Genomic DNA, 282024 nt, shown 5'->3' with positions numbered 1-282024 from the left:
TCCATGGAGGAGCCCCGGTTTGGCCAGGCAGTGCTCTGCCACTTGTGTCCATGAGGTGAGTGTTCCAGAGGTGAGTTCAATTGCTTCTGTAGAGCTGTTCCACCTCCCATTGGTTGTGTATATGTACTGCTGTATAATCTTATTCAATGAGCATGTGAATCTTTGAAAGATCCAATGGTGGAGAATGAAAGGAGTTGTAAAGATGGTCTGGAAAACCCCAGTTTAAGCGTAAATGATAGGCTGGGAAATCCCAAACTCAATAACGGAAATAGTCAAAGTAAATGATAAAACTCACTTTATTAACAACCCACATAAAGCAGGGACAGCATACAAGCAAAACAATCTCAAAGCCGTCAGCCTTTTTCGGGCCCAACAAAGAAAATACGTCATAACGGACGTTATACTACAATCTTGGTTACAAAAACACATGGGATTGGTTAAGGGAATTGTCTACACATAGATGACGTAGGGGTTAGTCTTTTCATTTGTTATAATCTATTTGATGGCTCCACCTGAGACCACCTCTGAATTGATAATTCAGATCTTTATTACTTGATTGGTTAATGCAACATATACTAGGCTGAACAACATTGAAAGTTTCAATTGGTTGGCACGTTACTTACCAACCTTGAGCAATTGTCAGGTCATCAATACATGAGCTAAAATGGGAGTATGGGGAGAGGAGGGCAAGAACCGTTTTCTGTTCAATTAAATAGGTACTTTCCCTTATTCCTAGGCCACGAGCCAGAGTGACCCTTCTGTAGTCGACCCTACCAGACGACTTGGGTCTGAAAATAAGTAGGGAGTCAAAGCAGGTACCTGTCTGTGTCAGGCCTTAATGAATAGACACTGTTCTTGAATTATGGGTCACATGTGAGAGGACCATGTTCTGAATTATTTCACTCTGCATTTATTGAGATTTTAGCTAATATGAGCACAAGAGTTATTCATTTTCTAACCACTGGGGTCTTGGTCAATCCGCTCCTTATGAGGTTTTAGCTTATGATTAGTCTGCAGCTGGCATGCAAATGCTGGTTGTTCTTTAATTAATCTGAGAGAAATATGCATTGAGCCTTGGGAATTATTATCTTGTGTTCCTTCCTAATGTCTCCAGAACCTTGTTAGGGTTTGTGCAGCTAACGTCCGAGTTCTGCACGGACCTGTATTTCAGAGAATTCAGCAGTTTGAGTTTCCATGAAGCCTTAAAGCCTTTATTCATTTTAATGCATCCTGCGACTTCCATTTTAACGAAGATGGTCGCCTTTTACGGTTAAGATTCTATGCTAGTAAGCTATATACGTGTATCGTTTGTGTTGCATTTCAATTTATACATTGCTTGGGTTATGTTTTTCATGTCTCTATGGTTGTATTCTTTGTGTGTAAATGCATGTTTGACCTAATGTCTGCTGTTCTCCATGGTAAGTGCATATTTGCTTCGTGTATAATGCATGCGCGTTTGTCGCTTACCAGTAAATGTACCTACTCTCACCGCCTTTAGTTACATCAGGTTCAGTTCCTCCTGTATCTGCTTGTAATGAGGCTGGTATGGTTGTCTTAGTGAGTAACGTTTCTCACTTATGTGATATGGGGCGGGGGAGGGGCCATAGCTATGAATGACATATTCATCTGCCTGTCAACAAATTTACTTACCTGTAACTCCTGTTCTCCGGCATTGGTATCTTTCATGGATTCACATGCGACCCTATGGCCTACCCCTCTCTGGCTCTTCTTGGTTCCTTACTGCCACATTATGTGTGTTTCCAAATCTGAAGGTGGCCACCAGGGTTGGAGCTAAGGAGGACTTACGTTATTGGCTGAACCCAAAGTGACACTGATAGACTTCAAAAGTGACAAGCAGTTTAAGCTTTAAAGCCAAACTGCATTAATATTACAGAGGATTCCCAACCTGATGACAGGGAATATTCAATGAGCATGTGAATCCATGAAAGATACCAGTGCAGGAGATCAGGAGTTTCAGGTAAGTTACTTGATCCATATAGAGTGAGACATAGAAAGAGGGTTAGAGAGAGAGATTGAGACAAAGACAATGACTGATAGAGAAAGTAAGATAAGAGAGAGAAAGAAAGAAGGGAAAGATAAAGAACAGAAGTGAGAAAAGATAGATATATAGCGAGAGAGACAAAGATAAAGAGAAACAGGAAGAGTGGTCAAGAAAGTAAGAGCTCAGAGGGAAAGAGAAAAAAGAGGAGGAGATAGATGGAGAAATAAGGAGGTACCAAATTGAGTAAGTTATATAGTGAGAGAGACTTAAAGAAAGAGCAGGAGAGAAAAATAGAGAATGGTAAAATGGAAAAGAGAACGAGAAAGGTAGAGATATAGAACACGACATCAATGAAGAGTATGAAAGAGACATAGTGAGAGAGAAAAAATATAGAGCAAAAGATAGACATAGAGATACAGAGAATGAAGAAGAGTCAGAAAGTAAGATGGAGAGCGAGTATAAGTGTTAACACAAGCAATATAGGGAGAGAGATGAAGTGAAAGAGAGAGATGGAGAAAAGGAGAATGATTGGAAGAGATAGAGAAGGTAAAAGATTTTTAGTCTAAATTAACATTCCTGAAAATAGAAATAAACAAATACTTCTATTCATTTTTATGTACAATATTTGCAACAGCGCATGCATTTTTTTAGAAATAATATTTAAAAGATAAATATTACAACACAACCTTACAAATTAGTTTTAATCTAAAGTTATGATGAACATTGTTGTAATTTTATTACCCAAAAAATGTCCATTAATATTCAAAAGTCCAAGTGACATTTCTTTAGACCACAATAATGTAATAAAAGCCTTAACAGTTGTAGACTGCCAGAAATGCCTGGAAAATGGCAACTTGCTAGTGTACTCTGCTTCTGAGTGAAAACCGGAATCGCGTTCCCGGCCTGAGAGAGACAGCTTTGTGAGAGGTACAGGAGACCAGAACCACAAGCGAAAAAGGGTCTGTGTTCCTCTGATGTGAGTCGAGGAGTAAGAGGCCTAGTGATGGCATGACGACAAGCAGGGAGAGGAGGTGACGCACCCGGCACCGCTGATGTGATGGCGGCTGTGCACCATGGTGGACAGCGTGCTCCTGAACCGGGTGTTAGGAAAGATTTCGTAATTGTAGGTAATTTTCCTTCCATGTGGCAACCCCTAAACTTTTTGCTGTTGTTTTTCACCTTGTTCTTGACTTTGCCAGAGAAGTGCAGCCTTCTGCCGCACTCCTCTGGGCTTTCGCTCCTTTCTTACGGGGAAACTGACATGCCCTTAAGACAGTCAGTACCGGGGAACGCTGTTTCCCGTAGTTTCTTTTATCATGTTGCGGCTTTAGTGCAACATGACACAAGAGGGCACTGTAAGCTAAGTTACAGCTCTCTTGGGTCTCTAGCCTTCTACAGGCCCTAGATACTCGTTTAGGATGGTATTTGATCGGTGCAAGCCATTCAGGGACTGGAATGGTGGCAGCGATCGATTTGTGTATTTTGAGCTCCTTTTGGCGTTCTGAGCGCGTTTTTCGCACTGAACCCAAAATGGTGGCCTGGCTCCCAAAATGGCCAGACCACGAGGCCCCTTTGTCTTGTCCACTGACCGTCTTGCTCCCTTCACCTTCCCCGGGTCGAGCGACCCGGGGCCTTCCTTATTTGAGCATGTACTTTCCCGCGAAACGTGGTTGCTTTCGCGGGCTTCTACATGTCTTTTGTGTGCCTCCAGGGTGTGGGCTGGGATGTCTGGTCCCAATACACATCCTGGGTGCCAGAGAGTCTAGGGTGGTGTGAATGCCTGGGACCACCGTGGTCCGTGATTGGTCCACGTATGGTATGTGTGTTGATGAGCGGATCTCCCATTGGCTCCCCTCCGTTTTGGCGCGAAGGGAACCGTGGATAAGAGGGGGCTGGAAAAACCACAACAATGTCGATCTCCTGAGTTCTCACGAACGAAGGAATACAGGAGCCAAGTATCCTGCAACCAAGAGGCTGGACCGAGGAATCGCTGGTGACCCGCTGAAGGACTCCTCCTTTGCACTGCTGTCGTCCTGTGAAACCCTTTCCTCCTTTAATCGAACCAGAAGGCCTGTACTGGTGCTTCGACCTTTGGAATAGCAGGAACAGCTATTCTCGGCGACTTCATCATCTCCTGCCAGTAAGCCTTCGGAAGCGTCTCTGGGCCATCCAGTTGAATGACCAGCTTACACGGGAGTCCTGCTCTGTAACCGCCGCCAGGTTGTGTTGTATTTCGAGTCCTGGTCACTCTCACACGCTTCGTACACTTGGCGTTCCCAAGTCTGAAGTGAGTAGTGTACATTTGGCTCAGATACACACGGCCGCTCCGTTGCCCTGCTGTGGTGACAAAACTGTGCAGGTTTCTTCGATTGGGACGTCTTTTTTCTCTACACGACGACGAGGCATTCCCGGCTCTTCTGAACCTGCCAACTGCTGAAACTAACGTGGAGAAGCCTGGGTCTGCTTGCATCGGGGACCGGTGAGTAGTATAGCTAGGATCTGGTCGCCCTCCTGCAGTAGCCCATTGCTTTCCCCCGCTGTGTAAAAACAGCACCCTTTTGTCCGTACTCGCGCTCTGCTTCTGCTTACTGTGGAGGCTGCGCTTGAGTCGCGGAACCTGTTCTTCTTCTGTTGTGCACTAACCCAAACTGCCTGACTTCCTCCGAAGAGCTTCTCCTTTTGCCCGTTGGCACCAGCGCGTGCAGGTACTTTGAGCACAAGGCTCCACTCTTCGCAGGGCTCGGACTTCCATCTAGTTAGGTGCCTCTGAAGGCGAACTGAGTCTAAAGCATTATCGCACTGCCTGTTTTCCTTCCCTTGCAGGTGGACTACACATTTCGTGCCTCTAATGCTTGAGACTGTCGTATTTGTATATATATATTGTGTTGATATGGTATGTGTTGGCTTAATATTGTGATATTGTGATTTTCTCGCTACGGTCATTATTTTAAAGGCCTTAAAATAAATGTGTATATATTTTTGATAGAACAACTGTTTGGAGTAGTTTGTAAGCGCTCTTGCTTTGTGTGCTCATTGCGGGCTTTCAGTCACCCTCACCCCTCTTGAGACCTAGTCTTGACCGCCGCGATCGCTACCTTGATTGGTCTGGCTCGTCCAGAGGTTACCCTGTTCCAAGTAATTAGGTTGGCCTTCTGAACTTCTGCGCCACCAGGACAGAGTTCAGAAATCCGTCTTAACACCGGGTCTCAACCCGGGACAGCACTGCCAGGGATTGGTAGTTCAAAGAGGGCCACACTGGATGTGCGCTGCTCGCTACGGTCTCTCAGAGGGAATCTGCTGCTTTAGAGCTGCCATGGCGGTGCACCGCTGGAGGAGAGGAGAGTACTATAGGACTGAAGAACCCAGGTGCCATGGGTGTGGCAGTCAGCAAAGCTCCAGCCTGGAAAGTGGGCACTGTGGTAGAGGCTGCTCCCCACTTGAGGAGTGCATGGACTGACTCACAAGATGGTCAGTGGTGAAGACCCGGTAGATATGTGCTGTACTACTGCGAGCCAACGTGTCCCTACAAGGAGATACCGCCAAGGTGAGAAGGCACTGGAGGTGTTGGAGTAGACCTGCGATGGCGAAACCTTCGGGGACGGAAAAAGATAGGTGACCATCCCCCCTTGTATTCATCTGTCTTGAATCAAGAGAGGGCTGGTGCTCTATTGAACAGTTTGTACTAATCTGGTATTTCCTCAAAGGCCACTTCTGATTTAATCGAAAAGTAATTTTCTCTTTTACTACATTTCAACGGTCAGGGTCTGAGGGATCTTTTCCTTCCACGATACCCATTCGTTTGGGGGAAGTCGTCAATTTGTACTTCGCCCTGAGGTACTTCCAAAGCGGATGTACCTTAATTCGGGGGTAGTTGCATGTTGGCTTTTTAGCCACACGCCCAGTAGTGGTCCATTAAGACAACAGTGCTTATATTCATGTCTGGCACTTGGATTTCACGTGGCATTTTTTACAGGTATTATTGTTAGGGTGCCTATTTCGTCATCCACTCATTTGAGTAATTGGGAACCTTAAGTTGTCTTTGAGGTATAGATCGTTTGCATTCTGCACCACTTCTACTGGTTTCGGCCAGGGAGAGCCTGTGCTTTGCACCCCCATCATTCCTTCAACCCAACCTTCTGAGGTAAATACATGTCCATAGATCTGAAATTGGGGACTCTCCCAACATCCGGGTTTCCCTGTGGTCTCTTTCGTCGCGGGATCTGGGAACTGTAATAGCTTATGGTCTACTTCTCCTTGGTTCGGCCCTTGTAAAACGTATTGTAGAACCTTATCTTTCCTCTGGGTGTCTTTCATCGTTGCTTTTGTTTTTTTGAAACCGTCTTCCTACGGGAACACCTCCTCTGACATCCATCGTAGGGTAGCCCGGTTCCCTTGGAACTGTCCCTTAGTTGTGCAAAGCACCACATGCATGAGGCACTGATCTGTGTGCTGGTATTTCTGTCGCTATAAAAACTCTGGACGCGCTCATGGCATAGGGGATAAGAGAGTATACATAACAGCTCTCATCAGACGTCTCTTTGCCCACTCGGGTCGTGTGCTGGTACCACAAATTATTTGTGACTAGAGTGGAATTGGTCATATACGAGTTGATGTGCTCAAAGTCATCCAGTAGATTTCTTTTCAGTCTATTCGTGCAGTAATTGCAGGAAATTATTGGGTGATCATTTTGTTTGCCATGGTAATGGAGGATATATAGGTATAAAGGACCAATTCTTGTAGTGCCATAAAATATATGCTGCAAAATGTAATTAAAACATTGCTATAAGTATTATTGCCAATGTGTCTACCTTTTGCAAAAAAACAATGTGCATTATTTTAATAATTCTTTTTGAAAACACTTATATGGAGTGCGCTTCTGGCACGAACAGTATTATCACACCAACAAAATAACTTTTTCAGTAGTATTTATTTTTTGCATTGAGATCATGTGGTTTCCCTTCTTTATACATTGATACACATCCTTATCATTATTTCCTCTAAGTACACATCCTTACAATTCTTTCCTCTCATTTTCTCTCAGTACACATCCTTATAATTCTTTCCTCTCAACACGTGTTTCCCCACGTGAAATACACGCGGTTCATCAGGAGAGATTCTAATTAAGAGAAGAAAATTATACAAAAAGTAAGACAAGAACTCTTTTTTTAAAACAAACAATAGTGGTGGTAAATGTTATAAGCAACTGTAATAGTATTGCCTTTCAGTTATACTCACCAAAATTCTGTGTTTTGTGATATTATTTCTGACATATTATTTCTTTGTTCATAATTATCTCTCTCATTTATGAAAATCTTTCTTTATTAAAGTAAGATATAGGCAGGTTTCTGTAAAATAGTAAGAAATGGTATCATGAGTTAAACCCAAGCTTTCCTGTTCCTCCATGGCCTAAAACTGTGTAGTCCCTAAGATGTTCCATTAAAGCCCAGATTATATTCATCTCATAAAAAATATGTCCTTCTGTAAATACTGTGTGTTGCCATGCATGACTGATCTCAAAGTGATCCATGAACAGGTTTGCGTATGAAGGTGCAAACTTAGCCCCCATCGCTATACCCTGCTCTTGGCTATAGATTAATTAATTGAACATAAAAATGTTGGTTAAAGCAAAATGCAGCATTTCTAAAATCATTTTGTTTTGTTGAAAAAATGAGATTGATCTTGATTTCAGAAAGAATTTAGTTGTTTCTAAGCCTTTAAGATGTTCAATACTGGAATATGAAGACACCACGTCCAAAGTTACAAAAAGAAAACGTTTCTCCCAGGGTATTCCTTCCATCTGTTGGATAACAGGTTTGCTGTCTCTTAAGTATGATGCTAAATTCGTTGTTAGTGGCTGAAGATGTAAATCAATATATTGTGATGCTCTCTCTGTTAATGAACCTATACCGTTTATTATCGGTCTGCAGATTGGAAATTGATCGAATGTTTTGTGAATTTTTGGCAGGAAGTATATTATGGGCATAATTGGGTGGATGTTATTCAAATAGTTGTATTCTTCTTCAGAGAGTAGACCCAGTTCTTCCCAGTTTTTGATCATGCAATGCCATTCAATCTGCATTTCCTTAATTGGATTTTTTTGAAGTATGGAGTAACAGTTCCTGTCATTAAAGTGTCTATTTCCTTCAGTTATGTAATCCTTTCTTTGCATAAGAACGATGTTACCTCCTTTATCTGCACTTTTAGTTACCCAATGTTTATTTTTGGCTAGAACATAGATAGCTTTTGATTCTTGGAGTGAAAGATTATGTTTGAATTTAGTTGGTTTATTTTTGAGATAATTTTGTCTCAAGTCTTCACTCACCATTTTTTGAAAAACATCCATCACATTGTTTTCTCCCATTTTAGGAATTAATTTTGATTTCAATTTTAAATTTGATTCTTCTGCTTGAAAAGGATTGATGTTCTGTTCTTCCAAGAACATTTCTGTGGTATAATTTTCCTCAGTAAGATTCATAATATTCAATGTACCTTCTACAATTTCAACTGAAAGTGGTGAAATTTCTTGTTCTGCCTTTTTTTGTTTTTTACTCATTACTTCAGCAAAGTATTTTTTTAATTTCAATTTTCTGCAGAATTTGAACAAATCTACTTGCGTATGAAAGTAATCAGCCTTGTTTGATGGACTGAAATGTAATCCTTTATTCAGCACTGTATTTATTGCTTTGTCTACTTCCTGTCCAGTTAGATTCATTACTAAATTCACTTAGTCCTTTTGTCTTGTGATCTGGTTTGCATTCCCCCTTGTCCACTTCCTTTGTTTTTTCGTTCCTCCTCTCTTTCCTCTCTTGTTTTTGGTAAATTGGTTGATGTACTTTCGCTTGTGCCAGGTCTTGTGCCCTTTATATTCATCATGCCTTGTTGAAAATTTGATTTTGTGATGGGCTTGTGCCTGCGGAATTCTTCTAAAAAATTGAATTCATGTGTTCTGTTCGATGTACTTAGTTCTTCTGTTTCTCTTTCCATTTCACTATTTGTTTCTGTATCCGATGATTGAGTGGTTGAGGATGGTATGTTCACATTTTTATTGATTTTAGAATAAACTTTTGAGATCGGGGTGGTGTTTCCTTTTATATCATATTTTCTCTGATATGCGTATACTCTTCCAATTTTATAGTCAATTTCGTCCCTTAGAAACGCTTGTTTTTTGAATTTCAATTCTTCAGTAAATTTATTCAAGTAATCATCCAATATATGATCATTTTTAAAGGTTATTTTAGGAAGATTTAATTTTTCAATTGTTTCTTTTAATACTTTTATTTCTTCTAATGCTTTCTCATGTGCTAATGCTGAATGATTTATAATTCTAACTATCATGTCTTTTGAAGTTTTAGTGAGGACCCAAAAACATTCTCTGCATATTGTATCACTATACTGTCAAGGTGTTAGTTTCCTAGGTCCATCAGGAGTACTCGGTTGAAGATTGAGGGGCACTCACAGCACCCCTGAGGTAGCCTTGTACGTTTCCACTTGGTCACGCTATAGGAAAATGAAGTCAAGTCTCTTCATGGAGGAGGATTGAGAAAAATACATTCTTTAAATACATTGATCACAGTGAAATATATAGCTCTGGATGGAATATTACACAATATAGTGGCTGTGTTTGGGACCAATGTGAACTCTGCTTCAACAATATTGGTAAGTGGCCGTGAACCCTGAATAAATCTCCACGATCCCCAGTCACTGTTTCTACTTGGTACACTGCCGTGTTACATGGGGATTCTGATGGCACTAGTATTCCTTGTTGCACTAAAGCGGAAATTGTATCATAAATACCTTTATCTGCTTCTCTTGACATTGGGTACTGTCTCACACCTGCGACAAATAGTTCCTGGTTTCAATTTAATTTGAACTGACACTACTCCTTTTGATAGGCCGACATCATATGGACTACTGGTCCACAATATGCTTGGTACCTGTGCCAAATCTTCCTGTAGAAAAGACAGTAATCTTTTTACCAATTACATTCTTTGTGGCACTTCTCTGTTCTCAATTTCTATCTGATACGTAAGACTTATGTTAAACACTACTTCCTCTGCGTCATCATCTGCAAAGAAGTCTTCATCTGTCAAATCAGCCAATCTGTGTACCTCATCAAGAGCTATCAATGTCCTCCAATGTATTCCCTTATAATCCATGCCACTTAGAATCACCCTGTCTTATCTCACTATTGCTGCTTCTAGCTCTATTTTAATCATCACTTGCCCTTCTTCATCATCCATAGGTACTTCTGGCCTGAAAAATAACTCTGTGGGTAGTCACAAGAGTGTGCCTTTTATTCTTGGAAGCCATGCTAACAGTATATGTACTCCATAAAAGACGACTTCGGAGTCTAATGGCGCTCCATTTTGTGTGCTCTGTCCATACAATTCTGATATAAAATTCTCATGAATTTACATAATGGATTGCTGGAGTTGAACATATTATCCCTTGATCAGCAAATAATGTTGCCATTTTCAGTTTGCTCATCAAATCTTTCCCCAGTATGTTGACTGGTGTCTTGCTGGAATACAATAATGGCATGGAAAGACCATGATCTCCTATAGTAATAGGTGAGCAATCAGTGAAAGGAACTGTACTGGTCACCTCAGAAAAACCATGTGCATTCATGGCAATGCCTGACATTGGATACTTTCCCTCTCTAACACAGGACCTGGTTGCCCCTGTATCTACATATGTTTTGTCACCTATGGTTATCTCCAACTCTCGGTTCCTCTTGTGGGTCTAGTGTAACTGATAGGATACAACACATTAAGTCATTCTGTGGACTGTCCTGGTGTGGGTATAAGCTCATCCCTGTGCTAGTGAAAAGGTTCCCTCCCACCATGGTCACACCCTCTATTCTGGGTGTAGGCGTCTGAGGCGCTACGTTTGCATTACATGATGTCATTGTATTCTGTTGTATTTGTGGTTGCATTAGTACTTGCTGTGCCTGCATGGGGGCTTGCTGTACTTGCATTGGTGCTTGTTGCATTTGCAGTGGCCTTCCCTGTTGTGCAGGATGCATTTGTGGCATGCACGTCTAATACTGTGTGTAATCTTGGGCATAATATTCAGGTGGTTTTACGTTATACGGTGGGGAATATGATGTCCCCCCTCTTTGATCTGATCAATTCTGTTTTATCTCTCCTCTGCTACTACAAGCTCGGGAAATGTGCCCCATGTCCAACAGTGCTGCACTTGTCCTCCATACCTAGGTTGTTCCCCATTAAATCCTCCTCCCTTTGGAGCCTGAAATCCAAACCCTCTGGCTCCGAGTGCACCTCCTCTTCCTCGCAGGAAATACTTATATTCTCCCCTTCCTGCAAAGTTTCCACTAGCCATTGGCTGTACCTGCTGTGTTTTCCATGTAATAACACCCTCTCCACTGGTTAACACTGCTGCTTACAATGAGAACTTTGATAATGTTTTCTGAACTCATTTTTCTTCCTCCGGCTTTCTCATGTTTCAACCGACAGTGATTCAGATTAACTGAATCTTTGGCCATGTCTTTGCTTCCATTCCCACTATCTTTTTCAATGGTCTTTATACCGCCTCAGGTAGCCCCTGGCACAATATGTGATAAAATATAGATATAGTTTTATTACACAGTTCTCTCATTTTGAGCTGCCATTTTTCTTGAATATAAGCAACCGGGTCATCTAAGGGCTGCCTTTTCACGCTCATGTCTGATGAATCAGGAAATTGTAAGTGCTCTCCATACATTGGCCCTACAATTATTAAAAGGTGTTGCGTCATGAGTAATGTTTTTGGCTGTCACTCCTGAATAACATGCTTGTTTCCAAATGCCGTCTGTTCTCCTATTATGGCAGCAAGCAAGCTCTTTGTGTCACCCACTGCAATTGTCATTCCTGCGGTCATTCTTTCTAGTTCATAAATCCACTTGCAAGACATGAGCGTGAAAAGACGGCCCTTGGATGAGGACTGAAATGATAATGTACGAAGAAAGACATACTATATGTCCTCACTGAGATCAATGCATATGATATGAAGACTGCCGTGGCTGAACTAAGAAGGAAGTTCGAAAAAAAGATTAAAGCTAGAATGGAAGGAGTCGAATCAACCATTTCACAGCTGTTGAAGAAACGGAACAAGGACCTGGAGAGGAAGATTGAGGACGTCGAAAATATAGAAAAATAACCTTCAAGCAAGTCTTTGGGATCCCTGATGTGGAAGGTGAAACTCCAAAGCCAGTGAGAACAGTCCAAGAAAGGTGGGCACACATTTTGCTGATAGAGGTCGCCCCCTAAAACTCGACAGAGCACACAGAGGGGGAGGTTAGGAGTCAGACCCGAGTACCACTGTCAGATGTCATTATTATGAGGCCAAAATGCAGATCATCAAGGCAAGATCAAGCCAGGGAGTAGTTGCCTATAAAGGTTGGAAGGTGAGATTAGTCCAAGATCTCGCGACGTGGACCCTCAGTAGGAAAAGGGAATGCCAGATCCTCACTGCTTGGCTGCAGAGAAATGGCATTGAGTTTCGATAGGGCTACCCATTTGCCTTGATTTTTGAAGTGCAAGAGGCCCACATCTTAAGAGAATGAGGAGATCGAAGAGGTGACATTGGCGCTTGTCGGCAGCAAGTGGTAAAGGTGGACGGAAACGAGTGACAAAAGCTAGAGGGAGGCTGGCAGAGTGCCAAAAGGGAGATTGAGAACATCAGGAACTAGGCAATGTTGACACCTGAACACCCACAGCCAGACGTGATGAGAGAGGAGATGACAGAACAGGTGTTCATGAGACACAAAGGTGTTATTGGTAGTGTAGATTGGTAACAAGCAAAGAAGGAAGATAGGAATATAGTATGTGCAGTGCAAGAATTGGAGTCTGGATGGCCACAGAAGTGGAGTTTACTGGGAGTATTGGGAAGTGAGAGAAGAACTAAGTGTAAAGGGTGGTTTAATTTACTGATGGGGTACAGTAGTGGTGCCTAGAAGGTTAAGAGAGAGGCTGATAGGAATTACAAAGTCTAAGGCAGTGTTTAGAGAAGATAATTGGTGGCCCGGTTTTGATAGGGCAATAGAAAACAGGCTGGAAAATGGTGTGAAAAGGATGTTAAGAGTTTAAAGGCTATTGTCCAACCTTTGAGCAAGGCGGAGGTCCCAAAGGGTGCATGAGATGAGTTAGCAATTGATGTGCTAGGCCCAGCGGATATCGGATGTTGCCATGGGAAGTTTATTGTGGTGGTTTTGGATGTATTGTTAAGGTGGGTCAAATTTAAAATTGTGAGGGAAGCAAGTGCATTTGATTGATTTTTTGGAAGAGATGGACAAATGTGAAGGATAACCGGGGCACTTTCTCACCGAGAACGGGAGCCAATTTGTGGGAAAGGTAATAAGAGAGTATTTGAAAAAGTGTGATATTGTGCACACGAGAATGTCCCTATATCACCCAGAGTGTAATGTAGCTGTTGAAAGGGTAAATTATGGATGTGATAAGATTGGCTGGTGTGTGGGATACCTTGGAAGAAAGCAGTGAAGGAGCAGATCTGCACTCTCAGGATGTCTCCCCATGCAATGACAGGAGTGAGTCCATTTTAGATGATGAGGGGTAGGGGTAATATGACAATTTGTCCCTTGTGGCTAGAAAGGGGAAGAGCATCAGAGGTTGATGTTGAAGAGGTGAGGAGAGTGGACTAAAGGAAAGATTAATTACTGAGGTGTGTAAAAGAAAAGAAGGGGTGCAAGGTTACTGATGTAAGTGCTGGTGATTGAGTAAGGATAAAGAAGTGGGTTGTGATGATCAAAGGCGATCCTTTGTATAGTGAGCCTATGCAAGTTGATCACGTAATGAGGTGCAATGAGAATCAGTGGTGGTCAAGTATCGAACTTAGGAGGGGTGGCAAAGATGAGAGGTTGTAGATGCGTAAGTGGGGAGGAATGTAATATCTTGGGCTTTTAGCTAGTGGGAGGGCTGTTGGAGTGTGTGTCTCATCTGTGATGTGTTTGGGGTTCTAGGAGAAGTGGTTGGTGGTCTACGTTGCTGGTCACTGGACAGCATCAGTCTAACTTCTAGTCAATAAAAAAGATTAAATACTTACCCCCCAGTGTGTGGCTTATTCATTTCAATGCCGAAATGCAACCTTTTGGGCCTGTATTTTAGACATGTTATGAAAAACCTTGATAAGGGCTGTGTGAGGCGGCAACCCGGGCACCAGTCACTTTTTCCTCTGCTCCAACTCATTGGTCAGTGGTGCATATATATATATCTGAGGTTTGTGGAATCTGCTTGGATCACATGCTATGCATAGGCCAACATCTAGTGGTAGCGGCAGACTATTACAGTTTTTGTTTTCGAAACTCGAAAAGGGTAGTCAACAGGGCGTACCAGTAATACTATCGCTAGTGTGAGGTCTACTGTACCCATGGTGCTTCACGTGTCGAGGTCCCTCAGACTTTTTTTCCACCATCATAGTCAGACGCATATTGCGGAGTTCCTCTTGGCTGTCGCCATTATTTCTTTCTGTCCTTTTCGATAATCCGTCTACCGCGTGATCTTCGCTGACGGCTTTGAGGACAAATTACTATAGTCGACGACTACAACAGCCCGTCTCGGCGATCCTTTGTCACGGCCTTGGAAGGCCTCAACAGGCCATGGATGTCAAGGGAGCCTCCAGCAACGGCAGCATCGACGTCTACAGTGACGCCGAGGGCGATCGGGTTCCATCTGATACCAGTGTGCAAGCCCCCGATCCCAACAGGCACGCCGGCGGTTCTGCTATGGGGACGACACCTGGCGGCACTAACACAACTAAGTCTCACCACACAAGGCACACCTCCCACAGCCGAAAGGCGGCCACGCAGCCGACCGAAAGGCCACACACAGTGTCAAGGGGGAGGTCCCAAATGTCCCTGTCCTCTGGACCAATCGCTGTCGCGATTGCCACATGACAGGCCCCCGAAACAGATGGTAAAGTCAGTTTCCGACACTGTGTACACCCTCCAAATCCTATGGCACCGACGACCGGGCGTCGAAAGACGCATCGGCAGCCTCCAAGAAAGGTGCACAGAGCTCGAAAATGAGCACAGTAATCAAAATACACGTGCCTGATGCCCTGTTAAAGGCCCGTATGTCAAAAGACCCTAGGTCTTCGATGTAACGCTCACCTGATTCTCGCAGAGGCGCCGGTCTTGACTGGGCGACTACCGTATCTTCAAAGGTGATGTGTAGCACCCGGTTGGCTCTTTGGGCTGGACCTCTGTGCACTGTATGCCTGACGTGTAGAGTAAGATGTCTGCAGATAGAAAATATGGGGTTAATTAACTGAGGTTATTGGGGTGTCCCTATCTCTTTCCTCTTCTCCTCTCCTGTAGACCCCCAAAGGTTAACGCTCTCACCTTAGGTAAGTGAATGCCGAGCTCTCCATCTGCCTCGGGGCAGGGTGCTGTAACCAGTTTCTTCACTGGATAGGTAGCGCAGGCCTCTTGACTTCAGAGGACTGCTGTCCGTCGTTTACTGCACGAACGGTAAGTTTCGAGTCATTCAAATGTCTTTAAAGTCTTTAGTAATGATGTCTCTTGTTTTGCAGGGTTCCGGCGATGGCGGATGACGGGCTGAAGTGAGTTGAAGATGGAGCCCGTGTGATGAATAGAAGCGCCTGGAAGCACGTAAGTAAGCGCTTGTTGCCTGCTTCACTATGCGCTCTAACTGTCTTTTTATTTTGCAGGTACGAGTTCGGAGCGGCTGCAGGGTGCCGGAATACCCACTGTATTAGATGTGGAAAGGAGTAATGGCACGTGAGTATTAAAGTTCCCCAATGTCTTTAAACGCACCTTGTTTTGTCTTTCAGATGCGGGATGCAGCGCTGAAGGCCTCCGGAGTGTACGAAGAGTAGGTAAGCCTTTGCCTTTCAGATGCCGGAATGCTAACCTGTTCTTTCTTGTCTTTATAGGTGTTGCTGAAGACTGGATTCAGGATGGTAAGCCTTTGCCTTTCAGATGCCGGAATGGTAACCTGTTCGTTCTTGTCTTTATAGGTGTTGCTGAAGACTGGATTCAGGATGGTAAGCCTTTTTCCTTAGGCCCAGGATCGGATGCAGAAGACACGATGAGCGTTCTGCTGCAGAGGTTGCAGAATAACGCAAAGCAAGATTCATTCACCGGGTGTGGTTTAAATAGCCTCCTGTAGTGCTTAGGTGTCTCCTTCCACAGCCACGCCTAAGTAAGAAAAGAGTTCCTGGTAAGAAAAGAGTTCCTGCCTTCCAGAAGAGTTCCAGTGTTCTGAATCTAGGGAGTGGCTCCAGCCCCACCCAACAGGAAAAGTAGTTCCAAACAGAAGAGGATCAGAGGCTCAACTGGCAGGCAAGTAAGCAGCATGGTCTGCTGAAGGTAAGTCCACCCAAGCATTATGAGCCTGGCGCTTCCAGCGCTGGGACTGGGCATATTTATGAGCCTGGGCCACTGGCGCCAGGACTGGGTCCAAAAGGTCCCAATTGGGACTGGTTGGCACTCGGAACCTGGGTTATGGATCTGCTTCCAAGGGAGTTGGGAAAACCCTGACCTTTTGGAAGCAGAGATCATGACAGTACCCCCCCTCAAGGCCCCTCCCAAACCGGGCTTCTCCGGGGGTTTTGGCTTGTCAGGAAATGTTCGGTGAAATCTTTTGATTAGGCGAGGAGCGTGGACATATTCAGCAGGTTCCCAAGATCTCTCTTGGGGGCCGTAGCCTTTCCAGTCAATTAGGTAGAATAGTTTAGATTTGGAGATCTTGGAGTCCAGAATGCTTTTGACTTCAAACTCGAGTTCTCCATCCACTAGGATAGGTTTTGGAGATTTGGTTAGTAGGGTTTGAGGTTGCACGGGTTTTAATAGAGAGACGTGGAAGACCGGATGTATCTTCATGTGCGGGGGCAAGTCCAACTTGACCGCTACTGGGTTTACTATGGTAGTGATGGAATAGGGACCAAGGTATCTTGGGTTGAATGTGCGTGGCCCTTTTAGAGATAGATATTTGGTGGATAACCAGACTTGATCCCCTACTTGATAGTGAGGGGCTTCCTTCCGATGTTGATCTGCTCCTTTCTTGTATTGTTCTTTAGCCCTTTGAAGGTGAGAAACAGCTTCCTTAAAGGCTTGGGTGATTGTAGAATGCAGGTAGTCTACTGCTGGTGTTTCAAGATCTTGGAGGGGATCCAACTCCGAGGTTCGAGGGTGACTGCCGTACAAAAGAAAAAACGGGGTTTTCCCAGTTCCCGAATGGACAGAGTTATTGTAGGCATACTCGGCTATCCAAAGGATATCTTTCCAAGTTTTTTCAGTTTGTTGCAGCATGCAGCGTAAATACTGTTCCAGAGTTTGATTGGTCCTCTCGGTTTGTCCGTCGGTCTGAGGGTGGTGACTGGTCGATAGTCTCACATCAATTTGAGCCGACCGACAGCAACTTCGCCAAAAATGAGAAATAAATTGACTACCTCGATCCGAAATTAGAACCGAAGGAAAACCGTGCAGTCGGACGATGTTTTCGAGAAATTCTCGGGCCAGAGTTGCTGCTGTTGGCAAGCCTTTGAGCGGAATGAAATGCGCCATCTTGGAGAATAAGTCCACGATTACTAGAATCGTATTGTATCCGGAGCATGGAGGTAGATCGGTGATGAAGTCCATAGAAAGCGTATGCCAAGGGCGAGGTGGGATGTCAATAGGGCGTAAGAGGCCTGCTGGTCTTTCCTTTTGACTCTTGTTTTGGGCGCATACTCCACAGGACATTATAAAGTCTCTGATATCTTTTTTCCAAGACGGCCACCAGAAGTAGCGCTTGATCTTTTCTGAGGTCTTGGCTATACCGGGATGACCTTCCATTAAAGAGTCGTGATAACAAGAGATTACTTTTTTCTGTAAATCTGTGCTGGGTAGGTATAATCGTTCTTGGAAATACAATAAGTTGTCCTTTACTGCAAAGTCCTTTCCCTGCAGATGCCAATTCTGTATGTCTGCTGGAGTTACAAGTTGCCTGGCTTTATCCTTAACTTCCTCTATGGATTCTGTGGCGATTACACCCAGAATTCTTTGTTCGGGAATGATTGGTACAGGTTTAGGGTTGACCAAGTGTTCTTCCACTCCCATCCGAGAAAGGGCATCGGCTTTACCGTTCTTTGTACCAGGTCGATAGGTAATTATGAAGTCAAACTCGGCAAAGAATAATGCCCAACGGAGTTGTCTAGAGGATTGGGCTTTTGCGGTCTTCAAATATTGCAGGTTTCGGTGATCCGTAATCACAGTAACGGTGTGTCGGGCCCCCAGCAGATAATGCCGCCAAGCCTTAAAGGCAGACTTGATAGCCAGAAGTTCCTTGTCAGTAATCGTGTAATTGATTTCAGGAGGCGAGAATTTGCGGGACCAAAATGCCACGGGATGCAACTGATTGGTTACCGGGTCCTTTTGTGATAGAACTGCCCCCATGGCAAGGCTTGAAGCATCAGTTTCCACGATGTAGGGGAGTTCGGGGCGAGGGTGTTTTAAGATTGGTGCAGAGATAAATTTAGTCTTCAAATCCTGGAAAGCTTGTTCCGCCTCGGTAGACCATTCAAAACGTTTGTTTTTCTTTAACAAGGCAGTGATGGGCTGGACTATTCGAGAGAATTCGGGGATAAACCTGCGGTAAAAGTTAGCGAAGCCTAACATGCTTTGCACACCTTTTACGGAGGATGGTGATGGCCATTTGAGAACTGCATCGACCTTCTTTGAATCCATACGCACTCCGCCAGGTGATAATATGAATCCCAAGAATTCAACTTCAGTCACGTTGAAAACACATTTTTCCAACTTAGCGAAAAGTTTGTGTTGACGCAATCTTTCGAGGACCATTTTCACGTGTTTCCGATGTTCAGATTCCGATGAAGAATAAACGAGGATGTCGTCAATGTAAACAACAACACATACATCTATGAGCTCTCTGAGGACATCGTTCATAAAATATTGAAAGGCGGCCGGGGCATTGCAAAGTCCGAAGGGCATGACCTGATATTCAAATAGCCCATACTTGGTGCGGAAGGCCGTCTTCCATTCATCGCCCTCTTTTACTCGTACCAAGTGGTAAGCTCCTCTAAGATCCAGCTTTGTATATATGCATGCTTTTCTGACTTGGTCCAGGAGTTCAGGGATCAAAGGTAACGGATATCTATTCTTAACGGTGATCTGGTTCAGGGAGCGATAATCGATACAAGTTCTAAGGTCTCCTTCCTTTTTTGGAACGAAGAACAAAGCTGAAGAAGCAGGGGACTTGGAAGGACGAATAAACCCATTTGCCAGGTATTGATCCAGGTATTGTCGAAGGTGAAGGTTCTCAGGCTCGGTGAGGGCATAAATTCTACTACAAGGAGGAGTAGATCCAGGTATCAGGTCTATCTGGCAGTCATAAGACCTATGAGGAGGTAGAGAGTTAGCCTGATCCTTCCGGAAAACATCTTGGTATTCTAGGTATTCGGGAGGTAACTGGGGAGTCTCTGAAGAAATTGCGGCCAGTGCAACACCAGGTGGAGGGTGACAAGTAGAGACACATTCTGGAAACTGGACCGTTCTTGCTCGCCAATCGATCAGAGGATTGTGTTTCTCTAACCAAGGTATTCCTAGAATAATCTGAAACTGAGGGGCCTTGATCACATCGAACACGATCTTCTCATGGTGTCCATCTTGACTTACTAGCGTCACCTCTTGAGTGGTATGCGTTACTGGCCCGGAGGCTATCTCCGTACCATCCACCGTAGTAATGACGTCCTTTACAGCCTTGGGACAAAGAGTTAGATTCATCCTCAAAACCATTTCATGATCCACATAATTGCCGATGGCACCGCTGTCGACGTAAGCTTCAATTGCATGTAATCGATCCGGATTATCAGGGCTAATGAGGACCATAGGTATCACGAAATGCGAGGTCACGGAACTGGTTTTCACGCTCGGCAAGAGGACCTCTATTCTTGTCGGGCGAGGTCGTTTCCCTGCTCAGAGTTTGTAACTTTGGTAACTGCAGCTCCTACTGCCTTCTTGGCAGGTTTCACCGGACAGTCTCGAAGAAAATGCCCTGAGTTTCCGCAATATAGGCATAATTGCAACTGTTTCCTCCTTTCCCGCTCCCTTTGTGTTAGAGGACCTTTCAGACCCCCTATTTGCATGGGTTCCCCGGAGTCTACTCCTTTGGAAGGAGTTGGCGGTTAGGAAAATACTCGAGCATCAAACTTGGAACGATCGGCCTTCCTGTTCTGCAGCCTGTGATCTATTTGAACGACCAAGTCTATATAATCCGAACAGTCTTGTGGGGGATTCACTACTTGGGCTAAAACGTCTTTGAGCTCTCCACGTAGACCTCTATAAAACAGCGTAATCCTTTTGTCCTCAGGCCATTGAGTTTCCACTATTAGTCTATTGAAAGATGCAATATAAGCCAAAAGGTCTTGATTACCCTGTCGCACTGAAAGAAGCTCATTGTCCAAGGCCTGCCCCTGTGAATGTCTTGCGAACAGTTTTTCCATACTAAGCTGAAAGGCTTGAAAATCATGGAGAACCGGATCATCTTGATTAACTAGAGGGATCGACCAGTCTGCCGCATTGCCACTAAGGTACGAAAGTACAAAAGCTACTTTTGCTTGATCAGTTGGAAAGGCTCCTGGCCGGCATAAGAAGTGCAACCGGCACTGATTGATAAATACTGCAAACCTCTTTGGGTCACCAGAAAATCGTTCGGGCGGAGCCAGAGGTACATTCCCAGGTAGGTTGATCTGCACTGGATTCATAGAGGATGTTGAAGGAAGATTTGCCCCTGATGCGGGTAACGGGGTCTGTCCGGCTTGTGACTGTAGCACTTGTCTAGCAAGATTGTCTGTTCTCTCCTTGGAAATAATTAGTTCCCTTCTTAGAGCATTTGTTTCCTGACGAGCTGCATGCACTTCTGCCCTTAGTTCCCCAAGTAACCGGGCTAGGGGGTCAGTATCCGAGGTTTCCATAGCGCCTGGGCGAGAGTTTTGCGGTAGGCTTTGCGTTCTGTAACGCTCACCTGATTCTCGCAGAGGCGCCGGTCTTGACTGGGCGACTACCGTATCTTCAAAGGTGATGTGTAGCACCCGGTTGGCTCTTTGGGCTGGACCTCTGTGCACTGTATGCCTGACGTGTAGAGTAAGATGTCTGCAGATAGAAAATATGGGGTTAATTAACTGGGGTTATTGGGGTGTCCCTATCTCTTTCCTCTTCTCCTCTCCTGTAGACCCCCAAAGGTTAACGCTCTCACCTTAGGTAAGTGAACGCCGAGCTCTCCATCTGCCTCGGGGCAGGGTGCTGTAACCAGTTTCTTCACTGGATAGGTAGCGCAGGCCTCTTGACTTCAGAGGACTGCTGTCCGTCGTTTACTGCACGAACGGTAAGTTTCGAGTCATTCAAATGTCTTTAAAGTCTTTAGTAATGATGTCTCTTGTTTTGCAGGGTTCCGGCGATGGCGGATGACGGGCTGAAGTGAGTTGAAGATGGAGCCCGTGTGATGAATAGAAGCGCCTGGAAGCAGGTAAGTAAGCGCTTGTTGCCTGCTTCACTATGCGCTCTAACTGTCTTTTTATTTTGCAGGTACGAGTTCGGAGCGGCTGCAGGGTGCCGGAATACCCACTGTATTAGATGTGGAAAGGAGTAATGGCACGTGAGTATTAAAGTTCCCCAATGTCTTTAAACGCACCTTGTTTTGTCTTTCAGATGCGGGATGCAGCGCTGAAGGCCTCCGGAGTGTACGAAGAGTAGGTAAGCCTTTGCCTTTCAGATGCCGGAATGCTAACCTGTTCTTTCTTGTCTTTATAGGTGTTGCTGAAGACTGGATTCAGGATGGTAAGCCTTTGCCTTTCAGATGCCGGAATGCTAACCTGTTCGTTCTTGTCTTTATAGGTGTTGCTGAAGACTGGATTCAGGATGGTAAGCCTTTTTCCTTAGGCCCAGGATCGGATGCAGAAGACACGATGAGCGTTCTGCTGCAGAGGTTGCAGAATAACGCAAAGCAAGATTCATTCACCGGGTGTGGTTTAAATAGCCTCCTGTAGTGCTTAGGTGTCTCCTTCCACAGCCACGCCTAAGTAAGAAAAGAGTTCCTGGTAAGAAAAGAGTTCCTGCCTTCCAGAAGAGTTCCAGTGTTCTGAATCTAGGGAGTGGCTCCAGCCCCACCCAACAGGAAAAGTAGTTCCAAACAGAAGAGGATCAGAGGCTCAACTGGCAGGCAAGTAAGCAGCATGGTCTGCTGAAGGTAAGTCCACCCAAGCATTATGAGCCTGGCGCTTCCAGCGCTGGGACTGGGCATATTTATGAGCCTGGTGCCACTGGCGCCAGGACTGGGTCCAAAAGGTCCCAATTGGGACTGGTTGGCACTCGGAACCTGGGTTATGGATCTGCTTCCAAGGGAGTCGGGAAAACCCTGACCTTTTGGAAGCAGAGATCATGACATTCGACACCACACATGGATAAAACCCAAACTACAGAAAGCAGGATTCTCAGTACAACAGAGAGCACTCTGTCAGGGGCTATGCACTATAAATGAACACCTGCCCTAGAGCCACCAACTGCACCCACTACTCCTGGCCCCTCGCCTCTACCAAGCTCCTCTCAATGGACAGCTGACTATTATACCACGCAAGACCCCCTGACACAGACGACCAAGGGGACACAGTAGATGTAGACCAGTACTATGATGACGTTTACGTCATCCAGTCACCAGATCACACAGACCCACCGGTGGCAGACACACCAGTGGATAACCAAATACAATATAATGACCTGCTCCTGAAGGCTGCAGAGCACTTCAAGATAGACACACAAGAAACCCAGGTCGACAAAGAACTTTGTTGAAGACATCCTCAGGGATAAAATAATCAGCAACCCAATGTATAGCTCTATTGCAATCAGTGTAGAGACTTATCCAACCCTCTCTGCTCCGCCAAACCGCGCATTGAGAAAATGTTCAGACCGGCCCCCACAGACCCCTAATACATTAGGGGGCAGTTAAAACCCGACTCTTTAGTGGTAACTACTACAAGGAAAAGAGCGGGAACCCCTCTGGCCACTTTGAAAGCCCCTACGGTGAAGGAGAGTAAAATTATATACACCTTTGGAAGGAAGGTGGCTTCATTGGCAGCTTACCAAATTAGAACTGCTAATAATACAACGCTATTAGCCAGTTATAACTGTCACAAGTGGGATGAGATTGCCGAACAAAACAAATTGGTCCCAGAGCCCCTCAAAACGAAGATGTCCATCACCATCGCAGAGGGGAAACAAGTATCCAAATGCATCCTCAAAAACAACTTGGATGCAGCGGACAATGTAGGAACAATCGTGGCAGAAGGCACACTGATTAAAAGCCACGTGTGGCTACGACAATCAGGCTTCAAGCTTGAAACACAGGCAACCCTCCTTAACATGCCCAATGAACCCAACGCTTTGTTTGGCAAAGCGGTGGAGGATGCTCTTAAAAGCGCAAAAGTGGAATATGACACCCTCAAATCATTACTTGAGCTCTTCGCTCCTCCAACTCCCTCAGGGTCAGTCGCTTCTCCAAGCAACGAGTTGGTGGTAGATCTCTTTCTTCGGCTGGGGCCTCCCTCTGGAACAGCCTCCCTCTATGAAACTCAAGGAGAACCATCCCCGGTTCCGGAAGCACCTCCAGACCTTCCTCTTTGCTTCTTCCTTCTCTCTTCCTCTCCCCTGCTGATTTCTGCACTGGTCATTTGGCTACCCCTCTGATTTCGGGCCCAGGTCCCTACCCGCCCAGTTGGACACCCGCACTGCCTCCAGCCCCATTTATGTCCTTTTGATGGGTGATGAGCGATTTTTCTTTCTTTTTTAGATTGGATGCTAAAATTCTTCCGGCTTTATTGGATCCACTGTATTGTTTGGACCTGAATCGAAGTATAGAGTTAGCAGCTCTACCAGTGCATAGTTAAATTCAATGCGTTTGTTCAGGAGAGCTTTTGCAACATTAGGATCTCGGTTAGCATAATATGGTCTTTCAAGATCTTTAATAGAGGTTAACAGTGTGTTATATGTGGATTCGGATTGTCGTTTTGGCAGCAGAGAATTGAATTATAAACCCATGGAGGGAGGCTTTGAAGGCACCCCAATTATTGTTCATGGAAGTATGTTCCTGACGATTGTAGAGAAAGAATTCTTCGATAAAAGTTGGTTTTGTCTATTAAGGATCTGTCTCTAAGGAGAAATTAGTTACATTTCCATATTGGGGAGAGTTTAGGTATAGGTATATACATTCTAGAGTAGTGGAGACAGGAGCATGATCAGAAATGGTTATGCGGCCGATCTCAGAATTAATAATAGTGGAGGTTAGTGGGTTAACAAAAATGTTATCTAACCTGCAAAAGGAGTGTGGGGGGTGGAGGGTATAGCATGTATAATCTTTTGTATCTGGGTGACAAAACACCAGGCATCAACCAGGTTGAGATTTTGTATCAAATTGAGAAAACTATTGCAGGATTTGGAGTTGACAAAATTGGAGGTAGATTTGTGATCAAGGGAAAAGTCAAAAACTTGGTTGACATCTCCACACAAGAAAAGTCTATCTGGATTCTTCTGGGCAAGCTTTAGATTAAAAGTGGACCAGAAAAGGGGGTTAGGGGCGTTGGGACCATAGACATTGATTATAGTTTTTTTTAAAAACACTTTATTGATTTTATAACAACAACCAAACAGACGTGCAGTACATGTTCCAATAATTCAATTTTATATCACTGTAACGCTCACCTGATTCCCGTAGAGGCGCCGGTCTTGACTGGGCGTATACCGTATCTTCAAAGGTGATGTGTAACACACGGCTGGCTCTTTGGGCTGGACCTCTGTGCACTGTATGTCTGACTCGAAGGGTAAGATGTCTGCAGATAGAAAATATGGGATTAAGGAACTGGGTTATTGAATGTCTCTCTCTTCTTCCCTTTCTCTTCTCCTGTAGAACCCCAAAGGTTAACGCTCTCACCTTAGGTAAGTGAACGCCGTGCTCTCCATCTGCCTCGGGGCAGGGTGCTGTAACCAGTTTCTTCACTGGATAAGGGGAGCAGGCCTCTTGACTTCAGAGGACTGCTGTCCGTCGTTTACTGCACGAACGGTAAGTTTCGAGTAATTCTAATGTCTTTAAAGTCTTTAGTAATGATGTTTCTTGTTTTGCAGGGTTCCGGCGATGGCGGATGACGGGCTGAAGTGAGTTGAAGATGGAGCCCGTGTGATGAATAGAAGCGCCTGGAAGCACGTAAGTAAGCGCTTGTTGCCTGCTTCACGATGCGCTCTAACTGTCTTTTTATTTTGCAGGTACAAGTTCGGAGCGGCTGCAGGGTGCCGGAATACCCACTGGGTTAGATGTGGAAAGGAGTAATGGCACGTGAGTATTAAAGTTCCCCAATGTCTTTAAACGCACCTTGTTTTGTCTTTCAGATGCGGGATGTAGCGCCGAAGGCCTCCGGAGCGTGCAAAGAGTTGGTAAGCTTTTGTCTTTCAGATGCCGGAATGCAATGTGAAGACCTCCAGAGCGCACGAAGAGTAGGTAAGCCTTTGTCTTTCAGATGCCGGAATGCAGCGCGAGGCGTTGGTGACAGCCGATGGACCAGGTAAGTGAAGAGCTATCACTGAAGACCGTAATGCTAACCTGTTCTTTCTTGTCTTTATAGGTGTTGCTGAAGACTGGATTCAGGATGGTAAGCCTTTTTCCTTAGGCCCACGATCAGATGCAGAAGACACGATGAGCGTTCTGCTGCAGAGGATGCAGAATAACGCAAAGCAAGATTCATCCATCGGGTGTGGTTTAAATAGCCTCCTGTAGTGCTTAGGTGTCTCCTTCCACAGCCACGCCTAGGTAAGAAAAGAGTTCCTGCTTTCCAGAAGAGTTCCAGTGTTCTGAATCTAGGGAGTGGCTCCTGCCCCACCCAACAGGAAAAGTAGTTCCAAACAGAAGAGGATCAGAGGCTCAACTGGCAGGCAAGTAAGCAGCATGGTCTGCTGCAGGTAAATCCACCCAAGCATTATGAGCCCGGCGCTTCCAGCGCTGGGACTGGGCATATTTATGAGCCTGGTGCCACTGGCGCCAGGACTGGGTCCAAAAGGTCCCAATTGGGACTGGTTGGCACTCGGAACCTGGGTTATGGATCTGCTTCCAAGGGAGTTGGGAAAACCCTGACCTTTTGGAAGCAGAGATCATGACAATCACTTACACAATGTACACTGCTTCCCCTTTTCCCTCCCCCCTTCCGAACCTACACCACCTCGAGATTTGCTGCTTCTTCTTGCAGCGGGGTTTCGTCTCCTATGTTTTCTGCTGAGTCCTGGTCACTCGGCAAGTTTTGGGTGGGCCCAAACAGAGTGGCTATTAGTTGCTTCCAGGCTGTCAAGGTTTCTGCATCTCCATCCCCTCCCACATTACTGGCTTCCACCCATTTCTGAAGGTCATTCCACCATACTTCTATTCTCGGTCTATGGCATGCCTTCCACCCCATTGCAATTCTACGTTTCGCAAGTATATATGCCAAGTTCTTTAATTTACTGACATGTTTAAGCTTTCGTGTTTTGGGAAACCCCCCCTAACTGACACGCCTACGCTGTTCCGATATTTAGCGTGACCTCTTTATCCTCCTGTCTATGGGTTATTTCACCCCAAAACTTCTCGATTTCTGGGCACACCCAGAACATATGCGTCATTCCGGCGTTTTCCTCGCCGCATTTGGGGCAAATTTGTCGTCCTGCATTTTTAAACTTAGCTATTCTCTGGGGAGTCATGTAAGCCCTGTGGGTTATATACAATTGTATTTGCTGTAATCTTGCATTTCTTGACAACTTTTGTGATACCCCTGTGCCCGCTCCTACATCCCATCACTCATAGGGTTACCCACTTCTTCCTCCCAGTCTTGTCTCAGTTGTGCCACCTCCTTCCCCACTTTAGACATCACCAGCTCATATATCCTGGATATCTCATGCATTCCCTCTGCTATATCATACATCATTTCTATGGCAGCGTCCAGGTGTTCCTGCAGTACTATTTCGGACCATGTCTCTTGGATGCGCCGCACTACCCTATGATATGTCATATATTGCCCCATGTGCAACCCTGTTTCCTCCACCAACTCACCAAATTCTTTAATACTCCCTTCCTGCCACATGTCTCCCACCGTTGCTATCCCCACTGTTTCCTAATCATTTTCATTAACTGGTCTGCTTTTCCCCATCAATGCAACAAGTGGCACCTGTGGGGAGCACAGGACTGGGTTCTCCATTATCTGGCAAGCCCTATGCCATATTTTCCATCCTAATACCATCATCTCTGGGTGCTCTTTAATAACTGTTATGGGCAGCCATATCATTTCTTTCAGGGAAAAAGGGGCACATTCTTGACTGAACAACCTGGATTTTGAGGTTGGGTCCTCCGATAGCCATTTTGCCACATACTGCAACTGACTCGCTAAATAATAAACCTCGTAGTTCGGCAGTTTTATGCCTCCTTTAGCATATGAGTTTTGTCATTTCCAGAGGGCTATCCTGTTCCTCATTCCGTGCCAGAGGAAACCCCTACATATGCTATGCATTATAGTTTTAAAAATAAAAATAAAATCGCATCGGTATCATGTTCCCGAAACAGTGCAAAAGTCTCGGTAGCACTACCATTTTCAGCATCGCCCCTCTCCCCAGTATTGCCAAAGGAAGTTTAACCCAGAATTTCATGCTTTTTTCGATACTATTAACCACCTTCTCAGTGTTATGTTGATGCTTTGCCTCAACCGTGTGGTAAATGTTAACCCTCAAGTATCCGAACGTGCTCACTTCCTAGGGGATTTGTAGAACTGGCAATTGGATCCCTACATATCTACCCAACGGGAATATACATGATTTTTTGGGGTTCACCACAATGCCAGATAGCGTCGCAAATCGCTCCATCACTTCCAGGACGTATTGGAGGTTTTCTTCTGGGTATCGTAAATATAACAGCATATCATCTGCGTACAAGGAGACCAGATGTGGTTCTCCCTTTATGTTAATCCCTATTGTATCATACTGTTGTCTTAAATATATCACAATGGGTTCTAGTGCTAGGATATACAACATAGGGGACCACGGACATCCCTGTCTTCTACCCCTACTGAGTTGCCATCATTCCGATATTATTGCCCCCGTTTTAACTCTGGCCAGCGGTGCACTATATAATAGCTGGACCCATTCAAGGTACCCGGGACCTATCCCATAGCTGGCCAGGGTCGCCATCAGCCATGGCCATCTGACTGAATCAAAGGCTTTTATCACGTCTAATGACACTATTGCCATTTCGCCCATATCCCCCTTGGTGTATTCTATCACTCGGTGGAGTCGCCTGAGATTGTTGGATATGTTCCTATGTGGAACGTAACCAGTCTGATCGGGGTGAATTAGTTTAGTGATAATCTGTTTCATTCTGTTTGCCAAAACCGCAGTGAGCATTTTACTATCTTGATTAAGCATGGACAGTGGTCTGTATGATCCGCAGTCTTTGCTCGGTTTGTTGGGTTTAGGGAGCGGTATTATAATCGCTTCTCTCAGGGACTCGGTAGTTTTCCGATTTCATATGCCTCATTTAGCATCTCTAACAGTGGAGGGCGTACATCCTTTCTATACATTTTGTAAAATTTGCTAGGGAGTCCATCAGCCCCCGGAGTCTTGCTGGTGGGCAGCTGTGTTACCACCTCTTCTAGTTCTTCTATGGTGATTGGCGCTTCCAGATCTTCTCGCTCCTCGGTTCTAATCCGCGGCATGCCTAGGTCTTCCAGGTTTTTTTTGATCTCCCCATCAGAACTTCCTTCCCCTTCCCCATACAATTGCTGATAGGATCTCAAGAATTCCTGAGTCACACCTTCTTGGGTGTCCACTATATGCCCATCCTCTCATTATTGTTCCGATTGGTGGTCTGTGGGTTTCACTTTTATATAGCCACGCCAACGCCCTCCCTGGCTTATCCAAACCTGCGTGTTGTCTCTCTACATACTTTTATAGTTTAAGTTACACAACCTCTCCCAATATTCTGTGCATTTCTGTTGCAACCTAAGTATGGTTTCAGCATCTTCCTTGGCATTACCCGCTCTACTTTGCGCCATTTCCAGCTCTTTTTCCGCCTCTTGTAATCCCGCTAATAGCCCTCTTTGTAGTGCCTTGGATTTAGCAATGGCTATCCCCCTCACCACCACCTTGAAGGCCTCCCACAGAGTACCTGCTGACTCAACACTGCCCGTATTAATCTCAAAGTAACTCGTTATATCTCCCCTTAAATCCTCACTGAACTGTGCATCTTTTAGCGCTTCTGCTCTGAGGCGCCACGTTGGTATCCTGGCTCTTTGGGGTTGGTATTGCCATGTTAGAACCAACGGTGAATGGTCTGACAAGACCCTTGCCTTGTATTATGTTTGCACTGTTTCTACCATTAGTTCCTGTGTGACAAACATATAATCCAGTCTGGTATACAAATTTTGCAGGGCCGAGAAATGTTTTTCCTGCGGGTGATGCACCGTCCGTGCATCCTCAAGCCCTGGCAGCCGGTGAGGGTCTAACTATTTTATTATCCGATCTATCTATTTTCGGGTTTAGTGTACAGTTGAAGTCCCCTCCCCAGATCATCGCTCCTCCTACATACATACTCACTTTAGCGTACAGTCTTGAAATATGCCACTGTGTCCTGATTGGGAGCGTATGTATTTATGATGCTTATTTCGTTATTTTCAACTAGTCCTCTTATAGTGACCATCCTCCCATCTGCTTCTATTGTGGACTGTAACAATTGATAGGGGACATGCAGTGTCACCCAGGTAATAACTCCTCTTGCATAAGCTGAATGTTGCCCCAACCACCATACCCTCCCATTTTTTCCGAACCAACTCTAATCTTGCTTTCGTGAGGTGGGTTTCTTGTAGCAGAGCTATATCAATTTTCTGTCTGCTCAGGTACATCATCACCTTATTCCTTTTCAGGTAACTGTTGAGCCCCCTCACATTCCAGGTAATGTCTTTAAGGTTCCAAATGTGTCGTTAACTGCCCCTTTTCCTTCGCTCCACCGTCATGTGGCATGTTGGCATATAGGTATAGGCTCGGACCCCAACTAACAACATCGCACCCCTAAACACCAACTGCCCAAACCACCCCCCTCCTCTACCTTCCCCTTCCCTTCCCCAACTTAACCCCCCTTCCACTCCCCCCTCCCAACTGCTGCCCAGCTACATCCCTGGATCTCAGGCACCCCCGCATCTTGCCCGTTTCTCAGCTATCACCGATACTCAGGGCACAGCAGGGTGATATCACCCTATTGGCGTCTCTACAACTTTTACTATTGGGGGGTAGGCTGCCATCACACTGCATCTCCTATGTGTTCTATTATTCATTGCGCATATCTGGCTTATAACTATATCCTAATGGCGCTAATCTGCTTATTGGGGCCAAGGTCTCTTTTCCCCATGTCTCTTACGCGAATATCACTCTTCTTGGATTTGCCACTCATTACCATTATTACACCCCTCTATATTCAAGTCCAACATGTCCATCTCTTAGGCATATCAACCATCTGAGTCTATTCTATATTGACACTATCATAGTCCTTATGCAACACTCCGTCACCCCTCTTCTCCCATTGTTTGAGGCATATCTCGGGTAACTTATCTTGTCTGCCGCTTTCTTGTCCTCCTCCAGCCTCCGGAATGCCTTGAGAATCTAGCCAGTCTGTCACCTCCTCTGGGGCCTCAAAGAAGTGTGCTTTGCCTTTGTAAAGAACCTTTAGTTTCGCAGGATACAAAAGCATGTATTTGAGGCCTGTTGTGCGCAATCTTCTTTTCACCGCCACATAACTATACCGTTGTCTCTGCACCACCATAGTATAGTCCGGGTATGCAGTAACCGTAGACGATGCGCACTTTATTGTGTCCCCCCCCCCCTCCTTCAGGAAAAATTCCAGGCTATTTTCTCTATCATTGTAATTTAGGATGTTGGCTACGATTGCTCGGGGTAGGGCTCCAGGTTGTGGCCTCTTCATCAAGGCCCTATCCGCTCTTTTACTGTAAAGCCTTGTGAGGGCTTACCAGCCCCGATTTCCTGTATATGCATATTCTCCACATAGTCCGTGGGGTCCAAGCCTTCTCCTTCTGGCAGGCCTATCAAGCAAAAATTGTTGCGTCAAGCTCTCCCTTCCGCCTCCTCGGCTCGGTTCTCCAGATTAGCTACTTGCTGCTTCAGTATGTGAACCTCTTTGGCGTTGCTAGTCTCTGTGTTAGCTTTCACCGCACTCTCCAACCCGCTCATTCGCTCTGCCAGCGCTCTCACGTCTTGCCTAAGTAGGTTAACATCTATTCCTACTGCTTCTATCGTCGATTCCAGTAAGGCTTTCATATCAGCCAATGCGGTCCCCCATGAGGATTTCAGTTTGGAGATGGCAGCCAAAATCTGGTGCTAATTTGTCGGCGGGGTCACTCCCTCCGATACAGCAATTGTGTGGGTGTGTTTGGGGGTCAGGTGTGGTTTGGTGAAGATATCCATGGATGGTTGCTTGCCTTTAATTTTACCACCCTTGTAAGCCATTGTCCCCAGTGCGCTCGGCTCTGCACATCCCTTGTGCGCAGTTGTATGCTGCCAATCGTGTTTGAACGCTGCTCTTGGGACTGCTGTTATCTGGGCTTGTAGCATCCCCGTGGCTGTGCTTAGTGTGAAACTGCCCCCTGCATAGTAGCCTTTTGTCATGATCTCTGCTTCCAAAAGGTCAGGGTTTTCCCCAACTCCCTTGGAAGCAGATCCATAACCCAGGTTCCGAGTGCCAACCAGTCCCAATTGGGACCTTTTGGACCCAGTCCTGGCGCCAGTGGCACCAGGCTCATAAATATGCCCAGTCCCAGCGCTGGAAGCGCCGGGCTCATAATGCTTGGGTGGACTTACCTGCAGCAGACCACGCTGCTTACTTGCCTGCCAGTTGAGCCTCTGATCCTCTTCTGTTTGGAACTACTTTTCCTGTTGGGTGGGGCAGGAGCCACTCCCTAGATTCAGAACACTGGAACTCTTCTGGAAAGCAGGAACTCTTTTCTTACCTAGGCGTGGCTGTGGAAGGAGACACCCAAGCACTACAGGAGGCTATTTAAACCACACCCGATGGATGAATCTTGCTTTGCGTTATTCTGCATCCTCTGCAGCAGAACGCTCATCGTGTCTTCTGCATCTGATCCTGGGCCTAAGGAAAAAGGCTTACCATCCTGAATCCAGTCTTCAGCAACACCTATAAAGACAAGAAAGAACAGGTTAGCATTACGGTCTTCAGTGACAGCTCTTCACTTACCTGGTCCATCGGCTGTCACCAACGCCTCGCGCTGCATTCCGGCATCTGAAAGACAAAAGCTTACCAACTCTTCGCACGCTCCGGAGGCCTTCGGCGCTGCATCCCGCATCTGAAAGACAAAACAAGGTGCGTTTAAAGACATTGGGGAACTTTAATACTCACGTGCCATTACTCCTTTCCACATCTAACCCAGTGGGTATTCCGGCACCCTGCAGCCGCTCCGAACTTGTACCTGCAAAATAAAAAGACAGTTAGAGCGCATCGTGAAGCAGGCAACAAGCGCTTACTTACGTGCTTCCAGGCGCTTCTATTTATCACACGGGCTCCATCTTCAACTCACTTCAGCCCGTCATCCGCCATCGCCGGAACCCTGCAAAACAAGAAACATCATTACTAAAGACTTTAAAGACATTAGAATTACTCGAAACTTACCGTTCGTGCAGTAAACGACGGACAGCAGTCCTCTGAAGTCAAGAGGCCTGCTCCCCTTATCCAGTGAAGAAACTGGTTACAGCACCCTGCCCCGAGGCAGATGGAGAGCACGGCGTTCACTTACCTAAGGTGAGAGCGTTAACCTTTGGGGTTCTACAGGAGAAGAGAAAGGGAAGAAGAGAGACATTCAATAACCCAGTTCCTTAATCCCATATTTTCTATCTGCAGACATCTTACCCTTCAAGTCAGACATACAGTACGGAGATAGCCTCCGGGCCAGTAACGCATACCACTCAAGAGGTGATGCTAGTAAGTCAAGATGGAAACCATGAGAAGATAGTGTTCGATGTGATCAAGGCCCCTCAGTTTCAGATTATTCTAGAGAAACACAATCCTCTGATCGATTGGCGAGCAAGAACGGTCCAGTTTCCAGAATGTGTCTCTACTTGTCACCCTCCACCTGGTGTTGCACTGGCAGCAATTTCTTCAGAGACTCCCCAGTTACCTCCCGAATACCTAGAATACCAAGATGTTTTCCGGAAGGATCAGGCTAACTCTCTACCTCCTCATAGGTCTTATGACTGCCAGATAGACCTGATACCTGGATCTACTCCTCCTTGTAGTAGAATTTATGCCCTCACCGAGCCTGAGAACCTTCACCTTCGACAATACCTGGATCAATACCTGGCAAATGGGTTTATTCGTCCTTCCAAGTCCCCTGCTTCTTCAGCTTTGTTCTTCGTTCCAAAAAAGGGAGACCTTAGAACTTGTATAGATTATCGCTCCCTGAACCAGATCACCGTTAAGAATAGATATCCGTTACCTTTGATCCCTGAACTCCTGGACCAAGTCAGAAAAGCATGCATATATACAAAGCTGGATCTTAGAGGAGCTTACCACTTGGTACGAGTAAAAGAGGGCGATGAATGGAAGACGGCCTTCCGCACCAAGTATGGGCTATTTGAATATCAGGTCATGCCCTTCGGACTTTGCAATGCCCCGGCCGCCTTTCAATATTTTATGAACGATGTCCTCAGAGAGCTCATAGATGTGTGTGTTGTTGTTTACATTGACGACATCCTCGTTTATTCTTCATCGGAATCTGAACATCGGAAACACGTGAAAATGGTCCTCGAAAGATTGCGTCAACACAAACTTTTCGCTAAGTTGGAAAAATGTGTTTTCAACGTGACTGAAGTTGAATTCTTGGGATTCATATTATCACCTGGCGGAGTGCGTATGGATTCAAAGAAGGTCGATGCAGTTCTCAAATGGCCATCACCATCCTCCGTAAAAGGTGTGCAAAGCATGTTAGGCTTTGGTAACTTTTACCGCAGGTTTATCCCCGAATTCTCTCGAATAGCCCAGCCCATCACTGCCTTGTTAAAGAAAAACAAACGTTTTGAATGGTCTACCGAGGCGGAACAAGCTTTCCAGGATTTGAAGACTAAATTTATCTCTGCGCCAATCTTAAAACACCCTCGCCCCGAACTCCCCTACATCGTGGAAACTGATGCTTCAAGCCTTGCCATGGGGGCAGTTCTATCACAAAAGGACCCGGTAACCAATCAGTTGCATCCCGTGCCATTTTGGTCCCGCAAATTCTCGCCTCCTGAAATCAATTACACGATTACTGACAAGGAACTTCTGGCTATCAAGTCTGCCTTTAAGGCTTGGCGGCATTATCTGCTGGGGGCCCGACACACCGTTACTGTGATTATGGATCACCGAAACCTGCAATATTTGAAAACCGCAAAAGCCCAATCCTCTAGACAACTCCGTTGGGCATTATTCTTTGCCGAGTTTGACTTCATAATTACCTATCGACCTGGTACAAAGAACGGTAAAGCTGATGCCCTTTCTCGGATGGGAGTGGAAGAACACTTGATCAACCATAAAGCTGTACCAATCATTCCCGAACAAAGAATTCTGGGTGTAATCGCCACAGAATCCATAGAGGAAGTTAAGGATAAAGCCAGGCAACTTGTAACTCCAGCAGACATACAGAATTGGCATCTGCAGGGAAAGGACTTTGCAGTAAAGGACAACTTATTGTATTTCCAAGAACGATTATACCTACCCAGCACAGATTTACAGAAAAAAGTAATCTCTTGTTATCACGATTCTTTAATGGAAGGACATCCCGGTATGGCCAAGACCTCAGAAAAGATCAAGCGCTACTTCTGGTGGCCGTCTTGGAAAAAAGATATCAGAGACTTTATAATGTCCTGTGGAGTATGCGCCCAAAACAAGAGTGAAAAGGAAAGACCAGCAGGCCTCTTACGCCCTATTGACATCCCACCTCGCCCTTGGCATACGCTTTCTATGGACTTCATCACCGATCTACCTCCATGCTCCGGATACAATATGATTCTAGTAATCGTGGACTTATTCTCCAAGATGGCGCATTTCATTCCGCTCAAAGGCTTGCCAACAGCAGCAACTCTGGCCCAAGAATTTCTCGAAAACATCGTCCAACTGCACGGTTTTCCTTCGGTTCTAATTTCGGATCGAGGTAGTCAATTTATTTCTCATTTTTGGCGAAGTTGCTGTCGGTCGGCTCAAATTGATGTGAGACTATCGACCAGTCACCACCCACAGACCGACGGACAAACCGAGAGGACCAATCAAACTCTGGAACAGTATTTACGCTGCATGCTGCAACAAACTGAAAAAACTTGGAAAGACATCCTTTGGATAGCCGAATATGCCTACAATAACTCTGTCCATTCGGGAACTGGGAAAACCCTGTTTTTTCTTTTGTACGGCAGTCACCCTCGAACGTCGGAGTTGGATCCCCTCCAAGATCTTGAAACAGCAGCAGTAGACTACCTGCATTCTACAATCACCCAAGCCTTTAAGGAAGCTGTTTCTCACCTTCAAAGGTGCACAGAGGTCCAGCCCAAAGAGCCAGCCGTGTGTTACACATCACCTTTGCAGATACGGTATACGCCCAGTCAAGACCGGCGCCTCTACGGGAATCAGGTGAGCGTTACACCTTTACCTCTCAGCCTCTCTGGTTCGCCAGTACTTCCAAGCCTGCTGGGATATCAATGGCCCTTAATGTTCTGCCGGGGTCTTGGCTCACTCCCCGCTGTCTACTTAATAGGTTTCACTTTGCACCCCTCCTCAGTGGGCAGTGGTCCCGCTCAGTCTTAGGACGTGTAAATGTTCTTAGTTATGTCTGGGGTGCTGCTTATCTTGATGGGTTAAGTCCGCTGCTGCTATCACTAGCGAGATCTCTTGACCCCAGGCAGGCGACGTCTTGCTCCTGGTGTAGCTTTCATCTTGCTATGTGGCCAGCTTATTTATCCTCTGGGCATGCCCCTCTGTTTTGCCCTTCCAGTAATCCGGCATGGGTTGAGCCTCAATCCGTTTTTTGACAATGCAGCCCTAGTTGACGCCCGGGCCCTTGGATTGGGACTCATTGAATGTCTTACTCTGTGGCTGCCATATGATGCTATCAGTGTTTTGTGCCTACAGGGCTTCTTTGTTGTGTGCAGTGTTTTGAGCATACTTGCTGGGCATAATGCAATGCTCACGCGTGAGCATTGCAATATGCCCAGCAAGTAAACTTATATATGCTTATAAGGGCTTTGTTTTCTAGAGCTGCGTCGCCTTTCATGTGTTCCCTGGGGATTATATGCTCGCCATTCGTTGGAAGTGGGCGCATTGTTAGCGAGGGCAACACTGTTACAATATATTATTAGTGTGTCCGCACCAGCTGCGTCCCTTTCCCTTCACAGCTCGTTTCAATGCGGGCTGGCTGGGTCTATCCGTGAGGCTCGACAAAAGCCTTTTGCTGTTTATACTTCAGCGCATCACGGATAAGCGCCGATTTTCTCCTTGGCACCGTGTTATTTAGTTGCAGCCCGATGTTTGCCGCAGCTCGCTGCGCGCCTACCTGCAGCTTGACGTGTCAATTTCAAAGGGGGCCTCAAGATGTTTATGTGTACATCCACTTGCTTCAGAGGCGGCACGCGTCCGTCTCCCGCCCCTCCAGGGGAAGCCGCTGCCGCGAGCGTCGTCAATATTTATACTTTCTCCTCCCAAGTGTCCGGCGTGCACGCCCGTCGTTAGCCCTCTTCCTCACTGCTCTCAGTGCATCAAACAAAAGGCAGCAGCCTGATGCGTCCGTGGATTTTCCCCTCGGTGCTACTTGGCCCCTCAGTAAATCCTTTGTTTGGGATCATCGGCCATTTTGGTTGCAGTCCGTGTTCACCGTGCAGCACTGCTGCAGCTCATAACTCCCGATGAGTTTGCCTAGAAGGGTCACCGTGTGGTCCCATGAAGTCCACTTCCGTTCATATTTATTCTGTTAATTTTCGGTGCAGTTTCATAAGATTTAAAAGCATGCGCTTCTTCCGGATCAATGTCGGATGGAGGAGCCCAGGTCGAGTGCAGCCTACTCCATGGCTGCCAGGCAACGCCCCCCTTACATTGATTATAGTTCCTGGCAAGTTAATAATAGCTTCTATAATGATCCAACAAACTTCGGGATCTTTGTCTTCATTGATTAATGTGAAGTTTAGGTGTTTATTGATCAAAATAGAAACACCGCCTTTTTTGTCTAGAGCATTGGAGAAGAAAGCATGGCTGGCCAAAGAGGCTGTGATTGAGGTTTTCGCTATCAGAGCTCAGATGAGTCTCTTGAAGACATGCGATATCTGCTTTAATTTTTGGTAATTATCTTGCTGCATTTAATGGGGTGATTTAACTCTTTAACATTTCAAGTAACAAACTTAATAGTTCTTTGCAATAAAAGGGTTGAAAATGACAAAAGTGAAGAGTGCAGTGAAAGTTAATGCATTAGCGTAAGCAGATATAAATTATTTTAAGGAAAGTAATGACCCAGTGGAGCAACAACATCCAAAAGTTGTGGTATCACCAGAACATATGGGAATGAACATAGGTGAGTTCATGACAAGAGGGAAAGACAGTTGAGAGTAAGCAAGGGATATATTAGTGTCGATATAAAACAACAGTAACAGTAAAAGGAATGAGGTAAGTTTTGTCAGAAAATATATTTTTTTTTAAAAAGCGTATCATGAGGGAAACCACAGTACAGAGACGGATGGAGCGTAAGTGAAGAGGAGCTAAAGAACGGGAGACGAAGATAAAGTCAAAAATTATAGAAACAAGGACAGATAGTAGTGACAAATGGAGCAATCATGTTATAATAAGTACAAGCAAAAAGCACGGGATACATTGTAGGTTTGACTTAATTGCATAGTGTAATAAGAAAAGTTTGTAGGGCTGAAAGAACAGAATCTGTGGTTTTAATGGGAGATCTTGATTTATCTAACTCCCTCAGGGTCAGTCGCTTCTCCAAGCAACGAGTTGGTGGTAAATCTCTTTCTTCAGCTGGAGCCTCCCAGCCTCTCTGAAACTGGAGGAGAACCATCTCCAGTTCCGGAAGCACCTCAAGACCTTCCGTTTTGCTTCTGCCTTCTCTCTTCATCTCCCCTGCTGATTTCCCGTCTTATACTGCACTGGTCGCCTGGCTACCCTCGGATTTCGGGCCCAGGTCCCTGCCTGCCCAGTTGCACACCCGCAATGTCTCCCGGCAACAGTTGCACTTGGGTCTGTATCTGTAACCCTACAGTCCCCCTACCTGTACTTTTGGACACCTGCTGTCTACACTTACCCTTGCACCTACTGGCCGCACTTCTCGTTATTGTTTTGATCCATGTTCAGTACTGCCCCCTCCTCTTCCCCTGGCACTTTTCCCCCTCCCCGCCTCCCCTGCACTTGTGCTATCTCAATGTCACTTGGCCTAGTAAGATCGTTGTCTCGGTCCTCCCTCCATTCCCCCTTCCTAGCCTCATCGCGCCTTGAAAACTTGTGTATAGGCGCGTTACAAATGCCATATCATATCTCTCAGAGGATAAGGAGAATCATGTGGTATTGATGAAACAGATCTGCTGCGTTTAGGGGTGAACTTAATATGTTGATTCTTTGGTCTTCTGAAGGAAGGTGATTGAAGTTGTGGGTCCGATTTAGAGGAACTACCTGAATGAATAGAGAGGCTGTATCCATCTGCATAGTTTGAAGGGATTGAAGCAGGTTGAAGAGATTGTTGGGTTCTGTGAATTCTTTAGTGGGTCCATCAGGAATAGTAATATCTTTGCAGGTTCAAGTAGTCCATATCTGATATCAGGGGACTTCATAAGAGGTCGCATATCAAGGAATGTATTTCTCTTGACTGAGTAATTTTGGAGAAGTCTGAAGAGATGAAGATTCTATTTCCCTGAAAAAGAATTGGGGAATTCCTTCTGACAGCTAATAGTGTCTGACATGCTTGTTGATGTCTTAGGAAGCAAGCGATTAAGGTACTGGGCATAGTGCTATTTTTAGAGAAACGAGGTCTTATTCGATGCGCACACTGTAGTTAAAATGGAGGCGTAAAGGTGATACCTAAAGTGGAGGGGATCCATTTGAGAAAATATAGGAGGGTCATCTCCTTCCAATTTCTCAGGGATCCCGTAGAAACATAGGTTGTCTCTACTATCTCTGTCCTCCAATTCTGTGACATTACATTCTAGTTGTGCCGGCCCTATTTGCATCTTCACAGCCTTCCACCCTGTCCGACAATAAGCCTTTGAGTTCTTCTTGTATATTGGAGGAATGAGAATCAGGTGACGAAAGGGAGTAACACATTACGGGATTCCTCTAAAATCTTCTCCATACATGAATTAAGTGGGGAATTATAGGAGGGCGTAGTTTTGGTATTATCAGCAATGGTAGTAAATAAAAGCAACTATTATGTGCCAGGAGTTAAAGAAAGCTGAAAGGAAAATTGTAAATAAAGCAAGATGCAATATTATATTTGGACACCGGATGTCGGAGTAGGCGTTCTCTGTCCAGTAGAAGACTGGGAGTAATGTGAATTATGGGCCTGGTGACATGAGGTAATTAGTTGCGTGAGAGGGGTAGGGACCCCACCGGAGGACACAATTTGGCTACCTATTAGCCGGCTAGACATGCAGCAGCAATGCCGGTAAAAGGAGCGTTCAAAGCAGTTCAGTGGTTCAGTGGGGATTAAGGACTGCAATCAATGTGCTGCGTCGCAGTTACAGAGGAGTCCACGCATGAGGCAAGTCACAGCTCTCACCAGTATGAAGTGCGTAACGTGGCCGGCCTGGGTGTCAGTAAGCCTCCCCTTCCAGTCTGCTCAGCGGGCCCACCAGCTGAATCTGGAGGCAAGCGACAGATGACACCTAAGGAGGCGCGGGCGTCACATCGGTTAAGAGACGAAGTCGCCAGCAATGAGGTAAAAATTGCTTGCAGCCGATTGACACGCAGAGAACTCTTGCTGGAAACACTAAGATAGTGTTTGAAGGTAAAATATGCCCATGTTGATGTAAATACCTCTCTGTTCTCTGAGCTCTGCAACTAAGCTGCCATCTCCATTGCCGCTTGGCCAAGCCCCACAGCCCAGCTTTTAGTGTTATCTCGTACTAGTAGGGAGTCAAAGGGTAGGCGCATATACAAAGCACAAGCATATGCTGGGCTTAGTGTATGCAAGTAGCTTTCAAAGACATGCAAGTTTTTTAGGGTCAAATAACTCGGGCCCATCACCAAGTAACTGTCGTTGCTCTCAACACCTTATACCTCCGGGAGGCTTCTTTCACCCTAGATTTAGCATGACCATTAATTTGGCGAGAGACGCAACCGGGCTAGCCATCCTTCCACATGAACCAGCCATGCAATCTTTTTTTTTTTGCCAGCCCCCCCAAAGCTGGTACTTCTCTAACTCTTGATTTACCCACACCCTAACCCAGTAAAAGACAGGCCTTATTGCCGCCATCTCAATCGGGGGAAGGTCACACTCCATGCGAGTGGGACTGCTTGTGGTACTTTGGGGGAGCAGGAGTAGAGCGTTCAAGAATTTATTTTCAGACATCCTCAATAATGATGTGTCTGCATAGCCCCATATTTCGGCTCCATACATAGCCGACGCCTTCGCTTGAGCCCGATAAAGGTCAAGTTCAGGTCCTATGCGTGCCCCCCCCCCCATGCCTTGCGTGGAAAGTTTACCGCGCCACTTTCTTTCTGTAGCACTCTGTTGGCCTTGGTTACCTGGTTCTCCCAGAACCCCCACCTTTGAAAAGCGGATCCTCAAGTAATCCTACCAATCCACCTGCTCTAAAGTGCTACCTTTCACTTGCAAGTGTAGCAGTTTTATCCTTGCCGTATTTGGTGAGAAAACCTAGTTTTTGAGGCATTGATTTCTAGTCCCAACTCAGCACATTCCTTTGGAAAAGTGGCCAGGGCCCGCCGCAGACCCATCGGCGATGCTGACATCAGGACTGCATCATCTGTGAAAAAAGAACTGGGATGTCTCTCCCCGAATTCCCCATCTTTGGAGGATCCACTTTCTCCACCAGTAGCCTCAGTAGTATTGAGTGAAGAGGCAAAATAGAATGGGTGCAAGAGCGCAACCCTGGCACACCCCCCCTAGCCACATCATACCGACCCATTCCCCCACCAATCCCCATTGAACGGCAGCCCTATTGTTTCCATACAACAGTTGAATCAGGGCCAGCAATTCCTCTGGGATATTTTTGCCCAGCAAAATAGCCCAAAGATGTCTCTTGGGACACTATCAAATGTGACCTTTAGGTCAACAAAGACCCCACACAAGTTGGTTTTAGTAATCCTTAGATATTTTTGAATGACTGGGTGAAACCTAAAACCCAGGTCAACTGTGCTTTATCCAGCTAGGAAGCCGGCCTGTAGGTGACTTAATTGTTTGGTTTCCTTAACCCATACTATTAGGCGCTGTAGAAGGACCTTCGCAAAGGTTTTGCTGTTTGACTAAACTATTTGTACTGCTCATATATTGTCTCTACAAGAGAATAGATATAAATACTAAACAATGATGTGAGATCATTCTTAATGTGCTTCTATTTTTTAATATAAAAGGCACTATATTTCAAGTGCAAATACGTGTTGGTTTAGTGATAACAGTATTGAAAATATTTATAGCATCTAACGTATATCATACACACCAGGGTAATTAGCATTGATACACTACTCTAGAGGCAGCCATGTTACAATGTTGCTGTCCAATAGAAAGCCCGTTATGTGCTGGTCGTTTGTACCATATGCAGGGACCCAACTTTCTCCAGAGTCTTGCTTTGGGTGCAGCTCGTTTCTCTGCTGCAAACCCTTCCACAGCCCCAGTTGGACATTTAGCCTGCTTTTGGAGTGTAATATAGCCCTCATTATCTTGGCGGAATAAAGTGCTATCCCCTCAGTACAATTTCTCCCTTTTAGAAAAGTTCATCCCAGACTTCCCTGAAACTTTGAGACATTTCCAGCAAATGTCTTCTATCCTGGCAACCCTAGACCCTCAGTCCCACACAAGTCAAGAATGGTTTCCTGGTGACTGTCATTTACCCATTCAGCCAGTCTGATGGCTTCCTCTACTATCCCCAAGCACGCTACTGTGGCTTCTTTTACCGCCAACATCTTGATGGTTTTTACTTGCCCGATAGGTGAATATCTAAGACTTAGCATGGTTGGCTATTCTTGGGTTAACCCTGGTCAGGCCTCCTTATTAATAAAGCTCCACTAGGGACTTGTGGCAATGTGAAATGTAAGAGGGGCATCAAAGCATGGCTAGTTGTTACAGGTCACACTGCAGATGTGCACCTATTGCACACTATGGCCTGTGAGAAACCGGAAGGTCTCGCCCTAACTAGTCCCTGGGGATCTGTCATCCGCGTGGCCAGGACATGGCCATCGCTATTGGATCCAGTTCTTGGGGTGGACCACTGTGGGAGGATCACCTGGATGGGGTCCTCTGGGAGTGGAGCGGGAACACCGACGGGTGGCACGCAGTATTCCCCTTCCCATAACCCCTTTTCCCTATCCTACTACATAGGTTACTTAACCTCTCTATCCCCACTTTTCCGACACAAACACTTCGCACACCACGAAAGACGAGGGACAAACACCAACGCTGTTTACCTGACATGTCCCAACACAAGGGTCAGGCAATTGACCAGAATCACACACACACCTGACAGCCCTTTCACTTCCCAACAGGGATAAAAAGGTGGAGCACGAGAGCACAATACAAGCAAAGCAGACCGCACATTAAGAAAGCTAACCCAGCACGGCAGCTCAAGAGGAGGAGAAAGACGGTCGATGAGTGACGAGAGAAGAGGCCTTTCCTTTTCCAACCCAAGTCTGTGAAACCTCTGCGGAAGGAATGGTAAGACCGCGAATAGCAAGCGTGTGTTGCAGCAGATGTCAAAAGGTACACAGGACCCTCCTCCGCTGATAACCAAGCGGGGAGAGACACTTGCCTCTGTGGTAGCGATCTTGACTACAGAGAGAAGAAAAGCCAACCGGTTAATCACAGCCGGCGAGTTGAGGGGAGAGCAGATAAGAAACAAAACTGTTGAACAAAAGTAGCAAACGGCTAACTTAACTGTGATTCGAGAGGGGAGATCCAGCTGCATAGGAGTCGGGCACCACGTGGGTGCCCCCTCAGGAAACTCTGGGCAATTACCCGATTGTTGAAACTACCATTACCAGAAGGCCTTGGGAGAAGCGAGAAAGGGGTCAAAGTGTTCATACAGGGGTCTAGTAAAATCCTGTGTAAAGTAAACCTGCATCGTAAAAACAGATGAAAGGGGGTGACGTCCCAATGAATAGTGTGTTGACCAGCGCGAACATGGCAGAGGGAGGTCCACAGTGAACAATTCAACATTGAGATTTGTGAATGCCATTAGCGAAGTTGATTGAGGAAAGGCTAACATTCAAGAGGGGTCTGAACCTCGAAGAGGGTGACCCAGGGGTGAAAAAGCATCTCCCAACAATCAGACGGACAATAACTCTTGTTTATTATTTTGAATGCAGCAGGTCCTCTGAGGCCAGAGACTTTTTATAGAAAAGAGACTCAACCACCAGAGGTCCTGATATCTGAGAATGGAACTGTAAGCTTGTGCTGGGAAAAGCTTGAGTCTGTGCTCCGCTTCGAAGTCCCACCTTGTCCCGTGCTGAAAACATGGGGAAGGGAGACTCCCGGCTACCACCTCCTGATTTATTTATGAACACTTCATCCTTTCTTGTGAATCCTATCCCACACTCTTTGTATTTAGTTGTAAGAATTGGTAAGAGGTTTTTTTTTTTTTTTTTAGTATAGGCCTTTTTATTATTCGACAAGACACCACTAGGACGGCCTTATTATTTGATGGTCGTAGCTTGCTCCCATTTTAGATTTAGGTTTAGATTAGGCGTTTCTCCAACCCATTTTTTCAGTTTATTAAACACCCTTGAACTGTGATCACTTGTGTCCGTCTTTACTGTTGCCACCATGAGTTCCTTACAGGACAACGCTCGCCCATGCCGCTGAAACATTGATGGCACATCTTGATGTCTTACATGTGCTCTCCGACAAACTCCCAATTTCCTACCGCCTCTGTAATCAGATTCAGCACCACATCTAAGAATGCCTAGGACTACTAATCCTATTGTGCATTGAGATAGTTGTGAGTTGGCCTAGGTAGATTGTACTGTATAAAATGCCAAGACTTGCGCAAAAAGAAATACAATAAAAACTATGATCCACAGAAATGAAACTGTGGATGTGACAGACAATTTCTTGTTTTGCTTTTTATGAGGCCAACAGATTAAAGAGATGTGATCAAATTAAACTGAAAGGCCATGGTCCTTCTTCAGATCCACCACGATTTACCCAAAAATGATGTGGATTTAAATGTGATCTAGGGCATTTTTCTTACTTTCTAGCTTTGACCAGGAACCTATTTCAAATGGAAAGTTGTCCCTGGATGTTGAGAATGCTCATTTATCTCGATCAGTTCTTGAAAGGGAATAACAAATAAAATGCAATTTTATTTTAATTCCGATTTTATCAAAAAGACATTTTTTTTGCAAAATAAGTCAATATAAGAAATGAATTAATTTTTTATTATGCACTTAACACCAGAGACCAGTCTCTAAGCTCGGGGCTGGGATTCGAACCTATGTTGCTCTGCGTTGTTTCGCTTCCAAGACAAACGCGTTGCCCCGAGCTTTCTTCCCAGCCCAATTATCATGCATGTTCAACCCAATTAAAACTGGGAGGCTTCCAAAATGGGTTGGATGGTATAATGTATATTTGGGTATTTTGTGGTTGGGACCTTACTTAACCAAGTCACTTTCACGGGTACGCAGTAAAGACCAAAGTGTATAAATGGCTTTTGAGTAACATGTGTTGATGAAAATCTATCTGTAAAGCTGCACCAATGCTTTTGGTAAAACTACAGCGTGGCAGTAGGCCAGGATTAGTTTATTCAAGCCATGCAGAGGATAATTTTGAAGCTAGGCATACGTTGCGTCACTGTTCACAGTCTCTGCAGTATGGGTTTATACATTCTTTATATTCTTACCAAGTGTGTGGAAGAAGTATAACTTGTATACCTACTTCTGGGGCCACCTCCTTAATTCGGACAACCCAGCAGGCATTCCCGCTTCTCTTCCTATGTGCGTTTCAGACTAAGGTATGTGGTGAACTCATTTGGTGTATTGTGGGATAGGCCTCCCCACAAACATGAAGTCCAAATAGTTTAGAGGGTTGCAGGTTTGGGACTAAGAAGAAACCATGATGAGTAACTTGTGATGCCAAAGACTAACTAGGAGCCAGAACAAAAGGTTCAAGAACAAAGAACTGCAACAATGAAACATGTCTCACTGCTCTCTGTAAAAGTTAAATGCACAAGTGCTACTCCTAAACAAAGTTGCTGCAACCGTGGTCTTTTCCACAGTTGTATGGCTTGACCTGTAGCTTTAATGGTCGAGCTTTAGGTTGGTGCTATGGTGCATGAAACCATTAGGAGACGATATCAATGATCACAAAAAAAATCTATCTTTAAAACACTGCCCCATTAACATTATCACAGTGGGTTAAATAGAAAAAAAAAGTAAAAACCGGCAATGTTCAAAAGCATCGCTCTTTATTTATATCCATTTGTAGATGTGTCCAGCTAACCATCATTTATCTGTCCAGAACTTCATCAATCCTCATTTCACGAGGCCTTGCAGATACTTCCAGCCATCCTTTGTGTATTCACATGCCCTGGTAGGAGCCACTGAAAGTGCGTGTATGGAACTCTGGACACCTGCAAGAGGAACATATGCAAGCATTAGATGTCATTCAAAGCCATGTATGCACAATGAGATACAGTACCTGCTGAATGAGGTTTCTCGGGGGCTAGAATGGTCCCCGAGCTGCGAGTAGCCCCAAAACACCATAAGCATTAGACTCCAGTGAAATAAGGCTGTGGGAACTAATGGTGGGAAGCGTGAGGGCACATGATCTACTCCTACTTGCAGAACACCACTTGAAACCTTTAAGTACAATCTACTTTCACAAAAGAAGGGATTTGTACCATGCCAATAAATAACAAAAGGAGTTTGGTCCAACACCACAAAAGCAAATGATGGTTACAGGACTTTTCACCATCTTCAAATCAATTAGATAACAAGAAAGGAATTTGGGATTGTGCAAGTTCACCAAGTACAACCGCTCAGTGTTCTTGGTATACAAATACTGGGGATACTTTGAGGAAAGAGTTGGTTTCCAATAGTCCATAAAAATGTTCACCGCTTTAGACAACTGACATGAAGTGTTTTTTTGAGATCTATACCATGAGACCAAGCAACTCTTCAATGCAGTAATATACCGAAACGCACACATCTTTGCTTGAGGGTATATGCCTGTCTACAAACATTAACACAGCCTAATCTTAATTAATATCCAAAGCTTATATCACTGAAGTAATTCAAATGCATAAAAAATATTCAAGCTTTGTTGCATTTTTCATTTTACTTGAATTGATCAAACATTGGGGAACTGCCATGTCTTGTTCATCAATAAAACATTTAGATATTGGTTACAATTTGGCATTGATACACCTGTGACCTTGCAAACAATAGTCTTGATGGATCAGGACCCGAAAGGGTTACAAAGAGCTACAGATGCATTGGTTGTATATAGTCATCACCATACCAAACTTCTTTTTAAAACCAAAATATTGGTGATGAATGCTGATTGCTACTCAAGTTAGTTTTTCGATCATACCTTTTGTTGGTCTGGAATAAAGTAGGATTTCCTATCAAAAGGTTTATACAGGTGCTCTTTCAAATCACACCCTTGCTTACCATATATTATGTATGTGTGTGTGGCCCCTATATGTCATAGCAAAAAAAGAAGGGTCCCTTCATAAACTTGACGGATGGAAATGAAAATGTCTGACATCTTGCCCTATTGAAACATTAAGATGGCACATTGGGATCATTTCTTTTTCAGCTAAGGTGTTGGCGGTCTGTGTTAACTTTGCTTAGTGTATTTTAAGGGCCACAAAGCCTTTCTTGCTCAGAGCAGTTTGGGCACCATATTCCACCATCACAAATAAGACGGTACAGTTTAACTATAGCCCTGAAGCAAAACAAAGACCTGGGCATATGGGTAGACCAACTCATGAAATCATGACTTACTCACTTTAAAAACAGAGTGTCATTACGAGTTTGGAGGCAGCCATGGCTCTATTAGCGCCATGGCTGCCTCCAAACTCGTGTCCGGGTTCTCTGATTGGGGACTTACCGGTTCATTCCAACCTTGGAGGACCCGGTAAGTCCCCATTCAGAAAACCATTCCCCATTCCCATTTGAGCCCCCACAGGGCTCAATGGGGAGGGAGCTAATAACTGGCCCGCAAATAGCAGGCCTGTTATTAGCTCCCTGGTCCCTTAGCGGCTCCCGCCAAGGACGGCTGGTTTTACCAGCCGGCCTTAGTGGGACCAGCTAAGGGACCTCGGAATGCGGCGGTAAGGGGGGGGGGGGGTAACAGCACCGGCATCCTTCCTGGTGCCGTTATCCCCTTACCAACAAACTCGTAATGAGGCCCATAGTTTGAAAAAGTCACAAAGGTGAGATTCAGATGAGACTGCAATCATGCATTTATTGATGTGTATATAAGTACTCAAACCTTTTACAATCAACACGACAACACGTCTGTAAAGAAGACCGGTGGGGGGGTCTGTACTTCTGCTCTCTATATGGTAGAGGGGAGGCACAGAGGACCCCAGCCAAGATTCTCTAATACGGTAGCGATGGACGAGCAATCAAGGCCTAGCTTCTCAGGAGGTGATGCAGGCTGGTTCTTAAGTACAGTGTATCCCCAAGCCCCCACAAAGGAATGTCCACACACTGTATTACTGAAAACACAGTCTTTATATAATTAATATTCAAGGGTTATGTACACTTATCACAATAACGCACTTTGTGCTCAGGAAAATCAGCAATGGTAAATATCTACAATTCTAAAGTGGTACCACTAATATTAGACCTCATTAAAGTGCATTCACAATACTGTAGAAATGGCACACAGATCAATAAGAAGGAAACCAGCAATAGAGAGAGGAGAGATAACAGAGGGTTGAAACAATAGGCAGAATACTGGCCCTTGCTACTGGACACAGTTCTGTGCGGAGATCCCCCCACCTGGGCAACCTGCAAAATAAAGAGATATAACCCCAGCCCAGTCCAGATATTGTTCAATAGTCTATTTTTCTCCTATAATGTTTTTACCCCCCCAATGTACCTGGTGGAGTCGAGTTCCTCGAAAAGGCGTCGACAAGCGTCGAGGGACTCGCTGTTCGGCGACGGGGAATCGACGGCCCTTCTTGAATGCCTTCCTTTTCAGGCGGGAGGCACGGGGCGTCGAACGTCCGTCGACGAACGAGGCCGAACGTTGTCGAAGAGGCGGCAGCTCCGTCCGAGCGGTGCTCGTCGGCGTCGGGGCGTCGGCGTCCTGCAAGGCGGAGGTGTGCGGGGCACCTCGATGACAATAGTTCTGGACCGCAAAGATTGTAGAGACGGGAGCCCAGCAAGGGCGTCGAGTCGTCCGAGTCTTTGGGGTCGTCGGGTGGCGGGAAACCCACCGGCAGGTTTCTCCTCGGCGCGTTGGTCGTCCTCGACTTTCTCCGGCAGGATAAGCGGTCGACGATGCGGTCGAGAGAGTCCTTCGATTGAATGTTCTTAGGCAATGGAGCGGACGGCTCCGATCGTCGGCGGCACGGCGTCAAGTGGTTCCCACGGCTGGGCAACACAACTTCGACGGGCCTCCAGCGGTTACACAGACCTGCGAACCCTGGTCGACGGCAATGGACTTCGACAGCGTCGATGTCCGGGTGCTTCACTTCGATCTCCTCGGCGGTCCCGTCTCGGGTCGGCAGCCTTTCGAGGGTCTGACTTCCAGGGCGCTTCGGCGAAGATTCAGCGGTGCTCGATGGTCCCTCGGAGCACGGGAAGAGGGCGCCTTACCAGGTCCTCTCTCGGGTCAGTCCTCGACGATTTCGACAACCTTCAGTTCCGTCGAAGCAAATGCCACAGCAAGTCTTCTTCTTCCAGCTGGACGTCGAGGATCAGCAAATCCAGTTACTCTTGAGTGGAGACTCAGCTTCTGAATGCTTCTGAACAATTTCCAGTGGTGAGAGGTCCCCAGATATACTATTCTGTCTCTCATCCACACTGCTGGCATACACACAGCAGCCAATCACACAGAAGGGCATTCATGCAGTCAGTCAGCCAATCAGGCACACAGTGCATTCAGGCCACACTCCTCCCTTTCAGACACTCACAACAAGGAATGTGGATTGGGACAAGTACCCAGCCATTCAACACTACACACTGCATTCAGGCCAGTTTCGGGCAGGGCTGTCTCAGTCTTTGTCTCTCATGCCAGAAACCAGACAACCACAACAAGGAGTGTATATTGGTCACACACTCCATTCACCCAGGTCCCACCCACAGGAGGTACCCACAACATACAGTCACTGGGAAGGCTCCAGTCAGTCTAGCTGGGCCTTCACAACAACACCATATATGGAACTTCCACCCAACAGCCAGTCAGGGGGAAGGGACAGAGTCAGGGCATCCCAGGACTTTGGGAAAACAAGACAACAGGCAATAGAAAGCAAGAGGCCACAGGGGCCATCTTGTTTCTATCAGGAATCAACTGATCCCAATGGCAGGGCCTGGGTATCCCAAAATGGAGGACACCCAGAGCACCTGTCCAATTCAGCATGGAGCTGCCACCAGCCCATACCCTGCTCTGTGGGCCACCCACAGGTGCCCAAAAACATACACTAGGGGCACAGGGTTGTACCCCCCCACCCATGGGTGCCATAAGGGTATCCCAGGGGTCTGTTCACCAAACCAAAAGAGAGAGCTGCACTGCCAGGAGTCCCAAATGGATTCCTGGGCAGAAAACATAACAGAACACACGATAAAAGGCAGAAGAGGACAAGGATTCAGAGGCCCTGTCCCTCTGATACATTTCCAGCATCACAGTCGCCCCCCCCAGACTGAGGTGGAGGGTGCCTAATCTCCCACGGGATAGACACCCTCATCCAGACGGTCAACATACCTTCTGGAAAGGCCATCTGCATTATCGTGACTCTTCCCTGGTCTGTGCTCTATGGTGAAGTCTAGCCCTTGTAGGCTAATCGACCACCTGAGCAATTTCGGATTCTCACCCTTCATCTGCATAAGCCACTTCAGGGGCTTATGATCTGTTTGGACCTTGAAGGTGGACCCCGTAAGGTAGGGCCTAAAACGCCTAAGGCTCCAAACTATACTAAAACATTCCTTTTCAACAGTAGCCCACCTAAGTTCTCTACCCTTGAGTTGTCTACTGATGAATATGATAGGATGTTCTCTCCCTTTGTCATCTAACTGGGACAAGACAGCTCCAATTCCGGTGTCGCAGGCATCCGTCTGGACGATAAAGGGTCGGCTGTAGTCAGGCGCACTCAACACAGGTGCCCTACACAGACTTTCTTTCAAGCCATCAAAGGCCCTCTGACAGTCCTCAGTCCAATTAACCTTCCTAGGCTGTTTGGGTGAAGTTAGAGCTGTCAGGGGTGCAGCTATGGTTCCATAGTCTGCCATGAAATTGCGATAGTACCCAGTGAGGCCCAAAAAGGCTCTCACCTGGGTTTGAGTAGTGGGAGTCTCCCAGTTCTGTACGTCCTGTACTTTACTGGAGAGAGGTTGGATTTGACCCCCTCCTACCTCATGACCAAGATAGGTAACTTTCCCCTGAGCTATCTGGCACTTGGTGGCCTTGATAGTGAGGTTAGCCCTTTTCAAGGCCTGCAACACCTTATCCAGATGTGTCAAATGCTCTTCCCAGGTGGAACTGTAGACGGCAATGTCGTCTAAGTAAGCCACACAAAAGGCTTCCAGCCCACTGAGCGCATGGTTGACCAATCTCTGGAAGGTGGCAGGGGCATTCTTCAACCCAAAGGGCATGACCCTAAACTGGTAGAGTCCCTCAGGTGTGGAGAAGGCCGTCTTTTCCTTGGCATGGTCCGTCAGAGCTATTTGCCAATAGCCTGAGGTAAGGTCAAAGGTGCTCACAAATTTGGCAGCACCTATAGTGTCCACGAGCTCATCAGCCCTGGGCAATGGGTGCGCGTCAGTTTTGGTGACGGCATTGACTCCTCGGTAGTCCACACAGAACCTCCAATCCTTGGTACCCGCCGGGGAACTTGCCTTGGGGACAAGGACCACTGGACTGGACCAGGGACTGGTGGAGGGTTCAATAACACCCAGATCCAACATCTTGGCGACCTCAGCCTGGATGTGGTTTTTGACGGTATCTGACATACGATAGCTCCTGCTTTTGACAGGCACACTGTCACCAGTGTCAATTTCGTGCTTACACCACGGTGTAAGGCCCGGTGTCAGTGAAAACAGAGGGGCATACTGCTGGAGCAAAGCCCGGCAGGCCCTCTGCTGCTCTGTTGTCAAATCGGGAGAGAGTTGTACTCCCTCCACTGAGCCATCCTGAGGGTTGCTATGCAGCAAATCAGGAAGGGGCTCACTCTCATCCTCTTCTTGCCCTGAAGCTAGCAAGAGACATGAGACTTCTGCTCGCCTGTGGAAAGGCTTGAGCCTGTTGACATGGAATACCTGGGGGGCTACCCCAGAGGCTCCCATGTCCACCAGATAATTGACTTCGCCCATCTTGGAGATGATCCTGAAGGGTCCAGTCCACTTGTCTGCCAAAGCTCTAGGCTTGGTAGGCTCCATCACAAGGATTTCCTGTCCCGGAGTCCAATCCACTTGCGAAGCTTTCAGGTCATGCCAGTACTTATTCAATTCCTGGCTGGCCTTGAGATTTGCTGTTGCCTGACCCATCATTTGTGTCATCCTCCGCCTGAGGCCTAACACATAGTCCCCCACTTGCTTGGCGGGACCTGGAGGGGTGGCTTCCAAGCCTTCTCGGATCAAGGCGAGGGGCCCCCTCACGGGATGTCCAAAGAGTAACTCAAAGGGGCTGAAACCAACACCCTCTTGAGGTACCTCTCTGTAAGCAAACAGCAGGCATGGCAGGAGGAGATCCCATTTCCTCCTTAGGGGCTCTTCCAAAGCACCTAGCATGCCCTTGAGAGTTTTGTTAAATCTCTCAACCAGACCATTGGTCTGGGGGTGGTAAGAGGTGGAGAACTTGTAGGTTACCCCGCACTCTTTCCACATGGTTTTCATGTAACTAGACATGAAGTTGGATCCTCGGTCAGAGACAACCTCCTTGGGGAATCCAACACGGGTGAAAATGCCCAGGAGAGCCCTGGCAACCACCTTGGCAGTAACAGTCCGAAGGGGTATTGCCTCAGGGTACCTGGTGGCATGATCTACCAAGACCAGGATGAACCGATGTCCACCTGAAGTGGGAGGGTCAAGGGGACCGACGATGTCGATGCCCACCCTCTCAAATGGGGTGCCAACCACTGGTAATGGCTGCAGTGGGGCAATGACCCTGCCTCCAGTCTTGCCAGACAACTGACAAGTTGGGCAGGTCCTGCAGTGGGACTCCACCTCTACTCCCATCCGTGGCCAGTAGAAATGGGCAGAGAGCCTCTGCTTAGTCTTCTTGGTCCCAAGATGACCAGCCAAGGGCACCTCATGCGCCAACTGCAGTAGGAAGGGCCTGTAAACCTGGGGTACCACCAACCTCTTGCGGGCACCAGGTTCGGGCTTAGTGGGCTCACTAACAAGGAGCTCACCCTCCCAATAAATCTTGAATGTCCTAGGCACTTCACCTTGTGCCTGGGACAGGGCCTGTTTCCTCAGGCCCTCGAGAGAGTGGCACTCTCTCTGTCCCTTACAGAAGTCTGCCCGGGAGGGTCCCCCTTCAGCTAACAAGCATTGAAGGTCGGGATGATCCTCCGGGTTGAGAACCTCTCCCACAGGAGAGTCTTCTGTCTCTTCTCCCACAGGAGTTGAGTTTGGGTTTTCCGCTGGACCCAGCCCGTCCGGAGCATGGATCCCATTGGGTGCTGTCGGAACAGCAGGAAGAGAAGGTGTTCCCTCCACAGAGGTGGCCTTCTTGGTCTTCCTTCTTCTTGCCTTAGGCCTCGCCTTTGGCTCGGATACCTGACTCACAGCCAGACCCGGTGTCACCTGTGACCTAGTGACTGCAGCAGCAGTCATGGGAAGACCATCCGAGATCAACCCCAACTCTACTAGATCGTTTCCTAACAGAATGTTAGCAGGGACATTGTCCTGAACCAGGACAGGAAGCTTTGCTGTCTTGTCTCCAATCATGAGTGTGACTAGGGTTACAGGCGATAATTTGGGAGGCCCACCAGCTAACCTGGTGGTTCTCAGAGGAGCACCTACATAGTCCTCTGGCTTGAGCAGGGTCCTGTCCACCACTGTCATGCTTGCCCCAGTGTCTCTCAAACCAGTAGAAGGCTGGCCATTCAAGAGGACACTTCTCAAAAATCTACGGGTGTTCTGTGGGATAGTCGCCAGTACTTCTGCGTACTGGTCCCAGGCCCCAAGGGACACTAAGGAAATCTCTACTGGAGCACCAAATGTGATTCCTGTAGAGGAGGGGAGGACAGTGGCCTCCACCTCAGACACGGGGTAAGGGTAGGTCAGGCTGACAGCCTGTACTCCAAGTGCCTTACCTTTACACTTGGGGTCACCCCTTTTGTGATCCAGAGCCCCACAATCCCAACAAGTGCCAGGAGTGCGGGGTACGGTACTGGAACCACTGGGAGCCTGCTTTGCAGCAGGTGGACCACTACTCTTATTCCCACCCACAGAGGACTTATCCCCACCAGATTTTTGGGTCTTAGGAGAGGAAGGTTTTGGTTTACCCGACTGTGACTGCTTTTGGGACTCCTCAGCTTTCTGAGAGGCCCCCTTTTCTTTGTCCTTGTCCTTCCCACTGGAGTCCTTAGGGGACACCCGGTGGGAGACCCACTTGTCAGCCAACCTAGCCAGCTTAAAGGGGTCCAAAATGTTCTGGTCAGCCACATACTGACGCAGCTCTGGTGAACAGGCTTCAGAAAAATGCTCAAAAAACAAGAGGTGGGACAACTCAACAAAAGTTTTCACCTTGTATCCATCAATCCACCCCATCATGTTCATGTGCGCAGTACTCACCCAGTCAACCCAAGACACATTCTCTCTTTTCTTAAATTCCCTGAACCTTTTAAGGTATTGGGCAGGTGTCTTGCCAAACTTGGCAATCAAAGCAGACTTCATACACTCATACTGACCCCTTTCTTCCACACTCAGCTTCAGAATACAGTCATATCCAGTTTGAGGCACTCTGCTTAACAAACACTTAGCCCAATCTCTTTTATCTACATCATGAATTGCACAAGCCATTTCAAACGCTTCAATCCATTGGAGGATATCTGAACCCTCCACAAACACACCAACCAAATCTTTCATAAACTTGGTGGCTGGGGACCTGACACTCTCACTGGATCTAGCTGAAGTCTCCACTCTGGCTTTCTCTAGCTGGATTCTCTGACATTCAGTGTCCTGGCTTTTGAGTTCAAGGTCCTTATTTCTGAGTTCAAGATCCCTATTCTTGAGTTCCACTTGCTGTGCCAGCTCCTCTTTCTTAAGCTCAGCTTCTATTTCCAACTTGCGATATTCAAAGGCTAACTTCATCCTCAATAACTCAAGTTCCATGGAATTGCTGGGGTTTGGAACAGAGGCAGCAGGAATGGTGGCATTCCCAGAAACAGATTCAGCGACAACCCCAGGGGCAGAGTCCTCACTGGTTGCATCCCCCCCTTCCTCAAGAGTTTCACCATCAGTCTGGTAATCCACCAGGGCAGCTATCAGCTCAGCCCTAGACTTATCCACAAAGTCTAACTCCCTGGCTTCACAAGCACTCTGGAGAGCCTCTAAGCTCATCCGAGTCAATTTACCATTTGCAATGGCCTCCATTGCTTGTAATGCAGTTATTTGGTACACACCCAAACCTTAATCTAATAAAAGTGCGGATATTTTGTAAGTGGCACGGTTATACACTGAGTCTTAAAACCATAAGCATCCCACCGCTGCCACCAGCTTTGTAAAGAAGACCGGTGGGGGGGTCTGTACTTCTGCTCTCTATATGGTAGAGGGGAGGCACAGAGGACCCCAGCCAAGATTCTCTAATACGGTAGCGATGGACGAGCAATCAAGGCCTAGCTTCTCAGGAGGTGATGCAGGCTGGTTCTTAAGTACAGTGTATCCCCAAGCCCCCACAAAGGAATGTCCACACACTGTATTACTGAAAACACAGTCTTTATATAATTAATATTCAAGGGTTATGTACACTTATCACAATAACGCACTTTGTGCTCAGGAAAATCAGCAATGGTAAATATCTACAATTCTAAAGTGGTACCACTAATATTAGACCTCATTAAAGTGCATTCACAATACTGTAGAAATGGCACACAGATCAATAAGAAGGAAACCAGCAATAGAGAGAGGAGAGATAACAGAGGGTTGAAACAATAGGCAGAATACTGGCCCTTGCTACTGGACACAGTTCTGTGCGGAGATCCCCCCACCTGGGCAACCTGCAAAATAAAGAGATATAACCCCAGCCCAGTCCAGATATTGTTCAATAGTCTATTTTTCTCCTATAATGTTTTTACCCCCCCAATGTACCTGGTGGAGTCGAGTTCCTCGAAAAGGCGTCGACAAGCGTCGAGGGACTCGCTGTTCGGCGACGGGGAATCGACGGCCCTTCTTGAATGCCTTCCTTTTCAGGCGGGAGGCACGGGGCGTCGAACGTCCGTCGACGAACGAGGCCGAACGTTGTCGAAGAGGCGGCAGCTCCGTCCGAGCGGTGCTCGTCGGCGTCGGGGCGTCGGCGTCCTGCAAGGCGGAGGTGTGCGGGGCACCTCGATGACAATAGTTCTGGACCGCAAAGATTGTAGAGACGGGAGCCCAGCAAGGGCGTCGAGTCGTCCGAGTCTTTGGGGTCGTCGGGTGGCGGGAAACCCACCGGCAGGTTTCTCCTCGGCGCGTTGGTCGTCCTCGACTTTCTCCGGCAGGATAAGCGGTCGACGATGCGGTCGAGAGAGTCCTTCGATTGAATGTTCTTAGGCAATGGAGCGGACGGCTCCGATCGTCGGCGGCACGGCGTCAAGTGGTTCCCACGGCTGGGCAACACAACTTCGACGGGCCTCCAGCGGTTACACAGACCTGCGAACCCTGGTCGACGGCAATGGACTTCGACAGCGTCGATGTCCGGGTGCTTCACTTCGATCTCCTCGGCGGTCCCGTCTCGGGTCGGCAGCCTTTCGAGGGTCTGACTTCCAGGGCGCTTCGGCGAAGATTCAGCGGTGCTCGATGGTCCCTCGGAGCACGGGAAGAGGGCGCCTTACCAGGTCCTCTCTCGGGTCAGTCCTCGACGATTTCGACAACCTTCAGTTCCGTCGAAGCAAATGCCACAGCAAGTCTTCTTCTTCCAGCTGGACGTCGAGGATCAGCAAATCCAGTTACTCTTGAGTGGAGACTCAGCTTCTGAATGCTTCTGAACAATTTCCAGTGGTGAGAGGTCCCCAGATATACTATTCTGTCTCTCATCCACACTGCTGGCATACACACAGCAGCCAATCACACAGAAGGGCATTCATGCAGTCAGTCAGCCAATCAGGCACACAGTGCATTCAGGCCACACTCCTCCCTTTCAGACACTCACAACAAGGAATGTGGATTGGGACAAGTACCCAGCCATTCAACACTACACACTGCATTCAGGCCAGTTTCGGGCAGGGCTGTCTCAGTCTTTGTCTCTCATGCCAGAAACCAGACAACCACAACAAGGAGTGTATATTGGTCACACACTCCATTCACCCAGGTCCCACCCACAGGAGGTACCCACAACATACAGTCACTGGGAAGGCTCCAGTCAGTCTAGCTGGGCCTTCACAACAACACCATATATGGAACTTCCACCCAACAGCCAGTCAGGGGGAAGGGACAGAGTCAGGGCATCCCAGGACTTTGGGAAAACAAGACAACAGGCAATAGAAAGCAAGAGGCCACAGGGGCCATCTTGTTTCTATCAGGAATCAACTGATCCCAATGGCAGGGCCTGGGTATCCCAAAATGGAGGACACCCAGAGCACCTGTCCAATTCAGCATGGAGCTGCCACCAGCCCATACCCTGCTCTGTGGGCCACCCACAGGTGCCCAAAAACATACACTAGGGGCACAGGGTTGTACCCCCCCACCCATGGGTGCCATAAGGGTATCCCAGGGGTCTGTTCACCAAACCAAAAGAGAGAGCTGCACTGCCAGGAGTCCCAAATGGATTCCTGGGCAGAAAACATAACAGAACACACGATAAAAGGCAGAAGAGGACAAGGATTCAGAGGCCCTGTCCCTCTGATACATTTCCAGCATCACAACGTCCATATCAAACTAAAAACAAGCATTGGCAAAGCCAACAGCTTTGGCTTTAATATATGCTTTGAAAATTGCATCTGCGTGGAATGAGTAAAAGAGGGGTGGTGAGGAGCAAGGAAAGGAGATGTGGCAAGGGGAAAAAGGTTAATGTGGAGTGACTAAAAGGGGTGGTGTCTAGCCAGGAAAAGAGGGTTGAGGATGGAAGGAAATCTGCGTAATTACCACCATAATCATTTTACTGTTACTGCCACTTGGTACCCTGTGTTTTCCATGGGATTACAAGTGGTGGTAGGGTAGTGTAATTCCCCATTCATGGAGCCCATAGTACCCCAGAGGGATTTTTGGCAGATTTAAAATGAATTTACCTTCTAAAATTTCCTCCCTGGGACATTCATTGTAGCAATTTGAAAGCTGTAGAAACAAGCATTTGTGAGTGACTGGAACCAGTTCAAAATCCTATTCTCTCCACCAACCGTACTGTGCTACTGTATAAGGTATCACGCCCCAATGGTGGCACACTTCTACTGTAAAGCTCTCCACTGCTCTCAAGCTAGGTTTGTGCTACAAGAAATAAAATAAAAATAACTTAAATAAAAACATCTCTGTGGGCAATTCAATATCACATCACATGTAAGTGATTAAAAAAAAAAACTTTAGAGAGACGGACAGTGACATTTGCACAATCAATCAGTGTGATTTTTAGTATTTATCTGTCACCATCCCTGCGATACTTTGACACACATACATCTAGTAACTTGAACAACATTTGACAGCACCCTTGTTAACCCCGGAACCTATGCATGCGTTTTCCTGCATTACTGAGCATTGGTTGGCGTGTAGCACTCTAGAAATACAAATAATAAAATATTTGTGGTAAATATATTATAAACCTGCAAGTCTTGTTCTTAGCACTAGGAAGCTAGTTCCAAAAGCTTGTTCTCAGCAGCATTGGGGTTATGACTTCTAGGTGATCAAAGAACATCATTACACATCAACTCGGCCCATAATTGTAATATCAATTATCCTTGTGGTAGGTTTATAAATAGCACCTCATTGTTAATCTTAAAACCATCCCACCGGCTACTTATGGGGATTTCAGTATAATCACAAACCATCAGGTAGTATGTGGACCACTTTCAAACAGTATGCTTGTGGGGATGTTGGAATCACCACATACCATTTTTGGGGGGGGGGGTGGGAGGGAGACTTTAATATCATCCCCACATTTGCAGTGCCTAGAGTTGGTTTGGTGGTAATGTTGGCTATATAAATGTTAGTACACCCTTTATCCGCAGGCGCTCCAATATAACACACTATTGCAAGAAGATCTCAATATCAGCATTTAATGCCCCGTGGAACTTCAAAATCATCATAGCACTACTGTCGGGCCATCTGTATTATCTCAGAACCTCACTGTGTAAACTTTGATAACACAACATCTTTAGGAGGGGTTATAGAAATGATGAGCCTCATTACGCTGTATAAAATTACCATCACTGTGATTGTGTCCAGCAGAATTAGCACCAAACTGAGTCCATGTGTGCAAGCCCCAACCCTCGACGGTAGAGGTCTGCACGGAATTACCACCAAACAAACAACAGCTTTCAGTAAATCCCCAAATGCCTGGTGGAATTATCACTATCCCCAGGGAATTAGGAGCAATTGCTGAATGGTAATTTCCCCAATAGAATGAAGCAAAGTGGAAATAGCATCATACCGCAAAAGGGAACCTCAGCAGTAACCTTCTTTTAAAACTCAACCTTTTCCTGTTGCTGTCAGACCACAGACACAGTGCGAAACATGACAGTTGATGAAGGCAAAGTGAAGATGCCTGGAATGTGGGTTTGAAAACCCAAATTCATTGAGGCAGAGCTCCAGGTCCTTGTGGACGAAGTAGTCAGTCATGCTGACATGCTATTTGGATCACAAGAACAAAAATCCTCTGTCCATAGGAAGGACACCATCGGGAGATGTGAGAAGGTGGTAGCATTTGCCACTATATCATGGGACAATGAAGACTCTCAAAAAAGTGAATTGGCTTGAAGACATGGGTTTGGGCACTAATCTCTATCCACCAGCAGGAGACAGCTGCCACATGAGATGGAACAGTCTATCCACTCATCCTCACACTCTGGGAGGAAAAGGGCAGCAGTGTCTGCCACATGCTTGGCATTAAGGGAATTGGAAGATCAGAGGTTGGAACAGCCAGCCAACCTGAGCCTGGTAAGTATGAATGCCACCTCAGTCATATGAATGCATGACTTAACTCTCCAACATAGCCTTGTACCAGTCTGTTGAATTATATGGCCACAATAGCAAGGCCAAGGCCATGCTTGAAGGTCTATGGGACCAATGCTTTGGCAACAATATGAAAGTGCCATCCATTGAGAGACATCATGTCCACATGACTTTGAAGACAGAATAGTACCATTGCATCTATGGACATGTGACCTCCTGCAATCTGGAGATGGATCGATCATGGCAGCCCGTGGGCATGTAGTGAAATAAAATCTCCTCTGCCCAAATGCACCCCGAAAACACCAATTGAAAACACCAGTGCCAATAACTGGCCTGATCCATGTGCATGTAATATGTGCAATGCATCTGCCAACGAGGGCTCTTAAAAATAGTAGGCCAAGTCCTCATGTCTCCTTACCATAGTCCCAACCTCGCCAGCGCTGTGTGCGGGCCATGCCAAAATACTGTTCATATCACATCACAGTACCATGCTCACACAAACTTCCAACCCCAATGGTCGATTAGTCATCATCCTGCATGTGATCCTACCCTACCCCATTAGCCTGCTGTCAGCATTCTCCTAAATGCACGAGTATCTTCTTTTGCCATGTGCTAGTCTGCATGATCAGTGACTGTCGATCATTTTTCGCTCAGTTTCACAGGCCACTGAGGAAAGGAAGCCAGGCCCAGTACATCAGTGTTAACAAGACATTTGACTGAGAACACCAAGGTGGTGACACCAACCACCAGCACCCCGGCCACCACGCCTGCACCCTGCAGTCATGGCACCTGCTGGACAACCCCTGGCAAAATAGCATCTGCCGTCAGCACCAGCAGGCAAGTTGCATCCACTTGCCAGACAGGCTCCAACAGAGCAGTTGTGGCTCCTGACTTCACCACTACCGACACTGCCACTAATGCTGTGTCAACACCTGCTGCCAACCCAAACAACACTGCTGCCAACCCAAACAACACTGCTGCCAACCCAAACAACACTGCTGCCAGTACCACTAGCATGAATGCCATGTGGAGAGCAGTAACCTCTTAGATACTACACCAGCCACCCATGGGTTGACACGGTCAGCCACTATGCTGACCTGTTCCATCAAATCAATGCCACAAGCATCAGGACGCAGACAGGAGATAGGGATAGCCAGAATCACTTGCAAGGCAATACGGATAGCTGTTGGGTGAGAAACAATCAGCAAGTGTAACAAGCATTTCATAATTTATTTACAGGAGGAGCAATGCTCTTTTTATCACAAAAGAAGGTACAATAGATAAGAAATCAGATTTGACAGGAAGCAGCGAGCTTCTTACAATGGGTTGAGTTTGAAGGATAATCTCATCAGGTTGTGGAGGGGAGTAAATGGAACAGTCGCTGGCAACAATACATAAGTGGACATGGTGACGAATCCCAGGAGGTCGTCACTTCTTCCGTTAGGGTATTCCGTTCTCATGAGTCCAGGGAAGTGAGGCCGCTACCTGATGGTCCCCCTGGCGGTGGCATTCAGAGGGTGGATCTCATGGAGGGGAAAGCCCCCATGGGACCAGTAGGACTATAGTGGGAGAACGCGGTATCCACCTTGGTCCACCTCTGAAGCAAGAAACTGATGAGAAAGAGGCGCAGAGCCACGTGGATCACTCAGTTTTATCTTTCTGAACGGTCTAGTCTTCAGTCCCAGAGCTTATTGGTTGGAAGCATAAAGACGGACAACGGACTTACTCGCTCTGGAGAAGAAGCGTGAGAGGCACTGAGGCTCGCAGAGAAGGCCAGCAAAAGCAGATCCAAGTGCAGAGATGCTGAAGGGGCGATCTCTACCAGTACTTCTAAACAAACCGAGAGGCTGCCTGTGGGAAGTGCGAGCAGCACAGCCAAACAAGAACACACAGTCCGGCGAAGAGGGAGATGCCAAAGCGGGTCTGGAGCCACAGAGGCATTGTGGCAAGCAGACAGGAATGCCAAAGTACCAGCAAAGCAGAAAAGAACACAGGGAAGCCTGCAACCAACCAGAGGGCTGCAGCCAAGACCCTGGGAGTAACTGGATGGCTCAGCCTTCGGTTGGGGATCCCCAGAGGGTGAAGGAAACCCTAAAAAGCATAACAAATGAAACGTGGAGGAAAGAGGACAGCCCCTACGCAATCCTAAGACAGTTTACCAAGACGCGATAACATGGGAAACAAAGTGATATATGATATGATATTTTTGTATCGCGCTCGTACACAACTGTTTCAGAGCGCAACTAGGCAAGGGTGGCGAACAGGGGAGAACACAACAACGATCTTACTAGGCCATGATGGATGAAGTGCTAGAGTGGAGACAGAGGAAGTGTGGGACAAAGGCAGGTTAGAGGCGAGGGAAAAATGTTAGCTAGCAAGCAGATGAAAGGTAGGTTAAGAGGGTAACTGAGAGGCAAGGAGGTAGACTTTTAGTTTGTTTTTGAACAAGTAGTCATGGCATGATGGTCAATATGTCAGGTAATTTACGAATGCCACAATTACTACATCAGTTCTCGCTCTCCATGAATCATGCAATGCCTCATGGAATGAGGGGGGAAAATGGTTAATGTCACTAGGGGATTACCCCATTTCCACCAGAGGTACCAGACATACGCTGTCACTGGATTGCGAACTGACTTATCTTTGGATCTTCCACACTGTGCACTAATGCATGTGCACCGATATGCTTTCTGATAATCTTGTGCACTTTGTGATAGTGATCCTCCTCTTGGGAAATTGTATTCATATGGTATGGCTCTTGTGCCAACTCTGCTGGTCAGTGTTGCATTTATCATATTACACCGGAAAACTGTGGCGTCTGTCTAGGTATGGTTTTACTATGCATTGGGGGACCTGTAGTTCAGTCTTTGTTAATTTGGGTTTTTGCATGCCTTTCATAGCCAGATGTTGTCGTGCAGGGCTTTGTCCAGTGGTGTAGTGCTTCAAATGTGTTGGGTCCTTCTGGCACAGGGATGTGTGAGGGCTTGCATTACATTACAATCACATAGGTGAAACCCCATCGGTACTACCCTTTGCACTTGTGAACCCTGTGTGTTTATTGATTGCATTTACCCAGGATCCAGGTCGGTTGCCTTTGTTGGGTCACCATATATGCTGGTAGTGTACTGTTGCACAAGACCATGGCATCCTGGGTGGAACCTGGGGAAGCAGGCAAGTCAATGGGTCACATTGAGGTCTGCATCACAGGTCATCTGTATGTTAAGGCAATGTTGTTTCCTGTTACAGTACACCACTTCCAAAGCCTAGGGCACCACCAATGTGACCAGTGCGAAACTGATGATGGCAAATAGGAAGTCACATACAACCGTGCCTTTGTTGCATTTACCTGTGCAGTGGAGGTGGGCAGGGAGATGTGCTGAGTTGCATGCTGCATGAGTGAGTCCAGCACCTGGGCAAGCACAATTGAAAACATGAGATTCTGCATGCCCATAATTTGCTGGAAGGTGCCTGTGGTGTAAACGTACGACACTGACAAAAGCTTCAGCAATGGTGCTAGATTGTTATCAGCTGCACATCAGGCGATTTCCACGGAAATTGCCGGACCCTGGGAATGGGTGCTTTCCTTGCAATGCAGCTCCACTGAATGTGTGTTGGTTGTACTCTGATCCAGCTGTGCATGCCTCTTCAGCTCAATGTACAGCTTAAGGTTTGTCTCTGCTGGTGGCTGCATATAGTGGCTGCCTAGTGTTGTTAAGTGTGTTTGGGGATGTTGTGGGCCTCACATACCCTTTCATGGCCAATTGGGTGCACCTGTGGCTTCATTTGCATCACCTGCATGCATTTTCCTCCTCCTTTTGGGTGAGTGCAACTGCACTATGTTTTTGGTTAAATTGGCTACTATTTTTGGCAGTGTTTCGTCCAGTATTTTAACGTGAAGATACAAAGGAATTAGCATTTTTGTTTCCGGCGCCAATTCCGCTGGTGGATTTAACCCCGGGGGAATTATCACTGGTTTTCATTGTTTATTCCTCCAATGCTAATTTCTTCAGTGTTAATTCCACGAGAGGAATTAGCATCCATTTTCCATAACCCTTAAAATCAGCAGATTGGTCAAATTCCGTTACTGCCACTTTTTCACCCCTTACCGCCAAACTTGTAATGAGACTAAATTAGTATCAATTAAACATCAACCCTGTGAAAATTTTTGTATAATCAAACATTTTAAGCCAACATTCAATTAATTCACATATCGGACTATAGCCAAGGCGGCATCAGTGCACACAATATGTTGTCTTCACAGTGTGCAATTCAATACAATCACACACCACCCTTGTGGGGACTTCTAAATCAAAGATAAATAAGGAAGTAGTAGTAAATCACATTTCGATTGGTGTGTTACAAAAATAGCCAATGCTTAAACTGAATCTGGAAATGTGTTGTGCAATAAGGGAAGACTTACGCTCTTTCCATTCAGCTACTCTGCTTCATTGCCTTTTACCGCTGAGCCCCCACTCCCACCCTTTTACTCACTCTCTCCCTCTGAGCCACTCTCCCCTCCTTCCATCAGAGTGGCCAGGGTAGGGCACCCAGAGCAGTCAAGGGGGCACTTCGAAGAACTCTGAGAGTGGGCCAGGTACTGCACTTAAATGGCCTTGAGGGTGGGTAACATCGCACTAGGACAGACCTTGAAGGTGGGCCATGAACGGCACCTGGGTGGATATGGGGCAGACAATGAGTGGCATTTAGATTGTTTGGAGGTGGGCATTGTATCATATTTTATGTATTTGAGGGTGGGCAATGCATTGCACTTGGACCGGCCGGGTTGGGACAGTGAATTGTCCTTGATGAACACTGAAGGTGGGCAATGCATTAAACTTGTATTGATGTTTAAGGGTATGCAGTGTTTTTGCACCTAGATGGAGTTCAGGGGATAGGCAATGTATAACTAATATATTTATTCCTTTTGCACGCACCTTTTGATCTTAGCCGAAGGCACTGCCTCGCTTCCGCACGCACCTACTGCCACACAACTCAAAAAAATACTTTTCACAACATCTCTGCCATAAGAATGTAGCTTCCTTTCACGACAAAATATTTGAACTGTAGCTTCACACATATCTATCCTCTTGCGCGCACACACACACCCCTCTAGCATACCTTTCTCCACCCAGCCACGTACCAATAGACATGGCCGGCTAGCTGGGACTTGGCCACTCCTCGTAACCTTTAACGGCTATATGCTGTGAGAAACCCGAGGGTATTCTCCCAGGTAGACCCTGGGAGTCCTGTATTCAGGTGGCCAACAAAGAACTGGCCCTCTCATATTCCAACCCGAGGGGTAGAAGAAGAGGGGAGATGCAGTATTATACCGGGCGAGAAGGTGAGGAGGGTGAAGTCCATGAAGCTTTTGTAGGTTGCTCCAGATCGATCCCCCATCCTCCCAATAAAATCTCCCTTAACCCAACCCAACAAACCATGCGCATCTAGTAAACCCATCAAAAACTACAACTCACAGAATCCCTGCTGTCCTGGGTTTTATCTGGATATTCCCAATCATTCTTCTTGACGTCTCTCTGATAATGCATTCCCGAAACCCCAATCTACCTTGACAAATACTACTGTTCCCACAACTAGCCCTGTTCATTTCATGATCCCAGGTGTCCCAATTTGATTCATAAACCCTCTTACTCATTGCACCAACCCTACAAAATTCACCCTTCTGAGATCACCACAAACCCCTCTAGTACGAGGGTTTAATTCCCTACAACACCTTTTCCGACACAAACACTATCGCACACCATAGACAAAGGACTAACATCCGAAATGTCAACCTGACAAGTCCCAATGAAAGGGTCAGGCAATTGACGAACGAACACACACACGAGCCCAGGCCGAGCAAGGCATGCCACACGACGCAAGGGCTAAGTCAGCACAGCAGTTCAAGAGGAGGAGAAAGACGGCGCATACTGACAGGGTGACAAGGCGAGAAGCGACCTTGCCTGCCCTTTCCGATCAAGGCCCGAGAAACCTCTGCAGGCGAAAACATAAGATCGGGAACAATAGCCAGCTATGTTGCAGCAGACGACAATGGTACACAAGACCATCCTCCGCCGATTACCAAGCCAGGGAGAGACACTTGTCTCAGTGGTACCAACCTTGACACAAAGGAGAAGGAAAGTCAAGCGGTTTATCACAGCCGGTGAGTCGAGTCGACAGGAAACCGAACTGTGTTGAACGAAGAGTAGCCAACGGCTACTTTGAACTGTGAAAGGCTTAAAGAGCTATTGATAGGAAAGGGGAAACCTGGCAACAGAGGAGTCCGGCACCACGTAGGTGCTCACGCAGGAAACTCTGGGCGATTAACCGATGGTAGAAACTACCGTAACCAAAAGGCCTTGGAAAAAAGGCGAAAGGAGGTCAACGTGGTCCTGTACAATCCTCTGTACACTCGAAAGTCTTTGACCAACAGATAATTGTTAAGAAAAGGGAAATGAATCCCGCCTGGTTAAATTAGTGCATGAACAGTTTGCTGCAAAGGTTAGCAACAGTTAACCTGGCGTAGGGATGCTAATAAGACGGGACGAAGCCTGAAGTCCCATGAACAGTGTGCTGACTGGATCCGAGCCCGACCGAGGGAGATCCAGGGGTGAAAATTCGTCACCCACAGCTCATTCAAAGGTTGGCAAGAGTGAACCCGGCAGAAGGAGGCTGACAAAAAGGGGCGACGCCTGAGGAGCTGTTTAAAAAGACATTAAGACTTGTGAACGCAAGAAGTATTGTAAGACATGGGGAAGTGGATTGTCCCCCTTGACATTTGGATCCAAACCCGACGAGGGAGATCCAGGGGTGAAACAAGATCACCCAAAGTCCATTTCAAAGGAACTCTTTTATTAAAAGTGTGCAAGAAGGATTGTAAAACCAGGGGAAGTGGATTGTCCCCCTTGGGATTAGGACCCGAGCCCGGACGAGGGAGATCCAGGGGGTAGAAGGTTATCAACCCAACATTCATTTGGAAAGAGACTTTTGTTCGTTTGTTTTGTTGAATACATCAGGCCCTCTAAGGCAAGAGACTTTAATTGAAAAGGGAGTTAACCATCGAAGAACCTGATAACTTGAACTGAACTGTCGGCTCGTGCTGGGAAAGCTTGAGCGTGTACTGTGCTCAAAACGTGGGGAACGGAGACCCCGGGCAATCGCATCCAGACTTATTATTTGTGAACACTTCTTTATTGAAAACCCTACCCCACGCCCCTTCTGTAATTAGTTCCTAGGATTTTGCAATCATTTTTATTTTAGTATAGGCGTTTTTACTTTTACGGGACAATGACTGCCTTATTTTTCATTTGATGGTCGAAGCTTGCTCCCATCTTAGATTTAGGGTTGGTGTTTTTCCACTCTGCATTTACAGTTTAATAAACACCCTTGAACTGTGATTACTTGCGTCTGTCACAACTGTTGCCACCATGAGTTCCTTACAATGCGCACACACATCTTACCACCTCCCATTTTCCCCATACAATGGTCTTTGATCCAGCCGCTGGCCTTCAACCGATAGCGCATTGGGACCATACCCATGGTGAAAGTTGCTATACAAATGACGAAAATGAATGAATGAAATGCAGCACTTAACACTGAGCAAGTGTTCACTAACATTTCCAGCATGCCTCATTATTGTGGATGGTTCATTTGGAGAACTGGAAATAAAAACAGTTATGTCACAACTTAATATTCTGGGAAACTAGGTTTTTATTTCTTTGCCTGAAAGCCATGCCATGGCTTCTGCCTCTATTAATTTACATTTGTAAATGGACTTGCATTTCCTGTTATTTTTATTCAAGTGCTTACTTGTATATAAAAGGACACTAGGTGTCAGTAAACATTTTCAAGACCGGAGGACTACTTTTCCTTTCCAAAAACGCTTTTTTGAGCTTCCCAAAGGCATCTGTAAGAGTATGTCTGGCTCGGGGTCAACAGGTCTGCAATTTTTCTCTCCTGTTACGAGCCGGAGTGCTACCCCCTGTGTGTCCTCCTTCCCTCTGGTGGCACCTGCCATCGGAGTGCCCTTAAGCAGCACCTCCATATTTTCAAGCAGCAGTTGGATAGGCATCAAGGAAGGGAGCAACCCATGTGGCTACGGGACGGCAGCCGCTACCTGATCCTGGGGGTGGCTTAATGAGGGAGGATCACATGGGTGGGAACAACTACCGGGCAGATGTCATGACTTCATTGGATGAGATGCAGCATTTCCCCCCTTTCCCATGGTGAAGGTCCTCTAATGTCCAACACCTTAATGGCCTATTGTCAGCTGCTTGTTCGCCCGTGTAGAGGAAGGAAACCTCTTCTTCATATTTCTCAGGTCAAACACCTACCTATGACATAAACACACAAAGCTCCAACACTACTTTCTGTTTCCGAAGTACTTTTATGTAAAATCACTGAGAAGAACAATTTAAAAACACCATGTGTCCAATGTCACCCATGGACTTCAACTACCACAATCACCCAAGTACTGAACAATGAGGATGAAGGCGTGTAACAAGAGCTGAAAGCACAACATGTAGTCTAGTTTTTCCAAATCACCCCTAAGCGGGACATTTAAAAATGCAAACCGCACCACTAGTTGCGGCAGTGCAGGAGAAGATGTTGGTTCTTATACAGAGGCTCAGGAATGCGAGAAACATGTACTGGAGTGGCGGAGCAGGGAATACCGCCGAGACAGAAGGGGAGCCGCAAGAGAGGTCCTGGGTGGTCATCAGGTCGAATAGGCAGCGTTCTCCATTCCAGGACCTGAAGGGAAGCAGGCGCTTGATTGCGGAGCCGCAAAGGAAGCCGGGAGGACATCTGCACACTCCGTAGGGAAAGCGGGTGAAAGTCACGCTACAGTAGCACAAACCAGTCCGGAGACGCTGGCGAGAATCAGTGAGTCTTCCCGAAGCCAGTGGGAAACCCGGGGTGTTCGTGCGACCGCGCCAACGACAATTTGGTACTATTGTTAAAACTACAAGATGATTGTTTGAATGTGCAGAAAAGGCCAAACACAGTCCCCAATGAGCTATGGAGGTATGAGATGCAATTGTGGGGCAAAGCTTGAAGAAATCTTACAGCAAATATATATTCCAAGCCAAGAGCAATATATACAGTGTGGGTGATACGGAGGAACTGGGAATCATACAAGTCCTGGCAAGGAAAAGATACTAGGCAATTCAAATGCATGAGAAGACATGGCAAGGAAAAGGCAACAGGCAATTAAATCACATAGGCAGGGGAGTATACCATGCAAGTGAAAACCACAAGTAAAGAGTCCTGGTAGGAGAGTACACAAGGCAGAAGGAATTGCATGAAGAGTCCTGGCAGGAGAGTATATCAGCCAGTTTACAAAGCTTCCAGAAATACTAATGGAAGACAGTGTTTTCTAAAAACCAAAAGGAGAGATTTGTGTTAAAGAAAGACTACTACAGGCGGCGTGGCCAAGATAGCAGGTTAAGCAGACACGAGCTGTGTGAGCTCCGTTCCCATGTGAGAGAACGTACGGTGTGTACCCGCATTCCTTGCAATGCAAATTGGAGGATCCCTGTTGTGAGGGGGGAGCTGTGGCAGTGATTGCATTTCCCGTGAGAGCAAAAGCGCACCCAGGTCCGAAGTGTGACCGGAGAGACAATGGCGGGCGCAGAGTTGTGGAGGCGGGCAGTCCCGGCATTCGCCAGGTTTGCTGGAGTGTACCGGGGAGAGTGCCCGCTGTATTCCTGAAGGTGCTGATGGGGAGCCCATGAAGAGGGCTTGTAAAGCGGCATGGGAGATGCCAGTCCCTGTCGCACGAGATCTTGAGGCCAGAGGCGGTGGTGGTGCGGCCGAGGGGCCGGCTCCACCCGCTGCTGGTGGTGGTGGTGCGGAAGCATAGCGACCCATGGAGGAGCTCCCGTGCCCACGTGGCAGGTGGGGATGGCTGAAGGAGCCAATGGTATCAGCTCCCTGACGTGTGGGCCGAGCTGAAGTGGCCTGTCAGGGAGTGGGAGCATTGAGAGTGTCACCAGAGCCCAGTATGAATCGTAGGAGGCTGGGGAGCTAGGTGGCAAGGTCGAGAGCAACAGCTGCCAGCTCCGGCCGGAAAAAAGTGTATGCCCAGCAGATCGAGCGAGAGCAGCTCAGAGTGGAATCCCCAGGCACTGGCAGTACAATAGAGAGCTTCACGAGGGGGCCCCCACGAGACTACAAGAACAAATTACTGAGAGAGAAGCACAAGTACCTAGAGAGGAGGACAGCTGGGTGTGCAGCTGAGGAGGAGGTGTGCTGACATCCAAGGGAGCAGCAAAAGCAAGAGAGAGGGGAACAGCCCTGTTCGAAGGAGAAAGTCGTGAGGCCCTGGCCTTGAGTGGGGTTGGGGGGAGGGGGTGGAAATCAAGAAGGAGCCCCTCATGGGTTTGTGGAAGGAAGCTGTGTTGACTGGAATGGGAAAGCAAATGGAGCCTGTGAGCTGGGACCCTCAGGTGTTGTTGGCGGGCCAACTCGCCACCAGAAGCAAGCGGAGGGGTACAAGGAGAGTGGGTGCAATTATAACATCAGGGGTGGGGTTAAAAGGAGGAATCCCCCCCCCCCCCTGCCTACCGTGAGGGCCCAGGGCAACAGTGGATGGTGCAAAAGAGGCACCAGGTGCAGTGTTGGGAGGGGAAGTCATTGACAGAGTGGTGGATCCTACTATTGGAGGCAGCCCAGCAGATTTAGATCGGACCGAAGAGGAGGGTGACCACATCTAGAGCCTGAGAGCACAAGAAACATCAGTGAAGGCACACCCAGAGCACGCTCCGTGAACCAGAAGGTGCGAGGCGGGGAGGAGGTGGAGGTCCTTCTTAGTGAACACCATGTGGCCCTGGCCAAATTTAAAGGTAAGATAACTGAGAAGGTCAAGGCAAAGGCAGCCAGTATCACCGAGGAGCTCTCGCAGGCATTCACAACGAATTCCAGGGACATTGATGCACTGGGTGAGCGAGTGATGAAAGTGGAAGATCACATCACGGGGCAGGTCGAAAAAGTACCTGAGCCGGCACAACAGGCACATGGCGCAGACTAGTGGATTCGAGCCCAGGAGGAGAAGTGTGAAGATCTGGAAAACAAGTTGCGGAGGGACAATATCTGGATCAAGGACCTGAAGGAAGGAGTGGAGGGCTGCATCAGGGAGATGTTTGTAGACCTCACGGGGGGAGAGCAAGATCGAGACATGAAGGTTAAGAGTGCACAGAGCGAGCAGCCGCAAAGCAGACCCGTGGGCCCGGCCACAGGACATCCTGGTGAAGATACACAGCTTAAAGGACTATTCGCGGCTGAGTGCGGCCAGAGGGAAAGGAAAAATTCAATTAAGGGGGTGTGACATTCAACTGTATGTTGACTTGTCACAAGTGACAATAGCGAGGAGGTGGTCATTCAAACCACTCATGAAGCAGCTCAACAGACGAGATACCGATGGATCTTTCCAACGAGGCTTCAGTTCCGCACGGAGAATGAGGAAAATAGTGTATCTCAGGTTAACGGCAGCTTGAGAGTTCTGGGCATGTGCACCTGTGACTCCCACGAGGTGAGGCAGTGGGAGGGTGCCTCGAGGGCAGAGCAAGGTAACCTCCAATGGTGGAACTTGAAAAAAGGGAAGTCGTCGTGACTTGAGCAAAAGGACCCGGGCAGAGTCTGCATCAAGTAGGATTGCGAGCCTCGGTCCTGGGGACAGAGGAGGTTGGTGTAGTGGATAGGGTTATGGGGTACAATGGTGAGCGGGGTGGGAGGCGAGCTCGGCACAGTGTTCGTGCATGGGGGTGGTGTCACATTGCGAACCTGGTTGGAGGATCCAGGAAACCAAAGCAACAACTCTGTCTCTCCTGAAGACCCTTGCCCCCCGGACATATACAAAACAATTCTCAAACAAGGAACCCCCATGGAATACCACAGAAATCTCCTCAATCTCAGCAGGCAAATTACTGCAGGCCTTCAAATCTGCTTACATCAAGCCGCTACTCAAAGACACAACAGGAAACGTAGAGGACTTATCTAACTACAGACCCATCGCCAACATACCCTACATAGCCAAACTACTAGAAACGTACGTCTACCAAATAACCCAAGAATTCATAGAAGAACATTGCCTACTAGACCAGGCACAAGTTGGCTTCAGACCTATAAGAGGAACAGAATCGGCTCTCCTCTCAATATGGGACGACCTAAAAACAAACGCAGACTCAGACAACAGCACCGCCCTGATTCTCCTTGATCCGTCTGCAGCCTTCGACACTCAACCATGCCATCCTCATAAAGAGATTAGAAGGCCTAGGGATAAAAGACACTGCCCTACTATGGATCAAATCCTTCCTAAACACAGAACAGAACCAATATGAATGAACCTTGTAAATCCAAACCCAGAGTCTCCACATGCGGAAGGATCATCCTTCTCCCCGCTTCTATTCAACATCTACATGTACCTATTAATCACATGCTACAACTACGCCGACGATACTCAAATAATCTTCAACATACAAGACACCCGAGAAGAAAACACACTAGAGAATTGCCTTTGTGACATTTTCAATGGGATGAACCTCAACCATCTCAAAATCAACCCGGGCAAAACAGAGATAATGATCGTTTCAAAAAAGGGAGGAGACATCAACTACATCCCCTGGCCAAGAGAGCGAGGCACCACACCAGAACCATCATCAACTGTAAAAAACCAAGGGGTCCTGATGGATAACAACCTCACTCTGGAGCCATAAGTAAAATCAAGAAAAGTTTCTTCCTCCTGCGAGCAGCAAAAAGGATCCTACCGTTCCGGTCATTCGCCAACAAAACACTTACCATCATCGCCCTGATCATGTCCAGAGTAGACTATGCCAATAGCCTACACCTGGGCATGCCCGAACAACTTCTAAAAAAAACTGCAACGCATACAAAATGCAGCAGTCAGACTCCTCCTCAAGCTACCCAGAAGTGAACACATCACACCTGCGCTAAAAATACTACACTGGCTACCACTGAAACAACGAATAAAGTTCAAGGCCATGTGCATCACGCACAGAGCAATACACAAACAAGGCGCAGAATTCCTAAGCGACAAACTACGCCTACACCAACCGACAAGAACACTAAGATCAAGCACCGACATACGCCTGGAACCAAAACCCTACAACAGAAAAAAACTCGGAGGATCGTCCTTCTCTCTCCAGGCACCCAAAACCTGGAATGACCTACCTAAGAATATACGGAATACAACAAACCACCTAGCATTCAGGAAACTCATGAAATCATGGCTCTTCAAAACGTAACCACAACGGAGACGCACTAGAATGCCCAGACATTAAAACAATGACGAAAATAACTCCAACCTCGACCACTCTCAAATTGGACAAACACTCAAACCAAATAACCAACCATTCGACAGAGCATAAGACATCATGGAAAATAGCCACCAAGGAAGGCTGCAGAGACTGACCACATACCTAGACCCAGACGAAAGCCCCAAGTGACTCTCCCACTCGTACGTACCGGACGAACATATCCAGACCGGCAGATGCATCTAGATAGACGTTGGCCTGCGTCGCATCAGGATAGGATCGATTGAAGGATAACATGCCCACGCCCGGAAAAACGTGAATGCCAACATGTGCCACACCTAGAATTGTGAACACCAGCCTGCGTGGCACCCAGATGGGAGTTGTAAATGTTGGCATGCCCACACCTGGATGGGTCTCAAGACACTAGCCTGCGCCACATCTGGATGGGGGTGTGAGTGTTGGCATGACCACACCTGGATGGAGTCCTAATCATCGGCCTGCGCTGCATCTAGATGGGAATATGAGGGCCAACAGGTGTCACACTCAGACAGAACTACGAATGTTAGTATGGTAAAGGTCAGGTAACCCACTAACCAATATAAGCTCAAACTCTGCATACTTATCTCACTCAAGAAACTCACACAACCATCTCTCGCACAACAAGCCGCACGCACTTCACAACACCACATAAGCCGGAACAGCACACGCGGATTGACTCCGATCCGATACCCGCTCCAAAGCTCAGCACCCGGTGTATAGAGTTGAAGCTGCCAACAGAACACCACTCCTCTCACTATCCTACTCCCTTCTTCACCTTACTAACATCCCACCTTTATCGTTTAGAGATCCGCCTGGGGACCAATTCCGTTGGCGACGGTGCGCGGTACAAATACCATTAACATTTAACATAGCAAAACTGATCAGCGTAAAACAGCTCACTCATTTGTTCTGCAAGTTCAAACATTGACTTCCATGAAGGGGTTTGCGATGAACACACACGGTTCAATCCTTTCGAAATTCCTGAACCGGTCACTGAACTCTTCCTTAAGGGAGTCCAGGACTAGCTGTATGCTCCGTCAGCATTTGCATTACAGAAGGGAAATGATGCATTTTGCTTTTCTCCACTTGTTCACTGAAAAGATTAAGTTTGGACTTAAATGTCTTTACCGCACTTATGTCAGCAATGGTTTTACCCTTTCCTTGTAGTTCACAGTTCAGGGTATTTCATTTCTCAGTGACATCTGCCAGAAATGCCAAATCAAGTAGCCAAGAAATGCTGCATAATAATTGGCCGATGTCTTCATTTCTTGACATCATGAAGTCTTTGATTTCTGGCAAAAGTGAAAGAAAGCGACATAGTAATTCTCCCCTGCTAAGCCATCAGATTTCCGTGCGTAGCGGCAGATTTGGCCTTTGCACAAATTGAATTCATAATTCGCACAACAGGGGCCATTACGTGATCAAAACCCATCACTTTAGAACAAATTGCCTGCTCGTGGATGATGCAGTGGTAATGCAATAATGGAGGGAAATCAGGGTCTGCTTTACAGCACGCAACAAAAACAGAATGACGCCCTGGTGCACCAACAGTTGTTATTGCCACCAACTTGTTCAATGGAATTTTTGTTTTGACAAAATAATTCTTGACCTCATTGTAGAAATCAACACCTCTGGTTGTGGATTTCAGAGGCAACAAGGACAAGAATTCCTCTTTCTTGGTGAAGTCTTCAAACACCATTCGAGCAAACAGTGCCAGCTGATCAGTATCACTTGCATCAACTTGGAGAAAAAAAAAAAAAGAAAATTCCTATGCTCAAATATTTTTCCAATTGCCCCATCACATTGGCTGATAGGTGCAAACACAATGGCAAGGAGGGTATCTGCACTAACTGCACATCTGAAATGGCAGACATAATTTCCGGGCAGTTTTTAAACACGAGAGCCATCGCACCTTTCACAGCTGCACCATCTGTAAAAGTGCATTCGTGTTTTGCCCAATAATGTGCAACTTCGAAGGATGCCTCTGTTGCAGCATTTGCTTTATTTGCTGGTTGGGTAAAAAATGATTGTTGCATCTGCAGGGCAGCTTTAGTTCAGCTACTTTTTGGGATCGCAGACGGCCTCCTTTATGAAAGTTATTTTCATAATTTGTATGCATTGTCCCAAAAAACCTCGCAACATTACTCTTTCCCACTGCAAATTAAACACACACTTCCCTTTTACGCTTGCGAAAAAGAAATCGGTCTCCCACTCTTGATGAAAATTATACGTCTTCTGCCTTTTGTTGGATGATCCGCCTACTTCTGGATCCATGATTTCAACAAGTGTCGTTTCGTTTGTACGTTTCTTTTGGGACTGCACGTGCAATGTAATCTGAGGGGGATTTCAATGTGTTATTATGGTTTTAAAAATAATTGAGCACACAAAATTCTGCTTAGTCAAAAAATAAATACCAATGCTATTTTAGCACATTCGCAATTCCGAAAAATATTAACTTTGTGGCAGGCACCTATGCCAAGTCAGTCATTTATAAAAGATGTTATATGCTTGACAAACTGCTTAATCACATATAAATGCTTCTGTTGTGCTGACAGCAGTTATTAGGAAATTAACCTGTGGGTTCATGGGTGTCAACCTTTGATATTCACTACAGGGGCAGAAATACCCCCAACCGCTGCTCTGAATATAAGCCAGTAACCAGCCCAAACCATGCCCTGGACAAACATTTTATAGGAATTGCAAAAGTCATACGATTAACAATAACAAGCAGTTTTTTAAAATATTTAACATCTCAGCAACAGTCTCAACGTGCTGAGCTACCCTGGTAACCTTCTACTGTAGAGTGCGTCTATGGATCCCTTAATGTACTAAAAATCCCTGCATTACCAACTGTATTTTGGGTGCACCACAGCCAGGAAAGTGATTTAAAGTGGAACTGATGCAGCGTGGAGGTTGGCAAGAAGCAGCATGAAAGAAGTTGCCCCATTTTAAAACTTCTATTTTGAACATTTCCTTTGAGTGGATTTCAAATGCCAACTCCACTCCCACACTGGCCCTTGTGGATTCCCCCCTTTACATTTTTCCCCCCATTTCCACTGCTGAGTGGAATAGTGTCCTGCACAGCTCATTCACGTTCCAGTGGCCTACTGCACACCAAATGCGACATGCTCTTCAGAGGGTGATCCACCAAACGAAGATCCTGGGACCGACAAGGCTGCAGCTACGATTAGTAACGGAAGGGCTCTGGCAAGGAAGTCCCGAGGGGGCTTGCTCGCCAGAGACCTGTCACCTAAAAGTAGCTCACATGATTGCAAATGGGCCCAAGGTGAAGCGGAGACATTAAGCAGCACAGCTGAATGTCTCCATTTCATCCGGGCTTTGTTCTGCCGAGCTGCCAGACTCTCCGACAGCAACACGCAACAGCTGTGCGCACAGGGGCTGCAGTGGCTCGGCAGAAAAAGATAAAACGATTAACTTCCACTGATCCACCCGAGCCAACTTACCTCAGCAAGACATGTTTTCCTGCAATGCCACTGTCAGCTCGCTCCTGCAATCCACGCCCCAGCCACCTCCAAAACAGATCCAAAAATGATGCAAGGCGCCATGGTGCTTTTTAAAGAAAAAAGCCTGGGCAAACTGAGTAGCACAAAGAAACCACTGTGTCCAATAGGACCATAGCTCTCAGCAAGGAACGTGCTCTGGCCAATCACATGGTGCAATCTATATGCTATAGAGAATTGCAGGCCTGTGATTGGTCAGAGCACTTCCTGGCATCATTCTTTTTTTTTCCTGAAACTCAAGCGTGATCTACTTCAAAGGCTCCGTCGAGCTCCTCGTAGCTCGCTATCGACTGTTGGGAGACCACTGCAATAGACATTCTCACAGGGGCTATGGGACACTGCAATGTTCTTAAGCAGACGACAGAATCAAATCTTGAATATCGCTGGGTCCGTGCAACTCTTTCCTTCACAGTAAAGCACTGCAATGATTTTGCTCATACCCACTGAAGGTGAGGTCATGTGTACGAGTTGCATATGCACCGTACCAGACACAACATCGGACACAAGGGCACAGCAAGCACGTGGATAATGGACCACTTTAAAGCAACCAGGGATGTTGCAAAGGCTTAATACATTAAGCTTCTGCCGTTTAAGCAAACATGTGCACTGTCCACTAGGGACCAGGGAGGATAAGTACTCATCCAAACTAGCAATCAAAATGTATGTCAACATATAGCGGTGCCAGCAAGATAGCAATTAGGTTTTTGGCCTTTTAAAAAAAAAAAAAACATTCTTGATAACAAGTTAGTCACTCTTGAGGCTCTACAGGCAGTGGTCTAAACTTTTTTTTTGCTACAGGTGACTTTGACTAAAAGTAGTTGGATATTTATTGCCTACTGTAACGTAGGACAAACTCAAGTACAACAACTTCATTGCTATCAATGCAGTCACTTGCAAGTTGGACAGTGGCATACTGGAGAACTAGTGTGAAGGGGGGGCCTGCCTTTCAGCAGCCAGCCATCACTATTGGGTAACATTTTTGCAATAGACAACCATGGGTTTTCTTCCAGCGTTGACCGATATTTAGTGCTGCAAGTGTTGAAAATCCAATCTTGCAAAGGTATGAGGTGCTGAAAGGTAACAGAACATTGACTGTGCATTTGGATAGAGTAGGAAACTGCATTTTGCCAAAATCCACCAAAGGACAATTTTTTGAATTGGCTCTCCAGTAGGCAGCCACTTTGAAGTTCCATTAGTTCCTCCTGGAGGTGGCCGGGCCCCTACATCTGCTAGGAAAGGCTGAACCATGCAGTCATTGATGCTACAATCGTCCTCTGGAAAGTATTCGAGAGTGGTTCCGAGATGGTTTCCCATTAGTTCAGCAACACATGAAAAGATCATACTCCGCCTCCTCAAGAGCATCTGCTAATAATGGAAACTCATTCGGAATGCAGACATTAACCCTTCTCCTCCTCAAAAGCTCCAACTTCTTCTTGAATGCTGACATGTTTGCGTTCATAGCCATTGATGTGGTTTCTTTTCTGTGCCATGCAGGGAGTGGTCTAGAAAATGTAGCTTTTCAAAGAGGTCGTCATAGTAAGCTAACAGTACAAGCCAGTGTGAATCACACAGAGGCTCTTCTGTCTGGTCTAAACCCAGGAGAAAGCGTCTCACTTTGTTCCCCGAGTTCCTAAACACAATTTTAAACCTTTCCCCCTGGAGAGCAACCTGACCTCCGTGTGAAACAAAGCATCTTCTGCTCCCATTTCTGCACATAATGTGGCAAACAGGCAGGCTCTTGTGCAGAATGCACAATCTTTACAACAGAAGTCGGCACCTCTGAGAGTCCATTGCCCATATTGCGCACAGGCAAAGTTTCCCAGGGATCACGCAGTGTGTCCACAATATATGTGGAGCTATTACCAACACTTGCTTTTAACCCACTTTGCTGGATTGGTTTTACCTGGGGAGTGTATGAGCCTTTCTCACTCATGTATTTTGATGTGCGTTTCATTCTTGTGTTCTTTGATTATGGAGCCTAAACTCCAGAAGCATCTTTTCATTTTTGTGTCACAGCACCCTCAGTGCAGTGACACAGGGAAGGAAGCCTTTCAGGATGTCCCAAGGTCTAAATACCTTTTCTGGGATAAACTACAGTTGCCCAGAGAAAGTAAAGTTAAACTGACTTTGCTAGTCTTTAAATTCCTAGACCTAGCACACACTGCCTTCCAATAGAGTGCTGGAGGGGTTACTTAGTAATCCTGCAGTCAAATGCTACCCTTTCCTATCGAAATGCCTGGTGGCAGTGGTTTTACAACGAACTACCATGATTTTTCCCGTCCACGACTGGCAGCTAAAAAATCGCGGAAGCCATGTTTTTCAAGATAGCGTCTGAGCCTCCTTTGTTTAAAAACAGGTCCTGGTCTTTTTTCGCCGGTTCTTTTTGGACAGGTCCTTCTAGAATTTGTCTCTACTCGCCAAACCAGTTTTGATCCCTTTGTTCCTACGCCTTTGGCAGGTTTCAGGACTAAAGACCGCCTCTGCCGCCTGAGTGTCTGGGGTGGGCAGGAAGTGAGGGAGGTGCCCAAAACTCCCTGTGCTTAGTCTCCTAGGAGACCCAAATGCACTCCGGCGCGATTGGCTGGCTGGCTGACTGACAAGGACAGCCAACCCGCTGGGCGAGTGACAGGAATGAACAGGAGAGAACTGAATAAAAGGAGTCTCTTGGCTTGGAAGGCAGAGTCGACCACTGGAACGAAAGAACCAAAGACGAGCTGGAAGAGGACGGCTGCTGCAACTCCTCGACCGTTGGTTTGCCCGGTGAAGCCCTGCTGCAGGTCCAAAACACCCAGTTCAGCTAGACAGAGAAACAAACCCCTTCAAGGACGACTTCTTCCTTTGAGTTGGTAGGACCAATTAACTCGTAAGCCACCTGGAAACCATTCTCGGAGCTGGTTAGGATTAACAAGGGAGAAGGACACCAGCTTGTGTGCTTGAAGGAAAGCTACTGGAACTGAAGATTTGCCAAGTCTGCCAGCTTTGTGACCAGTCACCGTGCAGTGCAGGAGTCCCCAGACATCCTCCCTCTTGTGCCCACAACTGAGGCTCAGGAACTGCAAGATCTGCAGGAAATGCCAGGAATAGAAGTCTTCAGCTCCATCTTTCTTCATTGGAAGGTACTGTGAAAACTTGAGAGAACTTACCTCTCACTGCAAAAGTGCATATAACGTTGGCAACTTTCAGGCCCGATCATCTTGTGACCCAGCATACTTTCTTCCACAAACTACTTCTGAGAACTTTGGCGAAGACTTTACCGTTTAATAACCAGAACCGTTTTATCCTATACAAGACATTAGCCCATTGACTTTGGCCTAACCTATTGCATTGAATCGACTCCTCTGGTGAGCTATTTGCCAGGTTTCAGAATCACTGCGATACTCGTTGGATTAACCTATGCCTTTTTACTCATACTTTACTGCTATTTTGCCCTTACTTCAGCGGAGCGCAACTGCTTAAGTAATCAGTACTGTAGTATATATATGTGCGATATAACTTGCCTCCCTTTAGTGAATGCTTTATAAAGGATTGTGTAATAAATTAATAAGTGTTACCGAGAGTATCTATTTGAATACTTGTGATTGTAGACCTCGGTCTAACAGCCCTTCCAGCTCACATTCCCTCTTGAGATAAGCCCGACTGCTCAGTCCGGCTACCAAAAACTGTAGTACAGACTTATACCAAAGTTTGGTTTTGCTTACACCTATAGTCCTAATTGTATGTGGTGGTCCCAGAGGGCTCTGCATGCAATTCTGCCTAACACTGGACTAAGCCACAGATTGGCGGCGAAAACCATACCTGGCTGCACAGGGCCAATATAAACCTTCAGCACTTCTACTCAACCGATGTTACACAGGGAAAAGAAATCCTTACTTGCCTGCATGACTGGGTCAAGTGCTTCACTGGATTTTTCTTGCTGGGACACAGGTGGTTAGGTTGACACACCGACACTTGGAGCAATGTTGCTGCAATAAAAACAGTCAAGGATACAGGTCTACCTGCGACTCCAACATGAGCAGGGGTTAATGTTAGGGAGAATTCTCCAGAATGGCTAATCTCCTTACCTGATGAGTCCCTCAGCATCTTTGCTGGATTTCTAGGATTTATTTTTTCACCTGGTAAGAGTGTGAGCCTTCCCCCGCCCCCCCACTCTTACATGGGTTTTTGCTGTGTGTTGTACATTTTTTGCTCATGGACTATGGAGTCTCACCTACTCCATAGGCATCTTTTTACTGCGTGTCACACAGCACCTTTAGTGCAGTGACACAGGGTTGTCTTTTTAGACTTCCCACTTATTGTCTGGGACTGACTACTGTCTCCCAGAACATGTAAAGTTGCCATTGACATTTACTTGTCTTTTACAGACCCAGTACAACCTATCTTCCAATAGAGTACTGGAAGGGTTAATAGTTATCCCTTCCGTTTCTCATGGAACAATATTTAGTTCGCCGTTCTTGGCTGGTGGCAGTGGTAGCCAACATTTTAATTCTACCGCGAGCTATGAAAACAGCCTTGGTACAGTTAGAGGCTATGGTGGTAGCCTCAAACCCAAACCTGCTGGACCCCATTGATGTTTATTTGGTTCCGGTCGGGTTTATTCGCCATTTCTTTCTGTAAAGGTCTCTCGGCGCGCCAAACCAGGTTTGGTTCCTTTGCTTGCCGGCCTTCTGTGCAGAAGCCCTCCTTAGGCACCCGAGTGTCTGGGTGGACAGGATGTGAGGGAGGGGGTTTGAGGACCCCCTGCACAGGGTCTCCTTGGAGACCCAAGTCACACTCTTGTTTGATTGGCTAGATGTCTGTCCTGCCAGGACAGCCACCCTGCTGTGTGAATCGGGGAAAACTGCTTAAAAGCAGGTCTATGGGCTTGGAAGGCAGAGTCGCCACTGGAACGGGAGAACCAACGAGGAGCTGAAGGAAGATGACTGCTGCAACTACTGGACATCCCGGTGAAGCCCTGCTGCAGGTCCGAATCGGCCGAAACTCTGACAACAGAGAAGATCTGCAAGGAATCTTCTTCCCTGGAGCTTGGTGGGACCAACCAGCTTGCCAAACACCAAACGCCGGCCTCCCTCTCTTGGTCGAATTTGCTGTGCATCGCTGCAGTGAACCGGATAGCCAGGAGGAATGGAACGAACCTGTTTGGGTTTTAAGGAGCACACCTCTTATTTGACGTTTTGCTCTTCTGCTGGCTTCTTCCCTGGGCAGTGCAGGACCCTCCAGTCTTCCTCCTTGTCACTATGACAGTCGCTTCAGGAACCGTGAACCTGCAGGAAGTGCCGGGAACAACCGCCTCAGCTACAGAATTCTTCTTCATTGAAGGTACTGTTCAAATCCGGTCGTTCGTTCGTTCCGACGTGTTTGTAATCTTTCGCCTCTCCGAAGGCTTGTCCTCCTCTATTCTTTTGAATAACTTTTCCTCCGACCCAACTTCGTTTTGAACTCTTGGCAAAGACTTAACCGCAAACCACTCTGAACTGTGTGATACTCTGCAAAGACTCTGAACCATTAACATTGGCCCAGGCCCATTGACTTGAACCCTAGTTGTAGTAAGCCTTTTCTAGATTGCCCTGCCTATCACTTGTTGGTGTCGATTTTGAATAACCTTGTCTTTCCCTCCCCTTTTAAATTGCTGGAGTGCCATTTTGCTCACACTTCATTTTTGAGCTTAACTTGTCCAGAATTGATTGGGTGTTGTAGTGTATTAAAATTGTGATTTTCTGCTGCTTTATAACGGTGAACTGTTTTATAACTGATGGTGTAAATCAATATATATTCTTTTACTCAGAAATCTTGAATCAGTGTTGGTTTGAACCATAGTAATTGCTGTCCTTCGTGTAACTTCTGATACTGCTCACTTTACTCTTGAGATAAGTCTGGCTGCTCAGCCATCGCTACCACTTTACTGTGTAGTACAGGCTTGTACCAAAGGTGAATTTGTACTTACACGTAGTCTTAATTGTGTGTGGTGCTCCCAAAGGGTACTGCATATGATTCTGCCTAACACTTAAAACCAGCTCTTGGGTGTTAGGCATCAACTAGTAAGCAGGACGCAACACTGGGAAACCAGGAGAGAGTACACAGTGCACTGTAAATGCAACTCCCACATGAAACGTGAACTTTCAGTACCGCCCCTAAACTGAACATGAGGAACAGCCTCAAAAATAGGTTTCAAATCCCCGATTGTGACTCCTACTACACCTTTAAAATTACCCCACCATCACCCACAGCAAATACAGTAGTTTTTTAAAAAAGTCATTCTTACTGTCGGCAAGTCCTAATACAGATGTCAGGATTTTTCATGGTGCCATTGCTGCTGGGGACTTTGCTGTCCAAGATGGGATGATTGAGCCAATTTGTGTTCCCGCAATTGAAAAAGTACAATAAATAAAATGATAGATGTACCAGATTGACCATACCAATATTTGCACACTACATTCTGCCAGTTGGCACACATCCTCCCCCGCACACAAACAGGGACCTAGAGTGCAGGGTCCACCCAGGAAATCTCCAAAGTTCGCTATAGGCCAGTCCACCCCAGCTGGCAGAGAGCAGTCAGAACACATACCTGAAAACGTGACTCATACTCAGTCACAGAGACAAAAAAAAAATTATAGAGCGAGCAACAGAGCATCAGCTTGTTATATTTTACCCTTAACAGTTGAGAAGTCCAGCCTGCTGGCATTCCAATCATTCATCTACATATCTTACATAGAATACGATATAGCCATGTAGCTTATACTGCAGTTAGGTGACAGCGCTGGCGTAGCAGCAGACTGCCGGAGCTGCCATGCCAGACACGAGGGCCCCTGGCTTCTCTGCAATATATGGTGCCACATGCAGGCGAAGGCCTGGCACCCACAGCCGAATGATATACAGGAATTCCACTTTAAATCACTTCTATGGCAGCGGTGCACCCAAAGCACTGTTGGTAATGCAGTGATTTTAGTACATCAAGGGATGCATAGACTTGCTCTATAGTAGATGGCTCCCGGGGTAGCTCAGCAGACCATTGCAGAGACACTGCAGAAGGTTGAATTTAACCAAAACAATGAAAATATACAAAACGTGTTAATCAAATTACTTTTTGCAATTACTTATAAAAAAGGAAGTGCTATAAAATGTGTTTCTGCCTCCGTTTGGCACCCATGAACCCAGTTTAATTTCCTAATAACTGCTGTCGGCACAACGGAAGAATTTATTTGTAAAATTAACACCTTTATAAATATAACCTGTGATAAAACACAAAAGGGGCACACAAATTGTATTGGTGTGGTGCTCAAGAAGAAAAAAAAATTTCTCAAAGAAAACGAGTGAACGCAAGTCAGCAGCGTTTGAGTTTGAAAATTACTTTTTTCCTTTGAATGTGTAAAACACACATTTGAACAATAATGTGTCAAGCATGTAGAATGCCTGCTTTAAACATTGACCACCCCCCTACCCACCCACAGTGATGTTTATGGCCCATCGATTTCCATGGTGTCCCTTTCAGGACAGAAAAAAACAAATGGGATGAGCAAACAGAGCCAGGAAATGCGCGAGTGACGGCTGGGGAAAGGAGCACTGTTTAGATTAGGTCACCGAGCACCCATCTTCCCTCTGCAAAGCTGGGGGCTTGGTAAAGCCTGGTCATGGTTGAGATAGGCCGGGTCCCGAGATCTGGTCAGACATCTGATGCCAGATCTCGGACCCGGCCAGCGCCGTCCCATGGACCTGAGGGTTGACAAGGCAGAGGGGCAGCCAAAGTAGGGGGAACGGTATTGTATGATATCTGGCTCTATCTGGAGAGCCAAGCAATCTGCTGTGGGGGAGCTGGATATCATAAAACCCTGGAAATGCATGCTTCCGTCGCTGCTTGCCTCTTCCCCCATGGCCAAGCAAGGTGGGGACACAGAGGGGGAGGAGTGCAGGGGCCCCCTGCTCACCGTTCCCCACGCGTTAGTCTTTGTGGGTCCAAACGGAGAGAGGGAAGTAGAGGGACCGACAAAGGCCTGAAACACTTGCTTCCCAGCACTACCTCCAACTGTGGTGCGGCGGTCTGACCTGAGAAGCGGCATCCCTTACCAGGCAATAAGACGCTGGCAGACCCAGCAGGAAGCAACAACGCAGAGTGGACACGCGATCCAAATGTAGGAAAGTGCACGTCCAGGCTGCTTTTATTCCCCCAATCCCCCATCACATTGCACTGACTGAGCATGTATTTTTTCTTTTCTCGCTGTCCTGGATCACACGCCCCACAGATAGACAGTATGGCTATTAGGGCTAAATACTCATGGTTATCTTGCTCGCAAGACTACATAGGCGTTTGCATTTTCACTGTATACTAGCAAAGCAACGGGCAGGCAACTAGTTCAGTGAGACAATCCAGGTAAAATGTCTGTCCTATACAGGGAGAAAGAAATATTTGGGGGGCGGTCAATGCACTGCCTGGCAGCACTGAGCGGTAAAGTCAGGCACATCTCCCTGCAATGTTCAGAACCCCTCACCTCGTAAAGGCAGTAAAGTTACAGAAATCATACCAAGGGAACTGCATGCCTTCGTAGTGTGCCCATTGCTGTTTTAACAGTGAAAGCAGTGTTGCACAGATAATGGCAGCCCTAGTCATTGGGCCGGCTCTCGCTGGATCAGAGATCCTGCACCAGGTGTGTAGCCGGATCCGGCCAGTGTCAGCCGCCGCAAACCCCAAACCCATGCTCTGCACTGGGTTACTTTGAAAAAAAAAAGAAAGAAAAGAAAGGAGGCGGCACAGAGTAGGGGGCGGAGCAGCTCATTGCCACCATGAGCACTGCCCCCCTACGTTCACACAGCATGACTGATACAGGTCACAGCTGCAGGAAAAGCAAACTAACTTGCTCCGATGACCCTGTGCAGGGTGCACAGGGTCACCAGAGGAAGTTAATGTCCTCAGCCACGACCCGGATTGTTCATTTATTCATGCAATGTTTGTCGGATACAAGTATCCGACAAACATAATAGCCCCCATTATCATTTAAACTATCCCACACGATGCAGCTACCCAACTGCTTTCAAAGGTGAGCTGCAGGAGCTGTGCCGGGTGTGGTTCAAGTAAAAAAAAATGTGCTTATGGCGTAGTGTGGATGTTGAGTGGGACGCAGTCTGTTGGAGTCAGACGTTCCCTTTGGTTTGCAGTCTTTCTACGCTCCATTCATCCAGAGGAAGCACATTAAACAGTGTTGTGGACGCTGAGACAGACGCAGTCTGTTGCAGTCCGTGGCTGTCGGGCGCCAATGGACGAAAGCAGAAGTATGCGCAGCGGGCGCCATAGGATTATGGAGGAAGAATCGTGCCCCGCCAACTTTAAGCAGCAAACGGCAACTCCCATCAGGAAGGGGGGCAGCGAGAAGATTGAAGGCAAGAGCTGCATCTCCCGGGAGAACCTAGTGTGTGACACACTGGATGGGAGGGCGATAAGCTAAAAACAGACTGTTGAGGCAACGCAGCCAGCATGCCCACATGAATACAAAGAAAGCAACTCAAAGACTATCTGAAGCTGGAGATATTGTTTCCATTGCTATAAACACCGTCACCCCCGGGGTAAGCCCACGGCCGATGCTCTAAGGTCAGGGGGCAGCTCTCCCCCAGCCCCTCCTACCTGCTGCTCGCTTGCGGTTAAGAAAACGAACATGAAAGTAAATATCAAAGTCCACAATATTGAGGTCAGAGGATTTAACTCCTCCAGATACGCTGACAAGGAATAATGCATGGGGGTATTGTGGAAGAAGGAAACTCATTAGCCCAATTAACATCTGAAGACAAAAGGACCATCACAATCCCGGGAAGTAGGCTTGGCGATCTCAAACGCCTAAGGTGGCGAAAAGCCAACAAATGTAAGATCTACGCAAGCCACTACCTCAACCCTCCCTACGGAAGACGCTTGCTGAGAGGAGACGGGCCTCTGAGGGATAAAGCCCAAGTGCTGAAAACAAAATCAACCAGCCAGGGTGTGGGCAAATTCTTACAGCAGGAAACTTTTTTTTTTTTACAACAAAATCAATGGGGGAGCGGCTTCCTGTTGAACTGACTGACGCCGAAATGCTGGCAGGGTCGGAAGCCTGTCACGTCAGCAGGTGTCAGTGCCCGGTCCACATTACAAGTAAGCTCAGCAGACAAGCTTCCCCTACAGGCCCGTTGCAAGAACAGAAAACAAGCGCTAAGGGCCGGGGAGGACCTGCCCAAAACGCCAACATTGATAAAATGGCATATCAGGCAAGAAAAAGGACGGTCCGATGGCCAATTAAGTGAGGACATTCTACAGAACCGTATTCAAGAGATGACAAACGAAACGGCTGCAACAACGGATCCCCCATCGTCGAAACGACCGCCTGCCCAAGGCCTAAAAATCCGGACCAGCGAACCGAGGTTGGCTTAGAGAAAAGTCAACCAGACAATACCTGCATCGTCTAACAAAAGTAGCCTTCCAAGGCAAGAGCTTGGAATGACACTGATAAATGAGGGGACTCAAAACAGGATGGCATCTCCACACGTGGCTGAAAAAGAAGAATCACAGAAAGCTAGATCCCCATAAAAAATAAATAACTTGAATTAACCCTTCAGCATGGGTTGACCTTGGAGAGGACTCCCCCTAGGAGACGGCTCAGCAAAATTGCAACTCCAGTTTCACGAGATACCCAAAAAAGTCGACTTAATGTCCATTATGTCAACGGTCACAATTGCGCTAGCCCCTTTTTGTAAACTATACGAGGCTATGAATGAAGCCCTTAAAAGACAACTCGGTAATAATGTCATCCAAGCATTCAAAACTAGCCCATCTGGAGCGTTATATTGAAGCCAAAAATCAGGAGAACACCAGACACTCAGAACTAGTTACAGCAACAACTCAAACACTAGTACGAGATTCCTCTGAACAGAGTTCCGAAGTGGCCACATCAGCCGGCACCCAAAAGGAAGTACTGGCACTAACCCAAGCCAAGGGTAGAGCAGCTTACGTATCGGAAGGCATTATCCCAGATCTGAAGTCACAAGAGATGGAACCTGCACAAAGGAACCAAGGGAGAACGGGACCATTGCAAGAGATCTAGGGCCTTTTGAACCATTACCCCGGCAAAAGCCTTTGCGAAAACCATTGCGGATTCAAATGTAGGGCCTAAGGCATCCTACAGGATCTTTGGACAAAATGGGCTAGGAATAGCGATGGATGTAATGGTATTTAGAGGGAATAAAGAAAGCACAAAGTGAACAGGTTACGGGGTAGTGGCTCAGGATGTTGCGTTAGACTTGAATGGATCACCAACAGAACAAATAATGTAGTACTCAACCGAAGGAAGGTTATACAACTTTGCGAACAAACTGCAAGCCTGAAAAGACTGCACTTGGGGGTTATTCCGATTGTTGAACCAAGGTAGGAAGCTATAGAGTGCTCCTATCTCCATATTGAAGTAACTAACGTAAGGAGCCTCTTCAGAAACTCTATAGGGGACTTCAAAAGGATGGGTTATGAAATTAAGGAGATTCACGAACCAAAGAGACAAAAGTTTGATATGAATCAGGAGAGAGAAAGATACATGGGCAGAAAAGCTCACCAAGAAAGCCCAAGTAATACAAAATTGAAGGACAGACTATAGATGCACAAGAACGTACATAAGGACACCTAACCACAGTTGGAGGGGGTATCTTCGAAATTGTGAACGCCGTCCATCAACGGACCCTTATTGAATCTTCATCCAAAATCTTCATCCAAACAAGGTGAGACAGCAGACTCTCCGAAAAAGCTAAAAAGTGATTCCCACGAGGCCCTATCTTCGGGAGAAACAAAGACAAGAAAGTGGTAAATAAAGAGCATGAGATGCGGAGAAACCACTAGCACAGGCATAGAGAGGAAAATGAGCAACGACCACCCCCAAAGCAGCGCATTTGGGCATCAAGAGTCCAGAAAAACTATAAATTCTTCTAGCCACCAACATCGAAATGCAGGGAGGTTTCGGGGTTTGACCTAGGGGAAGTCAGAAGAAGAGTTGCACCAAGGAAAAACTCAATGTGCTCATGGACTAACCAAGGTTTCGGAAATCTAACTACGATCTTGGATGTTAACCTGGGCAACTGATATGGTCTGTCTCCAAGAGACATGGTTAACTACAAAGCCTTACCTCGATGGATATGACCTGGAACTTTCACCAGCAATTAAGGGGGGAGGTTGGTAGACCCATTTCCAGGCTCCTAACCACCGTAAGAGCAGGAAGCGGGTTAACGCTAGATTCTACCCTTCAAGCCACAGGACTAATTCAATCAGTCTTAGTTTTGTGGAATAGACAAGAGCCCCAAGAAGATCCAACTAAATTTGAAAAGATTCTCCTAATCAACACTTAATGGAACCCGGTCAGAACTGATGCGACATACTTACACGCCATAGAAAACACCCTTGAAGAAGCCAACGCCACCCACAAAAATCGATCACACAATAATTTCGAGTGACTTAAAAGCAGTGTGCGTAACAGAGGGGGCAAAGGAGGCCCACCTTGATTCGAGAGTGCATTTATACCTTAGGGGCAGAAAATGGAATCTGCTAATGGATGCATATGATCTGGATAACCTCCACAAAATAAAAAACAACCAAATACCATCAGTACCGACATGGGAAGGAAAAGGAGTGGGTCTCATGATAGATCAAACATGTCTCACGAAAATTGCTGGAGCAAATTGAAGACTTTGAAGTCGTGAGAACCTTAAACAGCGACCATAACCCAGCAACCCACTGGAAAGTCACACAACCGAACAGGGAAAGCATGTTTAATAACCTGGAACCTTGTAAGGGGAATACACGCCTTAGACTAAAAGAAATTGTCTCCTTGACATCTGACTATCACCAAGCAAAGGAACAGGGGGGAAAAAGAGGCATAGAAGTTCTTGCATATCAGCCCTTCCTCAAAGTACACAAAGTTAACAAACTGCAGAGCTCTGACCTTAAAACCAAAGCTCCACGTGTACAACAAACTTAGTACCTAAAAGGCGAATGGTAAGACAAAGCAAACGCTTGGTGAAAAAAAAAGCAAAAGGAGGAGAGAAAAAAAACAAACTACAAAGCCTGGATACGGCAGCAAACAGTACATTTATACCAAGCAGACTCGGAAGCATTCCGAGTGGCAAAAACTCCAGCGTCTTCTGGACCCTGATTGAGCCAGGCACAAATGAATCAACAACACTTGAAAACAACGTGGCTGAACATGCTTGGATTACACACATGGAATTATATAAATAATTGGGAAACAAATGCCCCCTTACCACGCCATCTGTTACCGTGCGCTGGAACATCGCCAGTGACAAGATCAGAAAATTAAATACTCGAGCACCCCAGATGGGTTAACTAATTATAACCTGAAACAGCACCCGGAAGCCGGTGCATCCCTGATAAGCGAGATATTCCAGCACTGCGTAGACTGCAGTGCAATTCCCTCAACATGGAAAAATGCCATCGTAGCGCCAATCTTAAAAAAATAAATAAACATTTAATATAAAAAAAGAGACCAGAATGATCCAAGGCAATATCGCCCAATCGCTCTACTGGATACCATCGGCAAAATGTTTGGTTCCTTATCTCTGGAGGGCTTCCCAGAGTGGACCTTTGCCTCTGATAATTATGATCCACCACAGGCGGGCTTCGTTCGTGGAATGGGAACTTCAGCAAACATTCTTCTAATAAGTGTTCTGAAGGCAAAAGCACTTCAAGCCAAAACACGATTACGTCTAATCTTCGTGGACTTGGTGCAAGCTTTCGATAGGGTGAATAGAGAAATCTTGTGGCAAAAACTGATCCATCGAAGGTGCCCGAGCTCAATTTTACAGCCTATCCAGGCTTGTATTCACAGACCTCAATGAGAGTAACGCTAAACAAAGCTGGCCTGTTATCAGATAAAATCGTAACAGCGCGTGGGGTGAAGCATGGATGCCCTCTAGCGCCAGCTTTATGGAACTCTTACATCGCTGACTATAGGGACTCCCAGGAATTAATTTGAGCCTTCCCACCATCATTGGGAAATACAAAAATCCCAAGAATCCTCTATGCGGACGACATAATACTGCTTGACCAAACCCCTGTCGGGTTACAAAGACAGATGGATAACTTGAAGGTCTACCTGAGAGACAACAACTTGGAACTCAAAACAAAAAAAGAAGGTAATGTTTAAGGAAAAAAAAAACAAAAGAAAAATAATTAATAAAAAAACCACTAAAAAACACACCACAGTCTCAAACTGTTCACGGGTGTAACAGGCTGGAAAACGTCACCAGTTTCAAATACTTGGAGATAATACTGAAAAGTAGAGCTGAAACACCAATGCAAGACCATCTACGAGCAAAGATGAGAACCTTAATAGTCCAAACAAAAATCATGAACAGAAAGTTTGGACGTTTCTCATTAAAGCCAATCCTGAAATTCTTTAGATCAAAGGTGATCCCAAGTATAGTTTTTGGAGCTCAAGCGATGCCATCACTTCCAGGCTCCATATGGATTAAACTTGAGGGACTCTTGGCGCCAAGTGCTGTCATTGCCACAGTCGACTCCTATGGTGTTGATTCGACGTGAACAGTTTGTCCTAACTGAAAGCAACTGTTGAAAAAAGCGGTCTGATGCTATACGGGAAGTTCATTCAACTGGCTGAAAAATCAATTCTGGAGATAATCAACAGAGCAATGTTGAACAATGAAAACCAAATGCTCACAAAATGGAGATCAAAGAACAGGCGCTTATTGAAGAAAAAAAAAAAAGAAAAAAATAATAATTCAGAAGAAGACCTCCTCGCCAATCCTGGGAAAGTAAAAAAAAAAAAGCTCCTAGAAATAGATTGGATAGAGACTCTGAATGCAGCCTGACAAAGGATCTGCCATATAATCCAAAAAAGTAAAGATTATACCATACCTCGTGAAAATCACAGAGAAGCTCCAAGAGCAAGTTTCATGAGAATTCACCTGAACTTAATCAGCACAAACGAGATCTTAGCGATCAGGCGACAGGTGGATTCAAACAAATGCCGCTTCTGCACCCAATATAATCAAATCGAGATAAGAAGGCACCTCCCATCCTGTACAGGTCTCTCAAAAGAAAGATCCACATGGCTAGGCCACCTGCTTAAAAACGTATATGTTTATGATGAACAGGAATGGTGGGCCCGCTTAATAAGCAGTGAAAAAAATGGAACTGGTGTCATTGCAGTGGTGGGTTTCTTCAAAATGATTGGCCTGGTTGGATAAGTGACAAAAGGATCTGACCGAATATATTTATTTTACTTTTTGTAACACGCCAACATGCCCGTGGGCCTCAGGGCGCACAAAGAACAAGACAAACAAGCATAAGAGGCAGATGGAGAAGCGAGTCAGGAGATTAATCCAGTTTAAATAAGTGAGTCATTACGGCACGTTTGAACGCTTTATATCTCTGAATCTGCCGTATACCATCTGGAAGTGTGTTCCATAAAAAGGGACCCTGAGCATCCAATGTAGTACCTCCAAATTTGGCGGTCCTAAATTTAGGATAATTGAGAGTGACCGCAGAAGAGCGAAGGTTCCTCACGTTAAGTTTGATGCCTATACGGGATGACAGATAGGTTGGGCCGCTGAGACTGAGGCATTTATGGGTAGTAAGCATCTTATGCGTTATGCGGTGTTTGACGGGTAGCCAGTGGAGTTTTTTTCCTAAAAGTAGAGATGTGTGTGCGAAGTGACTGACTGAAAATATTACGCACGCCATTGTTCTGTGCCACTTGTAAGGATTGGATGTTAGAGGCTGTGGTGCCTGCCAGGAGGCTGTTACAATAGTCCAATCTTGAATTTATCAATGTAGTGGACAATAGAGCACAGTTCTCTTCCAATATGAATGGTCGAATATATCTAATGCTCTTGTTTATAGTAGGGATGTAACGGTATACCGTTAAAGATACCGTGAACCACTTAATTGAACAATAATAACCGTCACATTGTTTATACCGGTATACCGTTCATACCGTTAAGTGTGCTTTTCAATCTGATTTGGAAAGGCTGCAGTAAGCAAGTACTGTGCAGTCTTGGTCTTGCAGTGTTGGATGTGCCATCTGCCAAGTAGTTTCAGTTGGAGCAATTTTTAAATGCCATTCCATAAACCACACGTGCCTGACACAAAATCAATATGTTAGCAATAGGAAGAATAAATACAGTGCCAAGAAGGAAAAGGGTTTATTTTGGGTTGGCGGCTTTGAGGTTTATATATTTATAATGACTAAAATTTTCTAAACATATGACAATGGGGGATTTCCCTGGTTCCATCATTGAATTTACATATAATAAGTCACACTGCGAAATGTACTCATCTCTGTGGGTATTCCCTGCTGCCATACCAAGGTGCAACATGTCCGTGATTACTGAACACCAATTGGCCCGCAAGTAAACTAAAGGCTGTAACGTAAAGAGAGAGCGCGTGTTCGTGTGTATGCGCACAAGCGTATACTACCATCAGACTCCATTGATCTGTGGCATGCAGGTTATCAAAATGGCAACATGTTCATCTTCACCAGTAGCCAGTGGGGGGGCTAAAAGCCTAAATGACCACTTAAGAAAAGCCATTCAGTTTGCTTTGCCAGTCGCAGCCCCTCCACCTCTCCACACATGTGTTTGAGTTTGGTGGAAGCAAGGGGTGGCATTTCAGTGGAAAGTATATTGAAAAGCCCAATTCTGGCCCTGGGTGCCTGGTTTTGTTTGTGATGATAAATCTGACAATGTACAACCTTTTAGAAAATATTTGTTAAGATTAGTTAACTCCACCTGCTATACCGCGATAACCATGATATACCGTCATTTGGCAAGAAGGTTATTGTACCGTCATAAAACTAATACCGTGACACCCCTAGTTTAAAGCACCACAACTAGATTTAATGCTAGAAATATGGGATTTCATGGAGTTCTTCATCAAGTACTACTCCTAAGGTTTTGAATTTCTTTTGAACTATGATGGTGTTATTGGCAATATGGAAAGAGGCGTAGTTAGGATCAAGTTTTGCCCGGATGTTTTTAGATGCCACAATAAGGAGTTCAGTCTTTTTATCATTAAGAGCAGTCTTTATCATTAAGAGCAAGAGAATTACAAGCCATCCAATCTTGTATGGCCTTATATATTCGGTTAATGGTTTCCGAATCGCTGCTGTATGAGCCACTCAACTGAATAACAATCTGAGTGTCATCAGCATAATTCGTATATTGCACTCCTAGTTTGTTCAAAAGATCGAGAAGGGGCCAGATGTAAAGGTTGAAGAGCAGCAGCGACAGACAGGAGCCCTGAGGGACTCCACATGTATGAGAGATAGGAGAAGATTGTTTATCACCCACGCAAACCCTTACAATTCTGGGACCCTAAAAGGAAGCGATCCATTTGGATGCAATTGCAGAGCAATTGGCGACCTCTCCGAGCCTTGACACTATTAAGCTATGATCAACTATGTCAAAGGCTGAGGAGAGGTCCAATAGCATGAGCAGAGCAGCTTGGTTTTTGTCAGCTATGCTAGCAAGTGTAGATTTGAGATCCAGCATAGCTGTCTCAGTTCCGTGACGAGCTCTATATCCTGACCGACTGGTACCAAAGATGTCGTATTTTTCAACATGGGCCTGTAGCTGTAAGTAGGCCAGTTTGTCAAGTATCTTGAGAACATAGGGCACGTTAGTTATGGGTCTGTAATTGTCACTGTTGGCTGGGTCAAGGCCTTCTTTTTTCAGTAGAGGAGTGATCCATGCTGACTTTTTTTTTTGATAAAACATTTTTTATTTTCATGTATTCATAACATAGACATAATAGGCCAAAGCCAAAAGAGAGGCGTAAAAGAAAGAAAAGAGAAAGGAGAAAGAAGAAAGAAGAAAGAAAAGAGGCAGCTACATCGGATGAGGGCAACATGACCCGTTCAGCAGTAGTAATGTATCTTTACCATTCACATAGGACACATCTGCAGTTAACAGTGTAAGTATTCAAAAGGGCATCTCTCAAGACCTCATGCCTCAAGGCCCTCCCTCCTCCCATGGCGCCCATATTTTAGTGGCTTTGTTGGGACAGCCTCTTGCCCTATAGACCCGTCTTTCAAACATAGCACATGTGTCCATGTCTAGCGCCCATTGCTCCATCGTCGGAGATTCGGGGACTCCCCATTTTTGTGCAATATTCCGCTTTATCAGGGCTGTCGCCGTATGCAATAAGAGTTCTCCCCATTTATTCAGTTCATACTCCCCTGGTGCTCCCAGGATTAAGAACTTCGGGTCAAGTTCTATTGAAGTAGAGAGTATCCGGGTCAGTTCACGACAACAGGCCCCCCAGAAAGTTCGGATGCGGGGACAGGACCACAGAATGTGAAAGAAGGTCCCTTCCTCGTTACCACATCGAAGACAGTTCGGGTTCGTTGCCCTCTTCCACCCAAACAGTGCAGTTCTAGGATAATACACTCTATGTAATATTTTAAGTTGCACTAGCCTGAGTCTCGAGGAGATGGCAATTTCCTTGGGGTGCATTAGTACCCGTATCCAGTCCTCCGGATCAATGTTCCCTACATCCGTTTCCCACTTGGCCTTTAAGCTGATCAATTCAGGAGTCGCGAAGGATGTAATGGCATTATAAAGGATGGATGTGCATTTGGAGGAGATGTATTCAGGTAGAATGTTGCGTTCTATAGGTGAGTACTCCGGTATGCTGTCGTCCAACAGTATGTGGACTCTTAGAGCATGGGACATTTGCATATGGTGGTATCTTTCGGTGTCAGGGAGTCGAAACCTGTGTTGCAGGTCCGCAAACGGGGCAAGATTCTTACCGCTAAGAACATCTCCCACTTTCTGTATCCCAGCTCTCACCCAGCTCGGCCAGGGTCCGAGCCTCGCCATTTCCTTCAAATTAGCATTTCTCCATAGGGGTTGCGCCGCTGATATCTTGTTCCCCCATCCCACAAAGTTGTGCACTTGCCTCCAAGTGGTAGTGATATGTGCCCTCATCGTTAGTGGGGAGGATCTAGGGGGGGTGTCATACAGCAGCTGTAGTGGATCAGTGTCGTGCATGGTTGCCACATCGGCCTTAATGTGGGGTAGTTCCCGGTCCCCATGCAGTAGGTCATTGACCACCACCAATTGTGAGGCCCAATAATAGGTCTGGAGGCGGGGCACTCCGATCCCACCCTCCCAGATCGACCTCTGAAGTGTAGCCAGAGCTATGCGCGCTTGTCCACCACCCCACAAGAGCTCCCTAAGGAGAGTCTCCACCCGGCTAAATTCAGCCCCCGAGATCTGCAAAGGGGCGTTCTGAAGGACGTAAAGAAATCGCGGAAGAGCCAGCATTTTAAAGAGAGCGGCTCTACCCATAAGGGTCAGGGGGAGAAGCTTCCAGTGCTGTACATCATTAGAGAATCGATCCAGGATTGGCCTGAGGTTATGCCTGCAGTAGCCAGTTAGGTCCAATGCGATCCAAATCCCAAGGTATCGGAAACCAAGCTGTTCTATTTGATAAGGGCATTCCTGTGGGTCGGGCTGTTCCCCTCCCTTCACTGGGAAGAAAACAGATTTCTTCCAGTTGATTCTTAGACCGCTAAATCTCCCATATCGGACAAGAATCTGGGTCACTATGGGGCAAGCTCGGGCAGGGTCTCCCAGGTATAGCAGAAGGTCGTCCGCATATAAAGATATCCGGTCCTCATGTCCCTCTGGCCATCTGAATCCCGTTCAGGATGTGCTCTGACGAAGCCATATAGCTAAAGGTTCTATCGCCAGGGCGAAGAGAAGGGGGGAGAGGGGACACCCCTGCCGTGTGCCACGACCCAGTCGAAAGGAGCGAGAGGTCCACCCATTCACCTTGACCTCCGCCCATATGTTTGTATACAGTAATTTCACCCATCTCATGAACTCCTCCCCAAAGCCCATACGTGCCATGATCTCCCAGAGGCCATCCCATCGGACCGAGTCGAAAGCCTTCTCAAAGTCGATCGCCAGAAGGGCGAGCGGAGTATCAATGGCGGGAGCCCTCTCTAGCGCTAAATGGAGTCGACGCAGATTCATTCGGGTCGATTTGTGTGGCATGAAGCCACATTGGTCCGGGTGTATTAGGGTATCAGCCACTGATTGTAATCTATTGGCCAGGAGCTTGGCAAGGACCTTAGCCTCACCATTGATTAACGAGATCGGCCTATAGGAGGCACAGTGTTCCTGGGGCTTGCTCGGTTTGGGTATGACCACGATGGTGGCCTTACACAGATCCTGCGGGAGAGCGCCTTGTTCCCGGGCTGACAATAACATTTTATGGAGAGATGACGCTATGTTGACCCCTCCCAGTTTCTGCCATGTCTCCACCGGAAACCCGTTCGGGCCCGGCGTCTTCCCGGTCTGCAGCTGGGCTAGTGCGTCAGCCACCTCGGTCTCTGAGAGATCGGACTCCAGCCTCGCCCTTTGTTGTACTGAGAGAGCCGGGAATGGTATGTCATTTAGGAGGGACGGGTCCAGCCGCAAAGTCGGAGCCCGCTAAAGTGTTTCATAAAATTGGGCGAAAGCCTCAGCTATCTCTGCATCCGCCCGAAACCTTTCACCCCGAGAATTGACAATCTCACGAACACATCGTTGTCCCTCATCCCTCCTCTCCAACCAGGCCAGCATTCGGCCAGCTTGGTCTCCGTGCTCATAGATTCTGGCTCTGGAGTCCCAATGGGCTTGTTTAGCATTATCTAATAGGAGGTTTCGGAGCCGCTCGGTGGCTCGTTTAAGGGAGAGCTGGGTCTGCGGGGATGGGTCAAGGGTGTGTTTATTCTCACATTGGGCCAGTTCCCCCTCCGCCTCTATTACCTCCCGGAGCCTCTCTCGCCTTTTATTTGCCACCCAGGAGATCAAGGCACCCCGCAAAACGGTCTTATAGGCCTCCCAAATCACTACTGGATCTTGTTCTCCGTTGTCATTAACTTCAAAGTACTCGGTAGAGACTTCAGTAAGGTGGTCAACAAGTTCAGGGGAACCCAGATAATAGGTATTCAGCCTCCATGTCCTAGGGGGGGAAACGCCCCGCGTGCGGATCTCCACTAGCAGAGGCGAGTGGTCTGAGATGCCCCGGGGAAGGAATTCCGCTGCCATTGCCCTATAGAGATCTGTATGTGGGACAAAGAGATAATCAATTCTGGAGAGGGAACCGTGGGCACCAGAGTGGAAGGAGTATCCCCTGATGTCCGGGTGTAGTTCCCGCCATACATCACCCAGGCCCAAGGCAGAAGCAAAGTTAGAGAGCCTTGTGGGGGTGTCCGGGTTGCGATGTCTAAGATGTGTACGATCAGTAGAATTGCACATGACATCGTTAAAGTCTCCACCCAGAAACAGCTCATCAGGTTGATGTTTACCTAGGAGGGCAGTCAATTCGTCCAGTAGCTCCTGCCCCAGTCCAGGCGGGGAGTACACCGAGACGAAGGCGACCCTTACGTTCCCAAGCGTACCAAGGATCATCACATAGCGGCCCCGTGGGTCTTGCTCTAAGCTCTGGAGGGCAAAAGGGACACGTTTATGTATGAGGATGAGAGTGCCCCTGGATCCCATTGTATATCCCGCATGGAAGGCAGCCCTGTAGTTTGTGCGTTGGAAATGCAAACATTTAGAGCCCGCCAAGTGGGTTTCGGATAATAGGGCCACGTCTGGGGAGTGTCTACTGAGAAGTTGCTTAATCAAGCGCCTCTTAATCGCCGAGCCCATCCCATTTACGTTCCAGGTGAGCACCTTGAGAGACTTGGGACGTTCAGTCGGAGTCAACTGGGGTTGCAAGGGTGCCATCTAAGGACCCACACAAGAGATTGACCAGGTGTATTCCGAGGAGGGCATCCCCGTCAGCTGTGGTGTATCGCAGTATGTGCCGTGAATGTCGAGTGATGTGCTGCCTGAACCATTTGTAGCCTCGTGTTACCATGAGCTTCAACTTCAACAAACCTCGGAGCTTGCGGTGACGCGTTGCTCCCGGGGTAACAATTAACCCATTGAAACTTTCCTTTCCCGCCCCCACCCCATACTCCTCCCCAACACGAAGTACCTGTCGCCCCAACATCGCTGACCCTCAACAACTGTAAGGTGACAGCCTTACAAACCCTTGTACAAATTAACACTAGAAGAAGTTAACGAGTGGGGGGGGGGGGGGCCCCGTTGCTTTCCCACTTGCAGCGGAAGAAGTGCCCCCGCAGGCCGCATTATTAATGACCTAGACAACTGTTCTGCCCAGCGCCAGGCCTCCCTTGGGTCGTTGAAATGGACTGTTGTATCCCTGTGATATATTTTCAGCTGGGCCGGGAAGAGCAGGCCGTACTTGACTCCCATCGCTTGCAGCTGTCGTTTCAGCTTCTCAAAGGATTGCCTCGCCTTCTGGACCTCTCGGGTATAGTCCGGAAAGAAGGCTATCTTGGACCCATTGAATGTGGTCGTGCCTTTGGTTCGTGCGAGGTGCAGCAGCGCGTCTCGGTCTCGGTAGTTCAATAATTTTGCTATCACCGTTCGCGGTGGAGCACCAGGCACTGGTCTGCCTGTGGGTATTCGGTGTGCCCTCTCTACGGAGAAGAATTTGGAAAAGGATCGTTGGTCGAACAGGTCCATCAGCCATTGCTCCAAGAAAAGCTCCATACAGGGGCCTTCAGCTTTCTCGGGAATACCGAGAATACAAATGTTATTGCGCCTGGATCTGCCCTCCCCTTCTTCGACTTTGGCTTCCAGAGTTTTAAGTTTGGCGGTGACTCCTTGGAGCTGTTGTTGTACTGCTTGCAACCCGTCCTCCGTGTTGGAGATGCGCTGCTCCGCCTCCCCAGTGCGTGCCGATAGTTTCTGCAGGTCATGTCGGAGGAGGGACACGTCAAGACTGATTCCGTCCATCTTTTGCTCCATCGATGAGCGGGAGTCCGCTATAGCTGCCATGACATCCCTTAGGGAGAGCCCAGATGTAGAGTCCTCTTCAGCCGACGGCAGCAGTGGAGTATCAGGAGATTGCGATGGGGGAACCGTATATTGGTCGATTCTGTTTTGCGTGGCCGGTCTTCTAATCTTGTCTTTCCCCATTGTCGCTGCCTCAAGGCCGCCCTCTTACACACTGGCGCAGCCCCACAGGACAGTCGCACTGGGTTATAAGCGCCGCCCGCACCTCGGTCGGGGGGAGAGGAAGGGCGCAGAGAGCCGGGTGGCGAATACGTGCTGGTGGATGTGTTGGCTTGACCACCGGCGCTAGGGGGTTGTCGTATCACGCTGGGATGGAGGCCGCGTATCGGCGTATCCCCACCTTCCGTTATTGGATCCTCGGTGTTTGTATTTCCAGGGGGGGCAGAAGAGATCCGATTGGCCCCCTCGGTTGCAGCAGATTCCCCCAGCCGTCTCTCCAGGCGCCCCCCCCCCCCCAACGCCGACACCCAGTATCTCCTAGGAGAGCAGAGCGTGGGCCTTGCCGGATGGTTCAGCCCGCCGAGTGAGCAAGCGGGCCAGCAGGTCCCAGGGTGTCGTGCCGGCCTCTCAGGATTCCCAAATTCCCAGCGAGTCTCGCGCAGGGACCCCCCAGCAACAGCGACAGGCACTCACCGGCGGGGCCGCCTCGGCAGTGCACGGGACTCCCTCGCAGTGTCCAGTTGTCCGCGCCCCTCCTCGACCGGGCGGGCGGGCGGCTCTCCTCGCAGCTTTCCTCGGCAGTGGATGGGATTCCCTCGCTGCGTTCCGCTGCCCGCGCTCTACCCGGCCGGGCGGGCGGCTCCTCTCACAGGTTCCCTCGGGGGAGGCTACTCCTGCGCTTCCAGCTCGCACCGGCAGTCTGGTTCCTCGTCCCCGTCGGCTACGGAGATGCAGAGATGAGATGAGCCGCTCCTCACCCAGAGCGCACCCCGGCGGCCATCTTGTTTCCCCCGCAGGGCCGCACCGGTGTTCCCCACATTCGCCGCTGTCCCCGCGGTTCCTGAGCGTTTCGGGCTAGAATTTGCCCCAGATGCGCTCCAGGGTGTCGGGCACCGGGGGGGTTATCTTGGGGGTCTTCCAAGCACTGCAAAAGGTCGAATGTAGCAGGATGTTTGGCCGCGGTTACGGGAGCTCCGGGAGCACACGTCTACTGCATCGCGCAGTTGGCCACGCCCCCCGATCCATGCTGACTTTAGCAGGTCCGGCACCAGACCCTCATCAAAGGAGAGGTTAACCAGTTTGGTAATCCATGGGACCAGGGTCTCAAGGACTCCTTAAGAATGCTGGTGGGGCAGTCATCTGCTGGACAAGATGTGCCTTTGAGGTCCTGAATGATTTTGAATACTTCATCTTCAGTATAGTGCGTGAAAGAGAATGGAGGGATAGTATTTTCACAGGTGTTGGGTGAAGTGGTATCATTAGTGGATTGTGTAATGGCTACATAAGGGCTTAACTGATTTTTTCCTTTATGAGAATCAATCTTAAGTAGAAAGGCCTCATGAATGCCCTGACACCACTTATCCTTGATAACATTGTTCGTGGGAGGAGGCTGATTTTGGAATTCTGCTAAGATTTTAAATAGCTCCCCGGTGTTATATTTAGCATTCACTATTCTTTTGTTATAGTGTGTGGCCTGGTCATCCGCCATCACGGCCATAGCCGTAATTGGCGGATGTTTCCGCACTGGTGCTGGAGACAGAGAGGTAGGGTGTTTTAGTCCTTTCTCTGTGTTCTTGCTACCAGCCCCAGTTACGTGACGCAGCGCCGCTGGAAGTATTTAAACTCCTTGCCTCCTGGTAGACTCTGCGTTGCAACCCACTTTGGACGCTTTCCTGTTTCCGGGTTTCCTCGCTCCGATCCTCTGCCGTCCGCCTTACGGATCTGCCAGAGGGTTTTCCTGTCCACCTGTGTTCCTGCTTCCTTCCTCGGAACGCTACTCCTCGCTTCAATTTCCTTCCGCTGCCTCCGTCTCCCCTGACTCTGCTACTCCATGGTTTAGACTGTTGGACATCTTCTACTCTGCTATCCGCCTTGCTCCATTGCTCTCATCAGCGATTATCCTGGCATCCGGATTGGAAGAGTCACTACGCAGGGTTTTTTCCCCCTTTTGGGTTTTTCCCCGATTTCTGGCTTGGTTCCGGAAAGGGGGTCACGGGACAGCTGTTTATCCAGCAGTCACTGTGGCTTCCCTCCGTGACAAGCACATTCATCATAAGAAGGGAAGAGACTACCTTGCACGACGACGTATACAAGAGACCGACAACTCAGACAGCTCAGGTGAGGAGAGTGTGCTTGCGGGGGAGAAAGAGTTTGAATTGCACCACTCATCAGAGGCCTTTGCTTCTGTAATGAGCTTTTTATACTTGAGGATGGATTTTTTAGATTTTGTCAGGGTATTATCGTTGGGGTCTTTCCTTCAGGCTCTTTCAAGACCTCTTTTTTCTTGTCTGGCTGTACAAATTTCATTATTGAACCACGTGTTCTTTGTGGTTTCAGTCTTTATTGTATTCACTTGTTCGTCTAAGCTGATGAGAGAGTAAAGACGCGAAAACATAGCTAATGAACTTCATAACAAAGCAAATGCACTGGAGAACTTGAATTGGTTCTTTTTGTAAAAAAAAAAAAAAAATTCACACCATTAAATCAAATAAAATAAAACATGGTTTCCCCACAGACTATCTGCTCTTTCACCATTGCCTAGAGTAATTGCTCTTAACGATTCTTTCACAGTCTGCCTAAAATACTGCTCTGCATGTGCTAAGATCACAGTGTAGACTAACATTGCTGTTGGTAGTTTAGGTGCACAGATGGCTGGTACGGTTTGCTTCCGTGTACATGTGCGGGTCGGACTGGGCCATAAAATTGTCTCGTGCACCAATGAAAAAGTGGCCCATAGTTGTAAATGGCAATTCGTTCCTTTTCTAACCCTGTTTAAATAGTACCCAAGGGGGAGGGGGGTTATAAAAAAATGGCATGCAAATTGTTCATGTTAAAGAATATTTACTCAGCAACACTGGTCAAAACTATTATTAACATAGTGAAGTAACATCACCAGTGCCATGGGAGTGGAATTAATATATAGTTTGGAAAAGAAGCAGCATTAAAGAAATTGCGCCGTTTAAAACTATTATTTTGGACATTTCCTTTGATCGGAGATCAACTGCCAGCTCTGCCCCCAAACCCTGCCTCTTTGGGCGCCGCCCCCCTCCCCCGTGGGACCCCCACCCTCACCAAATTGTTCTCATTTCCACCACTGGATAAGGTGGTGGATGGCGGTGTTCTGTAATATTTGGTATCCCATACCGATCCGGTATCCCCTGTCTTCGGCTGTCTTCGTAGATCGCAGACCAAAGTAGGGGAGTTCCGAGTCTCGGTATGGGGTACCAAATGTTGCACAACACCGGCATAACCCTGAGTTCCATAATGTCCAGTCAGGGGAGTATTCAGCATTGCAAGAGGGGCTTTTGGGGTGGGGTTGAAGAGAGCCACGGTGAAACTCCTGCTACTTTCCCCTCAAATGCAGTGCACGCAATTCCAGGTTGTCTCAAACGGCAGAATCATAACAGATGCAGGGAACTTATCTATTCGAGCCCTGTCCTGGGGCAAAATACATGCACATCTCCCAATTTGCATATGGATTGCACCAACAGACATTACTTCACATAAAGCACATGCAAGGAGCATCATCAGTCTTTGATACTTGGAGGCGCCATGCAAGTGACTTTAGAAAAAGTTGTCATCAGTAAACCAAGTGGCAAATCATTTTGTGGTGCAAAATACCTAAATTGCACTGTTATACATGGAGCAAGTCAGGCTTTTAAAAAAAAATAAAATAAAAAAAAAACAAATAGCATCATATATTAACACATAAGCTTTGAAGTAAATCACTTACAGTGCTGCAGATAAGACACAGTCTGATTTCATGATCTGCCCAGGATCACACACTTTGGTTAAATAGTGAAACCGGAAAGTGGACAATTTAAGCAACTGAGCACATCTTCACAGTTTTAGTTCATATAGATATTTATTAAAGGTTTCCCTTCGCATTTCATGTGCTTAAATACTAATTTATTTACATCAATGCCTTGGAAGCAAAGCACATTACATAACAAACTTCCCTTTCATTATTAACTCTACACTATACATCATTATAGAAATACGTTGAGCAATAAGAGGATGATTTGGTTTTATTGTCCCCATCCAGCATGCAAAGTCACAATAGCATGATGCAGATTAATCTGAGCCTAACAAATCCCCCTTGGGTAAAGCGATAGTCATTTCATAAAGCCTGCAGCATTATGCAACCTTCTCACACCTGATCACTCCCTGCCATGCACATTTCTAAAGGGACAACAGTCCCTGCTAACAGTACCCCCTCCCTCTCAGCAGTGTCTAATGGCTCACATTGAAATGCTCTGTTGACACAGAGCAACTTGAGAGCCTCTCTGCTGCTGCCCTGAGCTCCTTAGGACATTGTCCTGCTTCGGAAAGGGTAAGGTGTCCTGCTGCCAGGACAATTACTTTGCTGAGCAGGAATTACTGAGCACACATTGTCCTGGCAGCGGGACACCTTTCTCATTGAGGTGCCGCACGGGAGGGGTGGCCCGCTGACGAAAGTCCCGGTTAGGCTCTAAAAAGAGCCTGTGGGGTGGCAACATGCCCCCCCTCCCCCCTGGCTCGGTACGCCACTGTTAATTGATCAGTCAGCTGAACTGCATTGAGTTAAATGAAACATACTTGGTTATATGGTGATTTGTAGCTTAAAAATAAAATCACAGCTGTCAACACTTGGTGGGTTGTACGGTTATTAGTAGCTTAATAAATCACAGCTGCCAACAGTGATGGAAATGGGTACGCAAACTACGCTTGGAAATTGAAGAAATACTCCGGAATACTACCTCCTTAGGGAAATTGACCCGATAGATGGGTTCACTGTAGAGGGTGTGGTGTAGCGGTGCAGTCACTATGGCAGGCACGTGAAGTGGGTTCATAGTGATAATTCGACTACAAAAATGTCGAAAGTCAAAATTCCGACTTTTTTTTCAATGCATTTTTTTTTTCGAAATGGGACGTTCCCCCCCCCAACCCCCCCTTTTTTAATTTTTCCCTTTTTTTTAACTCCCGAACCCCTAAAATAAATATATAATTAAAAAACGAAAGTCAACATTTTTTTTTGGTTGACATTTTTGTCTGTCGACATTTTTTTTTTCGAAATTATGACTGCCCACCGTGAAACACATACAAATAATATTTTATTTTACAGGGTTGACATGAAACGCAGATAAATCACACAATAAATGAGATTGATATATTACACATCTCATAGCATAGTGGGAGTATTTGTAGTGTTTCCATTTTAAGAACATGTATTGCCCCTCTAAGGATGTGTCATGACAGCCTCATACCTGACTGGAAGAAGGAGCATCTGCTGCACATACAATACCATGGTGGTAGACTAAATGTAAAGGCACTCTGTCTCCGAGTCTCATTGTGTAGGGCCTGCAGGCCTACCCCTTGTGATCACAGGCCTGTGGCACTGCTGGTCTGGGTGCCCCAGACCAGCATGTGTGACGGAGTGCCTGCAGGCCACTGGCCCTCTGTGTGATCGCAGAGCAGCCGCTTGTCTGGGAGCCCACGGCAGCTGCGGTCTTGTCGTGCGAACACGACGATCAGGGTGATCCCTGCCACATTAATTGTGTGTTGGTGTCCCGAGTACCCAGAGTCACAGTGCACAGAAATGATGTACTCCCCTGCCCAATTCAAGGGATAGTTGAAGCAGAGCGATGTTAAATGTTATCCCTCAAAAACAAGGGGATACCAAATATTACAACACTATATTAGCGGTAATATTTGGTATCCCCTTCAAAAAGGATGAGATGGCTTCCAGAAGCTGTCACAGTGAAGGCTTATGATGTACCCACCTCCCCAATGCAAGGGATAGTTCAAGCAGTGCGTTGTTAAGTGTTACCCCTCAAAATCAAGGGGATACCAAATATTACAACACTATATTAGCTGTAATATTTGGTATCCCCTTCAAAAAAAGGATGAGATGCCTTCCAGAAGTCATTGCCTCCATTTGGCAGTGCTTCCATCTCCTGTTGAGACCGCTCAGGTGGTGCCCTCTCTGGTCGTGGGCGACTCCTGTCGATGTCTTGCCTCCGATTCGGCCTCCAGTCACCCCCTAGGTTTCTTTCCGCCCAGCTCCACGCTTCTCTGGGATCCGTGAAATGCACTGTTGTACCGTTGTGGTATATTTTCAGTTGTGCTGGGAACAGAAGTCAGTATTTTATGTTAAAATAAAATCTTTTTGTTAGAACTGAGTCATCCACGATAGCCAGTGTGTTCATTACACCACACTTAAACATCTGCAATGACTCTAGGATGGTCTAAAGGGGCTGGAGCTTTACATCTAGAAGTGATTCCAGCCAGAGCTTATCCTCCTCCCCACTGGAGGAGGAATTTAGATCCTGACTCAGTTCCCTCTCCGGGCTCCCACCCATATGGCTAGTCACCAATTGATCCGTTACTACACCCCCTCACTGTTAAGACACATAATGATGGGTCCACACAGCGCAAAATTATAATGAACTCTTTATTGAGTTAGTAACAGCAACGACCTCCAGCCAGGGGAAATCTTCTCAAATGACCTAATGGAATGTGGAGTTCCCCAGATGCTGAGACTCCACATTCCAGGAGGCGATGTCAGTGAACATATTATGGCAACAGTAACCAAGTTATGAATGAGATGTATTGCACACACAAGCCCATCAATAAATAGACATTTAAATATAATAACTTCTAATATGATAAACTGTAACCTCTAACACTCACCATCCGGTCGCCCATCCCTAGTCTCACCCCCTCCCCTTCCAATTCCTTATCTGCCTCCATACCAGGGTGCAGAGGATCCTGAGGCATCCACACCCCAAGCAACTGCTCCTGTAGAGCCATTGCCTGAACTACTGTGCCCCCTAAGGCCCCAATCCCCTCAACACAACTATTTTTTTCAGTGGTACTACCTTTGGGATTCCCTCCTGAACCTGAAATAGCATCCCATGTGGGTTTTCCAGTAACAGTAATGCAATTCACTATTTTTCTGGCCAGGTCTTCCAAATATGAATCAAGGGAGCGTTGCAAAAGATGGGGCTTAAGCTTGGCAAGCTCCTGGGCCCTTTCTGTCAGCGCCCCCGGTCTCCGATCATCCCTTGCTTTTCTTTTCACCATGATTGAAATGCACCCAAGAACAGTAAAATTGAGCCATTATAAAATTGGTTAAAAAGAGTAAACATACCACTAAAACGTCAATGTCTAAATGGCGACTATACAGTGGGACCTTCCGGCATGCGCCAGTGCATAAGAAACAAATGGTAATGGGTTGTTGGCCACAGAGGACCACAACCGTCCATGGGACAAATACAGCCACCCGCCACCCTGGATTGATAGCTTAGTAAGGACTGTTCGGCTCCAAAGGCAGCCACAACACCCACAGTTACAGATGGCCACCGGCAGCCAGTCCTCATGAAAAACCTCCAGAGACCCAGACAGGAAGGACAGGGAACGCCCGATGGCTCAAGGTGCAGCCTTAGTCTGTCTGTCTCCCCCTAACCCCACTCTCATAAACCTAAAACTTGAAACAGTCAGAGGCATTGGATAGAGATAGATTTCTGCAGCAAATCAATACACAACCAGTAGCACGACTCTTGGGAGGGATTCTAGCTTGGCACACTCCTCCTTATCCAATAAGTAAATAGCCACTCAGTTGGCTGGACGTAGAGTAGCAGGCAAAAGTGGAGGGGAGTGCAAATGGATTCACGTACAGTTTTTCAACAGTCCAGCTTTCACTTTCCCGCACTCCACTATCATGCGGAAGTACCAAAGTGCAGATGGGTGAGGAAACCCGGGTTACCAATGGAGGTCGGCCAATGACTTACTTGCAGACCTTGGTGACTGGAGTAACCCCTGCATGCCGCTCCACCACGAACCACCAATAACCACTTGTGCCTCCACTTCACCTCAGTGCAGCATTCCGCGCTCGTGTTAGGTTTAAATGCTCCTCCTCCTCCTCCTCCTCCTCCTCCTCCTCCACCTCACATGAGCATAGACAGCAAAAACAGACTGGAAAGGCTGGCAGTCCCCCACCAATAATCACTTGTGCCTCTTCACCAAACAGCAGTAAATGTGCTAATCATCTTCATAACTAGTTTATAAAGGCTGGAGATTTCAACACCATTTTAAGTACCTCCCTAGGTAGATCCAGCAGAGTTGCTAGAGCTCTTTCATTGTCTGCACAGGAAATTCACAAGGGCATGTATGATTTTGAGCTCTTAGACCTGTGGAGGACACTCCATCCAAGTGATGGGGAATATTCATATTACTCTTCAGTCCATGAAATGCAGTCACGGATTGAATGCATCTTAATTGGGACGGGACTGACAATAGGTCTCAGGAGTGTATTCAGCTCCTTAGGACTATCAGAACACCCCCGCTTATTGTGGACATTTCTTCTTGAGGAGAATGTGATTGAGCAACTTCTCTGGCATTTTAAATTGCATGCACTGTCGGGTGTAGCATTTAAAAGTGACATCAACGTGGTTATTAACACCTTTTTTTAAACCTAATATTCGGGGGGACCAAGCCGATATCTACTATCTGGGACACAGTCAAGGTTTATCTTCATGCTGCATAGGCATAGAGAATGGAGTCCATAAGGCCACAAGGAGGAGTTTGAACAAGGTAGAGATCAGACAACTTGAGATTGAAATGGATCAGGTCCAGCAATAACATCCTGCTTCCATCTATTAAAGTTCAACTGGACCAATTCCGCTCACTGGCAGATCAGGAGGTGAAATTAGTTTCTGCCCAGATACAGACCCGAAATATGGATAGGACGGAAGACCTGCCGCTTACAAGCCTTACTGTTGTGTTCTGAAAGAGCCATCACCTCTTTTGTTTGGCTGTAGTCACCACGAGTGGGACGGTTATGCCCAGACGTGGGTCCTGTGACTGCTGGGCCGAGAGACCCAAGCGACTCCTCACTGATGAGGCCTAACAAGACCAAAGAATGTTTGTGGTCTCATGCAGAAGGAATGTGAACAAGTAGTTCAGGCTAGACTGCCCCTTTTGGGGTGGGACCAAGCCTGTGGTCTTTCCCCTTTTGTAATGGCTTGGCAGGCAAAGAACAATGGCCTGGAGGGTTGCCCAGAGCAATGCCAGTAGTTGAGATTAATTCTAAACCCTCCAGCCATCACCTCTTTTGTTTTGCATTCTGAACGGGGGCCTACCAACATAGCGACCATATTGAACGATGAAGGGACACTTATGTGAGATCTGAGTGAAAGTGTATATGTTTCATACCTCTAGCAAGACACTGTATGCTAGGAAGAATACACAATTCCCTATGGAACTCAAAGCAAACCTATGCGATATACCAATTTACAAGTTAAATCAGAGCACCCTATACTCTTAAATGCCCCAATCACGGAAAAGGATATAATGAATGCCATTGCAGCGCTAGCCACCTCAAAGGTCCTGGTATCGGATGCGAATTTAGTCCTAAAGTGTCCATGCACTTGTTGAAAGTCTGGCATGAAGCTTTCCAGCAAGGCTCCCTCCCTCCTTCGGTGGAGCCATGATTACACTAATCCTGAAGCCCAGGAAAGACCCCACTGATTGTGCCTCCTATAGACCCATAGCACTATGTGTGGTGGCACATATCTAGTTGGCATATATGAACTCTTCCCAGGAAGTTCTGTGGATGAGGGGGCAGATAGAAAAAGGGGGAGGGCGGTGTAAGGAACTCATGGTGGCAACAGTAAAGACAGACACAAGTGATCGCAGTTCAAGGATGTTTATTAAAGTGTACGCAGGTTGGAAAAACGCCTAATCTAAACCTAAATCTAAGACAGGAGCAAGCACCGACCATCAAATGGAAATATAGCAATCCTAGTGGCATTGTGTCAAATGAAAAAGGGACTATACTAAGAAACCTATTGCCAAGCCTTCCAACTAATAGAAAAGGGTGTGGGATAAAGTGTTCACAAATAATATGTCATGATATGGTAGCCTGGGTCTTCCTTCCCCACGTTTTGAGCACAGGGTAAGGTGGGATCTTGGAGCACAGCACAGTCTTGAGCTCTTCCAGCAAGAGACGACAGTTCTGTTTTAGCTTATCAGGAGCCTCGATGGCCAAGTCTCTTTTATCTTCAAAAATGTCTCTTGCCTTCTAGGGTGAGTAAAATAACATGTTAGTTTTACCCGACTGATGTGTTGTTGCAATAGTAATCCTGCTCAGTACGAGAGGAACCGCAGATTCAGACATTTGGTGTATGTGCTTGGCTGAGGAGCCATGGGGCGAAGCTACCATTTGTGGGATTATGACTGAACGCCTCCAAGTCAGAATCCCCCCTAAACCGTAACAATACCGTAGCTCTGTGGAGCCTCGGTTGGCCTAGGATAGCCGGCCTCTGGGCCGGTGCGTAGAGCCGCTCGCATCGGGACTCGAGTGTGGACAGAAGAGGGCCACCTCTCTCGCCCATAGTGCACTGCATGTTCGTGGGGAACCTGGTGCTAAATCATTCGTAGATGACCCGATTCTGAGTCAGAGTTTCGTAAGTAGCCGAGCAGCTACCTCGCTGCGATCTATTGAAAGTCATCCTCTGAGCCAAGTTTTTGTCGCAAAATGGCCCTCTCCGCGAGGGTCTCAGTCGCGCCGTGCCGCGGGGTGCACAAACACTCCCACCCACCCTAGGGGCACACCCGCAGGGGTGTGCGGGCTGGATGGGGAGCACTCTTTTCTCACCTTTCCCGGTCACCTCTGTCGTGAATCTCCCCCGACTCCAGCGTGCGTTCAGCGTTCCAGGATACTCGCGGGTTCAGGACGTCCAGGAAGGAAGAAGTGATTGCAAGGATACGTGGATTCCAGGAACAGGGTGGAAAGGAGAGGGTGGAAGGAGTGGGAATAAGGGGCCAGGAACTTGGATAACAGAAGGTTTCGCAAGCTGCGAAGTACAGGTCTAGTCACTACCTGTTGATCGCGTTGAGACGCGTGGGGCCGTGGCATATTTATGGGACGTACTACGTCCGCCGTGAAGGCATGTCACGTGATACGGCCATGTTGGGAGAAACAATGAATGCAAGCCCTGCCACGATAAGGACCAGGAAGTCCAGAAGGGGCGTGTTCTGTGGGTCATGACAAGCTCGGCTGACCAGATGTCCTAGGCCACCGGGCCAGCGTCGAGGTGGTGGGGGAAGAGAGGCTGCAGGCCACCCCCAGGGTGCGAGGAGGGGGGGGGGGGCTTGCCAACTTCCCTAAGCCCCGTGCCCCCGGACGGTGGGGTGATGTCGGTGCAGGCGCGGCCGGCTGGCCACCGGGCCAAACGTCCCGGGCAGTAGGACCAGATGACCCGAGTGGCGGCCGACGGACCAGATGGCCGGCCGACGGACCAGATGGCCCGAGTGGCGGCCGGCCCGGCTGGCTCCTGCACTCGTCCCCTCTGGTCGGGTTCCTTAAGACCCCCCCCCACTGCATGGGGGCTTAATAGTCAGCATGGAGGTGTCTCCCGGGCCCGAGCGCGCATGAGGTTGGTGCCTTAAGCCCCCTGGACAGGGCGGTGGAAGAGAGGCAGCAGCTTAAGACACCCCTCACCCCAGAGCGGGTGGAACCTTAAGCCTGTGCCACAGGGAGGGTGGGGTCGGGGCAGGCGAGGCCGGCAGGCCATCTGGCCAGGGGATTAGGACCAGATGGCCCGAGTGGCGGCCTGTGGACCAGGACCAGATGGCCCCGCGCCTCATCGCTCCCCACAGGGAAAAGCTCTAAAGGGGCCACGCCAAAGCCCCGGGGCGGCTGGCCCCTGGACTTGTGTGCCTACCTCACGAGTGTGTTAACCGTCCCCAAGCTCGGCTGCGGTGTCGGGGAACCCCATCCCTCCCCGGCGGGAGAAGCTCCAATGCGGCGGGGAAGGCTCTAAGGCGGCCAGCCAGGGCAGGGGCTCCAGGCTGCTGCAACCCAGGCATTGGGCACCGCACAGACCGTCCCCCGACTAGCGGCGGTCCAAGGGAGCCCCGGAGGGGTCCCAGTCCCTCCCCGCAGGGAAAAGCCCTAATGTGGCAGGAGAAAAGCTCCAAGGCGCCCTGGCCGGAGCTCGAGGAGGCCCGGTCGGTGCTGGCCCATGCATGCCCTTGGGCACCTGCCGGCCCTCTGTCCTTTGCCAGGCAGGTTTGGGGCCCCACAGGCACTTCCCGTCCAGGCCCGTTGGAATGCATGGCCCTACCAGATGGCCGCTCTCCGAGCCCGGCCGGCTGTTGTCCATGGACGTGGCCAAGGTGAGGTCCATCAAGACCCTACTCGCCATGATGTCATCGTGCATCTACCGCGTGCACCTATGCAGGTTGCGACCACTGCAGGAGTTCCTCGACGCCCGTTGGATGCAAGCGGTGGGCAGCTTCGAAGACAGGATCTCACTCAGCAAGACTTTCAGCCAATCGATCCGTTGGTGGGGCACCCACGTGCATGTAGCGGCGGGCATGGACTTCCAGACCCCAGCACATCAGGAAACTGTGACGATGGACAGGATGGGGAGCGCACACTGGTTATCTCCACGCAAGAGGCCTTTGGCTCCCGGAGGAGAGGTCACTACACATCAACGTCTGGGAGCTCCAAGCCGTGTTCTGGGCCCTCAGGTCGTTCCTTCCGTCCCTCAAGGGTAAGGTGGTAAGGGTCTTCACCGACAATACCACCAATATGTTCTACATCAGGAAGCAGGGGGGGCACCAGATCCCCAGTCCTATCCAAAAAAAGTGCAGGATCTGTGGCACTGGGCCGTTGCCCAAGGGATGTTCCTGGTACCCTTCCATCTGGCAGGAATAAAGAACACAATTGCTGACTCACTCAGCAGGGGCTTGTGCCACGAGTGGGAGCTTCGTCAGGATCAAGTGGATCTCCTATTCCGACGATGGGGAAATCCCCAGATAGACCTATTCACGACGGCAACGAACGCCAAGTGTCTGAGGTTCGCCAGCAGGTTTCCTCAGCCGGGGAGCATGGGCGATGCCTTCTCATTCCCCTGGGACGGCCTGTCCCTGTATGCATTCCCTCCGTTGCTGTTCCTGCTGCGACTCAGTCAACTGAGACGGTCCCGGTGCAGGATGATCCACATCGCACTGGTGTGGCCAAGGCAGATCTGGTTCCCAGACCTTCCTGACATGTCAGCGTCTCCCCTGGTCAGACTATCGACGGACGCGGATCTTCTCGCCAGGGAAGGAGGCGCCATCCTCAATCACGACCAAGGATCGCTGAACCTGCAGGCCTGGCTCCTGCAGCACTAGAGTTCGGAGGGTCGATATCCCGGCGGACTGCAAGGAGGTGCTTGCAAAGGCCAGGGCGTCCTCAACTCTCAAGTGCTATGGGCACAAATGGAAGAGGTTTTCTGTCTGGTGCCGGGCAGAGAAGATTAACGCTCTGTGGACTACAGCCCTTCAAGTGCTGCCGTACTTGCTATCGCTGGCCAAGGCAGGCTGGCACATGCTGCCATCAAGATCCATCTGGCGGCTATCTCCCGCTACACCAGAACTCCAGGGCGGTCATCTCTGTGGTCTCATCGCCTGGTGAAGGAGTTCATGAAAGGACTGTTCCAGTCGGACACGCCGGTGAAGGCCCCGGCGTGGGAGCTCAACGTGGTGCCGACCAGGCTCATGAGGCCGCCATTCAAGCCTCAGCATTTGGCACTGTTGAAGTTCCTGTCGTGGAAGACAGCGTTTCTTGTGGCCATCACCTCTGCATGACGAGTGGGAGGGATGCAGGCCCTCTCCTGTAAACCTCCATACCTGACATTCCACGAGATGAGGGTAGTGCTTAGGATGCACCCCTCCATGCCCAAGGTGCCGTCGGACTTCCACCTCAACGAGCGTTTGGTGTTACCTGTTTTCTTCCCGTCGCCGGCTGAGAGGACTTTGCACTCGCTGGATGTGGCTAGAGCGCTGAAGTTCTACGTGGACTGCACGAAGAGTCTTCGGAAGACATCACAGCTGTTTGTGAACTTTGGACCTGTGAACCAAGGGAAGGCCCTCTCGAAGGCTTCCATTTCCAGTTGGCTCTCCGGCTGCATCATGCACTGTCACTGGTTGGCAAACCGACCGTTGTCCGGCTATCTGAGAGCCCATTCAACCAGAGCGATCGCTGCTACCACGGCGTTCCTGTCTGGTGTGCCCCTGCTGGACATCTGCAGGGCTGCTACGTGGAGGTCGACGCACACCTTCACGAGATTCTACTGCGTCGACCAGGATTCTAGGGAGGAGTCCAGAGTTGGCCAGGCAGTGCTGCGCAACCTGTTCGCCTGAAGGTGAGCCTAGTGAGGAGATAAGAGATGCTTAATGTTGAGTTGTTGAAATGCTTAATGTTGAACCTTGCCACCTCCCCTGGTTGTGCATGTGTGTACTGCTATGTATTCTTGTATTCATGAGCATGTGAATCCATGCCAGACCCCATGCTGGAGAAGGAACAAGTTACTTACCTGTAACTATTGTTCTCCAGCATGGGTCTGGCATAGATTCACACGCGAACCCTCCCTCGAACCTCTCTGCGGCTCTTCTCTTGGTCCTACTGCCACTTTACGTGCTACCAAATTTGAAGATGGCTGCCAGAGGAGGGGCTTAGGTAGAGGGCAGTCATTGGTTGGGGGCAGTATGACCCAGAGACCAGTGAATGGTTACTAGTAGAAAGACAGTTCAAAAACTAAACTGAAACTGATTTCTTTACCGAGGATTCCCAGCCTGACGGGGAATATTCATGAGCATGTGAATCCATGCCAGACCCATGCTGTAGAACAACAGTTACAGCTAAGTAACTTGTTCCTTACTTCCCTTGCTTTCTTATAGTTCTTGGGTCAAAGGCGTTTGTTCGACTGTGCAGGGATTTTGCTTGACCTCCTGTATGACCACTTTGAGCTATCTCGACGACTCTCCTACGGCCTTCTGGTATTCACTCAGACGAGGATCAATCAGAGTCGACCAGAGTTTCTCGAAGCAGCACCCACGTGGTGCTGGTCCCCTTCCGTATGTAGCTGGTCTCCCCTTTACAATTGTGAACTTGTTTTATTTTGCAACTTTCATTCCCCACAGCCCGGTTCTTATCAGTGTTCCCTACGACTTACTGGCTGTGATGAACCTCTTGGTTTTCTTTGCAACTGGAGTCAAGGCCGGTACCATGGTAGCAGGAGTCTCCCTCGATCCAGCTTATCAGCGTCAATGCGCTCGGTGTACCTTTGACATCTGCTGCAGGACACTTGGGCTATTGTCCTCGGTCTTACGATTCCTTTTGCAGAGGTTTTGCTGGGTTTTGTCAAGAAGGGCATGGTTGTGTCTCTCCTCGATGTTTGTCGCCTTTCTCCTCCTCTTGACTGCCCGGTCTTGATAGCCGTCTCATTGTGCGGTCTGCCTCGCTCGAACTGTGCTTTCTGTGCTCTCTTGCTCCCCTTTTTATCCCTCTGGGGAAGGGAAAGGGCCGTCAGGTGTGCGTGATTCTGATAAATTGCTTGACTTTTGCCAGACCCTGGTATTGGGACAAGTCAGGTAAACGGCTCTGGTGTTAGTCCATTGTCTTTCATGTTGTGCGAAAGTGTTTGTGTCGGGAAAGGGGGGGGGGCAGTGTTTTTGAATGTCCTACGGAAGAGGATGGGGAAAAGGTGTTGAAGGAAGGGGGAATACCACGTCTCACCCATCAGTGTCCCACTCCCCCGAGGACACCCCATCTAGGTGATCCTCCCTCATTAGTCCACCCACAGGAACTGGATCCAATAGCAATGGCCATGTCCTGGCCACCTGGCTGACAGATCTCCGGGATTTAGCCAGGGTGACACCTTCAGGTTTCTCACAGCGGGTAAACAGGCATAGGGTGCAAGCTTTAATCGGCCACTGATTGACTACTGTATGTTTTTTTATGTTGAAGGGAAAGTGTGAAAGGGAATTGTATCTGGGCAATCACAAACAACGGAGGCTCTGCCAAAACTAGGGTGAGTTGGCAGTTAGTTGACAAGTTGTCCCACTGACCTTGATCATAACCCTGGGGAGTGGCTTCCTCTGAGGATTTGACAGCTGAGAACTAGATCTGCCTCCCATCACAGTCTTCAGCTATAACCCAAACAGACTCGTTTTTGGGACACTGAGAATGCTAGGATCCCTCGCTGATTATTTCAATGTGTCCCTCTTCAGCACACGAGTGAAGCGGCTACATCCCCGATGCATAGCCCCCCAACCACTCACAAAAATACTAGAGCAGTGTCTTCCGATTCTAGACTAGGTCTCTTAAGTACAGGCAAGTCCCAGTTTGGTCCAGAACCTTGCTACGTCCCATCTCATCAAGCTCTACCCCATGAGGCAGATGGGCGGCTGTAAACCCAGTCTGCCGCAGGGCGTCCCTCTGTATATGGTGGGTGATAGGGCACCGCCCAGCTCAGGGAAACCTTCCAGAAGCTACCCTGTACTGGTGTAGCAGCAACGTCCTATTTAAATGAAAAGTTCCAAGCTGCTGTGTAGGAGCGGAGAGCTTATCACTTAAATAGTGCGCCACTGCCACACCAGCATGGGCAGTCTTTCAAAGGCTGTCCCATTCTGGTGTAGCAGCAGTGCCCTATTTAAATGAAAAAAGTCCCACTCCCGTGCTGGAGCACCCAGAAGAAGGGAAACATTTTTTATGAGGAGCAAATCGTAATATATTTTTCAGTTTTTCAGGGGAGGGATGCAGGGGCCACAGCTCTTCCATTGTTTAGAATGGTAGGTATGTGCAGTGCATGTATCATACAAATCAGAGCAGGCATATTAACCCTTTGTGCAATCCAATTGGGAATGGGAAATTCGGACACGTGAGATACAAGTATATCTCTGCAACAGAGACATTAACCGCCCTGGCTATATTACAGGGACTCAAACTTACTTTTATCTCTTATTTGATTTATTTTTTTATTTGACTTTTTATTTTAGTAGAATTATTTCAGTACTGATTACATTTGAATTTTTATGTTTTGGCTCCATGGGGTGGTGGTTTAGTTCCCCTCTGCATGCAAGTCAAAATGAATGCCCTAAATGATGACTACGAGATAAGGTGTCAGGTTCAGTCCTTACCTCTTTGCTTCTTGACTTCTTTGCTGGGAAGAGGTAAGGCCTGTCCTTTCAGGTAGCCACCATGCAACCCGATTACAGGATATCAGGTAAGCACTATGGCTACCCAGAGAGCCAGGTCCCAGGGAGAAAAAAAAACCTTGAGGGGGGGGGGGGTGTGGGAGGAAAAAACAAGGTGCTGAGAAGACGCTCCATGGAAGTTTGTTATTCCGGGAATTTGTCTTTACAGGAACCACGAGGTCGCAAGGCAAACTAGCGTTCCGCAATACAAATCAATTGCAATGCGAGAAGCCTTCTGAATTACCTCTACTTATTTCCGGGTATCAGATGTTGCAGAGCACGTGAACGAGATGATGTCACCGCGTGGCAAGAGCATCTGGGCGCCATCTTGGATTGGGACGCAATTTCAAAGCGTTTCCAAAATGAAACCTGATCAGATAAGCACCAAGTAGGCGAAAGCATGACATAAGGGTTGGCAGAGACAGATATAGAATCTGGCTTTTGTTTGGCTGAACGGTTTTTTGTCTTGGTTATCTGCAGTTAAACGGTTTTGCAGTATTCAAATTACCAAACGTTTTTTTAGGATCAGACAGCAGGCGACCACTGCCAAACAAAGTTGGACATTGCTGACTTCGCCAGCGTCCAAACCAACCACGGTTGCCTATCCCCAAGTCAATCATTGCCAACCATGGCCCATCATAGCTAACCATTGCCAAGCATCACCGACTATAGCCATCTGTTGAGCCAGTAAGACTGTTCTGTGGGTTGAGTCCCCACTACAGAGATCTGAGGATCACCTCTAGACTGCACCTTTTATACTTTCACAGTCTATCAAAGACCTTGAAATTATATGAGGTTAATGGTCAAGGTGTACTATTGAAGTGGCAAGAGCACATTTAGTTTATGGAGGGTGTTTTGTCAAAGATTGTGTGAGAGAGACAGGTAGAGAGAGAGATAAAGACAAACACTTACCATTCCAGCACCCAATATGGCATCCTGAAAATCATCATGGAAGGGATAAACACGTTCTAAATATAATCCCCACCTGTGGAACACAAACAATCACTAGGACACACTTGAATGGCTTTAATATGCATGCGAATTAATCTGTTTTTACATGCTGCCTGCGCCTGCTGTATGCATCTCCTTAACAAATGTATGATATACACAGCCTATAAGATAGCTAGACTGGTAATATTGCTGTGGAGAGGATTAATACTCTTGCTACCGTGATCTCCATATGAGCACGAGTAGGTACAATTTTTATTTTATTTATTTCAAATATTTTCAAGGTGAAACATATTCTAATGAGGCCTCACAGCGTTGACAACATTGGCAGCTTCCACGGCCGCAAGGTTGATGATTTAGGAACAGTTCCAATTTCTAAGAGTATCATCTGGTATGGCAGACTTTGCTAAACCAGGGGATTACACCAAGAACTGCACTAGAAGCAGCGAGCATGCTTTAACAAGCTTGGGACAGTGGTCTTTGAAAGGGAAAGCTATATTAATCCTACTCACTGACAAGTAATCCTGCAGGGCTTCTGTATTGATTTGCACAAAAGAGGAATACATCAGTACAGTACTCCACTCATGCACATCTTCTGAACTAAGGACGTGAGACCAAAGGACATGCAGGAGAGAAGAGGTGGCACTTGCAGCAGCACAACATCTCACTTATCTCCTGACTCAGGGTCTGAGCCCAGGCCATTGTAAAAGGGAGGCAACATAATGCGTGCCTGCTGCACCCATGCAACAAAGCAGTATCCCACTTGTGTTCGGAATTGAGGGCTTCTTACCTGCAGATGCTGTAAGGGGTGAGAAGCACAACATGTATGCCTACTGTGTTGATGTTTCTGCACAGCATACTGTGTTGCCCGCATCGCTCTGACCCACGCCACAAGGGCACGCCGCTCGTGGTCGAGGAGGCATGCGAGGGTGTCGCAGGGCACTGCACAGAAAAGCACAGAGCGGCAGGCAGAGAGGTTGCTCCCATGGGGCTCTCCTGCTTTTGGAGCGAACTACACTATGCACACTAGCCAGGTGTGATAGCAGCATAGGTACTTTATGAAGAATAATACTGTATCTTGTTAACAATAACAAGACTATGGGCCTCATTACGGGTCTGGCGGTAACCCTGCCGGTAAAACCGGTGGATTGCCGCCAGACCCGACAAAAATTACCAGTACCGTTAATAACGGTTTTGTTGCTTCCGTGCAACTCTACGGGCGGGGCGGCACCTGCCCGCAGAGTCATACTGTGCCGGTCCGGTAACAACACTGCCGGTAGGCTTACCGGCACCGCTGTTACCGGCCCGGCACGGTCGTAAGTCAATAGTATGTGCAGAAATACTCATTTCTACACATACTTTTTTTGCCATCTCCACTGCTGGTGCAGGTGAGTGCCTCCTGAGCCCTGCCATCGTGTGAAATTGCGGCCAAATCCTGAAGAAATCGTCCGTGTAGGCCCCTTCCCTCGCCAGTATCCCGCTTCCTGATTCCTTCTCCCAGCCCTCCCCTGTGCCCGCCCACCTCCTCTGATTGGCCATTGTGTGTTAGGCCCTCGAGCCTAGCTTCGGCTGCACAGGCCTGCCCCTTCTTTGCCATCTCCACTGCTGGTGCAGGTGAGTGCCTCCTGAGCCCTGCCATCGTGTGAAATTGCGGCCAAATCCTGAAGAAATCGTCCGTGTAGGCCCCTTCCCTCGCCAGTATCCCGCTTCCTGATTCCTTCTCCCAGCCCTCCCCTGTCCGTGCCCGCTCCCTGCTTCCTGGTCCCTCCAACTCCCACCTCTTGTCCCGCCCCCCGTGCACCGATTGGTCCCTGCACCATCCTACCTTGGCCATTAACGACCCTCCCAGGGCAGCCCTCTGCCCGAGCAGCCCCCTAGGCTAAGGACCACGAGGCAAAGGACGGCTCCTACGGTGGCGGCTCCAGATCGTATCTGCAGGTATCCGCAGGAGAAGCAAGAAGCCAACAATAAGTAAGTGTGGCAAGGAAGGGGACAGAAGCAATTACTTTCCGCCATACTACCCTACCACTGATATAACAAGGCACCAACAGTGAAAGTCGAATCTAGAATTGCTTTGAAACTGCGCCCAATAGCATCTCTGAGAAAAGTTGAATCAGATGTGTAAATGATTGCATTTTGAAGTTGCGCCCAATAGCCTCTCTGAGAAAAGTTGAATTAGAAGTGTGCCCAAATGCATTCAGAAACTGCGCCCAATAGCCTCTCTGAGAAAAGTTGAATCTGATGTGTAAATGATTGCATTTTGAAGTTGCGCCCAATAGCCTCTCTGAGGAAAGTTGAATTAGAAGTGTTCCCAATTGCATTCAGAAACTGCGCCCAATAGCCTCTCTGAGAAAAGTTGAATCTGATGTGTAAATGATTGCTTTTTTGAAGTTGCGCCCAATAGCCTCCCTGAGAAAAGTTGAATCTGATGTGTAAATGATTGCTTTTTGAAGCTGCGCCCAATAGCCTCCCTGAGAAAAGTTGAATTAGAAGTGTTCCCAATTGCATTCAGAAACTGCGCCCAATAGCCTCTCTGAGAATAGTTGAATCTGATGTGTAAATGATTGCATTTAGAAGTTGCGCCCAATAGCCTCTCTGAGAATTGCCGAATTTGGAAGCGTACACGATTGCTTTTAGAAGTTACGCCCAATAGCCTCTCTAAGAAAGTTGAATTAGAAGTGTCATAATTGCACCTAGACATTTTCCCAATTGCATTTGAAGCTGCGCCCAATAACCTCTCTGAGAAAAGTTGAATCTGATGTGCACATGATTGCATTTTGAAGTCGCGCCCAATAGCCTCCCTGGGAAAAGTTGTATTAGAAGTATACACAATTGCATTTAGAAGTTGCGCCCAAATAGCCTGTTTGAAAAAACTCAACTATAAATGTCCTAACTGCATCTACAAGTGCATTTAAGATCTGCGCCCAATAGCCTCTCTGAGAGAGTTGAACTTGGAAGTGTACATAATTGCATTTAGTAGTTGCGTCCAATAGCCTGTCTGAAAAAGGTGAATTATATGTATCCCTAACTGCATCTACAAGTGTTCCCAATCGCATCTTGAAGCTGCGCACAACAACCTCTCTAAGAAAAGTTCAACTTAGAAGTGTACATGATTTCATTTAGAAGTTGCGCACAACAACCTCTCTAAGAAAAGTTGAATCTAGAAGTGTACTAAACTGCATTTAGAAACTGCGCCCAATAGCCTCTCTGAGAAAACTTAAATCTAGAAGTGTACATGATTGCTTTTAGAAGTTGCGCCCAATAACCTCTCTAAGAAAAGTTGTATTAGAAGGTCCTAACTGCACCTAGATGTTTCTCGCAATCGTATCTTGAAACTGCGCCCAATAGCCTCTCTGAGAAAAGTTGAATTAGAAGTGTTCCTAATTGCACCCTGAAGTTTCTCCCAATCGCATTTAAAAGTTGTACCCAATAGCCTCTCTGGGAAAAGTTGAATTAGAAGTGTTCCTAACTGCATCTAGAAGTGTTCCAAACTGCATTTATAAACTGTGCCCATTAGCCTCTATGATAAGTGGAAATTAGAAGTCTACTTGACTGCACTTAGAAGTTACGCCCAATAGCCTGAAAGCTGAATTTGAAGTAATCCCAATTACATCTAGAAGCTGCTCCCAACAGCTCTCTAAGAAAAGTTGCATTAGAAGTATTCCCAATTGTATCCAGAAAGCACCAAATAAGTCGACCAGTTGAACCCGAAAGTCTCCCAAAAAAGCGTTAATCATCAACCCTTGAACTACAATCAGAAACCCTCCTAAATCAACCCAAAGCTCGCACCAATTATGAGTGCTGTCAGAAACGACTCCCGTGGACCACCTCCATTCCCCGATCCGCCTTCCCTCCCGCCCCCCCCTTCCCATATCAGCCCACCGTCGTCCGCAATCCTTGCCACCACCCTCTCCAAACACCAAGCCAAGGGTGCACGATGGCGAGCAACCCACCCTAAGACCACACATCCCATAAACCCCACCGCCGACCTGCCAGCAGTGCCCACTGTGCCCACTCCCGCCCTCCTTACTATCATATCTAGCACACCCGACCCTCCATTCGCCCAACCCCCTCCTTGCCCCCATACCCCTACCACTTTCACCGGCCGACCGCACCATTTCCCATCCCTAAAAACTGCACGCCTTGCACTAGCAAGAACCGAAGCCGCTTCCCTCTCCCCCTCTGACCCCCCTACCCTCTCTCACACACCAGTTACAGCAAAGAAACTAAAGAGGAAACGTTCCTGGTCACCCTCAACCTCTCAGCTCTCGTCGCCTCCCCTATCTCGACCCTGCACCTCTCTCCCACACTCTCCTCCTTCCCCCGTGGCCTCTCCTTTCCTGAAACCCCTCTCCCTCGATTTCTCCTCGACTGCAACTGAAACTCCCAAACGCCCACTCCCCTTCCTCAAATCCCCCACCCCGAACCCGATCAACCTATCACAAGCAACCACCCAACCACGCCCGAAGCCTAAATACTTCTTTACTCGCCCACTTTTCCCTAGCATCACCAACCTTAACCCCCTCCCTCCAGCCTCTCCGCCCCCCCCACCCAAGCACCAAACCCAACCCTGCAGATGTAAACTGTATCCTCTTTAACGCGCGTTCTGTAGCTAAAAACAGACACTGCATCTTTGACTTCCTCACCTCTGTCAAACCGGACCTAGTTTTCATCACTGAAACCTGGTTCTCTGATGACTTCGGCCCAATCGCTAATGAAGCCTTTCCACCCGACTATTGCCTCATCCCACTGAACCGTCCGTCCAGAGGAGGGGGGGGATAGCATTCGTCTTCAAATCTCACTTCCGTGCCACAATCATGGACAACCAAACCTCCATTCCATCCTGTGAATCGCTCCTCGTCAAACTATCCCTCTCCCCGTCGCTCTCACACAGCTTCCTAATTATCTACAGGCCTCCTGGCTACGATAGACATTTCGCAAACAACCTTTGTGACTCCATCGCCTCCCTCCAAATCAATCATCCCAATCTCACCCTCCTTGGAGACTTCAACATATGGCTCGACAACCCCACCAACCCTATGACCCACGCCCTGTTTGACGGTCTAGATGCAATTAACCTCCAACCCCACATAAACGGCCCGACTCACTTTAAAGGACACACTCTCGATGCCATAATTAGCTCCAATACCCTGATTCACCTAAAGCCCCCCACCCCTATCATCTGGTCCGATCATTTTATTCTCTCGTTCACCATCCACTCTCCCAGCCCCCTTCCCATACGCACATCTGAGCCTCTGAACCTACGCAAGTGCTGGAAAAAACTAAAAATCACCCCAGACCTAGCCGAGGCACTCCTCCAGTCTCGACCACCTACCTACCGTCCCCACAACCATCTAACGCCTGAAGCCTTTGACTCATGGCTCAATGCATCGCTGACACGACTCACTCCCCTGTGCAAACCATCATCACGCCTTGGCCCTTTTCCCAGATGGTTCACTCCTGAGTTAAAAACCACTAAACGGCATTACAAATACCTCGAACGCAATTGGCGGAAAGAGAAAACCCAAGAGAGCAAGACCACCTTGGCCCGACAATTGTATCAGTACAAGGCCGAAATCCGGAAAGCAAAAAAAGCCCACTACAACACCCGAATCCTAAACTCCAAAAACCCAAGCAAAGAACTCCACAAAATCATCTCAGAATTCACCAATCCAGCTTGTAACACAACCATCCCGACCCCGTCACAATCACTGTGTGATTCACTCTCCCTCCACTTTTACTAAAACTCTAAACACCAAATTGGCTCTCCTACAACCAACTGACACTCAGCCGCCCGCACCGGCCAGCCCCTCACCTGCGACCTCAACGCAACCAACGTTCGAATCCTTTAGTCCATTATCACCAGAGCAATTTCTCAAACTTCTATCTGCCCGCAAACCATTTGGATCGCCACTAGACCCTTGCCCAGCTAAAACTCTTAAAGGAATTTTTGCCTCTACCTGCGCAGGGGAGCACGCAAGATCTATCATAAACGACTCCCTCTCCTCCGGTATATTTCCCGAGACATTCAAAATGGTATACGTCAAACCTCTAATAAAAAAATCTTCGTTCGACCCTAACGACGTCAAAAACTACCGCCCAATCTCAAACACCAGGTTCCTTGCCAAACTCATTGACCGAACCGTCTACTCCCAACTAAATGCCTTTGTCGAATCCAATAACCTCCTAGACCCTGCTCAATCAGGTTTCAGATCACGTCACGGAACCGAAACCACCCTAACGTCGATCTGGGACGACCTCAAAATGACAGCAGACGCCGCAGGATGCGCAGCACTAATCCTCCTTGACCTATCCGCTGCCTTTGACACGATCAATCACTCAATCCTCCTAGACCGCCTCCACTCCCTAGGAATCCGTGGAACCGCTCTTAAATGGATAGCCTCTTTCCTCAAAGACAGGCACCAAATAACTACACTCTCCAGCTTTACCTCCCAAGCTCGACCAGTCGACACGGGAGTCCCTCAAGGAGCATGTCTATCTGCCCTGCTGTTCAATCTCTACCTGATCACCCTCCCGCCAATAATTCGCTCACACAACATCATATGTTACAACTACGCCGACGACACCCAACTAATCTTAAAATTCCTGAACTCGAAACCCAACTCCCGACCCGACCTGGCAGCCTGCCTCCTTAACATTGACCGCTGGATGACCCAAAGCCACCTCCTGCTAAACCCTGCCAAAACAGAAATCATGGTGTGCGGCAACTCCGATCTTCTTCCGCACCCTCTTCCCTGGCCACCCGCCATGGGCAACTCACCGACACCCTCCAACACAGTGAAAAATCTTGGTTGCACCCTAGACTCCGGCCTAACACTCTCGCGCCAAGTCAATAATGTCTCAAAGTCCTGCCACTACCACCTTAAAACCCTCAGGCGCTTCTTTCCATACCTCTCATTTCCGAACAGAGTCTCTGCCGTCCAATCAATCGTTATATCCAGACTGGACTACGGAAACCCCCTATACCTCGGAATCCATGCCTACCAGCTGAATAAACTCCAAAGAGCACAAAATGCGGCAGCCAAAATGCTGCTTGAGCTAGGTCCAAGAGACCACGTATCCCCAGCCCTCAAGACACTGCACTGGCTTCCAGTAGCCCGTAGGGTGGCTTTCAAAACCTTATGCCTCACCCATCGAGCACTGCATAAAACTGGACCTCAATATCTTCAAGAAAAACTAATACCATATCATCCCTCTCGCACCCCAAGATCAAGCTCAGCCGGCCTCCTAACTATTCCTAAAACAAACTCAATCAGGATAGGCGGAACATCATTCTCAGCCCAAGCTCCAACCCTGTGGAACTCGCTCCCACCCCACATCCGCCTAACTGAGGACTTAACGTCCTTCCGCAAACTACTGAAAACCTGGCTCTTCTCCTAAAACCAACCGGCTTCCAAACTAGCACCATCACACCGACCGATTGAGGGGAAGAGTGTCGAGGGCGGATGAGTGTCGAGGGCGGATGAGTGTCGAGGGCGGATGAGTGTCGAGGGCGGATGAGTGTCGAGGGCGGATGAGTGTCGAGGGCGGATGAGTGTCGAGGGCGGATGAGTGTCGAGGGCGGATGAGTGTCGGGAGCGGATGAGTGTCGGGAGCGGATGAGTGTCGGGAGCGGATGAGTGTCGGGAGCGGATGAGTGTCGGGAGCGGATGAGTGTCGGGAGCGGACGAGTGCTGAGGGCGGACGAGTGCTGAGGGCGAACGCGTGTTGAGGGCCCATGAGTGTTGAGGGCCCATGAGTATTGAGGGCGGATGAGTGTGGAGGGCGGCCGGATGTTGAGAGCGGCCTGGTGTGGAGGGCGGCCGGGTGTAGTGAGTGAAGACATGTGTGGAGAGAAGACGTGTGTGGAAAGAAGACGTGTGTGGAGAGAAGACGCGTTGTGGAGAGAAGACGCGTTGTGGCGAGAGGACGCGTTGTGGCGAGAGGACGCGTTGTGGCGAGAGGACGCGTTGTGGCGAGAGGACGCGTTGTGGCGAGAGGACGCGTTGTGGCGAGAGGACGCGTTGTGGCGAGAGGACGTGTTGTGGCGAGAGGACGTGTTGTGGCGAGAGGACGTGTTGTGGCGAGAGGACGTGTTGTGGCGAGAAGACGTGTTGTGGCGAGAAGACGTGTTGTGGCGAGAGGGCGTGTGTGGCGAAACGACATGTGTAGCGAGAGGACGTGTGTGGCGAGAAGACGGGTGGAGGGCCGACGAATGTGCAGAACGGACGAATCGCTTAACTGCATGAAGTCCATATTATACCTAGAATGCATGGATCCTTTAAAAGATCATACCTCATATCACACCCCACGCTTACTCTCTCCTTACACCACCACCCAACTAGAACACAGAGATACTATGACACCATTCGGTATAACTGTTCTCATATCAACATCTGACGCCGCTCACTCCACATCACTCTATGTAATCACTGCTGGTCTCGCACCCCCAGCCAGGCGTTCTCCTCAGGCCTTACGCTGCCACTCTCGGTCTGGATAATTCCTGCCAGATTCGAACACATACTCCTGACCTCTCAGCCACCACACCTACCGCTATGAAGCAGCTTCCACAGGAAATTTCGCACCAGCTGCACACATACCAGATGCGCACTCGCACCTATTGGACCCTCTCTTCTCCCTCTACTGACTAGAACTTCGGTTCCCAAGGGCGTTCAACCTACCAGCGCCTTCAGACCATACCAATGGTATATAAGGCGCTATGTAAGTGCAAAATAACATAACATAACATATCTCTCAGGCATATTACCTCCATGTTCCTCTTCCTTGTCCCAGGACCTACTTTTAAGGTATCAGCCTCTTTGACAGAAACCCTTCAGGTGTCGGCATATGAGGAGGGCCACACAGCTTGTAGATGTTTGACACAGCTTGCAGACTTAATTGCTGCTGTAAACACGTTACTGGTGCAATAAAAATGCTGAAGCCAGGTCTGCATTCAGCCACTTGATTTATAAGCACTCTGTGTTTGAAGTCCTGTTAAGCACAAGCATTGGCATAGCCAACAGTTTTGGCTTGTGTATAATATTAGGAACTTGCCGGGCACTGCTTAGATGCCCAGGTACCGCCACCATTTTGCACCTGCAACTACCAATGGGCAGTTAATACCACTATGACTGTGCCTGACAAGTGCCTTTGCCATGCCTACAAAAAAGGCCAAACTGTTCGCATTGCTAATGCTTGTTGTATCAGTGTGCTCCGTCTTGTCGATGTTCCTGTTTGTCGACACACCTTGTACCCACCAACTTTACTTATGTATTGCTGTTTGTGGTTGTTTTTATTAGTGCCTCTTTGATGGAAAATGTTATTCAAAAGGTTACATTTCTTGGTTTATGTAAGGAATCTGTGGCAGTATACGATGAGGATGTATCACTTTGTTGAAATTACTGTTCACGCTCTTTCTTGAATATAACATTTTGACAAAAAAAGTGTAGAACCTAATGGAGGAAGTCTTATGTGGTGTGTTAAAGCCCTTCAACCAGGAGGATGGGTAAAATGCACAAGGGTGGTTCATGAACTCATAGATGTGGCACCAGGGACTGTAAAGCTTCATATCTTGATCGGCTGGAGAATACCTGCACACAGTGGCGTACCGAGCGGGGGGTAGTGGGGCACGCTGCCACCCCACAGGCTCTTTTGAGAGCCTGACCGGGACGTCAGTGGGCCACCTCTCCTGTTCGGCACCTCAATGAGGGTGCCCAACGGGAAAGGTGTCCCCCTGGCAGGACAATGTGTGCCGAGTAATTCCTGCTCAGCACAGTAATTGTCCTGGCAGCAGGACACCTTACCCTTTCCGAAACCTCTGCCAGGACATTGTCCCAAGGAGCCCCAGGCAGCAGCAGAGGGGCTCGCAAGTTGCTCTGTGTCAACAGAGCATTTCAATGTGAACCATTAGGCACTGATGGGAGGGAGGGTGGATTATTAGCAGGGTCTTTTGTCCCTTTAGAAATGTGCATGGGAGGGAGTGATCCGGTGTGAGACGGTTGCATAAAGCTGCAGGCTTTATGAAATAATAACTATGGCTTTACCCAAGGGGTATTTGTTAGGCTCACATTAATCTGCATGATGCTATTGTGACTCTACATGCAGGATGGGGACAATAAAACCAAATCCATCCTCTTATTGCTCAACATATTTCTATAATGATGTATAGTTAAAGTTAATAATGAAAGGGTAGTTTATGTAATGTGCTTTGCTTCCAAGGCATTGCTATAAATAAAGTATTATTTAAGCACATGAAATGCAAAGGGAAACATTAATATCTATATAAACTAAAACTGTGAAGATGTGCTCAGTTGTTTAAATTGTTGTCCACATCCCGGTTTCACCATTTAACCAGTGTGTGATCTGGGCAGATCATGTAATCAGACCGTGTCTTATCTGCAGCTCTGTAAGTGATTCACTTCAAAGCTTTAATATATCATGCTGTTATTTTTTTTTAAAGCCTGACTTGCTCCGTACATAACAGTGCAATTTAGGTATTTAGCACCACAAAATTATCAGCCACTTGGTTTACTTATGACAACTTATTCTTAAGTCACTTGTATTGCGCCTCCAAGTATCAAAGACTGATGATGCTCCTTGCATGCGCTTTCTGTGAAGTAATGTCTGTTGGTGCAATCCATATGCAAATTAGGAGGAGATGTGCATGTATTTTGCCCCAGAGCGCCTGGACAGAGCTCTAATAGATGAGTTCCCTGCATCTATAATGATTCTGCCTTTTTTTTTTTGTTTTAAAATGCGAGGTGCCACTAGTAATGTTACCAAAAAAATAGCTTGGGGCAGGTGTGGGCGGTTTGTGGGCGCGAATGAGACAACCTGGAATTGCCCCCCACCACATCTTGCAATGTTGGATACTCCACTGGCAGGACAATATCGGGAGGCTTTTCATAAGATGTAACTGTCTTTTTATTACCACAAAGCGCAGTTCGACATTTCATGAACTGTAAGGAGTCATTAATGGCTTCATTCGAAGCCTTGTATTTTAATGACAAGTTAAAGTTTATGTAATGCCGAGCTTCGTTCCGTTGTGGGTATAGATTAATCACTGTTAAATCTGAGAGAAAGCTTTACATCAGCGGCTTCTTCAAATACAGCCTCGCGTTTTAATGCAAAGTTTTCCCTCACCGTGTTTTATCCATTGCAGCAATGGAGGCCGCTCGCGCAGTGCTCTGTTGCTTATGTCTGTGACAGCTCGGAAGAGGGGCCACTGCTCAGGCTTAATGCAGCCAATCAGCAATGATTGGAAGACCAGGGGATACCGGATCCGTATGGGATACCAAATATTACAGAACAGCGGCAGCCGAATCTGCCATGAAATTCCCTCGGCGTGTGCGGCGGCACGGCAATAAACCACTTCTGTTTGGGGGTGGGTGGAGCTGGGGATGAGGATACCAGCCAAGAAGACACACAAAGATCCTCCGTTGTTGCAACTAAAATCAAAATACAAAGATCCTCCGTTGTTGCAACTAAAATCAAAATAGGAAAAACAAACCCATCGGTTCCCCTCCCTTGCCGCGCTGTGAAACACCTGTGTATGATGAGCTCGATGTAAATAAAAATATCAAATATACCAGGCACTTTCTTTGCTGAGATAAATAAGCGCATTATAAATGCTCAATAAAAAATAAATACCTGCCCGTGCACGGCGTGGACCACTTCCTCCTAATCCTCTTCCTTAGCACTTAGACGAAGTCCAACGTGAAAACGTCACGACGACGTAACAAGTCTTATGCCTTAAGGCATTTCAGAAACTATCCGCAAACTTTAAAACAAACACAATGCTAGCGGGTCTGATAGGGACTTTAAATGTGTGATTGATAATGAAAGCAATACAAGACCGCCGTTTAGCCTTCTCTTGCACACATTGCAGAGGGGTAAATGAACAATCCCTCCCCGGGGAATGGCAAATCGCCCCCATGCAGGAGAAATACTGTTATGCTGGTAATTCGAACCCATATGCGTCTGTCTGCATAATACAAATATCCCATCTGCTGCACATAGCAAATCCTCCAGCCCCTTCCCCTCCTCCCCCTCCAGCGGAGGATAACCGTTCGCTGTAAGCCCCATTGGGACGGGAGGAACGCACTGTGCCCAGCCCCACGCCACAAAACACATCTCCCACGGGCAAATCGCACATCTGCATGTGCAAAGCCCAAAACAAACGGAATCCACCTGTACTTTGAGTAAATCTCAACTGATGCACATTACAAACCCCAAAATATACAGAAATACCCCCTCCCCAATATTGCCTCACCCCTTTGATGCACAAAACATAGCCTCAAAAAACACTGAAATAACTAAAAAAACAAAACTGAATCCAACTGTACTTTGAGTAAATCTCAACCGATACACATTACAAACCACCAAAATATACAGAAATACCCCCTTCCCAATATTGCCGCTCTGCATTAAAGTAACAATCAACAAGAGAGAACTTTACGACTTACCAGAAACCAAATAACCAACTATACAAAGTGTTCTTAGCAACAGAGGAATCGCTTGCCTGCAAAACAGAGGGCGAAGTGAACGCTTAAACCCACGTGATGAAGCGGACGTTGAAACCCACGTGATGCAGAGCAGCCCACGTGATGAAGTGGAGGCGAGCGTTGCTAGGGTCCGTTTCTCGAATGGGAACTAGAAAACTACCCTTTACGAAACGCGCATGTCCAGTTTCCAAGCAGCACCAGGTGAGTGCATGCGATTTAGCTCTTTTATTGAATTTTATATACTTTTAGCATCCATCAGCTTAGACGTTCTAACCCCATTGTTGTTATAGTGTTACTAGGAGCCCTTTTGCAACCTCTAGGAATGCACGTTGAAGCTGTAATTCCTTGTATTGTACTTATCACTTGTTGAAATTAAATATTGTAAGTACGTGATTTTCTAAACATCTGGTTTTGAAATTACACGGGGCAGCCTGTTGTTGGTATTATAGACACAATAGCTGCTCCGAAACTCATTTACGGTAGGGTTCAGGCTCTGCAATGCTCGCAGACGCAGTAACTGCTGTGCAGCTACTACACAGACCGTGCTCTGGTGTAAGTGACTACATATATAATAATACCTGCACAGGCTAATGCTCAAAGACGCAGTAACTTCTGTGTAGCTACTACACAAACCCTGCTCTGGTGTAAGTGACTATATATCCATATACACGCGCCAGCTAATGCTTGCAGAGACAGTAACTGCTGTACAGCTGCTACACAGACCCTGCTCTGGTGTAAGTGACTACATATATAATACCTGCACAGACTAATGCCCGCAGACGCAGTAACTGCTGTGCAGGTACTACACACACCCTGCTCTGGTGTAAGTGTCCACATATATAAGCCCACAGAGGCAGTAACCGCTGTGCAGCTACCCTGCTCTGGTGTAAGTGTCTGTCACAAAGTGTGTAGGGGTGATGGAGTTCTTTCTGTGAATTGTTTGGCGATTCTGTGGTGTAGGAGTGTTTTTTTTGCTTTGATGACTGTTGCTTTGTACAGTTTGAGTTGTCTTTGGTATTTTAGTTAGTCTTGTCTGGTGTATTGTTCTCTCCATTTTGTTTCCATTTTGCAGTTGTTTTTTTTGGGGTGTTTTTTCAGTTCTTCTGTGAACCATTTTGGTGCCAGTTTTTTTGGTGTTGCTTTGAATGTTTTAGCTGGTGCTAATTGGTTAATGGCCTTGGTGATCCAATTGTTGAGTGTGTCTTCTGTTGTATCTATGTTTGTATCGGTGGGATCTCTTTCACCTTTGTCGTGGTGGCTTGATAGCAAGGTGGCCTCGTCCGCTAGTTTTGTTGCAAAGTTGGGGTTGTAGGAAAATGGTTTGTAGATCAGTAGGAATACTATGTTGGATTGGTCGTTGAGTTCTATTTTGATTTTGAGGGATTCATAGTCTTCCGCATTGGTTGTGATGATTCGAGATGCTCAGGCGTGTTTTTTGTGTATAATTGCGATTCTACCTCCTCTTCGGTTTTCTCTGTTGGCGTGTATTAATTTATAATTGTCGTGTATTGCTTCGTTCGCGATGCCTTTATAGTTATCTGATAGCCAGGTTTCAGTAAGGAAGAGCACGTCTGTGCCTCCTTCGCTTAGGAGGTCATTGATTTCTGTTGAGTGGTTTGCCATGGATCTAATGTTGAGGAGGCTGCAGTGTAGTTTGCTGGATTTACCTTTTGTGTTGTTGTTAGTATTGTTCTGACCGGTGTGTTGGGTTTCCTTTCCAGGTGGGTTTTTCCCGGTTGAGTCTTTTGGGTGGGGTGGTTCTTTGTTGGTCAGTCTCTTTGTCGAGTAGACCGATAAGGTTTATAGTGGGGTTGGTTTGTTTCCGGGTGGTAAATAGGGTAGCTACCCCTCTGTTGTTCCAGCCTTGGTGATAAAGGGGGTGTAGAGTGAGTGTGATGGTTTACAATTTGTTTGTTCTGGTTGGGCTATTGTCCATGGTGGAGACCGGGTTGTTATGGTTTATTAGTTGTCATCCGTTTGTGTCCTGGTTGGGTCTGTATTCGTGAAGCTTGTTGGCTGTCGATTCGTTGTTGCTGTGCTGTTTTTGTTTACCACGTTGTCGTATGTGGACAGGTAGTGAGCATTGTAGTCTCTCTTTGCTCTGTTATTTGTATGTCTCCTTGGGCCATCTCAGATGTCTGTCAAGTTTTTTGGGGTTGTGGGATCATGCTGGTCCGTGCCTTCGTGAGTGGTTTGGGATTTCTTATTATTTCTGTTGTCTTTTCTGACTTCTTTGTCTTTCTTGTGACGAGGCATGATGCGTGGGTTGTGTTCCTTGGTGGGCGTCCTCTTTCGATTGGTGTTTTTCATGGTCTTTTGGGTTTAATCGTTGCTGTTTGTGGTTTCTTGTTGCTTGTATTTGGTAGGTTGTGGGTAGTTGAGACCTCGGTTGATGGGACTTTGTGGTTCCATTTGTTTATTGCTTCTTTCTTTTTTGGACCGTTTTTCTTTTTTTTTAATTTTTATCCTGGAGGTACTTTTCTTTATGGTTGTTGATTATTGGATTTTGTGCAAACATGAATAATGTGTGAAGGAGTGCATGTGAATACTGCCATATATTGGTGCAGTGATTTTGGGGAGAATTCTCATTTCTGTGCTAATTCCCTTCAACCTTAGAGACCCCAAGCTCTTTTGCTGGACTGTAGGACTTTTAAATTTTAACCCTGGAGTGAGTGAGACCCTTTTCCCACTGCCTCATGTGTTTTGACCTTTGGATTATGTGTTTACTGTTTTGGGAGTCTGACAAACTCCACGTGCATCTACATTTTGTATGGGGACACACAGCACCTTCAGTGCAGTGTCACTGAGAAATCCTTTAGATTTCTCATAAGGTTTAAAATACCTTTTCCTTGTGTAAACCACTATTCCCAAGAATAGTAAAGTGAAATTGACTTTACTTACCTTTTTCTCTTTGTGGGTCCAGCACACACTATCTTAAGTGGAGTGCTGGGGGGTTACCTAGTAGCTCCTTATCCCACATTCTCATGTAACATCTGTATGTTGCCCTCCCTACTTTTAAATGGCTAGTGGCAGTGGTTTAATTTTTCCTACCATTGTGCTTTTCTACAGCAGGCTGAACCCTCAGCTGCATTATAGCACCCAGGGGTGACCGTTTTATAAAAACTGCCCCTGTCTTCTTTTTTTGCAATTTTCTGTTTGTGAGGTCTTTCTTGGGTTTTACTCTGTGCATCGGACAGATTGGAGTCCTTTTGTTTGTCTTTCCTTTGGCGCACTTCAGCCCTGAGGCCCGCCTCTGTTTCCAGTGTGTCTGGAAGGACAGGATGTGAGTGAGGGTCCCGAAACTCCCCTGTCCTTTTGTCTCTAGGAATGCCTAAACGCAACCAGTCCTGAAAGGCTGGCTGGTTGGCTGTCCTTTCAGGACAGCGACCCTGATGTGTCATTGACAGCCTAGGCTGTGCATGAATGGGAGAAATCTGCTTAAAAGTGAGGGTTTTGGGACTAGAGGCAGAGTCGACCACTGGGAGAAACACCCGACGAAGAAACCGTGAACGAAGCTTGCTGCATCCTCTGGACCTTTGAGTTGCCTGGTGAAGCCCTGCTGCTGTGCTGAAACTCCCTTTTCAGACAGAGAAGCTTCGGAATGGATGACTTCTCCCCCTGGGTTAGTGGGATCAACTAACCCAGAGACGAACTCCACTGGACCATCTTCCCTGTCTGGCTGTACTTCTTCATTGCTGCAAGAACCAAGTGCCATGGGTCGAGTAATCCGTAGTCGAGTGAAACGTCTGAAATCCGGCTAGAAGCTCCAGGAGTCTCCTAAGGACCCTCCAGAAGCAGGACGACCAGAGCTAGAGTCCCCTCACCAGACCCAAGGAGTGAAGGAAGCCCAACCGGTACCAGATATCAGCAACAGTGCTGTTTACTAAGCGCTGAAACCAAAAAGAGCCCGTAGCTCCCAATGACCTCCGAAGTACCACCGCAGGAGCCCTACAGATGTACTCCCTCTTGTCCCCACAACTGAGGCTCAGGCACACAGGGTCTGTAATGCTGTAGCAGGACATGAGCCAGCTGGACCACTCTTCTTCAAACCAGTGGTACTGTTTAGACTTGGAGTACTTACCTCACTGTCTTGTAGCCTTGTTTTTCTCAGTTGGGAATTGCAGTGGCTTACTTTTAGAGTTGATTCCAACTGTTTTCACAGTTTGACCCTACGAGTGATTTTCTAACAAACTCTCTAACTTTGTGCAAGCCGTTTGATTCTAAGAAGTACCTCTGCTCCAAAGACTGTTTCAAATTGATTTTGGCTGTCCTGGCTCCCTGCAGACTCTTCTAGCCCACTGACTTTGATATGGTTTGTCCCTCATAGGTAGTAACTTGTTTTAGACTGTAACTGCTGGGAAAAGCTTATCTAGATTTCATTGGAAGATTTAGTTGTCCTCACATATACTGAGAACCTGTTTATTCATTTTTTAATTTTTTTTTAATTACTTGTGTATAATCACATTGTGATTTTTACAAGGAAGAACTATTCGTTGTGATTCTCTATAGACAGAAAGTTGCATGCGCGTGACGATCGTCAGATCACATATTCAGCGTGAGAGATTTTTTTGAAAGTGATGTCAAATAGTTTTGCTGCAGTATTAGTCCATTTGATGTTTTCTCCGGACAGTAATCTGTTCCACCAGACATCTTCCAAGATCGAGGAGTCCATCCCAAGGGGTGACAAGTAGGCTGCCCTTTCCAGATTCAGTGCTGGGCAGTGCATCAGCAAGTGTCTTAGATTTTCAGACTCGTCTGGTGTAGCACATAATCTGCAATCCTTAGACCCAGACTGAAGTCTGATGGAGAGAATTTTGCACGTAGGAAGTAGATTCAAGCGTGCTATTAAAAAGATCTTCATGAGGCCTTTGTCTGGGAATTTGATACAGTATGGCAATGGAACTTTGAGCTTGTTGAAGCTGGGCGGCAGATGCTTTGTTAATTTGTTCGCCTGGGCTTTATCAACTGTGTTGATCCAGTCCTGTAGTTCCATTTTATATTTTATTCTCTGGGAGTTCCTTACAAGGTCATCTTCGGTGCATGCCAATTCTTCTAATTTTGCTTGCTGTTTCTTGGCCCAGGTGTTTAGAATATTGGTGTGCCCGATGGTAAGCTCTGTTGCAATGATCTTGTAGATTGAGAGTGTCCGGAAGAAGAGTTTTTCTAAAGAGTTGCATAGCACTCTGTTCAATTGTTGATGGTAAAGACAACAGACCCAGGTCACGCCTGATGCTTGCGATTGAGACCGAGTTTGGAAGACCAAGGACTGATCTCCACAGTAGCCCTTCCAATTTAGACCAGATTGTGTCTGGCATGGTAAGTGTTGCCCCTATCCTATAAGTTATGCCTGGAACGACTTTGCCTTTGTAGAATTGGATAACTGGAACCAATGAGAATTTACCATATTGTTTGTCAATTGCTCTCATCTGAGCCGCAACGTTCCTAGATTTTTCCCACAAAGACTTCTGCATTGTTGACTCGTGCGCTGAGCTATCGATTGTTGCACCCAGGTATTTGAAATGGGTGACCACTTCGATCTTGGTGTTTTCCAGATACCATCCTCTGTTGCGTCTACTATTCGAATGACCTTTTTCGAGGATCATGATTTTGGTTTTTAGTTTAATTTCTAGGTTGTTTGTACCCATGTACTGCACCAGGTTTGTGAGTTGTCGCTGTAAGCCAACTTCAGTCTGGTCTAACAAGATAAGATCATCAGCGTAAAGTAAACCGTACACATTGGTGTTTCCTGTTTTTGGAGGGAAAGCTCGAATTGATTTTTCTGTATCCTTGAAGTCGCCCAAGAAGCTGATGAAGAGGGCCGGGGCTAACGGGCAGCCCTGTTTAACCCCGCGCTCTGATGGAATCTCTTTTGACAACAGGCCTTGGTGGTTCAGTCGCACCCGACGTTTAGTTGCGGTATGAAGTGCCATAATTGGGTCTAATATTTCGCTCAGACCAAAGAATACGCCTGTCCACTCTGTCAAAGGCCTATCAAATGCCTATGAAAGGTCTATGAAGGCTAGAAACACTGTTGGGGGGGGCCCCCTGCTTGACTTTAGATTTAGATTCAACATCAGGATGTTTACAGATGTTCCACCCTTTTTTAAGAAGCCTATCTGGAATGGATCATTTGCTGGCGATGATTTTACCCAGGATTGGAAATGCTTGAGTAGTAGTGTTGCAAAGATTTTTCCAATGATGTCCAATAATGCTATTGGCCGATAGTTCATTGGCTCTTCTCTGTTGCCACGTTTGACCAGTGGGACTATTACTGAATGGGACCAAGAAATCGGGATTGCTTTTTATGAACTGCAGTGCTGGAATAAGATACTGATAAATATTGTCCATTCGTCCAGGTTTTGCTTGAGGTCAATGTTGGAAAGACCATCTGGACCTGGGGCTCTGGAGGATTTTAGACGTTTAATAACGTCCCTGATGTCATCCTCTGCGGCTAAGTTGATACACGGACTGCTGCTCTTGTGTGTTGGTGGTGGAGTCTGAGCCAGGGGGGCTGTGAATAACTTTTCAAAAAAGTTAATCAGTGACCGATTTGGCCAATTGGTTTTCTTGCGTCTTGCCTGTATTCTTGATGAGTTCCCAAAAGTCACTAGATTTTTTGGTGCTTAGTGTTATCAACATGATCTCTGCGTCATTTTGATACATTGAACATCTATGGTTGTGTAGCCATGATTTGTAGCTGTTTACTTCAAGTTGCCATTTTAGCCAAGAGGGTTCAGAATTCTCGATTTTTGCTTTTCTTTTTCGCTTGCCTCAGGCGCTTTCTTCTTTCCACCAGAGTTCGATCATACTCATGTTTATGCTTTCTACCTGTTGCTTTGCTTCCCTTTGGTTCCACCTTGTATTTTAATAGAAAAGGGAGGTAGTCTGGTCCTTCTATTTCTTTCGGTTTGTTTATGATGTTTCTTTCATATTTGTCTTTGATGGTCCTGATGTTGGCAGCGGTCAGGCGAAGTCTGGTTTGCTGGTTGTTTGACTCCATTGATGGAAGAAATAGTTTGCCCTCGGGATGTGCCGACGTCCACGTCATAGAGCAGGTTATGATTGCTTTCTGTGGTCCGGGTTACTTCAAAAGATTCAATAAGTTACAGTAGGCTATCTAATACAAAAAGATAGTCAAGATTTGCCTTGGAGTTTTCGCGCTCCCACGTTGGGATGATCTTTTCCCAGGGTTTCAGCCATGCCACGTTTTGGAAGTTCCGTGAGTTCATCAAGGACATCCATGCGGTTCCTCTTTCTTCCGTCGAGAATTTATGATTAGATTTAAGCAGATCGGTGTTTCCCGGATTACATTTTGCATTCAGATCTCCACAAATGAATATATGAGTTGTGTTCTGATCCATTCGTATCTTGTCAATGGCGTCTGCTACATGGTTGCAGAAGATTGTAGTTGAAGTTTTATGGGGATTCCAATAGATTTATGATGGCCAATTGGGACGTAGCGAACTGGAATGATGGTCTGTTTTGTCGGATCCTTGTGTGACAAGCCTTGATGAAGCCTTCACCGGAATGTCATTGCTGTTGGAAGAGAAGCACCTTTCTGAATGAACCATGTAAGGTCTTGGGTGATGGGACGGAATCCTTTCTGCCATGTCTATTATTGTAGAGGTCTTGGGTTTTGGAGATGTAATGGGTTTTATGGGCCCACCCTTCATCTTGACGTCCTTTTCGTGATTCGGTCTGAGGGTTTCCAAGTTCCGTTAATAACTAGCCAGCTTGCTTAAGATCGTTGTAGGCTTCCACAGGGATTACTAGCAGGGCCCGAGATTTTATGTGGAGAAATGCCTTCGCTTGATTGAGCCCTACCATAGGGATTAAAAAGCGAAGTCTTTTTTTAGTCTCGTTTTTAGTGATCTCAAAGACTCGATTTTGTTCAGTTTTTTCAGCACCGTTTTTCTGTTTAGTATCATGCAGGCAGATCTGCTTGATACTTGTTCTAGTTTGAAGACTCCTGTCCCCCTAGGGTTTTTTTCAGTGCTAATAGAGTGGTCTGTATGCTGTTTGTCCTTCATCTGGCAGGTTATGCCGCAGCCTTTTGGATGGCATTTCGTCGTAAGTGGAGGGACTGCCTATACATGGCGATTCTTCTTCGTGGATCGATGTCCTCTGGGCGTGTTTTTTTTCTTGATAATTTTCTGTCACTTTCTGGTAGGGTGACCCCGACAAGCAGCTGAGTTTTTTTTTTTTTTCACAGCTGGGGACACCTGAGTCTCTGTGTGAGTGTCGTTGCTGATGGCCATGGTTGTCTTCAGGCTATTCTGAGCCTGGGATCTAGTAGAAGATTCATCCGAGTGTAAATGTTGCGATAAGTCCACCAGGCTACTTGATGCCTGAAATTCAGCCAGTGATCGAAGTGATTTACTGAGGTCAATAAACACTGGTGCCTCTTCTGGTTTGGTTACTTGCTGTGTTTTTTTTTTTTTTTTGGGCAATATTGATTCCTCTGTCATCCTGTTTGGACCTGCAGGCTTTACTTTAGCGGTGGCTGTTTGCTTTGCGCCTGCCTGCTGTAAGACTAGGTTTTGTTTCTTTACGTGACTAGACCCTGCATTCTTTTTCGTGGGGCTAGTGGATGTTGTAATGACCTTGCGCTGTTGGTGACTAATTTGTTAAAGATTGGAGTCAGGCTGCCTTGGGTAATAGTTTCATCAGTGTGGGAAGCCTTCTCTGATTTCATTGTTTGGACTTGAATAGTTTGAATGGCGTCGCTCTGTTTTAGTTCTAAGCCAGCCAGCTTTGCTTCCCAATTGGCCTAGACGATGCCCTGTTTTGCTTCTGCTTCCGTTATGTACCCCTCCATAAAGATGAGTTTAGACTGGATTGTTGCTAGGATCGATGTTTTGTCTTTTGTGGCATCGTTAATAGCTTCATATAATTTACAGAAGGGTGTCAGAGCTATGGTGATAGCTGACATGTTTGTTGTCATGTCAGGCTTCTTTTTGGGTGACCCTTTATGGGGATCACCTGAAAGGTCCCTATAACGTCTGTTTTTCACTAAAGCATGGTCCATTGTTGAATCGGGAAAGACCGATGAAGTTTCCACTGGGGGTGCCTTCTGTTGAACTGCCTTTGATCTTGTTGGCGTCAAGGGATGTTCGTTGCTGCTTGAGCTCACATTGGCTGGATGGCGTGTCAATGATTTGCTGCCACAGTGGTCTTTGTAAATGGATGTTTGCCCACGGTTGGGGGCTCATTAAATGCCCTGCAATGATCTCTTGACGTTGCTGTTCCACGATTTGTTGTATTGGAGTGGCCATTGGTTTGCTGATTTGCTCTCTGAGAGACTGTGTTACTTCTTCGATAGCTTCAACATATGTGGTATCAGAAGACAATGTTGACATTTTTGGCTCGATAAACTGATCTTGAGTTTCTGGTTGCATGAGCTTGGGTATCTGTTCAGGACCTGGCGAGACACTTGCTGGCAAGACGCATGGCGTTGTGTTGGATGGTTGGATAGGAACTGTTGTGGGAGGCGTAATGTTTGAATTGTCTGTTTTTCTTAGCTTTGGTGCTGGGAATGTTTTTTCCAGGACCTCCAATATGTCTGCATCTGAGAGTTCAGACTCAACGTTTAGTTTACGTTTACATTGTTGTTTTTTAAAGAGGTTGAAGAGAGCACTCGAAATCGATGCGTTTGAGAGGGCTTGTTTCCCTATGTTGTTTTTCTTGCCTGAATTCTGATTGTGTTTTCTGCCGTCTACTGGTATAGAGTTTTTTCCCTTTGGTTTTACTGCCAGTGTTGGCTCTTAATAGTTGGTTTTCACTGGCCTTTCCCCCTTTTGTTTTTCCGGTTTTGTTTTTATTACAAGTTATTTTCCTTGGCCATGGAAGGGAGGAGTGTCCATTTTGTGGTAAGGTCTCTTGAGCCGGACTTGAAGGGTCACCAGATTCCGTGATGACAGTGTTCTTTAGGGTAGCTTGAGGAGGCGGGGTGGCCAATGTAGGGCCAGCGCTGTCCTGTGGTAAGTCGTTGATAGGAGGCTGTGGACCCCCCCCCTGCGCTGGTGATGCCGTCCAAGGGGGGCAGTCCGCCAACAGGTAGGGGTTTGGCGTGTATTCTAGCCGTTGCCTGGAATATTGTTGGGGCGGGCCGTTCTGAACTGTCAGAACTGTGGCCAGGATCGTGTCGGCTGTTAATGTCATTTATGTTTCCATTTTCAGTGGGTTTGAGCATTGGCCACCTGACTGTGTCTGTGCAGCCTGTGGTGTCAAGCTGGGCGTCCTCTGACGGCCGCGGCTGTAATCCCTCTCGCCGAAGCGGGACTCCGACCCTGGCTACACCCAGACACAGACGCAGCCGCTGCAATGAACGCGGCTGCTGCAGAGATGGATAGCGTGCACGAGAGTTCACCAATTTGCAGTAAGTTCCCTAGATGTTTGGCCGGCTCCCTGGTTGAACCGGGACCGTCTCCAGCTGCCGTAGACATTTGGATGTGGCCAAATCCTTCCTGGGGGCAAAAGTTGCTGGGATGCATGTGATTTTCGAGCTCCTCGCAGACGAGGATACTTCCGGGGTTGAAAATAGAAGGGTGCAACGATGGGAGCGGAGTGTGTGAGGAGCTTGTATTCCTCAGATGAGCCGAAGACGCTCCTCCAGCAGGAACGTTGTTCTTGTTCTTGTCTCTCTTCACCGGAGAGGCTAAAGCGGTTTTCTCAGGACGTGTTGGAGGGATAACGTTGCTCCGTAGGCAGCGTTTCGGCTCACTGTCAGGAGAGATAGGGGATACAGGGCTCAAAGGCTGCGCCTCGTCCATGGCGCCCTGGCCACCTCGGCCTCCTGCTGACTCCGGGACTGTGCTACTCTGCGTCCTACTCCGTGTCCCGCTCCATGGAAGGTTTGAGTGTTTTGTGGGTCCTCCCACAAACGATAGCAATGGAGGAGAGAAGAGCTGGTGGAAGTGCCACTGGCAACTTTGTACGATCACTCGCCAGGGACAAACTCATAACCCTCTGCTTTCCCAGAAGCGATTGAAATGCTTTCCGTGTTTTGATATTATATCGACCTGTATAGAACCTGTTTACCTTTTTCCTTCCTTAAACCTTTCCTTTCTGCAACCTAGTGTGATACATAAAGGCCATTACTGTCCTTGTGATTGAAGTCACGCCAGGGTGTAGCAATTGTGTATGAAGCATGTCCAAAGATTATCCACTAACTTGCTCTGATTCTGAAAAGTAATTTTAAAGTATATTTACATTGTTACATGAATTGCCTTTCTAAAGAACGCTTATTTAAAAATTGATGTTAATTAAATAAACAACTATTTATAACTGAAACCTTGAGTGGAAGTGTTACTTGGTTACTTGTATTTACAGATTTCATTTGTACAGCTCTACAGCTCAGTTATCCCTCTTGAGCTAGGCCTGGCTGCTCAGTCACACTGCCAACCTGTGTAGTTCAGACCTATACCAAAAGGTGGGCTTACCTAATACCAAGCAGATAAGTGTTGTGTAGTCTCACACATTGGGACTACACCAATTCGTACCTAACAAGTCCGCATGAAAATGTATTGATTGTGAGGGTGCTGGGTTCTTGCTTTTGACTGGGATGGCAAAGGATTCTCACCCAGTGGGTGCATGCTATGTTTAGGCCTCTTTCTTCCACTTTGGCCCAACATAGTCTCAGGCTTTATCCATGCCACATTGGGGGCTTGTGAGGGTGATAGGTGTCTGCCTTTGACTGGGATGGCAAATGATTCTCACGGATGCATGCTATGTTTAGGCCTCTGGCTTCCACTTTGGCTCAACATAGTCTCAAGCTGTACCTTTGCCATGGTGGGGGATCATTCAGCATAAGTGCAACTAAGCAAAAGCAGACTGACAATCTGTATTGGTCTGCATATCATCCTACAAACTTATTTATTTATTCGAATTTGTTAAGCGCACATGCAGCCCGTAGGGCATCGTGGCGCTTGTTACAGACATGACTTGTTATACATACAATGAAGTCATTACTTAGTTGCAAGAGAGTAGTAAGGAGAAGATAGGAGAGGAAGAGGAGATGATGTCGTAGGAGGAGCTAGTTGAACAAGGTGGTTTTCAGTTTTTTTCGGAAGGCAGTGAGAGAGGTTTCTGCTCTGAGTGTGCTAGGTAGTGCGTTCCATAGCTTCGGGGCAATGTATGGGAAGCTTATTCCACCTGCTCTAGCTCGTTTGATGCGTGGGACCCTAAGCTGGTTGGTGTGGCATTGTCTGGTTGGTCTAGTGGAGTGCGATCTGACTAGAGTATCAGACAGGTATGAGGGTGCGGATAGGTTAATACATTTGTGTGCAGTGGTAAGTATTTTGAATGTAATGCGCTCTTTGACAGGTAGCCAATGTGCTGCCTTTCTGGCTTGCGCGATGTGGTCCCGTTTAGGTATATTGAGGGCTCCTCTTAGTGCATTATTTTGTGTTGTTTGGAGTTTATTGAGATTGGTGTTGGAAGTGCCAGCCAATAGCGCATTACAATATTCTATCTTGGCTCCAATGGTGGCTCTGGCAATAGATAAGCAATTATCTTTGGTTAGGAAAGGTTTAATGGCATTAATGAGCTTAGTGCTCAGGGCGGAGGCAGAGACAATGGAGTTGACTTGCTTGTCCATGGATAGTGATGCGTCAATGTGGACTCCTAGTGTTTTAACAGAAGGTAGAGCTGGGATGACACAATTGTCTATGCAGAAGTTTGTGTAGAGTGGGTCGAGATTCTTGAGAGTGGATTTTTGGCCAAGGATGAGAATTTCGGTCTTATCACCGTTAAGACCTAGGCCGTTCATGGCCATCCATGCTTGGATGGTGGCGTATATATTCTGGAGGGTGGCTGCGTCCTGAAGGTAGCGTCCTGTGAGCGGGAGGAGTACTTGGGTATCGTCAGCGTAGTTGGTGTATGTGATCCCAAGTGCGTCCAATTTATCAAAGAAAGTTTTGGTAAAAAGATTATACAGGGTGGGTGCTGTACATGAACCCTGAGGGACTCCATACCTGTTGGTGGTAAACTCTGCGTTGGCTATATTGGAAAACACTTTCATCACTCTACCTTCGAGGAAGGAGGTAATCCAGTTTGTGGCTTGTTTGGAGAAATGAGCGGCCTGAGTTAGATGGTTCGTGAGAATGGCATGATCGACTAAATCAAATGCCGCCGAAAGGTCTAGGATATCTAGGGTTAGGGTGATTTGATTCTTCAGATCTAGTAAAGCGGTTTCAGTGCCATGACCTTTACGGAATCCGGACTGCCTTTTACCTAGGACAGAGCTGTTTTCCAGGTAGGCCTGTATCTGCATGTGTGCAGCTTTATCTAGGATTTTTAGGAGAAATGGAACCGTTGTAATGGGCCGGTAATTGTTAGGTTGGGCGGGGTCCAAGGTTGGTTTCTTTAAGAGCGGGCGTACCCACGCCTCTTTAAGGCTGTCGGAGACATTACCCGTCTTGAATGAGGCATTAATGAATGCTGTGATGATCGGTGCGAGGGGTGCCGCACATTCTTTAATTATGTTGGGGGGGCTAATGTCGCCTTTGCATTGAGATGGTTTGAGCTGTTAAGGATGTGGAGAGTGTCCGACTCGGTGATTGGCGAAAAATTGAATTTTGAGGTTTGCTTTTCTTTGGCGGTATTGACGGAGAGGGTCTGTTGGGGGTGTAGAGCCTTAAAGTGTTCTGCTATTTTATTTTGGAGAAGGTCTATTTTATTTAACATTGCTGTTTGGATGCTATTGCACCAGGCTTCATCCTTAACAATCTCATCTGTGCAGGTTGGGGGGATAGTGAGCTCTTTAAAGATGGTGAAAAGTTCTTTTGAGTGGGAGTTGGCTTCCATGATACGTTTATTGTAGGTTTCTGACTTCGCCTTGAATATGGCATTTTTGTATTTTTTAGAGATCCAAAGAAAGTCTACTTTGGTGGCCTCACAGGGATTGGCCTGCCATGTTTTGAGGGCTTGGCGCTTACATTGGCGAAGATTTAGTAGGTCATCCGTGAACCATGAGTTAGAGTGAAACGATTTCTTTTCTTTTTTGTTTTCAAGAGGGGCTTCGGTGTTGATGGCCAGGGCGAGGGTGTTTTTGAAGATCTCTGCTAGAGTGTTGGGGTTGGAGGAGAACGGGGGTGCTAGGCAAGGGGTGTTGAGAAAGGGATGTATATTGTCTGCTGTACGTTTTTTGGCACTTCTGGCTAGTGTGGCCGGTGCATGTTTTAGCTCCCACCCTCTATAATCTTTTTACCAAACCTCTCTTTGATAAATTGGACGCTTTGATAAAATGTGGCCGGTGCATGTTTTAGAGGTTTGGAGTAAGATGATATGGGGATGCAGAATTGGAGGCAGTTGTGATCAGACCATGGAAGGGCTGTGTTAGAGTTGAGAGTGGATCCACAGTTGTGATCTGCCACCCAGTCTAAGATACGGCCTTTATTATGGGTCGGGGCAGCGACTATTTGTGTGAATCCTAGATATGTGAGGTTTCTTGCGAGAGTGGTAGCTTCTTTGTCGAGTTTATCATTATAACCAAGGTTTAGGTCTCCTAGAAACAGTGTTTTGGAAGTTTGTTTGATGTTTTTTCCAAGAAGATGGTTGACTATGCCTTTGAAGTTATTAGCAGCTCCTGGGGGTCTATATATGACTTGAATGTTTACAGTATTTTTGGGAGAGAGGGTAAGTTTGGCTGAGAGGATGTCAATGGTGTCTTCCCCGGAGGTGGGAGTCTGTCTTAAGGCTAAGGTGTCTTTGAAAATCAGTGCAACTCCACCTCCTATTTTGGTTAATCTATCCTGTCTTAGGATCGAGTATCCTGATGTAACAGCTAAGCTGATAGTCGGGCAAGCGGCAGAATGCAGGCATGTTTCTGTTATGGCTAACATATCTAGGTCCTGGTTGGTAATAATGTCATTAACTTCTAAACCGTGGGCGTTGAGTGAGCGAACATTTAATAACGCACATCTAAGGTGTTGGAACTTTTTTGGTTGTGGTGGCTTGAGGTCGGTACTAGTGATGGACTTTTTGGTAGTGTGTGTAGGCTTGCTAGTCAAGTGGTGTCCGACTTTATGCTGGTCATGTGAGGTTGGAGCGAGCTTTGGAGCACTGTTAGGGTGTTTATGGGTGATGGTGTATGGTGGCCAGGTCTAGGTGTGAGTGCGAGAGCTTATGCGTAAGTTCCTGAGTGTTACCTGCATTGGTGTTGAGGGGAATGCTAATGGGAATGTCCGTGTTCTGAGTATGATCTCGGGGGGAGTAGCATGTGTGGTGGTGTGTCTAGGTTCCATGATATGGTTGTTGGGTTGCCCTGCGGGCATAGAGTAGTCAGTACTACTGGTCAGTAAGGTGTGTACTAAGCCTATGAAGAGGTACAATGTATGTGTGGCATACATATTGAGGTGGGTAGGCGAGAGTGGGTTAGATGCAGTATCAGTTGGGCAACACAGTCTCTAAGCGACCATACGGCACAACACAATGTCACAGTGGTAGGCACAACACAATGTCACAGTGGTCTCTAAGCGACCATAAGGCACAACACAATGTCACAGTGGTCTCTAAGCGACCATAAGGCACAACACAATGTCACTGTTCTGAAGTAATCAGTAAGTCATCCCCAAATCATCAAGAACAAACCTGTTTCATGGCAGTGCTCTTGAAGTAATCAGCAGGTCATCCCCAAATCATCTGGGACAAACGTACAATCTCTTGAAGTGATCAGTAGGTCATCCTAAAAGCATCAGGAACAAAGAGTTTTCTAAAATGGGGATGATGTTAGCATATTCATTAAGTCACCCTAAGCTCATCCCCAAATCATCACCCACCATTCTGAGATATTTGCTGATGACTTTAACAGCGTGATGACGTCTGATGATGTGGGAATGACTTCGAGTGTAGTTCGATGATCATCAGATGACCCCAGGATGGTCTCTAAAGTCATCCTTTTAGACCAGGGTCAGGCTAGGTTATTGCTCGTAAACGCAATAACCGATCTTGGAAATTATAAGAATTTATTCATATGCTTGGAATCCACGAAGTAAGTTCAGTTCATTAACTAATTTTCTTGTTTGTTCCCTGCAGGCTCAAACACCTATAATTTGCGATGGCTCAAACAAAATTGAGGTAAGTGAAATCGTTTGTATGGAAGCGTCGTTAAAGGTCTTCTACCACCATAATCGTCACATCGTCGGTTTGTGGGACTTCTTCCCCCTTTTTAAAAACTGGGAACATGTACGTTGAGGATGATGCTGATGGGACACTGAGTAGTTACTCAGTGAGAGTATGCTATGCATGCTGCTGATTTTCTTTTTGTTGGTGGGTGGGTCATTTCGCGATTTTATACAACTGAAGCCCCTCTGAGGGGATGTCGGGACTTGTCTGGGGTTAAAGCTTGTCTGATACGAGTAGTTCTGCTTATGCTCCCTATGTTTTTATATAGCAGAAAAATAATTGTGAGGCATGTGCTAATGTCTTTGTGGCCTTCCTTAGATGCCTTTTCCCATCCCAGTGGTGAACTGAATTCACTAAGCACATGCTCAACTGTTCATATTTGCGCCCAACTTTATTTGTTTTTCTTTCTGTTTTTAACCTGTATATCCATTTATAATGTATTGAAAGTCGGTGACTATAATCTGAAGTGCAGAATCTTGGAACGATAAAAACCAAAGTCTGCTTTTGTATAGTTCGAAACATTGGCAAGGGGGAGCGTGGTGATCTGATGGTTTCTTTTATGGGTACAAGTGGCTTCTTTTATGGGTACAAGTGGTTTGATGCACAGACATAACGCTTTTGGGATTTACCCCGTTGCCGCTAGACATTCTAGGCTGTCTCTCACTGGGCCTTTTGGTAGACGGCATGCTGATACGATGTGCCCTGCTGGGCCAGCACCTTTCCTGCCAATTTAAGATGATGGGCTTTAAACGGGGTGGCCCGAAGGATTACCAGAGTGGGGGGTGGAGCTCTTCAAAATAGGGAGTATAGTGATTGTTTTTTAATAGAAAATATTAACCGATGTATCCTTCGGGGGGCCTGGCAACACTGTTTTTACTCGGAGTGGGAGTTCGACAACAATATTTTTACTGGGGGGGGGGGAGGAGTCTGGTGCAGAGCATACACAAGTTTGAATGCCACTGGTTAACACTACTCGTTGGTAAATAAGTATTAGTTGGTATGCATGCAGTAAGCGATTAAAACTATGGTGGGGCATTCCAAGTGGAAAACCGACACCACAAACTCATGTTAACTTCCTTCTTCCCAGACGGTCAGAACATTTAACTCCTTTTTAAAGCACTTATACTCCTGATACCTTGACATGCAAAAAAGTATTAGTCTTGTCCTAACAACTTGCATAACGCCAAGCTGAAAGTTCGACAGTTGCTGTCGGGAGGTGACCGTATTGCACAAACGTTTTTGTTTTTTCTGTGTGCCTTTTTGCTGGCAATTGTAGGCTAATTCAGATACGTGGATGCTCCTTGTTGCTTAACGATTTTCTATAAAGTTGATTACGTATTACTTTTCTATATGATTTGGGTCCTTTGCAAAGTAACTTCCAAGCCAGTTAATCTCAAATATTTGTACCAACTAGAGCTGAAAAGGTGAGTCGCCAAAATTGCAGAATGTGTTAAAATTACTGATTTACAGCACGCCTGTCGATTCTGAAAAATCCCACTAGCCCTGCAGGGTGAGTTCCTTAGTTTACATATTCCACCTAAGAGAAATGCACTCGCTCCATGATGACAGGTGACAAAATATTTATCAGTGCTTTCTGTAAAATGGTGCATGTCACCATAACTTATAAGCACCCTTCATGTTTGGTGCAATGCTGCCAGCCATGCTCACCTTTCTTTGCCATTTTACTGCAAAGTTTGTTTGCAGTAAAAGTTACAAATGGCACATCTCCATACTCGCCCTGCATAAAATCTCCGTTGGTTTCATGTCATTTTGCCAAAAGGTGTTACTTTGATGCCTACTATATGGTGAAACGTAATGTATTATGAAACCTAGGCCTCTCCACCACTTGCCAATCAAATCTAGGTGTGGCCTACATCTTAGTCTGTTGTACGGTGAAACGTAGTGTATTGTGAGACCTAGGCCCCCCCCCCCCAACCATACAAGATTCTCAAATCTAGGCATTTAGCCATACTTTGAAGGTTAGCTGCAAGACATATAACCTACTAACCAAAAAGCTCGAAATTTCTGCATACTCCTCACACAACCACCTATCGCACAGCAAGCCGCACGCATTTCACCACACCGCAACAAAAAAACATATCCGCCACACCAACAGCACACGAGGACTGACATCAATCCGATATTCGCACCAAAGCTCAGCGCACCGTGTATACCGAACTGAAGCTGAAAACGGGACACCACTTCTCTCACTATCCTACTCCCTCTTCACCTTACTAACCCACCCCACCTTCTCGTTTGCAGATTCACCTGAGCTCCTGGGGACCAATTCTGTTGGTGACGGTGCACGGTACAACTACCTTTTAACATTAAAATATAATTTACTTTTAAATTTCAGTATTTTATTTATTTGGGGTGTACCCGGTCCAATCCGGTCAGTCGTTACCATTTGTTTGCAGGCGGTCAACGTCTCCGCCTCTTCTTCACCCTCTCTATTTGCTGCTTCATTCCACTCCATAGTCTCGGCATTCACCCATTTCTGAAGATCGTGCCACCAGGCTTACACTTGTGGTTTCCTGCTTGTGGTTCCTGCTTGCCTTCCAGCCCATTGCTATCCTACGTTTACCAAGTATGTATGCCAGGTCTTTAAGTTTGCGCACATGTTTAAGTTTGCGCGGCCTGGGGCACCCCTCCCCCCCCAACATGCATGCCCATGGGAGCTCCCCCCAAGAATCCCTTTATTTCTGGGCATGCCCAGAACATGTGTACCATTCCCGCCTTAACTTCACCGCACTTTTTGGACATGTCTCTGTTTCAGCTTTTTTAAACTTGGCTTTCTTTTTAGTGGTCGGGTATGCTCTGTGGGTGACATACAACTGGATCTGTTGCACTCACGTTCCTTGATACTTTTTTATGGTATCCCTGTCCCCTGATCCACAGACCATCCCCCCCCATTGATTCCCCCAATATCCTCCCCCCAATCTCATCTGGTCTGGGTCACTTCCTTCTCCACCTTGGACAGCAGTAGTTCATATATTCGGGAGACCTCATGGCACCCCTCTGAAATGTCATAAAATGTTTTTTTGGCGGCGACGGGCTATTGGGTCAACACTGCCTCGGGCCACACGCCTTTTTATCTTCACCAGCCTAGCATATGTGATGTATTATCCCCGTGTATTCCACCAGTGTGTCAAACTCCTTAATTTCAGTGCATTCTATGTTTATTTGAAATGTACGCAGATTTAATTTTAAGGTCCAGGTGTTGCCTAATACTCCTCTGCTCAGAGCCTCCCAGGGCAGTCATCTGCAATTGCGTTATCAGGCCCGGCCTCATCGCTGATCTCTTGATTTAACAGGAGAATAACATTCTCACTAGTCGGGGCACCAGACATTCTAGTATAGAGTACTGACTGTAGCCAAATCAACAGTAGTTACCTCCCATGCTGCTGCCAGTCACAGGAGCTGCTTAGGGCAAGCAGTGCTCTTGCCCACTGGATAATGTTTGAAACTATTTGCTGTTCCCTATTATGCTGTTTTATTTGGACTCGTGAAGCATAGCTTCGTTTTTCATGGCCACTTGGCGCTTCTGGTTTGGTGTCATGTATTTTAGCTGATCTGGACTAAAATACATTCATTTAGTCTGAGCATTTTCATAAACTGTTATTTATCCTAATTTTTAGGGCACACATGGGACTTAACTAGTTGGGTGTATATATTGCAGACATGTCAATAAAAGGTTACAGATGAATTGTATTCATGAACTATGCACAAATTAACAATGGCAAAGGAATCTTCTGTCTTCCGGGCTTCAAGCCAGATCATCACTTTATGGCACATGGGAGAACATTGTACATCTGGATTCTGGGCTGGGATCCAGTTGTTGTTTTAATTTATGGAAATCGTCCCTGATGTTCCATTAAATAATAAACAATGTTGTGATTACTCCAAGCCACCGAATGAACTCCTAATATGGCTGCCGGATATGTGCGGTTATGTAAACATATTCTCGGAGAACAAGTGTCTCGTCTCCTTCAGAGTGTGTACCTTTTCCCAGGGAATATGTTGGGGAATATGCTGTGATGAGCTCTATGGCTCAGGGAACATGTTTTGAAATCCAGAGATTGTATAGAGACCTTTTTGGGAGTAGCACTGTTAAGGGCCATCACAGAGTGCTGGTGGGGCAGAGCTGGACTGAGGACCCAAGCAAGCTAGATTGCTGTTTGCATTCTTGTTCATGAAGAAGAGGGGCTTTCATTGCTCCCTTTTCTGTCCTGGGATTTATGCAGCATTACATTTGGATTTTTGATTTATAGGGGCTCAAAGCTTCTGCTTTTGACTTTTTGGGAGAACTAACCTTTTTCATTGAGCTGTACATGGAAGCATCAATAACGTAATACAATAGCTCAAACCCATTGAAACATCTTATTTGAATTTGACTTATGTTTGCATCATTGTACATAAATTGACACAGAATCTCGTATAGCCTTTAGACACCATTATGTTTTTTTATTTTCATTGGATTTTATATTTTGAGGGTTTTGGGGATTGTACAACTCAAGCTTTCCTCAGCTCAACTTTCAGCTCTGTCAAAGAGGAAGGTGTGGGTAGATGAGAGGTTTTACTTTTTTTAATAACACATTGAGCAAGCCAGGAGGTATTTGAAGAGACAAGGTGTCACTAATACGCAAGAGGCATTGCTAATTCGCATTGCCTTTAAGAAGCTTTTTTGATTAGATTCATTCTAAGTAGCGATATATGCCAGACATTTGAGTGTGTTATGATGTATAATCAGTGATAATTATTTTTGGGTTTTGTCTTCTAATTAAAAGAAATTAACTTTGCAGGAGAGCGTGAAGCGTTCACTGAGTGCTTGTATTGATTCATTTTTCATGAACATGGGTGCATGTTATTGAAATGTATCTGGCGGAGACATCTATGCATACTGTCTCGTAGTTATTGTGCATGTTGCGATTGTCTAATCTCTTTGTGTAGTGACGGGTATCTGCTTGTCTCTATTCCTACCACACCCCTATGGCGGGAGGTCTAGTGCACTCCCTTTGGGGTGGAGGAAAGGCTCTGTCTGGTTGTAGAGGTGATAAAATCAAAGGTGTGGCGGTAAGGGGCTAATATAGAATTGGAGATCTGAGCATGCTAGTGTGGAGATCTGAAAAGGTAGGGCTCTGTATGGTGTCTGTTTTACATATTTGCTAATTGCCTTTCACAGTTGTTAATCTGCGCTCCAGTTGTCTGGTGTATGGCAGTGGTGTTTAAGAAGAGGGCAGAGAGCTGTTATGGTGTATCTGTGGTGGGTTGGTGCAGTGTTTAGTGTAGAGGCATGTTGTGCCTTCATTATGTTAACATGGATTGTTTTGGTGCTGCAGTTGTTGGTTGGGGTTGGAGGTAGTATGTTATTGTTGCATGCCTTGTCCAGGATACTATGGATACGCCTTTTGCTTCCAGACACATCGGAGGTCGCATTATTTTAGAGCCAAAGAATTTTTTCTTTCCCCAGCGGTTATACCTTTATCCTAGGTTTTAATGTTTTGACAAGCAATGCTCTGTAAGATTATTCTATATCTGGGCACGCAACTGGAGCCCTACAATATGTCTAATGACCTGGTCCCTACCGTCTCCCTCCCTTCTAACCAGCCACCAACAGCTCACACTCTAGTTCCACACAGGCTGACATGAGCTGATTTTACAATGGAGCTGGGCATGCACCATGTCTATCAACTGCCAAAGCCAACCACGCCACATCGCAACTGCAATATTATCCTGCTGGCAGGTACAGCACAAATAAAAAATGTGCATTTTGCCATTAAATGCTATCATGTTTTTGGCCTATTTGCTGCTAATTCAGCACTGCTCCCGCTCCTACCTCCCCATTCCTTTGGTGGAGAGCATGGAGGGGATCCCTGTGCCAGCAAGGTTGCCCTACCAACATTTTCTGAAGTTGGAACCAACTGCATTTGAAGCATCCTACCCCCCTCATTGTTTTGCTCTGACTGCACACTTTTTGAAATGCATGCAGTAGTAGCATGTTAATGAGGATGGAACGCATGACTGGTTGTGTTCAAGAGAATTTCTGTGCAGGAACAGTGTGTGCAGCTGTGTCTTGCCAGCTTCCTTTTATTTATAAATACACCTTTATTGGATTTATATGTGCCTAGTGTTTTCGTGGCAACAAGGAAGCTAGCAAGCTGCAGCGTTGGGGAGTCAGTGATGATGTTGTTGAAATCTGTACCCCAGTCCAGCAATGTCAGCATAGTGCAGTTTACTGCAGAGTTCTGAAACATTTGACAAGGGATTATTATGCAAGATTGAGGCATTTTATGCCACAGTTGATCAGGATGGTCCATGACCTGTCCCTGTACTACAGATGCAAAGGGACAGCTACAGGTTAAAGGGAGGTAGTAAACGCAATGCCGGGTGAACCAGTGTGTTGTGTGCACTCTTGTTGCAATAAGATGTGCATATTTGACCAGGTTGTAGCCTAGCCTCAAGCCATGAGTTATTTGGTCAGCCGCTAATCTGGCTCTATCTTGGCACAGTTCCAGTTCTACACAGATCCCTACACCTTTGGATGTACATTTAGTGTCACTAGAGCAACCTTGTTTTGTTTATACATCGACCACTGTGCATGTTTGATTTGACAGCTAGGGTGGGAACAGTTTCTTTTTAAAGCTAATGGGCAATCCTCTCACTCAGGCACTTTGACTGATATACCACAGCACGACTGTGACGCAGATGATCCCAGTCCCAGCCCCAATGTTATACAATTTATTTGCAAAAAACAAGTAAACACGTCTCTTCCTCATTATGCAAACCAACTCTGGAGCAGACCGTATACGTTTCCATGAGTCTTAAACATTGATCCAAGTTTGGAGTAGCTTGGAAAGGCAAATTGAACCTCGACTAGATGATTAGCAAGACCGAAAGTAAAATGCAGCCAGTCGTTTATACACAGCTACTGGCTAAAAGTTCCCCAACTGCAAGAAATGGGGTAATTTCTCTGAAACCTGCAAGAGACCGAACTTTGAATAATCTTTCAAAGTACACCGAAGTAGGAACTGCTGCTGGAGGACTGTCAACTGGTGCTCGCGAATCGATGGAAGAATACATCACTTTACTGCCATTTCAAGATGGCTGAAACCCTATGTTTGGAATATTCAGGAGCAACCATCGCCATTGCTTCTACAAATAATTATAGAAGGCTCCATGGTATAGAAGAGCTGTTTCTAGCAACCTTGGTGACTACAAGGAAGGGATCGTTTTTAAAGGGTTATTTCATTACTGAAACAGAATTCAATGGCAGAAAACTCAGATGTATGTCACCAAGAATGGCAAAGATGTTTATCGGTTGGCGTCTAGAGAATCAACTTGAAATAAAGCTGGATCTTTGTTTTGTTGAGCAAGTCTTGGCTGCGCTGTAAGAAGAATCACAACATGTGATGATGCAAGGCTTTCTAAGAGGGACCACTTGGATTAAGCATAGTGCTTCATTTTCATTTGTCTGCTAGAAGGGAGTTAAGAGCCACTCTCCAGACTGTTTCAGTAAGCGGTACTAAAAGTCACTAGAGTATTGCAAGGTATTTGATTCTCACCAAAAATTGGTCTTTGTGTGTATTTGTCTTTAAATGGGTCAAACGTTATGCTTTTCCACGGGTACAAGAATTGATGTCCTCTCAAGAATTGACTTGCAGTGTCCATACAATTTGCACCCATAATCCAATGCTTGTAATGATTTTCTTACACCTTTCAGTATGGCATGCCATTACGCTTGCTTCAACTTAAAAAAAAATACTCGCAATCGTTGTTCAAGAGCATTGTGGCCCTTGTGGCATTCCCAGATGCCATACGTATGCAACAACCCTCCCGTGGGGCACAGTGCTAATGGGTTAGGCCTGGAAACATTTGAAAAACACAGAATGGCGCTTATAAAATGTTTTAGTGCTGTAAAGTATCTGGGCATGAGGGTAATGCTTACTAAAATGGGTCAGTTGGGCTTAGAGTAAAGAGTGGTTGATGCTAGCTCTGATTCTGAGGCAGTTTTGATTAGCTGAGCTGTCTGGATGGTTATCTTCGAAGTAAAGTGCTCACTTCACGTCTTTGCATGCTTTCAGTTCTGCAGCAGGGCCGACTTCACCTTTTGCTCTTGCGAGGATGATTAAGTACCATACATTTTTTTTTAAAAATCCTTTTTTGTCACCTTAAGCATTGGAGGAAAGGTATATCTAAAGCCTTTTTACTGGAATTGTGGCATGTTCTTAGCCGACTTTATTGGCCAGCCTACCCATGAAATGTAAGTCTATAATGCCTGGTGAGAGGCTTAACTGGTTTTGGCACATTGTCTGCCTATTGTGTGGAGTACTTGTTGGCTAAGAGATCAGTAGTTGGACTTTCTTATTTTTCAGGGTCCTAGTTTGTTGTCCGCCTTGGCATAAAGTAGTTGACAAAAAACTAGTTTATTGGGGGCTGGGGAGGTTTTACTTTTTGCATTTTCAGAAGGAAAGACTGGCACACAGCTTAAACCAATTCCTTTTTTTGGCTGACTTGTGTTTGCCAACCTCTGGAAGTGCGGGATATGCATTCCATAGTTTGGTTCAAATCTGTCCAGTTGTTGTGGTATTTTTTATTCCCCTCTTTCTAGTTTCAGAGAGCTGTGACCAACCGACAGAAGTGTTCAACCTTGTGAAGCCCTGACCTGTCCACAGCTACTGCAAGTCAGCAGGATGTACGTTTGCTGTGGCCAGGAAAGGGCTTCAGATGGTCTAATAACTCTGCAGGCTTGTGAGGGGCAAAGCTGGAAGCAACTCTGCAAGGTTAACCAAGACAAGTCTCGACTGAGAACAAGTAAGGCTACACCAGAAGAGAGAAGTCCTCTTAAACTTTACAGTACCTTTGGTTGGAAGAAATGGTTCCAGCTGGCTTCTGTTCCTGTACAGCTCTGCAGATCCTGGTGTTCCTGGGCCTCAGTCGTGGGAACAAGAGGGAGGACTTACGGGGACTCCTGCACTGCAATGGGAAGGTCGGCGGCAGCAATGGGCAAACTTCAATTCATTTCAGCTCCTTGTGTCTATAGCAAATGGCACCACAGCTGTCTCACTGATACCACTCTGGACTTTCCATGCATCTTGAGTCCAGCACTCTGTTGTGGTTCAGGCTTGGTCAGCCCTGCTTCAAGGGAGACCGGGGGATCTTCCTGAAACACGTGTCCGACTTAAAAGCAATGCTCTCGGTTTGGTGTTCCTCTCCATGGCACTTCGGTTCCAGCAGCAGCAGTGGAAGTACAGCCAGCTCCGAGAGGATGTCCAAGCGAGTTCACTTTGAGGTTGATTGGTCCCACCAACCCAAGGGGAGAAGTCGTCCTTGCAGGGCTTCTCTAGTCAAAACGAATTCGGAGCTTCAGCACAGCAGCTGGGCTTCACCGGGCAAACTAACGGTTCAGGAGTTGCAGCAGGCGTCTCCAAGTTCTTTTTCGGATTCCTTCGTCCAGTGGTTGACTCTGCCTTCCAAGCCAAAAAGCTTCACCTTTATGCAGGTTTCTCCCATTAATTCCAGCCTAGCTGTCAATCACACAGCAGGGTGGCTGTCCTTCAAGGACAGCCAGCCAAACGATCACCTTTGGGTGAATTCCTGTAACCAAGGGGATTAAGCACAGGGAGTTTCGGGCACCTCCCTCACTTCCTGCCCTGCCAGACATTGGCTTTACTGGTGAATCCCGCCAAAGACCAAACTAACAAAGGGACCAAACTTGGTTTGGCGCGCAGAGTAAATCTCAAGCAGGACCTTCCAACAAGAAAATGTTACATTAGAAACTAGACCAAGGGGATACAAAGCACCCCCTCCAGCACAGTATTGTAAGATAGTGTGTGTGTGCTAGGTCTAGAAAGTTACAAATGTAAGTTTCACTTCAATGCTCTTGGAAACAGTAGTTTAATCATGACACAGTATTTAAACCGTGGGGAAATCTGGAAGACTTGCCTGTGCCACTGCATGTGACGCAATGTAAAAAGATGATGCCTATGGAGTTTGTCAGACTCCAAAACCAAAATAAACCGTGTTCAAATCAATGGAAAATACATGAGGGAGTTGCAAAAAGGTCTCACTCTCTCCAGGAAAAAAGTTATAGTCTAGCAAAAAGAGCTGGGGCCTCTAAGGTAGAAGGGAATTTAGCACATCTTTGAGAATTCTCCCTAACGGCTCTCAAGACGAATCTCCAGAGCCAAGGGCTGCAAGAGGGCACCATCACTATCCAAGTCCCTGTCAAATGGTTTGTTAACCCTAAAACCCGAAAGAGACCCATAATCCTCCATGATCTCAAAAGCCGCCGGAACTGATCTACAGGGAATATCGGCTGCATTTATTTTATACCTTCATTAAGCGCACTAAACCCGGAGGCATCAAGGCGCAGGTTACAACATAAACAAATTCATTCCATCATGAAATCAAACATTACAAATTTAGTCCATGGCCTTCTACATCCCCAGTTTAAATTCTTGTCTCGTACCCATACACCCTCAACCTTAGGCAAAGCCCTTATCCTTTCTGCTAGACCTTCCAGAGACTGAGCAAACAACAAAGAAGGCACACAGCCTTGTCTTGTCCCCCTCTGCAACCTAAACAGTTCAGCAAACCTCCCATTCACTGAGGACCCTCATTTTCCCAGGACTGCATAAAAGAGCTCCCACCCCACCATGTGAAACGCCTGCACTACGTCCAGGGCTAGGAAGACTGGATTCCCTGTAGCTGCTCCCTGCCAACCCGGGATAAACCCGGTCTGGCAGATTTCGCACCCAAGCTCTGCTCTTACCTGTGGAACTGCTCTCGCATGAAATGCCTTGGGACGCCAGTGTGGTGTTGGAGAATCCGAGGGGGTAGCCTTAAGTACTGCGGCCGGTAAATGTACCTATGTAAGGTATGTACTCGGCAGTCGTGGCTAGTTGCAAATGCGGTCTCATTTTGTATTTTTCTTTGCCCGAGACGTGCCAAAGAATTGGTCCTTGCCTAGAAATTGGAGATTTGACCAAGAAAATTGCACAACTCCTGAGGCTTATCTTATGTTTTTTTGCATATGAAAAAGTTTTAAAGAATCAGTAATTTAAAGTTGGAAAAGCCGAGTTGCAAACATTGCACGTGGTGCACATACATGCTTTGTGTTGCACAATGGTCGAGTAAGACCATTGGCTGTGCCCGATGAGATATCGTTGTGACCTCCCAACATACAATCCACTTTCTTTATTTCTGGTTCCAGTGGAGCAGCGTCACGCATGAGTGAGCCCCGAAGGTCAATTTATTTAATGTATTTATTGGTCATTTGTTAGGCGCTTATACAATTAGCAAACTTGTTTCAAAGCGCCCACAGGGCGACGGTGTGGGAACAAGGGGAGGTAGACAATGAATTACAACAAAGATAAGTAATTGAATTAATAGTACAAACAAATAGTGAGGCTAACAGGGAGGGGACATGAACCTACTATGCTTTATGAGTGCTCAGAATGTGCAAGTGCAGGGGGAAGAAGGGGTAAGGGATAGTTGCTGGGGTGTTAATGTAGAAGTGTTCGTGGTGAAGTGCTTATGAAGAGAAGAACATAAGTGCAACCTCCTTTGGGAAGGGTGAGCCAAGTAAGTGCAGTAAATAGACATTGGCTGGGATGAGAGATGTGGGAGGGTCAGGGCCCAAAAAGGGCACTGCACATCAGCCACGCTACTGTATGATTAGCAGGGAAGAGAGGAGGAGATGGAAGGGGGTAAAGAGAAAAGTCTTGCAGCTTTTCCGGAACTTAAGGAAGTCCTGCTCCAGACGCAAAGGGAGTGGGAGGCTGTTCCAAAGGAGGGAGCCCGCTGAGGAAAGTGATCGACCACCAGCTCTCTGTTTAGCAAACCACTTCACACGCATGGAGTTGATGCCAGAGGAACAGAGGAGTCTAGAAGGGGAGTATTTACTTAAAGGTATTCTTGATGCGTCCAACGATTGATATGCATACATGCTGCTATGCAATTGCTATCCATAGGGGTTTGTACCCAATTCCTCTGCTTGTGATAGTGGTGGGGTTGTTACTTGGTGCAGTATGGTAAGTTATAACTGTAAAGACTGGAGGGGGGTGTCTGTACTCCTGCTCTCTATATGGTAGAGGAAGAGGCACAGAGGACCCCAGCCAAGATTCTCTATTATTGGTAGCAATGGACGAGCAATCAAGGCCTAGCTTCTCAGGAAGTGATGCGGGCTGATTCTTAAGTACAGTGTCGTCCCCAAGCACCCACAAAGGAATGTCCGCACACTGCATTAGTTAAAGCACAGTTTTTATATAATTAAGGTTCATACAATACATACAAGGTTATATACAATATCACAATAACTCACTTTGTGCTCAGTTAATCTGCAATGGCAAATCTATACAGTTCTAAGTGGTACCACAATTATTATCAGATTTCATTAAAGTGCATTAACTGTACTCTGGTCAAATGTCACACAAATCAATTAATAAAGGTAACCAACAATAGACATAGGAGGAAAGCAGTTGGTTAGAACAATTGGCAGAATACTGGCCCCTACCATAGACAGTTCTGTGTGGAGATCCCCCTCCCCCCCCCCCCACGTGGGCAACCTGTAAAATAAAGATATACTATAAGCCCAGTCCATATATAGTTCAATGAGTCTTATTTCCTTCTAAAGTGTTCTACAACCCCAATGTACCTGGAATCGTAGGTTTTGTCGACGGGTCGTCGGCGGATCTTTCTTGAGCGGCTCCCTTTCAGGCAGGAGCCATGGATCGTCGAGCTCCCTCGAAGAAAGGGCGAACCACGGCGTGGAGGCAGCAGCTTCTGTCCTGACCATGCTCGTCGACGACGGGTCGAAGACGTCCTGCAAGGATGCGTGCGAAGCACCTTGATGTCGATAGTTCAGGACCGCACGCAAAAAATTTATGAAGAACTGTGGCCCAGCAAGGGCGTCGAGTTGTCCGGCGTCTCTACAGTCTTTGGGTGGCGGGAAACCCACCAGCAGATGCTCCTCGGCACGTCGAAAGCCTGGCCTTCTCCGGTGACATAAGGCCATCGGCGGGGCATTCGAGTGCGTCCGTGAATCAAAATGTCTTAGGCAAAAGGAGCGTTGCGGCTCCAGTCATTGACGGCACAGCGTCAAGCAGTACCCGCTTCTGGGCAACAAACTTCGACTGGCCTCCAGCGGTTATAGCAAACCTGCAAACCCTGGTGGACGGCTGTCCGGTGCTTCTCTTCGTTTCTCGACGACGGTCCCCGTCTCCGGCTGACAGTCTTTCGTATGATGACTTCCAGGGCACTTCGGCGAAGGTTAGCAGTGCACGATGGTCCCTCTTAGCTCGGGAAGAAGGCGCCTAACCAGGTCCTCTCTGGGTCAGTCCTTGGAGACGCAGCAGCTTTCAGATCGATGAAGTAGAGCAGCAGCACTACTTCTCTTCCAGCATGGATTCAAAGTTAAGCTACAGTTTCAATTTCAGTTTCAACTCCAGTTTCTGAACGAATTCTATCAGTGAGAGGCCTCCAGATATACGGTTCTCCCATTCATTCTGCTGGATCACACTCGGGCAACCAATCACTCAGATGGGCATTCAGGCAGGCAGTCAGTCAGCCAATCAAGCGCACTGTGCATTCAGGCCATTCTTCTCCTTCCAGACACTTGCAACACAGAATGTGGATTCGGGCAAGTACCACGCCATTCAACACTACACACTGCATTTATACCAGTTTCGGGGCAGGGCTGTCTCAGTCATTGTGTCAAACACCAGATACTAGACATCCACAACACAGAATGCGTATTCGTCACACACTCCATTCACCCAGGTCCCACCCTAGGCGTACCACCAACATACGGGTGTTGGGAAGGCTCCAGCTAGTCTGGTCGGCTCTCTTCCCCCCCATCCCCCCACACTACAATATGTGGAACTTCCACCCAACACCCTGTCAGGGGAAAGGGACCAAGCCGGTGGTTCCCAGGACTTCGGGAAACCCAAGGTAACAGGCGATGGAGGGCAAGAGGCCACAGGGGCCATCTTGTTTCCATCAGGAATCAACTGATTCCAATGACTGGGCATCCCAAAATGGAGGATACTCGGAGCACCGGTCAAATTCCGCACGGAGCTGCACCAGCCTGTACCCTAATCTGTGGGCCACACACAGGTGCCCAAAAACATACACTAGTGGCACAGGGTTGTACCCCCACCCATGGGTGCCATAAGGGTATCCCATGGGTCTGTACACCAAACCAAAGGGGAGATCTGCACCACCTGGAGTCCCACATGGCCTCCTGAACGGAAAACACGACAGAACACATGATAAAAAGCAGTAAAGGATACGGAGGCCCTGTCCCTCCGATGCATTTCCAGCATCACAATAACACAATATATGTAGGTGTTGCACTGGTTGCCTGGGCTTGGTGGTTGCGAGGTGCAGGAGGGTGATGGATAGTGGAGCTGATTAATGCATTTTTCCTTGATGGGTTGTATGGGCCCTTTTGAAGGTGTTTGAGGTGGCCGTTTTCTGGAATACATGTGTTTAGTGATGGTGGCCAGTGCACATGCTGTGGGTGATTAGCCTATTGTGCCAAGGTGAGGAATTAAGTGTTTAGAATAAGTTGCATTGCAAATGCATGCTTGCTACTGGTGGTACGAGTTAGTCCGATTTGGCCAATTGATTATGCCTGGTACAATGTAGGCGTATTCTCAGGCTAATTCTGTGTGCCTGATGGGTTTGGTTACAGGTAAGTAGATCAATATTGTCCCAACACTTCATATTCATTGTCTGTGTTGAGAACCAGGGTTGTGCTTCTTAGTTTGCAGATTAGTCATGCAAACGTTCTTCTCAGGGTTTTTTTCTTGGTCTCCTCCTCCTCTGATGGATGATTGGATATGGTCCACTGCGAGGCATCTTCTATCTTTCTGGTCAGCGTCTTGATGTGTTCAGACCAATACCTTCAACTATTCCTCCGTAAATACCTCCCCTCTCGAGCCCTTCGCTCCTCTACTTCTAACTCCTTCAGGGTCAGTCGTTTTTCAAAGAAATGTACCTGGGGTAGATCTGTCTTCGGCTGTTGCCTCCATTTGGAATAGCCTCCTTGCCACCTTGAAACTTGAGAACCATTTCCGGTTCCGGGAAGGTCCTCAAGACCTTCCTCTTTGGCTCTGCCTTTTCCCACTCTTCTCCCCTGCTGATCTGTTCTCTCTCTCGGCACCATGCACCTGCCCACCCTCTGTCCTTCAGGCCCAGGTACCTGCTCACCCTTCCACCCTCCTGCACTGCCTCTGGGCCACCACTTGCACTGGTGTCTGTATCCATACAGTCCCCCACCCACTTTTCTTCTGCACTCATCAGATATACCCTATCTGACTAACCTAGCACTTGCCACTTGCTGGCTGCACTACCACTGTTTATCACTTTTATTTATTTTACTTACTAAAATACTGTTCTCCCCTCTGTTCCGCACTTTCCACATCTCCCCCCCCTTCCATGCACTTTCCCATGCACTTGCACGTTCTTAATGTCACTGGGCCTAGTAAGATCGTTTTTTATTTTCTCTCCCCTGTTCCCCTCCCTCTGCCTGGTCGTGCTCTGAAACACGTGTGTGTGTCTAAGCACAATATAAATACATTATCATTTAATTTCAATGTTGAGACAGCAGAAATCTTGTAGTTTGATTGGTTATGGTGCTTGGGTGCTATCTAATCCTTGTTCGAAGTTCGCTGATGGTACTCCCAACAAAATGTTTACTAAAAATGGTTACATAATGCTTAATTACATAACGGATACTATACAACACTGCATTGTTTCGATGTTCTGTGATGTTAGGTTAGTGTATCTAAAACTCAGTGTGAAATATATTTTATGGGGGAGGGGCATTCTGTTGACCAGCTAGTAGGAGCATGTTTTGAACAGGTACATTCTCGGAGCCCCATGCCTTTGATGAACGAGTTCTATGACTTGCTGGTTACGTGTATGGCAAAAACCATGAGCTTATCTCTTCCGCCCATTCCACCCCCCCTCTCCTCTCCCTCCCTGACATCCCCCACCTCGCCACCCCCCCGTTGCCTTCTCTCTCATTAACCTGTCCGTTTTAAACCAAGTACCCTGAAAGTTAACCGTAAGCAAACTAACATTTTTCACCTAGTTTGTCCTGTTCTCCTCCTGCTATGCCATCCACTCTACGTCAGTCTCTTAGTTTGTAACATGTAGCAGAAATGAACACCAAGAGGAGGCTTAACATTTCTACAAAAATAAAATGTTCCTTACCATTGGTACATAGGAAAGCATTCCTGTAATATGCACAATATTTTTGGGGGCGGAGAGGAGTGAGTAGGTTCTGCGGTACTTTCAAGAAGCCTCAAAACATATTTCTCGGCTGAAATTTGGAATCCATTGCAGAAAAGAATGTGATAAGGTCCATGGACGGGTGGCTTGTCACTCGAAACCAAGATCCTGATCCAGGATGTCCACATGATTCATTACACCATAAAATGCTGATAGATAAATGTGACCTTTTGTGAAGAGGCTAACTTGACAAGTGTTGCTTTTTTGAAAGACTTGGAATGTTATCTCATTAATGAGACAGTTTATAGGACTTTGAAGAATGAGCAGGTCTGTGATTTTGTTTTGGTATGTGCACTTTGACCAGTACAGTGGCAATGATCACACATAACATACTAATGTGTTATAGTTTTGAAGTACATAAATCTACCCAATTCAAGTTAATACCATGTGGTGATTCAGGATTAAACGACCTAACCAAGTTGGAGTTGATTTTAACTAAAATGGATTTAGTTTTGGCTTATTTACCGCTTGGTTTGGCATTTTCATCTTCCTTTTTTTTATATTCATTGCTGCATTAGATGGGTACATTTGTGAACCCACTATAATTGTTTTTAGTAGGCCATGTTTATTCTCTGGACCCTCGCCATCCCTCTTTTGGGCGGAGGAGTGGCGATGGTGGGGCTTTTTGTTGGTAACACTGGTAATTACTGTGATGACGACTCTATGTTGCACTAGACCTAATGTGCACCCTTTGTGAAATGTCTTTTCTTGTCCTTGCAGAAAGCGCAGTGTTGAGGACTCGGAAGAGATTATGGGGGGCCTGCAATTGTCTGGCCTCATCGGTGAGCGGGTCCAACATGGATGGCAAGAAAACAATGGCACCATAAGCCAATGGAAAGGTTTGGTTCTCGACCAGATGGAAGTCAACCCTGCTCTGTACCTGGTGATTTATGATGGGTTTGACTGTGTTTACGGCATTGAGCTGTTTAAGGACAAAAGGGTGAAGAAACTGCAGATCATGCCAAGGCGACCATGTGAGTACAGATTGCATGACCCTGTAGTTTGGAGTATGCGGTTGTTTAACATTCACCCCTACATATCACAGGCACACCCACAGTTGCCTAGCACACATGATATTGACTATAACCTACGCGCATTCCTAAGCCTGTGTTAAAGTGCAGAGGGTGATTGGAGAAAGACCAGGAAAAGCCGGGTTTTGTGATTTAAAGCTATCACATTTAGTATAGAGAATCAACTGGTGCCTTCTCTGCCCCCATGCGTCTCAAATCCCTGTTTAGGAACCATCTAAAAGTTCCAGTCTAGAGTTGCATGTGTGGAAATATCCAAATGTACTGTGCTTCACCCCACTTAACCTTGTCTCACCCACTCGTCTCACCCACTCCTTTTTGTTAATCAAACACATCTGGGTGCGCCTATAATAAATGTTTCACTGTAGTATTTTTCTAGCACGGTGCCTCTTGTAAGCCTAGTTGTCTCAATATAATCCTTTGTTTTAATTTAATTTTTAGTTTTCTATTTAGATTGAATTACTGTGGCTTCCTAATCACAATTGTTCACAATTGATATGGAATTTACTGCACAGGCCCAAAACCTTGAAAAAGATTGCACTCTCTTATGCAGTGGTGTCCAGAGACTCTTCTTCCACAATATACATCTCGCTCTCCTCACTCTGCCACACGCGTGTTTTTATTTTTGGGATAAATAAATGTATTGGTTGTGGCAGGCATTTCCCTTTTGGATGGCCCACACCAAGCTTGTGTGTCCATCCTGGGTAACTTTAACCCAGTATTTGTGAGAAGTGCCCAGTACTGCAAGCTCAAGTCCACTTCAAAGCAAGTTTTAAGTTATTAGACTAGGGTAATCAAAATTTGGTAATCGGCTTGGTACCAATATCTACAGTGTCTTTCAGAGACTGGGGTTATTTCCCTATTTCGGATCCTTTTGACACTTTTATTTTCTCTATAGGTTAAAACACCTTTATCTGAAACGGGACCGCCTACAGAAGAGGGGACCTAATACAAAACATTAAGGTCCCATGATCTGGCAGCTTTGGGAGCCAGATTCCCCAAACTTAATTTCACTACTCCGGCAGGGCACTCGTGCAGGTTGACTGCAGCTGCCTCTGTTCTCCATGGCAAATTGTTGCTCATGGTTTCTGAGACTCGCCCAAGCATTAGAACAGCAAACCTTTGCTAGGACAGTGCTGGGTAGAAATCCTAGTCCTTAGCGTATGTAGTAGACCCCTGACTTTTTGATGGCTTTAAAGGGATTTGTACCGCAGCCAGTCTGTAAGCCAAAGCTTGAGTGTGGCTCTTTGTGTGGTTCTCTGCACGTCCATGTGACGTTGGCCTCAAAGAGAGCGTACTCTGTTATCTGGCTAGGATGCTAGTGACTTTTTCTCATGAGTGAAATGGTTCCACACAGTGAATATATTTTTACCTTGTGGTTTCCAGGACTGGTGACTAGTCTGCCCAATGGACAATGGAAGTACTGACTGGCATATGAAACTTTGTGAATGCTCCTTTTTGTGCGGGAGCCTTTTCTTTGTACATGGAGGGGTGACCACCCCTGTTTGAGTGATGTGTGATTGGGTGCTTTGTTCACTCGCCACCTGCCAAGCAGTATTAAATAAGATGACCTAGCCCACTCGCCATGTCAACAGCTTGAGCACTGTACCTGCACTCTGGAAGGCCTGCTGCTGTAGGAAGGATCCAAGTGCTGTAGAACATCCTCTGAAATGCTGAATAATCAAAACTCTGCCTGTCCAAGACCAGCAGTAATTCACAGTGGCACTCCTTTGCCCTGATCGTTGACACAACTGGATCACAGCTCCTCCTGAAAGCCCAGTCTTCTCTCTGTACTTGCATTGCCTGACCGAGAAGCTATTGCCCCTTTGATGCCAGATTTCCTAAGACTCTGCCTGCCCAACCAGAGCTTCTTCATCGCAGGACATTAGACAAGTGCTCTAGGTCAATCTATCACAACTTGGTTGCTCCAGATGCCTGTGCTGTTTACATTCCTGCAACTGCACTACTTCGCTTTCCTTGCTATTCCTCTTTCTGTGGCTGACTCCTTTCTTCTTCGACTTTGTTTTAGCAAAGACATCTGGAAACTGCTATTGTAAGTTTTTATATTTGTGATAATTCTTCTTGACCTGTGTCAACCCCAGAACATTTTGCTTGGACTTGGTGATTATTTTCACTAGGTGAAGGGGAATCTTTCATTCCCTCTCACCTAGTCTTTTTAAACATTTTTTTATTGGTGACCTTTTATGTCTTGTGTATGATTGGAATTAGTTTCCTATAACTTTTGGGCTTCGGCTGGGTTGCGCCTTTGGGCTTCCCTGTTAATTTCTCTTTAATGTACTTAGTGAACTACTGTTCGCAAGGGGCTACTATGGATTTTCATCCCCTTTACATTTTATATAGTGAGCCAGCACACACTACCTTATGTGAAGTGCTGGGGGGGATACAATATATCCCATTTCCTACTTGCCTGGTAACATTTATGTTAAAATTGCAAGTTTACTTGAATGGCTAGTGGCAATGGTTTTACCTTGGGGACTTTATTACTCGTGGGCAGTTAAGTCAGCCTCAGTAATGCACAGAAGGGCCCCCATTCTGTTATAAGGTTGGGTTCCTTTTCCGCCATTTTTAAGTATCCTTGTTTCAAATGGATTGTCCTCCCAATTATTCCTTATCTTTGATATTCAAGTCTGCTTTCAGCTTGCTTTGGATTATTTTTCTTTTTCATAATGTCGAGCGTTTTGCAGCGTCGACTCCTGGTCTTCGAAACATCAGAGACGATCGAGGTCCTGTTCACAAAGCTAGATGTCCTCTTCTCACAAGAAGAGTAAAAAAGGGCGTCACAGGTCATCGTCTTCCTCTCCCAAAAAAGTTTTGTTCCCAAAGAAAACTTTGACTCCTGCAGGATGGGAAAAGCTCTGCTTAAAAAACGTTTTCAAAGGCAAGCTCCTTGGATTGTCCCTCTCAAGGAGATCAGGGAAACATAGCCACCCCTCGGCGTCTGACAAGTCTTGTGTGTCTCCTTCTTGCGCGTCTTGGAGCCTGAGGAGAGAGGCTTCTCGATGCAAGTCGAAGGAGTCTTCATCAACAGATAAGAGAGCCTGCTAGCCGCTCAAGGCCTTAATCTCCGGTATCGAAGCCTTCTTTGAAGGTGTCCAAGGGGTCGAGTTTATCTCCTGAACCCTAGAGGCATGTCATCCATGTGAAGTCATCGAAGGACGTTAAACCGTCGGCACATTCACCGACCGCTTTGAAGCAGTCGTCGAATCCTTCGACACCATCAGATCATTCCGTGCTTTTGAAGACTATTAAACCAATTCCAGAACCGACTAAGTTGTTCAAACCCATGCCTCAACCTGATTTCTTCAGGCAAATGGGGTCCATCTTATAAGCAGATGAGGTGGATCAATCCTCTTTCAGTTTGGAACACCAAATGTTCCAGAGAGCTTATTTCTCCAGAATCCAAGATGCAGAATCTGGTGGAAACTCGGAAACCAGCAGCTGGGAAAGGTCTCCAGAGACTGATTTTGGTAACCCTGAGGTGGCTGGATATGCTGATCCTTCATACCGATCTGTTATTTGTAAAGTGGCTAAATATCTGGGGTGGTCTAGAACAGCAGCTACGCTTGAGACTGATGACCTTACGGAGATCTTGGACAGTGATCCAGTCAAGGAGGTTGTGCTTCCTTTCTATGCTGCCTTAAGGGTAAACGTTATGGAAAATGTGTCTGAAGCCGGATCCCCTTCCCCCTCTAAACAAACTCTTAACAAAGAGGTTCAGAACGGCTTCTGTGGACCCGCTGCTTCTGAACAGGCATCCCACACCAGAGTCTTATTGTTGAAGCGTCAACTGTTTCATCGAAGTCCGCAGCTTAGCCTTCCAACTCCTGCAGACCAAGAAGGTGGAAGGGTCAAACCTTTGGGAAAGAGAGTATTTCATGCTGGAAGCATGGCACTGAAATTGGCAAATGCCACAAGTGCCTTGGCAAAATACACTTGCACCCTTTGGGGTCTAGCTACCCTAGCAGCAGAGCATTTACTAGCAGCAGAGCCTATACTGGAGGGTGAGGAATGGGACTGGTTTTTAAGCCTAGTCCAAGATGGGAAATATGCCATTAGGCAATCCTTGCAGTACAGCCTGGATACAGTGGATTCTATAAGTCGATCCATGGCTGTCAGTACTGTTTTAAAACAGATATCATGTCTGAGAGAGTCAGGATTTTCAGCGGATTTCCAAACACGTCTGCAAGACGTCCCCTCGATGGTACGTTTCTTTTTGGCAGAAAGGCTGACAACAGCTTGGCGAAGCTGCAAGCTTCTAGGGCTGCAGCCAAATCATTAGAGGCGGCAATCTGGCGCCCTCAACCTTCAGGTCAAGGATGGAGAGGACGTCCTTTTTGTTTCTATTCCTCAATCTCTAGAATAAGAGGACAGTTCTCACAAAAGGGTCAACTGAGAGCGCCTCTTGTAGGAAGAGGAGATTGAACTCCCCGTGGAGGAAACCTCAGCTGCAGGTGAAGCAGCAATGACTCCCTCACAAGTCTGAGGCAGACTCTCATCTCCAGAGGTGGCAAAGTATGACTTTGGATGCATTGGGTGCTGCAAACCGTAGCAGACGGTTATGTCTCCAATGCCTAAAGAAACCTCCCGGTTGCCCCCAAAAAGCAAGATCTGCCTTGATTCCAGATCCGCTCTTCCGACAGGAGATTCTCATCCTTTTGGAGAAAGGTGCAATAGAGCTGGTACCTGCAGCAGAGAGAAACCAGGGTTGGTATGCTCTCCCTACTTCTAATTCCCAAGAAAGACTGAGGAGTGCGACTCATCTTGGACTTGAGATTCTTGAACAAGTTCCTCAGTATGGACAAGTTCAAGATGGTAACTCTATTGCAGATCCTTCAGGCCTTTCGACTCCAGGATTGGTTGGTGTCATTGGGATTTCAGGATGCTTACTTTCATGTGCCAATCCTCACAGTTGGCGGTTATCTCAGTTTCGGGGTCTGCCATTCTGGCTCACCTCATCCCCGAGGGTCTTCACCAAAGTTATGGCAGTGGTGGCAGCAAGTCCAAGGAGGGAGGGGGATTCACAGCTACCCCTACCTGGACGACTTGTTGATCAGGGCTTGTTCTCCAGAGCAGTCTGAGTTCTCTGTCGCACCTGCCGCTTCCTCCACGAGCTGGGCTTCTCCCTGAACTTCAGGATGTCCCTCTTGACATCTTCACAGAAGCTTCAATTTATTGGAGCAGTCCTGGAAAATCTTTGCCACCCGAGTTGAGGGCTCATCATCTCTGGCAGATGGTCAAAAAATTCCAGAGTGCTCAACATCTTCCGGCCTAAGTCTTCCTAACGTTGTTTGGCCTCATGGCATCCTTGTTAGGGAGAACTTTCCTCCCACATTAGATACTGCCAGGTATTTTGCTGGACTTAAGACTTTTTCATTTTAACTCCTGAGTGAGTGGGACCTTTTTCTCACTCTCCTGTGTTTTTCCCCTGATTAGGATTTTTTGTTTTCATTGTTTTTGGAGTCTGACAAACTCCATAGGCATCTGCTTTTTGTATAGTGCATGTATAGAAGTCCTTTGGATTTCTCTTAATGTTTAACTATCTTTTCTTGGGTGAACTACTACTGTTCCCAAGAATAGTAATGTGAAATTGATCTTAATAACATTTTTTACTTTGTAGGTCCAGCACACACCATCTTATATGGAGTGCTGGGGCAGGGCTGGGGGCGGGGGGGTTACCTAGTAATTCTCATGTAACATTTTCTGTTACCATCACTACTTTAAATGGCTGGTGGCAGTGGTTTACTTTTTACTACCAGTGGTTAATAAGTCACACATGTGAAAGTATCACCAACAGCATTACCCTCTTCCCCTCAGCAAATGATTGAGCTTGAACTATTACAGAAACAAATAACTAACTCTGCATGAGTCAATTTATACTATGTAACCCCTTGCTTGCCACATCCTCTCCAACAGAGCGGGCTCGACCCTCGGAACATCTTGGAGAGGCGCTTAGGGGTCATTGCCACATGTGGAGAAGTTTCAGTCCAAGAAGTTTGTATTGACAAGAGATGGAGGTTTTATGGATGTTCTTGCAGAGGCGTTTCCAAAGGTCTTTGTGAATTGGGTTACCCAAATCCTTTCCCCGAGGGCTTCGTTTGTGTATGTCTTTGTTCAAAAGGGCTTTGTATTTATTTATTTATTACATTTATATAGCGCGCAGGCAGCCCATGGCCATTGTGGCGCTGTTACTTGTAAGGGAACTTAGTTACAGGTAGTGCCTTGGGTTACAGTAGGCCAGAACCTGTATTAAGCGATAGGGAGTATCATACATCATAATACATCATACACCATAGTACATCATACATGTTAGTCATGAGAGTTTAACATGTGTGGGGTTGGTCAGGTGGACAAGGTAGTTTTCATATCTGAGAAATGAGGCCCCTTGTCGATGTGGACTCGCTCAATATCCTTTCTTGTGGGTACAGGTCTCTTTGCAGCTTTTCCCTCCATATTGGGTACATTAGAACCCCCCTTTAGTTGCAGGAATGGTATGGCTTTGATTTTCAGCCCTTCTAATTCTTGGCGGGAGATGCATGAATTGCCTATCATTTGACCCTCTCTCTCCAGGCCAGCTTCATACCATTCTTGGAAGCGCTGCAAGTCCTGAATCTCATTTCTAATCTGGGGGCCCAAATGTGGCCCATGGGAGAAGGTCATGTTGTGTGTCCCTTCATCTTGCCTTTGTTCCACTACAATTTAAGGAGCGGGCCTAGGAACCTGTGTGTTACGGCCTTATTTTGGAATGCTGATTGTGGCTCCCAGAGCCATTCACCCTAGTGTCACTGGTTTCAGTAGGTCGTTTTCTATTTCCACCCACTGCTTGTCTTTGTCTCCTCTGAGATGTGGCACAGGAGCTCTGAACTGAGCTGTGCAGTAGTATGTGTAACAGTCTGGAAGGCCAGTCCCCAATAAACCACCGCACCCCTCTCTCCCCCCCCCCCCCCATCGCCCACCCGCCCCCTGGCAGTCGTCGTCGTCGTCACTTTGTTGCCATAGGAATCTGCTGTTTTACCCTTCAGTAAAGTGTTCCCCTGGGATGTCTATTGGCAGCATCTGGTACAGATAGAGTACTCTGGGGAGGATTGCCATTTTAATTGCATTGAGGCGACCCAACCAGGAGATCGTCAATTTCGGCCACCTGTCCAGTTCGGCGCTTAGGTCTGACAAGAGCAGGGGGGGAGGAGTTTGCCTCATACAGGTCCCTAGTGTCTCTTGTGATATTTATTCCCAGGTATTTAAGCATCTATGGGGTGATTGGGATTCCTAGGTTGGGTAAGTCCTCCACTGCGGTTTACCTCTGGCTGTTGTGTGGGAAGATTGTAGATTGCTCCATGTTGACCTTCAAGCCAGCCCATCAGCCGCATTCCCTTATAGTGTGGAGGACTCTCGGTATGGAGGCGGTAGGTTTGGTCATGTAGAGGAGCATATCGTTGGCGAACATTCCCTACTTATATTCGCGGTCCCCCACCTTGATAGCTCAATGGCGGGATCCTTCCTGACCATGTTCCCCAGCGGTTCTATGGAGCGGGTGTACAGGAGGGGTGAGAGCAGGCAGCCCTGTCTAGTTCCCCATCAGAGATTAAATTCCCTAGAAGTTTTCCCGTTTACTACCACGCTTGCTGTGGGGGCATTGTATATCGCTCGAATCCCTGTCATGAACCGCTCCCCAAATCCATAGCTCTCCAATGTGGCCCAGAGGAACTCCCATTCTACCCAATCAAAGGCTTTCTCTGAGTCTAGACTTAACAAAACATGATTTCCAACCTCGAGTGCTCCATAATATGTAGGGTTTTGCGCATGGTGTCTGCTCCCTGTCTTCCTTTATAAAGCCCACTTACTCCGGGTGAATCAGACTGGGCAGAATTTCCTCCATGCAGGTGGCCAGGGTATACACCTTTGCGTCTGTATTCAAGAGGGATATCGCGCAATATGATTTTGCAATTGGTGGAATCTTTGCCACTTTTGGGGATACTACTATGTGTACTCTTATAAAGGAGGGTGGGGCTTGACCTGACTCCCGTATAGGAGTGTGCTTTTTTTTTTTTAACCGCAGGCTGAACCCTCAGCTGCAGTACAGCTTTTCTGTCTCAATGGCCTTTCTTTTTTTGCCATTTTCTGTTTGTGAGGTTTTTCTTGGATTTTACTCGGTGCGTTCACAGGTTTGAGCCCTTTGTGTGTTCTGCCTTTGGCAGGCTTCACCCCTTTAGCCCGCCCCTGGCTCCAGTGTGTCTGGAAGGGCAGGAAGTGAGGGAGGTTCCCGAAACTCGCCTGTCCTTTGTTTCTAGGAATGTCTGAATGAAACCAGTCCCGATTGGCCGGCTGGCTGTCCTGGAAGGCCAGCCACCCTGCTGTGTGATTGACAGCCTAGGCTGTGAACGAATGGGAAACTTGCTTAAACAGCGAGGGTTTTGGGGACAGGAGGCACTGCAAGAAACACCCGAATCAGAACTTGTGAAGAGAAGCCTGCTGCAACCTCCTGGACCTCGCAGTACCGGTGAAGCCTTGCTGCTATGCTAACTTCCTTTTTCGTATCGACCGAGAAGCTCCGGGCTTCTCCCAGAATCTTCACCTTGGTCACAGGAACAGGGAGAGCACCAAGGGACGGGGACCAGAAAGAAGGGGCCCCTACCACCATCGCCTCCGTCTTGTCCCCACTCAATTTCAACCAATTGCGACTCATCCACTCACCAACAGCAGTCGGGCATTGATGGAGGCACGCCGCTACCTCAGTCCAATCGATATCTAACCGTATCAGGATCTGGGTGTCGTCGGCATAAGAATAGCACCTGATGCCTAGGGAATGGATGAGGCGGATCAGGGCCTGGCTGCTCAGTCACACTACCAACTTGTGTAGTACAGAACTATACCAAAAGGTCAGTTACCTAATACCAAGCAGATAAGTCTTGCGTGGTCTCAGTGTGACTGCACCAATTCTTAGCTAACAATCCTGCATTATTCTGGTGCTAGAAGCCCATCTGAGAATGAGATCCCTTCAGTGGGCTCTCAGATCCCAGTGGTCTCAATTCTCAGCACAATGACTTGCGATTCAGTGTCTCCTGCCACTACCACAGTTAAAGGTGCACTTATCAATATACGATCATTAGTAGCCCAACCTCTCGACATAGCAGATGGGCTAACCTCCAATAACCTGGACTTCCTTTCAGTAACGGAAGCCTGGCTACATGCAGCTGCCAGACCATCTCTCGCTATTGCAATCCCAGAGAACTACTCTATTATTAGAGCTGATGGAACAACCGGGACAGGTGGAGGGGTCGCTGTTATTGCAAAATCTAACTTGAAAATCTGAGAAGTCACCAAACTAGACATATCAGCCAAACTCCTATCCTTTAAACTCCCACTCTCCAGCTACAATACTATACCATTTTACCTCATCTACAGACCTCCAGGAGCTATTAAATCCTTCGAGGAAGACCTCTCTCACCTCTTGACAGCTAATACAAAACCAGGCTCCCAAATTATACTATTGGGAGACTTTAACCTTGGCCTCCAGCATCCCGATGACAAAAATGCCTCTGTGATCAATGGCACCATCACACAATCAGGATTGATGCAAAGCATCAACAAACCTACACATGCCAAAGGCAGGATTCTAGATTGGCTAGCCGACGTCAACTTTGACATCTCCTTGTCCAACATCGCACAGTGCGCCTGGTCAGACCATCTTCTTATCACTTTCTCTATACCTAATACTCCACAAAAAAGCGACTCACCCACTGCCTCTCAGCAAGCTCTAGCCAGGAATAAACCTAATATAACCATTGAGAATGGTATACCACTACTACATCCTATCACTTCAGCTGCCCTTACTACACCTACTCCCAATCCCACGACCTTAGACAAACTTTACAGTCACACACTGGAACTAGCCCTAAATCAGATAGCACCTCTAAAACTAAGAAAGATCAAACCAGATCAAACCAATTGGCCATGTGAACAAATGGTTCTCGGCAGAATTAAAAGCACTATGCAACCAAGATAACAGCTGAATCTAGCTGGAGGAAAGCCCCGTCCATCTCTACTAAAGAAAAATTCTCTCTGACAGCAGCCACATACAAAGCGGATATAACTTAACTCAAAAAAAGAGATTTTCAACACTAGAATCCACCACTCCAAATCTGGCACGAAAGAGCTATTCTCCATCCTAAGAGAATTGGAATCGCCTGTACCACCTTCCGATGACTGCAGCAAGGACACAACATCCAACAAGCACTCTCAAATAAAACAGCCCTTCTGCAAACCAAGATAGCCTCCAAAAAAGCCAATATTGCTGCTAAAGACTACGTGAATGATGGACACCACGCCGCCCAGCCGAATTGCCCCCTCTTCGACTTCTCACCAGTCACAGAGAACGAAGTAATCAACATAATTGCCAGCTTAAAACCTTCCAATTGTCTAGGTTATTTATGCCCGGCTTCAGTTATCAAGGATGGAGCCAAAGATGGAGCCAATGATCTTGCCCCTTTTTCACCACACTGATGAACTCATCTTTTAAAAACTCGGCAGTCCCTGACAACCTCAAAGAGGCCTACCTACCACTACTAAAAAAAAATAAAAATAAAAAAAACACCTCGACCCAAATATATCTACGAACTATAGGCCATCCCCTTTCTACTAAAAATAATAGACAGAGTAGCATACCTCCAAATACAACATTTGGAAGACCATAACCTTCTTGGTCTGCGACAATCCGGCTTTAGACCCAGGCATAGGACAAATAGCCCTCCTGGACCTAAAAATCAAAATGAATGAAGCCAAAGACAACGGGCAACTTTGCCATCTTGCTCCTGTTAGATCTGTCTGGTGCCTTCGATTAAGTCGACCACCAAATACTTACCCAACATCTTTCTCTGGCTCCTGCATTATCCAAGGTTGCCACCAATTGGATCCAATCTTTCCTTTCGGACAGAACAACCAGGATCTTCGCCCAGTCAGGCGGCGCTGCAGCTGACCCTGTCCCCATCCAATGTGGAGTCCTCCATGGTTCCTGCATCTCCCTGACACTTTACAATGTCTTTACCAAGCTCCTCTTTGACCGCCTTGACGACCTGGGAGTTACATACACAAACTATGCTGACGATACCCAGGTCCTCATGGCACTCACAGGAAACTATGATGAAGATGTTGCAAAACTGAATGAAATCTACCTTGAAATCCAAGCATGGATGGCCACCCATAGCCTCTGCTTAAACAATGACAAGACGGAACTGCTGATCGTCGGCTCACTGGCCCGTCTTAATAAACTCGACCCCCAGATACCAATCCTTCATAATTTTTTTTTTTTTTTTTTTTTTTATTGTTTTGGTTCAGAGATTAATCTGACCTTTCAACAAGTACATTGAAAATTGATAAAATAAATAACTTAGTTTAGAAGGAAAAAGTCAAATATTTTCAGAATCACATCATTTAGATTATTCACATTTAGATTCTTCCTTATTTCACATTTGAGGCGTTGTGAGCATATCATAATATAGTCATTGTATTTAAATGAAAGAAAACGCTAATTCATTTTTGATGGAATATAAAGATTTTCATCTATCCCAAGTTTACTAGTTGGCTTCGGCATCACATGATTAAGATATTTCACAGTTGCATATCTTATAGATTTAGAACCTCCCACAAATAGTCTCATCCATAGCTCTTCCATATCTAATACATAATTACTGTCAAATGTTTGAAGTAAAATATTCGTACAGACAATAAGGCTCGACATTCCACTATTAGGTGTTTCAAAGTCTCATTACAGGTCATGCAAAAACGACATTGAATGCTTTCTTTTGGGGTTTTACCCCATTTTGCCATAATTTCTTTTGTTGGCCAAATATTTAGCCTAAATCTCAAGAAATCCGAGCACTGATACGGACTCGGATATTGAATCAGATATTTTTCAATTTGTCCACGACATTTATAATTATATGGTTCTTTTGTAAATTTTTGCAGTGTCAAGCAAGCCATTCTTGTTTTAATCCAATCATTGTTCCAAAGTTTAGTTTTTGCTTTGTCAGGGTTCTCAATTAGAAGTTCGTTAGTAATGTTTGCAGCATTCATAATTTTATAAGCAAACGTATGCCAGCTCCTTGGAAATTTGTCATTTGAGTATGACAAGTAATTAGACAGCCTAAAAAGTAGACCGTTCCTGTTCTCTTTCATCATACATTTTCTGAGTAGCTGACACATTTTCCACTTATATATGGCATACATTGAGAGCAAACCCAGCTCATGCCTAATCAAACCCAGCTCATGCCTAATAATACACATGGATTCAGACATGGGCAACACCAAGGCTTTTTTTCCAATAGGTGCTTTCAAATTTTAACCAATAGGAATAGGACTGGCATTTCTTAGTCTCCGATCCATACAATATAGTGGGTATATACTTTTGTTTATAATAAACCATTAAAGGATTGATTGAAAATTTACAATATTTTTTGCGAATCAAGGACATCTGAGACAGAGCTGTTTTTTGTTTTATCTGTAGTTGTTCCTCATATGGTTTGTCTTAGATGTCATCATTGACGCAAATACCCAGATATATGTAAGAGTGTACAACCTTCAACGGAACTTTCTGCAGATACCATTGTTTATCTTTTTGGCTCTTTTTTTTTTTTCCTCCAAATTGGATGACTTGAGTCTTCGTCAAATTGATGGTAATAGAATTTTTGCTCGCGTAAATATCTAGTATGTTTAACATGTTACGCAAGCCAATTGGTGTTTGAGAAATGAGGACCATGTCATCCGCATAGAGAAGGTAATTAATTTTTGAGCCTTGAAGTTTCACCGGATCAGTAATAACATTAGTAAAGCCAGTTCCAATGTCCCAGATGAAAAAGTTAAATAAGGCAGATGCCAGAAGGCACCCCTGCTTCAAGCCACGAGCCGTTTTTATTGGAGCAGACAGTAAGCCAAGATTGTTTAGCCTAATTTGTATGGATGTATTGGAGTGAAACTCAACAATCCATTTTAATATGTTCCAAGGGCATTTTAGATCTAACAGTTTCTTAAAAAGCAATTCTCTTGGGACAAGATCGAATGCAGATATAAAGTCAACGAAAGCGGCATAGGCTGGTTTTTTCATCTCTTTACCGCGTAATATAATGGCATGTAGAACCGTTAAGTTAATGACAGTACCTAGGCCAGGAACAAAGCCAGTTTGATGTGGGTCATGATGATTCAGAGCCATTTATTAAATTCATTCAGAACAAGACGAGCAAAGATTTTTCCTGGACAATCTAATAAAGTAATCGGTCTGTAAGATGTAGGGTTTGTTCGATCTCCTTTTTTAAATATAGGGATGATCACGGATGTTTGCCACGATGGAGGCAATTTACCAGATCTCATGATCTCTTTAAATATGAGATGTAATATTTCAGACCATATTTCTTTGTCTTGTTTGATTTGTGCATTGTGTAGGCCATCCGGCCCTGCGGCTCTAGACGTACTCAACTTGGCTATACAATGCAACACATCTTCTTGATTAAATTGCAATTCATGATTGTAATCGATTTTATTCCACTCCAAACCAATAGCAGGCAGAGGGGATTTGTAGATACTGGAGAAATACACTTCCCAGTCGCTTTCAGAAATAGAATTAATTTGAAGTGTGATTTGCTGATGATGACATGCAGAGTTCAGGAGAGCCCATATGCCTCCTGAAGATTTCAAGAGAATTTGCCTTAGCATTGCTTCGCCGTCACGCTGATATTGAAGCGTACGACGATTGAGTAACCATCTTTTATAACAAACTTTTAATCGTTTAATTTGTTTGTGGTTAATAGCAAGAAGTTCTGTTGGACCTTTTAGCAAAATTTTCACTTGCCTTCTCATTTCACGCCTCTTATCTCTTACATCACCGTCAAAAGCATGGAGGTGCTTTACACGGTGACCCTGGCCTTGTGAGGGACCCGATGAAAGCAACAGCATTGTATCTGTATACCAAGGGTAGACCTCCCCGGTCGGATGATTATATGCATCGTACAGCTTTCTTTTCAGACAAAATAACTTATTTTTGGACGATTTCATCCGATTTCCCGCAGAATTAACATAAAGATTGGTGAGGTTTGAATTATAATTTCTGGGAATCAATGTCGGCCATCTGCAAGTAACCACTAATTGACTATGATCACTCATTTTCGTTTGTCTAATTTCTAAAGAAATAATGTTCGAGAGAAGCTGATCATTTACATATATATAATCCAAGGTGGAGTGACTACCCTCGTTATGCCAGGTGGCTCGATGAGGAACATCCCCTGGAACAGTGCCATTTAACATTGAGAATTTCCTGTTTTGCATTAGCATTAACCAATGCCGTTCATCAACAGTTTGAGTAGATACATATGTTGAGCCAGGTAATAAATGTAAGTTTAAGTCACCCATTATAAAGATTTCCAGAATGGATGTATCTTGTGAAAACTGGTCCAATATTTTATTGAGGTTATTGAAGAATTCATCTGAGGTTGGGTGTTTTTTTCCCCAGTAGATATTCGGGATTACACAAGTAATTGCATTCCGTTTAAATTTAATAATTTGAAAGCAAGGAGACGGAGACTGCTGCGAAATAATTGTAAAGTCTCGATCTTTTCGAAAAGCAGTTACAAGGCCCACCATAGGTCTACCAACAAGTGTGATGATTGCAGGTACAAGATATACTTCATACAGGTCCCAAGTTGGAATGTGACTTAACCAGGTTTCCTGCAAGACTATTATGTCATACTTTAAGAGATCGTGATTACTACTATTGATTAGATGTTTAAAGCCCCTGGTATTCCATGAGAGCAGGCTAATATATTCTTCTGACTGGGATTGTTACAATGAAGCATTACAATCCTGATATTCCCAGGCTTTGTGAGAATTTTGTTGTTCATTCAATTGGACAATGGTTTTATCGCCATATGATCTTGATTGCGGCATGATGGGTGGAGCCATTATCTGTGAGTTTATCACAGGGTCCTGACTAAGAATAAAGCCGATGTTATAAAAGGCTGTTCGGGCTAGCCATAAGGTATTAAGTATGACGCCCGATCGAATATACAGTCGAGCCTCAGAAAGATCATGGAGATTAGTAAACTCGACAAGGTCAATGTCAGAGGACGTTAAATCTTCCAGAGCTGTTATCTCTGCACAGATATTCAGGAAACCTGCACGGTTGAGATCGTACCTATTGAAAGGAGACCCTCTACATTTAATTAGTAATCGATGATGTTTCTTAAATTGAGCCTGGTTCTTAGATATAATAGTGGAAGATTTGGATTCATTGTGAAAAGCCGATTCCCTTCCCACAACTAACTGTTTTTGTAAATCGAAAGGCTGAGTTTCTTGGTCATGATTTTGCAAAGTTGGACCTTTCAGAAGTTGTTTAATATTTGGATAATTAGTTTGTGTCACATTTGGTGAGCCACTAACCACACCAGAGCATGATTGCAGCATCAGCTGTTTGATGTTTTCATTTTCTCTTTTATAATTTGCAAATGATGTCCGTATTTCATTCCGGAGTTCCTGTAGAGTACACTCTGAGTCAGCAGATGCGATGCCTTGTGCTAAGCAACTGCCAACAAGTAAACCAGCTTTTTGATGTTGAGTGGTGTTTGAAACAGCAGTTATTGGGGGAGGTCCTGCGAGTTTCATATGATGAGTGTTCATCATTTGTTCGGATGACGCAAGATTTTTCAAATTTTGGTCGTGCAATGGATTAACGGTTTTTACCGAAGCCATTGAAACAGAGGCCGCCAAAAGATCATCCAAAGGTTTATAGGATATAGGTTTTAATATGTAACTCACTGACTTGATTACGTTGTAAACGCCTCTTTTTCTTTGCTGCTTTAATTATTCTGGCAACCTTTTTATGTTTGATGGTAGAAGGCAGCCTGCCAAGAGTTTGAGCAGGTTTCGATGGCACGGCATCAATTGCAATGTTCGAAGCAGCAGGTTTGGAGGTGAGAAACATAGGAGCTAGATTAGATGACGGTTTATGTTCACTACAGCCGTTGGTGTTTGGCCTGGGAGCTTGTTGCGAGTCATGTACAGTAACAACCTCTGGAGCAGTTATGGATGATGCCGGTGTTACCTGGGCATCAACCATCGCCTTTATATATTGCCCAGAGGTTTGTTGAAGGGTATGCCCAACAGTATCTTCAAAAGCATGAGCCGACAGAACAGGTTTACTAGAGGCATCATCGGCCACATTGACCGAATGAGATGCTCAGGTCGGAGCCACCATTGGTACCAAGGGCATTAAGTGAACTTTGTCGATGATAATAGTTTGAGTGCCTTGCTCATTGTAGGTCATTTGATGTTTAACATCAATATGCTTTTTTACACCAATCTCACAGATTATATAATCGTGTGATTGTAACAGGTGTTATGTATGATGTTGTATTTTGCCATCTAAAGATTCATAAAGCTTGGTCAATGATAATAAAGCAGTGTTCATAGCAGTTAGGGTGTTATTAAGTGCCGGAGCTTCCGGAAAAGAGGGTCTATTGTTTCTATTTGAAATTTGTGGGTCTTGTATGAAAAATGGATAATCACCAACATTTTCCTGAAATTGGGATCTTCTAGGAGTGGGAGCTACAAAAGATGAAGAGCGATTAGAAACACTGGAAGATTTATCAAACATAACTGGAGATTTATACAATTTCTACTTATCAATGTCCTCTGACTTATTTTTGGGGGCTCGGTCTAATGAAATGATCGGAGAAGCAGGAATCGACATAGCCGTCGGAGGACTAGATCTACCTGATCTATCATTTAATTGTATTAAATCGCCAGTGTTTGAGCAGATGTATTGCGCTTCAGAATTGCTAACTTCATGCTGCGGGGAGGAATTAAAAAATTCGATACTATCTGCATCTATTTCCCCTGCAAGAATATCTTTTTCATATTCCTTTCTTAGCAGGAGTTGGGCCTGCACCGAGCATAATGGGGGGGTTAGTTGTTATTGAGTCCACCGATGTTTTGATAGGAATTATAGGTATTTGGAACACATGCAATTCACCAGATTTGCATGCTAAAACAATAGAAGCATCAGCAATTTCAATATTTGTCACACTTTCAGAAGGTGTGACTGTCGTGTTTTTTTCAGTACACACAACTATTCCATTCTGCATTACAGCAGCAAGAGATGGACACGTCAAGTTTGCTGCTTGCGTGGTAGCTGCGGTCTTGCAGAGTGATTTCTGAAACCTTACCCCTTCTGTTTGACAAAAGGAGCGAATATCTACATACAGTCAAAGACATAGACCTTTTTTTCTTTTCCTGATTTTCTTTGAGTCTTTTGGCCAAGAACTTTTTTCGAGATTGCATTGGAAGTATGTCATAAGGACCATTGCCAAGCCTAGGCATTCCTGACATTAAGGACATTTTTGTTTTGGATATTTCATAAAGAGAGGCCATAAATAAGGAAAAGCAAAACACACAACAAAGCACGTACCTGATAAGTTGTAAGAGCGAGTAATTATTCAATATTTATCAAGGCAAGAAAATTATTTTTTGAAAGGAAACTGTTATAGAGGCCTGCAGTTCGCGCCGCGCACCGCGAACAGCAAACAGTACTTAGTCGTACTTAGTGCGAGTGCGCCAGAACAGCAGTATATGTAGAAATGAAAGAGTGACCAGCGTGTGTGTCACACGAGCGTTGTAGGCGGGACCTCCAACCGGAAGTGCTTTAAATAAAAAAGAAACAAGTATGCTTTTAGTGAAAGTAAGGAAAATTACATATGTCCATCAATGACCAAGAGCAAAGTCCAAATAGCTCAACGGACAAAGACAAAAAGAGTTAGTGACAGGCAATCACCATGTTTGAAGGAAGTCAGGCGAACCCGGTGCCGCCTGAATAGACGTCCTCCTGGACGAAATGTTCCAAGTCTGCACGGCACAGAAACAGGATCAATGCAAGTCCTGGGCAAGTTTCTCCCACAACGACAAAGGGAGCAGCAAAGTCAGCAAACAGTACTTAGTCGTAATCCTCCATTTATTGACGGCAACAATATCAAAAGAAGTCAAAACTTTGGCCGTATAGCTTGACTCCACACCCTCCCTCAAAAAACAAATCAATGCTACCATCTCATCCACTGCATACACCAACAAACTCCTCAATGCCTGCAAACCCTTCTTATCTACAAATGGCTGCCTCACACTGGCCAGGGCCCTCATATTATCTAAACTGGACTATTGTAACACTCTTTTCCTCGGCTCCACGAACCACAACCTGAACAGACTACGGATACTCCAAAACAACGCTATTAGATGCGCTCTGAATCTCCTGCGCAAGGCCCACATCTACGCTGCCAGGAAAGAACAACACTGGCTCCCCATCAGTAACAGAATTAAACTTCGAGCATTAGTCATCACACACAAATGTTTTTTATCTAACAGCCCCACGCTATCTATCAGACAAATTTACGAGTCAGAACTCTACTAGACCTACCAGATCTCCTTACCTACACCAACTCACCATCCCTGGGTTCAACCTAAAATCAGCAGGGGGAGCTAGCTTTCCTGTGCTAGCAGCCAAAGCCTGGAATGCACTACCGATGACCAGCAGAGTGGATATTTCGTTCTGGTCTTTCCGATCCAAGGTGAAGGATCTACTTGCATCTCAGCAATAGACTGTCAACCACACCTAGCACGACATCTGTCTTATCTGCATCTTATGCTGCCTGTGTATCAAAAGATGTGACGCATGTATTCTGTAACTGATTTATGCCTCAACAAGGACCAACTTGTAACCCGGTCCCTCACACTATCCGTTATATCGTTTCTTCTACCTTCACATTGTATGTGCAACCTTCTGTAACCAATGTTGATCCTAATGGTAAAGCACACAGTTACCCCAGGGTTCGGCAGAGCTATACAAATAAACTAAACTAATGACAGATCTTCTCCAGGGTGTTAGGGAGAATTCTCAGAAATGTGCTAATTCCATACACCTTAGAGACCCCCAGCAACTTTGCTGGATTTTGAGGACTAGATTTTTTTTTTTTTTTAACCTGGAGAGAGTGTGACCCTTTTTTCCACTCATGTGTTTTATTGTGATTTTGAACACCGTTTCTTTTGGTTGTGGAGTCTGACAAACTCCATAGACATCATCTTTTACATTGTGTCACACAGCACCTTCGGTGCAGTGGCACACGGAAGTCCCTCAGATTTCCCAATGGTTTAAATACCTTCTCTTGGATAAACTACTGTTTCCAAGAGCAGTAAAGTGAAATTGACTTTACTTACCATTGTAACTTTCTAGACCACAGTCCGATCAGATAGCACAGCAAGTAGAGCGCTCTCTTTGACATCTGTGCAGAGCCTGCCGACGCAGGTTCAAATCCCGGCAGGGCCAAACTCGGCCTTTCATCCTTCCGAGATCGATAAATGAGCACCACACACCATGGGTAATAATAAGCAGCGCTCCGATACCTGAGGGTTCGTAGCGCTATATAAATGCTAAATTATTATTCTTAAGGAGAAAAGGTTACTGCTGTTTTAGCAAACAAGCAGGGACAACACACGTGGAGCAATCCAGGCCAGCCATATCTCGCCAAGTTTGGGCTCGCCGGCCGCTTTTGTGCAGTTGTGACGTCACAATTAGCGTAACCCTACAAGTTCTTTCCCCGAACCTAACGCCACTCTGGGTTGGCCCCCTGAGTTGTAGGTACAGTATAGGAACATATAGAGCACGTTGTTAGTGGTGGCCTCTGTGTCAGGTGGTGTACTTGGGTCGTCCCTAAAACTTTTTACATGAAAAGTGTTACATTAGAGAGCCCAGTGATTGGTTGGGGAGTCCCGTTGTCCGCCCCTAGCCCCCAGTGTTCCTATTGGTCAGGCCACAGGCCCCCAAGCCTGAGACTACCGTTGTTCCCATCCTGCAAGACACATGCTCATGTACATTGTGTATCAATAAGGTGTGACTATGTGACAGTGTGTAACAATGGAGTGTTTCTACTAATGCCATGAGAGTGTTCCATTCCCAGCACAGACTGTATTTGGATTGTTGTAATTTGTTGTGAGCTCGGTCTCCGACGTGAGACGACTGCGTCTTCCCAGCCTCCAGGCCTTGGCATTATGTCAATTTGGCCGTGTCACGTGTGAGGCGACTGTCGGTGAGGCTGAATTACTTCAATTTAGAGGGAGGCCCAGCCAAAGAAAGAGATCTACCACCAACTCGTTGCTTGGAGAAGCGACTGACCCCTAAGGAGTTGGAAGCGGATGAGCGAAGAGCTCAAGAAGGAAGATATTTAGGAAGAGAGAGAGTTGACGGTATTGCGGCCCCAGAATGCCTTGTGGACAATGCAGAGGGTTTTGAACTTAATCCTTCCACCCACAGGGAGCCAGTGCAGTGATTTCAGTCCTGGAGAGATATGATCCCTGGGCTTGAGGCCAAGGACAAGTCTCCCAGTCCTGTTCTGGATTTGTTGCAGAGGGCGGAGAGTAGAAGCGGGCAAATTTAGAAAGAGGCTGTTGCAATAGTCTAGCCTAGAATGAACCAGAGCTCTGGAGACAGTGAGCCTCTAGGGGAAGGAGAGGAAGGGAAGGATACCTCTGTGCAGGTGCAGCTGATAGTGTGACTTCTTAGAGACATCGGAGATGTGAGGAGAGGAGGAGAGTGTGGAGTTGAAGATGACCCCGAGGTTTTTAGCCTCACGGGTGGGAGCAGGAAGAAGGCCAAGAGTGGCCGGCCAGAGCGTGACGGGAAAGAAGGGAACGGGAGTGCTGATGAGGAGAACCTCAGTCTTACTGGCATTAAGGCAGAGATCATTGGCGGCACACCACTCCTGGGTGGCGGACAGGCAGTCAGAGATGAGAGACGGAGAAGAGATGGCTGAGGGTAGCCGGAAAATGAGCCGAGTGTCATCTGCATAGCACTGGAAGTTAGGGCAGAGCGCAGCAATGCGGTGGGCAAGACGTGCCAGGTATTGGTTGAAAAGCCAGGGAGAGAGGTGGGACCCCTTGGAACGCCACAGGTAGAGATAGAGGAAGGAACCAAGTTGAACCTGGGAGGGTCTATCGGCGAGGAAAGAAGTCAGCCACGCCGGGGCCTTACAAGGTTATCACGGAGACGGTTGAGCAGGATGGTATGGTTGACCGTGTCGAAGGCAGAAGAGAGATCAAGTAAGATGAGGACACTGGGTGTTGGAATCAAGGTTGGAGAGCAGGTCTTCACGGATGTTCAGGAGAGCAGATTCCGTGCTTCTGGCAGCTCTGAAGCCAGACTGGTGATCATGGAGACAGCCAACAGATTCAGTGTGGAGATTGAGCTGGGAGATGGCCAGCTTTTCCAAGAGTTTGCCCAGGAAAGAAGTGATGGAGATTGGGCGATAGTAAGCCGGGCAGGAAGGGTCGGCAGAGGTTTTCATGAGAAGAGGGTGCACAAGGGAGTGCTTCAGGGGTGAAGGGAAGACTCCAGTGGTGAAGGAGTGGTTGCAGAAGTCGGCCAGGGCAAGAATCGGGGAGTCAATGTGGTCCTTGATGGTTTTGGAGGAGGAGGAATGAACCTGTTATGACGAGACTTTCATAGATCAGACTTGTCTAGAAACCTTGTCTGGGGAGAACAAGGGAAAGGAAGAGGAGGGAGGAGAGGAGGGCGAAGAAGGGCCAGAGAAGAACCGGGAGTAGAGGAGGGGAGAGGAGGAGGAGGAGGAGGAGGAGGAGGAGGAGGAGGAGGAGAGAGGACAGGATGTCCTGAATTTTAGAGATGAAATGAGAAGCCAGAGCCGTGCAGAGGGCCTGGGAAGGGACCAGAGAGGTAGAGACTGCAGCAGGTTGGCCAGTTCCTTGCAGATTTTAAAGAGTTCAGCCGAGTTGTTGGATGCCGCAGAGATGCAGGCTTGGATGTGGCTCTCTTCTTGATGAGGGCAGAGAGGCGGCAGGCCAGTTTGTCAGAGGATGCACAAGAAGCACGCCATTTCCTCTCAGCCACCCTGCACTTGCATTTGAGGGTGACTAGCTCAGAATCGAACCTGGAGTTGCACTTCGCTTTCGGCTTCAGGCGAATCCTCATGACAGGGGCAAAAACATCAAGAGTATCAGATATAGCAGAGTGGAGCATGAAAAGGGCTGTGTGAGTCAGCCAAAGGGAGAGAGGGGGGTGAGAAAGTGGCGGCGAAAGCCTCAACGGACACGCGCTTCATGGGTCGGATGACCGAGAAGGTGGGTGACGTTCAGATTTTCCCTCTTCAGTTCAAATCACAGAAAAATACATGAGAGTGGGGGAAAAAGGGTCTCGCTCTCTCCAGGTAAACAATCTAAATCGAGCAAAGTTGCTGGGGGTCTCTGGTAGAGAGGAATTAGCACATTTCTGAGAATTCTCCCTAACACTCTGCAAAGAAGAGCTCTACAGGAGGCGCTTGTGGTGAACTGGGAGATTCCACTTCTGTATGCGTTTCTACCAGTCCCATCATTCCTCTTGTCAGCAGGAGGTTGAGCAAGTTCAGGAAAACCATGATCCTCATTGCTCCGGATCGGGCCAGGAGAACGTAGTACCCGGACATTCTGGAAATGGCCATCTTCCCTCCAATTCGCAAGAAGGTCAAATTCTTTATTCGGAGCTCAGGACTCACAATCTTCACGCCTGGTGTCTGAAAGGGTGAGATGCAAGGATTGGGCCCTTCCGAAAGATGTAATGGAGGTGTTGCATTTGGTTAGGAGACCAGCAACTAAATTCCTGTACTGCTGCCTTTGGAATAAGTTTTGCAGCTGGTGCAGGGAAAAGAAACTTGATCCTTTTCACATGTAAGCGTGAATGGCTACTTAACAGCACTGTCAATCTTTAAAGAGATCTCCGGATGGGGGTTCGTACTTAAAGGTGCCCATTGTGGTACAATTTCTTAAGGGCCTAACAAATGTGTTCCCGCCTACACCCTTCATCATGCCATCATGGGATTTAAGCCTATTACTAAGATGTCTTATGAAAGCTCAATTTGAACCCTTGCATTCGTGTCCTTTAAGAATTCTCACCATGAAAACAGCATTTTTGGTAGCGACCATGTCTGCCCTGTCTTCCATACTACCTTTCACATCCTTTTCCAAGGATAGAGTGAGTTCAGTCATCTTTCTTTCCGGTAGTTGTTGGAATTTTCCCTTGTGTTAGGACAGTTTTTCTGAAGTCCAACTAAAGGCTTAGTAAAACAATTCAACTGAGACAGTACACAACTCCACTCTTGGTGTTAGGCTGTACCACCTGAGTATATGGTAGCATAGCCGGAGCAGCCAGGCTTATCTTTTTATTTTAATAACTTTATTTTTGCAGGCAATTTAGGTACATTAGAGGCAATTGGAATTCAAACGTATGCAGTGTTTATTTAGATATATACAGTAGGTACTGGTAATCGATGGTACAGGGTCAGTTCACTTGCAACAACAATGATCGTGTAGGTATAAGGTATGCTCCACTTTGGTCTTGAATTGCATGGGTGGTGGTGCTCAAATAAGACTGGAATTCTGCCCAGATGTTACGGGGTCTGGGCGAGGTAGGGAGGGTGGAGATGTACTGGACCTCGCATCCCTGGATCCAAGTTAGCGCCACTAGCCATTCTTTTACACTGCGGGGGGCGTGGGGATTTTGTCTTTCCACTTTACAAGATGGATCTCTTAGCAACCATTCAAGACACATTCGCAATTGCGCAGTGATTTTTTGCCCTGAATAGTTGGCCATACACCAAAGAGTGCCAAAAGCAGGTTTTGATCCAGCGGAGTGTCTCACTCCGGTCACTGTGTCCATAATCTTAGCCCAAAAGCTACCCAGCCGGGGGGCAGGCCCAAAACATATGTAAGTGATCAGCTGGGGAGTGTCTAGGGCAATAATGTTGCTCCAACTGGGCCATCTTGGTTAGTCTAGCAGATGTGTAGTATATCTATTCAATAGTTTAAATTGCATGAATTTGAATCTGAAGTTTTGCGGTACTTTTCTGGTATGTATGCACATGCGACTCATTGATCATCCATTATGTCAAAGCCCAATTCATTGGACCACCCACTGCGTGCACGTGGAGTGGGAGGGGGGAATGATTGTGAATTGTGTCCTGCATCATCTTATAAAGTGTTGATAGGATTGTCTGCAATTCGCAATGTAGGCTAGGGTGGGGGTTTTCAGGTGGATCGGAGGGGTACTCTGGACATCTAGCAGACTGCTGCACGTATTCTGTAGTATTGGAGGCATTCCCCTCCCGTGTCTGGTTTTCCAAGTGGAGGGCATGATCAATTTGCCGTTAGGGAATAGGTCAGCCAGTGCTCTGTAACCCAGTTCCTCCCACCTCACTTATATTTTCTGTCCCACATTGGTTTTAACTCGGGGACATTGCCACAGGGGGATCCAGTGGTAAAATGGGTGGGTCGTCCCAGAGAGGGTGAATATTATGCACCATTCTCGCAGTGTAGTGGCGACCGGGTTGGATGGGTTATCTTCTTTATATTGTTGGTCTAGTATTAGTGTCTTTAGATCAGAACCTGCTGCAGCTAACACTTCTAATTTGACGTGAGTAGGGGTTATATAATGGGGTACCAGAATGTGGCGAACTGTGCTTGGGCGGCCGTCCAGAACAATTCCACATTTGGTGTGGTAAATCCCCCTTTCTCGTATGGGAACGTCATCTCCACCCACTTCTTACGCACTGCACCCGAGTGCCATAAGAATTGTGCGAAGAGCCTGTGTATCCTGGCAAAGTAGGGTTTCCCTGGCCATACCGGGACGTTGGTAAACGTGTATATCATCTTGGTTAATAGTGTCATCTTGGCAGCTGGGGAGAGTGGGAGGGCTCTCCTTTTATTCATTTTAGTTTCAGCGTAGGACCTGACCGCCTCATAATTATCGTGCAGTAGAGGTACAGGTTCTTGACACTAGCACCCCCAGGCATTTGATGTGGTCGCGGGACCATTATAACAGCAGAGCACCCAGGCGATCCTGGGAATCGTAAGTGGAAATATTTCAGATTTGGAAGAGATGATTGTGAAACCGGAGAACTCGCTAACCTGTTTGATGTCCTGGAGGATAGGTTTGAGGTTAATGTGGGGGTCTCTGACGTATAGCATCACATCATCAGCATATAGAGATATGATCTCAGGGGGTGGGGGAGCCTTAAAAGGATACCGCTTTGGCTGTGATGTTTCCTGATGTATTCTGCCATAGGCTCAATGGCCAGAGTGCGAAGTATTGCGGTGCAGATGTACATGAATTGACCAGGAACCTGGCGAGTTGTTGTGTATATAGTAATTTAATGTATCTTATCATATTGGGCCCCAACCCCATACTTTCCAGGGTCACAATCAGGATTTCCCAAGATACCATGTCGAAGGCCTTTTGGGCATCTATAGTTACTGCCACTGCTTGGGCCCCTTTGTCTATTCTGCACATTATGTTAAACCTCCTGAGATTTTGTGCTGTGGATCTTCCAGGGATGAATCCGGCTTGATTGGGGTGGATCAGGTGTGGCATCAGCGGGAGGAGACGGTTGGCCAATACCTTCGCAGAGATTTTAGTGTCTCAAGTAATGAGGGACAGAGGCCTGTAAGAGCCGCATTCATTGCTAGGCTTTTCTGGTTTTAGGAGGACGGTGATTATAGCCTCCCGCAGATGGGACTCACGGAGGGACTCCTCCCATACCAGCAATCGGTTAGGGGTCAGTACTGACACCTACTCGTGGTAGAACTCTGAGGTCAGGCCATCGGGACCAGGGGCCTTCCCCTTGGGCAAGGCAGCGATGACAGCCATAATCTCCCCTAAGGTAACCGGGCATTCCAGTTCCTCTCTGGCTTAGGCGCTGAGACAGGGCAATGAGATGGTCTGAAGTAGTGCGTGTATGGCGAGTTCCCCTGACGGCTGCGCCGCAGTATATAATGTTCGGTAGAAGTCTCGGAATACCCCAACCACATCCCTGTCTGACCATTTCATGTTCCCTTGCTCATCAAGGATGGAATCTATCTGGGATCTTCCCCTCTCCGATTGGACCACTCTCGCCAATGTCCCCCCCCCCCGGTCTGTCACCCTCCCCATATCTCCTGGCTGCTCGAGGGCAGGATAAATACTGTGTTTCCCTAGTGGTGTGGGTTTCAAATCTTCCTAACTCTCACCGAATTTGTGCTAATATCACAAGGTCAGAGGATCTGGTGTACTCTTGTGTCGTTTCGGATTTCTCCAGGTCCCTTCTAATACACTTAAGCACCCCCGCCTCTCTTGATATTGCCATACCCCTGATATATACTTTAAAGGCCTGCCATCTGATGCAGTAAGATGTGGAGTCGGTGCGTTGGTGGCAAAGAAGGTCTCAATGTCGGCTTTGATATGAGCTCGGTATACAATGTCTTGCAGGCCTGCAGATTTCAATCTCCAGGTTGCAACCGGCACGCCCACCGCCCAATATTAAGGATCACACCACCGGGGAATGGTCGGATAATGTACGAGGTCTAATATCTATATGTAGCACTCTCCCCATTAGTGAACTGGATATGAGGAACAGATCTATTTGGGGTGACATGTCATGCACAGAAGAATAAAAGGTCTATTCCCTTGTCCTTGTGCGCTATGCATCTCTCAGTTCGAGTGATTGTTTGAGGGATGGTAGTCGGCGGGCTGCCCTGGATTTTGGTCTTGGGGCGACGTTTGTCCTGTCAAGTGAACAGTCTAGTATCTGGTTCATGTCTCCACCCCATATTGGAGGTATTCCGTAGTATCCAGCCAGGACCACCCCTAGATGGTCTAAGAACTCTGGGGAGTTAGTATTGGGGCAGTATGTGTTTACTAGTATTATTTCCATGCTTTCCAGTATGCGGTGCGCCACCAGATATCTCGCCTCAAAATCAGTGTGTCTGTTTCGTTACAAATTTCAGGGACTTATGTATAATGATCATCACTCCTCTGGACTGTGTGGAGTAGGATGTGAAGTATCTATTCTTCCCCCATGAGAGGGCTACGTTTCGACATGTACCCTCCTTAGCATGCGTTTCTTGCAAGACTAGAACATTGGCTCTATGTCTTTTGCATAGGATAGGATCTTCTGTGATTTGGTTAAAGGCCCCGGACATTCCAGCACAGTATCTTCACCTGTTGTGCCATAGCTTGTTTAATAACAAATACCTTGGCATGTATGCCGTTTTCATATTTTTAATTGTGCAATTCCTATCTAAAGCTCCTCCGTACCAAATCGCCAGTCTTTTGTTTGTATCTGCCAGCTATTCAGTGGTTTGGCGCTAAACTTTCCCCAGGGCCAGATTATAGGCCCTGAAGCTTGCCTCCCACCCTAACTGCCTCCCCCAACTCGTCACCCTCTCCCTCCTCACAGCAAACTCTTCACTCCATCATGGCCAAGGGGCCAACTTTCCCATAATTCACACAAGCAACTGCACATGGGAACGCTGTTGCCTCATGACTTGTTTCAACATGAATGGAATTTCTCAACATTCCGATTGCAAATATCTAGGTGCATGAACAGAATATGCATTACTAGCACCCCATGTTTCTTTAGGGATCATAGGAGTTACAACCAGAAGTAGCAACAAGATGGCCAACTCTTTCTCGCTCACCAGGTTCTTCCATGGGGTTGGTAAACGAGATGTGTGCCACCTATAAACTGTGAAACAAGAAAAGTGGCAGAGAGAGAGGACCCTACAGGGTCCAGCGCATGGACGGCGAGTTTAGGTAGGTGCTTGCTAATGGGCTGCGGCTGAGAGCGGTAGCGGGACCCTGCCAATTTACCCACAGAGTGAAAGATGAGGGAAGACTGGGTTTGCTCTCACACTGCGCACACATAGAAAGCATCATTTTCTGATTATATTAAGTGATTTTAATCAACAACGTTGCAGCTTGACACGTGTTTCGAGCTTCATGCTCTTCTACTGAGGCTGCTTGGACATAATTTTGAAAAATAATTGTTACACAAAACCAATTATCAAAACAAAAATCAATAATAAAGGTAGAACAAAAACCCATACCCGAAACACATAGAGCAGGTAGGGTGTACCAACCACAATAAAATCATAACAACCACAATGCCATGGCAATTGAATAAAAAGTTACCAGAAAATACATTTGAATTAAACATAAGGTAAAAAGCATATTACCAATGGAGTGCGGCATTGTTTGTCAAAGGATATCGGGTTAATAAAGAGAAATAGAAAAATAAATAAAAAACATTAATTGAGGAAAGAGGATTATAATGGTGATCAGCCAAAAAATACATGGGTAAAGCCCGAATTGCATAGGAGTACCTTAATCTTGGTTAATCTGCAAATCTTGTGCTATTGGAAATAATTGCGCAATGAATTGAATTGAAAATAAGTCAAAGGTTGGGTAGAAATCCATAAAATGCTAAACTGTGCCAAGAGTAAAAGGCTTACCAGGTATTGCACCTTAATTAGAAACGAAAAGTAATACGTGGGCGCCCTATAAAACCAGATTTGTGAGCGCCTGTTAGCAGATCAACCGCAGCCCATTAGGAAGCACCTAAACTTGTCATCCATGCGCTGCAACCTGTAGGGTCCTCTCTGCCACTTTTCTTGTTTCACAGTCCAGACAGTTACTCATGTTATCTGGGTCCCCTCCTGGGAGAGTTGGTGTCGCATCCACGCCACATTTGCAGTAATAGCATCTAACTTCATGTACTGCAGCAAATCCTTTCGCCATTGCTTCCATCATGCCCGTGAGGTCTAGCATGGCTGGGAGGCAGTGGGGGGGGTAACACAATGGGGAAGCCGGATCTGATTGGGCCTAGCTTGATTGTCCATGTTCAACCCAGGTGATCGAATGCAAACTTGTAATTGCACCAGCTTTCGTACTCCCCCCGGATCCTTTGGTCATTGTTGGCTGTGAGGAATTGTTCGGAGAGTCGGATCGTCTGCGGCCTCAGCTGTTAGGTCCAGTGCGGGTAAAGAACAGCGAGTTTCCACCAACGTATTGCGATCCGAGGGATGACGTGCCCCGGATTGTCTTTGGGGACTGTGAAATAGGCCGAAAAACGGTCAGAGGTCCCTCTCGGGCAACTGTGTAGGTTTCTTTCACATCTATGATAAGCCTATTCAGGAATTGTAATTGTTTATTAATTTTTAGAGTGCACCGGGCCCATGGTCATTTGGGCGCAGATCTAGTTGCATGGTTACATAAGACATGAATAAAAATACAGTGAGCAGATATAAACGCAGAGAAATGTACAAAGTGCAGATATAATTGGGTATATACAGGTGAGTGTGGCAGCGAGTTATACATTTACAATATATTTTCTGTAAAGGAGAGGGATACAGATGGCTTGCCAGATAGCAGATCAGATGGTCAGCAGTCTAGTGAGTACAGCCACTTCTTGATGTTAGTCTTAAAGCAGTGGAACGGGGATATGTCTCTTAGAGCATCTGGGATAGAGTTCCAGAGTTGCACGGCCAGGACTGGGAAGCTGGCACCTCCTGTGTGTTTAAGCTTGAACTTGGGTATTCTGAGACTGGATTGAACTTTTCTGATGGGATGAGCTGATGTGCGTTTGGTGAATCTGTCTCTAAGGTATACGAGAGCCTTGTTAGACAGGCATTTATGAGTGAGGTTGAGAGCTTTGAATTTGATTCTGTCGTTGATTGAGAACCAATTGGTCTTGAGTCTTATGTGAGAGATGTGGTGGAATTTGGGAATGCTTAGAGCGGCTCTAAGGGCATTGTTCTGGATGGTCTGTAGTTTCGTGGTGTTGCGTTTACTGGTGCCTAGGTATAAGGCATTGCAGTAGTCCACTTTGGAGAGGATTGCAATTGTAATACAGCTTTCCATGGCCAGGAAGGGTTTGCATGCATTGATCAGTTGGCATGTATAGTTGGTGGCAGTCGCTGTGGTATTGATTTGTTTGTTGAGGGCCGAGTCAAGGTAGAAGCCTAGGGTCTTGACCTCCATGGAAACTTTGATCTTAATTCCATCGATGAGGATGGAATTGTATATGTTGGATAGTTTAGACAGTTCTTTTGGGGACCCAACGATTAAGAGCTCAGTTTTTTCATCGTTGAGGCATAGGCCGTGTGTGGCCATCCAAGTTTGAATAATTAGATTCATTTTGTTGATCAGGGTTGTGTCTTTGTCATAGTCGCCTAATAGCGGGATGAGAATCTGGGTGTCGTCAGCATAATTAGTATGAGACGCCCAGATTATCTAGTATGTCAAATAGGGGCTTTGTAAAGATGTTATATAAGGTTGGAGAGATGCAGGAACCTTGTGGTACTCTGCATATGATGGGTACTGGGTCAGCTGCGGAGGTGGATGAGCAGACTCGCATGGACCCGTTGTCAAAGAATGAGCTTATCCAAGTGGTGACTTCCTTAGAGAAGTGGGCGGTTGTTTTGAGGTGGTTACCTGAAGAATCAACTAGACGGGAAGACGAAGGTGAAGCCTCCATCCTTCTCCTGTTAGACCTATCCGCCGCATTTGACGAGGATAGGTCGAATGGGAGAAGGATGGAGGCTTCACCTTCGTCTTTCCTGTCTAGTTGATTCTTCAGGTCAGTGAGGGCTGTCTCGGTCCCATGTCTAGGTCTGAAACCTGATTGGCGTGTGCCCAATAAGTTGTTGATCTCAAGATGATCTTTGATCTGGATGTATGCAGCTTTGTCGAATTTTCTGAAGAAAGGGTACGGTTGTGATTGGCCTATAGTTAGTGGGGGTATTGGGATCTAGATTAGGCTTTTTTAGTAAGGGTAATACCCAGGCATCTTTGAGATTGGTAGGTACTGAGCAGGATCTGAAGGAAGTGTTGATAAAAGTGGAGATGAACGGGGCTAGGTTTTTTGCGGCTTCTTTAATAATGGGTGCTGGGCATGTGTCTCCAAGACACTTAGACGGTTTTAGGGATGAGATTATTATCTCAGCCTCGGTGGTTGAGATGGATTTGAATTTAAATTGGCTACAGGGTTTGATTTGCTTCGAGTAGGTTTCTTGGAGGATTGCTTCTTGCATTTGTAATGCAATCTTGTGTTGGGTAGTTTGTTTTTTGTTTTTTCTTGGAGCAAGGTTATTTTATTGCAGAGGGCGTTTTGGATGTCTGTACACCAGGATTTGTTTTTGATGCAGTTGTCTTTGGGCGTGACTGGGGTTTCCAATTCCCTTAGGATTGTGAATATTTCTCTAGTATTTGCGCTGGCTTTTTCTATTCTGTCATTGAAGGTCTTTTTTGGCTTGGATGATTTCCTTTTTGTCCTTGGTGGCCAGTGAAGTGAGAAGGAGTTTGTTCTGAGCTGTTGGGGTGTTTTTCCATCTGTTCACAGCCAGTCTTTTTTCTAAGCTTAAGGCTTCTAGGTTCAGGGTGAACCACGTGTTTCGGTGGACTATGGGTTTCTCTTTACTAAGTTTGAGTGGTGCTATGGTGTCGATAGCTGAGTTAATGGTGTTATTGCAAAGGTCGACTAGATTTGTGGGTTCCTAGGGTTGGTGATGGGTTGTATCAGGGCAGGAGGATGAGGCCTGATGTTTTTTCTGTTTCTGATTAGGGCAGAAGGGGCCATGGGTTTGGTTGAGTTGGTTTGAGGACTCTCTTGGATGGAGAATATTGGGTTGTGATCTGTCCATGCGCAAGGTTCAGAGTTAGTTATGGTGGATAGGCAATTGATGTCTGTGATCCAATCCAGGGTGTAACCTTTTGTATAGGTGGGTCCGTTATTCCCGAGGGTGAGGCCTGCTTCAGTGATGACATTAGATATGGCATTAGTGTCATTTGGGTCATTCAGACCTAGGTTCAAGTCTCCGAGTAGGAAAGTTTGAGAGCTGGGTTTGGTGTTGGTATTGGTATTGATGAGGGTCGTGATGTCTTCCTCGAAGGTTCCTAGAGAGCCTGGGGGTGGTGGTATGTTGGGTGCATGGAGACTGTATGGGAGACAGATGAATGTAGTTTTTTTTTTAACTGGTTTTATTTTAAACCAAGGCAGGACAAGACAACAATAGCATTACTTAACAGACCACCAGTAGCGATACACTTTCAAGTCATACCCACCCCCCCCCCCCCGCTTCTCCCCCCCCCACCCCCCTCCCCCTCAACCTCCAGGAGTCCTCTTCCAGCTCCCACATTCCCTGGGAACCGCCGGGGCCCCTGCACCTCAGGTGGGCTCTCCATCCTTCAGGGTCCATCGTGCGTTAAGTGGTTTGAATGTCAAAGCGGGGAAGCGTTGATCGTTGTCCAACACTGGGGCTCATAACATTCCAGAAGCAGTGGAGAACCCCGGCCCTTGCAGCTGTGACTGTTTCCGCTATCAGGATGTCCCATAGTTTGCCCCACCAGTGGGCTATACATGGGCCGTCCGGGGACTTCCAGAAGCGGGCCAGGACCGTTTTTCCTGCCAGAAGGCATTGTGTTATTAGTTTCGCTCTGTTCCCTGAGCGAGGGTAGGACCCAGGGGTTGGGACCCCCAAGAGAACCGTTTCGGGCTCCAGGGGGAGTGTCTGCCCGATAGTTGTAGTTTGACTGATAGCAGTTCGGCTGAATGAGAGGGGGTCGATTCCATTTCTCTCATGTTGAGGCTGGATTTGCCAATGAATGCTTTGAGTTTTCTGTCTTTTCTGATAATGGTGAAGTTGTCAGGGATGGCTAAGGAAAGGGCAGGGCCTGCTGCTTTGTGGAGCCAAGTCTCTGACGGCAAGGAAGTCAAGCTGGTTGTTAAGATTTCGGTGGCATGGTCTACGAGAGATCTGGCGTTGAGTGCGCTGCTGATTTTGTGGGTTTCCGTGGTCCTTTTGTTGGTGGTTTTCTTTAGAGGGGGTGAGGGTTTGGCTGGTTTCTGAGTGGGTTTAGATTTGTGGTTAGTGGTGCATGGATTCTGCTTGGCTTGTGCTGGTTGGAGAGTCTGGGTCCTAGTCTGTGATTCCTTCAGTTAATAGAGGATGGTAGATTGGGCTTGGGTTTGCTAGCGAGGCAGAGGATCCTTTGAGCTGGTGATGGAGACTCAGATATGAGATGGGTGATTTTGCTGATGGGGTATGTAATCTGGAGAGTGGGAATGAAGGGTGGTAGGAAGTGGGTGGGCCTGATCGGGTCCGATGGTGGTAATGATTTTCTCATGGACAGGAGTCTGTGCTACGTTGGTCATAGTGGTGTCGGTTTTAGCTTTATTTAAGAGATTTAACATTAGGAGGATGATCTTGGCTAGGACAGGAATCATGGCTACTAATAGTTGTCTGTTAATGCTAATATGGCCACTACTGTGGGCAGGTTGTAGGATTCTTAGGGCAGGCACAGGGGCTAGTTGCTAGATATGACTTTCCAGTAAGAGCACAGGGATGATGCGCAGTCATCCGGTACAGGGATCCGGTGTAAACATAGGCACATAGATAAGTCGTATTAAGGCACAGATAAGTGAGGCACAATGATAGGTACTTGTGTCTAGATATGGATTGCCCGTATGTGGCACAATAAAGGGTACTGTGGAATAGAATGTAGCAACGCATAGGGTTGAGCGCCGTACATTGGAAGCAAGCGGTGTGGGCTGAGTGTCATTAGCGCTGAGGATGCCCATGGGCAAGTATGCTCAGCTTTAGATCCGGCGTTGCATGCATACTGGCATAGACATGTATAAGTGCATATATGGGACTGTAAGAAGGCGTTCAGGGTTGTGTCTATGCTGATGAGGTGGCAGGCAGTGGAGACGAGTGCGCTGCAGTATTGTTGACTTAGGTTTCCTGGCGGGCCGAGTCTGGGACGCAAATCTCTGCTTGCTTGGACCGTGATGTAGGCTGAGCTGAAGGGCGGCAGAGACTGGAGACTGTAGACAACGATTGTCGGGAGCCCCGTTGCACCCTGTGGTGAACAGGGGCAAACGGGTCCCTTTTCTTTCTGGCCTTTTTCTTTTCTGGCCGCCGGCTCCTTCCGCCTGCCAGCGGATGTAGTGAAATAAAATTCAATCACGTTGCATAGCAACTCTAAGGATGCCGAGCCTCGGTCTGGCACTGCGTTGCGACCGACATTTTGTTTACGGGGAGAATGAATGAATGTGGCTCTGTTAGCAAACCTGCACATTATTGGACAGATGCAGGTACAGATATGCACTTCAGGGTGCTCTACTGGCGGTACAGGACATCACGGGCAGTGCAGGCCTCACCAGATGGGGCTGTGGTCGGCTTCTGAACGGCTCTGCATGTCAATGTTGGCGTCTAGGTGTGTCCGTCGATCAGGCGCTGTAGTTGGTAGCTCTGGGGATGGTGGGGGCTCCTGCCCTCTCCACCTTGCTGGGGGACTGTATGCCTACACAGTGTAGTGACACGATGTAGGTACTAAAAGAGTTGTACCACCTCCTCCGCCGGCCACCGGTGGCAGAAGTCCCAAACCCACGGCCCAGTTCCTGGATGATCCAGGGGGTGGACCCACAAGTGTAGGGCCTGTCCAGGTGGGTCAGACAGTCCTGAGCGATATGAACGGGTCCACCGGGGGACCTACGATGGAAATAGTGTGAGGAGATGTTTCGCCCGCCAGTCACACCCAGTGTTTACAGGCTAGGCCCATATGCGTATTAGCTCTGGATAGTTGCCGATGGGCCTCCCTCCGACAGGGGGGGCTGACCGTTGCACCGTTCCTCACGGAACGTCTTTGCTCATGTCGTCTCGTGGGGTTACAGCTTGAAATAATGTGCGGCGCCCCCTTGCCAGGGTGGGCGAGGAAACGTTGTTTTGGGTGGCACGTCGGGGGCTTAGGATGTTTCCGCTGGCTGCTCCGCGCCCCTTGCAATGACTTCTTCCCCTGGGTTAGTGGGACCAACTAACCCAGAGACAAACTTTTCTGGAAGACCTTCCCCGACTGGCTGTACTTCTTTGCAACTGTAGGAACCGAGTACCCGGGGTCGAGAAATCCATAGAGTGCAACATTTGTAAGCCAGGCATCTCGCCAGCACCCACCAGAAGCAGGACGACCACAGCTCGAGTCACCTCACCAGAGTGTAGGACTCAAGGAAGCCCAACCGGTGTCCTAGATCCACGGTGGTGCTGTTAACCGAGCACTGAAACCGTGAAGTGCTGCTGATCTGAAAAGAGCCCGCAGCTGCCGCCGACTATCAAATTGCTGTCGCAGGAGTCCCCAGACGTCCTCCCTCTAGTCCCTATGACTGAGGCCCAGGAACACAGGATCTGCATCGCTGCACCAGACCGAAGCCAGCTGGACCCTCTTCTAACCATAGGTACTGTTCTGGCTTGGGGTACTTACCTCATTGTCTGTAGCTTGTTCTCAGTTGAGACTTGCAGTAGCTGCTTTGTAGAGTTGATTTCAGCTCTACCCTTCACAAGTGTAACAGTTGGTGACCCTACAGTGATTTTTCTTCTACAAACTCTTAGTGCAAGGCGTTTACTATCTACGAAAGGCCTCCGCTCCATAGACTTTGCTCCAATTGACGTTGGCTGTCCTGGCTCCCTGCAGACTCTTCTTTTCCATTGACTTTGATTCTCACTGTCCCTCATAGGTGATCCATTGGTTTTGAACTAATTTTGCTGGGAAAGGTTTTTTTATCTAGAGTACATTGGAAGATTTAAAGTGCTCACATGCTTTGAGAAACTGTTTAACCTTTTTCCTTCCTTTCCTTTCCTTTTTACCAACATCAGAATTTACAAAGTGTACAAGTGATATATAAATGGCAATACTGCCCTAGTCAGAGAAGTCACCTCCGGGCGTAGGAAGTGTGTATGAAGCATCTCTAAAGAGTATCTACCTGCTTTGTGTGGATTCTGAGAAAGTATTTTAAAGTGTATGTCATTGCTACATATATTGCCCTTTTTAAAGAATGCTTATTTAAAAGTGACCGTTAGATTTAAGTGTTATTTGGATACTTGTATTGGTGGATTTCATTGCTACAGCTCACTTTTACCCCTCTTGACATCAGTCTGGCTGCTCAGTCACACTACCAACTTGTGTAGTACAGACCTATTCCAATAGGTGGGTTACCTTATATCAAGAGGACAAGGGTTGTGTAGTCTCCCACAGGGTTACATCAATTCTTGCCTAACAGCCATGTCTCGCAGTGGAAAGATTTATGGGGATTGCAGATAATTGCACTACAAAGATACTTAACATTGTAATCATTCGTTTCTCACTGACCGCCTGTCCATTGCGCATAGAAGATGCATTGGGCAAGGATATTCTATTGTACATAGAGATAAACCGCATTTTGCAGATAACAGTAGCACTCAACCACTTCAAGGACAAGGCTCACTCTCAGCCTCAACGTATTTATGTACGCACCTCTTCAGTAATTTGGTGGCAGGCATGGCTACCAACCTGCATGCGTTACAATGCAGTGCCAACCTATGACAAAAATTCAGGCCTAGCTGGACACTTACAAAACTTTCTTGCTATTAGAGATATTTCTTCCGCTCTGCACCCATCCATGTTCCTGATTTTGTGGGTACCTTTTATGGGGTCTGTCCAGCCCTCCTAACTCCTTATATTGGCTAAATGACACACACATTCTAGCCATCACTCTAATTCCCACACCTTGGACTTCCCCCGAGGACGTTTCCACCACACATGCTCTGAGGCCATTTTAATGGGATAAAGGTGCTATACAAATGACTACTACTATTTGATGAGACAGTTCGAGAGAAAAGAATTGAGACACAATATTAGATAAAAATGAATGGGGAGGAATGGCTGATAAAAGAAAAACCAAAGAAATGAAGACCAATATAAAAATTGGTTAAAGTAAAATGAGCATGATCTGCCACAAAGAGATGGTGAAGTGATGCTGGAGATTTTATTACCAAAACAGCGCTCAAACATTGGGGATCTATTGGTGCTCTTTTGACTTTTCCAATCTGTTTTTCTTTGTACTAACGCAGACAAATGATGGGCTCAGCATGTTGGTCAATTTAATGCATTTTCTAACTTGATAATACTGCCTATGATTGGCACCGGAGTATCGCCATTTACAATGTCTTGGAACGAATTACTGAATCTAGTGACTCGTGCCATGGGTCCGAATGTCCTCGCAAATAATCTTGTGACATAGCTATGGACTTCGATTTTTATATTCAAGGACCTAATCCATACAATGCTTACCCAGAGTACATGGAAAGAGGCCGGTGTAATGCTTATTTAAAAAGGGAAGCAGATTGGACCTTAAAAGTTACAGACCCCATTACTTTGTTGGATGTGGCCTGCAAGCTGTTTGCTTCATTGGTCCTTAGAGAATTGTAAAGGTTGGCTCTGGAATCTGCCCATTTGAGTAGGTTTCAAACCGGCTTTCACAAGTCGATTGGGACCATGTTAAATGGCCGCATTGTAGATTACCTGCAGTGGAAAGCATGGAAACCAGAGGCCCCTCCAATATATTTGGGGTTTGTAGACTTTACATCTGCATTGAAGAAAAGTGAATTGACCTAGACAAAGTATTTTATTTTAGGTATTCCAATGAGTCATCTAAGCATTTTAGTTCACCTTCACTTGGACATTAACAACCATGTAAGAATGAATTTTGAAGGACCATTCAACACCTATTCTGGTTTATGTCAGGGATGCATGTTGGCACCATGCTTTTTTAATATCTACCTATCAGACTTTGGGTGACTACCTAGAACTTCTCTCCTTTGTTGCCCCACGTTTGGGTACTGCTAGAGTTTAATGCCTTGCATATGTGGATGAAGTGCTGATGATCGACCATATGCAAATTGGGCTACTGAGAGTGTTGACCAGAATGGGGAACTCTTCGCAATTGAACTACTTAGTAATAAGTAAAGAAAAAAACTAAGACACACTATTGAATTCAAAAAAGGACATATGGTGTATCAAGCCTCGTTGGAAAATTTAAATTTTATGGAATCTATGTGATCACTGTCACCTCTAATGCCAATGTCTAAAATGGCGACTCACATTGTGGCGCAGTGATCAGATCACTTTTCCTGCATCCCATGGCCCGCATTGCCCTACCTGCTCCCACTTACCTTTACAGCGGCACACTTCTGTGTGCGCCACCGACTTGCCACTATCCCTGCGGCGTCAGTTCCTCCCACTTAGTGAGTCTGAGCTGACATCGCAGGGTCTTTTTATTATTATTCCTTTAAAAAACTATTTTTTTACTTTCTTGTCCCCCGCTTAGCACAGCGGTATGCGTGGCAAACTCCCACCCCACCCCCATGCCCCCGACTCCATTACAGTGACCAAGGGGAGCGGGCGACGCCCCTGCTCCGCTTGGTCGCAGTAATGAGAGTCCGAATCTTTTTAAATGCCGACTGCGCAATGAATGCGCAGTCAGCATTTTAAAGGTGTAGTAATTGTAGGTTTACATTTTATATACCTGGACCTACCAATATCTGCTAAAGGCAACAGGAGAGATGTGTCTTTGGTTGTGTGCAAAATCAGATTCCTCAATACCAAAAATGAAGCGTAAATTCAGGCACTTCTCTTAAATACCTACGATAAAGTTTGTCATACCCAAGTTGTTATATGGTCTTGAGGCAGCACACCTGGATTTAAATGATTTGATTTTAATTCTATTCGTGAAAGTCTGGAGGAAAGTCCTGAGATTGCCCAATTGTAGCAAGAGGCCATCTGGTTAGAACTGGGGTTTTCTTCATTTAAAAACAGAGTTGAGCAGAGCCAATTGAGATAACTTCAAAAAAAATATTAAGACCACCACGAGACTGGCTGTATATTGAATTAAAAAAATTATTGCAGAAGAGGGATGATGTGCTTATACAGAAGCGAGCAAATCCATGTTCAATTTGCTAGACAATCTGAATTTGGAAATGGATACCTTAATCCGGATTTGGTGAAGAAACTACTGTGGGAGATGGACTGTTGTAAGACCTGTGATATAACTTTGTATATAACTTCATGTACAAACTTGTAGGGTAATCATTATCCTGTTGTCAATGTATCCTGCATCTACCTGGAATGTGTAACTGTAACCTGTAAGCTTAAAGTATTCTTCCACATGCGCGCGGATACCTTCGATCCGAGGGATGACGTGCCCCGGATTGTCTTTGGGGACTGTGAAATAGGCCGAAAAACGGTCAGAGGTCCCTCTCGGGCAACTGTGTAGGTTTCTTTCACATCTATGATAAGCCTATTCAGGAATTGTAATCGTTTATTAATTTTTAGAGTGCGCCGGGCCCATGGTCATCTGGGCGCAGATCTAGTTGCATGGTTACATAAGACAGGAATAAAAATACAGTGAGCAGATATAAACGCAGAGAAATGTACAAAGTGCAGATATAATTGGGTATATACAGGTGAGTGTGGCAGCGAGTTATACATTTACATAACTCGGGTCTGGCGCGAGCTATACATAAATAAACCAACAAATAGAAAAATGTAGCCTTTTTAGCAGAGAACATCCTAATGGTGAATGGAGAAACCAGTTCCTGAGATTTATACTAAATGTATTAACTATACAGCATATCCAGGGTATAGAAACCACTCCATCTCAGAGACAACGTCATTTTGTAAGCTGTCTGTTAGTAGATAATCCTTCAAACATTTAATAACAATATTCAGTGCTACAGGACCCTCGTGTGCTGTTTTTATTTTTTTTTCCGAAAGCTTCATCACGGAGGATTATGTAGAGGTTGATTGAGGAGGGTCTTGTCACAATTTTATGTAGCGTTGTGTATTGCAGTTATGAGATACCTGGAGCACTTGACTTCATTACTTTTTTTAATGAAGAATTTATACAAAGTTTCGTAGAAGTACATTATTGACGTTATCGGCTATTTTAGGAATGTGATGAGTGAATTGTACAATGTGTAAAGTACTTCCTTATATTTTATATTTGTTTGGTTCCATTGCCTGCCTTTTGTTCTCTTGCTTGTTTTGTTATACTGGCTTATATTGATTTATTTTTTGAGTTTTTTTTTCCTACACAATGAAAAAGTTAGGTTGGGTTGTGACGACTTGTTACACATTACTACTAAAGGTTTTAGCTTTAAAGGTTATTGAAGCTCCAATGGGGCTTCTCTCATTCGGGAAAGTTTTGACTTATAAAGATACTTTAATTCCGTGTGGGTCTTGTATCTGTTTGTATCTGTATTGTGAGATCCGATCTGAACTCTGACCATGCAGAAGAATGGACCATGCTTTTCGTAAGACCCACCGCTATCAATTAATGCATAGCTAGAGAGCGAGAATGGTGCCAGGTGGTAAGAGAATGTGGGTTGTGTAGCTGGAGGCAAGTGCCTAAAACTATTTTTGCACTCTATTCCCCCTTCACACCCCTGTCCTCTACAACTCATCAGGTGCCTCTGCTGGCCCCACATTTGTGGTAAGTAAACTGTTTGTGGAGTGGACATGTGAGCAGATTTGTGTCTTTGCTGTGCTGCTGTGATTTGAGCTGCATCCACCCTGATCAACTATGGTGAAGGTACAAAGCTGCATGGTTCATTGTGCAGGCTGACCCACTGGTTCAACCACATCCAGGTCAGTCTCTGACACACAGAAAGCACTGTTTAGGGACTCCGGACCCCCAGCAATATTGTGATTTAAGCATCCATTTTGCTTGTGATTCAGTGCTCACTGCAGCCATGCCAAAAGGTAATCTCGTCTCCATTCATATGCCATTAATTGTTGACACAGCCCACTGAATCCCAGTTCCAACCAAGGTAGATAATTTCAAAGTACTGCAGCACAGTCGCCTCCTATAAATAAGAAAATCACTTCTAGACATAGCCAAATCTTTAATCAAGCCGAAGACTTTGCAGGGGAAACGGTCCAAAAACAGAAGGAATCATTGTATCACTCCCCTAGTCTATGGCATTCTGGCCTGAAATCCTGCCTTTGGTTCAGAGTGAACTTCACAGTAGTGATCCAGACATATGAAAAGCCTTTTATTCCTCATCTGTCCTGTTTAAGGTCCTTAGTTTAGTATGTGCAATTGTGATTAGCTTTTTGGTTTTTTCGACTTGACTTTCTTAAAGCCTCACTCTCTTCATCCTTTCTGGTTTTTTTGTTGTTGTTTTTTTTAAGAAGCTTGCAATTACATTTTCTTTTAGTTTCCTCAATGCTCCGTTGTCTCGGGACATTGTCGGCTCTGCCAGAACAGTCTTGAATGGCAAGTCGGCATTAGCCAATCCTTCCAGACTGCCTTTGTTTCTCATGCACTGAAAGTGGAAATAATGTGCAATTACCAACTTTATACAAGTTTGCGCTGTACATTATCTGTGTTGTGGTACTTTTTACACCCTGTGCTTTTGTTTTTCATTTTCTCCCCCGTCTAGTTAATTCTACTCCTGAGGAGCACAGCAAAGCCGAGGAGCTGGTTGGAAAGGCAGTGGAGCATGTTTTCGAGAAGGATGATGGAAACAACGTACAATGGCGTGGGATGGTGCTGTCCCGTGCACCCATCATGAACACCTGGCATTACATCACCTACGAGAAGGACCCCATCCTCTACATGTACCATCTCCTTGACGACTATGAGGAAGGGGACCTACGCATCTTGTCTGACTCTGGTAATTTTAATGGGAAGGTCGAACTGTAGGGCTCAGTCTGTAGTTCACCTTAAATGGGTGATGAACCGTTCCATTGTCTGGGCAGCACCCAATGCTATTTGGGAGGCTGTCTGCTTCCGTGGGGAGACTGTTGTAAGCTTGGATGCTCCAGCTTCCAGGGCCACTTTATGCCGAATGCTTTATGTCAAAATGAGATGTAATCTGCCCCCTCAAAGATGCATGGACCTATTCAGAGAAGCACGGAAACCGAACACCAGGTATTGCTACTCCAGCGAATGTAAGCGCTTTGTCATCTGGTGTAATGGCAAGGGCATCAATCCTATTGAATGCTCACCTAAAGATATCGTCCTTTACCTAACTCACCTGTTATATCCAGGACTGGTTTTCAATTCTCTTAGTCTGCTTAGCTGCTCTTTCGGCGTACACCACGTCTCAGAGCAAGGTTTCATGGTGAAAAAAGCCTTTATGGACGGGGTAAAGAGACTTCTTCCCCATATTTCCAACCCAGCTCCCAGATGGGACCTTAATGTTGTTCTTAGCCTCCCTTTGAATCAATGCACAAGGATAGCCTTAAAGCACTCACCTACAAGACTACCTTCTTAGTGGCGATCACCTCTATAAGGAGACTTGGTGAACTGCAGGCCCTTTCAGTTCAGGAGCCATTCGTCATGATTCACAAAGACGAGGTGGTTTTGCGCACACACCCTCGACCTGCGTCCAAATTAATCTTGAAGTTCCATGTAAACCAGTCCATACAACTACCCACCTTTTTCCAGAACCCCAGTTATGTGGCGGAAAGAAGCCTCCACACACTGGATGTAAGAAGAGCGGTTATCTACGAGCTGGAAAAGACAAAGCCACTAAGAAAAACAAACCAGTTCTTCGTCGCAGTGGCAGCTGGTAGAGAAGGGTCCTCTTTCTCTAAATCAGATATTTCTAAGTGGATCGTTAACTGCATCACACTGTTTCACTCTTGCGAAGAGAGATCTACCCTTCATGCCTAGAGCACACTCTACTCGGGGCAAAGAGGCTACCATAGCATTCATTGTAAATGTTCCTCTAGATTCCATATGCACAGCAGCAACCTGGAGTTCTGTACACACCTTTATACAACATAACTGACTAGACACACTCTAGGTCTGATTCTTGGGTGGGACAAGCGGTGCTAAGACATCTCTTTGCTACTCTTCCTTCACACATCCCACCACCATCTATGGGTACTGCTCGCTAGTCTGTGCGCAGCATGTGATTCTAAGCAGATCCACAAGCCTCAGAAAAGATATGACATGCATTACTTAGCGTAATAGCCTTTCTGATGATTGGATCTGCTTAGATTCACATGCGCCCACCCTTCCTCCCCTCGTGGAGTAGAAGGAACATAGACCTCTTACACATTCTCTCTTCTGTACTCGCTCACGCTGACTATAAGGCTCCCTCACGGCAGAAAAAACACAACCAGAGGGATTTCGACGTGTGAGAGATTTTGGGTACACTACACGTCATGTTGGGGATATTGTTAGTCACGCCCATGTTGCCGTCCCCTTTCGATATTCGAAAGAAAGATGCAATACTCCGCGACTTCTACTAGATGTCGGACTATATGCACAGCATGTGAATCTAAGTGGATACAATCATCAGAAATGCTATTACAGTGATTAATGCATGTCATATAACTTTTCTGAGGTTTGTGGATCTGCTTAGATAACATGCTTTGCATAGTCTGACATCTAGTGGTAGTCGCAGAGTATTACAGGATTTGTTTTCGAAAGTCAAACGAACGTAAGTGGGGCGTGTTACTATCTAGTGTTATGTGTACTGTACCCACTTCACGCGTCAATGTCCCTTAGATGGTTTGTTTCTGCCATTGCGGTCGGTTGCAGGTTGCATTGCTTTCCAGGCAGCTAACTTTTGAATAGTTAAAGGTTTATTTGTAGACTTCTTTCTTAACTGTCTGCTTTTGCCGCAGCATCATCCAACTGCTCGAAGGACTAGTCCATCGTCGACAAATTCGCTGAATAGACCAGACGCAGCCTTCACGGGCCACTTCGGGCCTCAGCCCTTACATTCAGTAGGGAGAGGGGGGGGAGGTTTACCAGACAGACTCCTTTTAGAGAATGCATATTCTGTCAGCCCCTTTATATTTTTCTCGCCTAACTGACCTTTCCATTTATGATTGGAAAAAAGTGTTCAATTTTGCCCTACCTGCCATAGAAAATTCTAGTGGAAGAACATGCACTGAGTGTTTAATTACTGTCTCCCTAGGGATCACCCCGAAAAGCTTTGCAAGGCCTGCAAACCTTTCCTCCTGAAAACTCTCAAAGACCGCTGGACCAAGCGCTTGGCCATTCACGCAATGCTGGCAGAAGCCTCCATCAACGTGATGGAGGATTCCAGCAAGGGCAGTATTGGTGTCCTTGGTGACACCGAAGACGACTGAGGTTCGTCGGAACCCCATGTGCGGGCCCCCAACTCCAACAAGCATGCCTGGGGCTCTGTGACAGACAACCAGCGGCCATAGCGCATAGCCCACGGCCGACCTCCGAAATCGTCAAGCGTCAAGGCCCACACAATGTCCTCGAAAAAAGTCTCCAGATCTTCCATATTTTCTTGGCCATTGCTTACGGGCCCCCGAAGCCGGCCTCAAAAGTTGGTTCGGACATTGCGCACAAAAAAAGCCCTCCTTTCGCGTGCCGAAAAACAGGCAGCGAAAGGCACATCAGTGTCCCCTAGACAGATGCCAAAAATGCAAGAAAGAATTAAAAAACACAGCCCCGCTAACCTGTTAAAGACAAGGTGATCGAAAAAATGTAAATCTTTGACGCCTTTGTAGTCAAACTCTCAGGGGCTCTGCATCACAAGGATCACGCACCCTCCCAAGCCACCCCTACCGGCTTTCCTCCCTCCTATGAGTGGACCCCTGTACAATTAACAGAATTATGAAGAGGATGTCATGCTTTGTTGACTTCATGGACAAGCATGCAGAAGAACTAACGTCCCTTAGATACGGCTCCAGTCAGGGGCTGCAAAACATCCACCTCCTGCCAAAAAACCTTGTCTTGACCCACAGCCAAGCACTTCTGCCCTAGGTCCCCAGGCATCCACTTACCAAGACCCCTCTCAAGACATGTATGGTATTAATCTCTCAGGGCCGCAAGACCCCGGCTCTCAAGTAAACTTGTACAATCAGGCCAGTACTATGATGTTGACATCTACGTCATCCATTTGCCTGACCACCAAGATCAGCCTGTATAATCAGCTCCAATACAACAAACTGCTGCTGAAAGCTGCCCAACATTTCAGTATTGACACCTAAGAGGCATAAGGAGATGAGGACTTTGTGGAGGACATTCTTGGCAACAAGAAGTCTGCAACTCAGTTTATCCCACTGTTAGACTATACACCCCTCCTTACTCATGCCTAACCTCACAAGAGCGGTTAACTCGAGAATCCTTCAGGCCAGCACCCACAGACCCCTGTATATTAGCGGTCAGCTAAAACCTGACTCAATGGTCGTCACTACTACCACTGGCGTCGGCAGAAGCCCTACCAGACAGAGTAAACAAATCTACACTTTCGGAAGGAAAGTTGCCTCCTCAGCAGCATAACAAACTAGAATTGCAAATAATACTACACTCCTAGCTAGTTGTGACTGCCACAAGTGGGATGACTTGGAACACCAGATTGTAGCGGTTCCAGAACCCCTAACATCGCAATTACTAAGCATCATCTCAGAGGGCAAGTGGGTATCGAACTGCATCCTTAAGAATAATCTTGATGCAGCAGACAATGCAGGCCGCGTCATCGCAGAAGGTACACTAATCAAGCGCCAGGCCTGTCTCAGACAGTCTGATTTTAAATTGGAGACACAGTCCACCGCCCTTAACGTGCCGGTGGAACCTAAAGTCCTTTCGGTAAAGCTGTCTAAGATGACCTCAAAAGTGCGAAGGAAGAGTCCGACGCTCTTAAATCCCTCGGCCAATTAACCAACAAAAGGTTTCTGGGTCAGGGTTCACAACGCTCTTCCGGATACACTCAGGGCTGACAGTCTTCAACTTGGGGCCCATCGCAAGGAAAATCTTCCTCTTCTGGTTTTCGAACAGGAAATAAAAGATCCAGAGGAAGAGGCAGAACCTCACCAGGGAGAGGCTCTACCCCTCCCAAACAATGATGCATCACTACAGCTCCCCTCCCATGCCACCCCAGTAGGAGGTTGAATTTCACACTTAACCCCCGCATGGGAGGGGATGACTTCGGCAAAATGGATCTTGTCCACCGTGGCAGGCGGGTATTGCATCAAACTTTAACAAAAGCCAAACAACCGCAAACCAAGACGCAGAAAGATGATGCCAGAGGAGCGGTGCATACTATAAGAAGAAGTAAAGACACTTCTGGAAAAGGACGCTATAGAGATCATCCCAGCAAAGCAGGTAAACAAGGGTATTTATTCAACATACTTTCTTGTGCCAAATGAAGACCTTTTTGTGCACAGTCCTGGATCTGCGCACTGTGAACAAATGTCAAGCCCCATAAGTTTTGCCTGACCACGCTTCAAGAGGTAATCCCCCCCCTCTTAAAACAGTGGGGGGGGACTGCATGGCAACATTGGATATGAAAGATGCATACTTTTATATTTCAATGCTCCCTGCACACAGAAAATACCTGCGATTCAGTATTCCAGGAGTTCACTACCAGTTCAAGGTACTCCCCTTCGGCTTCGTCTCAGCACCAAGAGTATTCACAAAGGTGCTCGCAGTAGTAGCAGCACACCTGCGCAGTGAGTCAATCACTGTATACCCTTATCTGGACGACTGGTTAATCACTAGGGAATCTCCTCAAATTTGCAGACAAAATCCACAAAGAATGATCTACCTTCTTTTCAATTTGGGTTTCTCCATCAACAAAAAGAATTCAAGTCCAGTCGCAAGCCAGAAAAAACAATTTCTGGGAGCAATTCTGCTAGGCAAGATTGTTTGCAGTAACCCTGTGGGAGAAAACGCCAGTCTTGTCCTCTTGGTATTAGGTAGCCCATTTATTGGTATAGGTCTGTACTACATAATTTGGTAGAGTTGACTGAGCAGCGAGACTTATCTCAAGACTGGTAAATGTGAGCTGTAGCATCGAAATCCACACAAACAAGTATTCAAATAACACACTCAAGGTTTTCTAATAAAATGATTATTTAACCGTCAGTTTTAAATAAGCCTTCTTTAGTAAGGTCAATATGCAACAATAAAAATACACTTCATAACGCATTCTCAGAATCCAGATAAGCAAGTGGATACTATTTAGAGATGCTTCATACACACTTCCTACACCCTGAGGTGACTTCAATTATTACTAGGACAGTATCGGCATTTATATATCACTTTTTGCACTTGGTAAAATTCTGAGGTTGTGGAAAAGGAAAAGGTTAGGAAAGGAAAAAGGTTAACAGGTTCTCGGAGCATGTGAGCACTTTTCAATCTCCCCTAGAAGTCTAGATAGGTTTAACTAATATTGCTGGGAAAGTTTCTATGTATCACCTATGAGGGATAGTTAGAATCAAAGTCAATGGGTCAGAAGAGTCTGCAGGTAGCCAGGAAAGACAAATCTATTTGACCAATGTCTATGGAGCTGAGGCACTACTTGGATAGCACAAATGTCTTCTAAAAACGCAGCTACTACAAGTCTCAAGTGAGATAATGCAAGCCACAGACTAAAGAGGTAAGTACCCCTTAGTCAGCACAGTACCTTAGGTTCGAAGAAGAGGATCCAGCTGGCTTCTGTTCTGGTTGCAGATCCTGGGTCTCAGTCGTGGGGACAAGAAGTAGGACGTCTGGAGGACTCCTGCACTGCAGTTCGCAGGTCGCGGTGGCTACAGGCTCTTTTCAGTTCAGCTGCACTTCACGGTTTCAGCTACCGGCAAATGGCACCACTGCGGACATTTGATGGGCTTCCTTCACTCCTTGAGTCCAGCACTCTGGTGAGGTGACTCGAGCCTAGGTCATCTGCTTCAGGAGGGTCCTCAGGATCTTCCTGGAGCTTCGGTCCGACTTAGACGATGCACTCGACTATGGATTTCTCGACCTCTGGCACTCCGTTCCAGCAGTAGCAAAGAAATACAGCCAGTTGGGGAAGGTCTTCCAGCAAAGTTCGTCTTGGGGTTAGTTGGTCCCACCGACCCAAGGGAAGAAGTCCTCTCTGGAGCTTCTCTAGTCCATTTCGGAAAAGCAGTTTCAGCACAGCAGCAGGGATTCACTGGGAACTTCAACGGTCCAGGAGGATGCAACAAACTTCTCTTCATGATTCCTTCGGATGTTTTGTCCAGTGGTCGACTCATTTATGCAGGTTTCTCCTTTTCATGCAGAGCCTAGCTGTCACTCCTACACCTGCACTGCCCCCCGGGCAGCCCTTGCACTCGTGGACTGTTTCTGTATCCCTACAGCCCCTACTAGCACTTGCCACCTGATGTCTGCACTTTTATTTATTGTCTTTATTTATTTTACTGTCATCCTATGTACTGCACTGCCCCCTCCCCCCCGCCTTCCCCCACCTTCCACTGCACTGACACTATCTCAATGCCACCTGGCCTAGTAGGATCGTTGTCTCCGTCTACCCCTCCCCTGCCTTGTCGCGTTTGAACCACTTTTCTTTTATTTATTTTTATTTTTTTTTTATTCTTCAATAACAATACAAACTTAAAAGCATTTTTGAGGCAATTGCAATTAGTAGTAACTCCGCCTTTCCCTCCCTCCCCAAAAGACCAAGTCTATAAAGATGTGCTGCAGTCTCTGTTCCACGGCCTAGCGTGGGCTGCCCAGGTCCCCTCCGGAGGAACTGTCTTCATGTGTGCTGAACAGGGACACCGTTAGGGCAATCCACTGCAATAAGTCGTCGGAGGTGTCCATGTTTTGCTGTCGTTGTGCCAGCTCCCAGGCCCCCGTTTCAGCTGTGAACCATTTGCATAGGTCCTCCCACCATGTTGCGACACTGGGTGCCCTGTGGCATTTCCAGGCCATGACAATTCGTCTTTTTGCCAGAATGTACATTAGGTCTTTAAGTCTGTTTAGGGGCTTGTTCTTTTTACTTTTTGGGTATGAGCCCAGGATGCAAGCCTTGGCTGACTGCACGTCCAATGTGATGTCCGCTTCGGCCGTCTTTGCTCTGATTTGTGTCCAAAAGGCCTGTATTACTGGGCATCCCCAGAACATGTGGGACATCTCGGCGGAGGGGTCCTGACATTTGGGGCATGACACGACGCCTGTGCTGCTGAATTTGGAGATGATGTTTGGGGTGAGGTATGCTCTATGAATGATGTAGAATTGTATGAGCTGGAAGCGGGCGTTTCTGGATACCTTTTTTGTGGTAGCGTGATATGACCTCCCACTCCTTGTCTTCGAAGGGCATGCCGAGTTCTAGTTCCCATTTTGCTTTGCTTTTGAGTTTGTGATGTGAGGTACTGGTGAGAAGGGTCTCGTAGAGCCTTGATGTTTCATGACCTCCTTCTGCCACAGTCAACAGGTTCTCGATGACCTCGTGTCCGGTGTTTGGGGTTTCCATCTCTGGCCAACGTTTCATGAGTCTGTTTACTACTGCTCTGTGTAGGAGCAATTGACCTGGCGGCATTCCCGTGGCTTCTTGCAGTTCTATGAACGTGAGGATGCCATGCTCTGTCGCTAGGTCTCCCAGGGTGGCAATACCATAGGGTTCCCATATGCTCCTGATCACCTTCTGGTCCTCTGGTCTGGATGACCTAATCGCAGCTATCGGGATCTGTGGGTAGTAGGGGTCAACCACTTTGGCAGTTTTACAAGTCCGCCTCCAAATCTGAGTGCCCAGATGGATTAAATATGCGTATTGTTGCAGGGTCTCCGGTTCGATCCAGAGCAGGTCTCTGAGCAGCGTCAGGTGGTCTAAAGGCTGTAGCAGGCGAGTGTCCGTAGTGGCGTCATCCGCCATCCATTGGATCACATGCTTCAGCTGGGCCGAAAGGTAGTAAAGTTCAAAATTGGGGATTTTGAGGCCTCCTTTGTCATACAGCCCCTGCATTACATCCAGGGCAACCCTGTGCCTACCTTCGTGCCGAAGGAATTTCCTGCAGAGTTTGTTTAGATCATTAAAGAATTGTTGCGGGATGTAGTATGGGACGTTGGTGAAGTAGTGCAGAAGTCGTGGTAGCGCCACCATTTTGAGGAGCCCAACTCTGCCGGCCACCGACAGGGGCAACTTGCTCCGAAAGTCAATTGATCTAGCTAGGCCATCTTTCGCTTTCAGTGTTCAGCGCATGTACAGTTCTGGGGTCACGGTGGATCCGAATGCCCAGGTATTTAAATGAGGTAGGTTCCCATTTAAGAGCTAGTGAGGGAAGGTGTTCCGCCTTAGTCGTGCTTAGGGCTGCAAGGGGGTACCAGATAGACTTATCGTGGTTGACTTGGATCCCCGTGTATCTATAAAACCCTTCCAATGTCTCTAGTATGTAGGGAAGTAAGTGTTTGGGGGGTCTTTTAGGTAAAGGAGCATGTCGTCCGTGTACATGGAGACTAGGTGGGTCACCCCGTTTATTGTTATGCCCCCGTCTCCGTACTCTTGCCAGAGATATGCTTCCACTGGTTCGATGGCTAGGCTGTAAAGAAGGGGGGAAAAGGGGCATCCCTGCCGGGTTCCTCTGGAGATGTTCCATTTGTCAGAGTGTGCTAGTACGCACTCTGGCGGTGGGGTTTGTATAGATAAGTTTGACCCAGTTTAAAAAGGCCGGTCCTATACCCATCTTAGCCAGGGTGGCGTGGAGCCACCTCCACCGGACCGAATCAAGAGCTTTGGAGGCGTCCAAGGAGGCCACTGCACATTTTCCAGGCTCACCGTCCGTGCTGTATATCACGTGGTGCAGCTTGCGTGGATTGTCTGTGATGGAGCGGCCCTGCACGTACCCAGTCTGGTCATGGTGGATTAGGAGTGGGATGGCGACCTTCTAGTCTCCTTGCCAGTAGCGCCGTCAGTATTATCCACGTTTAGCATGGACAAGGGCCCGTACGAGCCGCATTCTGAGCCGTCTTTATTGGGTTTTAGCAAGGGGATGATTACAGCTTCACGCAAAGTGTCGGGGAGGTGGCCCACCTCGTACGCCTCATTGTACACTTGGGATAGTAATGGGGCAAGTATGTCCTCATATGTCTTATAAAACTCGCCGGGGAGTCTGTCAGGCCCCAGTTTTTTCCCAGAGGGTAGCGTTCTTATGGTGGCTATGGCCTCGTCAGGAGTGCTGGGGCCGTCCAGGGACTCGGCCATGTGTTCGTCTAGGTGTGGCAGCCTGATGATGTCAAGGACCTCCTTGATTTCAGTGTCTGTGGGTGGTGCGGGGTCAGAGTATAGGGCCTGTTAGTACTCTTTGAACGCTAGGTTTATCCCAACTTGTGTGTGGGTGTTCAGACCATCTTTGCCCTGGATTAGGCAGATGGGGGTTCTGGGGATTTCGCGCTTATATAGCCATGCAAGTAATTTCCCGGGTTTATCTCCTAGGGCATGGTTCCTTTCCGTGTATTTCGTGTAGCTTAATTTCCCCAATGTCTCCCAGTGTGTCAGGCAGGTTTGCTTAAGTTCTATTATTTTGTGCATGTGGGCCAGGTCGAGGGATGGCGTTGACTCTAGGACCTTGAGCTCTGCTTCGGTGTGCGCTAACAGGGACGTGGTGCATTTTGGGGCTCCTCCGGCGGCAGCTATCATTTCGCCCCTTATTACTACCTTATACGCCTCCCATGCTGTGCTTATGTGTTGGACACTATTAATGTTGGTTTGCCAATAACCCGTGGTGCCCTGTCTGATTTGTTCGTTGAAGGCTTTGTCTAGCAACGCCTCACTTCTGAGTTTCCATGTTGGGGCAGGGGGCCTCGGGGGCTGTTAATGTCCATGTGGTTCAAACTGGACAATGTGTTCCTCACAGACAAATAAGTAATCGATTCTAGTGTGGACTTTATGTGGAGGTGAGTAGTAGGCTCTGGTATTGGGATGTTGTTCCCTCCATAGGTCTTTAAGGGCAAATTGTCACGCGAGGGCATTTAGTATTATGCGGGTGGGGAGGGGCAGACGTTCCTGCTGTCCGATCTGTCCTTGCGTGGATCCAGGGTACAATTGTGATCACCCCCCCATATTATTATGCTCTCTGTACTTGGGCTTAGGTGGGCGTACGATGAGGGAAAGAAGACGGTGGCATCGTGGTTAGGAGCGTAGGTGCAAATCAGGCAAAGGTCCCTCCCCTCTATGGTGCCTTGTATCAGGGCCATCCTGCCCTTATTATCCGTTTTTGTGCGGGTTAAGGTGATTAGAACCGAAGGAGCTATCCATATCAGGACTCCTCTTGCATATGTGGAGTACACGGAACCTATTAAGGTTCCCCTCCAGACTTTGGCCAGCGCTGCTAGTTTGGGTGCATTTAGATGTGTCTCTTGCAGCAGGGCGATTCCAACTTTGTGGTGTTTCATGAAGGAAAGGATACAATGCTGTTTGATGTAGCTGTTTAGGCCCCTAACGTTCCAGGACATTATTCTGATTTTGTCAGCCATGGTCTACATGTGGTTGTGGGCTTGTGGGCGTTCCATGGTCAAGGTCCCGGTGGGCCCGTACCGTCCTACATCCAGACCGCAGGAGAGGGACTTGGTCTGATTCATATTTAACTGTAACTGGGTCCCTAACTTGGGGTTCCCTTCCCAACGAACATTAACCTTTAACTTTCTACTAAACATAACACGTCTAGCGAGGATTCCCCCGTTCTGACTTTCCCGTATCCGCTCCATAGACCTAGGTCACTTGGTGCCCTACGGGCGGGTGAAATACCCTAACTATTTCAGGCGGTAGGAATAGCTCTACTTCAAGTGGCGCAACTGTGAGGTATTTTGTGTCTTAGTGTTGCTCCGGTGACATCGGAGGTGCGGCATTTCACAGTGTAAAGCTGTGTGTCTGATTAAGGCTGCCTGGGGGTGAAGTGGATGGGCTCTCATGTTGCTGGTGGTTGTGGCTTATGCTGTTTTGGTTCTAGGTTAGGAAGCCGATCACTGTCCATCCATTCGCCAATTTCAGCAGGGGTGCCGAATAGATAGGCTCTGTTGTTATGCAGGACTTTCAATCTGGCCGGGTAAAGTAGCATGCAACGCAGACTTGCATGTTTTAGTCTGGCTTTGGCGTAATTGAATTAGGCCCTGCTCCTCTGGACCCGCAAGGTGTAGTCGGTGTAAATGGCGACCTTTGCGGAGTCTCTTTGTATGGAGCCGCCCATCCTTGAGAAGGCTAAAATCGTTTTTCTGTCCTTCTAATTGAGCACTTTGGCTATGATTGGTCTGGGCGGGTTTCCCGGGGGCAGGCGCCTGGCGAGGGATCAGTGGTCTCTCTATCGTGAAGCCCTGGGATAGCTTCCCTGCTTCGATTTCTTGTGTGAGGAGGTTTTCGACATAGTTCGTGGGGTCGTTGCCTTCAATTCCCTCGGGCAAGCCTATGATTCTGATATTTCTACAGGCCCGACCTTCGGCCTCGTCGGCTCTATCCTCCAGGTTCTTCACCCTCTGTGCCAGAATATCTACATCTTTCAGAAGTTGTGTTTTAGTTTCGTTGTTGTCTCGCACTTGGGTCTCTAGAGCTTCCGTTCTACTAGTGATGGAGCGGACGTCCTGCCACAGTAGGTTCAAGTCGATCGCTACGGCGTCAATTTTGTTTTCCATGGTTTTCTGGAGAGTCACGATGGCCTCTAGGAGTTGAGTTCGCCGGTTCGGGTGCCTCCGCATTTAGTGCTCCTCCGTTGTCGTGGCCGGCGTCAGATCTGATTGCTGCGGAGGCTGCAAAGGTCTCCATGGTAGTTTGCCTGTGTTTGCTTTGGGCGCCTTTCACAGACATAGCTGTAGGAGTGGGCTTATTGATGTTGGCAGCAGCAACCCACCCCACATCGGCGTAGAATTAAGGTAGCTCAGGGCCAATAGGGCCCGATTGCATCGCCCACTCGCTCCAATGGCAAACCTGGGGCGGTTTGGAAGGATCCAGGGAGTGGCAGAGGCGGGTCAGCCCTTATAGTGTGTTGTTCTAGCGGGGCTGGCTCCTTGGGTTTGGTTAATGGGAGGCTCCGGTATTAGGCTCAACTGTGCTCAAGGAGCGGAGGGGTAGCACACAGTCACAGGGTCGGGCCGAGCTATAGTCCTGGTAAGTTGGTGACTTGTCTCCAGGCCGCCGGGTGATTAGGCGTTGCGTTCTGGGTGCGGGGAGAGGCTACAGCGCGCAAGTATCAGTCCGCGGGGCCCCGTGGATGTGCCGCCCCTCGTGCCCTACGTGGGGGCTGCCTGTGGTCGCCCGGACCTTAGCCTTCAATCACCCCAGCCTCGACCTCAGGCCTCCCACAAAGTCTTATGGGGATGCGGGCCGGGGGTCAGTGGCCCGCCGGTTAGACTTGGCAGGGTGCTGATATTTGTTCGGGGGCCGATCCAGGAGGCCCCTATGGGTGTCCGGGGTCCCCCAGCCAGCCGTGCGCCGCCCAGCACCAAGCGCGGCGGACCGTTGTCAGGCGTGTACAAGTTGGGGCCGGGGGGCCCAGAGGGCAGGGCGCTGTAAATTGTGCTGCGGCGATGTCCCAGGAGCCTCCTCCCCTGACTCCTTACCACCTGTCTGTCGGTCGATCCACGGGCTCCTCCAGCGTCCTTGAATGGGCCTTTGTTACCCAACCGCTGGTTGCGGGAAGCGGTGTCCGGACATTTCATCAACAACAATTGTCGACAGGACATTTGGTCGAGGTAATTTCGTCGAAAACCAAATGGTCGTTTTTGTTTTTTGTTAAATTTATATATTTATTTTTAAGGTTGTAGTTTAGGGAAAAAAGGGTTATTTAGTAAAAAAAAAAAAAGGGGGTTGGGGGGGAGGGACCCTCCCAAAAAAAAAAAAAAGGTAAAAATAATTTTAAAAAAATTCGACCATTTGGTTTTCGACGAAATTGGTTCAACCATTTGTCCAGTAGACCAATTTTTTTCGATGAATTGTCTGGTAACCGTGGGAAGCTCCCCAGGTCAGGCTCCGGAGGCCGAGGCGACACACCGCGGGTCCCAAGGGGCAGCCGCTCACGGTACAGCGTCAGCGTGGCCTGTTGCCTCAGGGTGCGCGCAACCGTGTGCCGCAGGGTCCACAAAGGCAGCGATGCTTTGCGTTGGGGTGGTAGCTGCAGAGCTTTTGTGGGACCACCCGACCCGTTGTTCCACTATCGCGCTGCAGGGCTTCTGGTTGTCCCGCCCGGGGCTGCGCCGAGTGGTCGAGGCGAGCCGGGTGGGTTCCGGGCTCCTCGCCTCCCGCTCTGTCTGAGCAGCACGGGCGCAGCGCAGCATCCGCCACACACGGGGTCTGAGGCCGCCACGGGCTCCTTCACCTTCGCTGGCTTGGGGCGCCGGTGCTAGCCCCTGTCTGTACAGGCTGTCTTTCCTCTCGGATCAGTTGCAGTCCGGTCCCGTTTGGGATAGCAGGATGCCTCGGATTCCGGCAGGCTCGCGTTGTGTTTTGAGCAGGGCGCAGGCTACTGTATGGAAATGGGTCCAGTGGGGCCGCCATTTTCTGATCGTGGTGTATTTCCTTTCTCCACATCGCGGTAGCTGAACGGAGGGAATAAATCGCACCAGACTTCTGCCTCGAGTGCCACAGGTGTTCGCAAACTGTTGAGGCGATTATTCAGTCGTTTTAAAGTTCAGGGCTAACGTTAGCGGCGGATCAATGATCGTATCTTACGGAGCTGTCCAAGACAAGACTTTCCTACATGGCGGTTGGCCACGCCCCCTCATTTGAACCACTTGTGGCATTTGTAACGTGCCTATATACATCATAATCATACAATACAGCAGGGTGGCTGTCCTGCAAGGACAGCCAGCCAGCCAATAAGCACTGGGTGCATTTAGGTAACCAAGGAGACTTAGGACAGGGAGTTTCAGGCACCTCCCTCTCTTCCTGCCCTGCCATACACACTGGAACCCTAGGTGCCCTCTTGGAACGTTCTGGTCATTAAAGCATTCATGGAAGGGGTAAAGAGGCTATACCCTCCCATCTCTAACTCTCCGCCCGGTTGGGATCCAAATGTCGTGCTCTCCAAGGCCCTGTGTTCGTCCTTTGAGCCTATGTACAAAGCCAGCCTAAAACGTTTGACTTACAAAACTGCATTGCTAGTAGCCATCACCTCTATAAGACGAGTTGGTGAACTACAGGCTTTGTCCGTACAAGACCTTTTCTTCACAATCCACAAAGACCAGGTTCTCCTCAGGACACATCAAAGTTCCATGTTAATCAATCCATCGAACTTCCTTCCTTGCTTCTTTCAAAATTCATCCAACTCAGCTGAGTTGATGTAAGGAGGGCAGTCTTGTACAAAACTAAACCCCAAAGGAAAACGGACCAACTCTTTCTTTCCATAGCACCTGGGAGAGGGTGATCACATATCAAACACCATCTCCAAATGGATAGTCTAGTGCATACAGCTCTGTTATTCCCTATCCAAAAGAGTTTTACCTTTCACTCCCAGGGCTCAATCTACCAGAGCTACTTTAGCCTTCATTGCAAAAGTCCCGCTAGACGCCATTTGTAAAGCTGCTACATGGAGTTCGATTCATACTTTCACACAGCATTATTGCATTGACATTCAAGCAGATTCACAGGTGGGACAAGTGGTTCAAAAACATCTGTTTGCTGCTATAGCTTCTCACATCCAACCGCCTTCTCCAGATACCGTTCGCGAATCTATGCAGACCATGTGATCCAAGCAGATCCACAAACCTCAAAAGGGATACATTACTCACTGTAATCGTATTTCTGATGCATGTATCTGCTTAGATTCACATGCGCCCACCCTTCCTCCCCTACTGGAGTCGCAGGCGCATAGATGTTTTCTGCTTTATCACATCTGTACTCTTGCTACACTTCATGTAATCACATATCAGAAACAAACCATCTGTGGGACCTCGACACGTGATGGATCATGGGTACAGTACACGTCACACTAGGGATAGTATTACTAACACGCCCTGTCGATGTTTGTTTTTGACTTTCGAAAACAAATCTTGTAATACTCTGCGACTACCACTAGATGACTATGCAGAGCATGTGAATCTTAAGCAGATACAAGCATCAGAAATATGATTATGGCGAGTAATGTATCCCATACACACACACACGCTTGGGTATGTTTCCGTACTCCGCTGATGCAATTAATCAGTGTTAGTTTGCCTCCCTACTGTCAAAATTGCAAAGTGCACCTCTGTGTGCCCTTCCACTTCAACAACAGCTATCATTTTAATAAACGGAATGAGCCCGGTTCTACGCGGTCACTGTTGCCTTCCACAATCGCAAAGATTCAGAATAATTTCAAGGTACTTCTTTCCACACCCGCGTCTCTTCAGAGGGCACATCGGTTTCAGTGTCCATGAACAGTTAATTACCGGCTCAGTGTTTCAGTCTGTAAAGAGCGAAACGCTGTAGGTCGAATGCCTTCTCACGAGCTACAACTGAAAGCAGGTTCTGTAATTATGCTACTATGCAATCTATACTATCACAGGGACTCTTCAATTGAACAAGGTTTACAATTAAGCATCTACAAAGACACATCATAGAGGCCCGTGTAATCGATGGATTAAACTTAGATACTGTTCTTATACCACACATACCTGTCATTCCATCGGATGCAAATATGCCCTTCTAATTCAAAAGTAGACCGTTTTCTATATTTTTAGCCTTTTCTATGACCATTAATAAGTCACAGGGACTTACGCCCCCCTCCTGGAAACGATTGGTGGTAATTTCGATATTTCAGAAGGGAGGCAGAAGTAACCCTATGAATTAACGACCGATATTGACCTTTAAGATATGCTAGAACAGTGTATGTCATGCCATGAACAACTAGTTTTATGAATGCCACTTATGTGAACCATCTTATTAGTAACCACTATGCTTTATTTTGTTTGGTAGTTTTATGAACCTAAGAGCAAGCTGCTTTACAGTTCTAAAGGAAAAGGAGGGGGACAGTTGTACTGCAACTGTCATGGTATACCCTGTACTGCTATACAAGGCATTTACATTCATGGGTCATAAAATTAAAACAATCGCAGAAAGGTGCTGCCTGAATGGTTGTGGCATCCTAGTTCTGCTAATGCTGTTGGCATGTAGTAAAGGTTTCCACACATACTGCTAGGTGAGTGCTTGGTGTCTGATGGTGTCAAAGGTCATAAAGGGCAAAGCATGGGGCGTTTCTTTTGGAGACTTGTGGAGTTAGGAAAATTGGCACAGTGCATGAGTGCTTAAGGTCAGACATTGGCAAATGGAGAAGGAGCAAGGTATTCATTAAGCATGGCTCTACCTCCAAGCCTTTATTGTTTTTAAATCTGAGAAAGGCATGTTCCAGTCTTGAAGCCAATCAGAAAGTACTCCGTATGTAGAACTGAAAACTGCTAGTGGTGTTCCATCAATTCTGTATGCTTGTGTAATGTGGACCGGATAGCAAGTTCTGCATTAAGTGGTTCTCTTTGGATAATTTTTATATAGAGCCGGTGGAGAGCTTTAAGAGCAAGGGAAAGGAAGTACTGAAATGTTGATGCACGGACCCTTATAGCAGCTTCATTTTGAAGCAGTTGATGTGCGAGTCCTGTGGCAGTATTTGAGCTGAGACAAGGGTGTGGGTCCATTTTTATCTATTTTCTGTAGTCGTTACCAGATGGGGTGTAATTTTCTTGAGGACAATGGTGTCTGCATCTGCTTTGTGAATTATTATATAATAGGTTAATTTCCCGTCTTCTGTTAAGCAAGATAATGTGTAGTTGAAGAAAGCTGCCTTTTCACCTGTATCCTATTCCAAAGAACACCCTGATGACCCAGGCAACAATTGACAGAATAACACAGGTAGTGGTATTACGTCTTAAATGTAGGTATTCTGTGGACATTGATAACTATACTTCTCCAGCATGGGGTCTGGCATGGATTCACATGCTCATGAATATTCCCCGTCATCAGGCTGGGAATCCTCGGTAAAGAAAAAACAGTATCAGTTTCGTTTCTGATCTGTCTTTCGTAGTAGTAACCAATCACTGATCTCTGCGTCATACTGACCACAGCCAATGACTGCCGTCTCCCTAAGCCCAGCCTCTGGCAGCCATCTTCATATTTTTACCGCACGTTCAAGTGTTGGGAGTCCTCGTGCTTAGCTCTCGAGCTTTTGCTGCGTTTTCGCGCTTTTTCAGGTGAATTTTCACATTTTTCGGTTAATCGAGCCTCAAGCTCCACCGTTTCTACTCCCGTTAACGGGTACCCGTTGCAGGATTTTCCTAAGCCCCTCAAGGGTGAAGATTTCGTCGAATCAACCTTTTGGAGGATTCCAGAAGATTTGCGGCCTACTTCGAGATGGCCCAGGACGCGAGTTCGTCACCCGGACCCAAGCTGTTTCGCAGCTGCCCTGGATGCGGGCTGCAGAATGTGTTTAAGGAGGACGAACATTCACGATGCCTCTACTGTCTTCATGGGGACAAGACTCATGTAGAGAAGGACTGCCAGTTCTGCAAGAACTTGTCGGAGCGGACCATGAGGGACCGTCGATCCCGTCTCGCCAGCTGGTTGGAGAAGGGCTCAACGGGTCAGAAGAAGAAAGTGTCTGAGCGGGCTTCTAAGTCCTGTGCTGGCGTCCCGGCGACGGGGGCCCAACACCAGGCCAAGCGCTGCGAGTCCACTGGCTCCGGGAGCGCCGAAAGGTCAGGCTCTTCAGTCGCCAGGCAGGGCGCACCTTCCCCGGCACCGTCAACCACGAGCCAGCGCTCCGGTTCAGGGAAGAGGAAGTCCGAGACCCCGGGTAAGCTTCGGGAGAAGCCCCGTCCGATCTCGGGAGAGGGGGAGCGAGGCGTCGCCCCTCCCCCTAAGGAGAAGGCCATTACTAGGCCCAGGCCGGAGGACCCACAACCTGGCCCGTCGGGAAGTCCTCAGAACAAACGACAGAGGACCCAACCCTCTCCTCCACTCGCCCCAGTAAGGCCTACAGTTCCCTCCTCATCCTCCCACGCGTCGGGAGATGACGGTGCGGTGGGCTCCACGACGGGTTCTGAGGGCGACGACGACGGAACGGGTCTCCGGTCGCACGGGCCTCTACGCCCGACGAGATTGACTCATTCTACACCATGATCGCCAGGGCGTCTGAATTGTTCCAGCTCTGCCCGGAGGAGCAGGAAAAGGAAGGTTTCCTCTATCAGTGCCGGGAGGCCAAGAGGAAGACTGTCATCGCGGTGCCTCTAATCGATGACATCTGGGAGGAGGGCCTGTCGGTACTCAAGAACCCCTCCACGGCACCAGCCAAACGGGACCGGTATGAGAAGAAGTACCGGGTCCCCCGAGACCGCTCCCCTGTACCTCAGGGCCCAGCCAACGCCAGACTCGGTCGTCGCGGCGGCGGCGAAGAAGATGGCGGCGGGGTCAGGAGCCTCAACGTCGAATTCCCCTCCGGACGGCGAGGGTAGGAAGTTGGACGCCATGGGGCGACGGGTCATTTCGTCAGCGGCGACGAGAGACGGCCCGCGCGACAGGGTGCTCTGGTTTAAGCTGGCCCCCATATTGGACTTCCTACCGGACGACAAGAGGTCCGAGGCCCTGGAAATACTTCAAGAAGGCGAGGTGGCGTCGGACCACGCCATAACGGTGGCAACCGATATTGCCAATACCGGGTTCCGCCAGCTGGGCAACGGAGTTTGACTACGACAACGGGGTTGGCTCCGGGCGACCGACTTCCGTCAGGACGTCCAGACCAGGGTGTTGGACATGCCGTTCGACGGCAGCAACTTGTTCGGGAAGGCGGTGGACGAATCCCTCCAAGTCATAAAGACGGACACGGAGACGGCCCGCGCCCTAGGAGCCCTTCAGCAACGACAGCCCTTTCGGAGCTCCGGAGGCAGACTGGGCCTCCAAGGGATCCAGCGATGGCTCGTCGTCCTACCACCAGGCGGCACGCTCCTCGTCTCAGGAGGCCTACAGGGGTCGCGGCAAGCAGGGAGCGCCTCGCCGCCATCGGCAAGGTGGCCAGGGCGGCAAGGCCACCACCTCCAAGCAGGACTGAACCGGCCGTGGCCTCGGGCCCCCACCGAAGCACCCCGGTGGGAGGCTGGCTGACGAATTTCGTCGGCGTGTGGAAGTCCATCTCCACCGGTCGTTGGGTGCTGGATACCCTGGCAAGAGGACACTCTATCGAATTCCTGAAGAAGTGCCCTCACTTTCCACCTGTGGCCAGGAAGGAAAATCACGTCCCGCAACTGCTGTTGGAAGTACGGGCGATGCTCAGGAAAGGCGCCATCGAGCTCGTCCCGAAGAGGCTCTGGGGCTCCGGGGTGTATTCAAGGTACTTCCTCGTCAGGAAGAAGACGGGCGGCTGGCGCCCCATCCTGGACCTTCGTCGTTTGAACAAATACATCAGGTCACAAAAGTTCAGGATGGTCACCCTCCAGCACGTGCTGGGACAGCTGGAGGAAGGCGACTTTCTATCGTCGTTGGACCTGGAGGATGTTTACTTCCACGTTCCCATCCTCAAAAGTCACCGAAAGTTCCTCAGGTTCATCGTCCAGGGACGCCACTACCAATTCAGAGCACTGCCGTTCGGATTGAAGTCGGCCCCCAGGGTCTTTACCAAGTGCCTAGCACCTGTGGCGGCGCAGCTGCGCCTGCAGGGGATTCACGTCTACCCCTACCTGGACGACTGGCTCATCCGCTCGAGGACGAGGGGAACTCGCCGTCGACACACTGCAAGGACCGTCCAGCTACTCACAGATCTGGGATTCGCCATAAATTACCCAAAGTCCCACCTGGTGCCGTCGCAGGTGGCCCTGTTTCTGGGAGCGAAGCTCGATACAGTGAGGCGCCTGGCGGCACCGTCGGAAGAACGGACGAAGACCATTCTGGGCAAAGTGCAGCGCCTGCTAGCCACGGACGTGGCCAGGGTGAGGTCCATCAAGTCCCTCCTGGGGATGATGTCCTCTTGCATCTACCTGGTGCGCCTCTGCAGACTACGGATGCGCCCTCTTCAAGAATTTCTCGACGCCTGTTGGATGCAAGCGATGGGCACCTTCGAAGACCGGGTCCCCCTCAACGAGGTGGTGGGGCGTTCGAGCGCACCTCACGGCGGGCAAGGCCTTTCAGACGCCGGCGTACCAGGAGACGGTGACGACGGACGCCTCCCTGGAAGGTTGGGGCACCCACACCGGAGATCTCCACGCGAGAGGCCTCTGGCTCCCGCAGGAGAGACTCCTGTACATCAACATCCTGGAACTCCGAGCCGTGTTCTGGGCTCACAAATCGTTCCTCCCGTCGCTCAAGGGATAGGTGGTGCGGATCTTCACGGACAACACCACGACAATGTTTTACATACGGAAGCAGGGAGGCACCAGATCCCCAGCCCTATCCAAGGAGGCACAGGATCTGTGGCACTTGGCGGTCGCACAGGGGATGTTCCTGGTTCCCTTCCACCTGGCAGGAGAAAGAGACACCATCGCCGACTCGCTCAGCAGGGAGCTGCGCGCGTGTCACGAGTTGGAACTGCGGCAGGATCAGGTGGATCAACTCTTCCGACAATGGGGCAAACCCCAAATCGACCTGTTCGCAACAGCGACGAACTCGAAGTGCGAGAGGTTCGCCAGCAGGTTTCCCCAGCCGAGAAGCCTGGGCGATGCGTTCTCGTTCCCCTGGGACGGCCTATACCTGTATGCGTTCCCTCCGTTGCCGTTGCTGCTTCGACTCATCAACCAGCTCAAGAGGTCCCGGTGCAGGATGATCCTCGTCGCACCGGCGTGGCCGAGGCAGATCGGGTTCCCGGACCTTCTGGACTTGTCAACGACCCCTCCCATCAAGCTGTCGGCGGACGCGGATCTTTTTGCCAGAGAAGGAGGTGTCATCTTCCACCACGACCCGGCGTCGCTGAACCTGCAGGCTTGGCTCCTGCAGCGCTAGAGTTTGGAGGGTACGATATACCGGCCGACTGCAGAGAGGTTCTTACAAAGGCCAGGGCATCCTCGACTCTCAAATGCTACGGTCACAAGTGGTAGAGGTTGTCTATCTGGTGCCGAGCACAGAAGATCAACCCCCTACGGATTACGGCCCCTCAAGTGCTGCCGTACCTGCTATCGCTGGCAAAGGCTGGGCTAGCCCATGCCTCCATTAAGATTCATCTGGCGGCGATCTCCAGATATACCAGAACCACAGGACGGACGTCCCTGTGGTCCCATCGACTGGTAAAAGAGTTTATGAAAGGACTGTTCCGGTCGTTCCCACCGGTGAAGGCCCCGGCCCCGGCGTGGGAACTTAACGTGGTGCTGACCAGGCTCATGGGGGGGGCCCCATTCGAGCCGATGCACTCCGCACCGATGAAGTTTGTGTCGTGGAAGACTGCATTCCTGGTGGCCATTACCTCCGCACGACGAGTGGGAGAGATCCAGGCTTATCCTGCAAAGCACCGTACTTGACTTTCCATGCCTCGAGGGTGGTGCTTAGGACGCACCCCTCCTTTATGCCCAAGGTGCCGTCGGACTTCCATCTTAACGAGCCCCTGGTGTTACCCGTTTTCTTCCCGTCTCCTTCGTCGCCGGCCGAGAGGACTTTGCACTCGCTGGATGTGGCTAGAGCGCTGAAGTTCTACATGGACCGCACGAAGAGTTTTCGGAGGACATCACAGCTATTCGTGAACTTTGGACCTGTGAATCAAGGGAAGGCTCTCTCAAAGTCTTCTATTTCCAGATGGCTCTCCGGCTGCATCATGCACTGCCACCGGTTGGCGAACCAACCGCTGCCAGGCCGTCCGAGAGCCCATTCGACCAGAGCGATCGCTGCTACTACGGCGTTCCTATCTGGTGTGCCCCTGCTGGACATCTGTAGGGCTGCTACGTGGAGATAGACTCACACCTTCACGAGATTCTACTGCGTCGATCGGGATTCCAGGGTCGGCCAAGCAGTGCTGCACAACCTGTTCGCTTAAGGTGAGCCTGGTGAGGAGGTAAGAGATGCTTAATGTTGAGTTTTTGTATTGCTTAATGTTGAGCCTTTTGCCACCCCCGCATGGTTGTGCATGTGTGTACTGCTATGTATTCTTATATTCATGAGCATGTGAATCCATGCCAGACCCCATGCTGGAGAAGGAACAAGTTACTTACCTGTAACTGTTCTCCAGCATGGGTCTGGCATGGATTCACATGCAAACCCTCCCTCCTACCCCTCGGCGGCTCTTCACTTGGTCATACTGCCACTTCACATGCTACCAAATCTGAAGATGGCTGCCAGAGGCGGGGCTTAGGGAGATGGCAGTCATTGGCTGTGGTCAGTATGACGCAGAGATCAGTGATTGGTTACTACTACGAAAAACAGATCAGAAACGAAACTGATACTGTTTTTCCTTTACCGAGGATTCCCAGCCTGACGACGGGGAATATTCATGAGCATGTGAATCCATGCCAGACCCATGCTGGAGAACAACAGTTACAGGTAAGTAACTTGTTCCTTTCTCTGACTCATTTTTGTAATTGGTGCTACTTCAGTAACTGTGATACTTCCATTTCGAATGGATTGTGTCCTCCCACGTATTCGTATCTTCAGCTTTGCTGCTTCGGAAAAATGTTTTCCACACCAGGGGGTGCTGTGCTTGAGCTCGCGGCGTGGATGTCCCTCGAGGACTGCCGCCGAGCGTTGACGCCATCCGCAGTATAAAGGGCTCGAACCGCGCCTGTTGTCTTCAGTTCTGTTTTTCTGAAAGCTTTTGCTTTGTGTGTACGAAAACAGCGCTTCAGTCTTTCGAGATATCTTCATCAAACCCTTCTACCCCGAAAACTGGCTTTAAAAAATGTCAGAATTGCAGGGAGAAAATGTCAATAGCTGACCCCCATCGAGTTTGTCTCTGGTGCCTCGGTCCGGACCATCGAGTTGACAAGTGCGGTTCCTGTCAGGCTATGACCAATAAAGCTCTCAAGGAATGAAGAGGTAAATTGGTGGTGGGGGAGGAATCTTCGAAGGCCTCTTTGAAGAAAAATAAGGACTCCACGGAGTCCAGGGAAAAGTCCCGACCCAGGTCGAGCACTCTGTGAAGATACTGGTGGGGGGTGCCTGTACTTCCGCTCTCTATTTGGTAGAGGAGAGGTACAGAGGACCCCAGCCAAGATTCTCAAGTGGTAGCAATGGACGAGCAATCACAGAGGTGATGCAGGCTGGTTCTTAAGTACAGTGTAGTCCCCGAACCCCCACAAAGGAATGTCCACACACTGTATTACTGAAAACAGTCTTTATATAATTAATATTCAAAGGTATGTACACAATCACAATAACGCACTTTTTATTCAGAAATCCACAATGATAAATATATACAATTCTAAAGTGGAACCACCAATGTTATCAAATCTCATTAAAGTGCATCAACTGTACGGTTAAAATGTCACACAGATCAATAACAAGGAAACCAGCAATAGAGATAAGAAGGATCGCAAGATGGTTGAAACAATAGGCAGAATACTGGCCCCTACCGATAGACACAGTTCTGTGTGGAGATTCCCCCCTCCCCAACCTGGGCAACCTGTAAAATAAAGAGATATAGCACAAGCCCAGTCCATATATTGTTCAATAGCCTTATTTCCTCCTTGAATGTTTTACTCCCCCCCCCCCCCCCCCAATGTATCTGGTGGAGTAGAGTTCTTTGAAGACGAGTCGACAGACCTTTCTTGAGTTACTCCCTTTCAAGCAGGAGCCACGGATCGTCGAGAGGCGTTGAAGATGGTGAACTTTTCGTCGATGGCAGCGATGAGAAGTTCAAGGGTGCTGAGACCCCAATGTCGATCCAGGCGGTGCTCGTCAGCGACGTCCTGCGAGGATTAGGTGTGCGGGGCACCTCGGCGATAGATGGTTCAGGACCGCAAAGAGTTTCAGAAGAACTGTGGCCCAACAAGGGCGTTGAGTCGTCGAAGTCTTTGTGGCCTTCAGGTGGCGGGAAACCCACCGGTGGATTCTCCTCGGTGCGTTGGTCATCCTTGACTTTCTCCGCCGGGATAAAGCGGTTGACGTTGCGGACAAGGGAGTCCTTGGATTCAAATGTTCTTAGGCAAAGGAGCGGGCGGCTGGGCAACACAACTTCGACGGGCCTCCAGCTGTTACACAAACCTGCAAACACTGGTCGACGGCAATGGACTTCGACAGCGACGAAGTCCGGGTGCTTTGCTTCGTTTTCCTCAGTGGTCCCGTCTCGGGTCGGCAGCCATTCGAGGGTCTGACTTGCAGGGAGCTTTGGCGAAGGTTAGCGGTGCTCGATGGTCCCGCGGGAAGAGGGTGCCTTACCAGGTCCTCTCTCGGATCAGTCCTTGACGAATTTGGCAGCTTTCAGATCAGGTCGAAGCAAATGCAACAGCAAGTCTTCGTCTTCCAGCTGGGTGTCGAGGATCAGCCGTTCCAGTTACTCTTAAAGTGTAGACACAGCTTCTGAACGCTTCTGAACAATTTCCAGTGGTGAGAGGTCCCCAGATATACTATCTTGTCTCTCATCCACACTGCACTGCTGGGTCACTCTCAGCAGCCAATTATACAGAAGGGCATTCATGCAGTCAGCCAATCAGGCACACAGTGCATTCAGGCCACCCTCCTCCCTCTTAGACACTCACAACAAGGACAATGGATTGGGACATGTACTCAGCCATTCAACACTACACACTGCATTCAGGCCAGTTTCGGGTAGGGCTGTCTCAGTCTTTGTCTCTCATACCAGAAACCAGACAGCCACAACGAAGTGCATATTGGTCACACACTCCATTCACCCAGGTCCCACCCACAGGAGGTACCCACAACATACAGTACTGGGAAGGCTCCAGTCAGTCTGGACTGGACTTCACAACAACACCATATATGGAACTTCCACCCAACAGCCGGTCAGGGGGAAGGGACAGAGTCAGGGCTTCCCAGGACTTTGGGAAAACAAGGTAATAGGTAATAGAAAGCAAGAGGCCACAGGGGCCATCTTGTTTTCCATCAGGAATCAACTGATTCCAATGGCAGGGCCTCGGGATCCCCAAATGGAGGATACTCGGCGCACCTGTCAAAGTCAGCATGGAGCTGCCACCAGCCCATACCCTGCTCTGCGGGCCACCAACAGGTGCCCAAAAACATACACCAGGGGCACAGGGTTGTACCCCCACCCATGGGTGCCGTAAGGGTATCCCACGGGTCTGTTCACCAAACCAAAAGAGAGCTGCACCGCCAGGAGTCCCACATGACCTGTTGTGCGGAAAATATGACAGAACACACGATAAAAAGGCAGTAAAGGACAAGGTTGCGGAGGCCCTGTCCCTCCGATGCATTTCCAGCATCACACAGTCGGCCAAGAAAATCTCCCCCTCCATCGTCGTCTGAAACAGGGGTTATCGAATGTCCATCAAAACATGATGCCCCAGAAAAATGGGAGGAGTTTAGACCCTCAATGATGCGAATCTTTGAGAACGCGGCCGAGACCCCCTCAGAAGAAATCGCGGAAGGACCATCCCCCGGCTCATTCTAAAGATGACCGAGGAAGGTCCGAGACTAGACAATCTAGATCTGGTGAAAAACCTCTCCAACACCTCATAAGAAGAGCATGACGGGCCTCTCGGTGCATAAACCGAATTCGACACCAGGCAAAATGGCGTCGGGTGACAAACCGTCATCGAAGTCTATGTCAAAGGTCTCCTCGACGCATCTGTTGAATACTTACTCAATGCCAGTGTAGAAGGTAGCGTCGACGCCTTCCTCTACGGCGCTTACATCTAAGGCTCCTTCGACCCTATCGAAGCCAGCGTCAACAATGTCGATGCCATCGATGCCTTTGTCGAGGGCAACATTGATGGACGCCTTTGGCGAAACCAAGGTCAATCCCTTCACAAACCACGGGTAAAATGCATCACCCTGCGCCTAGAAAATACTTTTTTAAGTCGATGGCCTCTATTTATGAGGAACAATCCTCTGATGAGGAGATTTCCCCTTTTAGGGTAAAATATGGTACAAGGGATGTTCCGGAAGAACTAGTTGACCCTCAGTCTAAAATGCCTGAACTCTATGAATGTCTACAAACAGATAGTGGTTTGGACACGTCTCCTGAATTGGAATTCGACAAACCCGACCCTGCTGATCATGCAGACTCAGAATAAAGAAATGTTATGAATAGGGTGGTGAAATTCATGGGGTGGAACAGAAATTCACCCACAGGATGACATGACGGACATTCTCAGTCAAGGTCCTCAAAAGGATCCTGTTCTTCCTTTTCACATGGCACTTCAAAGGAAGGTTATGGCCACATGGGGAAACCCCAGAATCTGGACCAGCGGTGAACAAAAATTTCGCTAGGAAATAAACCCTCTTCTTCTTACCCTGAATACTTGACTAAGCATCCTACACCTGAGAGCTTAGTAGTCCAGGCAGCCACATCCACTAGACAATCGCCATACCAGTCTATTCCCCAGATAGGGACGATAAGAGAATTGATTCCTGGTTTTGCAAGATTTTTTCTTCGAGCAGCATGGCTTTAAAGTCAACAAATGTGACTTGCCCCTTGCAAGATTCAAATACACCCTGTGGCATTGTATTACTGCAGTGGCTGAACACATTCCTGAGGGCGAAGAGCGAGGCGGCTTGCTTGCGATTGTGAAAGATGGAAAGGAGGCTATGGGGGAATGCCTTCAGTCAGGACTGCACACTGCTGACCGCATCAGCAGGTCCATGGCATCTAGCACAGTGCTACGCAGATTTGCGTGGCTGAGAAAGTCTGGTTTCGCACCGGATGTGCAAGCCAGACTTCTCAATATGCCATTTGACGGCTTGGGGTTGTTCGGCAGCAAGGCGGATGAAAGTTTGGAGAAGCTGCAGACCTGTAAGGCAGTGGCTAAGTCACTTTGCGCCTCCATACAACAACCTTAGTAACACTCATACTCAGGCTCATCTTCCTGGAGGGGTCGTCCTTTTTCTTTTTATTACTCATTTGGAAGAGGAAGAGGACAGGCCAGTCAAAGAGGACAAAGGAAATGTCCTTGTGGTGGATGAGGGAAGGGTGCTAGATCAGCCCCAGCAGCTGCATCCATCCCCTCAGCCGCTGCAAAGCCACTCTGAGGCCTTGACCCACAAAACCCCCGGTGGGAGGCAGGATCTCTCAACATCTGAACGAATGGCGGGGCATTACTTCAGATGCTTGGGCACTGGAGACAGTAGCTCAAGGTTACTGCCTTCCTTTTCTAAAAAGGCCTCCGGATGATCCACCGGGAGCCAACTCTGTCAAAATTCCAGATCCGCTCTTGTTGCAGGAAATTTTAACCCTACTAGAGAAAGGTGCAATAGAACATGTACCTGTGGAGGAGAGGAACAAGGGTTTGTATTGCACATACTTTTTTATCCCAAGAAAGGACGGAGGATTGAGACCCATCTTGGACTTAAGAAACTTAAACAAGTTCCTCAGGAAGGACAAGTTCAAGATGGTAACCCTCTGATCCTTCGGGCTCCAACTCCAAAACTAGTTGGTATCATTGGACCTTCAGGATGCTTACTTTCATATGCCGATCCATCTCAAGGACAGGAGGTTCGCGATTGGCAATTCTCACTATCGGTTTCGAGTTCTGCCATTTGGGTTGACCTCCGCCTGAGTGTTTTCACCAAGCTGATGGCGGTAGTGGCAGCGAGTCTCAGGAGAGGTTGGATTCATGTCTACCCTTACCAGGACGATTGGTTAATCAGGGCACCTTCACCCGAACAGGCCCAGGAATATCTGAGCATGACCTGCCACTTCTCACACAGAATGAGCTTCTCCCTCAATTTACAAGTAGTCAAATATACCATTCCAAAGTCTCCAATTCATCTGAGCAGTCCTTGATACTTCCTCGGGCAAAGCCTCGCTCCCGAGGTGAGCTCATCACATTCTGCAGAAGTTCCGCAATTCCCAGCATCTGCCGGCCTTCGATTTTCTGAGGTTGCTCGGTCTCATGGCATCCTGCATTTTTCTGGTGCCAAAGGCCAGATTAAGAGTGATCCCTTCAATGGACCCTCAAGACTCAATGGTCCCAATTTTCGCGGGATATGTCAGATCTTTTGCAAGTTCCAACCAGAGTAGTTCAAGATCTTCTATGGTGGGCTTGCAAGGACAATATCCTCAAGGGAGAATCTTTTTGGCAACCATGGCCGGAGATAATAGTAGTGACTGACGCCTCACTCATGGTTTGGGAGCCCACACCAACGATCTGACAATCAGCGGTTGTTGGGCTCCATTGGAGTCCAAACAACGCATCAACTTTTTGGAGCTGGGGGCAATCGGACTAGCGCTGAAGGCCTTTCTGCCCCCTGTACGGGGAAAGAATGACCTGATAATGACGGACAACATAGTGGCCATGTACTACCTCAACAAGAGAGGAGGCTTAGGGTCACTAACACTGTGTGGAGCAGCAATGCAGCTCTGGTTCTGGGCAATACAAGAAGGAATCTCTGTCGGTGGTTCACCTAGCCGGAGAGCAGAACACAGCGCGGACGCTCTGAGCAGGCGGAGCACAGTGTGCCATGAGTGGGAACTAGCTTAGGAAGTCCTTCAAGAGATCTTCACCCTTTGGGGAACCCCTCAAGTGGATCTGTTCGCGACCAGTGTCAACCCAGAAGTGCGAACTTTACTGCTCAAGAGAATTTCCTCCAAGAGCAGCTCTAGGGGACGCGTTCGTAGTGGACTGGGAATTTCCACTCCTATATGCGTTTCCACAGACCCCGTGATTCCTCCCGTAATCAGGAAGTTGAGAAAGTTCAGGAAAACCATAATCCTAATTGCCCCAGATTGGGCCAGGAGGACGTGGTACCTGGACCTTCTGGACATGTCCATCTGCCCTCCAATACGTCATCCACAAAGAGAGGATCTTCTCTCGCAGGAGGAAGGTCTGGATCTCCATCCAGAAGTCAAGACACTCAGCCTTCAGGCGTGGGTTCTGAGAGTCTGAGATATAAGGATTGGGACCTCCCGGACGACGTAATGGAGATTTTGCTTTCGGCCACCAGCCTAGCAACAAAATCCTTGTACCGGTGTCGTTGGAACAAGTTCAATAACTGGTGCAAAGACAAGAATGTGGATCCATTCCTATGTAGTACATCTATGGCTCTTTCCTTTCTATTACATTTATCCAATCTGGGGATCCAGGTTGGCACAATAAAAGGATATCTGGCAGCGCTGTCTATTTTCTAAGCGCCTCAGAAGTGTCTTACTTCAAAATGCCATTGATTGTACAGTTCTTGAAGGGTCTCCCTAATATGTACCCTCCAGTCCCATTTCAGTTACCCGTTTGGGATTTAAATTTAGTTTTAAAGTTCCTTAAATGCATTGCTTTTGAGCCTTTGCACTCTTGTCCGCTAAGGCTTCTCACCTTGAAGACAATCCTTCTAGTGGCAATTACATCAGCCTGCAAGGGTGAGTGAGTTACAGGATCTTTTAAACCTCCTCACACCATCTTTCACAAAGACAAGGTTATACTTAGTCGAGCCTTAATTTTTACCTAAAATAGCCTCTGACTTTCATCTGTCTTAAAAGATCACTTTGCCTTCTGTCTATCCTCTCCTCATGCAAGTAAGGAGGAAGAAAGGCTACACAAAGAGGGCTCTCAGTTTTTATATCTCTAGATTGGTAAAATTTCAGCAAACTGACCAACCTTTTGTTGGGTATACTGTACACAAATTGGGCTTAGCTGTAGCGAAACACACATTATCCAGATGGATAATTTTGGCAATTACCGAATGCTACAGATTAGCTGGAAAAGAGCCTCCAGATGGGCTAAGGGCTCACTTAGCTAGGGGCATGACCATTTCGACGGGGTGTCCCGGTGCAGGTTATTTGTGAAGCGGCCACCTGGTCGTCGATGCACACCTTTGTGAAACGCTACTCTTTAGATTCCACCTCAGCACAAGGGCGTCTCTTTGCTAAGGCCTTTCTACATACTGTCCATGATTAGGATTAACTAGTACTCCCTCCTCCAAATTTATACTGCTTTGGGAGTCTATCTAAAATGAGGAATAAGTGGGAGGACACAATCCATTCAAAGAAACAGTTAGCAACTGTAACATTATTTCGATTGGATGTTTCTCCCACGTATTCCTCATCGACCCTCCGAGCCTACCCCACCATACAGTTTACGTCAATTGCACTCCGAATTCCTTGGGAGCGTGCAGTCTAGAAATACGCTTAATCAACTACTCAGCTTGGCGCGGCTTGAGCCCTTTATACTGCGGATGACGTTGACGCCTGACGGCAGCCCTCGAGGGACATCCATGCCACGACCTCGAGTACATCACCCCCTGGTGTGGACATTTTTTTTCCGAAGCAGCAAAGCTGAAGATACGAATATCTAAGATGAGGAATACGTGGGAGGAACATCCAATCGAAAGAACGTTACAGTTGGTAAATAACTTGTTCTTCTGTCTGATGGCCTGACATTTTAATTTGTTTTTTCTTTTCCTTTATCTTCTGTCCCAGTTAATAAATTTGAGGAGTTTAGTTGCTAATTGGATCGTTTTGTAAGGTATTGTCCGATACTTTTCTTCTGTACTTTCATTCGCAAGAGTCTGCTGTGACTGAAGAGTATCAGACTTCTGTACATTACCTGCTGGTAACATTGATGTTAAATTCTACAAGGTGTTTGAAGGAATAAATGGTGCCCACCCAAGGATACTGAAATCAATGGTGAAAAGCTAAAGAGCCAGGAATTGCACTCTAAATTTGTTTGCCTGGATCACATTTGTGAAAATCTGAAATGGGTCAAAGTTGGATATTGCCAGGCTCTGATTGCCTCTTCTTATTACAAGCTTTTTGGTGAAACTGCACAATTAAACTCCCTCCTTAAACATCTGCAAAATCATTCATTCAGTTGATAGAAATGTAAATACAAATATCATAACTATATAGAGTAATATAATATAATGGCTTGTGATGCAGCATCTTAAATTAGTTCTATATTATGTCTGCTTCACTGTTCCCTCTGAGAATGTCCCCTCTTGGAATGGATTATTTTCTGTTCTTAAGATTGTCTTGCAGTTTTTGCTTTTTATGGTCATCTCATTGCAGTGGTGGTTTAAAGCTGCAGCAGCTTTACCTTTGTTTCTCCCTTCTGTCAAGTGTTTACCATTATTAACATCAGTGCAATTATGCCAAATTGTGAACAATGCTTAAGCACCATCTGACTTTGAGGAATTTGACCATCTACACGGGTGTGCACTTGCCTGGGCTTTTTAAAAATGTTATATAAAATTGAATGATGGTAGATAAACCTCCGAAAAATGTGTAGGTCTAATCCGGACACATTGTCCTGTGCTCACCGCACAACAAACAAATAGACCTGTGTACTCTGGGTGGACACTGCCTCTAAGGCTCCCAATACCCCCCGCCCCAACGCACCCCCGCGCCCCCTTGTCACAATTAGTACATCAAGGCATCTCAAAAGGGGCAGAGCAAAACCTTCCTCGTGTCATGGCCATCCTGATTAAATGACAAAGGCTCCATGGATCTGCCCTATCCTTTGTTGGCCCTGGTGGTGGGAGTTAAGCATACTGATGAGTTAAAGGTATGGTCTAGTAAAAAATGTTATTTAAAAAATAGATGGGCAACATAAAAAAACTAGCATTCTCTTTTTTAAAACTTCCTATGTAAAATTTTGAGCTATTCAAGCTCAAAATTCGCAAAAGCAAGCACATGGGCACATCCATTTTGTGAAATGGATGCCCTCCTGTGCTGGCTTTTGCTTTTGCGGCACTAATGAAGGAAAAGCCAGCCAGCTGTAGTAAACAAAAGCTACCGCTGGGTGGCTTTCCCTTCATTAGTGCTGTACGTGGAGGACAAGGACCGGAGACCAGAGCAGGAAAGCTGCAGCTGAATCTCGGTAAGTGCTATTTATTTAAAAAAAAAAAAAATAAGCACTAGCTGGAGGAGCCCGGAAAACTTAGAAATAAAACCGCAGCTTTAAAAACGTTGTATTTATGTTTGCGGTCGCTTTTGAAGCGACCGCAAACATAAATACGTTATTGTGTTGGAAAACGCTGCGGTTTTTCTTTCCAAGTTTCTCAGGCTCCTCCGGCTCGGAAAGAAAAACCGGAGCGTTTCCCAACACAACCGCGTTGTGTTTCTGCCTGCTGTGGCTATCACTTTGGGTCTCCGGTGCTCCCACAGGGGAGCACCGGAGACCCAAAGTGAAAGCCACAGCAGGCAGAAACACAAAGAGGTTGTGTTTACATGCCGCGTAGTGTTTCTGCCTACAGCTGATTTCGGAGAGCCCCAAATGGGAAATGCTAAATGCTGCGTTGTTTCTGCCTGAAATCTGCTTTCCCATCCCCGGGGGGAGCCCGAGAGCCCCAAATGGGAAAGCAGATTCAGGCAGAAACACAACGCGGTTGTGTTGGAAAACGCTGCGGTAAACATCTGTCAGGGAACAGAGGGAGATACGGAGTCCAGACGCCCATGTAGCAGCTCCAGAACCGGTACCCAGCCAGCACACAGCGTGCCCTGCAAGCAAGCTTCCTAGGTGGAAAGTGCTAGAAGGTCTCTGAACCAAACCAAGGACTAGGCGGTTGCTTGCAACACTCTTCCACATCTTTGGCTGTCTGCCTTAAAGGACAGTGAAGAAGCTAGGAGGAGTGCATCAACCGGTGTCCACCTTCAAAGGATATTGTAGATCCCCTAAAGCTGCAACCGACTGCACTGCTGACAGTTGTGCCACAGTCGTTAATGTCGTTTGAGATGCCTCAATAAGTGCTTCAGACCTTCCAACTAGCACAACTATTCCTGACCCTGAGCCACAGTGTAGGCAAGCCTGCAGCCGTCTGTCCAGCCTTGCTCGCCAAACTAGCTGCCGCCTGATACCCGCAGCTATCGCCCATCTTGTACTCTGTCGCAGAAGCTGCAAAGCGCCCTCAAACTGACTTAACCCCGTTGAGCACCAAGAACTTCTACAAGCACAAGGTGCATTGTGGTTCTGTCCCCCCTGGTCCTTTTCTGAAGGCCTGTAGTGACATTTTACGACCAATCGCTCCCTTTGTGCTGAAACCAATGACTTAACCAACTACCCTCCTGTCAGTATCCAGAGTGCATCCCCTTTCCTTCTTGAAACTGTCCTCTGCATTCCTTTACAGGGTGGGTTGTATTTTTGTAGTGTGCTGGAACTGTCTGTTGTGATAATCAAAAGTAGATATTTTTATACAGCCTTGACTGGACAGTCCCTTTTATCATTGGGTAATTGTATTTTTGCTGTGTTGCAACTAACCAACGATCCACGACCTTGCAGAGATTAACCTGCTGTTCTGTCCACGTTGCCAAAATTGGACAAGGTTTATAATTTGTTCAGATCCCTTCTGGTGTACTAGAGGTGTGGGGCTGATTGATGGTTTAGAAACTGATATTCATCACTGGACCACTGGTGCCCCAGAAGTTGATTTGCCACACTGACAATACATAATGTCCTAACATTGGGACAATGACAGCAAGACAGCAACCTTTAAGGTGGATGCATGTGCTGGCATGTGTTGTGGTGATGTCCCCTACTTGGCCCTTCAGGTATGCATGGGTTGACTGAGCTTGTCCTTGTCACCTGCTAAGTGATGTGGGACACATGGTGGTTTGGGGGAGTATCTCCATGACTTCTCAGAATCTATCCTTCTTTAGAACACTGTTTGTATGAAGCAGGAGATTGCAACATGGCATCTACAACTGCTGCTGTCCTTTTGAGGAATCTGACTGAATTTTATACTATACGGAGATGTGTGGGCCTTGGTATAGTGAGGACGTGTGATACTTTGTTTTATGTACTGCAGCAGCTTACCAAGGTACAACCTGCTCATGACAAGTTATCGCTCTTGCACAGGATGAGCAGCACATTTGGAGATGGGATCTACCCATGCATGTCCAAGATTGCTAACTGGTCTGCAAAGTAAGAGAAGCTGGAGAAGCATGGAAACGCGTGTGCATGACCAATACCTAAAATAGGATTACCACTCTCCGCTGCAAGTCCTTATGTAAAGCCTAGCCCAAGGGGAGGGAAGAAATTCTTATAAAAGCTGGTCCAGGGTCAGTCTGGTGGGACTATGAACTCGCAGTGCTGTCAGATGAGTTATGGGGTGCAGTAGGAAGAAAGTGAACAGTAGATGATGGTAACGTTCAGATGTTGGAAAGAGGCAGTTTGGGAAAAAATGAGGGTTGTGGGAGAGCAGGGTCTCGGAAATCCTGTGCATATGCATAGGGTTCTATGCGTTTATCCCCACAAAAATATCGCCATACAAAAATATCGCCATATTTTTGTGGCAATATTAAGGCATGGAACCTGCAAGGGACACCCCTGCTCCCAAAACCCCCAAAAAGTATCCCCCCCCAAAAATATTGCCTAAGGTTGTTCCAGACGACCATATATACGCCAATATTTTTGGTGGGGATAATATGTAGTGATACCATGCAGGGAGAGTCCCAAACAGAGGGTGAGTCAATAAAAGCCTATTTGCTTTTGGGGAGAAGTGGGCAGAAGAAAGGGAATGTGCTGGGATGTTGAGGAAGCTAGCCCAGTAAGCTGGAGTGTCCGAGATGCCATCAGCAGTAAACCTAGTGAACAAGAAAGCAGTTAAAACATACAATACATTTAAAAGCAGTTAATAGATATTTTTTCAGCAATAATGTAGGTCATACAAAACAAGTTTATCAATAGAAAATGCAGCACACCTTTCCAGTAAAAGGATTAATTTACAGCAAATTCATACACCTAATAAAAGCTGACACTGCTAGCCTGTCTGAAACATTATGGATATTTAAACATCTCATCCATATATGTTAATAATCATGTGCAGTAATACCAGACGTTAATTTACCTAGGAGAATCCTCTTACGGTCAATCAGCATATTACAGTGTAGCACCAGATGTTTAATTGTTTCAATTCGGGCTTCCTCGTTGCAAAATCTACAGCCACTATCAGTCTGAGTGATTGCATTTCTCCTAATTAAAATCTCTTCAGTTAATAGCAAGTTACAATGAAGCATTAATGAAATAGTTCTGTTAAAAATGGTTAGGAAATTACATTATTAAGAGAACGCCCTCAGTCTTTTGTGCTCATGTGATAGATGTTTGATAGAGGGATAGGAGAGGAACGTCTCTGTAGTAATAACCCAATAGTTATCAAAAAAAGCCTTTTTACTTTGTCTGGATTCTCAATTGTTTTCTCATCCATACAGATTTCAGTCCATATGGATTCACATTTCACTGCCAATGACAATAATACGTGTGCACTCACTATTTCATAATACTCCTCACATAAAGAGTTGGAGCTCGGAGGGATCATTTTGGATAATAGCAGTAACAAATGCTATTGGACATGTGCACATAGAGAAGTAATTCCCAGCTCAAAGCTGAGGCCAGCTAGTGGGATGGTGTTGGGGAACTTCTATATTCGACACCACAGCATGGCCTTAATATGATCTAATATTTTTAATATGGAATCATCATATAATTCAAGGCCATATATAAGTTTAGGCAGTATTTTACCCTCAAAAGATCAGAGCCTGTTTAAGTGAAACTCGACCAAATTTTTCATCAATCCTGAGACATTGATTTTTTTTTTTAAGCAATGTTGCTTTTTGTAACAAGATCTCACGAATATTTCTCATATCAGGTTGGGCACTAATATGAAATCCCAGATAAATAATGGTCCTAATGGCAGTTTTTCCACTGTCCAGGACAGACTGTCTTATTATCTGCCCTTCGAATTAGCCAAGAACCTAGTTTTGTTAGGGTTAATTAATAACTCATTTTCTTTGGCGTAATGGAGGAGGTAGAAATGAGTCTTTGCAGTCCAATGTGTCATTGAGCAGCAGGAAATCCGCTAAAGCTATCAAAGACCCTTTGCAAGCACTGACTCTCAAGGTAATCGGGCCCACTTCTGAAAGACAATCAGCCACATACAAAACATACATTAAAAATGCAAGGAGCTAAGACACATCCCTGCCTTAAACTAACGTGGGAGCATATTCTTTTCGGCATGTCCCCTTCTTTATTTAACCGAATTCGATTACCTGAATTGTCATATAAACCTATTGCAAGTTTAATAGTCCTTGCGGAAACCCCCAACAGTCCAACTTCGCCCATGATCTATTCCGATTTACTCGGTTGAAGGCTGCCGAGTGGTCGATTGCAACCTGCAGGATCTAGCTAAGCTGCTTCTTGAAGTGCCCTCACAATTGGGCCATTTTGAATAACCTTTACGGAAACCAGTCTGGAATGTATTCAGCCTGTGTGTGGTTGTAGCCCATTTCTCCAAGTGATTTAGCAAAAGTGAGTCAATAATCTTAGCCCGTGTCTATTAAGGGAATTGGTCGATAGTTTTTAGGGTCAGATCTGCAACATTTCTTAAATATTGGAACACTATTAGCAGTGCTCCATGAATCTGGAAAATCTCCAGTGTTGTATACTTTCAAATAGCTACATTGTCCCAATTTGGTGTTATTTGTGAGTCCATTCGGGCCCGGTGCTCTGGATTATTTCCTAATGTAAAATAATTTAGTCTCTAAATCAACCACTATTGCCTTGATTTTTGTAATCTCTATACGCGTATTGTGCTTTACTGAAGCCAACTCTTCATTATACATTTTTACAAATTTAATCTGCCTAAACATAGAGCTGGATCTAATTCGATTGACCACTTATGCAATTAAATCATCAAAGTGTTGAACATTAAAAACCTGTAGTTTCCAGTCTAAAGAACTGGTTTGCATAATTAGGTTCAAGTCTGAGTTCAAGATTCCAATGTTAAACTCAGACCACCGATGGCATTGCCGACACAATTAGATATTAAATGCGCAATCAATCTGACCCATTCCCTGGTGGTTATAAAGATGTTAAATTTGGCTTTTAAAATGCATACTATGATCACTCCAATTATTCCTAAGAACTTTAAAATGAGTACAGCAATTTATAAAACCATCCACAAATATAATCTAAAATCGACAAACTTTTACCTCTGTGCCATGTAGACTGATTAGTTTCATTGCCCTGGGTTATTCAATTTAAAGCATAGAGCTCTTAGGCTTCCGTATCCAGACACCTGCTTCTTCCTGCGTGTGATTTTGAAAATGTTGGGGTAGCATATCTGTGGAAATATCCCAAAGTTCATTACCGAAGTCTGGGAAAGAGCAATTTGAATTAAGGTCGCCTGCTATGATAACCCTGCCATTAGGTTTCAAAGTTAACCATGAATGTACAAAGTCAGCAATGGTTGTTTAAAATAAAAAAAAAACATTAAGGTCCATCCCCCCCCCCCTTGTGCCAACAGACATTGAGGACTAGGAGGAGGTTTAACTGCAAATATTGCGATGCTAATGAAATTGACATAACCCCAAAAGGGGAGTCACTGTTCTTTGATGTTACAACCTGATGGTGCAAAGATACTCAGATTGGTGATGCGCAAGGAAGATTGGTCCCCCTGTTAGGAAGAGTGTGTCATCATTAGGTCAGACTGAGTTCCAACATTTAACCTGGAAGGAATATTGCATGAATCAGCCACAGTTGAGGGTAGGATGGAGTCCATAAAGGGAGTTTCGCAAATAGTCAGAGTTAAAAAATCCGTAGTTCCGGGGTTGATGACCCCTCTGTTCGGCGTTCTTCAATCAGTGGAGACATAACCAGTGCGGAAAAGTTCTTATAAAGTCCACCATTACTCGTAAATTCTGTCACAGTAAACTTTGCAGGTTTTTCCAGAACGGAATTATTCTTTTTCTGGTCGTTTTCCCAATGTTTGCCTTTGTCGACTTCAAGGGAGAGCGAATAATGTTAGACTGAGTTTCAATCCCACTGACAGCTGGGTGCACGATCTGGAGTGGAATAGAACGATTCCACAGCCGTAAGAGTTAGAATCCTATCGGTTTTATTTGTGACCAAACCATTCGATGATTGGGAGGGGGGATGGAGCGGCAGAGGATTTTAATTTTCATTGGGATTCTAGTGTTGGATAAGATGTTGGTACGGGAGAAAGTCAGTTATTCTGTGACCTGCAATAGGCGAGTGAATTGAGTTAGGCTTTCGTATATTAAATTTGCAATGGGGCTTCTTTCTGTGAGTCGAGGTCCCGTATCCGGAAACTCTTGACTTTATTCCATCCAAGTTGTTCGAACATACAGGAGCAATAGTTTTATACAAAACCTGGGCAGAAATTGCTCCCACTCTTAAAGTGGCAACAATCCTTTCTTCTTGGCAGTTTTCTGGTTGGTTGACTTTAACCAGCTGACGAGGCTCAAGGAGCATGATTGCACTTGAGCTGCATGCAATATGGGACTAAAAGTTCTAATTGATCCTTGATGCAGATTGGCTTCTAAGTCCCTTGCTTATGGTCAAGATGGTACACAAACAGAAATAAAAAAGAGAACACAAGGAAAGGACTTTCTTTTTTGCTTAGGCTAGAGTTTCCAGCAGAGCAATGCTTTGAAGAGGGTACCTAGATCAAAGGGAGGAAAATCCCTGCATTCTAGACACCAAGCCTAGATCCTTTCTGGATTTTGCAAGTCTTGTAGAGTGGTGCAATTACATTGATAGGTCGACCGGCAGACACTCACCAGAATCACAAAGGTCCAGGAAGAAGGTGCAGGGGGGACACCCCGAGACCTTGTGCCGTGGCCTGCAGACTGAAACACTTAGCAGCACACTTGGCGGCTGCTTCGCGGAAAGAACCGCAGATGTAGGCAGCACAGCTGAGTAGGAGGAGCTCCAGAGCAAGCAAAGGGAGACTGTGCAGGACTGCAGACTGAAACACTTAGCAGTACACTTCACCATCTATTCTCGCTTCAATATTTTCGTCGTTTCCAATACCTTGTACATATTAAAGAAGTCAGATTCTGGTATGCCCCAGCAACCACTTCAGAATAAGTGAACCAAGAGCACCTGCTGCTTCTAATCCCCCTCATCTGCCTTTTGAACACCAATAATGCCCAATTTTGTAGGTGAGATCACTGGCTAATGGCGGAGGACAGGATACTCGGGTGAGGTGTCAGTGTTCCTTTTAAGCAATCTGCTGTGAGGTAATGGCTACTGGCCTAATAAGTGTCTTGAACCGCTTGATTAGATGTTCCTTGCACTTAAGTCCTGTTAAGCATTGAAGGAGACAACCAGCTTGTCTTGTGTGTAGGTATTAGATAATCCAGCCACTGCTATCCTATGCCCAGGTAAACGCACCATTTTCCAGATGTTGCCATTCTATGACCCGGTACTACCATTATGGCAGTGCCTGGCAAATGCCTATAAAAAGGCCAAAACTGTTGGCTTCCTAAGGCTTATTTTGTAGTGGTACGGTGGGCTTTAAAAAAAATAATTAAAATAGAATAAAAGGATCTGGCAGCACAAATTGCACCACAATTTAGCGGCATGTACATGAGCTGTTCCTTAAAGTATGTTTGGGCACTCGGTTTTCCTTTTATCCAGCTGACCTGTTGGGCTGTTTCCAACTAACTGCCTGTGAAAGTGTTTGATATACATTGCTAGGCCATCTCTACGCTTGATTGACCCGTTGTTGGACTACTTTTTACTTCATTCCATCTGTATTCTTGCAGTAGTTTTTCCTTCTACACTACTTGTGGGTGCACACAAGTTTGGCCATTTTAATTATTTGATGTCATCCCTAATTTGTTTAAGCTGCCCTGGTAACCTCCACACTTCAATGTCGTATTAATGTTGTGCTGCATGACCTTCAGCCTTTTTATCAGCCGAAAAGCTGCAGCTCTCTGATGAGTCCAGTGTTACACTGAATGCTAATGTGGCAGGTCTGGTTATTCCATTACAGAATAGGGGCAGGTTTTGTGGACCTTGCTGCCTGTTGAATTACCTATGGTGAGACAACCTTTTTTGCTTTATGCTGTATTATACGAGGCAAAATATATGCAGTATTGTATAACAATTTCTGTAGTAATTCAGTAGATTTGCTAATTATTCTGACTGTGGCTAGTGGTCTTCAGTTCAGTTTGAGTGTGTTGGTCTCACCTGGAATGTGTTTGTGGTGGTGTTAAATGTGTCTGAATTTTATTTAAAAAACCTGTGCGATATAACGCAATCTGTTTCTTAATTTTTATCTTGAATATATAGTCCCTTTTTTCATAACATTAGAAATGTACATCTGGAAAAGGACCCTTAACACGATGCAATCTATTCTGCTACTGGTATCCATATTTCTCCAACATGGGGTCTGGCATGGATTCACATGCTCATGAATATTCCCCGTCGTCGGGCTGGGAATCCTCGGTAAAGAAAAAATCAGTATCAGTTTTGTTTCTGATCTGTCTTTCTTAGGGTCATACTGCCCCCATCCAATGACTGCCCTATACCTAAGACTCGCCTCTGGCAGCAAGTGTTCGGAGTGCTTTAGCTCTCGAGTTTTTGCTGCATTTTTGCGCATTTTCGTGCTTTTTCAGGAGATTTTCTCATTTTTTCGGTTTAATCAGGCCTCAAGCTCCACCGTTTCTACTTCCGATAACGGGGACCTGTTTCGGAATTCTTCTACGCCCCTCCAGGGTGAAGTTTTCATAGAGTTTACACTTCTTGGAGGATTCCGGAAGATCTGCGGCCTACCTCAATGGACATGGCCCAGGACAAGGGAAGCTCGATGCCCGGATCTGAGCTGTTCAGGTGCTGCCCTGGATACGGATTGCAAAATGTTTTCAAGGAGTACGAGCATTCGCGATGTCTCTACTGCCTTCATGAGGACAAGACGCATGTGGAGAAGGACTGTGCATTCTGCAAGAACCTTTTGGAACGGACCAAACAACATTGTCGTTCCCGCCTCGCCGCCTGGCTGGAGAAGGGCACAGCAGGTGAGAAGGCGAAGAAAAAGCCTGAGCGGGCTTCTAAGTCCTGTGAGGGCGCCCCGGCAATGGGGGCCCAACAGAAGGCCAAGCACAGTGAGTCTGCGGGCACCGGGAGCGCCGAAAGGTCGGGCTCTTCGGCTGCTAGGCAGGGCGCGACTTCCCCGGCATGTTCAACCACGAGCCAGCGCTCTGGTTCGGGGAAGAGCAAGTCAGAGAACCTGGGTAAGCTGCTGGAGCGGATCTGGTCGAACTCGAAGGGGGAGCGAGGCGCTGACCCTCCCCCCAAGGCGAAGGCCCAGGACACACCTAAGGTGGTGAGGGCTTTGATCCAGCCGACAAAGGCCTCTAGTGAAGTGGTTGCTGCGACCCTGGCGAAGCCGGCTGAGACTACGCCAGTGGAAACGGCCTCTGGGCCCAGAGTATCCCTGCCACCGCGGAGGGAATCCTCTTTCCAGCCCATCGTTAAGACCCCCGTGAAGTCCCCGGCGGAAAAAGAGGGCGGGGGCGGTGGCCATTACAGACTCGGAATCAGCCTCTGAGGAGGATCTGGTGGAAACGGAGAAGGGCTTCAACGAGAGGTTCATAGGCCTCAACGAGAAGGTTCGATCCCAGGGGATGACCCCCGCTGATGTGATCGAAGATGGTGACGAAGAGGGCCCAGTGGAGCGGCCATCCCGTCAGTCGCAGCCATTACCCGAGCCCCAGGATAGCTCGGCGGCCATTTTGTTGGCGATCCAATCCTTATGTACTGAGATAAGGACGAGATTACCACGGACCCCGACGGAGGATCCGAAGCCCTCCGCACAAGTGGAGGGGAGTCCACCCCTCGCCTCACTTCGTGCCGTGAGGCCTGTGGACCCCTCATCCCTGCCTCGCGGGACCCTAGAGAGGCTACGGCGACGGATTCCACGACGGGGACGGATGACGACGGCGGCGATGACACAACGGACATCCTGTCATCATCCCCCCCCCCCCCCCCCCCCCCCAGGCTTCTCCAGCCGACGAAATTTGCTCCTTTCATGCCATGATAACCAGGGCATCCGAGCTCTTCCAGCTCTGCCCTGAAGAACAAAAAAAGGAAGGGTTTCTTTACCAACGACGAGAGGCCAAGAGGAAGACGGTCCTCGCGGTGCCGTTGCTCGACGGCATCTGGGACGAGGGGCTTGCTATCCTCAAGAACCCTTCCACGATACCCGCCAAGAGGGACAGGTACGAGAAGAAGTACCGAGTCCCCGATGCCGCCCCTTGTGCTTCAGGCCGCAGCCCACGCCGGACTCTGTCGTCTCGGCAGCGGCCAAGAAGAAAGCAGCAGGTGCGGCGGCTTCAACTTCCCCGCCGAACAGCGAGGGCAAGAAGTTGGACTCCATGGGACGACGAGTCATCTCGTCGGCGGCGACGACGATTAAGGCGGCCAATACCTTAGCGATCGTGGCCCGCTATGACAAGGAGCTTTGGTTCAAGATAGCTCCCCTGCTAGACTTCCTACCGGATGACAAGAGGGCAGAGGCCCTACAAATTCTGCAGGAAGGCGAGGTGGCGTCGGATCACGCCATAATGATGGCAACTGACATTGCTGATACCGGTTTTCGCCAATTGGGCAACAGTTTGCCTCCGACGACGAGGATGGCTCAAGGCGACAGACTTTCGCCAGGACGTCCAGACCAGAGTGTTGGATATGCCGTTCGACGGCAACAACCTTTTTGGTAAGGCCATCAAGACCGACTCAGACGGCTCGGGCCCTAGTGGTACTTCAACAGTGACGGCCCTTTCCGAGCTCCGGAGGCAGATAGGGTGCCTCTAAGGGATCCAGCGGTGGCTCTTCTACATACTGCCAGGCGGCCCGCTCCTCGTCCCAGGAGGCCTACCGAGGTCGCGGCAAGCAAGGGGGAATCCCGCTGTTGTTGTCAAGGAGACCAAGGCGGCAAGGCCTACTCCAAACAAGACTGACCCGGCCGTGTCGTCTGCCCCCCACTGAAGCACCCCGGTGGGAGGCCAGCTGACGAAGTTCGTCAGCGTGTGGGAGTCCATCTCCATCTCCACCGACGGTTGGGTGCTGGACACCCTGGCCAACGGGCACTCGCTGGAATTCCAAAAGAAGTGCCCTCGCATTCCTCCCATGGCCAGGAAAGAGAATCACAGCCCTCAACTGATGCTCAAGAAAGGTGCCATCGAGCTCATCCCCAAGAGGCACCGGGGCTCCGGAGTGTACTCGAGGTACTTCCTCATCAGAAAGAAGACAGGCGGTTGGCGCCCCATCCTGGACCTGCGTCGGTTAAACAAATACATCAAGGCGCAGAAATTCAGGACAGCTGGAGGAGGGCAACTTCCTGTCATCGTTGGACCTGGAGGATGCTTACTTCCACATCCCCATTCTAAAAGGACACAGAAAGTTCCTCAGGTTCGTGGTTCAGGGACGCCACTACCAATTTAGAGCCCTGCCGTTCGGATTGAAGTCGGCAACCAGGGCATTCACCAAGTGCCTGGCACCAGTGGCGGCGTGGCTGCGCCTGCAGGGCATCCACGTCTACCCCTACCTGGACGACTGGCTAATCCGGGCAAGGACAAGCGAACCTGCCGTCGAACACACAGCGAGGACCATCCGGCTGCTCACGGAACTGGGCTTCGCCATCAACTACCCGAAATCCCACCTGGTTCCATCGCAAGTAGCACTGTTTCTGGGAGCGAAGCTCGATAAAGTGGGGCAATTGGAATCCCCGTCGGAAGAGAGGACGAAGGCCATTCTGGGCAAGGTACAGCGCCTGCTAGCCACGGACGTTCCCAGGGTGAGGTCCATCAAGTCCCTCCTCGCGATGATGTCCTCATGCATCTATCTTGTGCCCCTTTGCAGACTTCGGATGCGTCCGCTACAGGAGTTGCTCGACGCCTGCTGGTTTCAGGCAACGGGCTGCTTCGAAGACAGGATCCCTCTCGACGAGGAGTTCCGTCGGGCGTTCCTATGGTGGGGTACCCGTGCGCACCTCACTACAGGCACAGGCTTTCAGACCCCGGCTTTTCCGGAGACGGTGACGACGGACGCCCCTCTGGAGGGTTGGGGGGGGGGCCCACACTGGAGATCTCCACGCAAGAGGCCAATAGCTCCCGGAGGAGAGGTCTCTCCACATCAACATTCTGGAGCTCCGTGCAGTGTTCTGGGCACTCAAGTAGTTCCTTCCGTCCCTCAAGGACAAGGTGGTGAGGATCTTCACTGACAACACCACCACGATGTTCTACATACGGAAGCAGGGAGGCACCAGATCCCCAGCCCTATCCAAGGAGGCCCAGGATCTGTGGAACTGGGCCGTCGCCCAGAGGATGTTTCTGGTTCCCTTCCACTTGGCAGAAATAAACACCATCGACGACTCACTCAGCAGGGAGCTGCGCTCGTGCCACGAGTGGGAACTACGTCAGGACCAGGTGGATCGGCTCTTTCGACGATGGGGCAAACCCCAGATCGACCTCTTTGCGACGAACTCCAAGTGCCAGAGGTTTGTCAGAAGGTTCCCGCAGCCGAGGAGCATGGGCGATGCTTTCTCATTCCCTTGGGACGGCCTCTTTCTATACGCGTTCCCTCCGTTGACGTTGCTGCTCCGCCTCATTAACCAGCTCAAGAAGTCCAGGTGCAGAATGATCCTCGTCGCACCGGCGTGGCCGAGGCAGATCTGGTTCCCGGACCTTCTGGACTTGTCAACGTCCCCACCAGTCATACTGCCGGCGGACGCGGATCTTCTCTCCAGAGAAGGAGGTGCCATTCTTCATCATGACCCAGAGTCGCTGAACTTGCAGGCCTGGCTCCTGCAGCACTAGAGTTTGGAGGGTACGATATCCCGGCTGACTGCAGAGAGGTTCTTGCAAAAGCCAGGGCGTCCTCAACTCTCAAGTGTTACGGTCATAAGTGGAAGAGGTTCTCTGTCTGGTGCCGCGCACAGAAGATTAACCCTCTGCGGATTACGGCCCCTCAAGTACTGCCGTACCTACTGTCGCTGGCCAAAGCTGGACTGGCTCACGCCTCCATCAAAATACATCTGGCTGCCATCTCCCGATATACCAGGACTACGGGACGGGCGTCCTTGTGGTCTCATTGCCTGGTGAAGGAATTTGTGAAGGCTCCTTCCCCGCCATGGGAGCTTAATGTGGTGCTGACCAGGCTCATGGGGGGGCCCCATTCGAGACTATGCTTTCAGCGCCTTAAAGTTCCTGTCATGGAAGACAGCGTTCCTAGTGGCCATCACCTCCGCACGACGAGTGGGAGAGATCCAGGCCCTATCTTGCAAGCCTCCATACTTGACTTTTCATGACACGAGGGTGGTGCTGAGGACACACCCCTCTTTCATGCCCAAGGTGCCGTCGGACTTCCACCTCAACAAGCCCTTGGTGTTACCAGTTTTCTTCCCGTCGCCTTCGACGCCGGCCGAGAGGACTTTGCACTCGCTGGATGGAGCTAGAGCGCTGAAGTTCTACGTGGACCGCACAAAGAGTTTTCTGAAGACGTCACAGCTGTTTGTGAACTTTGGGTCTGTGAATTCAGGGAAGGCTCTCTCGAAGACTTCCGTTTCCAGATGGCTCTCCGGCTGCATCATGCAATGTCACTGGTTGGCAAACCGACTGCTGTCTGGCCGTCCGAGAGCCCATTCGACCAGAGCGATCGCTGCTACCACGGCGTTCCTGTCTGGTGTGCCCCTGCTGGACATCTGCAGGGCTGCTACGTGGAGGTCGACGCACACCTTCACAAGATTCTACTGCGTTGATCGCGACTCCAGGGAGGAGTCCAGGGTTGGCCAAGCAGTGCTGCGCAACCTGTTCACCTAAGGTGAGCCTGATGAGGAAGTAAGAGTTGCTTAATGTTGAGTTTTGGATGTAATGCTTAATGTTGAGCCTTTGCCACCTCCCGTGGTTGTGCATGTGTATACTGCTATGTATTATTTTATTCATGAGCATGTGAATCCATGCTGGAGAAGGAACAAGTTACTTACCTGTAACTGTTGCTCTCCAGCATGGATTCACATGCGAACCCTCCCGCCTACCCCTCTGCGGCTCTTCACTTGGTCATACTGCCACTTTGCGTGCTACCAAATCTGAGGATGGCTGCCAGAGGCGGGGCTTGTGGAGAGGGCAGTCATTGGTTGGGGGCAGTATGAACCAGAGATCAGTGATTGGTTACTACTAAAAAAGACAGATCAGAAACGAAACTGATACTGATTTTTTCTTTACCGAGGATTCCCAGCCTGACGACGGGGAATATTCATGAGCATGTGAATCCATGCCAGACCCATGCTGGAGAACAACAGTTACAGGTAAGTAACTTGTTGCATAAGCCCTTCCTTTGGGTGGCGAGGATACAGCTGTTGGAAGCCATACTTCAGCTTTGTACATCACTCCTTGGCCCCCCTGCAAGGACCTTCTTTGATATTGTTGTCTCCTTCTAGATTCTCTCTCTGTTGCGAAATATATCGGTCTGTTTATGTTTGCGCTAGGTAAAACTCACCAGGCACCTTATTTGACTAGCATATTGGGTTGGTGGCAGAATCTGCCACCATCCTGTGGATATGGGCCCATCAACTACAAGAGAAACGTTAATTGTGTGGACTTTAGGCAGAGCTTGTTTGCAATCGGAATTGGTGTCCCTTTTGCTTACGTACAGCTGCTGATTTCTTTCTTTTTTGTTTTTCACATATCTGTTGTACTTCTATTGTCTCGATGTTGCCCTGTTGCATTTTATCGAGGTCGGAATAATACAAATCAGTGGACTAACATCTTCACCCTGCCAGGCCACTTAACACATCAATCGATGTTAAGTGCTGTTTGATGAGCAGTAGCAATGTCTCATTACACGATTGCTCCTGTAATGTAGTTGTGTCTTGGAACAATACAGGTTAAGGGAGACCATTTGATTCAAACCACCAACCCCCTCCTCCCTGTAGACCCACCCGTGAAACCTGCTGAGTAACTGTCGCAGTATGGTAGTGGGTGCTTGTTTATTTCAGCTTTATTAAGACTAGGCTGTGCACAGACCAAATAATTCCCAATGTTTTGGGAATGTCTCGCTACTGGGATTTATCATGCTGAACTTAATTTTCAGTTAAGTTGAGTATCGCTTGTTAGAAATAAAATGTATGTTTGTTTGGCTTCAGTGTGATTAGATGAGGTTTTGTTCTGTAGCCTCAAAAGGTTTATTGGCCATTTGGAAGTTTTGTCTGACAGTGCTTGTTATTGATTGATTTTAAAATCAAGAAACTGGTGATTTGAAGGAATGGTCAGTGTCATAAGAAATCTGTTTTTTATGATTATTATTGCTTGTCTAACATCTGCCCTGTTCATTATTATTCTAGAGAACAAGTTCCTGCTGCCACCAGACCGTGGTTCTGGCGAGGAAGAGGAGGAGGAGAGCCTGGCTGGAAAGCCAGTGGAGTATGTCAATGAGAAGGGAGTGAAGAAAACTGGAATGTTTATCTACCAGGTCCCAGCCAAGCCTACTGTGTACTTTATCAAGTTCACCGATGACTTTCATATTTATGTCTACGACTTGGTCAAAACATACTGAATGGAGGAGGCATGAGAGAAAAACGGGTCACAAGGCCTTTACTATTCATTCAAAGAGCTTGACTTCGAAAAAAAGGACACATCTGTCATAGTCTAAACCAGGGGCTTCTCCAAGGTTTGTGATAGTACATTGTGGCTTCCTTTTTTTGATCCCTGTTCCAATTATATTTTGTGGCAATGACTCTGAGTTGTGTGAGTCTTCCAAGAGCCTGTGCTCTAGAAACCTTTCGGTAAGGTTTTGGATACTTGGGTGTGTTGACTTGAATAATACTGAATTATTTGGAGCCACACCTCTCGCTCATTTGGGATGCATCGGTCACCTACATTTTACATGCAGGAAACTAACATCCCCATACCTGCTGTAAGATTGGATAATTGAGTTTATTCGGCTGCCTTTTGTGAATGGCCCATTGCTTGAGTATCCTTTTCAGCAGCTGAATGTTGGCTCTGGCATCATCCTACATTCCCCAGAAACACAACTGTATGTTTCACTAACTAAAATAATTAAATGCTTTGTGCAATCCCTGATTTTGTTTGTGAAACCCACAACAAGCCGTAACTCCCTGTGGCTTTTATACCATCTATAATGTCAGCAGGTCCTAAGCAGAGGCTGTGTTTAAGGTACAGTCCTTGGAATTCTGCAATGTTATTTCGAGGTCGAGACTAGCAATGAGAGTCTGGTGTTTTATACTGTACATTGTGTGTCTGTCTCTCTCTCTAAACGCCTGGCATCCTATTAGGCAGCCAGCTTGTTAATCGGAAGTTTGTCCACCTCTGAAACGTTTGTGGACTTGGAGTTTTATTTTTCAAATATTGAACGTAGTTGGAAGTGCACGAGCTCACCTTTTTAGCAAGTGTAAACAATTTCATTGTTTCTACTGAAACGAATGGCAGCAGTATAAAAAGTGTCTTTAAGCACTGGCCTATTTATTCATTCAAGTACAAAAAAACAAAACAACAAAAAAGTCTCAGGTACCAAAATAGTTCAATGTTTTTTCACCATAGAAGTATGGCTGAGAAAAAGGATGTTATTTATTCATCTTCGTCATGATTAAACATCCACTGTTAACGCAATAAATGGAAAATTGGGTGATAACCCTATTGAGGCAACTAATCCCTGGGTGGAAAGAAACCTGTGTGAGGAGGAATTGGAAATTAATACGATCCAGCATTTTGTTGTGATATCTGTGAAAATGTTTGTTTGAACATTTGTAGGAAGGACAGCCAAGCTGAAGATTTGCTACCACCAGCAATCATTGTATTACCACAAAGCGTAAGTTGACATACCACAGGAAATGTCTCCCTTAAGGCACTGGGTATTGGCACAGGATGTCTTGTTTTCTCTTCTAGTTCTGAAGAAAACCTGTTCTGCATGCCTCTTTATATTTAATCTGTTGAGTCTTCTAAGCCAGTCGTCCAAAGATCCATTTCCTTTTGGAGATATCAGCTTTTATATATAGCTAGATCTGTTCTAAATAAGTTAAAAAAAAAACAAAATGCATGCATCAAGGGTATCAGAAGCTTGACTACAAAGCCAGCATGTTAGTCAGAGTAAAGGTGTGTATCATTGGTCCAAGGTAACCGCAGTATGCAGTGTTCACAAAGATTGTCCTGCAACCTTTGTACAAACTGAGCATGTCCTTCAGAAAGTAAACTTCCATGATCTTGTGAAATTGTTTAGTGCCCAAATGGGAGACCCTGGCGAAAATCTGTGGGGAAGCTTTCATCTAATTGGCCAATTATTTCACTCAAAATTAAACCCAATTGCTCCCACGAGACTTGTGATATTGTGACCTTCACCCATCTCATTGTTTTTAGACGTATATGTGGAAGAGCCCTGTTGTCTATGGAGATTGAAACTAGGCCAGGGCTGCGCTTTGCACGCACAGCAGACCATCGTCTGCAAAGTGTGGTTTGGGTAGAGCAATGCTTTAATTTATTTCTGTAAGTGATGTTAATTGGGAAAATCAGTATTGCTTGATACAAAGGTCTTAACGCTCCACTTTGTAGTAGAGCAGATGTGCATTTGAATGGGAGTTCAGCCGATAGTGTTTGTTGTACAACTATTTCCATCCTTTGAGCATCTAACAAATCCCCCTCTCCACATCAGCATCCACAATACAGATGAGACATGGGGATTATTTTATTTTCTTTAATCAAAAAGCTCGCAGTGCGGGTCCATTTCCTCCTCCCCCTATTTGAAATTGGTTTGGTTCCGAAGTGACCTTAAGGTGAATTGTGGGAAATGCAATAGAAGCTGTACAGTTGAGGAAGATTATACATAAAAATGTATTGGCCACATATTTTCCAACATTTTGGAAGAGAACTGGGTAAAACCAAATTAACTTGACCCATAAAATATGAACTCCCTCACTGCTGCAACACATTTTGTAGGGGTGGGGATTGTTGTATTGGTTTGATACTAATCGTTTTCTTGGTCAGTCATGTTTGGTCTTGGAATGGAGTTTTTTTTTTTTTTTTTTTTAAACCCCTTTTTTGCTCTTGTTTATTCATAAACATATTTGCGCATTTTGTCACTATGTTGGGCGAAGCTCCTGGTTTGACCTGCTTCCTCTTCCTTATTTGTACTATCTTCCTATTTCGTATTAGTTTAGAGCTGCTTACTTTACCCATGCCAAGAACTGTTTTAGTTTTGCCTCGATAGTGTTAATGATTGCTGCCTAGTCAATTGTAGGTATTGCATACTGCCTGGCCACCTTTTTACGATTTTTGTATATAGATAGAACTGTCTTCTAAGAGTGTAGCATTGCTAATGCCTGCATTGCAATGGCCTGTTTGGTAGCTATTTGCTGTGAGGTTTGGTTGTGAAAGCACCTGAAGCTTGAATTGTCGTTGATGCATCAGGTGTGGTTCAGTGGCTTTATCTTAACAGTGAAAGTTTGATCCCGTTTGCAAAGACCCAGATCTTGGACTACCTATTGTTTTCATTGAGCCATCTGATTTAAACCACCACCTCTGCCAAAGTACTGCTGACTGGCCCACTCTGGGCTTTGATACTTAACCGATGCTTGCTACGGATGTTTTGCAAGCTGAACATTGAGAAGTCTGATATTGTCAAGGTATCCAAAGTATTTGTAATTCATTCCCTTTACTGTTTCCCAGAGTGCCATGAACTCTGTATCGTTGTTTGGGTGGATTCACACTGACTTGTCCTTTTCATACCTGTTTCTGCACATGTACAGTAGTATTCCCTTCAGTTGGTGCACCCTTTCCATCTCTGTGAACGTTTTCTTGCAGTGTGTTGATGCTTTGTTAGATCAGCCAAGACTTGCAATTAAAACCGTTTTTTTTAAAAAAATTTAAATAAAGTCTATGCATTTTTTGTTTCAATGGACGTAGTTTGCTTGTTCGGAACAGAATTGACGCAGAGAGTCGGTCATCATTCTCAAAGACGTTTTTATCTCTATACTTTCTGGATCCTGCTCTGTGGAGCACTGGAATCTCAGCCATGAGACTTATCGTTTTGTGTTTCAAAACAATGTTTAATAACTTGCAATATTCCTTGCTTTTGCAGTACTGAAATTCTACTCCATACATTTCCTAACAGTGCAGGGGTTGAAATTAAGATTGGGTAAACGGGAGCTAAAAGCAGCTTCATCCTGCATTAACAAATGACCAGGAGCTAACACTGCGGAATGAGAAGTTCATACACTTCGTTCAGGAAAGTAAAGGTGTAATATGGGAACAATGCTTATGCATTCACACTAATGAATAGTACATTTTCCAAAAATCACAGATCTTGTTTTTATTGAATTTCATTGTACTCAACAATCACAAATATTTATTGGAAAATAGACCACATGAGGTAAAGTAGCATTTTATAATCTACTACAATGCTAAGTCAGTTTTATCTGAATCTAGCTTTTCACCATATATCATTATAGTTCGAAACCTGTCAAATACATAGCTATTCCATTGACAAAGTGAATACAAGTGGGCAGGACCGGGCACTGATGTGTGCAGGTGCAGTGATCCTCTTCACACCTAGCCTTCTTTTTCTTTTGTGATTGCTAGGGAAGTGTATGAGCAGTCTGACAAAGGGTGCTGCATAAAGACAGCAGGACAGTGTCTGTTGATTTCACTATTAGCACCTGCCTTGCTGCTAGGGAGGCCAGGTTTGTAGCTTTTATGCCATCCTGCTCAGGCTCTCTCCTCCAAGCCCCCGTACAGGTTCCCATAACAGACATCCATATCTGTTTCAGACACCGCAAATAAATCTGACCACATTTCAGATGCTGGAGAACCTGCGTCCAAAGACTCCTCAACGGCCCTCTCCACTACCTCGAAAATGGGGGAACTCATTAAGAAACATGTGCCAGACACACTGGTAAAGTCCAAGACGTCAAAATTCTCTACTTCCCAGGCCAGGGACCCTTTGCACTCTTTCAGGGGCCATGCATCACAACCAGCCTGCTACTATAGAGGGTGCCCCTCACATACAAGACACCCCTGTTCCCTAGCTCCACTGAATGGACCACAGAAAGATTTGACATGATAATGTGGAGAATGCCATGCTTGGACTTCCTTCACTGCCACCCTGATCAACTTTCTAGCCTTAAAGGGCTGTCGCAAGGGGATGCAGCTAAAAGGCAACCAGCTGCCAAGATTGCTTGGTTAGACGCCTCACAGCCCAGCACCTCACATGATGCTTCTCGGGATCTCTACTTTGACACATCAGGATCTGAAGATCCTGGTTCGCAAGGGGACCAATATTATGGTGACCAGTACTATGATGCCGACGTCTGTCATCCAATCCCCGGACCATCATGACCAGCTTGTAGCTGATTCCCTGGTAGATAACAAGTTCCAGTATGAGTTCCTCCTAAAAGCTGCAGAACATTTTTGACACAAGTGCCCCAGGTGGATAAGGACTTTGTGAAGTACATCCTTGGGGACAAAAAGTCAGCGGCACAATTACCCTCCTGCAGTCTATTCAAAGACTCATTCAGCCTTCCTTACTTATTCCTAACCATACAAGGGCAGTCAACCCCCGTATTGAAAGAATGTTCAGGCCAGTCCTCTCTGACCCCTTGTACATCAGGGGTCAATTAAAACCTGACTCTCTCGTCGTAACTACCTCCAGAATAAGGGCGGGTACACATCTAGCCTTTGCTGAGGCCCCTCCTGATAAGGAGAGTAAAAATATGTATACGTTAGGCAGGAAAGTGTCTTCCTCGGCTGCCTACCAGGCAAGAATTGCCAATAACACCACCCTCTTGGCAAGTTAAAATTGCCATAAGTGGGACGAAATGCTTAAACAAATTGAGACAGTCCCAAAGCTGTTGAAATCACAGATCCTAAACAGAGTGGCTGAGGGTAAGCAAGTGGCCAACCACATCCTAAAGAATAACCTGGATGCTGCTGATAATGCTGGCAGAATAATAGCAGAGGGCACTCTTATCAAACGCCATGCATGGTTAAGACAATCTGGCTTTAAGCTTGAAACACAAGCCAGCCTACTCAATATGCCAATTAAACCAAATGCTCTGTTTGGTAAGGCGCTCGAGGACTCTCATAAAAGCGCAAAAGAGGAATACGGTACACTAAAGTCGCTTGGGCAACTGTCTAACAAACCCTTTGTGCAAAGAGGTGCTTTCAACACAAGACGTTTTCGTGGACAAAATTCATCAACGCTCCTCTAATTATAGTCTGAGTTGACAAACATCATCTTGAGGTTCCTTGCAATGACAGTCGTCCCCTCAGAACTTTCAAAGGTCTAAAGCAAGAGGTAGGGCCACCTCAGCCAGAGGCTCCACCCTTTCCTCCACCGACCCCCCAAAGCGCTTGCGGTAGTGGCAGCGCACTTACACAGAGAATCGATCCCAGTGCACCCTTATCGGGATGACTGGCTGATAACAGGGAAGTCACCCCAAATTTGCAGGCACAACACCCAAATATCTATCGACCTATTCCAATTGGAGTTTTCAATCAACAAGAAAAAATCAAGTCTCGTCCCCAGCCAAACAAAGCAATTTCTGGGAGCGAGCATAAAATCAAGGGAGGGGACTAGTCTTCCTCTCAGAACATGTTGCTGCAACTACCTTACTATCTAGCCAGTAGGCAAATAACTGTACGCAAGGAAATGCGCCTACTCAGGATGATGGCGTCATGCATTTTAGTTCCACGCGCACGGCTGCGCATGCGCCCAATGCAGGAGTAGTTAGCAAAACAATGGCCTCAGGCAAGCGATCAGTGGGAAGATCTAGTGGTTGTTTTGCTAATCCTAGCACAAGCTCTTCGCTGGTGGTCCAAGGGAAGTGTGTTAAAAGGAAAACCCTTTCACAATCCACCAGTTCAAGCAGTACTTACAACAGACGCCTCGCTCTCCGTTTGGGGAGCCCATTACCTTCACCCCATAGCGCATGGCCAGTTGACACACACCACAGCCCAAAACCACATCTCACTTTAGAGTTACTAGCAGTCCTCAAAGCCCTACAATCTTTTCAAGCAGGCCACACAGTGCAGATCACCACAGACAGCACCACTGCCATGTTTTACATAAACAAGAGGCACACACTCTCCAAGTCTGTTTAGGCTAGCCCAACAATTTTGGAAGTGGGCACTCAAGCGGAACATGTTCCTAGTCCCTCAACACGTTTCAGGGGAACTCGACGCTCTAGCGGACACTCAAAGCAGAAACTCTCTACAAAAGGAACATGAGTGGCAACTCAACAGAAACATTCTAAACAAAATCTCTGTGGAATTATCCTCCTTTAGACTTGATCACCACAAACCAAAACGCACAATGCCCAGGCTTCACATCCAGGTTTCCCTAACCTCTATCCAAGGGGAACGTTCTGTTGATGAACTGGTCAAGGAAATGTGCTTACGTCACCCCCCAAACCTACCACCCCTCAACCGGATATTGCACAAAATGTACTAGGAACATGCCAATCTAATCACGATCGCCTGATGTGGTCAAGACAACCATGGTTTCCACATGTGCTCAAACTGGCGGAGGGCATACCGATCCAACTCCCGTGCCTCTACAACAAGCTATCCCAGCACGATGGGGACAACATTCCATCCACAGTCTATGAACTTGGCAGCCTGGCTCCTGAAGTGATAGAGTTCTGTCATTTAAAATTACCCCAAAGGTGTATGGATATCCTGAAAGAGACACTTAAACCCAACACCAGGCACTGCCACTTTAACAAGTGGAAACGATTTGCGATATGGAGCCTGTCATGAGCTTTAAATTCAATTAAATGCTCCCCAGCAAACATTCTTCACTACATGCTCTATCTACTAGACTCTGGCCTAGTATCTAAATCTGTCAAAGTTCACCTAGCGCCTTTGTCGGTGAACACCACTTCTCAAAACAAGGTGTCTTGGTGGAAACTCCCTGTTATCAAGGCTTTCGTGGAGGGAGTAAAGAGACTGTACCCTCCCATTTCCAACCCGCCACCAGGTTGGGATCTTAATGTTGTACTCTCAAAGCTTATGGGTTCCCTCTTTGAGCCTGTGCACAAATCCAGCCTCAAACACCTAACCTACAAGACCTCTTTCCTAGTAGCCATCACCTTGAGAAGATGGGTTAGTGAGCTACAAGCATTGTCAGTGGAAGACCTTCTCTGTGTTATACACAAGGACACAACCTAGGTTTTCACCTAAATTTGTATCCAGGTTCCATGTTAACCAGTCCATTGAACTACCCACTTTTTTCCAAAATCCATCTAACTCGGTTGAGAGGAGCCTCTTTTCGCTAGATGTAACTATGTGAACAAGACAAAACCTCTAAGAAAGGCAGAGCAACTGGTCTCCATAGCACCTGGCAGGGAGGTTGATCACATTTCAAAGAATGCCATCTCCAAATGGATAGTTAAGTGCATACAGCTATTCTACTCTCTATCAAAGAAAACCTTGCCTTTCACACTGAGCTCTCTCTACCAGAGGTACAGGAGCTACTTTGGCATTTATTGCAAAGGTCCCTCTAGACGCCATTTGGAAAGTAGCTACTTGAGTTCCATACATACCTTTTACTCGGCATTACTGCATTGACACAATCTAAAGCAGATTCACAGGTGGGACAAGCGGTGCTAAAAGATCTATTTGCTGCTGTACCTTCTCACAACCCACCTCCTTCTCCAGATACTGCTTGCTAATCTATGCATAGCATGTGATCTAAGCAGATCCATAAGCCTCAGAAGAGATACATTACTCATCGTAATCTTATTGCTGATGCTTGTATGTGCTTAGATTCAAATGCGCCCGCCCTTCCTCCCATCTTAGAGTAGAAGGTGCAGAGATGTCTTTCTGACTATCGCTTTTTATCTGCTTTATTACATCTGCACTTGTGCTACGCTTCATGCTAACTCATGTCAGAACAAAACAATCTGAGAGACCTCGACGTGTGAAGTACCATGGGTACAGTGGACATCATGTCACACTAGGGATAGTATTACTGGCATGCCCTGTCAACGTCCTTTTTCGAGTTCCGAAAACAAATGTAATACTCTGCAGCTTCCACTAGATGTCGGCCTATGCATAGATGCATAGCATGTGAATCGAAGTAGATACAAGCATCAGAAATACGATTACGGTGTGTATGTATGTATATATATATATATATATTTATTTCTGATGCTTGTTAATCTGCTTAGAATCACATGCTGTGCATATGGTCCGACATCCAGTGGTAACCGCAGAGTATTGCATCTTGTCTTCCGGGGACCGAAAGGGGACGTCGGCATAGGTGTGTCTGTAACACTATCCCCATCGTGACGTGTAGTGTACCCAAACTCCCTCACGTGCTGAGGTCGCTCCGATTGTATATTTTCTGCAATGAGGGAGCCCAAGGCTATTGTGAGCGAGTACATAAAGAGAGAAAGTAGTAAGACGTCCATGTTCCTTCCACCCCGAGCAGGGAGGGCGCATGTGAATCTAAGCAGATACAATCATCAGAAATGCTATTACGGTGATGTCTTCTGATGCTTGTTAATCTGCTTAGAATACCACAGAGTTGGAGGTGGGTTATGAGAAGGAACAGTAGGGAAAAGAGGTCCTAATACCGCTTGTCCCACCTGAGAGTCAGATCCGGAATGAGTGTCTGGGCAATAGTGTTTTGTAAAGGTGTGTACAGAACTCCAGGTTGCCACTTTGCAAATGGACTTGATGGGAACATTTGCAATGAATACCATGGAAGCCCCAGTGCCCAGAGTAGTGTGTGCTCTAGGCTTGAAGGGCAGTTCTCTCTTAGCAAGAGCGTAACACAGTGTGATGCATTTGACAATCCGCCTTGAGATAGCGGATTTAGAGACAGAATCCCCTGCATCACCGGTCGGGGGCCGGTTAACCTCCTTTCTACCAGCATGGGAGGGAATAACATCAGACCGATGGGTATTATCAACTATAGCCCACGGGTACTGTATAGAATTCAGTCGGTCCCCCACGTACAGACCCCCAAGGGGACGACGCCTGTCACCGGAACACCTCGACATTCTTCTTCAAGAAGTGGAACTACTGCTACTAAAAGGAGCAATAGAGGTCGCCCCTCTATCACAGGTAACGGAAGGTATTTATTCAGTGTACTTCCTTGTACCCAAAAAGGACTTAACCATGCGCCCTGTACTAGATCTGCGCCCAGCGAACAAATGTGTGAAACCTCAAAAGTTTTGCATGGTCACCCTACAGGAAGTAATCCCCCTACTTTCACAGGGAGATTACATGACAACGCTGGACATGAAAGATGCATACTTTCATATTTTAATGTTGCCGGCGCACAGAAAATACCTAAGGTTCATGATAGAGGGCAGACACTACCAGTTCAGAGTGCTACCCTTCGGCATAGCGTCAGCACCAAGGGTATTCCCGAAAGTGCTGGCAGTGGCAGCGGCCCACCTGCGCAGGTTGTCCATACCAGCATACCCTTACCTCGACGAATGGCTCATAACAGGGGATTCTTACGAGACATGCTTATCAAATACACAAAGGACTGTAGACCTTTTGTTCCAACTGGGCTTCTCCATCAACGAAAAGAAATCCAGTTTAGACCCCAGCCAGAGCAAACAATTCCTAGGGGCTCTAATTCGAACAAAGGACGACCTTGTCTTCCCCTCCAACGAGAGGGTTCAAAATAGGTTGTTTCAGATCCCTCAATATGTAACCGGTCGAGAGGTGACGGTACGCAAAGCAATGCGTTTGCTAGGAATGATGGCATCATGTATATATTTGGTAACTCACGCGCGCCTGCACATGCGCCCAATGCAAGAGTGGCTCGACAGCCAGTGGTGTCAGGCCAGCGGACAATGGGACGATCTAGTGGTGGTCTCGCAGGCCTTGGTTCTCTCGCTACAGTGGTGGTCGAAGGAAAACCTTGTAATAGGGAAACCATTCGCCACCCCCGCAGTGGAGGCCACTCTAACCATGGACGTATCCCTCACAGGATGTGGGGCTCACCTATCCCATCAGACTGCGCATGGAGTTTGGATTCCGAATGTAGCATCCAAACACATAAACTTGCTGGAACTGCTAGCAGTTTTCAAAGCACTGAAGGCTTTCCAGGCACACCTGCGAGGGAAGATAGTGATGGTCCTCACAGACAGCACCACAGCCATGTACTATCTGAACAAGCAAGGGGGCACTCACTCTCCAGGACTGTCCAAGCTGTCCCAGAACATTTGGAAGTGGGCTCTCAAACACATGTTCCTGTTGTCACATCATGTACCAGGGGAACTACATCTGCTAGCAGACGAACTCAGCAGAGACTTCCCTCTGCCCGCAGAGTACGAATGGCGGTTACAAGAAGACATCGTCTTCGACGTTTTCACACAATGGGGATTCCCAGAAATAGATTTGTTCGCAACTCTGGAGAACTCCCAATGCCAAGATTACGCCTCCAGATACCCCCAGAACCAATCCAAGGGGAACGGTCTCTGGATACCATGGTCAGGGAAATTTGTTTATGCTTTCCACCCCCCCCCCCGACTCCCCTTCTCAACAAGATAGTGCACAAGATGCACCAGGAACCAGTTACCATGATACTAGTGGCCCCTATGTGGGCCCGGCAGCCATGGTTTGCTCACTTGATGGAGATGTCTCTATCTCCTCCAGTGAAACTTCCCTGCCCGTACAACATGCAGTCACAGGACAAGGGCAGAATGATACACCTGTGCCCACAGACCCTGAAGTAAGCAACCTGGCTCCTGAGGTCATACAATTTGAACATTTACAGCTCCCTCAAAGATGCATGGACATTCTTAGGGAGGCTAGAAAATCTAACGCCCGTTACTGCTATTCCAGCAAGTGGAAGAGATTCGTCATCTGGTGCAGAAATAAGAGCATCAACCCGGTTGACTGCTCACCCACACAGATTGTTCTTTACCTGACTCACTTATTAGACTCAGACTTGGTCTTTAATTTCATTAAAGTTCATCTAGCTGCACTTTCCGCATACTCCACTTCGCAACACAAAGTGTCATGGTGGAAATCTCAGTTATGAAAGCCTTCATGGAGGGAGTAAAAAGGATCCACCCTCCTATATCTCACCCAGCTCCCGTATGAGACCTAAATGTGGTACTTACCAGACTTATGGGCTCACCCTTTGAAACCATGCACAAGGCAACACTTAAGAACCTCACTCTTAAGACTGCTTTCCTAATAGCTATCACCTCCATTAGGAGAGTGAGTGAACTACAAGTGCTCTCTTTTCTAGACCCCTTTGTAACAGTTCACAAGGATAAGGTGGTTCTCCAGCATGGGGTCTGGCATGGATTCACATGCTCATGAATATTCCCCGTCGTCAGGCTGGGAATCCTCGGTAAAGAAAAAACCAGTATCAGTTTCGTTTCTGATCTGTCTTTCGTAGTAATAACCAATCACTGGTCTCTGCGTCATACTGACCACAGCCAATGACTGCCCTCTACCTAAGCACCGCCTCTGGCAGCCATCTTCAGATTTTTACCGCACGTTCATGTGTTGGGATCCTCGTGCTATTGCTCTCGAGCGTTGGTGCTATTTTTTCGCGCTTTTTACAAAAAACTTCGATTCTTTCGGTCAAAAGAGCCTTAAGCTCCACCGATTCTACATCCGATCAACGGGGACCCGTGTCGGATTCATCTGTGCCCCTCAAGGGTGAAGATTTCGTCGAGCTACACTTCGGAGGACTCCAAAAGCTTCTCAGGCCCGGTCTCGGAGATGGCCCAGGAGAAGGGAAGCTCGACGCCCGGAAAGCTGTTCAGGGTCTGCCCTGGATGCCAGCTGCAGAACGTCTTCAAGGAGGACGAACACTCTTTCTGCCTTTACTGCCTTCATGAGGACAAGACGCACGTGGAGAAGGACTGTGCGTTTTGCGGCAACATGTCGGAACGGACCATGAAGGACCGCCATCAACGTCTCGCCAACTGGCTGGAGGGTAAGAGCCCGTCTGGCGAGAAGAAGAAGAAATCCGAGCGGTCTTCTAAGACCTTTGAGGGCGCCCCGGCGACGGGGGCCCAACATAAGGCCAAGCACCGCGAGTCCGCTGGCACCGGGAGCGCCGAACGGTCGGGCTCTACGGGCGCCAGGCAGGGCGCACCCTCCCCGGCACCATCAACCACGAGCCAACGCTCTGGGTCGGGTAAGAGGAAGGCCGAGCACCCGGCGAAGCTCCTGGAGAGGCCCCGGTCGAGCTCTAAGGCAGAGGAGGAGCGTGGCAGTGCCCCCTCCCTCAAGGATAAGGCGGTGAGCGCACCTAAGGTGGTGAAGGCCTTGATCCATCCGACCAAGCCCTCTATCGAAACGGTCGCGGCGGCCCTGGCTCAGCCTGTGGTGGCTGCACCAGTGGTGGCGACCTCAGGGCCCAGAATCTCCCTGCCTCCTCGGAGGGAGTCTTCCTTTGTGCCCATCGATAGGACCCCCGTGAAACCCCCCGTGGGGAAGAAGAAGGGGGGGCAGGGCGTCATCGTAGAGTCGGCCTCAACCTCAGAAGAGGAGCTGATCGAGGTCTTAAGCCACGGCCTAGGCGTGGAAGAAGGCCAGCCCGTCGGAATGGACCCCGACGCAGGTGACGACGACGACATCGTCGAGGATACCGACGGGGCCCCTGCTCGCCCGTCGGATTCCCCTCTGCCAGCGCCGCAAGACAACTCGGCGGCCATTTTGTTGGCCATACAGTCCTTATGCTCCGAGATAAGGACGAGGCTCCGTTACCGACGGAGGAACCTCTCCCGTCGGGGGATCCAGAACCGGGACCTTCTGGTGTTCCCCCTACCAAGAAAAGAAGGATCCATCCACCACCTCCTTTTCAACCGTCGCGCCCCTTCCAGCCCTCCTCCCCGTCCACCCGAGGGGATGATACGGGGACTGACACGGCAGCGACGGGTACGGACGACGAGGCATACGACGAGGATTTTCCGTCGTCGCCTCCCACCAGGGCCTCTCCGCCCGACGAGATCGGATCTTTCCACTCCATGATCTCCAGGGCTTCCGAGCTTTTCCAACTCTGCCCTGAGGAGAAGAAAAAGGAAGGCTTCCTTTATCAGCGGCGCGAGGCCAAGAGGAAGACGGTCCTCGCAGTGCCTCTGTTGGACGACATTTGGGATGAGGGCCTTTCCCTCCTCAAGAACCCTTCCACGACGCCAGCTAGAAGAGACCGGTACGAGAAAAAGTACCGGGTCCCAGACACGGCCCCCCTATGCCTCCGGGCGCAGCCTACCCCGGACTCCGTCGTCTCCGCGGCAGCCAGGAAGAAAGCGGGGGGGGGGGTGCGGCCTCCACATCGACTTCCCCGCCGGACGGCGAGGGAAAGAAATTGGATACTATGGGGCGTAGAGTCATCTCGTCGGCAGCGACGACGATTAAAGCGGCCAACGCCTTGGCTATCGTGGCCCGCTACGACAGGGAGCTCTGGTACAAGATGGCTCCCCTGCTGGATTTTCTGCCGGACGACAAGAGGGCGGAGGCCCTTGAGATCCTGCAGGAAGGTGAGGTGGCCTCGGACCACGCCATCACCGTGGCGACGGACATCGCCGACACTGGGTTCCGCCAGCTGGGCAACGGCGTTTGCCTTCGACGTCGTGGATGGCTCAAAGCTACGGACTTCCGGCAGGACGTCCAGACCAGAGTCCTGGACATGCCCTTCGACGGGAACAACCTGTTTGGGAAGACAGTGGACGATTCCCTTCAGGCCATCAAGGCGGATACGGAGACGGCCCGGGCCCTTGGAGTCCTGCAACGACGGACGCCCTTTCGGAGCGGCGGAGGCAAGGGCGCCTCCAAAGGTTCCGGCGGCGGTTTCGCTTCCTACCGTCAAGCGGCCCGCTCGTCGTCGCAAGAGGCCTACAGAGGACGAGGCAAGTCTAGCGGACCCCGCCGTCGTCGCCAAGGAGGTCAAGGCGGCAAGGCCGCGTCCAAGCAGGATTGAACCGGCCGTGGGGTCGGGCCCCCACCGAAGCACCCCGGTGGGAGGCCGGCTGGCGGGCTTCGTCAGCGTGTGGGAGTCCATCTCCACCGACCGTTGGGTGCTGGACGCCCTGGCCCGGGGCCACGCGCTCGAGTTTCAAAGAAGGTGCCCGCGCGTCCCCCCCGTGGCCAGGAAAGAACTTCACGTCCCTCAACTTCTCCTGGAGGTAAAGGCGATGCTCAGAAAGGGCGCCATCGAACTCGTCCCAAAGAGGCTTCGGGGCTCCGGAGTCTACTCGAGATACTTCCTCGTGAAGAAGAAGACGGGAGGATGGCGCCCCATCCTAGACCTGCGACGTCTGAACAAGTTCATCAAGGCGCAGAAGTTCCGGATGGTCACCCTCCAGCACGTCCTGGGTCAGCTGGAGGAAGGAGACTTCCTATCGTCGTTGGATTTGGAGGATGCCTACTTCCACATTCCCATCCTAAAGGGGCACCGCAAATTCCTCAGATTCGTGGTCCAAGGGCGTCATTACCAGTTCAAAGCCCTTCCCTTCGGACTACGGTCGGCACCCAGGGTATTCACCAAGTGCCTTGCACCGGTGGCGGCGCAGCTGCGCCGCGAGGGGATTCACGTCTACCCCTACCTGGACGACTGGCTCATCCGCGCCAAGAAGAGGGAGCTCGCCGTGGTCCACACGGCAAGGACCGTCCAACTCCTCACGGACCTGGGATTCTCCGTGAACTACGCCAAATCCCACCTGGTGCCCGCGCAAGTCGCACTGTTTCTGGGAGCGAGGCTCGACACAGTGTCCCTTCTGGCCTCCCCGTCGGAGGAGAGGACCAGGACCATCTTGGGCAAGGTGCAACGGATGTTGGTGGCCGACGCGGCCAAAGTGAGGTCCATCAAGTCCCTCCTCGGGATGATGTCTTCCTGCATCTACCTCATTCCCATGTGCAGGCTCCGGATGCGCCCGTTGCAAGAATTCCTGGATGCGCGCTGGATCCAGACGACGGGCAGCTTCGAGGAAAGGATCAAGCTCGACGAGAGTTTCCGACGAGCGATACGGTGGTGGGGCACCCGCGCGCATCTGACGGCGGGCATGGACTTCCAGACCCCAGCCCACCAGGAGACTGTGACCACGGATGCCTCCCTGGAAGGGTGGGGAGCGCACACCGAAAATCTGCACGCAAGGGGACTCTGGCTCCCGACGGAGAAGTCCCTACATATCAACGTCCTGGAGCTCCGTGCAGTGTTTTGGGCCCTCAGGTCCTTCCTTCCGTCCCTCAAGGGCAAGGTGGTGAGGATCTTCACCGACAACACCACCACCATGTTTTACATCAGGAAACAGGGCGGAACCAGGTCCCCAGCGCTGTCCAAGGAGGCGCAGGACCTGTGGCATTGGGCCGTCGCCCAAGGGATTTTTCTGGTGCCGTTTCATCTGGCAGGGATAAAAAACACCATCGCCGACTCACTCAGCAGGGAGCTGCGCTCGTGCCACGAGTGGGAGCTACGGCAGGATCTGGTGGATCGCCTCTTCCGACGGTGGGGCACACCCCAGATCGACCTGTTCGCGACGGCGACGAACACCAAGTGCCGGAGGTTCGCCAGCAGGTTTCCCCAGACGAGGAGCATGGGCGATGCTTTCTCGTTCCCCTGGGAGGGCCTGTTCCTCTACGCGTTCCCTCCCTTGCCTCTGCTAATCCGGCTCATCAACCAGCTCAAGAGGTCACGGTGCAGGATGATCCTCATCGCACCTGCGTGGCCGAGGCAGATATGGTTCCCGGACCTTCTGGACTTGTCAGCGTCCCCGCCGATCAAGCTGCCGGCGGACGCGGATCTACTCTCCAGGGAAGAAGGCGCCATCCTCCACCACGACCCGAAGTCGCTGAACTTGCAGGCCTGGCTCCTGCAGCGCTAGAGTTTGGAGGATACGACATACCGGCCGATTGCAGAGAGGTTCTTGCAAAGGCCAGGGCGTCCTCGACTCTTAAATGCTACGGACACAAATGGAAGAGGTTCTCTGTCTGGTGCCACGCACAGAAGATTAACCCTCTACGGATTACGGCTCCCCAAGTACTGCCGTACCTGCTGACGCTGGCCAAAGCTGGTCTGGCACACGCGTCCATTAAGATTCATCTTGCTGCGATCTCCCGATACACCAGAACCACGGGCCGGACATCCTTGTGGTCTCATCGTCTGGTGAAAGAGTTCATGAAGGGACTGTTCAGATCGTTCCCGCCGGTGAAGGCTCCGGCCCCGGCGTGGGAGCTCAACGTGGTGCTGACCAAGCTCATGGGACCTCCGTTCGAGCCTCTGCACTCGGCCCCGTTGAAGTTTCTATCGTGGAAAACAGCTTTTCTTGTGGCCATCACCTCCGCACGACGAGTGGGAGAGATCCAGGCCCTTTCCTGCAAGGCCCCGTACTTGACTTTCCACGACACGAGGGTAGTGCTCAGGACGCACCCCTCCTTCATGCCCAAGGTACCGTCGGACTTCCATCTCAACGAACCCTTGGTGTTACCTGTGTTTTTCCCGTCGCCTTCGTCGCCGGCTGAGAGGACTTTGCACTCGCTGGATGTAGCTAGAGCGCTGAAGTTCTACGTGGACCGCACAAAGGGTTTTCGGAAGACGTCACAACTCTTTGTGAACTTTGGACCTGTCAATCAGGGGAAGGCTCTCTCGAAGGCTTCCATCTCCAGATGGCTCTCCGGCTGTATCATGTGCTGTCACCGGTTGGCAAACCGACCGCTGCCTGGCCGTCCGAGAGCCCATTCCACCAGAGCGATCGCAGCTACCACGGCGTTCCTATCTGGTGTGCCCCTGCTGGACATATGCAGGGCTGCTACGTGGAGGTCGACGCACACCTTCACAAAATTCTACTGCGTCGACCGGGATTCCAGGGAGGAGTCCAGGGTCGGCCAAGCAGTGCTGCGCAACCTGTTCGCCTGAGGTGAGCCTGGTGAGGAGGTAAGATGCTTAATGTTGAGTTTATGTGATGCTTAATGTTGAGCCTTTGCCACCTCCCGTGGTTGTGCATGTGTGTACTGCTATGTATTCTTTATTCATGAGCATGTGAATCCATGCCAGACCCCATGCTGGAGAAGGAACAAGTTACTTACCTGTAACTGTTGTTCTCCAGCATGGGTCTGGCATGGATTCACATGCGAACCCTCCCGCCTACCCCTCTGCGGCTCTTCACTTGGTCATACTGCCACTTCACGTGCTTCCAAATCTGAGGATGGCTGCCAGAGGCGGTGCTTAGGTAGAGGGCAGTCATTGGCTGTGGTCAGTATGACGCAGAGACCAGTGATTGGTTATTACTACGAAAGACAGATCAGAAACGAAACTGATACTGGTTTTTTCTTTACCGAGGATTCCCAGCCTGACGACGGGGAATATTCATGAGCATGTGAATCCATGCCAGACCCATGCTGGAGAACAACAGTTACAGGTAAGTAACTTGTTCCTTCTTCGCATACACCCTTGGTTTGCACCAAAATTAATTTCAAAATTCCATGCCAACCAGTCAATAGAACTACCAACGTTCTTTCAAAACCCTTCACATTTGGGAGAAAAGAGCCTGCATACACTAGATGTGCGCAGAGCCGTCATGTTTTATATGGAAAGAACTAGACCTCTGAGAAAGACTAATCAGTTCTTTGTCTCGGTGGCAGCAGGAAGAGAAGGAGATGCGGTTTCAAAATCCACTATATCTAGATGGGTTGTCCAATGCATCACTCTCTGTTACACTCTTGCTAAGAGAACTACCCTTCAAGCCAAGAGCACATTCTACTCGAGGCACTGTGGCTTCCATAGCGTTCATTGCAAATGTCCCTCTTGAGTCCATTTGCAAAGCGGCAACCTGGAGTTCTGTACACTTTGCAAAGTGTAACTCCTTTACAAAACACTACTGTCTAGATGCCCACTCTAGATCTGATTCACAGGTGGGACAAGCAGTATTAAGACATCTTTTTTCTACTGTTCCTTCTCACAACCCACCTCCAACTCCGGGTACTGCTTGCTAGTCTATGCACAGCATGTGACTCTAAGCAGATTAACAAACATCAGAAGACAATGCATTACTTACCGTAAAAGCATTTCTGATGGTTGTATCTGCTTAGATTCACATGCGCCCACCCTTCCTCCCCGCTCGGATTGGAAGGAACATAGACATCCTTTCTCTTTCTCTCTCTCTTTCTCTCTCTCTCCCCCCTGTACTCACTCGGGTCTAGTAGGCTCCCTCAAGGGCAGAATAAATACAGAGGTACCTCGACGCATGAGGGATTGTGGGTACATTGCACGTCACTATAGGGATAGTGTTACAGACACGCCTTGTCGACGTCCCCTTTTCGACTACGAAAAACAAAATGCAATACTCCGCAGTGACCACTGGATGTCGGACTATGCACAGCATGTGAATCTAAGCAGATACAACCATCAGAAATGCTTTTACGGTAAGTAATGCATTGTCATATATATGTATATATATATATCCTGAGACTTGTGGATCTGCTTAGATCACATGCTATGCATATGCCGCTAGTGGTAGTCGCAGAGTTTTACATTATTTGTTTTGAAAACTGGAGGTCGACAGGGCGTGTCAGTAATACTATCCCTAGTGTGACGTCCACTGTACCCATGGTCCTTCAAGCGTCGAGGTTCCTCAGATTGTTTTTTTTCTGCAATCAGTCTGATGCAAGTTGCGGAGTGCCTTCTTTCTGGTTAACACCTTTTGATTATATAAATTTTAAAAGTTAGGTTTTTTCCTATCCTTTTGACGGCCGTACCAACGTACAACCTTCCGGATGGCTTGCAAGGACAGATTCTTCGTCATCGACTACTTGGACCGTCTCAACTAACTTTGACTGTGGCCTACTTAGGCCTCAGCTGGACTCGCTCCTTCACAGTAGGGAGAGTGGGGGGAGGCCATAAACGTATTTCCTTTAAAGAATGCCTATTTCCCTATTCTTCCTTTTTCGTTGCCAGGCTGCCATCTTTCCATACTATGGAAAATGCACCATTTACATTTTTGGAAGGACTCTCACAGGGTGTGTAACCTCTTTCTCCCCAGGGACCACCCCGAAAAGTATTGCAAGTTCTGCAAACTTTTTTGGCCCAAGGCCTTCTACCCCCGGGTTTGGAGCGCTATACAAATAAAATAAACAAACACTAAAGGGCCAGGTCCGTCACGTCATGCAGACCGAGGCCACTATGGACATGGAAAGAGCCTCCAGCGGTGGCAGCGTCGGTGTCCTAAGTGACGCTCAGGGTGATCGGGACCTGATAGATTCCTGCGTGTGAGCCCCCGACCCCACCAGACAGGCCGGAGGTTCTGCTACGGAGACGAAACCCAGAGGCTCAAGCACCCGCAGTGCACACCACACAACCCACCACCCATGGCCGACAGTCGACCGCTTCATTGACCTTTAAGCCACACACCGTGTCGAAGGGAAGATCTGAAAAAATCCCTGTCCACTGGTCCATCGCGATTGCCACATGGTAGGCCCCCCAAAACAGATGCTGAAGTCTGTTCCTGACACTGTGAATAAACTAGACAAACCCTCGGGTACCGGCGAACGTGAATTCTGCAAGATCCACCCAATGGAGCCCTGAATAATTTGACAAAGTAATGCGACGAATGTCATGCTTTTTTGACTTCTTTGACTGTCACCCTGATTCTGTCCAACCTCCAAGGCCCCTCATAAGGGGAGGCAGCTAAAGACCAACCTGCAGCAAAAAGGGCACGACTAGACCCTGCCCAGCCAAGTACTTTGTAGGACATGTCCCAAGACCTCTACTACATTAACACTTCAGGCTCTCAAGATCCTGGTTCCTTAGCAGACCAAGGGGACCTATATGATACTGACCAGTATTATGATGACGTCTGCATCATACAATCTCCGGACCATCATGACCAACCCAAGGCTGACTCACCTGTGAATAATCGGCTGCAGTAGAATTAACTCCTCCTAAAGGCTGCCAATTTTTTCAAGATTGATACCCAAGAAGTTGACAACGATTTTTTAGAGGACATCTTTGGGGATAAGAGGTCTGCAGCACAGTGTATGCCACTCCTGTAGTCCATCCAGAGATGCATTCATCCTTTTCTACTTACCCCCAACCTACGAGGGCTTTATTGAAAAGATGTTCAGGCCAGCACCCTCCAACCCGTTATACATCAGGGGTTGATGAAAACTCCACTCTCTCGACGTAACTACCACAAGGAAAAAGGGCGGGCACGCCCTTAGCCTCTGCTGAAGCCCCTCCTGACAGGGTGAGCAAAAAGATATAAACACTGGGCAGGAAAATAGCTTCCTTGGCTGCATGCCAAGTAGGAATAGCTAACACCATACTCTTGGCAAGTTACAACTGCCATAAATGGGACAAGAGCATACAACAAATTGACTCCGTCGCAGAGCCCCTTAAAACACAGCTTTTAAAAACAGTGGCTGAGGATAAGCAGGTGGCCAACTGCATCCTTAAAAATTATCTGGACGCAGCAGATAATGCAGGCTGTATAGTAGCATAGGCTACTCTTATTGCTATGATATGGCATTTAAAATGCGCCTATACACTAGTGTATTAAGCGCCATGCATGGTTGAGACAATCCGTTTTTAAGCTGGTAACTCAAGCCACCCTACTTAACATGCTTATTGAACCAAATGCCTTATTTGGAAAAGCAGTCGAGTACGCACTGAAAAGTGCGAAAGAAGAGTACGACACCCTTAAGTCCTGGGGACATCTTACTAACAAACCTTTTGTGCAAAGAGGTGCGTTTAATACACACTGATTTCAAGGACAAAACTCCCAACGGCCCTCTAACTACAATCGGAGAGGATGGTCTTCATCTTGTGGTTCCTCGCCGGGGCAGTCCTCCCAGCAACCTTTTCAAAGGGGACACAGAAGGTCGAGGAGTAGAGGCAGATATTCCTCAACCAGAGTCTCCACCCCCTAAAGCAATGACTACCAGCTCCAGGTTCCCTTCCATGCGTCTCCAGTAGGAGGTCGCATTTGTCAATTTACCCACGCATGGGAGGGTATCGCATCCAACAAGTGGGTACTTTCCACCGTGGTGGGGGGGCTATTGCATAGACCTCATACAGAAACCATCCACCAAGACAGAGACAACGCAGGAGGAGCAATGTATTCTGCTAGAAGAGGTCAAAGCACTGCTGGAAAAGGACGCTATAGAGATTGTCCCGGCAAACAAGGGTATCTATTCAACATACTTCCTTGTGCCAAAGAAAAGCCTTACAATGTGCCCTGTGCAAGACATGCGTCCTGCAAACAACATAGTCAAGCCACTAAGGTTCCGCATGACAACGCTACAAGAAGTTATCCCACTGTTAAAACAGGGGGACTACATGGCAACATTGGATATGAAAGATGCATACTTTCATATTTCAATGTTCCCAGCGCACAGAAAATTCTCGCGCTTCAAAATAGCAAATCAACATTACCAATTTAAAGTGCTCCCCTTTGGCATCGCCTCCGCTGTAAGGGTATTCACTAAGGTGTTGGCGGTAGTGCTGGTGCACTAATGCAGAGAATCTATCCCAGTGTACCCTTATATGGACGACTGGCTGATAACTGAGGAATCCCTTCAAATTTCCAAGCAGAATACCCAAAACACAATCAACCGCCTGTTCCAATTGACGCTTTCAATCAATGAGAAAGAAATCAAGCCTTGTTCCAAGCCAAAACAAACAGTTCCTAGGAGCTATCATAAATACAAGGGAGAGGCTAGTCTTTCCCTCAAACAAGAGTTAAAATTGTACTGCGGCAAATACCTCATCTTGCTGCTTGCCAAATAACCATACGCAAAGCCATGCGCCTGATAGGGAGGATGGCTTCATGCATTTATCTAGTCCCAGTTGCACATGTGCCTAATACAGGAGTGGTTAGCAAAACAATGGTCTCAGGCAAGCGGTCAGTGGGACGATTTAGTGGTTGTTTTGTGAACCCTAGTACAAGCACTTCGTTGGTGTTTAACGGAAAATCTGTTAAAGGGGAAACCCTTTCACAATCCGCCAATCCAAGCGATACTTACAACAGATGCCTCACTCTCTGGATGGGGAGCGCATTACCTTCACACACAGCGCATGGCCCGTGGACACAGATCGCAGCGCAGCCCAGAACTAAATCAACCTTCTGGAACTGCTAGCGGTACCCAAAGCCCTACAATCTTTCCAGCTGCATCTAACAGGCCATACGGGTCCAGTCCTCAGACAGCACCACTGCCATATTTTACATAAATAGGGAGGCACACACTCTCCAAGTCTGTCCAGGCTATCCCAGAAAATGTGGAAGTGGGCACTCATGCGGAACATGTTCCTAGTGTCTCAACATGTTCCAGGAGAACGCAGTGCTCTGTCAGACACTACAAACTGAAATCCTCTACCCGAGGAACACGAGTGGCAACTCAACAGAGGAATTCTAGACAGTCTTCTGCCTCTGGGGTTATCCTGCTTTAGACGTGTTCGCCACAAACCTAAATGCACAATGCCCAGACTTCCCATCCAGATTTTCCCAAATCAAATACAACGGGTAACGCCCTGTGGATGAGCTGGTCAGGGAAATGTGCTTGCGCTTTTCCACCAACACCATCCCATAGCAGGATAGGGCACAAAATGCACCAAGAACAAGCTACTTTATGTCATGATGTCTACCCCCGGGGATCCAGACCAAGTCCAGCAACCCCGGAAGCAGGCATCAAGTTATTCCAAGCAAGCCCAACAACCCCTGCTAGGGGCTATTTGGGTGCAGTCCTGGCATCTATGGCGCCAGGCTCATATGGAGAGTCAGTCCTGGCGCCATAGGCGACAGGCTCATAGATTAAAATCTTACCTGATGCAGACCATGCTGCAAGAGATCCAAGCCAAAAGAGGCTTGGAAGGGACTACTTTACCTAGGGACTATTTTTTTACTCAGGTGGGGTCGGGGAGGAATACTTACCTGGGACTACTTTGGAGGCTATTTAAACCACGCCCGAAGAGCAGCACACGCTTCGTGTTATTCTGCATCCAGCAGCGTACCGCTCACCGTGCCTGCAAGTCTGCATCCAGTCTTCTGCCACGCCCGCCTCGAATCTGGAGCTCCTAGAGAAGGAGAAAAGGTTAGAACAAGAGCAGTACCATTGATCCTTACCTGAATTCCCGATCCACCGCGCCTTCGAGCTGGAAGAAAGAAGTTATTTTATGCGCGTTGCCTCGCCTGCTGCAGTACCGCGCTGAACTCACCGGGCTTCACAGCATCTTCACTATCCACTGCATCCTTCTGCATGTTCCCGCCGCACTCCGGGATCTATTGGGAACACAAGAACAGCAAGGTGAGCCAAGGGAATAAACAGAGCTAATATTAGTTACCCCCCATAGACTTACCTTATTTTATCGCTGGGGGTACTATTCCTCTTCACGGGTCGGCGCAGCCTCCACCGCATCTTCGCCATACCCCGGCCCCTAAGGGGAACAAAAGGACAGCAAGGTGAAACAAAGGGACAAACAAGGGGTATCCTTCTCACCACAATAGACTTAACTAATTTTACTGCAAGAGGCATTATTCCCCGAAACTTCATAATTTCTCTCAGCACCTGAATAAGGGAGAAAGCAACAGGTTACATACTGACATTATTTTATCGAACTGTGTTGGATAATACAAATCCTTACCTGAATGTTACCGGTTGCCTCTTTGCTAGGGTCAAGATGCAACCTGCAAGGAATCTGACAAGAGTGAAAGTCAGACATTTGAACTCTTACGAACTATATACTTACGGCGTCTCGCCGGAAATCTCAGAGTCAATATTGTTCTGGAACTCACCAATTCCTTCGAACCAGTGAAGCAACTGGTTATCTATGCGCCCCTGTGCTCAATGCAGGATGGAGAGCTCATCTTTCCAATCCATCAGGTGAGACTATAAGAGGGGACATTAAAGGTGATCAGTGGGGAGAACAGCGGGGGTGGGGGTTAACACTCAACTCCACGGGTGGTTAATTCCCTTTCTCCATTTGCAGAAGAATACGCCTATGGGCCAAGCAAACGAAGCTAGGTGGGCCAGTCCAATCTGTCATCTCGGCACTACGCGTCACATTGGTGGAGACCGAGCTGTCAAGTTCAGATCGACGTCCCTGTGGGAGCCAGGTGAGCGTAACACTTTAATCCTAGTTGCTCCTATGTGGGCGAGACAGCCTTGGTTTCCACATCTGCTCAAACTGGCGGTGTGCGAACCAAACAAACTCCGTGCCCCTAAAACATGTTATCCCAGCACGGGGGGACAACACTCCACCCACAGTCTATGAACTTGGCAGCCTGGCTGCTGAAGTCATAGTTTGGACACTTATAATTACCTCAAAGGTGTATCGATATCCTCAAGGAGGCACGCAAACCTAACACCAGGCACTGCTACTTCAACAAATGGAAAAGATTTGTAATACAGTGCTGATCAAAATATGTAAACCCTGTTGAATGTGCCCATCACTCATTCTTCACTACATGTTCCACTTACTAGACTCTGGCCTAGTATTTAACTCCATCAAGGTTCACCTAGCAGAACACCACTTCAAAAATAAAAGGTGTTCTGGTGGAAAGCCCCTGTTGTTAAGGCTTTCATGGAGGGAGTAAATAGACTTTACCCACCCCTCACTGTTTCCAACCCGCCTCCAGGTTGGGATCTTAATGTTGTACTCTGAAAGCTCATGGGTCCTCCCTTCGAGCACATGCACAAATCCAGCCTCAAACACCCAACGTTACAAGACAGCTTTCCTAGTAGCCATCACCTCAATAAGACTGGTTAGTGAGCTGCAAGCTCTGCCAGTGCAAGACCCTTTTTTTAATTATCCACAAGGACAACGTTTTCACCTAAATTCATATCCAAGTTACAGGTCAACCAATCCATTGAACTACCCGCTTTCTTTCGACATCCATCCAACTCAGCTGAGAAACACCTCCATACACTGGATGTAAGGAGGGCAGTTTGTACTATGTAAACAGGACAAAACTGTTAAGAAAAACAGAGCAACTGTTTGTCTCCATAGCACCTGGCAGGGAGGGTGATCATGTTTCAAAGAACGCCATCTCCAAATGGATAGTGAAATGCATACAGCTTTACTATTCCCTATCAAAGAAAACCCTGCCTTTCACACCAAGAGCTCTCTACCAGAGGTACAGGAGCTACTTTGGTATTACTCTTACGTCCCGTCCCCTTTCCTCCATGTTGCATGGGCGTCCCTTGCGAGGGACAGGAGACGGAACCTTTTTCACCAGAAAAACCTTCTTCCCCTTTAAATTTAGAGGCGCGTGGGGGTGCGGCCCTGGGAGCATGCGCTGCCCTGACTTCGTCCTCCAGCGCCACACCTCAGTCCCTTTTTCTGTGTTGACGGGAACAGGCCGAATTCACCGGTACTCCTGGGTTTGGCTTTGGCCATGTAATTCCACGCGCGGATACTTCTCTTTTGATCATGCAGGTACTCGGTCCTCAGGCGTCACGCTCCTCCCGGTGCAAGTCGACTTCCACAGGGTATAGCAGGTGTCCATCCTGCGATGCCTTCTGCCTACGTTGCCTTGGTCCAGACCACGGTTGGCAAGCTTGTACAGCGTGCAACGCCCTCAAATCGAGGTCTCTGAAGAACAGACTAGTCTGGTGGAGGGAGCTCTTCCGGAAATCTCCTCCAGAGGACCTCAAGGACTTCGTAAAACATCGATCCAGACCCAAGGTAGGGCCTCTATTCTCCATCGCTCCCCGCAAGAGAGACTCCTTCCCAAAGACTCGCCCGCGCAGCAGGGACTGCTCAGGTTCTCATTCCAGTGACAGTGTTGATGGACCATAACGTTCCTGTACCGGGTCTTCACGTGAGGGGCTACACCCTTGTACCGGCATCATGTTCGAGGGGCCACGCCCGAGTACCAGCAATACGTCCGAGGGGGTGCCTAAATGCAGCTCAACCGTCCCCCGGGCTGAGGGTGTCGCACCTACCGAGTCTAGGCCCGAGGAGCAGGGTAGGCCTTGCGATCCACACTCTGGGCCCAGCGAACCAAGCAACACGATGCAGGCACGTGACAGGCAGCTTGACAAAATGGCCACAGTGAGATATCAGCACCCGTCCGACGCCATTCCAGGAATTTGGCAAAGAACAAGTGTCAAGGTGGGACTGGCCTCAACCAGGTACGTGGCCTACAGCCTATCCTTTATTTGCGCTGGGCAGGTTCCCGCTACGTCCATATGGGCAGGGAATGCAGGGGCTCCTGCTACTCCTTCTATATCACCTACCACCCCTCCAGCCTGTGAAGACAGGTTCTTCGAGAGGTTCCTCGGGCTCATGAAATTGCCTCGGATGGGGATTATCCTCGGGGATGCCATCAGGGAAGTGCTCCCTCCAATACTACCAGCACCTCGGGCTCCTCTGCCTACGGCCCCAGCGCGCAGCCTTTGTCTCTGGCCCCGCAGCCGATTCCTCAGGTGATTCCGTACCAGTCACCAGTCTGCTCCACAGCCTCTGGCTCCGGTCCCTGAACCTCAGCCTCCGGCTCCCGCTACTCCTCCTCCTATGCAGGATCCACCTGACCCACAGGATACGGGCGATGAGGAGAACCCTAACACGCCCTCGTCAACCAAAGCCTTCCACAATGTCTTGCTGGTCTGGTGGAGTACCTGGGCCTACCTCAGCCCGAGGTTGAGCAACCAGCGGAGGAGGTCCTTGTAGAAGTCCTCACGCAACACCTCTCTGCTAAAACGGGAATTCCACTGCAGACCGATGTAGTCTCCCTGGCCAAGAAGGGTTGGCTCAAGCCCCACTCTGCCCAGCCGGTCAGTCGACGCCTGGACGCTAAGTACAGGCAGATGGAGGGGGATACACTCTTGCTATCTGCCCATCCTCAGCCATACTCCTCAGTGATCGCTGCGGCATTATGATACTCCAAGCCTCAGTCGTCTTCGGCCGTCTCCTCTGTGGTGCTGCTAGGCAAGGAAGAGCATATCTTGGAGGCGTACGGGAAGAAGCTGTATTCCAACGCATCATTGCATCTTCGACAGGCCAACGCCGATGCCATGCTGGCGGCCGCTATCCAGAGGTTATGGAAGGAAATTGTGGACTTCCTCCCAGAACTCCCTACGCAGAGCCAATCACATTTTATGGCGGGACTGGCTGAGGCCAAGCTCATGGCGCAGGGCTTCATTGAATCCACTGTGGCCCATATTGACACCTCTGGCCGTGCCTTCTGTATTGCCACGGACATGAGAAGGAAAGCCTGGCTCCGTGCATCGAAATTCAACCCGGAGGTCCAAGAACGCATATTAGACCTGCCGTTCGAGGGCGGGAGGGTCGGGCCTCTTCCACTCCACCACAGAAGAGGAGCTGGGCAAAAAGAAAAATGGCTCACAAACGGCCAGTTCTTTATTGATCTTAACAAAGACCACACCCAAATCGTACATCCAGTCACAGCAGCTCTCTGACAAGGGGCGTACATACAGAGGGTTCAGCGGCTTCCAAGAACGGAGGTCCAGGCAGCCGGACCGCTCGCCGACTCCACATCGGCGCAAGCAACAAAAAGGGGGGTGAGGGGCAGGGGACAGTAAGGGCTTTTTTTCTCCAACAGCCTCCGAGGGAAAGAAGGCATGACACGCCCCTCCGGGTCCAGGTGTCTCCAGTGGGGGGGGCAGGCTTGCTCGCCATGCACATTTCTGGTGCCAGAATTTCGCTGACATGTGGATCCTCTCCGTAGTATCCATGGGGTACCGCCTACCCATCCCATCCCAGCCTCTCCTGCCTACTCCTCTCCCTCAAGTTGGGACAGCAACTTTTCTGGCGGGGATCCGATCGCTCGTAGAGAGCCAGGCCGTGGCGGAAGTCCCAGCCTCCCAACAAGGCTTGGGCTTTCACTCCAGGATTTTCGCCATTCAGAAAAAGAACCAGGCGGGCCTGAGTTGTGCTTGACCTTTCCATCCTAAACCTCTCCTTAAAACTACAACAATTCAAGATGGTTACGCCAGCTTTTATAACAGAGACACTGTGCAAGGGAGACTGGATGGCTCCCTGGATCTGAAGGATGCATACCTACACGTCCCGATTTGGCAGCCCCATCGTTCTTTCCTACAGTTCAGTATCATGGGTTACTGTTTCCAATACAATCAACTCGGCCCCCAGTGGCTTTACCAGACTCATGAATACTGTGACTGCCCTCCTCAGAGCGCAGGGTCTCCACATCTACCCATACCTTGAAGACTGGCTCGTCCGGGCTACATCTCCGGAAGCTGTTCTCAACTTTTCCCATGCTCTTATGAACACGCTGCACGATCTGGGCTTTTCGCTCAATCTCAAGAAGTCGCAGCTGCAGCCCACACAGACTGACATTCTTGGGCCTCATCTGGGACACCTGCTCTGAGAAGGTGTTTCCATCGGAGGACAAGATCACTGCCATCAAGAGGGCCACGACTCCCTTCTTTAGCAGAGAAGTGACCTCGGCCTGGTGGTACCAGCACCTCCTGGGTCTCTTGGCAGCGGTTCTACTAGCCGCCCCCCACACGAGACTCAGGATATGATATGGCATTTATAACGTGCCTATACACAAGTGTTTCAAGGTGCGACGAGGCAAGGAAGGGGGAACAAAGGGAGGACAGACAACGATCCTAGTAGGCCAGGTTTCATTCAGATCGTGCAAGTGAATGGGAAGCGGGAAGGGGGAAATTGTAGGGGGGAGAAGCAGGGGGAGGGGACAGTTCGGGGGGGAGAAGGCAGTGCAGTACATGGGAATAGAATAAATAACAATAAGTAAAAGTAACGGCCAGCAGGTGGCAAGTGCAAAGGTAAGTGCAGACATCGGGTGTCAAGTGCTGGAAGTGGGACTGTAGGGATACAGAAAACAGTCCCCAAGTGTGGGGGTTGCCAGGCAGGCAGTACAGGTGTATGTGACTGGCGAGGGAGGGACCTGGGCCCAAGTTCAGAGGGTGGCCAGGTAACCAGTGCAGTTTCAGTTTAAGCCAGGAGGTCAGCAGGAGAGAGGAGGAGAAAAAGCAGAAGCAAAGAGAAAGGTTTTGAGGTGCTTCCGGAACCGGAGATGGTTCTCCTCAAGTTTCAGGGAGGCATGGAGTCTGTTCCAGAGGGAGGCCCCAGCCGAAGAGGGAGCTCTAGCACCAAATCGTTGCTTGGAGAAGCAACTGACCCTGAGGGAGTTGGAGACAGATGAGCGAAGAGCTTGAGAAGGAAGATATTTAGGGAGAGAGAGTTGAAGGTATTGAGGCCCCAGAAGGCCTTGTGGACAATGCAGAGGGTTTTGAACTTACTCCTCGCAGCCAGTGCAGAGATTTAAGTCCTGGAGAGATATGATCACTGGGCTTGAGGCCAAGGACAAGTCTCGCAGTCCTGTTCTGGATGAGTTGTAGAGCGCAGAGAGTAGAGGCAGGCAGATTTAGAAAGAGGCTGTTGCAATAGTCCAGCCTAGAGAGAACCAGAGCTCTGGAGACAGTGAGTTTCTGGGGGCA

The 282024-nt window shown here is 47.4% G+C and overlaps 1 protein-coding gene and 1 long non-coding RNA gene across 2 annotated transcripts; one reads left to right on the top strand and one right to left on the bottom strand.

The window, feature by feature from the left end:
* Positions 1-45671: 45671 nt before the first annotated feature.
* On the bottom strand, positions 45672-130126 carry LOC138569992 (uncharacterized). Its single transcript, XR_011303367.1, has 3 exons — positions 130006-130126; positions 117506-117578; positions 45672-45857 (listed from the first exon to the last, which is right to left on the bottom strand). It is a non-coding gene; the product is annotated as an uncharacterized lncRNA (long non-coding RNA).
* A 28-nt stretch (positions 130127-130154) lies between these two features.
* LOC138569989 (spindlin-W-like) lies at positions 130155-255561 on the top strand. Its single transcript, XM_069648494.1, has 5 exons — positions 130155-130245; positions 146080-146121; positions 163189-163442; positions 204645-204878; positions 252000-255561. The coding sequence occupies exons 2-5, from the start codon at positions 146102-146104 to the stop codon at positions 252209-252211; spliced, it is 720 nt and encodes a 239-aa protein (XP_069504595.1). The 5' UTR covers positions 130155-130245; positions 146080-146101; the 3' UTR covers positions 252212-255561.
* The last annotated feature ends 26463 nt before the right edge of the window (positions 255562-282024 follow it).

The sequence above is a fragment of the Ambystoma mexicanum genome, chromosome 1p (assembly GCF_040938575.1).
Source record: "Ambystoma mexicanum isolate Mex_15411 chromosome 1p, UKY_AmexF1_1, whole genome shotgun sequence".
Taxonomy (NCBI): domain Eukaryota; kingdom Metazoa; phylum Chordata; class Amphibia; order Caudata; family Ambystomatidae; genus Ambystoma; species Ambystoma mexicanum.
This window is presented reverse-complemented; position numbering and strand designations above follow the sequence as displayed.

Excerpts from the sequence above, each read along its gene's own strand:
- LOC138569989 (XM_069648494.1), top strand. The coding sequence starts at position 146,102 with ATGGCTCAAACAAAATTGAG. Across the intron at positions 146,122-163,188 it reads ATGGCTCAAACAAAATTGAG|AAAGCGCAGTGTTGAGGACT; the intron begins GTAAGTGAAATC and ends TTGTCCTTGCAG. Across the intron at positions 163,443-204,644 it reads GATCATGCCAAGGCGACCAT|TTAATTCTACTCCTGAGGAG; the intron begins GTGAGTACAGAT and ends TCCCCCGTCTAG.